General features: G+C 42.3%; 3 protein-coding genes and 1 non-coding gene across 5 annotated transcripts; 1 reads left to right on the top strand and 3 right to left on the bottom strand.

Annotated features, from left to right (window-relative positions):
* Window positions 1–25,024: 25,024 nt before the first annotated feature.
* LOC138086683 (U6 spliceosomal RNA) lies at window positions 25,025–25,133 on the bottom strand. Its single transcript, XR_011145397.1, has one exon. It is a non-coding gene; the product is annotated as a U6 spliceosomal RNA (small nuclear RNA).
* A 30,511-nt stretch (window positions 25,134–55,644) lies between these two features.
* On the top strand, window positions 55,645–108,240 carry LMNB1 (lamin B1). Its single transcript, XM_068979689.1, has 11 exons — window positions 55,645–56,314; window positions 79,438–79,594; window positions 80,242–80,367; window positions 84,915–85,085; window positions 86,479–86,604; window positions 92,018–92,238; window positions 93,280–93,505; window positions 95,097–95,201; window positions 99,378–99,497; window positions 104,625–104,732; window positions 107,649–108,240. Exons 1-11 carry the CDS (start codon window positions 55,956–55,958, stop codon window positions 107,688–107,690), a joined length of 1,761 nt encoding a protein of 586 aa, XP_068835790.1. The 5' UTR covers window positions 55,645–55,955; the 3' UTR covers window positions 107,691–108,240.
* On the bottom strand, window positions 74,574–75,026 carry LOC138085359 (transcription factor BTF3-like). 2 transcript variants are annotated; one of them, XM_068979691.1, is made up of 2 exons: window positions 74,642–75,026; window positions 74,574–74,584 (listed from the first exon to the last, which is right to left on the bottom strand). In XM_068979691.1, the coding sequence occupies exons 1-2, from the start codon at window positions 75,024–75,026 to the stop codon at window positions 74,574–74,576; spliced, it is 396 nt and encodes a 131-aa protein (XP_068835792.1). The 2 variants fall into 2 exon arrangements, with proteins under 2 accessions (XP_068835792.1, XP_068835791.1); XM_068979690.1 differs by having other exon boundaries at window positions 74,574–75,026.
* A 19,914-nt stretch (window positions 108,241–128,154) lies between the features above and the next one.
* Window positions 128,155–282,480, bottom strand: MARCHF3 (membrane associated ring-CH-type finger 3). The gene is made up of 5 exons (XM_068980866.1): window positions 282,303–282,480; window positions 168,225–168,468; window positions 165,081–165,285; window positions 134,814–135,023; window positions 128,155–128,564 (listed from the first exon to the last, which is right to left on the bottom strand). The coding sequence occupies exons 2-5, from the start codon at window positions 168,410–168,412 to the stop codon at window positions 128,406–128,408; spliced, it is 762 nt and encodes a 253-aa protein (XP_068836967.1). The 5' UTR covers window positions 168,413–168,468; window positions 282,303–282,480; the 3' UTR covers window positions 128,155–128,405.
* Window positions 282,481–288,358: the final 5,878 nt, after the last annotated feature.

Raw genomic sequence — 288,358 nt, 5'->3', positions numbered from 1 at the left:
CTCTTCTTCAACACCACAGTTCAAAAGCATCAATTCTTCAGTGCTCAGCCTTCTTTATAGTTCAACTCTCACATCCATATATGAATACTGGAAAAATAGCTTTGAATAGATGGACCTTTGTTGGCAAAGAAATGTCTCTGCTTTTGAGTATGCTGTCTAGGTTGGTCATTACTTTTCTTCCAAGGAGCAAGTGTCTTTTAATTTCATGGCTGCAATCACCATCTGCAGTGATTTTGGAGCCCCCCCAAAATAAAGTCTGACACTGTTTCCACTGTTTCCACTGTTTCCCAGTCTATTTGCCATGAAGTGATGGGTCAGATGCCATGACCTTAGTTTTCTGAATGTTGAGTTTTAAGCCAACATTTTCACTCTCCTCTTTCACTTTCATCAAGAGCTGACGAGCTCATTAGTTCACAGCTGACTTTCCACAAGTTCCTGGAAAGCAACTGGGGCAAACATCTTTAGGCTACATGCTGCTTGGCAGACATTCGGGTCTTAAAATGACCTTGCTTAGTGAAATGGACCTGATGCAGGGTTTCAGTGCTTCATTTTAAGGGACAGTCCTCTTTGCTCATGTCTCACTGCTAGAGACTAAACAAAACTCAGATAGCCACCCTCACTTGAGCTTTGGAGACACCAACATCTAGGTTCCTAGAGTAGAAGGAACCTCCATGCTGCTATTGCTGTAACCAGAGGGCAGTGGTAGCCCTGCCGAAACCTAGGTAATCAAAGAACTCTCTACTCACACCTGTTACGTCTGTTGCCATCACATGCCATTGCTCATCGTGTCCAAAGCAACATGACTGAAGCTGCGGTTCACTAACACAGACACTTATCACACTGTTGGCAGCTCTGCAAGGAGTTTCCAAGGGTAAGGAGGAGCAGTACTCGCTCTGGTCAGCCACAGCACCTGAACTCCCAACTGAACAACCTTTTAGATTGAAATCACCAGCTAAATTCTGGTCTGTATGTCCCAAGACTTAACCTCTTTAAACTACACTCAGCTGCCAGGAGAAAATTAGTCAGGAAATGTGGAAAGACTTGATGCATTTCCATGAAGAGGGTTGGTAAAAGGGCAAGAATTCCCATATCACATTATCAAACCAATTAGGAGAATGGGAGCCACTTTTATCCAAATGATTCATTGTTAAATTTATTCTGGATTTATTAGCCAACTGGGAAATTGCCGCTTAGTGGTTAGGACTGGGGGTTCTCAGGCTCGTCTGCCTGGGTTCACATCCCAGTCACATTATGCCTCAGAGCCTCTGCTCCCTCATCCTTGTATTAGAGATTATAACAGCATCTACCACACTGGGCACTTGTGAAGATTAAATCAAATGACCCACATAAAAGCAAGGTTAAGAAAAGAGAATTCAATAAATTTTAGCTTTAAAACAGATGCTTCTGGAGAAGACTCACTGTGCTGGGAATCTTGATTCTGATTCCCAGGTACAATCTGAGAATGCCTGAACAGTAGGCTTTCTGCTAAAAACTTACATTAGTAATTTAGGAGGTATCCTCTACATTACCTAGTAACCTTTTTCTTACTAACATCTCTGGGACCATATATTTTCTCAGACTTATCTTCAGTATCAGTTCAGTTCAGTCGCTCAGTCATGTCCAACTCTTTGCGACTCCGTGAATCGCAGCATGCCAGGCCTCCCTGTCCATCACCAACTCCCGGAGTTCACACAAACTCACGTCTATCGAGTCGGTGATGCCATCCAGCCATCTCATCCTCTGTCGTCCCCTTCTCCTCCTGCCCCTCAATCCCTCCCAACATCAGAGTCTTTTCCAATGAGTCCACTCTTCGCATGAGGTGGCCAAAGTATTGGAGTTTCAGCTTTGGCATCAGTCCTTCCAAAGAAATCCCAGGGCTGATCTACCTGTACTCAAATATCCTTGTATCCATGACAAGACTGCTGAACTTACCGGGGAAATAAAGCTTAAGATAGATTATCATTTTTGGATTTGATCCAGTGCTTGGACCAGACCTCTCTGGTAGGTCCCTCCCTGTCCCAATTCCCCTTCAAGTGTGCTTTGTGTACCCTGGAATTCTCTGCCCAAATTGCCTCAAGAAGTTCATTTTTAAGACCTGGATGACTGGGCCCTGTCCCTAGTCCATTCTCCCACATCAGGGCCACAGCACTAATGTGCTTGCTCCTAGCCCAGGGGGTTGAGCAAGTATGTGGATACAGCTTGAACAGGAGAATGAGATAGTCTCACAGGTGCACACAGCCCTGTTTAGCCAGAATAGAGCTGGGAGCAGGAAGAAAAAATAAATGGGCCATGAGGGGACTGGAGCTGAGACTGGACCAGCTCTTCCTATTTCTCTACGCTGGGGTATACTAGACAGTACTTACTGTCTGAAATTTGAAAATTCTGACTTGATATCTGGAATGTTAGGTGGTTCTGAAGGTGGATGTGTCTGAGTATAAATAATGGTGCCTGAAATATTCTTGCACACATGTGATTGAAATGTCTCCAAATTCCCTTGCCTTCTGGATTACCCAACCCATTCCGGTATTCTTGCCTGGAGAATCCCAAGGACAGAGGATCCTGGTGGGCTACAGTTCAAGAGGTCTCAAAGAATCAGATCCAACTTACACTTCCACTTTTCATCCGATTCAGAGTAGCCCAGGGCCTTCTGTTTTGTACTAAAAGGCCTCTTAAGGAGAGAGAGAGGAAAAGGAAGGAAGGGAGGGAGGGAGGGAGGAAGGGGAGGAAGAAGATGAAAAAGAAGAGGAGGAAGAGGAAGGTCGAGAAAAGAGGAGCTGGGGAAGAGAAGAAGAAAAAGAAAGTGATTTCCTACTTAAAAGACACACTGCTTGTTGTCTACTGTGACCAGGTGGAAATTGTATTCCCTTTACACACACACAAGTCTTTGTTCTTGGCACTGGTTATTTCTTAGGCCAGATCCCCAGAAGTAAACTGCTGAGATAAGGGTCTGATTGTTAAGCATTTTAAGGTATGTTAGACATATTGTCGAGTTCTGCTGCAGCTGCCATGTCCTGATATGTGGTGTGCTCTCCTTGACTTGATTCAGGCCTCCTACTGGCCACTCTGGGCTTCCCTGGTGGCTCAGAGGGTAACGAATCCGCCTGCAATGCTGGAGACCTGGGTTTGATCCCTGGACTGGGAAGATCTCCTAGAGGAGGGCATAGCAACCCACTCCAGTATTCTTGCCTGGAGAATCCCATGGACAGAGGCGCCTGGTGGGCTACAGTCCGTGGTTGTAAGGAGCTGGACAAGACTGAGTGACTAAGCACAGCACAGCACTGGGCACTCAGCTTGTGTTGCCCATGACTTGTTCACAAGACTTTTGTGAAGTGAAGGCTGTTCCCTGACACCTTATCCCTAAAACAATCTAGGAAATCCTGTGCCAGATGAGAACAGAGATTACCTTGCTGTATTGCTGGCCGTGATGAGAATGTTTCCTGGCATTTTACTATTGAATAGAATGTTGAGTTTTGGTATAAGATATACACTTTAAAGTCAAGAAGATGTTTATCTTGGACCAGTCAGGCTTCTTGTTTTCAAAATCCCAAACAGAATCTAGATAACTTAATGGAAGAAAATATTGGATGCCTATGTGATAACCCAGAATCTCTGGGAAAATTGAAGATTCAAACTCAGCTCATAAGAATGAAACAGACTGGGCATCATAAAATTGGAAGTTCTTTTAAAATATGGGGTTTTTCATATTCCCAGACTGAGAAGCATCCAGGAATAAGTCTCCAGTTTGCAAATATGAGTTCTTCTGGTCTGAGTACCATCTGATATTTGAATCATCTTTGCAACATTCCTATCAAGTGCAGATCAATCAGCCTTTGTCCAAATGCCAAGACCAATGCCGGAAATTGGTCTTGCCAATTTCCTTTGACTTCCTGTAGCATTTACCCATTGTTACCAGCTTTATGCCTTGAGTCATCAGAATAAACCCAATGCATTCTGTTTGTCCAAGAATGCTTTTCCCACCTTCAAAAGACACAAAAATACTGATCTTTCAAATATGAAATGAAATTTTATCAGTTAAAAAAAAAAAAAATGCTGGGAAGCCAGACTGCAGATGCCTCTGTCCCAAGAGGCGTCAGGTTGAGATGCCTCCTGCCGCCGTGGCTGATCCCAAACATTGTCCCATCAGACACTTCTGTTCACCTCTACTTCTGTGCATTACCCACTTGTGTCTCAGAGTCCCAGGTGAGGGTCTCTGGTTGACAAGGTTAGGGTTGGTGCTTGCACTGTGGCTCCCAGGGTCAGAAAAATCAGTGCCTTGCCTTCCTAGTGGGACCCCATGTCCCACCAAGATTCACACAAACTCCATGCCCCAGAATACGAGGCTGATGCTGGATAGCTAAAAATAGAAATGACAGGTGTCTACTAGTCATCAATTCTGACTTTACTGAAAATTTCACCGGGACTCAATATTGATTACCTTTCAAGTCTTAGCAATAACCATATGATTTTTTTTTGCTTCAAATCTATTGCTATAGTAACTATATTAATAAATATGACTGAACTATTTTTCCAGTTTTGGAATAGCACCCAGCTGGTTGTGATGTTGTATTCTCTTAGTGTACAGCTGGATTCTACTTGCTAATATTTTATTCAGAATTTTCATGGTTAATTTATAGGTGAGATTGATATGCATAATCCTTTTCAGGATTCGATATTCATCTTTTGATTCCATCATAAAATGCTTTGCATGGTTTCCTCTCTATTCCCTGGAGCAGTTTAAATACTTGGAAACACTTATATATTACGTACTATGCACTTAAAAAAATTTTTATTTTTAAAATCATTTACTTATTTATTTTGCCACACGACATGGCCTGAAGAACTTCTCCAACCAGGGACTGAACCCACACCCCCTGCAATGGAAAAACTCCCTGCAGAGAATTAACCACTGGGCCTCAAGGAAAGTCCACCACATACTTCTAAGTGTGTTACATGTATTAATTAATCTTTCCAGCAACCATATGAAGTAAGTAATGTTATTTCCATTTTACACACAAAAAAATTGGAAGAGTGGTTTAGTAACTTGTCCAAGGCCGCAATGGTAATCAGTATCAGAATGACATGTTCCTTGAAAATTAGAGATATTTTACCTGCAAGATATATCCAGGAATGGTATTTATTTGGATAAAAATCTCTTTGACAATTAAACAAAGAAATTCCAAAACAGAGGTTCTCAAAGTGTGGTCCTCTGACCAGCAACATCACTTAGAAAGAGACCTACTTAATCAGAAACACTGTGTTCCCAGTAATCTGTGTTTTAACAAGCTCCCCAGATGGTTCTGATGTACGTTAAAGTTCAAGAACCAATGAGCCACAAATATAACCATATTAGTCAAACATTCAATGTAATACGGCTGAACCAAAAGATAAGGGCAGATTTGAAGTTGGAATCTTCGGAATGTCTTTTGGTTCTGTGTATGGAGCTCTTCTTTTGGGGAGCAGGTTCTCTCCAACAGCAATGTAATCGGGTGATTTTGATGGTGCTACTAAACCAGGATCCTGTTCCATAGTGGACACAGAACACTCCAGACATTCCTAATATCCAAATATCCTGGGCTTCCCTGGTAGCTCAGACGGTAAAGAATCCGTGTGCAATTCAAGAGAGCTGGGTTCTATCCCTGGGTTGGAAAGATCCCCTGGAGAAGGAAATAGCAACCCACTCCAGTATTCTTGCCTGGAGAGTTCTATGGACAGAGGAGCCTGGCGGGCTACAGTCCATGTGGTCGCAAAGAGTCGGACATGACTGAGAGATTTTCACTTAGTAGGCAAAGGCATGCAACTCAAGTCAGGCCAGTGGAAATCCCTCCTGGGATTTTACATTTAGAGTTGGAGGGGAAAGCACTTTGCTTTTTGTGTTATGAAGGTGGGAGTTAAAAAAAATTTTTTTTTTTTTAAATGTGGACCATTTTTAAAGTCTTTATTGAATTTGTTACAATATTGCTTCTCTTTTACGGGTTTTGTTTTGTTTTTTAGCCACAAGGCAATGGCTGATCTTAGTCCCAACCAGGGATCAACCTGCACTTCCTGCCTTGGAAGGCAAAGTCTTAACCACTAGACTGCCAGAGAATTCCCAGGGAAAGATATTAACCAGGAAACATTGATAATCTCCCTGCTACGCCTACCTGCATAGAAGAGAATAGGTCCAGAACGGTTAAAAAAAACAAAGTTGAGAAATCTGACAGGCTCATCTGAGACCCTGGATCTGTCATCCTGAAACCAGCCACACCCGAAACACCCTGAATTTACCGGTTACATAGAAGGCAGTAAATTCTCCTGTGTGTGTTAGTCACGCAGTCATGTCTGAGTCTTTGTGACCCTGTGGACTGTAGCCTTGCCAGGCTTCTCTGTCCATGGGATTCTCCAGGCAAGAATACTGGATTGGGTAGCCATTCCCTTTTCCAGGGGATCTTCCTGAACCAAGGATCAAACCTCAGACAATTTTGAGCTGGCTTCTGTCACTTGCAAAGGAAAGCATGCTGCTTACTACACTAGAGGCAGGGAGTGTATGGAGGGTGTTAACCTATTTCATAATCACAGTATTTTAATTTTCTAATCTACAAGTATTTTGGCAACAGCAAAGGGCTTATCTAAATTATGCTTTTATACCACTATTTCATACCTTATGCATTGTGTAACTAAAGTAATTTGCTTTTTGTATGTTGGTCCATAAACTTGCAATTTCTTTTTTGAACTCAAGCCATTACTTCCATCTGTCACCAGTGGACTATGTATGATACTTTGCTTCCCTGAAACTGGCAGCTGCCACAAAAAACATCAAGTCTAAACTGCAGTCCCCTCTGGGAGTTTGTTCACTTGGAAGAAAACTGAACAGGGCAAAGCTTGGCAGCTCTCTTTGCTCTATTTGGCTTAACCAAGAAGAAAACACATAGAAAGCCCTCAATATTTATTAAATATTTATTGAATACATGAAATACAACCTGGGAGAAACGTAACAATTAAAAATGAAGAACACTGAGGATTTTATTTCAGCAGCTAACTTCAGTATCCATGCATGAATTTAGGAAAAGTATTCACTTTGGGAAATGATATGTGTCAGAAATGAGTGTAGTTGCAGTAACAAAAGTTGTGTTATGGTGTCTTGAAGTCTTAGATGGCACAACGAGGACACCCGTGCTGCACAGCCGGAGTCTGGACTCGTCAGGTGGGAGGTAAACTATGAACATTTAGCTGGCGCTGCTTATCTCTGACCCAGCTTCACCCTCGTAGCTGTCCAAGTGGATTACTGTATTGTCTTGGCTCCTAGCCAAGGCTGGCTTGGATGTGTATTTTTGAAATGTTTACGGCTGGTGACATTCCAGCCGGAGTGATGCTAAGCATTTACTTGGCTGAGATATCATCCTAATGGGATATAAATTCCAGTGGAAAGGAAGTTTAGGGAGACAATTGATTTCTGCTGGAGTACTAGAAAGATTCCCTTCTCAAGTTGTGTTGTACTGGCCTTTTTGATAATTTACCTTGGCACTTCTCCACGAGGTCCAGTGGTTAAGACTCCATGCTTCCACTGCAGGGGCCTCAGGTTCAATTCCATGTCAGAAAACTAAGATCCCACGTGGCCTATGGAAAGGCAGAAAAATAAAAAGAAGGAAAGAAAATTGACCTTGTTAAATAGAAAATAAATGAGTCTTAGATTCATTGTTTTTTGTGTGTGAAAAAATTTTATTTAACCTCAAACTATGAGTATCCTCTTGCTATCTGACTCTACAAAGCAGATTCTTGAAAATATAGTTCAGTTCCGTCACTCAGTCGTGTCTGACTCTTTGAGACCCCATGGACTGCAGCATGCCAGACCTCCCTGTTCATCACCAACTCCTGGAGTTTACTCAAATTCATTTCCATTGAGTCGGTGATGCCATCTAACCATCTCATCCTCTGTCGTGCCCTTCTTCTCCTGCTTTCAATCTTTCCCAGCATCAGGGTCTTTTCACATCAGGTTCTTCACATCAGGTAGCCAAAGTATTGGAGTTTCAGCTTAAGCATTACTCCTTCCAATGAATATTCAGGACTGATTTCTTTTAGGATGGACTGGTTGGATCTCCTTGTGGTCCAAGGGACTCTCAAGAGTCTTCTCCAACACCACAGTTCAAAAGCATCAATTCTTTGGTGCTCACCTTTCTTTATAGTCCAACTCTCACATCCATACATGACTACTGGAAAAACCATAGCCTTGACTAGATGGACCTTTGTTGGCAAAGTAATGTCTCTGCTTTTTAATACACAGTCTAAGCTGGTCATTACTTTCCTGCCAAGGAGTAAGCATCTTTTAATTTTATAGCTGCAATCACCATCTGCAGTGATTTTGGAGATCTCAAAAATAAAGTCTGCCACTGTTTCCACTGTTTCCCCATCTATTTGCCATGAAGTGATGGGACTGGAGGCCATGATCTTAGTTTTCTGAATGTTGAGTTTTAAGCCAACTTTTTCACTCTCCTCTTTCACTTTTGTCAATAGACTTTTTAGTTCCTCTTCACTTTCTGCCATAAGGGTGGTGTCATCTGCATATCTGAGGTTATTGAGATTTCTTCCGGCAATCTTGATTCCAGCTTGTCCTTCTTTCAGCCCAGCATTTCTCATGATGTACTCTGCATATAAGTTAAATAAGCAGGGTGACAATATATAGCCTTGACGTACTCCTTTTCCTATTTGGAACCAGTCTGTTGTTCCATGTGCAGTTCTAACTGTTGCTTCCTGACCTGAATATAGGTTTCTCAAGAGGCAGGTCAGGTGGTCTGGTATTCCCATCTCTTTCAGAATTTTTCACAGTTTATTGTGATCCACACAGTCAAAGGCTTTGGCGTAGTCAAGAAAGCAGAAATAGATGTTTTTCTGGAACTCTCTTGCTTTTTCCATGATTCAGTGAATGTTGGCAATTTGATCTCTGGTTCCTCAACCTTTTCTAAAACCAGCTTGAACGTCTGGAAGAGCAGGGCTCACATACTGCTGAAGCCTGGCTTGGAGAATGTTGAGCATTACTTTGCTAGCAAGTGAGATGAGTGCAGTTGTGCGGTAGTTTGAGCATTCTTGGGCATTGCCTTTCTTTGGGATTGGAATGAAAACTGAACTTTTCCAGTCCTGTGGCCACTGTTGGATTTTCCAAATTTGCTGGCATATTGAGTGCAGCACTTTCACAGCATCATCTTTCAGGATTTGAAATCGCTCCACTGGAATTCCATCACCTCCACTCACTTTGTTCATAGTGATGCTTCCTAAGACCCACTTGACTTCACATTCCAGGATGTCTGGCTCTAGGTGAGTGATCCCACCATTGTGATCATCTGGGTCATGAAGATCCCTTTTGTACAGTTCTTTTGTGTATTCTTGCCACCTCTTCTTAATATCTTATGCTTTTATAGGTCCATATCATTTCTGTCCTTTATTGAGCCCATCTTTGCATGAAATGTTCCCTTGGCATCTCTGATTTTCTTGACGAGATCTCTAGTCTTTCCCATTCTGTTGCTTTCCTCTATTTCTTTGCATTGATCATTGAGGAAGGCTTTCTTATCTCTTCTTGCTATTCTTTGGAACTCTGCATTTAGATGCTTGTATCTTTCCTTTTCTCCTTTGCTTTTCACTTCTTTTCTTTTCACAGCTATTTGTAAGGCCTCCTCAGACAGCCATTTTGCTTTTTCACATTTCTTTTTCTTCTGTCTCCTGTACAATGTCACGAACCTCCGTCCATAGTTCATCAGGCACTCTATCAGATCTAGTCCCTTAAATCTCTTTTTCACTTCTACTGTATAATTGTAAGGGATTTGATTTAGGTCATACCTGAATGGCCTAGTGCTTTTCCCTACTTTCTTCAATTTAAGTCTGAATTTTGCAATAAGAAGTTCATGATCTGAGCCACAGTCAGCCCCTGGTCTTGTTCTTGCTGACTGTGTACAGCTTCTCCATGTTTAAAATATAAGCCCTTTGAAAAAATCTGTAACTGCAATTTTCATGTATTCCAGTTGCAGTTTGCTGATCCTCTCTGGGCATTCTGGACATTCATAGAACAGAAAAGAATATGTCGCACATTTTTTATGAGTCTACCATTAAATCAGCACTTCAGTCTGCTTTGGGGACTTCCTTTAAATATCTTAAGGTTTTAATTCTAAGTGGATTTAATTAACTAAAATATTCCAAATGTTTAGAAATGTGAAACCTAGAAGTATGCTTCTAGAACTTTCATTGGATATAGTAAGTGTAATGGTCTATGTAGTAGACCTTTGATATTTGCAGAGTAAGTCCAGTTTCTTGACTCAGGCAGATTATACAGGTGGGCTCTGAAGGATTTTCTGTAAATGCCACCCTAATACAACCAAATAGATGCATTTGATGACATTTGATCTCTCTGATGACATTTATCTTTTGTTAAGATGATCAAAAGATATTTCTGTAGATCTGTTTCTGAAGACTGGATTTGTTTGACTTGAGGGAGTAGACAGTTTCACCATTCTTTAAGCAGGTGAGAAACAAACAGAATCATGTTATTTATTATGGAAATATGCAAGTTCTAAGTTGCCAAAAGTAAGTGTCTGACACATATCAGACACTTGGGAGGTTTTGGCACGCCCTAAAGATGTTGCTTGCCTTCTTTAAATATTTATCAATTGATCATAGGTGTCCTCTGAACAATGTAGCAGGCACTCCCTTTGGGGCAGGAAAAGCTTTGGGAATGTAAGCTAAGAAAACAAAAACAGCACCTCTTCTTACAGAATATTTTACATAGATATGTACTGTTACGCAACAGAAGTCAGTTCCTTTTTAAAACTTTAAGTCACAAAACACCAAAGATGATGACAAAGGAAAGTTAAAAGATTTTTTAAGAAAAAAAAATATATATACTTTAAAGACAAATATCCAATGGCCTCACTTTAATGTATACCAGCTGTCAAGCCAAGTTCAAGAGCTTTAAAGCTACACAAATGCTGCATCTCAAGCTAATCAAAGTTATTGACTCAATCGGCTCTCTGAAATAATTCAGTCTAATTCTTATTTGGTTTGTCAGAGCCACCTGCCTCTGCTCCATTCTACACAATGCTTTGTGACATTGACCCCAAGACCTCGTTTAAATTTCCTTATTCTTCCTGTGTGTTCTATTCTGGAATATTCCAAAGCATTCAGCTTGGCCAAGCAACAATCTATTAGTAGAATGCAATATTTCTCCACTTTTGGCAGTTGCTAAAGGCTCGGAAACCGCTCCAGGAGGTTCTCGTTCCTCTGCTGTTTTGGATGCATTCCTTGTTCTTACCTTCTCTGGCATCTGGCTTCCTTGGCCCTCCACCTCTCCACGTGCCTGCCTTGGGCCACTTGCTCACTCGCTCTGACAGTTCATTTTAGACACACCTCCCTGAGTAGTGCTCTTGTGAATGGATTGGATCCACATACTGTAGCTGGAGGTTAAAAGTGCTTGTCCCCAGCGTGACCCTGAGACCAGCAGCACCAGGAGACCAGCCAGCGGTATCACTAGGCCAGCCCTGCCCAGCTCTTCTGTAGCTCCACCTTTGCTCTTTGCTGTTTCTAGTGAACACTGTCAAGCTCCCTGTGAGTGAATCGCTCAGACCTTCCCTTTTAAAAAGGTCGAAAAATAAAAAAAATCACACCACTTAATACAAAAATTATATTACACATAGATTTCTTTAAAATACCTTTCATTGTGTCAAGAACAGCTAACAGCAATTCCAAAAGATAGATACATATGAATGAAACTAAAAACATTTTCAACCTCTGAATTTCTTTAATCTTTTTTTTTTTTTTTAATTCATAAAGATCTTACAAAGCACCAATGGTACAAAGATTCTGAAAAGAAATTTTCACTATTTATTTCATCAAATATGGAAGAGAGGGATTTTCTCTCTCATGTTCACACCCTATTTTTCCTCTTCCCCAATTTTTTCTAACATGATAGGACCCTAGAAGTTATGTCATAAAAAGTAACCAATTTTAGCAGGAGGAAAGTTTGTTTTCTGCATCTGCAAGCCAAGGAGACAGACTTTAAAGAAACCAAACTCCTTGATTTTGGACTTCCAGTCTTCTGCTGCTGCTGCTGCTGCTGCTAAGTCGCTCCAATCATGTCCGACTCTGTGTAACCCCATAGATGGCAGCCCACCAGGCTCCGCTGTCCCTGGGATTCTCCAGGCAAGAATACTGGAGTGGGTTGCCATTTCTTTCTCCAGTGAAAAGTGAAAGTGAAGTCGCTCAGTCGTGTCCGACTCTTAGTGACCCCATGGACTGCAGCTTACCAGGCTCCTCCGTCCATGGATTTTCCAGGCAAGAGTACTGGAGTGGGGTGCCGTTGCCTTCTCCGTCCAGTCTTCAGAACTGTGAAAATAAATTTCGGTTGTTTAAGCCATCCAGTCTGTGGTATTTTGTTATGGAGCACTAGCAAACTATTACACTATGTGTCCAGAGATTTCAATCCTAGGTATGTTGCCAAGAGAAATGAAGACATGTGTGTGTGCATGCTCTGCTTGGTCGCTTCAGTCACATCCAACTCTTTGTGACTCTCTGGACTGTAGCCCGCCAGGCTCCTCTGTCCATGGGATTCTCCAGGGAAGAACACTGGAGTGGGTTGCCACTTTCTACTCCACAAGATCTTCCCAACCCAGGGATTGAACCTGTATCTCTTACATATCCTGCATTGGTAGGTGGGTTCTGTACCACTAGAGCCACCTGGAAAACATATGACTACACAAACATTTGTATATGAGTGTTCATAGCAGCATTATTCTTAGTAGCCCAAACCCCAAATGTCCATCACCTCTATGAACAGATAAAACATGGCATATCCACACAATGGATTATTCATTCAGTAATTAAGACAAATGGAGAACCGATAGATGTTACAACATAGATGAATCTTAAAAAACATTATCCTAAGTAATGGAAGCCAGACATTAAAGACTACATATTATATGACTCTGTTCAAGTGAAATGTTCAGAATAGAGATTTCTATAGACACATGGCACTAGTGGTAAAGAACCTGCCTGCGTGGAGGAGACACAGAAGACTCGGGTTTGATTCCTGGGTCAGGAAGACCCTCTAGAGAAGGAAATGGCAAGCAACTCCAGTATTCTTGCCTGGAGAATCTCATGGACGGAGGAGCCTGGAGGGCTACTGTCCATGGGGTCACAAAGAGCTGGACACGGCAGAGCAGCCAACTCACACACACACACAGAGAAACAGAGAATGGTTGCCAGAAATTGGGGATGGAAGGGAATGGGAAATGATTGCTAATGGGTAGGAAATTTCTTTTAGTGGGTGATAGAAATGCTCTGAAAATAAGTAGTTATGATGCTTCCACAAGTAAAAACCACTGAATTGTACAGAGAAAGAGAGAATTTTATGATATGTATTCATTCCAATCCCAAAGAAAGGCAATGCCAAAGAATGCTCAAACTACCACACAATTGCACTCATCTCACATGCTAGTAAAGTAATGCTCAAAATTCTCCAAGCCAGGCTTCAGCAATACGTGAACAGTGAACTTCCAGATGTTCAAGCTGGTTTTAGAAAAGGCAGAGGAACCAGAGATCAAATTGCCAACATCTGCTGGATCATCAAAAAAGCAAGAGAGTTCCAGAAAAACATCTATTTCTGCTTTATTGACTACACCAAAGCCTTTGACTGTGTGGATCACAATAAACTGTGGAAAATTCTTTAAGATATGGGAATACCAGACCACCTGACCTGCCTCTTGAGAAACCTATATGCAGGTCAGGAAGCAACAGTTAGAACTGGACATGGAACAACAGACTGGTTCCAAATAAGAAAAGGAGTACGTCAAGGCTGTATATTGTCACCCTGCTTATTTAACTTATATGCAGAGTACATCATGAGAAACGCTGGGCTGGAAGAAGCACAAGCTGGAATCAAGATTGCAAAGTAATGTCTGTTTTTTAATATGACCAGCCTAGACAGCATATTAAAAAGGAGAAACATGACTTTGCCAACAAAGGTCCCTCTAGTCAAAGCTATGGTTTTTCCAGTAGTCATGGATGTGAGAGTTGGACCATAAAGAAAGTTGAGTGCTGAAGAATTTATGTTTTTGAATTGTGGTGTTGGACAAGACTCTTGAGAGTCCCTTGGACAGCAAGGAGATTAAACCAGTCAATCCTAAAGGAGATCAGTCCTGAATATTCATTGGAAGGACTGATGCTAAAGCTGAAAATCCAGTACTTTGGCCACCTGATTTGAAGATCTGACTCTTTGGAAAAGAGCCTGATGATGGGAAAGATTGAAGGCAGGAGGAGAAGGGGACAACAAAGGATGAGATGGTTGGATGGCATCACTGACTCGATGGACAAGAGTTTGAGAAGCTCTGGGAGATGGTGATGGACAGAGAGGCCTGGCATGCTGCAGTCCACGGGGCCACAAAGAGTCAGTCATGACTTACCAACTGAACTGAAAGGGGCCATGACAGTTCCAAGCTACTGTCAAAAGAACAAGGAGTGGGCAGTGGCTCAATCCCTGGAAATCTCTATCCCTTCCCAAAAATAATTGGAATAATCATCCCACTCATTAGCCTATGAAATTACCCAACCCATAAAAGCTAACCATGCCCCAGTTTCATGGCCACACTCACTCTCTGTGATGGCCCACACTCTGTCTGTGGAGTGTGCTTCTCTCTGAATCTGAAGGAATCCACTTCTTACCTATCACTTTTTCTCTCACTGAATTCTTTCTGTGATGAGACATCAAGAACCTAAGCTTCATTAGGTCCTGAAACCAGGTACTGTGGGTTTTGGCTGGGTTCAAGTCCCAATCTGGGGTAATTGGTTTCATTTTTGCATTTCTTTCTCATGGAGATGGTTTGGATCAGTGCCTCCTATACAATGTTTTGAACTTCCATCCAGAGTTCTTCTCACACTCTATCAGATCTAATCCCTTGACTCTATGCACTTTCACTGTATAATTATAAGGGATTTGACTTAAGTCATACCTGAATGGTCTAGTGGTTTTCCCTACTTTCTTCAATTTAAGTCTAAATTCTGCAGTAATGAATTCATCATCTGAGCCACAGTCACCCGCTGTCTTATTTTTGCTGAGTGTATACAGCTTCTCCATCTTCTGATCTAGATTAGAGAGGCAGTTAATAGCTAATAGTCAAAAACATGATCAGACAAATCCGTGTTTGTATCTTAACATCAACAGGCTCAACTAATTTTTTCCCTCTAACTTTTAATTTTAGTATAAAATCAGAATCTAAGTTGCAAGGTAGCACACAGAATTGCCAGGTAACTTTTACCCATTTCACACATATTAACATTTTATCATACTTGCTTTATTCTTTATCCTTATTGCCAAATTCAGACTTAAATTGAAGAAAGTAGGGAAAACCACTAGATCACTCAGGTAAGACCTAAATCAAATCCCTTATGAGTATACAGTGAAAGTGACAAATAGATTCAAGGGATTAAATCAGATAGACAGAGTGCCTAAAGAACTGTGGATGGAGGTTCATGACATTGTACAGAAGACAATGATCAAGATCATCCCCAAGAGAAAGAAATGCAAAAAGGCAAAATGGTTGTCTGAGGAGGCCTTATAAATAGCTGTGAAAAGAAGAGAAGCAAAAGGCAAAGGAGAAAAGGAAAGATATACCCATTTGAATTCAGAGTTCCAAAGAATAGCAAGGAGGGATAAGAAAGTCTTCCTCAGTGATCAGTGCAAAGAAATAGAGGAAGACAATAGAATGGGAAAGACTAGAGATCTCCTGAAGAAAATTAAGGATACCAAGGGAACATTTCATGCAAAGATGAGCACAATAAAGGACAGAAATGGTATGGACCTAACAGAAGCAGAAGATATTAAGAAGAGGTGGCAAGAATACACAAAAGAACTATACAAAAAAGAGCTTCATGACCCAGATAATCACAATGGTGGGGTCACTCACCTAAAGCCAGACATCCTGGAATGTGAAGTCAAGGGCCTTAGGAAGCATTACTACAAACAAAGCGAGTGGAGGTGATGGAATTCCAGTGGTGCTATTTCAAATCCTAAAAGATGATGCTGTGAAAGTGCTGCACTCAATATGCCAGCAAATTTGGAAAACTCAGCAGTGGCCACAGGACTGGAAAAGTTCAGTTTTCATTCCAATCTCAAAGAAAGGCAATGCCAAGGAATGCTCAAACTACCGCACAATTGCACTCATCTCACACACTAGCAAAATAATGCTCAAAATTCTCCAAGCCAGGCTTCAGCAGTACATGAACCGTGAACTTCCACATGTCAAAGCTGGATTTAGAAAAGGCAGAGGAACCAGAGATCAAATTACCAACATCCACTGAATCATCAAAAAAGCAAGAGAGTTCCAGAAAAACATTTACTTCTGCTTTATTGACTATGCCAAAGTGTTTGACTGTGTGGATCACAATAAACTATGGAAAATTCTTCAAGAGATGGGAATACCAGACCACCTGACCTGTCTCTTGAGAAACCTGTATGCAGGTCAGGAAGCAACAGTTAGAACTGGACATGGAACAACAGACTGGTTCCAAATAGGAAAAGGAGTACGTCAAGGCTGTATATTGTCACCCTGCTTATTTAACTTATATGCAGAGTACATCATGAGAAACACTGGGCTAGATGAAACACAAGCTGGAATCAAGATGGCTGGGAGAAGTATCAATAACCTCAGATATGCAGATAACACCATACTTACGGGAGAAAGACAAGAAGAACTAAAGAGCCTCTTGATGAAAGAGAAAGAGGAGAGTAAAAAAGTTGGCCGAAAACTCAACATTCAGAAAACAAAGATCATGGCATCTGGTCCCATCACTTCATAGGAAATAAATGGGGAAACAGTGGAAACTGTCAGACTTTTTTTGGGCTCCAAAATCACTGCAGATGGTGATTGCAGCCATGAAATTAAAAGACGCTTCTTCCTTGGCAGAAAAGCTATGACCAATCTAGACAGCATACTAAAAAGCAGAGACATTACTTTGCCAACAAAGGTCCATCTAGTCAAGGCTATGGATTTTCCAGTAGTCATCTATGGATGTGAGAGTTGGAGTATAAAGAAAGCTCAGTACCTAAGAATCAATGCTTTTGAACTGTGGTGTTGGAGAAGACTCGTGAGAGTCCCTTGAACTGCAAGGAGATCCAACCCAGCTATCCTAAAGGAAATCAGTCCTGAATATCATTGCAAGGACTTATGCTGAAGCTGGAAGTCCAATACTTTGGCCACCTGAAGCAAAGAACTGACTCACTGTAAAAGACCCCGACACTGGGAATGATTGAAGGCAGGAGAAGAAGGTGATGACAGAGGATGAGGTGGTTGGATGGCATCACTGATTCAATCGACATGAGTTTGAGTAAGCTCCAGTAGTTGGTGATGGACAGGGAAGCCTGGTGTGCTGCAGTTCACGGGGTCACAAAGAGTTGGACACAAGTGAGCAACTGAACTGACTGAATCTACAGATCTTATTAAAACCTTTCCAATTGTTGGAATAATGGCTTTTATTTACTTATTTATTTTAATAAAAAAGACTGCCTCCTGTCTTTATTCGAAGCGCGTGGTGTTATGTGGTGTTTGCAGACCCAGTCATTGGAGCATGTGAACTTGGTTGCTCTGTGGCTGTTGGATCTTATTTACCCAACCAGGGATGGAAACCAGTTCCCCTGCATTGCATGGCAGATTCTTAACTAGTGGACCACCGGGGAATCCCCTGAATAATGGCTTTTAGAGCGAGAGAAAATCCTAGATCATGTATTGCTCTCAGTTGCTAGGTCTGTTTAGACTCTTAGAATCAGAAAAAAAAATTCTTTCTTTCCTTTCATGATAAAACTTTTGAAGGATTCTAGTCATTTACTGTACAGGGTGTCCTTCAGTTTCGGTTTGCCTGGTACCTCCTTGTCGACTGAACAAAGATGTACAACTTGAGAGCTGTGAGTTAAGGTTTATTTGGAGCAAAATGAGGATGGCAGCTTGGGAGGCAGCATCTCAGATGGCTCTGAGAGACTGCTCGAAAGCGGCAGTGGGTAAAATTCAATATATAAGGTTTCGGTGAAAGGAGAGTTTCAATACCATGAAGCACCTATTTTACAAAAGGCTTTTTTTGTTAGTAGTGAGGATCTGATGTCACCAAGAAGGGATTTAGTGCTTCTCTTTATATGAGGAGATGCAAGGATTGAGATCATAAAATCTGTTCCTAAAAACATCCAAATATCTAAAGACCTGTCCCACCAGATTCCTTGGAGCACAGGGTGCCTCAGTTCACCTGAACTCCCTCAGGGGTTGCTGAAGGTCAACAGCTATTGTAGCGTGGGGTTCAATCTCCATAGAAGCAGATGGCAAACGCCTTTGTTGTTCAGTCCTTGGCAATGCTCTTGGTAAGTGCCACTTTTTAGTTGACATTCTTGTGATTAAAATCATACTAGGTACTTTGGGCAGAAAGAAATTCCGCATATTCCTCAGTGCACTGTCAGAAAGCACATTACGTCAACTTGTTCCCTATCTCGTGAATTTAACTGCAATCTCTGGATAAAAAGTTGTTTGGCAGTTTTCTCCGCTGTAAGGGGGCTAATTTTCTCTGAGTAATTAAGAATATTGTGGGGAATACTGTGTCTCAACCGCCAAGCTGGAGCTCCTCTGGTCCAGGTGGTAAGCTTCAGGGTGTGTAGGGGCTGGGCCTCGCAGCTCTCTTGCTCCTCCACCCCTCCTACCTTGCTCCTAAGGTCTATGCCTCAGGCCTGTGTCCAAGGTCTCAGCCTGGCCAAACCTTCCCCGCAGGCTGCACCCTTGGGATCCACCTCCTTCCTCAGTTTTCAAGGTGCTCTGTTTCCTGGCCTGGGCCATGATTTGTCTTTTTGGGAATGACTTCATAATGGTGACCCCACTTCTTGGGGTCAGAATAAGGTTTTATTTATTTTGGTGTTTTGGAATGTGTTAATAGGTTACTTTTTTCAAAGGTTGGAAAGGTAAGGAGAAACACTGGGCCTCTGGGTTCAGTTTAGTCACTCAGTCGTGTCTGACTCTTTGCGACCCCAAGGACTGCAGCACACCAGGCCTCCCTGTCCATCACCAACTACTGGAGCTCACTCAAACTCATGTCCATCGAGTCAGCGATGCCATCCAACCATCTCATCCTCTGTTGTCCCCTTCTCCTCCTGCCTTTACTCTTTCCCAGCATCAGGGCGTTTTCCAATGAGTCAGTTCTTCACGTGAGGTGGCCAAAGTACTGGAGTTCCAGCTTTAGCATAAGTCCTTCCAATGATTTTCAGGACTGATTTTCTTTAGGATGGACTGTTCGGATCTCTTCACAGTCCAAGGGACTCTCAAGAGTCTTTTCCAACACCACAGTTCAAAAGCATCAATTCTTCAGCACCCAGGTTTCTTTATAGTCCAACTCTCACAACCATACATGACTATTGGAAAAACCATAGCTTTGACTAGACGAACATTTGTTGGCAAAGTAATGTCTCTGCTTTTTAATATGATGTCTAGGTTGGTCATAATTTTTCTCCCAAGGAGCAAGCGTCTTTTAATTTCATGGATGCAATCACCATCTGCAGTGACTTTGGAGCCCCCAAAAATAAAGTCAGCCACTGTTTCCACTGTTTCCCTATCTATTTGCCAGGAAGTGATGGGACCAGATGCCATGATGTTAGTTTTCTAAATGTTGAATTTTTAGCCAACTTTTTCACTATCTCACTTTTATCAGGAGGCTCTTTAGTTCTTCTTGGCTTTCTACTGTAAGGGTGGTGTCATCTGCATATCTGGGGCTATTGATATTTCTCCCAGCAATCTTGAATCCAGCTTGTGCTTCATTAGCCCAGCATTTCTCATGATGTACTCTGCTTATAAGTTAAAGAGCAGGGTGACAATATACAGCCTTAATGTACTTCTTTTCCTACTTGGAACCAGTCTGTTGTTCCATGTCCAGTTCTAACTGTTGCTTCCTGACTTGTACACAGATTTTTCAAGAGGCAGGTCAGGTGGTCTAATATTCCCATCTCTTTCAAAATTTTCCGATTTGTCATGATCCACACAGTCAAGGCTTTGGCATAATCAATAAAGCAGAAATAGATGTTTTTCTGGAACTCTTCCTTTTTTGATGATGCAAGTGATATTGGCAATTTGACCTCTGGTTCCTCTGCCTTTTCTAAAACCAGTTTGAACATCACGTTCACGTACTGCTCAAGCCTGGCTTGGAGAATTTTGAGCATTACTTTACTGGCATGTTCCCTTGGTATCTCTAATATTCTTGAAGAAATCTCTAGTTTTTCCCATTCTGTCGCTTTCCTCCGTTTCTTTGCATTGATCGCTGAGAAAGGCTTTCTTCTTTCCTTGCTATTCTTTGGAACTCTGCATTCAGATGGTTATATCTTTCCTTTTCTCCTTTGCTTTTTGCTTCTCTTCTTTTCACAGCTATTTGTAAGCCCTCCTCAGAGAGCCATTTTGCTTTTTTGCATTTCTTTTCCTTGGGGATGATCTTGATCCCTGTCTCCTGTACAATGTCACGAACCTCTGTCCATAGTTCATCAGGGACTCTGTCTATCAGATCTAGTCCTTTAAATCTATTTCTCACTTCCACTGTACAATCATAAGGGATTTGATTTAGGTCATACCTGGATGGTCTAGTGCTTTCCCCCACTTTCTTCAATTTAAGTCTGAATTTGCCAATAAGGAGTTCATGATGTGAGCCACAGTCAGCTCCTGGTCTGGTTTTTGCTGACTGTATAGAGCTTCTCCATCTTTGGCTGCAAAGAATATAATCAGTCTGATTTTGGTGTTGACCATCTGGTGATGTCCGTGTGTAGAGTCTTCTCTTGTGTTGTTGGAAGAGGGTGTTTGCTATGACCAGTGTTTCTCTTGGCAAAACTCTATTAGCCTTTGCCCGCTTCATTCCGTATTCCTAGGCCAAATTTGCCTGTTACTCCAGGTGTTTCTTGACTTCGTACTTTTGCATTCCAGTCCCCTATAATGAAAAGGACATCTATTTTGGGTGTTAGTTCTAAAAGGTCTTGTAGGTCTTCATAGAACCATTCAACTTCAGCTTCTTCAGTGTTACTGGATGGGGCATAGGCTTGGATCACCGTGATATTGAATGGTTTGCCTTGGGAATGAACAGAGATCATTCTGTTCTTTTTGAGATTGCATCCAAGTACTGCATTTCAGACTCTTTTGTTGACCATGATGGCTACTTGACTTCTTCTAAGGGATTCCTGCCCACAGTAGTAGATATAATGGTCATCTGAGTTAAATTCACCCATTCCAGTCCATTTTAGTTTGCTGATTCCTACAATGTCTATGTTCACTCTTGCTGTCTCCTGTTTGACCACTTACAATTTGCCTTCAAGAAAATTAGAGATACCAAGGGAACATTTCATGCAAAGGTGGGCTCGATAAAGGACAGAAATGGTATGGACCTAACAGAAGCAGAAGATATTAAGAAGAGATGATAAGAATACAGAGAAGCACTGTACAAAAAAGATCTTCACAACCAAGATAATCACGATGATGTGATCACTTACCTAGAGCCAGACATCCTGGAATGTGAAGTCAAGTGGGCCTTAGAAAGCATCACTACGAACAAAGCTAGTGGAGGTGACGGAATTCCAATTGAGCTAGTTCAAATCCTAAAAGATGATGCTGTGAAAGTGCTGCACTCAATATGCCAGCAAATTTGGAAAACTCAGCAGTGGCCACAGGACTGGAAAAGGTCAGTTTTCATTCCAATCCCAAAGAAAGACAATGTCCAAGAATGCTCAAACTGCCGCACAATTGCACTCATCTCACACGTTAGTAAAGTAATGCTCAAAATTCTCCAAGCCAGGCTTCAGCAGTATGTGAACCATGAACTTCCACATGTTCAAGCTGGTTTTAGAAAAGGTTGAGGAACCAGAGATCTAATTGCCAACATCCTCTGGATCATCGGAAAACCAAGAGAGTTCCAGAAAAACATCTATTTCTGCTTTATTGACTATGCCAAAGCCTTTGACTGTGTGGATCACAATAAACTGTGGAAAATTCTTTAAGGGATGGGAATACTAGACCACCTGAGCTGCTTCTTGAGAAACCTATGTGCAGGTCAGGAAGCAACTTTAGAACTGGACATGGAACAACAGACTGGTTCCAAATAGGAACCATCAAGGCTGTATACTGTCACCCTGCTTCTTTAACTTATGTACACAGTACATCATGAGAAACGCTGGGCTGGAAGAAGCATAGGCTGGAATCAAGATTGCCGGGAGAAATATCAATAACCTGAGATATGCAGATGACACCACCCTTATGGCAGAAAGTGAAAAGGAACTAAAAAGCTTCTTGATGAAAGTGAAAGAGGAAAGTGAAAAAGTTGGCTTAAAGCTCAACATTTAGAGAACTAAGATCATGGCATCTGGTCCCATCATCATGGGAGATAGATGGGGAAACAGTGGAAACAATTTCAGACTTTATTTTTTGGGGCTCCAAAATCACTGCAGATGGTGACTGCAGCCATGAAATTAAAAGATGCTTACTCCTTGGAAGGAAAGTTATGACCAACCTAGAGAGCATATTGAAAAGCAGAGATATTACTTTGCCAGCAAAGGTCCGTCTAGTCAAGGTTATGGTTTTTCCAGTGGTAATGTATGGATGTGAGAGTTGGACTGTGAAGAAGCTGAGCACTAAAGAATTTATGCTTTTGAACTGTGGTATTGGAGAAGACTCTTGAGAGTCCCTTGGACTGCAAGGAGATCCAACCAGTCCATTCTAAAGGAGATCAGTCCTGGGTGTTCATTGGAAGCCCTGATGCAAAAGCTGAAACTCCAAATCTTTGGCCACCTCAAGTGAAGAGTTGACTCATTGGAAAAGACTCTGATGCTGGGAGGGATTGGGGGCAGGAGGAGAAGGGGACGACAGAGGATGAGATGGCTGGATGGCATCACTGACTCGATGGACGTGAATCTGAGTGAACTCTGGGAGTTGGTGATGGACAGGGGGGCCTGGCGTGCTGCAATTCATGGGGTCACAAAGAGTTGGACACGACTGAGTGACTGAACTGAGCTGAACTGAGCGACTGAACTGAACTTACTAGCATGTGAGATGAGTGCAGTTGTGCGGTAGTTTGAGCATTCTTGGGCATTGCCTTTCTTTGGGATTGGAATGAAAACTGACCTTTTCCAGTCCTGTGGCCACTGCTGAATTTTCCTAATTTGCTGGCATATTGAGTGCAGCACTTTCACAGCATCATCTTTCAGGATTTGAAATAGCTCCACTGGAATTCTATCACCTCCACTCACTTTGTTTATAGTGGTGCTTCCTAAGGACCACTTGACTTCACATTCCAGGATGTCTGGCTCTAGGTGAGTGATCACACCACTGTGATTATCTGGGTCATAAAGATTTTTTTGTACAGTTCTTCTATGTATTCTTGCCACTTCTTCTTAACATCTTCTGCTTCTGTTAGGTCCATATCATTTCTCTCCTTTATGGTGCCCATCTTTGCAAGTAATGTTCCTTTGGTATCTGTAATTTTCTTGAAGAGATCCTTAGTCTTCCCATTCTATTGTTTTCCTCTATTTCTTTGCACTTATCACTGAGGAAGGCTCTTTTACCCCTCCTTGCTATTCTTTGGAACTCTGCATTCAAATGGGTATATCTTTCTTTTTCTCTTTTGCTTTTGTCTAACTCAATGAAACTATGAGCCATGCTGTGTAGGGCCACCCCAAATGGATGGGTCATGGTGGAGAGTTCTGACAAGATGTGGTCCACTGGAGAAGGGAATGGCAAACCACTTCAGTATTCTTGCCTGGAGAACCCCATGAACAGTATGAAAAGGCAAAAAGCTAGGACACTGAATGATGAACTCCCCTTGTCAGTAGGTGCCCAATATGCTACTGGAGATCAGAGGAGAAATAACTCCAGAAAGAATGAAAAGACTGAGCCAAAGCAAAAACAACACCCAGTTGTGGATATGATGGGTGATGGAAGCAAGGTCCAATGCTGTAAAGAGCAATATTGCATAGGAACCTGGAATGTTAGGTCCATGAGTCAAGGCAAATTGGAAGCGGTCAAACAGGAGATGGCAAGAGTGAATGTCAACATTTCAGGAATCAGTGAACTAAAATGGACTGGAATTGATGAATTTAACTCAGATGACCATTAAATCTACTACTGTAGGCAAGAATCCCTGAGAAGAAATGGAGTAGCCATCATAGTGAACAAGAGTCTGAAATGTAGTACTTGGATGCAATCTCAAAAATGACAATGATATCTGTTCATTTCCAAGGCAAACCATTCAATATCATGGTAATACAAGTCTATGCCCTGACCACTAACGCTGAATAAGCTGAAGTTGAATGGTTCTATGAAGACCTACAAGGCCTTCCAGAACTAACACTCAAAAAAGATGTCCTTTTCATTATAGGTGACTGGAATGCAAAAGTAGGAAGTCAAGAAATACCTGGAGTAACAGGCAAATTTGGCCTTGGAGTACAGAATGAAACAGGGCAAAGGCTAATAGAGTTTTGTCGAGAACGCACTGGTCATAGCAAACACCCTCTTCCAACAACACAAGAGAAGACTCTACATATGAACATTGCCAGATGGTCAACATCGAAACCAGATTGATTATATTCTTTGCACCCAAAAGTGGAGAAGCTGTATACAGTCAGCAAAAACGAGACCGGGAGTTGACTGTGGCTCAGATCATGAACTCCTTGTTGTCAAGCTCAGACTTAAATTGAAGAAAGTAGGGAAAACCACTAGATCATTCGGGTATGACCTAAATCAAATCCCTTATGATTATACAGTGGAAGTGAGATAGAGATTTAAGGGACTAGAGACAGAGTCCCTGATGAACTATGCACAGAGGTTCGTGACATTGTACAGGAGACAGGGATCCAGACCATCCCCAAGAAAAAGAAATGGAAAAAAGCAAAATGGCTGTCTGGGGAGGCCTTACAAATAGCTTTGAAAAGAAGAGAAGCGAAAGACTCTGGTCTTTAAACTTAACTGATGATGAAATGTGAAAGCAGCTCTTTTGAAAGATAATAAAGATGTAAATAGTTCTTTTTTTTTTTAATATGGACCGCTTCATCAATTTGCATCTCATCCTCGTGCGCAGGGGCCATGCTAATTTTGTTGGTATTGTTCTAATTTTAGTATATGTGCTGCCAAAGTGAGCACAGCTCTTGCTTGTAAATAAACCAATTTACTTCTTGTGGAGACCCAAGTGACCAGATATTCCAACAGGGAATTTTATTTTTTTACAAAGGCAGAGAGAGGTTAAAAGATCCCCACACAAAGAAGAGCTGGGGCTGTAAACTTAAGATTCTGAGTCCAGGACTTCCTCATGGTGCCAAATTCATTTCGGTCTGGTCCAGCCCTTTACAGGTATTCCCTGGTGGCTCAGAGGGTAAAGAATCTGCCTGCAATGCGGGAAATCTGGGTTCTATCCCTACGCTGGGAAGAGCCACTGTAAGAGAGCATGACAATTTATTCCAGTATTCTTGCCTGGAGAATCCCATGCACTGAGGAGCCTGGCAGGCTGTATAGTCCATGGGTCACAAAAAGTCAGACTAATCACATCCCTTTACAGACACAAAGCAGGATGGACAAATTTCAGGACTCTAAAAGATTTTAACAGCAAATTGTGGTTGCTCCAGACCATCTTTTTTCTAATTGAGGTAAAATTCACATAGCCTAACCTTAAAATGATTTATGATTTTGAAGTATATAATCCAGGGGCGCTTGCTGTACTAGGTTTTTGTTTCTTGTTTTCTTATTTTAAAATTTTACATACGAGATTCCATTAGACCTGGTCTCACTTAAACTCCAGATAAAGAGTTATTTTCAGAGGCAGATGAGTGAAAGGTTGTGCAGAGAAGGAATGCAAACTCGTTCCCGCACACAAACTACAGAGCTGGAGAGATGCTGAGTTAAATTGTCCAATGGATACTTGCCAAACGCAATAAATAAGGCACTCCTTCTAGGGCACTATTTTATTATGGTTTATATTGTCATTTTATTTTCCCTACTATGCCTTAGATGCAAAAAGAACAGGAAAAAGCCTAACAGCTTTGATGACAATTTTGGTTTGACTATCTTCCATTTAAAGAGCCTGGGGGTGGTGACTATTTAGGAAGCCCTGTGGAGGTGGGCGGGGCTGACTCTCATCCGGTCAATGCAGTTTCAGTCGGTTCCACCTCTCACTTGAGACTTTTCTCCACGTCCCCAACCCCACCCCCATTCCCCTCCCCCAACACCCTGGGGTTCACTTTGGGGGCTATTCTTCCGGTTCCAGGTGCAGAGTCCTGAGTTTTTCAGTGGTCTTTTAATACATTAATACCTTGTTTAGGCACTACAGTTTGACTGAATACTGAAATCTCTTTGTATTTGCCAAAATTACTACTTTTTCTTTAATTCAATAAATATGTGTTGCAGTATGTCTTAAGTTGTTTCCCTGTGCATGAAATTTGTCTGTATGATGTGGAATCTAAAGTTTAAGTCTATACAGTTCTTACTCCCTTTGAAAACTCAATTCTAATAGTAAAGATAAAAAGGATATGTTCATTTGACAAGTATTTATTTATTGAGCTTCCTAATAGCCCTCATGATGGTAGGTGCTAGGGGATGCAAAGATGAATTGGATGATGTTCTAACACTCAAGGACTCCTTCACAGCATGATGAGAATTGGCAGTTCAGGCTGACAATTAGACTTGTGTCTGAACTCAGAAGATCCCTAGGACATGTTAGAATTTCTCATTTAAGCCAGGGAGGGTGTGAGCTTTTAAGACATCTTCACAAAAAGGTAAGCCTAAGAATTCATTTACTATCTCATAAACAATTACTTGAGGATTAAAGAACCTTAATGAATTGGTGGGAGGGGGTTAAGGTCAATAAAAGGATGTTCTAGTTAGGGACAGATTGGAACTCCAACTCAAGTCACCATGCCTAATCTTACCCAACACTGTCCCCAGGTTTAAACCATTTATTTTGGGCAAAATGGAGATCAGATAAGTTTTGTGATGCCTACTTGTGCCCTCAATAGAGATTTTCAAGTTTGGCAAGATCTTGCTGCTGCCAGAAGCAGGGGGTGGACCTGGGAGGAGCAGAACCATACACTCAGTTTTCACGATAGAGATTCTGAAGAAGAATCCAGAGGTGCTTGCTTTGATATTAGTGTAATTGGAAACACACCCTAAATGTTAGACAAAACCTAAATGGTTGCTTTCATCTGAACTCCAGAAGAATGAAAGACTCTGGGTTAAGTACACTGCCCACTCCCACACTAAACAATATGCACCTATTAGGCTCTCCCAGGGCTTTCCCTGCGGCTCAGCTGGTAAAGAATCCCTCTGCAACGCGGGAGACCTGGGTTCCACCCCTGGGTTGGAAAGATCCCCTGGAGAAGGGAAAGGCTACCCACTCCAGTATTCTGGCCTGCAGAATTCCATGGACTGTCCATGGGGTCATAAGGAGTCAGACAGGACTGAGCAACTTTCACTTTTCAGAGTTAACTGAACCTGTGAGACAATATAATCCAGTCCAGTGAATGTGGCAGAACAGGATACTATGTATTTTGTGGCTGCAGACTGTAGTCTGCATGTGTTGTTGAGACTTCTGCTCTGTTTCTGCTTTTTAAACTTTTTCGAAACCTCATTGCCATAAAATGACTTGCTGCTGCTGCTAAGTCGCTTCAATCATGTCCGACTCTGCGACCCCATAGATGGCAGCCCACCAGGCTCCCCCGTCCCTGGGATTCTCCAGGCAAGAACACTGGAGTGGGTTGCCATTTCCTTCTCCAAGGCATGAAAGTGAAAGGTGAAAGTGAAGTCGCTCAGTTGTCTCCGACTCTTAGCGACCCCATGGACTGCAGCCTACCAGGCTCCTCCATCCATGGGATTTTCCAGGCAAGAGTACTGGAGTGGGGTGCCATTGCCTTCTCCGATAAAATGACTTAGCACTTTTAAATCCTGAGTAGATAAGCAAAGACATTTATACCTGGTGCTTAAGCCAAAATGAAGACTCTCCTTTGGTTATAGAAGTTGAATGGCTTTTAATGATAGTTCACAAATAGTCTTCTGGGGGATGCTGGGATTCTAAAAGAAAGTCTAAAGGACTTTTTTAAAGTTAGTGTACAAATTAATAAGCCCCACATTTCCCTACAAATTCCTTAAATTATTTTCTCTTATACTGCTCTGGTGCTGTTTAGTCACTAAGTCATGTCTGATTCTTCTGCGACCCCATGGACTGGAACTCACCAGGCTCCTCTGTCCATGGGATTCTCCAGGCAAGCATACTGGAGTGGGTTGCTATTTCCTCCTCCAGGGGATCTTCCTGACCCAGGGATCGAACTCATGTTGTGTGCATTGCAGGTGAATTCTTTATCACTGAGTCACCCTGCTTTAACCATACTGTTTTAACCTACTTCAGATAATTCTAAACATGCCAGCTGAGGTTGTTTGGGGTTCTTCATAAAGGACAGTCTCAGGTAGAAGATAAGTCTGTGATCTTAATCCTACCAGAAATCATAAATTCCGTGTTAGTATGGAAATAAAGTCATATTAAGCATGTGTGTTGTGTTACAGTTTTCTCTGCTTACAAGTGAACGAAAACAAAGAGAACCTGAGCAAAAAACTGAAGCGTGGAGGCCCTTGTAGGAGAATAGTCAAGCACGGCCTTGAGTGCAGGGGAGAGTGGGCAGCAAGCCTTGCAGTGGCACAACCAGGGCATCCCTGGGGACCTCAGTGAACCCAGACACAGTCAGGGACTTTCTCCTTAGAGGGCTTGCTGCTTCAAATACTTCTTGGTCAAAAGGTACCTCCTGGGGAACAGAAACCACTTGTCCCTCTTTGTTCAGGGTTCTGCTCTGGATTGGTCAGCCATTCTTGTGGGACAGAACCGTGCACCAGAAACGAGACTTAGGAGAACCCACCCGTCTGGGGACACTAGGAAGTTCTTAACGAGAAGTGAGGAGGGAGGAGGCTGGCGGTGAGGGGAGTGGTTCACTGCCTACCACACATTGCCTTTAATATAATAACCACGTGTTACAATTAAAGTCAAGCTTTGTTTATTTTCCATAGTACAGCAATGAACACATTGTTGTGTTCCTTCCTAATACTCTATTTCCAAGATTTAAAAAAATTAAGGCTTGGTGCTGTGATATGAGTCAGAGGCATGACCAAAGGGAAAATAGAGGATGAGCCTGGCATCTTAATATGCAGTGGGAGACATTGAGAGACAGACAACTTGCAATTACTGTACACATACAAGCAAAGACAGATCTCTTATTTAATTAGCTTTTTAAGAAGAATTTTAAAAAAATTTAAAGGTCTCAAATGTATCTTTATTGTTCTATGCCATGGATATTAATTGGCTTCTATTCTTTATTATGTGTGTGTGTATACATATGGACACATGTACATATATTTTGATATCACTGTCCATCACATCCAAAAATACTATCTACAGTCTTTCTAAATATGAGGATGGAAAATTATAATTAACACTGCCTATATTATGCACATAAATACAGCTGTTGGAGTCACTAGTTTGGTAGCCTGTGCTTGTTTAAAGATCTATTTTTTTTTGGCTCACATGACTGTCCTAAGTTTCCTATAGCTGTATGGTATACTGGGCATGATACATCTAATGCAAGTCTTGAGGTGAAAAGACTGTCAAAATGTTTTTCAGGAAATCCAGAGAAGAGCTCAGCATGCTTGCAATGACCCTAGATTTGAACACCTCATTACTAGGAAGGGGACTGTGTCAGCCCCCTCCATCTGCAGTTCTTGGTATTGTTAGAAACTGCGAACTGTAGGCCTGCACAGATAGTTTCCTGCCTGGTTAAAAAGTTGTCTTCATTTCTGGACATAGGAAAACGCTTCTTTCTCTCCCAGAGCTCATTTATTTGGCTGAACCAGGTCTTTGTTGCAGTATGTGGGTGGCATGCAAACTCTTAGTTGCTGCACGTGGGATCCAGTTCTCCAATCAGAGATTGAACCTGGCCCCTGCACTGGGACCCGGGGCGCCAGGGAAGACCCTCCCAGAATTCAATATGTATGGGCGCCCTGGAAATCCTTACTCCAGACTGCAACAAGCACTTATACTTCACAAGAATAAATGATGATGTCATCTCTTGAACTATTTATCTCCTTATCATCCCATCAGCTGGGATTTATTTTTTTTAGTTCTCTAAAAAAAATTGACTTTTTCCCCCATTATTTAGTAACAGAAAAAAAAAAATGCCTAATTTACTCCCTCTGTCAACCTCAACCCACAGACTGTGAAAACACATTAGTCACTCAATTTACAACTCTGAAGGGAAACAAAACACCAAATAGAAAAAGAAATGTATCAAAGCAAATGCCCTGATTCTTAGATCATCAGATTATTCTGAACACAGTTGATATATTTGTATCTCAACTGCTAGACTGAAATCCCAGATACCTGGGGTAACAGAGCAAAAGGAAGGGACCATGCTCTTCTGGGTATCTGCAGTGCCCAGTCTTGGAGTCTCTAGGTCTACACATAATGTTCCCCTTCTCCCACAGCCTTATTTCTGCCCTTTGTTCTTGCAGCATCTTCCAGCGGGGTGTACAAAGAAACTGGTTTGTAGACAAGCAGGCCTGGATTCCAGCTGCTCCTCACAGCCTCTACTGTGGGGCTCTGATTATCCTATTCTTGGTGTTTACTTCTCCCTTAAGCTGGAAGTAACCACAATTGGTCCAGGACTGTGGCAGGATGGTAAGCAGTAGCATCAGTGGCACTGGAAGGGAGGGACCACTGGAAGTGATGGTGTCTGCTAGTGGTGTGACCCGGAGTTCTCCCCTAAGACACCTTTGTGCCACTGGGGATGCGGGTACAGTAAGTGCCACCCTGAGAAATTTAACAGTTGTTCCTCATTCCACAGAATCCTGAGACTTAACATTTAAGAAGACAGTGGGAGATGGGGAGGGAGGTACCCTCTTCTGGCATTTCCTCATCTGTGTGGTACTGCAGAGACAGAGAGAAGTTTGCTCAGTCATGCCCGACTCTTTGCAACCCCACAGACTATAGCCTGCCAGGCTCATCTGTTCATGGGATTCTCCAGGCAAGAATACTGGAGTGGTTGCCATTCCCTTCTCCAGAAGATCTTCCCAACCCAGGAATCAAACTTGGATCTCCCACACTGCAGACAGATTCTTTACTATCTGAGTCACCCGGCAAGCCCAGTGCTGCAGAGAAATGCTTAGAAAGGGCTTACAGGCTAAGAGGTATGGATGCTTCTGCCCTTAGGGAGGCTGCAAGGGTGTGGCCACAGGAGTCCAGGGACCCATTTTCTTCTAAGGACCAGTGCCACCTTTCCACCCGAGTGTGCTGTGCAAATATTGTCCTTTTCATGCCAAGTGCTGGTGGCACTGTAGCCTCTAGGACACCTTATGTCCAGCTTTTAGCCAAGCATAGGCAGTCTAGAGGGCTTGTCTGCCAATGCAGGAGACATAAGAGACCCAGATTCGATCCCTGGGTCTAGAAGCAACCCACTCCAGTACTCTTGCCTGGAGAATCTCATGGACAGAGGAGGTGGGTGGGCTACAGTCCATTGGCTTGCAAAGAGTTGGACACCACTGAAGTCACTTAGCACAACACAGGTAGTAGTCCAGAAAGCAGTATGGGGTACATCACTGTGATAAATGTCTAGGTACCCTGTGACTCGCAGTTCCCTCTCAGGGGGCACATGTGAGAGTATTCACCAAGGTCGGTGTTTAGAGACAGGAATCCATGAAATCAGGGTGCCTGTCACAGGGGATGGGCGCTGATGTAGGAGATGACCACCATGAAGTCCTGAGGAGCAGGCTAGACGTGCACACAGCAACGCTGTAGGTCTCCAAAGCCAGGCTGAGGAAAGGAAGAGACGGAACGAGGGTGGCATCCTGGCGTCACTTGCACAGGTTAAAGATGCAGACGAGCAGGGTAACCCTACTCCTTATAGTAGCACAGAAGACAAGACACATTTAGCTTATCAAAATGGTTGCCTATGGTACTGCAGATAGCGGGGAATAGAGATCACAGGGAACAGAGGGATGGATGATGGATGGATGGTTGAATAGATAAATGGATAAATAAATATGCTCCCTGTGCAGAGGGACTGGGGATATGGTTGACTCAGGCTTTTGCTTCTGTATTCCTAAATAGAAAATTATTTTTATGGGCGTGACTTTTTAAAAAAATATTTATTTATTATTTTGGTTACTCTGGATCTTAGTTGCATCAAGTGAACTCTTAGTTGAGGCATGTGGGATCTAGTTCCCTGTCCAGGGATTGAACCTGTGCTTCCTGCATTAGAGGCACAGAGTCTTAGCCACTGGACCACCCAATGAAGTCCCTGGGCATGACTCATAAAAGACTGGGAAGCAGCTATTCTAGGTAATGCAAACACTTCCTTAGAAGTTATCAGAAGGAGCAATGCATAGCAATTCAACAGCAATTCAACAAAAGTTAAAAGACTAGGAGAGAAAAAATGTGCATCCAAGGCGTTTTCCTCATGATAATTGTAGAAGAATAGTTTGTGAAGAGAGGCCATACCTTCAGCTGTGCCAGGTCTTAGATGCGGTACAGAGGATCTTGGATCTTTGCTGCGTCATGGGGGATTTTTAATTGCAGCATGTGAACTCTTAGTTGCCACATGTGGAACCTAGTTCCCTGACCAGGGATCAAACCTGGGTCCCCTGCCTTGGCAACACAGTCTTAACACACTGGATTACCAGTGAGGTCCCAAGAGAGTCCATAACTTTGAATTAAGGTGTTAAAACCACTAGCGCCATTCAGTTCAGTTCAGTTGCTCAGTCATGTCCAACTCTTTGCGACCCCCATGAACCACAGCATACCAGGCCTCCCTGTCCATAATCAACTCCCAGAGTTTACCCAAACACATGTGCATTGAGTCGATGATGCCAGCCAACCATCTCATCTTCTGTCGTCCCCATCTCCTCCCGTCTCAATCTTTCCCAGCATCAGGGTCTTCCCAAATGAGTCAGCTCTTCACATCAGGTGGCCAAAGTATTGGAGTTTCAGCTTCAGCATCAGTCCTTCCAATGAACACCCAGGACTGATCTCCTTTACGATGGACTGGTTGGATCTCCTTGCAGTCCAAGGGACTCTCGAGAGTCTTCTCCAACACCATAGTTCAAAAGCGTCAATTCTTTAGCACTCAGCTTTCTTTATAGTCCAACTCTCACATCCATACATGACTAATGGAAAAACCATAGCTTTGACTAGACGGACCTTTGTTGACAAAGTAATGTCTCTGCTTTTTAATACGCTATCTAGGTTGGTCATAACTTTCCTTCCAAGGAGTAAGCATCTTTTAATTTCATGGCTGCAGTCACCATCTGCAGTGATTTTGGAGACCCCCAAAATAAAGTCAGCCACTGTTTCCCCATATATTTGCCATGAAGTGATGGGACCAGATGCCATGATCTTCGTTTTCTGAATGTTGAGCTTTAAGCCAACTTTTTCAGTCTTCTCTTTCACTTTCATCAAGAGGCTCTTTAGTTCTTCTTCACTTTCTGCCATAAGGGAGGTGTCATCTGCATACCTGAGGTTATTGATATTTCTCCCAGCAATCTTGATTCCAGCTTGTGCTTCTTCCAGCCCAGTGTTTCTCATGATGTACTCTGCATACAAGTTAAATAAGCAGGGTGACAATATACAGCCTTGACGTACTCCTTTTCCTATTTGGAACCAGTCTGTTGTTCCATGTCTAGTTATAATTGTTGCTTCCTGACCTGCATACAGTTTCTTCAAGAGGCAGATCAGGTGGTCTGGCATTCCCATCTCTTGAAGAATTTTCCACAGTGTATTGTGATCCACACCGTAAAAGGCTTTGGCATAGCCAAGAAAGCAGAAATAGATGTTTCTCTAGAACTCTCTTGCTTTTTCGATGATCCAGTGGATGTTGGCAATTTGATCTCTGGTTCCTCTGCCTTTTCTAAATCCAGCTTGAACATCTGGGAGTTCACGGTTCGTGTATTGCTGAAGCCTGGCTTGGAGAATTTTGAGCATTACTTTACTAGCGTGTGAGATGAGTGCAATTGTGAGGTAGTTTGAGCATTCTTTGAAATTGCCTTTCTCTGGGATTGGACTGAAAAGTGACCTTTTCTAGTCCTGGGGCCACTGCCTAGTTTTCCAAATTTGCTGGCTTATTGAGGGCAGCATTTTCACAGCATCATCTTTTAGGATTTGAAATAGCTCAACTGGAATTCATTACCTAAATAATTATTTTTAAAATGACTTCTTTGATATTCAAGAAGATCATCAGGTGATCTAGGAAGTTTAAACTTATAGAATGTAGTTAGCAATAAGGACAGTATTTTCCCCTAATACCATTTTGCTGGTCCTCTCCCTTCTGGTGATGAGAGTTGTGTTACGTTTCTGATCCCCATCCCCTACTCGCTGTCTAGTCAAACATCTGAAAGGTGTGTCTGCAACCATCCCTTTAAAATCAGTTTGGTTTGCTTCAGCAGCATTCCTCCAGCTAGGTGCTAGGAAAGGGAAAGAATGCTATTTTGGCTGACCCTTGAGTGATCGGTAGGATTGAAAAGTCTGTTGATAAGTGGAAAGGACGTTCCAGGTGTAGGAAACAGCGTGATGGCACAGACATAGGAATGTCCACGGCAGATACAAGAATGGGTCTGGAAGTGAAGAAACTCCTCTGCAGCTGTGAGGTTTGGTAGGCCCAGGCTCCTGCCGCAGCTCGGACTCCTCCAGCTATGATTGATCCAGTCTGGGAGCTTTCAAGTGTGCTCTTACATTCTGTGGGCCTGCAGCCAGCAGCTTCTTTAAACCTCACGTTAAAAAAAAAAAAAAAGTCAGTTACGGCCAAGTATGGTTTTCATTTTCACTTGAATATTCTCAACTTCCCTCTGTCCGTGCTGCCGGTTTTTAGGTGGGTGTGTCCATCTCTGCTAGATTCTTATTTGTTACATTTTATTTCTTTTCAACGTATTCCAAACCTGATGTATTCCAAACCTTGAGATGTTTGTGTTACTATTGTCCCAGATACATGCCTCTAACTTGCTGTGAAAGGGAAGTGATTTGTTAGTTATCCGTTAGACAAGAGTAACAATTTCTCAGTTCCCAAAAGGTTGCAGTTCTCACACCAAGTGCCAAATGTTTAAAAGGGAAGATCCCTAAACACTTAAGAGTAATTTTTAAACCACTTTGCTGAGATACAATTCACATAAGATACAATTCACCCATTTGAAGTGTACAATTGAACGGCTTTTGGTATGTCATTAATATTTTTAAACTGTGTTAACATATATCTAACAAAATCTGCCATCTTGATCACTTTAAGTGTAAAATTTAGTGCCATTAATTACACTCATGATGTTATGCAACCATCACCACAATCTATTTCCAAACTTTCTCACCCCCCTAAACAGAGCTGTTTATAACCTTGCTGTGGTGTAATTAGGTCTAGACTAAAAGAGTTTGTTTATACTTATTAAGTGGTGTTTAAAATATCATACATTAACACATATATGTGGAATCTAGAAAAAATGATACCGATGAAGCTGTTTGCGGAGGAGGAATGGAGAGGCAGACGCAGAGAACCGACTTGTGGACATAGTGGGGGAAGGAGAGGGTGGGATGAGTTGAGAGGTAAGGATTGACATATATACTCTACCAGGGATAAAACAGACGGGCAGCAGGAAGCTGCTGTATAGCACAGGAGCTCAGCTTGGCGCTCTGTGACCTAGACGGGTAGGATGGGGGTGGGGTAGGAGGCAGGCTCAAGAGGCTGAGGGGATACATGTATACAGACAGCTGATTCATGTTGCACAGCAGAAACCAACACGACACTGTAAAGCAATTATATTCCAATTGGAAAAAAGGTGTTTAATATTATCAACCTCTCTTAAGATTCCCTACCCCAGGTATTCTTTCTTACAACCCTTCCTGCTGCCTGTTTGAGCTGGGAGCTCCAGCCTCGTGGTGAATCCCATCCATACCAGCAGGCAGGCTCATCTTCAAACCCCAAGGATGCATGGCTGGAGTTTCTTTCCCTCCTGGACGTCTCAGGGGCAGAGGAAATGGCACCAGGCACGTGGGCCAGACACCTTCAGATAAAAGCCCATCATTCTGCATGAGTCTATTCAGCCATTCCCTTTTATCTCCACCCCCGACTCCTATTTCCAGCTCCCGTAGGCAGCCAGTTCCATGTGTTTAATGGGTATTATTTTGCTTTATGTTTTTGTAAAATGTCTATGGTTTTCTACTCCTGCCTTTCTGAGCTGTATAAGTAATCTAGACCTGGACCTAGATAAAGGGGTAAGGCTCCCCATCTTTGTTTCGAGACTACCAGTCTTTCTCTGTATATCCTGGATATACCCACACGCCTACTTACAACAAGGGAAAATATGCACATACCTCATCGCTAATGAGCTTGCTTCCAACTCTTTCCTGAGCCATATATAACTTATAAGAGAAATTATAATCCAGTCACCGGTTCCTCTCTTTCAAATTCTAAGTTACTAGTCCAGAGGTTCTATGTCCTGTAAGGTTCTTCACTACAAGCCAACAGATGGTGATTCTGACTTAAGCGGAGAAGGAAAGCACTGGAAAAAAACTGTGTGGCTCACAGAGTGGTGGGAAGGCTAGAGGTTGTAGGTCAAAGGAGACTTCATACAGGGGACCCAGAACGTGGCTGGGAAGGTCATTACCATTCCGAGGAAGAGGCGATTCTATAGCTGCTATCCCCCTCCCCACAACAAACCCTGCAAGAAGGATGGTGCTCTGTCCTCGTGCCTTTGGGAAACTTAACATTGATACCAGAATGGATTCTCCTGTCTTGCAATCAGTTCAGTTCAGTTCAGTTCAGTCGCTCAGTCCTGTCCAACTCTTTGCGACCCCATGAATCGCAGCACGCCAGGTCTCCCTGTCCATCACCAACTCCCAGAGTTCACTCAAACTCATGTCCATCGAGTCGGTGATGCCATCCAGCCATCTCATCCTTTGTCGTTCCCTTCTCCTCCTGCCCTCAATCCCTCCCAGCATCAGAGTCTTTTCCAATGAGTCAACTCTTCGCATGAGGCGGCCAAACTACTGGAGTTTCAGCTTTAGCATCAGTCCTTCCAATGAACACCCAGGACTGATCACCTTTAGAATGAACTGGTTGGATCTCCTTGCAGTCCAAGGGACTCTCAAGAGTCTTCTCCAACACCACAGTTCTAAAGCATGAATTCTTCAGCACTCAGCTTTCTTCACAGGCCAACTCTCACATCCATACATGACCACTGGAAAAACCATAGCCTTGACTAGACGGACCTTTGTTGGAAAAGTAATGTCTTTGCTTTTTAATATGCTATCTAGGTTGGTCATAACCCTCCTTCCCAGGAGTAAGCGTCTTTTAATTTCATGGCTGCAATCACCATCTGCAGTGTTTTGGAGCCTCCTGAAATAAAGTCTAACACTGTTTCCACTGTTTCCCTATCTATTTGCCATGAAGTGATGGGACCAGATCCCATGATCTTAGTTTTCTGAATGTTGAGCTTTAACCCAAGTTTTTCACTCTCCTCTTTCACTTTCATCAAGAGGCTTTTTAGTTCCTCTTCACTTTCTGCCATAAGGGTGGTGTCATCTGCATATCTCAGGTTATTGATATTTCTCCCGGCAATCTTGATTCCAGCTGTGCTTCTTCCAGCCCAGCGTTTCTCATGATGTACTCTGCATATAAGTTAAATAAGCAGGGTGACAATATACAGTTTTGACATACTCCTTTTCCTATTTGGAACCAGTCTGATGTTCCATGTCTAGTTCTAACTGTTGCTTCTTGACCTGCATATAGGTTTTCTGACAGAATGTGGTCCACTGGAGAAGGGAATGGAAAACCACTTCAGTATTCTTGCCTTGAGAACCCCATGAACAGTATAAAAAGGCAAAATGATAGGATACTGAAAGAGGAACTTCCCAGGTCGGTAGGTGCCCAATATGTTATTGGAGACCAGTGGAGAAATAACTCCAGGAAGAATGAAGGGATGGAGCCAAAGCAAAAACAATACCCAGTTGTGGATGTGACTGGTGACAGAAACAAGGTCTGATGCTGTAAAGAGCAATATTGCATAGGAACCTGGAATGTCAGGTCCATGAATCAACGCAAATTGGAAGTGGTCAAACAGGAGATGGTAAGACATTCTAGGAATGCAGTGTTTAAAGTAGTTAAAGCTCAACATTCAGAAAACTAAGATCATGGCATCTGGTCCCATCACTTCATGGCAAATAGATAGGAAACAGTGGAAACAGTGTTAGACTTTATTTCAGGAGGCTCCAAAACACTGCAGGTCGACATTCTAGGAATTAGTGAACTAAAATGGACTGGAATGGGTGAATTTAACTCAAATGACCATTATATCTACTACTGTGGGCAGAATCCCTTAGAAGAAATGGAGTAGCCATCATGGTCAACAAAAGAGCCCAAAATGCTATTCTTGGATGCAATCTCAAAAACAACAGAATGATCTCTGTTCGTTCCCAAGGCAAACCATTAAATATCACAGTAATCCAAGCCCATGCCCCAACCAGGAATGCTGAAGAAGCTGAAGTTGAATGGTTCTATGAAGACCTATAAGACCTTTTAGAACCAACACCCAAAAAAGATGTCCTTTTCATTATAGGGGACTGGAATGCAGAAGTGGGAAGTCAAGAAACACCTGGAGTAACAGGCAAATTTGGCCTTGGAATACGGAATGAGGCAAGGCAAAGGCTAGGAGAGTTTTGCCAAGAGAACGCACTGGTCATAGCAAACACTCTCTTCCAACAACACAAGAGAAGACTTTACACATGGACATCACCAGATGGTCAACACCAAAATCAGACTGATCATATTCTTTGCAGCCAAAGATGGAGAAGCCCTATACACTCAGCAAAAACAAGACCAGGAGCTGACTATGGCTCATATCATGAACTCCTTATTGCAAAATTCAGACTTAAATTGAAGAAAGTAGGGAAAACCACTAGACCATTCAGGTATGACCTAAATCAAATCCCTTATGAGTATACAGTGGAAGTGAGAAATAGATTTAAGGGACTAGATCTGATAGACAAGAGTGCCTGATGAACTATGGACAGAGGTTCATGACACTGTACAGGAGACAGGGATCAAGACCATCCCCAAGGAAAAGAAATGCAAAAAGCAAAATGGCTCTCCGGGGAGGCCTTACAAATAGCTGTGAAAAGAAGAGAAGCGAAAAGCAAAGGAGAAAAGGAAAGATATAAGCATCTGAATGCAGAATTCCAAAGAATAGCAAGAAGAGATAAGAAAGCCTTCTTCAGCGATCAATGCACAGAGATGGAGGAAAAGAACAGAATGGGAAAGACTAGAGATCTCTTCGAGAATATTAGAGATACCAAGGGAACATTTCATGCAACGATGGGCTCGATAAAGGACAGAAATGGTATGGACCTAACAGTAGATGCATTGGAGAAGGAAATGGCAACTCACTCCAGTGTTCTTGCCTGGAGAATCCCAGGGATGGGGGAGCCTGGTGGGCTGTCGTCTGTGGGGTCGCACAGAGTCGGACACAACTGAAGCAACTTAGCAGCAGCAGCAGCAACACTAGCAGATCTTAAGAAGAGGTGGCAAGAATACACAGAAGAACTGTACAAAAAAGAGCTTCATGACCCAGATAATAACGATGGTGTGATCACTCACCTAGAGCCAGACATCCTGGAATGTGACATCAAGTGGGTCTTAGAAAGCATCACTACGAACAAAGCTAGTGGAGGTGATGGAATTCCAGTGGAGCTATTTCAAATCCTGAAAGATGATGCTGTGAAAGTGCTGCACTCAATATGCCAGCAAATTTGGAAGACTCAGCAGTGGCCACAGGACTGGAAAAGGTCAGTTTTCATTCCAATCCCAAAGAAAGGCAATGCCAAAGAATGCTCAAACTACCACACAATTGCATTTATCTCACACGCTAGTAAAGTAATGCTCAAAATTCTCCAAGCCAGGCTTCAACAGTACTTGAACTGTGAACTTCCAGATGTTCAAGTTCATTTTAGAAAAGGCAGAGGAACCAGAGGTCAAATTGCCAACATCTGCTGGATCATGGAAAAAGCAAGAGAGTTCCAGAAAAACATCTATTTCTGCTTTATTGACTATGCCAAAGCCTTTGACTCTGGATCACAATAAACTGGAAAATTCTTCAAGAGATGGGAATACCAGACCACCTGTCTTGCAATGCTTTGGGTCAAATTCTGGATCTGCTGCATCTGATTGGCTAAACATAGGCCTGCAAAAAAAAAAAAAAAAAAAGGCTTGCTGGCTTTCTTAGCATCTATAGTGGAAGGCGGAGAAGGCGATGACACCCCACTCCAGTACTCTTGCCTGGAAAATCCCATGGATGGAGGAGCCTGGTGGGCTGCAGTCCATGGGGTCGCGAAGAGTCGGACACGACTGAGCAACTTCCCTTTCACTTTTTACTTTCATGCATTGGAGAAGGAAATGGCAACCCACTCCAGTGTTCTTGCCTGGAGAATCCCAGGGCCGGGGGAGCCTGGTGGGCTGCAGTATATGGTGTCACACAGAATCGGGCACGACTGAAGTGACTTAGCAGCAGCAGCAACATAGTGGAATGCAGACCCTGTCTCTTGCTAAGACTCAAATGGTGAGGAATTCCCCAAGCATAGAAAGACAGCTCAGAGTGAACAACCAAAAAAGTTGCAGATGTTCCCTATAGGTAGGAAGCATCTGGTGTTCTGTACAGATCTGAGTCACAGCGTAATTTTATGTGACTTTGAAAAATACTCTAAAATGGTTTGTTGGCTTCCCTTTCCTTCTGTTGTTAAAAATATACACTTGGGCAATTTCTTTAAAAAAAAAAATTTCTGACATCAAAATCTCACAGTATTTTTGTCTTTTTCAAATATACATTGCTGTGTTGAAATATAACTATGGACCAAGTGTTTTTATAGCAAACCTAGCTACAGCTTTTTCCCAAGATTCCAGTCAGATTCTTATTCTGACCCAATATTTATGGTTTTGTAATTTTCAAAGTTTGTTTTCTATTGTGTTTCTTCTTTTAAACTGGAAAAGTTAGATTTTCTTCTTCTTTTTTAAAGTACATAGCTTATATTACTACAAGGTAGAAAAAGAGAAAAAGTAAGTCAGAACAAGGGGGAAAAATTTTATTTTGTAACCAAATCCAAAGTTAACAAAGATTTTTATTAGTGAAACATCAATTTATCCAGATTGCATTATTTCCTAGGTAAATAGAATCATATTTCTTGCATTAATAGCTAGTATGTGTTTATTGACTGGTTAGAAAACTCATTCTATTTATTCTTTAAAGTCTCAAAATCTTAATTTGTTTCACTGATGTCCTATTTATCTGACATCTTTTTAATGAGTAATGCCATTTGGGCTGTTGCTGCTGTTTCACATTGAATGTATCCTGTCATCATTTCCTGTGGCTTTATGGCGAATGATAATATATTTACTATACTATACTATACTGATTTTTGTTTCTATGTCTGCTCTTAAAACTAATTGCCCCTAAAAATTCTTGAGAGAGACTCAGTGTGGGAATTAGGTACTATCAGACAATTGTCAGACCGACAATTGTCCATTACAAAGTAGATTGGATTCCAGACCTACCAATTTCCTTGGACAGGGAAAAAAGATGTTTTGAGGTTTCATCCATGAAAGACAGCATTGTTGGTGTGAGTGGGGGAGGTGATTTGTGTAATTTCCTTTCAAATTTTAGAAACGCATGGCCCAGAATTCTGCTGAAGTCTGTTCTTGTCTCTTCCTAGGACAGGCATATGTCTCTAACCTCCCCTAGTCAGAGGATGTGGAAAGAAGCTGGTATGAGAGGGAAGGGAATGTCACCAGGAGGAAGGGCCGAGGTGTTAATTAGCTTTTCTTGGCTCACCCAGAGCCAGTGGCGAGCAGATGGCTGCACCTTTAATACCACATTTTTTTTTTTTTTTTTCTGTCCAGCAGGCAGTATCATTTGGACAGGCAGAAAGCATGCAGTTTTGTTTTTTTTCCTCTTCAGAATGTGGAAGTGGTGAAGAAACATACAAAGGGAAAAATCTAGATTTAAATGTTATATGTATCTAAGAAAAACAGACCTTATCTCTTTCCATCTTTTGCAATAAGGAGATGTGCCTTCATATTCTGAGAACAACTGAGAGTGATTTGTTCTATTACAAAAATCAATCTAAACTAATCAAACTGTGCCTGGATGTCTGAAAGATAATCTGTAAAATGATAAAACCGGCTATGAAGTTCAAACTCAGTACCACAGCATCTTGTGTTTGGAGAGAGGCTGGCTTGTGGACAACTGTCAGAAGATTCAGCAGAGCATATGTCGGAAGTACTGACATTGACCTCTGCCCTTGGACACTGGCAGTTTCTGTGGGGCGGGGATTGTGGCTTGATCGTTTCTTAATTTCTTTTACACTGGCCATAATGATATTCACTGGAAGTTTATGAAATGAAATGAAGTTATAGTCAGTCAACCGTATTATATGTACTATTCAATATTTGTATAGTTATTGACTTTATGTCAAGATAAACATTAGTAAGCACGACAAAGTTTAACAGTTTACATTTTGAAAATGTGGTATTGTAACAGGCACAGATTTTTCTCAGTGCTCTATATGCCAAATTAAATAACTTTCAAAACTGAGAAGTTAATATCCTGATATCTGTTTTTGAGGAAGGGAAAGGAAAAATACTTACTAAGCATTGCCTATGTAACAGATATACTTTAGATACATTAACATATCCATTTATTTCAACATCCCGATAGGGTAGTTTTCTCTGCTTTTTACAGATGAGGAAATGGAGGTTCACAGGTCATATAGTGACTGAGAAGGATACACACTCAGGTATGCCTGTCTCTACTGTCCTGCTTTTACTTTCCCTGAACCCCAATATCTTCATCGGTCCCCCAATATTCTGTTTTATTTGTCCAGTGATTGGTCAAATCAGCCCACTCTGCCTCTAAAGTGGGCTTCCCAGGTGGCACTAGTGGTGAAGAATCCACCTGCCAACCCAGAAGACGCAGGAGATGCCAGAGACACAGGTTGGACACCTAGGTCAGGAAGATCCTTTGAGGGAGGAAATGGCAACCTGCTCCAGTATTCTTACCTGGAAAATCCAGTGAACAGAGGAGCCTGGCGGGCTACTGTCCATGGGGGTGGAAAGAGTTGGACATGCCAAGCACGCAGGGCACCTCTATCTCTGAAGTAGTCTCCAAGTAGTCTTCACATTCTTTCTTGGCCCTGCCCCAATGACAGAAACAGATCTGGCATCCAGATTTTCAACTGCTTAGTGAAAGTGAAAACCGCTCAGTCGTGTTCGACTCTTTGCGACCCCATGGATATACAGTCTATGGAATTCTCTTGGCTAAAATTCTGGAGTGGGTAGCCTTTCCCTTCTCCAGGGCAACTGCTTAACTCTTAAAACAAAATCACTTTTACAGCTTTAAAAGACAAATGGGAAGTGAAATAGTATATTGGTGGTAATCCAGGACAGAAAAAAATTTATTTTTTGGCTGCATGGAGTGGCACGTGGAGTCTTAGTTCCCTGATTAGGGATTGAACCTCTGGCTCCTATGTTGGAAGTATGGAGTCAACCACTGGAACACCAGTGATGCCCCAGAGCATTAATTTAATCCTAATGTACAATTGTGCAATTCTACCAAATTTCCACACTTCACATTCACTTTGTTCTTGCTAATATGTGATACACGTCACATTTTTGTATCTGCATTTGATATTTGGGACAGGTGATATATCTATGGTTCTCTTTCTCATTGCTTGGTATACCACACTCAGTTTTTAAAATATGCATTTTAGGGAGTACTCTGTCAGTCCAGTAGTCAGGACTCTGAGCTTCCACTGCCAAGATCCAGGTACAATCTCTGATTAGGGAGCTAAGATCCCTCAAGACATAGTGTGTCAAAATACACTTCTATGTATGTATGATATATATATGTATACATGCATTTTATTATGTTTAAAATTTATTTACTTTTTAATTGAAAGAACTGGTATGGACCTAACAGAAGCAAAAATATATTAAGAACAGATGGCAAGAATACAGAGAAGAAGTATACAAAAAAGATCTTCACAACCCAGATAATCACAATGGTGTGATCACTCACCTAGAGCCAGACATCCTGGAATGTGAAGTCAAGTGGGCCTTAAGAAGCATCACTATGAACAAAGCTAATGGAGGTGATGGAATTCTAGTGGAGCTATTTCAAATCCTGAAAGATGATGCTGTGAAAGTGCTGCACTCAATATGCCAGCAAATTAGGAAAACTCAGTAGTGGCCACAGGACTGGAAGAAGTCAGTTTTCATTCCAATCCCAAAGAAAGGCAATGCCAAAGAATGCTCCAACTACCACACAACTATACTAATCTCACATGCCAGCAAAGTAATGCTCAAAATTCTCCAAGCCAGGCTTCAACAATACGTGAACCGTCAACTTCCAGATGTTCAAGCTGGTTTTAGAAAAGGCAGAGGAATCAGAGATCAAATTGCCAACATCCACTAGATCATCGGAAAAACAAGAGAGTTCCAGAAAAGCATCTACTTCTGCTTTTTTGACTATGCCAAAGCCTCTGTGTGGATCACAACAAACTGGAAAATTCTGAAAGAGATGGGAATACCAGACCACCTGATCTGCTTTCTGAGAAATCTGTATGCAGGTCAGGAAGCAACAGTTAGAACTGGACATGGAACAACAGACTGGTTCCTGATACAAAAGAGAGTATGTCAAGGCTGTATATTCTCACCCTGCTTATTTAACTTATATTCAGAGTACATCATGAGAAATGCTGGAGTGGATAAACCTGAAGTTAGAATCAAGTGCCAGGAAAAATATCAATAACATCAGATATGCAGATGACACCACCCTTATGGCAGATAGCCAAGAACTAAAGAGCCTTTTGATGAAAGTGGAAGAGGAGAGTGAAAAAGTTGGCTTAAAGCTCAGCATTCAGAAAACGAAGATCATGGCATCTGGTCCCATCACTTCATGGCAAATAGATGGGGAAACAGTGGCAGACTTTATTTTTGGGGTCTCCAAAATCACCGCAGATGGTGATTGCAGCCATGAAATTAAAAGATGCTTGCTCCTTGAGAGAAAAACTGTGACCAACCTAGACAGCATATTAAAAAGAAGAGACATTACTTTGGAAACAAAGGTCTGTCTAGTCAAAGCTATGGTTTTTCCAGTAGTCATGTATGGATATGAGAGTTGGACTATAAAGAAAGCTGAGTGCAGAAGAATTGATGCTTTTGAACTGTGGTGTTGGAGAAGACTCTTGAGAGTCCCTTGGACAGCAAGGAGATCCAACCAGTTCATCCTAAAGGAAATCAGTCCTGAATATTCATTGGAAGGGTGATGCTGAAGCTGAAACTCCAATACTTTGGCCACTTGATGTGAAGAACTGACTCATTGTAAAAGACCCTGATGCTGGGAAAGATTGAAGATGGGAGGAAAAGGGGATGACAGAGGATGAGATGGTTGGATGGTATCACCGACTCAGTGAACATGAGTTTGGGTAAGCTCCGGGAGTTGGTGATAGACAGGGAGGCCTGGCGCGCTGCAATCCATGGGATCGCAAAGTTGGACACAACTGAGTGACTGAACTGAACTGCTTTACAGAATTTTGTTTTCTGTCAAACCTCAACATAAATCAGCCATAGGTATACATATATCCTCTCCCTTTTGAACCTCCCTCCTGATATAAATATATTAATATTTGAATAAATATAAATTAAACAAACATATTTATTTAAATATAAATTAAACATATATTCATTTAAATATAATTAAACAAATATCTATTTAAATTAAATGTTTACTTAAATACAAATTAAATAAATTTATATTTAAATATAAATAAATATATACATATGCATTTTAAATCAAGTGGTTGATTTCCTCCAATTTCTTCATAATGAAGTTTGTTGGAAGCATTTGAGATTACATAGTAAATCTGAAACTGAGATAGGCTGCTGGTATTTAAGGTTAAAAAGTCTTACCTTATATATTGTTATTTACTATATTTGGTACTATTTTATCAATAATAGGTAGATAATTATGAAATATACATTACAGATCAGATTCATTTTCAGGCAAAAGTTATAGAAGATAAGAAATTTTCCAAATGGAATTCTTACTACGTTTTTAAGTAATTGATTTCTGAAGTTTTAAGATATCTCTTGGGATTTTCCTGGTGGTTTAGTGGTTAAGACTTTACCTCCCAATGCAGGTGAGGGTTCAGGTTTTGATTCCTTGTTGGGAAGCCAAGATGTTTCTTAGATGGGACCAAGAAACCCAACCAGAGAAACAGAATGAATGTTGTAGCAAAATTCAATAAAGACTTTAAAAGGATTTTTGTTGTTGTTCATTGCTAAGTCATGTCTGACTCTCTGTGACCCCATGAACTGCAGCATGCCAGGCTTTCCTGTCCATCACTATCTCCTGGAGTTTGCTCAAACTCATGTCCTTTGAGTCAGTGATGCCATCCAACCATCTCATCTTCTGTCACCCCCTTTTCCTCTTGCCCTTAATCTTTCCCAGCCTCAGGGTCTTCTCCAATGAGTTGGCTCTTCACATCAGGTGGCCAAAGTACTGGAGCTTCATTCAGCACCAGGCCTTCCAAAGAATATTCAGGGTTGATTTCCTTTAGGATTGACTAGTTGGATCTCCTTGCAGTCTAAGGGACTCTCAAGAGTCTTCTCTAACACCACAGTTTGAAAGCATCAATTCTTCACTGCTCAGCCTTCTTCATGGTCCAACTCTCACATCCATACATGACTACTGGAAAAATCTTGAAATAAAAATCACTTGACTCATGCCTATTAGGGTTTTTGCTCACTTCTTAGATGAGGTAGACTTATTATGAGAAATGAGAGATGGATGAAAGGCCAGGGTGTTGAGGTCCTTTAATGGACCGGAACCTGGTGATCCGGAGTTGACGATGAGAAAGTGAAAGAAGGAGAGAGGCTAATATTTCCTGGGTTATACAGCCGGCTTTTGCGTTCCAGGAAATCAGCCAGAAATAGACAGAGAGGGAGAGAAAGACAGAAAGACACGGGGACCCAAGCTCTGATGGAGCAAAGGTGTTTTAATCAACATGGTGTGGGCATATATACTGTCTTACAAGGTAGTTATTCTCAGATAAAGATTAAAATTCCAGACTTACAAAACATAGGCAATCCATATTAAAGAGAGAGAGAGTTGTAAACAATCACTTTTATCATATGGTTCCTAAGAAGGAAGAGGGTACTTATCACTGTATTGAAAAACTAAGGAAGGAAATGCCTGGATCCCTCAGCCCCGGGAGAGGCTTGCCTCTCCTCTTAATTCCTGAATATTCAAGAATTAATAAGGAACAAAGGATTCCTGACAGATCCAGAACAGCACACAGGAAGCCTCCTGTTAAATGCTTTCTGACACAAGGGGATTTAGATTATCCACTGTTGTATATTGCTCCACTCCCAGTTGGGTATTGTGGAAAGAAAGGGGACAACATTTCATCAATTGCACTGTCCCTCAGGGAATTACTCCGCTGGTGAAAAGTCTTATGATTTGGTCAAAATGATAAACCGAAAAACAATCTGCTTGGTTCCAAGTGACTGCTGGAGATGATCATGCCAGGGGGGTTCATGGAGGAATGACATCTTAATTATTTTGGGGTGCAGCAGATCTTTTAGATTCACTTCACTTTTAAAAATAACGGCGCTGGGCTCACCCCTGTAACTTCTGTTTTTCCAATGACACTTGAGATTTTGTTTCTGCATCCCTCATTTTGAGATCAACCCAACTTAACTCCCTTAAGGGAAGTATGTAGTAAATGAAAAGAACTAAGAAGTTTAGAGAAATGAAACCAACTTCTTTTAAATGACAACACATTTCTGAAAACCTTGTGAAAGGGTTGATTCAAGTTACCACAGGGTGATTTTTTCAAATGAATGTCACAGTAAAAGCACTTGGCTGGAGTCACGGGTGTCATGGTGGGTTGTCTGACTTAGTTACTTCTGGTATGTGATGGTGTACAGGTGTGCGTGGTTCTGGATGTGACTCAAGAGCCCCAGCCAGACCAACGGCAGGAACTACGTGGTATACGTCCTCTGCGTTCTCCACTGCAGCGTCTCATAACTTTATCATCCCACAACTTTATCATCCCACAACCTCTTTTGATAAACATAAAAATCCCATCTGCCTACCCAAATCGAGAAAGCCCCTTATAAACAGGGTGCCTTCTGTCCTTCCCCCCAGCACTCAGTTAAGCATCACAGCTTTTACAAAACCTGTCTGGGCAAGAAGATTTAGTCAGACTTTTAAATATGTTTATTAAAACAACAGATAATTTTTTTTGCTGTCCTAGATTTTGATAACCCCCCTTTTCTTCCCTTCTTCCTGATCCCCATCCCCTTTGAAAATTTCTTCTCTATCCTCATTAATTAAACTGTAGTGTGTCTTTAGTGTTTAGAAAGTTGTTATATTAATAGAAGAATTTAGGACCTTGGATTACTAGAGTTCAGTATTTGTATCTGATCAACAGAATGATCAGTGTCTAAATATGTCATCTCATAAAATGAAACCAATATAGGAGTGAAAAACAGAATTTCATGGGTAGAAACTACCGTTTTAGGTTTCTCTATTTAGAACTTCCTTTATTAAGTCCTCAGTTTTTTAGTGTCTGTATTCCAAACTTTTTAAGACAAAAGTTAGCAGTAGCTCTCTTCAAGTCACCAGTTTTACCCTTAACATCTGGCTTCATTACTCAAACACATCGTTTAAATCTGATTAAGTAAGAGACTTTTTTTAAAAAAAAGGGTTTATACAAGTTTTTGACTCCTGAAGAAATCACGGAGATTTATAGCACAGGTGTAAACATGAACAGTCCACAGAAAATTTAGAATTCAAGCAACAAATAAGGTGGAAATGGTTTCCACTTACCAAAAAAAAAAAAAAACTTCTAAGTATACCTCACGAATTTTTCAATTTAATCTATAAGAGACTGGGTTGTTTTCATCCTTGTAAAATTTACATACAGCAAAATGCACAGATCTTAAATGTACAATTTAATGAGATCTGATGACTGTGTTTATGCATGGGCCTATGCTCCTGTCATTCCAGAGAGTCCCTTCATGCCCCTTTCTAATCGATTCTCACCACAGTACACACCAGTGTTCTGACTTCTTTCACACAGATTACACTTAATTTGCTTTTGAATTTCATATAAATGAATCACATGAAATATTGCTTGTGAGATTCATCACCTTGTTACATGTATCTGAGGCTTATTCCTCTTTATTGCTCAATAGTACTTTACTATGATTTATTTGCCTCTTCTGTTGACTGGCATTTGGATTGTCTCCAGTTTGGACTATTGTGAATAAAGCTACTATGAACTTATTGTGTAAGTCATTCAGTAGACATGTGCTTTCATTTGTTTTGGAAATAGAATTGTTGGAACGCAGCATAGGAGCATTTTTAACTTTATAAGGAGCAAACAGTTTTCTGAAGTGGTGGTACTATTTACACTCCCATCAGCAATCTACGACCGTTTCACTTCCTACTTTTCACAATATACATGGAAATCAGAGAGGCTACTATTCACTTTTGAATGTCACTTCCTTTCAGTGACTTTAACAGAATATTTTTGGTATTGTTAAAACTCAAGCGTGTGGGGATCCAAATTCTGGATATTTCTTGCCCAGTTTCTAATATACATGCTAAACATAGACAAATACAAATGTTTCATACAATCAAAAATATAGAATCATCTCACTTTATGGAACAGTTGTATTCCTGAAAAATTGTGTCAAAATAATCTTTTTATAAATCAAATCTCTTACTAAAGAAGACTTTCTCTACGTCAATGTCTAGCTAAATCTTTTCTTCACACTGTCCTCTCATTCTCTAATTTCTTCATTCTCTGCGTTTTAGTAGAGATTTAACACTTGCCAATGATGTCATTCTTTGAGGCCTTTGTCACTCACGATTTAGTTGCCTAACCTATTTATTAGCATGTATACATTTCATTTCCACCAACACAAGACAATACCTTTATGGAGGGAATGAACCACGTATCATACTTTAAAACACTTATTTGAACGCACATGGTGCTATGCTTTGCACAAAGGAGTCACCCAAAATTTCCTGCTTAGTTGATTATCTATTTTTGTTTTGCTTTACGTGAGGCATAACTGTTCTTTTACAACTCAGCTTAAGTAATGTAATTGTTTTAATTTTTCCGTAATTTCTTCAATTTTCCATTTTTCCTGACAATGTAAGCTATGCCTGAAGTTAAGATTGTTGACCAACATCTGCTTCCCTTACCACCTTTTCTAATTCCTAATTTAAAGCACCCTGTATGCAGTGTGGTTTGAAATAAAAAGCACAACATAAGGAGGTTAGGATTCCATCTAGGGTTTCCCCCTAATTCTCCCTGGAGGTTTGGGTTGCCATTTACTGGTTTCTACTAAGTCCCCAATATATTTTCCAGTCCCTGGAGGCTGACATTCTTCCCAGCCCAGCTCAAAGATCATCTGGCTCCAAGTGTTTTCCTCCTCCCAACACAGAGGCCTGTTTAGTCCTTAATGAACCTACATTACCTTGTCCATGCCTCAGTTTTAGCACGGGGCACAGTGGGGTGGAATTTATTTGCACAAATGCTTGCCTATCCACCACAGGACTGCGGAGCTCCTCAAAGCAGGGATCATGCCTGGACTTTAGTCATCCCTGCTCTGCACATAGTTAAAGTCCTCCACAAATGTCTGATGAATAAGTGCATGGATTAATGAGTGAGCAAATCAGCATAACTTTTTAGGTATCCTGAATCTTTGTTTCTACATATATATATATATATATATATATATATATATATTTTAATGTGCAAATCTCTGGAGAATTTTAGGCCAGCTTCCCTGGCTGTTCTGCATTTCCTTTCTTGCTTCTCCCACCCATTTTGGCTTTTTTTTTTTTTCTGAGGCTGCTCACTAGTGTGGTTTTAAGGAAGGCTGCTCTTGGCTTCTGTTCTGTTGCCTTGAGATAGAAGCAAACAGGAGACTTTGTTGTGAGGCACAAACCATCTCCACTCTTGGATATCCTCCACCCCTATCCTGAACTCAGTTCAGGGATGGGACAAGGAAGGGACCGTGACTCTCCCAGTGTATCTGGCTTCAAATTCTCCTCCCTTTCCTAGCCAGGAGGCATTTATTGGGGTTGAGATGGTAAGGATGAGAAATGGGGTGGAGGTCCAGCCAGATTACACTTTTTTCCAAATCTTTTCTTATACCAATGTCAAAGCTACTGAATGTAGAAGCTGAGAGTGGTGTAATTATCTTTAATACTGGTTTACTGTGCCATTATGGGAAGAACAGCACCCCAAAATTGTGGTAGTGAGGAAGAAGGAAAGAACACACTGATACCTGGTTGAAGCTTCACTCTTCTATTCTCCCCTTTCAACTCTGCAGATACTGTGTCTTCCTTTTTCCTCTGCTTTTCTGAACTCAGCTGTGGGGTCTGGAAACAGCGTCCTCACTTTTCTAGACTGACCTGAAAGACGAAGTTTTATGGGGAAATCTAAGGCAAAACGAAAGAGGCAGACTGGTGGGGAAATTTTAGGCAAGGAAAGTCTCAGCTCAATAGACTAAGAACTAAATGGGTAAATTAAAGTGTAATTGGGAGGGATAAACCATACATCAAGATAAAGTGACTAAAGACTGATCATGAAAAGCTGAGTGGGGTCAGTTCCAATCAGAGCAGAAAGAGCTGAATTACTTGTAAATCCTACACTTGGACTCTAGGCTTTTGCTATTTTTACCATTTAAAGGCAAAGATGCAGAATATAGGGTGAAGGGGGATACTTTTGTAAGAGTTAAAAAAAAAAAAAGCTGTTAAAAGCCAGGTATTAGTTAAACAAATGCTTTAAAGATAACTTAAAAAAAAAAAAAAAGCTGTGTCATGAACATATTTTGGCATAAAATAAAACTAAAATACAAAACTGCAAATTGGTTTTTCTTTTTGACTAAATCACAAGCTCTCAGATGGAACCACTGAGTTAAAACAATCCTGTCACTTCTACTTTGCCCTGTGTTCAGACCTTAACAAGCAATTTGGAAGACAATTTTCAGCAGTATATAAACTTCAAGGGGCTATGCTAAGAGAACAACTCTATTGAAGGTGATAAATAACCTCTAAAACTCTTAGGCTGTGGAGACACAAGGTAACTATTAGTAAACTTGCTAGACTCTGCACTTCCACTGCAAGGGGCACAAGTTCAAATCCTGCTCTGGGAACTAAGATCCACAGGCGGTGTGGCAAAAAAAAAAAACAAAAAACAAAAAACAAAACCCACAAAGAAAACAACAACTACAAAAACTCTTAGGTGGTTTTAAAAACACAAATATTATTTTTATCAGAGTTGGAAGGGATTCTGTAACATTCTGTAACAATCTTCTGAAACATGATGTATTATGTTTCTATGATAACTGGAAAAGTATTAACTTTGCAAAGTATATTAAATAGAAACAATCTGGTTTAATGTAAGATCATATATTAATTTTTTTCACCATTCAAATATTCAGAAAACATACATCGGTTAAAAAGAGAGACACCATTTAGCAACACTTTCATTTTGTATTGAATCCCTAGCTACCCCATGTGTTTACACTGTATACTCAGCTATCTGCCAGCTGTCACCACCCTCTCCTGGGACAAACTTGGATTACTGCTAGCTTTCAGTCTCTCCTTTTCTTCTCCCTTCCTTCCCACCCTCATCCTAGTCTGGGTCCCTTCTGCCCAGCCATGATAGTTATCCTGTATTTATCCGTCCCAGATCCACATAACATACAAAAAAAAGGAAGGCAAAGGTCTAATTCTCTGTATGTGGTGAGGTAGCGGTGTGCTGTGGGAGGGGTTTTACAGAGGTAAAGGATGCCCTGGGAAGTTGAAGTTTGGTGGCGATGTATATGGCTAACCACTAGTCAGAACATGTGCACTGACAAGTAAAGGTTCACAGAAAAAAAATCAGGCAGAATATTTGAAATCATGGCTGTTCTTGTCACCATATTTATATAGTATTTACTTCTCATTTACTGGGGAAAACATTGGAGGTAATGGGATTGCAGGAAATGCTTAAAAGAAGAGGGCTGGACACACTTAGTATGAAAGATCAGGGAAGAAACAAGTCTTACTCTAGGTATGGAGTAGGCATGGGAAAAGCCAAGAGAGTAAGTAAGGAATGTGTTCATTTGGTAAAGTGCCTGATCAAATATTTGCACAATTAACTAATTCTAAAGCTAAAATTTCATTTTTTTCATTGCTTTTGCTTGGAGACACAGGATAACTATTAGTAAGGATTATTATTTAGCCATTCCATATTATGTCTAAACACTACACATATTACTTAATGTTACTTTAATTATTGCAAACCCCTGCTAGATAGGAATCATCTACATTTTCCTATGAGGAAACCAAGGAATAATTTCCATACAGTTAACACTGCTATCAACAGCAAAACCTTAACTGTCTGACTCCAGTCTATGTGTTATTTCAGCTAATAGGACATACTGTTTCCTAAACCAATGAGACTGAGGAATTCCCAAATTTTCAAGAGACAGCTTAATAGCATTGAGAGCAGTAAAGACCATGCTTGAAATTACATTCAATGTTGAAACTTCAAAAATGGGAAAAAAAATAATTTTTAAAAATTTCCATTTTTTTTAATGTCTGAGGTGTTAAAGGAGGGTATGGAGTGAAAGCCAACTCATCAGTGGGAAAGGGCCCCAAGGAGAATGGATTTACATTGCAATCCAGATTCTACCATCTTTCACCTTCTGTAGGCCTCATTTCTTATAAGTAATCTAGACTTTCAAGATCCTTTTAAGTTATTAAAATTATTTTAATACTCATTTATAAACTCCTAACACCAACTTCAAACTAGAACCTTTTCAATTTTTTTAATTATCAAGGAGGTTAAGTAAGGAAGTATTTTAGATAACAGGGCAGGAAACAGAACCACTTAGGAGAGTGTCGTCACTCAGAGTGCCAGGAAATTGACAGATGATACTCAGCCTGGTGCCCTTGACTAATTCTTATGTACATGACTTGATTAATACTTAAAGAACATTCTAGTCTTCCTTCCTGCCATTATTAAAGTAACTAACCGGTAATTTTGGGGGCTTCCCAGGTGGCACAGTGGTAAAGAATCCCCCTGCTAATGCAGGAGACAAGAGTTTGATCCCCGGGTGGGGAAGATCCCCTGCAGTAGAAAATGACAAGGTGCTCCAGTATTCCTGCCTTGAAAATGCCACAGACAGAGGAGCCTGGCGGGCTGCAGTCCATGGAGTCGCAAAGAGTCTGACACGATTGAGCGACTTCGCACAACCTGTAATTGCTCTACAGATACGTCTGTAAAGGATTATGAGATGGCCTTCTAGGTTATAGCGGAACCGCCTGGGTTCAAATACTGTCTAGTTGCCTGCCAGGAGATTGTAGGGAAATTCAAGTATTAAGTGGAGACATTTTCAAACGGAAAGAATCTAGTTTCTATACCACATAATGTCTGGACCGATAATCCACGAAAAGCCCAGGGCAGGGGACATAGTAAATTTCAATAAACGTTAAACATGAAAGTTTAAAACTCTCAAAAGGATTAATGGACGTTCTATTAGAACGGTGGTCAACAGTTTAGGGGCTCCCCTTTTAAGGCAAAAAGTCATTTCTACTTACATTTTCACAAGTTTAGTTTTCGATGCATTGATTTTACTGAAGCACGAGCATGAACAGCTTGTGTTAAATACTTAGTAACGTGTTAATCATATCACATGTGAGGTTTTGATTTTATAAGGCCCTAAGTTGTTAAATAAAACGGAACAGGGACCGCCTGTCAACACCGATTTTTCTTCGGTTTTTATCTTGTCTTCAAGACGCACGTGTGTCAATTTGATGGGACGGTGTTCTGATACGCTTTCCACTGAGAAAAGCACAGGTTTGCACTTGGAACCCGCACGCTTGTCACCAGCGCCCATTACGTAACTCCACCGCGGTCCGGCCTCCAGGCAGTTTTCCGAACCTTCTTCGCGGGGCGGGGATAAGGTCACTACGCCCGCGGTCATCCCAGCCTCTGCGAGTTCTGTGTGTGGCTATTAGAAACGTTTACTTTTGAATTTCCCTGAACTGCCTGGTGTGGGTGGTGGCACAGACCCGCCCCGGAAACCTCTGGGCCTCTTCCCGCCATCCGCTGGCCCTGCCCCGCCAGGGGGTCCCCGCGGGGTGGTGGGAAGGCCCGACCAGCGCTGGGCCCAGGGCCGCGGCGCGAGCAGTCCGCGTTGCACCTCCCTGCCGCCCTCGGTCCTTTCCCCAGCCACGCCCAGCCAGGCGCGCGCGAGCCGACGGTTGCCTGAGGGCCCGATTTTGAATTTACAGGCCCGGCCCCCGAGCTGCGGGCTCCTCATTGGCCAGCGACGGTCACGTGGCGATGCCGGAGCGCGCCGGCCATCTTGGGGAGGGAGCGCGGCGCCGCCGCCCGCGCCACCTCCGCCCCCCGCGGCTCGCAGCCAGCCCGCCCCTCCGCCCTCCTCCCCCCGCCCGCGGCTCTGCGCCGCCTGAGAGGAAACAAAGTGCTGCGGGCGGGAGACTCGGCGGTGGCGGCGGCGCGCGGACTCTGCTCGGCCCTTTCGGGCACCATCGCCCCGTATTTCCCGAGCGTGTGTGTGTGTGTGCGCGCGTGTGTGTCTGTGCCTGTTTTTTTACAAAGGGCCTTTTACGTTTGATTGATTCGCGGTCCTCCCCCTTTGCCCTTTGTGCTGTAACCCGTTTCCCGCCAGCCCCGGGTCCTCCGTCTTTCCTCCCCACGGCGGCCTCTCCGCCAGCGCGGGTCGCCGGTTCGTGCCTTCCTTCCCGCTTCGCCTGCAGCCCCCTCCGTGTCCCGACGCTGCCCGCGGCCTCCGCGCTCCGTTCTCCCCGCCGATCGCCATGGCGACAGCGACCCCCGTGCCGCCGCGGAGCGGCAGTCGCGCCGGCGGCCCCGCCACGCCGTTGAGCCCCACGCGGCTGTCGCGGCTCCAAGAGAAGGAGGAGCTGCGCGAGCTCAACGATCGGCTGGCCGTGTACATCGACAAGGTGCGCAGCCTGGAAACGGAGAACAGCGCGCTGCAACTGCAGGTGACGGAGCGTGAGGAGGTGCGCGGCCGCGAGCTCACCGGCCTCAAGGCGCTCTACGAGACCGAGCTGGCTGACGCTCGACGCGCCCTCGACGACACGGCCCGCGAGCGCGCGAAGCTGCAGATCGAGCTGGGCAAGTTCAAGGCCGAGCACGACCAGCTGCTCCTCAAGTGAGTGCTCGCCTGGCGGCCGCTGTACCTCACACACGGACCGGGGGGTGCTGTTCGGGCGGGAGGCGAGGGCCGGAGTGCCCACGCCCTTCAGAACGGGCAGGGTCTCGGTCTCCAAGAAGAAAGAATCTAGTGTTTTTCATTCTGGGCAGGGGTCGCTCAGAGCCCTCAAGCAATAGTGATAGTGGGACGGGGATGCACATTTCCCGATCTTGGATACCTAGTAGGACCCGGCGAAGTGCGTGCGTGGGCCCAACGACGAGCGCCCGGCTTGGGGCTTCGGACCGTAAGATCCAGAAGGCTTTTCCGCCCCGGGACTCGGCGGGCGCCAGGTGCGGGGAGGTGGCGTCAGGGCGCGCGCTTGAATGCGCGCCCCGGTTTCCGGCCAGGCCAGAGACAAAGCGTCTGCTGGGTTTGCGGTGCAAGAATGGCTGTCTGGGAAGATCCCGCTGCCCGCCTGGAGAATGAATGAGCTCTGCGCGGGCCGAGAGAGAGGAAGGGGAGGGACCTGCCTCTGGCGTCCCGGTCTCCCGGGGGTGGGACCCGCTTTGGCGCGCTTAGTCTTGGCCCTGTGACATTTTGCGCTCGTTCTGCGCCTGCCTTGCGCACGGAGGGAGGGGAGGAGTCTGAACCGCGCGCCACTGTCTCCTCCTGGCAAGTTGGGTTTTTCAAGCTGCTTCGCTTTGGGGAAAGGTGTCCTTTCTGTGGAGATAGAAGCGGTTCCTTGGATGCTTTGCAGAGGACTTCGCAAGCTGGGTTTTTGCCTGTATGGCCACTGCTCTCCGATCGCCGGACCACCTACCCCCAGCCCCCCTCCCCCGGCAACAGTCCTCTCGCCTAACTTTTGCATCGCCAAGAAATAGTCACTTGATTTTTCGAATGTAAGATAGACCTAGGACAGTGCCCCCAACTGTCGTGTTGACAGGCCAGAGCTGGTGAAAGGGGGGTTGTATAAATGTGGAGAGTTGTGCTGAGGGAGTTTGTAGTTGTTCAGTCGCTGACTCGTGTCGGACTCTTCTGCGAGCCGGTGGACTGTAGCCCGTCAGGCTCCTCTGTCCATGGGATTTCCCAGGGGCAAGAATACTGGAGTGGGTTGCTGTTTCCTTCTCCAGGGGATCTTCTCAATCCAGGGATCGAACGAAGGAAAGCTTGTAATTAATTCGTAAGAGAGTGTGAATTATCAGTCCAGGGCACAGAGATGAACTTTGCCGATCCTACCTTGCCTTTGTGAGGCAAAAAATAATGGCATAATTGTCACCAGTAGGCAGTTGGTGTTGACGTCATGCTTTAGAGTATTGCTGTTTGTCACCAGAATTCCGGGGGTCTCCGTCCCCTCTTGCCAACTGAAATTTCTGGAGATACCTGGTTCTGACTTTTACTTTGTGTTCTCCTGAGTATTTCTGTCTCCATCCATGTAAATATCCCTGTCTGGGTCCCTGTGGTTTTGTATATGTGAATTTCAACTTCCCTGATGTTAGATATTTGAAAAACGGTTCAGAAAGAGTATGTACACTTGGTAAAACTAAAACACTATATAGACTGCCTCATAGTGATAAATGATGTCTCCTGACTCTTTCCAGGAGACAAATCACATTTAGCTCTTTTTGTTTTTATTTCTTTGAGTATTTAGTTCCACCAAATAAAATAATTACCTAGGACTTCCTGGGCAGTCCAGTGGTTAAGATCCTGCTGAACGAATATGGCAGAATGCAGGGGGCACACATGGGTTCCATCCTTGGTGGGAGATGGTCTGATAGCTAATATCCCTGCTTGCCTCTCGGCAAAGAAAAAAAAAAAAATTGTATTTCTGTTTCCTGGATGTTTCAAGCTTTGGAGTCGCCTTTTGAAATGGGTCAGTACTCTCACCGCTGTCCCCCTCTTCCTCCAAATTTGTTGTTGCTGAATTTCTTATCTTGGATGCTATTACTTATGTGATTCACCAGTATCATATGTACCACTAAGAAAAAAGAAATTTCAGGGCCAAATATGTAGGATATATCCTGTTGGACCCATCCTGGTTTCAGGGATGTTAACTGTGACACAGATCAAGTATCTGTTATGTGCCAGTCACTGTTTTATGTGGAGGATACAGGGATAAAAAAAAAAAAAAGTTACTGCCCTTATGTTAATATAGGGGAGATACTCAGCAAGTAAGAACTGTGTTTCATATAATCTGAAACATTTTTGGTGCTTTTATTATCTTTCCAGAAGACATCCACTTGGAAGGTTTTTTTACATAGTAACAAGACTGCCACCTGGCTGACTAGTGGTAGAATGCTCTGCATGGATTGTAAAATGCATGCTGGTTTCAGCAAGATGAGAAAGTGAAGAATATGTGTATTATTAGTAGAATCAATGAAATCAGTGTATGTGATAGGATGCTAGGGTAACAGATACTAGGGGAGTACAAATAAAGTAGGGTGAGGGATGGTGTAGTTAAGGAAGGCCTGTCTGAGGGCTTGACAACAGAAAACAATATTTTAGATGTCTGCTGGGATTTGGTAGAAAAATTGCTTGATAGATATATATCTATTGTATTTTTATATACGTAGAGCCTATACATATATTTCTGTTGTCAGAGTCAGAGATATATTTTCTTTTTTAGTAAGTATCAACTCCTCAAAACATGCCACATTTTACATTGATATTTCAGTCTTAACTTTCTTTTGTTCTTAAATAGCCTTCCATCTTTCTTGCTGATTAAAGAAAAATTTTCCTTTAGCATATCTTCAGATGTTTTGAAGATATCAATTTATAATATCTATTATGCGAAGCCACTTGCTTCCCTAAGTTCCCTGCTCCTAAGACATGGTGTGCAACTAACAGACTAATATACCTGATTTAGATCTAGTTTCCTCCTGCGTCACATATTTTTGATTCCTTGGTTCCTTTCTTCATTTTGTTGGGAGAAGCTTTAAGTTACTTATTCAGAAAAGATGGCAGGAGTTAAACTTTACAAGTCTTGTATGTCTGAAAATAACTAATTTTTGTCTCATGCTTGATTGATTGTTGGGCTAGGTATATAAAATTCCACTTTTGGAATTTTTCCTCACAGCTTGGAAGGTATCATATTGACCCGTTGACTTCTAGCACCCAGTTGTTGTTCAGTTCAGTTCAGTTCAGTCGCTCAGTTGTGTCCGACTCTTTGCGACCCCATGAATCGCAGCACGCCAGGCCTCCCTGTCCATCACCAACTCCCGGAGTTCACTCAAATTCATGTCCATCGAGTCGGTGATGCCATCCAGCCATCTCATCCTCTGTCGTCCCCTTCACCTCCTGTCCCCAATCCCTCCCAGCATCAGAGTCTTTTCCAATGAGTCAACTCTTCACATGAGGTGGCCAAAGTATTGGAGTTTCAACTTCAGCATCACTCCTTCCAAAGAACAGCCAGGGCTGATCTCCTTTAGGATGGACTGGTTGGATCTCCTTGCAGTCCAAGGGACTCTCAAGAGACTTCTCCAACACCACAGTTCAAAAGCATCAATTCTTCTGTGCTCAGCTTTCTTCACAGTCCAACTCTCACATCCATACATGACCACTGGAAAAACCGTAGCCTTGACTAGATGGACCTTTGTTGGCAAAGTAATGTCTCTGCTTTTGAATATGCTATCTAGGTTGGTCATAACTTTTCTTCCAAGGAGTAAGCGTCTTTTAATTTCATGGCTCCAGTCACCATCTGCAGTGATTTTGGAGCCTCCAAAAATAAAGTCTGACACTGTTTCCCCATCTATTTCCCATGAAGTGATGGGACCAGATGCCATGATCTTCGTTTTCTAACAGTTGAGCTTTAAGCCAACTTTTTCACTCTCCTCTTTCACTTTCATCAAGAGGCCTTTTAGTTCCTCTTCACTTTCTGCCATAAGGGTGGTGTCATCTGCATATCTGAGGTTATTGATATTTCTCCCGGCAATCTTGATTCCAGCTGTGCTTCTTCCAGCCCAGCGTTTCTCATGATATGCTCTGCATAGAAGTTAAATAAGCAGAGTGACAGTATACAGCCTTGACGTACTCCTTTTCCTATTTGGAACCAGTCTGTTGTTCCATATCCAGTTCTAACTGTTGCTTCCTGACCTGCATACAGGTTTCTCAAGAGGCAGGTCAGGTGGTCTGGTATTCCCATCCCTTGAAGAATTTTCCACAGTTTATTGTGATCCACACAGTCAAAGGCTTTGGCATAGTCAATAAAGCAGAAATAGATGTTTTTCTGGAACTCTCTTGCTTTTTCGATGATCCAGCGGATGTTGGCAATTTGATCTCTCTTTCCTCTGCCTTTTCTAAAACCAGCTTGAACATCTGGAAGTTCATGGTTCACGTATTGCTGAAGCCTGGCTTGGAGAATTTTGAAACTGTCTATCTAATGCCAGTCACAGTAATATATATACGTATTTTTTTGGTAATTGCTTTTGATTTTCTTTTCCTCTCTGACAGCTTTGGGATTTTCTTTTTTCTTTCCTGGTTTTCTGGGATTGCATGGTGATGGGACTTAGATATAGATATCCTCTTACGCATTGTAGTTGTTATGCATCTTTTCTGTTTCAAGGCTTGATCTTTATTTAGCTCTGGGACCTTTCTTCCATATGTTTTTTGAGTTCTATTTTCTTAGTTCTCTCTTGTTAGAATGTTGAACTCTTGGGTATCTTGTTTTCTCATAATCGTTTTTTGTTCTGGGAGATCACCTTGCTTTTCTCTAGCTCGGTAGTGACATTTTAAAAGCAGAGTCATAGTTTTAATTCCAAGAAATCTTTATATAGATATTTCTCTTTATTCAACTTGTGTCTGTTTAAGGATGCATTATTTTCTTTAATCTGTCTGAGGGTAATATTTAGTTTTCTTTTTAAAATTCTCTTCTGCTCATTGGATTATCTCTTTTTCTTCCCTGGTTACTTGTTCTTTTGTTTGGGTTGGTTTTGTTTTTTTTTTTTTCCTTACTAATTTTTGTCAATTGCTGATCCTTGGTAATCTACATTTTCAAGTGAAGGACTAGGTAATGCTTGAAAATGAATGTTGGATTGTTTTGGTAGCTCCTTCCTACTTTTCTGAGTGGAATAGCAAATTAGGACTTCTTTATATAAGAGTGGAATGTACTCTTGGCCCACTTGTTGGAAAGCCTGCCTTTATGTTAAGGGGTGCCCTAGAGGCTGAGGTGTAAAGCTGTTTCATGGGTTAATCCATCATTTTAACTCTGCTTCACTTTCTCTTGTAGCCTTTGTGTGCATGATCTGTGATAGGTACATTTATCTCCATTTCATCTACTAGAAATTTGTTGAAATGTTTGCTAATTAGCCCTTTCTGTTCACTTTGATCCTGTGGGTTTACTTGTTGTTAACTGCTTTTTTTATCAAGAATATAGTGGGGAGATCAATGCATGGAAGTCTTGGAAATCATTTAATTTTGAGCAATGTTATAACATTTGTAGGATGACAAAGAAGTAATGTTTTATTATCTGGGTCCATTGAGCTCTTTTATTTATGAATACTTTTCTCTAACTTATTTGGAGTCAAAGTCTTTGTAATTATTAATCTTATCATTTGGGTGTATTTAGGTTAGGGAAACACGTCTTAAGAGAATCATAGATTCAAAAATTACTTTGTTCCTTTTTGGTTTTTAGCGTTCTTTGTTTTAGCTTCACCTCTTCATGTGTGGGTCCCTAACTAGGGATGAACCCCTGTGCCCGGCAGTGGAAACACGGAGTCTTGACCACTGGACTGCCAAGGAAGTCCAAAGGCAGAAGAATTCTTGGAGACGCTTGTTAGAATTTGACAACAGTTTCTGTGCAGGTGATCTCAGATCTAAGATAGAGCTACTTTGATTCACTCCAAGAATCCCTTGGACTGCAAGGAGATCCAACCAGTCAATATTAAAGGAAGTCAGTCCTGAATATTCATTGGAAGGAGTGATGCTTAAGCTGAAACTCCAATACTTTGGCCACCTGATGTGACGAACTGATTCATTGGAGAAGACCCTGATGCTGGGAAAGATTGAAGGAGGGAGGAGAAGGGAACGACAAGAGGATGAGGTGGTTGGATGGTATCACTGACACGATGGACATGAGTTTGAGTAGGCTCCGGGAGTTGGTGATGGACAGGGAAGCCTGGCGTGCTGCAGTCCATGGGATTGCAAAGAGTCAGACACGACTGAGCTACTGAACTGAACTTAAAGCATAATTATTTAGTATGTTTCATTGGAAGGTTTTTGGGGATCACTTGCAAAAAATGATGATGCATACCATCAGTCAACACTTTAAACAAAAAATAAAAATGGATTTAATTGAGAATTTCAGTATTAGCTAATTATGCAGAAAAACTAAATATAAGAGATAATGTTGAATGATTGTTTAGTAACTAATTACATGGATACATACTTTTTTTCCTTCAGTGGTTTAAGTCCACAGTCTTTCATGTAAAACCCACATGGCCACATGTGTTTGGAATTAAAAGCAATTCCAAATGTAAGAAGGTAATATGCATGTATTATATATGACACCCCCAGTGGCGTCTGGGGTAGCACTCTGTGAAATAGATATTTCTGCAAGGAAAGATATTAATAGTCACAGTAAGTGGAGAAAAATGTCTAAAAATAGCTTCATATCCATTCAGGTCAAATTTTGTCACCAAATGAATTAATGAAAACATAAGCTTTAGAGCTCTGGACTTATGTATAGGAAAGGAATGATTTATGTTTTTTAATTGACTGCTTAGTAACTTCACTTGGCTTATCAGGTTTTAGAAGTTGTACTCTATTCATCAAACACAGATTTGATTGATTCGTAGTAGATATTCAAACTTGATGCAAAATTAACTCTATAGTGATTTTCTCTTTTTTGAGAATTATGAATAATTAGGAAAGTGGAAATGGGAGCTCAGTTCAGTTCAGTCACTCAGTCATATCCGAGTCTTTGCCACCCTGTGAACTGCAGCATGCCAGGCCTGCCTGTCCATCACCAACTCCCGGAGTTTACCCAAACTCATGTCCCTTGAGTTGGTGATGCCATCTAACCATCTCATCCTCTGTCGTCCCCTTCTCCTGCCTTCAGTCTTTCCCAACATCAGGGTCTTTTCAAATGAGTCAGCTCTTCACATCAGGTGGCCAAAATATTGGAGTTTCAGCTTCAACATCAGTCCTTCCAATAAACACCCAGGGCTCATCTCCTTTAGGATGGACTGGTTGGATCTCCTTATAGTACAAGGGACTCTCAAGAGTCTTCTCCAACACCACAGTTCAAAAGCATCAATTCTTCTGTGCTCAGCTTTTTCACTGGAATGTAACTAATACAATGGATGCTGCTGTAGGATTGTTTGAGATGCTGAGCAAGTCAACTTACATTTCTTCATTAAAAAAAATTTTTAAAAGGATGTACCAGGAAACTTAGTTTAATATATTATAGATATTAGGCTTCAAAGCCAGTGTTTTTTCATATTAATCTTTGAGGTACTGGACAAATGTTTTGTTAAAGTGGAATTTCATATCTTTTCAAAAGTTGATGCTTTTTAAATATAATTTTGTGAAAAGAATGTCTTTTCTCCAAACAGAATGAAGTTTAATGTTGGTTGTATTTTTTCATGCTGCATATGCATCTGAGGATATGTAGGCTTCCTACTTCCATCCCCAAGCAAATTTTGAGTGGGATAGTTTTCAGCTTGAGGGGATCAAGCCTACATAGTATATTCCTTTGGGAAAATGACTTTCCTCTGACTTTTGCTTTGTCAGTACATTAGTAAGGAAACTTCTGTTGGAAAATTTGGATTTGTGTGTTTTCATTAAAAATTGTGTAGAGGTGCTGATGTGCTAATAACAAGTATAATTGGGACACTTGTCAATCATGTGTCTCATTAGCCTGAGAGATAGTAGTACTTCTTACTTTTTGTGATTTGGGACAGGTAACTTCAGTTCTTTGAACCTTCATTTCCTCATCTGAATAATTGGGATAAGATGTAAGTAGTTGTTTTCTGAATCTCAGGAAGAATGAAGAAACTCAGACCTTTTTCTAGCATTTCATTTACTTGTCTTATATTAATGGGTGGGTTTTTAGCAGGATTGGCAATTTGAAGAAATTAGGAAGCATACTGAAATGCAGTGTAAATCACATAAGCTATTTATTTTTCTCTTTCTTTCCTCAGGGGAAAAGGGAGTGGTGGGGACTTACTGTATATTGGACTTACTGTATAAAATCTATTCTGTTGACTTTATACATATTTTGGTCACAGAATAAAATTTAGGTGCATAGACTAAACAATCCTGCAGGTTGTTCTAATATTCATATTTTCTAGTTTTCAAACCTAAAATAATAAATGCTAATCTGCTCTAGGGACTTTTCTTTGTATGTAGTAAGTTAATTGAAAAAAAAAAAACTCCAAAAACCTTGATCTCATGTATTACTTGGTCTTCTGTTTATGTCCTGATTTTGCCCTGGTAGAAACAAGTTGCCAGTAACTCCTAGCCTTAATAGGAGAGGTATAAAACTTAATGGTAAAAAAAAAGAAAAAACAAAAAAAAACAAAAACAACTTGATGGTAAATATCACTTTAATTTTCAAGGGAAGAATGGGAAGGATTGCTGCCTAGAATTGGTATTAAAGTCTAGGTGACAGGTCCTAAGTAATGAAACCATCATGATGCTTCCTTCCCATGCTTTCAAAGGATGTTTGGTAAAGCAAGATAACTTTTGGAGTTGTTTATTTAAACTAGGAGGATGGACTAGGTATTCTCTTGGTGTACCCAGATTCAAGGAAGTGAACACACAGAATGAAAGATGAAGCTTTATAAAAATGTGCTCCGTGTTTTTTCCCCTCCATACACTCCATATGCTTGTTCTTTTCATTTGTCCAGATGACGTCACCTCAGGTATTTTTGAATTAGGTATCTTTAGACTTTTACATCATCACTGAAGATGTATTTGTTGCACACTGAGAATGAGCCCTAAGTATCAATTGTGTGACAGGACCCCATTTAACTGAAGTTGCCAGTTATTTCTGGGGTCCAAGTTTTCCAAATCGGAGTTTTTAACTCTCTACCCCCCCCCCCCCCAAGTATATCTTTCTGATAGAACGGTTTGTGCTTTGGCAGTTATTGTTGGGGAATTAAAAATATATATATAAATATATATAGCTACACAAAAATTATATGTACTTTATGGAAAATAGAGATAAACACAAAGAAGAAAATAAAAATCACCCTTAGTTCCATAAGTAAGAGTTAGGAAGTTTTCCTGTTTATATCCATATAGTTAACAAAAATGGGTTCGTGATAAATATTGATGCGTAACCTTCTTTCATGCTACGCTGCTTTGTGAACTTCTTTACATGTCAGTACATGTGCTGTATCATCATTTTAAAGATACATCAACAGCCTTTAGGGTAGGATTAGTTTACTGTGACCAAAGATGTAGGTTTTGCCGTGGCTATATCTCCCTAATTTCTGAGAGGTCATAGAGGGCCATGATTATCTTCTCTCTTGCTGACAGTGTAAGATTTTATTTCCTCCTGGTTAACCTAAAAATGGTTAAATGTTAACTAATTTTTTGGTTAAATGTTAACCACTGCATCAAGTAGTGACAATGTTGCCAATTTTTGATTCGCTGGAGGTAAATGGTTGTACTTTTTTTGTTTCAGATACTTTATTTTTAGTTTCTGGGGGATTCTTTTAGTTCTTGATCATCTTTATTGTTAGGGTCGTGTTGCAAGCATAAAGGAGTAAAGATTCACATTTGGGTCACAGTCTTAGGTTTTTGCTGATGTCTTTGCTGTAGACCTGAGTGAAAGGGAGACTGTCCCTAGCGAGCATGTTTACTTGGTCCCTTAAAATGAAATTTCGCCTTCACTGCATTTGCATTTGTTGCCTTTATAGAGTTACAGCACTTTTGCTGCTCGGAGGAGGCTTGGATCATCTGATCTATCCAGCCCACTTTGTGGGTTCAGAAACTGAGACCTAGAGAGCTTAGAAGGCGTGTGCAAGATGCAGGACAGAAAGAGCTGATGTTATTTTGTGACTGTTGTGTTTGCCAGATACTGTGCTAGATGCTTTACAGATACTGTCTTTCAAGCCTTACGATGACCTTGCTCAAAGGGTGAGGAAACTGGTGAAGTAACTGAGGCAGCTGTTTGAAATACTAAGGTGGTATGCTAATACATATCCAGGCTTCCCTGGTGGCTCAGTGGTAAAGAATGTGCCTGCGAATGCAGGAGACACAGGTTGGATCCCTGGGTGGGGAAGATCCCCTGGCGGAGGAAATGGCAACGCACTCCAGTATTCTTGTCTGGGAAATCCCATTGACAGAGGAGCCTGGTGGGCCACAGTCCATGGGGTCACAAAAGAGTCGGACACGACTTAGCGACTGAGCACATAAGCGCAGCTAATACAATGTAAGCAGTGCCGTGATAGCAGTATCCTCTTCATGCTCTGGGGGATGGGGCTGCCAACCACGCAGGGCAGAGTAGGAGCTTGTAAAGCTGCTGCTGAGGAGAATTGGGGGAGGCAGGGAAATCCGAGCTGAATGTTGAGACGTAAGTGGAATTGACTTCTAAATGGAAAACTGTAGAAGGGCAAACTCGAGCTGTATAGATGTACATAAAAATGAGGAGAGGGAGGGTTTAATTTTAGGTAATGAAGAGCCTCAAGAATTGCAGGCAGAAGACTGACATGATCAGTCTGGCTTTTGCGTGGAGGAAAAAAGAGTAGAGGTAGAAACGCTAGTATGAGCACGTGGGGTCATGGCTGCTGAACTGAGGTAGGAAGTGGGAAAGGGCAGAGGTGGGCTGAAGAGGTACTGAGTGTGCGAGGTTAGGGAAATTGGAGTGATTTACAAAGGTTTACAAAGGAATGTTAGTGCAGTTCTGGTTTGATAAGGCCTAAAAAGTATCTATCCATTGACTTCTGTTCATGGGAGCATATTGTTGACTGTGAGGAGCATCTAATGCTAGTCAAAGGCCACTGACCATTATCAAGGAAGAAATGGGAATAAACATGTAGGTCACAAAGGGTGTTTGATGTGAAAGGAAGATGTTCTTAAAGGTCGATTTAAAGTAGATTTTTACTTGATATTTATGTAGCAAAACATTGGATAGGGTACCAGAACACTTATCCCTCTAAGATTCTGCACTAAAAAATGTAATTGTTTCCCTGCCTTTGTCTAAGACACTTTTAAGTAGCTTCCAGGACTGTGGCTTCTAGAGTAAAGTGTAAACTCCTCAGTATCACCTAATAGATTGACCATATAATTTAGTATCCAAACAGGGATACTTCTTTCTGTGTGTGAAAGAGAGAGCTATTGATAATTATGCTGGGACAACTGGTGCCAGTGGAAATTGCCCTAGACAGACTTGGACATAATGGTCATTTTACCTAAATGTTCTTCCCTTCATGAGCTGGCTCCTGAGTGACTCTGTGGCTTCAGCTTATACCGTCCTTGGCTTTGCTCCCTCCCCTCCAAACATGAAGTTTTTTATTCAGTCCCATTTATGGAAGATGAAGAATTGAGTTTTTTCATTCTATTCTTCATAATACAAATTCTTCTTCCTCTTTTCCTCCTAATAGTCATACATTATGTTTTAGTTGAGATTAGCTTTAGGTCAGTTTTTGGTATATCAAGTATTAATGAATGGTGTTCTGCTGCAAATGCTCCTTGAGCACCAATTTGCTCGTATGTGACTGGTAAATAGGGAAATGGTGTAATTATAATTGGAGGTTGTATTGATTTATATGTGACTTTTCCCAGTAGAGTCAGAATATCAAGAGTAGAGTTCAGAGGGAAAGAAAGCTCTGACTTCAATTTCAGTTTAACAAAGTTAAGGATCCTGCACCCAGAATTCCCTCCCCGAGAGAGGTACTGTACCTTTGTTCTTAGAGCCTTGGTTGTATTCAGTCTGTTTCCGTCTCTAATGTCTCAGTTCCTGCAGATCAGCAAGGCCTCTCTGATGCTGTGCGTCTCTGAGTATCTCTTGAGGCCGCTCTAGCCACGCTGAACTGACTGTTTGCATTGCCCAAGCCATCTCCTGGGGTACTAATTATGTTACTGCTGGTGCGTTGGTTAGGGCTGTGTAACTTTTGAATGATTGGTTCCAACCTTATTTTTCCCATTCTCTTATTTTTAATGTGCAAGAGTTTTCAGAAACACAAATTTGTTACAGTAGAGAAGCCTATACTCTATGAACGTAATTCTCAACAGAACTCAGTAGTGTTCTGTAGTTTTCCTTTTCTGTACCGCTTTTCCTTTTGATTGTCTATGAAAATAGTATTTTCCCCACTTACTTGTTGTTGTTCAGTCACTAAGTCATGTCAGACTCCATGAACTGCAGCATGCCATGCTGCTCTGTCCATCACTGTCTCCCTGAGTTTGCTCAAACTCGTATCCCTTTAGTCAGTGAAACCATTCAGCCATCTCATCCTCTGTTGCCCCGTTCTCTTCCCCTCAATTTTTCACAGTATCAGGGTCTTTTCCAGTGAGTCAGCCTTTTCACATCAGGTGGCCAAAGTACTGGAGCTTCAGCTTCAGCACCAGCCTTTCCAATGAATATTCAGGGTTGATTTCCTTTAGGATTGACTGGTTTGATCTCCTTGCTGTCCAAGGGACTCTCAAGAGTCTTCTCCAACACAGTTCAAATGCATCAATTCCTCAGCGTTCAGCCTTCTTTATGATCCAACTCTCACATCCGTACATGACTACTGGGAAAACATAGCTTAGACTATATGGACCTTTGTGGGCAAAGTGATGTCTTTGCTTTTTAAAACACTGTTTAGGTTTGACATAGCTAATCTTTCAAGGAACAAACGCCTTTTAATTTCGTGGCTGCAGTCACTGTCTGCAGTGATTTTGGAGCTCAAGAAAATGAAATCTGACACTGTTTCCACATTTTCCCAGTCTATTTGCTTTGAAGTGATAGGACCGAATGCCATGATCTTAGTTTTTTGAATGCTGAGTTTTAGGCCAGCTGTTTCACTGTCCTCGTTCACTTTCATCAAGAGGCTCTTTAGTTTCTCCTCTTTCTGCCATATGGGTGGTGTCATCTGCATATCTGAGGTTGTTGTTATTTCTCCCAGCAGTCTTGATTCCAGCTTGTGATTCCTCTAGCCTGGCATTTCACATGATGTAGTCTGTATATAAGTTAAATAAGCAGGGTGACAATATACAGCCTTGATGTACTCCTTTCCCAATTTGGAACCAGTCCATTGTTCCATGTCTGGTTCTAACTGTTGCTTCTTGTCCTGCATACCAGTTTCTCAGGAGGCAGGTAAGGTGGTTTGGTATTCTCATATCTTTAACAATATTCCACAGTTTGTTGTGATCCACACAGTCAAAGACTTTAGCATAGTCAATGAAGCAGAAGTAGATTTTTTTTTTTTGGAATTCCCTTGCTTCCCCTTCACCCCCACTTATTTAGTTTTGTTTAACTATAAAGAAAGATGATGTCAGTTGCTAAGACATCGAGTCAGTAGTAATCAGGAGGCTTTCTATTAGTTTTATCTTATTATAGATGTATAATTTTGCATCTGTGCTTTTTTCTTGTCTAGTTGCATTGCCTAAGCATTGATACTCTGGGTGTAGAATTCTAAGTTGTAAAGAATATTTCCTCAGGATTTTGAAAGCATGCTCTACAGTTTTCTAGCTTTTGTTGTTACTAAGAAGTACTAATGACTGAAAAGTTAAAAGAGTTTGTAGGACATATCCTTTTGTTTTGGAGTACTTGTGGAAGGTGATGACCATCACAGCCACTGTGCCTTGGGGAGCTGGACATCTTGAATCTGAGGCTGCTGGTCTTTGAAGGGTCTCCTGTGAAGGTGGGTGCCTGCTGTGGTTCACTTTGGAGTCATAAAATCTGATGGTGAACATATCAGGAGGATCCATTTGCACAAACTCTCCTTGAGGTGGACATCTTGCCTGGGTTTCCATCACCAAGGCTTGGCCCCACTCAACAGCCTGTAAGCTCTGACTTCTCAGGCCTAGCAAACAACCAGTGGGGCACACAGCCCCACCCATCAGCAGACAGGTTGCCCAAAGGCTTTCTAAGCCCACGGCTGTCTCTGGACACTTTAATATTGTTAAGCTGGCCATTCTCCCCAAATTGACCCACAGATTCAATGCAGTCTCTCTCAGAATCATAGTTGTTTCTTTTGTAGAAATTGTCACACTAAGCCTAAAATTTAAATGGAAATCCATGGTATCCAGAATAGCCAAAACAGTCTCAAAATTGGAGGAATGAGTTCCTGATTTCAAAATTACTGTAGTAATGTATGTGGTGTTGACCCTGCTTGTCAGCAGAGAAATTGCCATAAGTACTAGGAAGGTAGCCCCATGATACTTCCTTCTTTTGTATCATGGATGTATGGCAACCCACTCCAGTGTTCTTGCCCGGAGAATCCCAGGGACAGGGGAGTCCGGTGGGCTGCCATCTATGGGGTCGCACAGAGTCGGACACGACTGAAGCGACTTAGCAGCAGCAGCAGCAGCAGCAGCAGCAGTGAGAATATATACTTTGCATCCAGAATCCTAGCTGCAAGAGATTCTGGCAAATGTAGTTTATGTTTTCTAGTTTAAGAAAGTGCAACTAGGAGGGTGGAATGGACATTGGGTGAGTCAGTTTACAGGGAGAGTTTCTCTCAAAGGTCTGATGACTGTTATATGTCCTCCGTATTCAGAAGCAGGGCTCTAAGAATGGGAAGCTGTATGCATGAATGGATGCATTCATGACTAAGCATCATTGTGTAACAGTGGAATTGTTTAGTTGGAAACTTACCCAGTGTCTGTCTTCAAGTCTTCTCTCTTGGTTTTGTCTGTATAGTGCACTTTAAGCTGAGGGAGATTGAGAGGCAACATCAGCATCTGGAAAAGTCCACTGGAATTCTGCCTTTTCAGTATAATAGTGTGCCTTTGGCTGTTCAGGTGGCGCCAGGTCTGAGGTTCTGTTTTACTCCTTAGAGAGTATAAACTTTTCCTTTTTCATCCTGGTGAATGAGGAGCCATTGGCCCAGGAACATAGAGTATGGTCTGCTTAGCCTCTCAAATAGATTTTCATCTAGTCCTACTTCAGGTTACTGGGGTATCTCTTGCTGTCAACAGTATCTGCAGTATAAATTAGGTTATTTCTCACATAGCCCTGTGTCTAGCTTGAGATTTGGCCCTCTAGGGTTGGCCAAGCTCATTGTCACTCATCTAATTTTAGCTTCTAAAATTTTGTTCCTTCCTTGTCAATTTGTTACTCAGTTATTGTGTTTCTGGATGGGGTAACAGTGGAGCCATGTTTAATGTGCCATTTTCACAGGGAAGTTACATCATGTGCTCTTACAGCACTGTGTACTTTTTCTGTTTCTTAGGGATGTTGCTGATAGGTTTGATTTGTTAAGACAACTTTGTGTGATTCATTGGTTCCCCTGCTGGACTGGAATCTCTTTGTGCACAGGGCTGGAGTCTGATTTTGCTTCTTCTTGTATCAGCACATTTCCTAGCACTCTCTAGGCTTCCCCCAAATAATTATTGACTTAGTAATAACCATTTTTGTAGGAGACTATTTTCTCTTTAGATTGGGTTGCACATAACCCATAGAGGAACAATGAAATAACTAATGATAGTAATTGTATTGCTGGATAAAATTTGGGTTTAAAAAGTGATTTTCTGATGTAGAAAATGGCTGGTGACATAAAATCAGTCTCTTTCTGAACACTATGTAAAATGATCATCCTCCCTTTCTTTCTCTAACTCCTTATTCTGAATTGTTTTTCTTTGAAATATTGATTATCCCTGCTGTATATGTATTTGTGTCTCTCCCCAGTATAATGTACCTTCCGTAAGATCAGGGACTCTATATGTTTTGTTCATTGCTAGCTTCCACACACCCAGATCAGTGACCTAGCATAACGAAGTTGTGATTTTAGTTGTTTTTTTTCCCCAGTAAGTCACTTTTTTGTAAAAATTAAACTGTATTTGTCCATTCCTCTCTTGCGTCTGTTTATGTCACTGTATTTCTTTTGTTCAGAGAAATGGTTCTGTGGTCCAGTGTTGATCTTGCTTAATGTTTTTCCTAATTTTAACCTGATTGCAATTAGAGTTTACCTGATTTTGATTGGGTTGTTGCTAATGTGTTGACTGCTCAGTTTATTTATTTATGTTTAATTTTTGGCCACGCCACTTGGCTTGTGGGATCTTAGGTCCCTGACCAGGGATGGAACCCATGCCCCCTACGGCAGAAGCATGGAGTCCTAACCACTGGACCACCAGAGAATTCCCAGCTTCTCAGTTTATTGAATGAGAAGCAGAATTTTATTACCACCAGAAATGATCCATTTTGGGTTTGTGCAGAAGCATCTTAGTCTTTTTGCTTGTGTCAGAGGAGACCCTTATTAATGGAAATTGTGATCACACGACTTTGGTGACATTGTAAATTAGATTATACTTAGTTTGTAATTAATTTTCTTTGGTAGAAATATTGGGGATCACATCCCTTCTCCCTTTGGAAGGGAAGATACTCTGAGGACAGTATTGAGGCTGATGAGTGAATGTTGGGGCAGATGCATTTAATATGTAGTTTGAGTCTATTACTTTAGATAGATTACTCAGTTTCAGGACAGAAGGGTTTTGTTTGGGCCTATTAATATCCTTTATCTTAAGCCCAAACACAGTTCTGTCCCAGCCTCTATGGGGTCTCTGGGTCCTGGTGCGCAAAAGGTTTGTTTGAGCCCTCTGAGCGTTTCTGATGAGTATGGGGTTTGATTCTAAACGTGATTTTGCCCCTCCTACCATCTTGCTGGGGCATCTCCTTTGTTCTTGGACGTGGGGTATCCTCTCAGAGCCACTCTCCAGCCGCACACCCACCACGCAGCCTCTGCTCCAGCACCTACCATCTTTCTGGGTCTTCTCTGCCCTTGGATGTCAGATATCTCCTCACAGTCGCTCCCACGCCGACTCATTTGAGAAGACCCTGATGCTGGGAAAGATTGAAGGCAGGAGGAGAAGGGGACGACAGAGGATGACATGGTTGGGTGGCATCACCGACTCAATGGACATGAGTTTGAGTAAGCTCTGGGAGTTGGCGATGGACAAGGAGGCCTGGCGTACTGCAGCCTATGGGGTCGCAAAGAGTCGGACACAACTGAGCAATTGAACTGAACTAAAGCCCAAAGTAAAGTTTATTTTTGCACTGAAAGTCTGAACCATGGCTACATAATATAGGGCATGTTGATTCTGAACTCTGGGATGAAAAGTGCCTCAAAAGCTGGATTATTTGATAGTCATTGAATAATTGCATTAGTGTTGAGTGGTGTTCAGCTGCCACCAGACAGCTGTTCAGAAGAACCTTACTGTATATTAACACCAGAGCTCAAAGAGCTGTGCCTGATCAGCCTGGCTCTCCATGTAGAGTGGGTCTATTTTGAAGGATTTAAAAAGCCTTTGTGGATATGATTAAAAGTAATTTTATAAAGAATGGTTCCTGTTACCTGATTGAAGGTAAAAAACTAAAATGACATTTCCCTTTCATTCCCGGTAATTTGTTTTTCTAAATAAGAATGGTCCTGAAGTAAATGTTAGTGATGAGTGCTGAGTTAAGAAAGGTAGCTGGACACCTGCCGAGAACTCATTGGCGTGTTTTGTTTTTGTTGGTCTTTCATCTTCTTTTGTAGTCTCATTTCCATCTAGGAGATTAAAAATTAGGAACATTATTAAGTCTGAATCTGTTGAGTAGCTACTCTTAAATAAGATGAACTTGACAATCTGTAATAGCTTTTCAAAATTGCAAATAAGTGATCTGTGAGCAAACAGAGTTGCCTAGTATTTTGCTATGGAATATTATGAGTGGGGTTTAAAACATACCTGAGAGTGGTTCCTTTTTGGTTTCCATAAGCTGTTGTCTGACATGTGAAGGCAGTAATTAAAAAGACCCAATACTTGTATTTCTGTTTTTATCTTTAGAAATATGAGCGTCTCTTGCTTGTTCCCCACCCCGCCCTTGCCAGATGTGTGGCTTTTTGTTTTATTTTATTTTTTACTAGGCAAAGAATTTTATTTATCTTTTGTCTCAAACTTTATTCTTAGGCTTCTTCAGCTTCATTAGCTGCAAAGAATGAACTGTATATAAGCAAAAACTGAAAAGAGCTGCAGTGTCCAGGGGCTTAGGCTTAAAAATATTAGAGATCTAGATTTTATCAGATCCATAAACACAATTTTAAAACGCAGTCATAATATAAAATAGCAGCTCCCAGTAACTTCTTCAAGATTTATCTTCTTCAGAAGTTAACTCAATTCAGTTTGCTTCATTCTTGGAAGCCTCATCAAAATTCTACACAAGATCTGGAACTTCATCATCCTCCTCCTCTCCAGTGGCTAGTGGTGCTTTTCCATCCACAGATTGTTTGGGCAGAGCTTCAGCCAGTCTCCTTAAACTGGTGAGACTGTCGGCACCAAGCTGGTTTAAGATGCTGGGGAGCATTTCTGTCAGTTGCTTTGTCTCAGCGTGGCCCGTAATGGTGAAAGTGTTTGCTGCCAGAGATGCCTGAACTTCAGGGTTGTTAAAGTGGATCACTGTTCCTTGATTTGTGAACATATTCACCTCTTCAGTACCAGAGATATTGTTTACCCCTAACTTCTTTAAAGAGAACTGAAGTTTTTTGTCATCTGCTGTGGCTGTTCTATGAACCACCTTCTTCTTTCTGTGAGCAGCTCCTTGCCCACCAATGTGCACTTGTGCCTGCAGTTTGGCGAGTTTCTCTTGGTTCATGATAGTTTCTTTCATCTTGTTGGAGTGGAAATGGGGCCGTGCGGGGGACTAGGGTTGGGGCTCAGGTGGTCTTGGGCAGACCCGCTGAGGTTAGGCGCACACACTCGGGGACGCAAGATGGCAGCTAGAGGATGTGTGGCTTTTTAAAGTCAGCATTCTAAAGTCTATCATTATTACAGTTTGGATGTATTTTTTTCATAAGAATACACATCTTCAACAGATTTTATTAATTTAGCAAGCATTTGTGTGTGTGCGTGCGCACGTTACTGCTCAGTCGTGTCCGATTCTTTGCGACCTCATAGACTATCGCCCTCCAAGGCTCCTCTGTCCATGGGATTTTCCAGGCAAGAATACTGGAGTGGGTAACCATTCCCTTCTCCAGGGCATCTTCCCAACCCAGGGATCAAACCCAGTTCTCCATCATTGCAAGCAGACTCTTTACCATCTGAGCCACTAGGGAATCTCCTAGTTTTCTTGCCCTTATCTATTCTTGTATATTTGCAGTATAATAACCTTTGGTAAATTTCATGAAAATGCCATTTAATATCCAGAAAGTAATTTTATATACCTTCTTCTAGTTATGTAGCTATTCTGTCAACTAAGAGACCATCTTACCATTTAGGTCTCTTATTTTGAATTGCTTAATGTTACACTTTGTTACTTATATTTCCATATATGAGAATCAATGAACAAGGACAAAAGTATTTGAGGAAAAACTGGAAATTAATGGCACTTGTGAAAGAAGGAAGCCAAACCCGAATATATAAATTCTGTCCTGAAAATGAACATGGAGTCTTCGTTCATGGGTACGTAGTAGGTGATTTAGGGAACCTGAATTCAGGGACTTTTGGGGTTGTGTTACTAGTCAAGCTAGAGAATTCATTCAGCTGAGCATTGTGCTATATACTGACTTGTGTAAACTGACCAGTGAAAAGTTAGCGGAAGGGCAGTAATTGGCCAAGTGAAGTGAAGTCTCTCAGTCGTGTCCGACTCTTTGTGACCCCCATGGACTGTAGCCTACCAGGCTCCTTCGTCCATGGGATTTTCCAGGCAAGATTACTGGAGTGGGTTACCATTTCCTTCTCCAGGAGATCTTCCCGACCCAGGGATTGAATCCGGGTCTCCCACATTATAGGCAGACGCTTTACCTTCTGAGCCACCAGGGAAGTTGCCAATGCCTGACTAATTAAAACTGTTCTGTAACAAGTTTCAGATCATTTCTAGTATGTATTTATCCCTCTAGTTCTGCTTAATTTATTTCCCTATTTAAGTGGTCAACTTAAGTTTTCAGGTTTTACAACTACAGTATGATTCATAATTGACTTTTAAGTTGTTATTATATACTTCCTAGGTCTTAAGTGATTTTCTGTGTGTTGTGTATAGGTGATGTGACTTTAGTTAGAATGTGCTCTACAGTTACTGCCTGCCAATGATGGATATCCCCTAGGGGCTCAGTTAAGCATTCGTTTTCCAGCAATTATGTAATTGGTTGCATTTTCTAATCTCCATTTATTTATTGGTGGGAGTAGTCTGGAATGGGGTACACTTAAACAAATGAAGGCTACTGAGGGAGTGGGATACTTGTCATCCCAGGAGAAAAGGTAGTGCAGAGTCCTCAGCAAACAGACACAGAGTTCGAGAGTCAGGCAGCTCAGTGCTGAAGCCAGGGTTGAAATGCTGGTCCTAAAACTAGCCAAGTTCAAAGAGTTGGCAGGTTAAAAACCAAGGTGATTAAAGCAGTGGTTTTCTTGGTAGTCAGAAGTGGGCAGGAGCAATTCAGAAAGTAGCAGGTAATGAATTGTATTTAGGTTATTTAGTACTACAAGCATCAGGAGATTATAAGGACAGGTCCCAGATTTAGGTACCATGTTCTATTGGGAAGTCCATTATTGAAGTTATGTCTGTTTCTCCTGATCCACTGAGATAGAATAACAGTACTGTAAATGTAGCCTTTCCAGCTGATTATTTTTTTAATGGTCAGATATTTGATTAGACCTGGTTACTTGCTATGAATGAAATTCAAGCTTGTTTAGTCCCTAAGTTGTGTCTGACTCTTTGCAACTCTACGGACTGTATCCTGTTAGGCTCCTCTGTTGGAGGGATTTCCCAGGCAAGAATATTGAAGTGGGTTGCTTTTTCCTTCTCTGTGACTGAAATTCAAGCTTACTTGAAATGAAAGTAATTTTGTTTATTAAGGGAGGAGAATCGTAATTAGAGTGTTAGCTATGTTTTATAAACATTTTTTTTTTGTTACTGCAATTTAAAGTTTTGGTTCTTAGGTAAACACCTCCGGTAAATGGGTATGTTTTCTGGCTTACACTCAGCATGTGCATATGTGAAAACATCTCCGTTGAATAAGCAGGTCAGTAACTGGAGAAATTCAGTTAGGAAGTATAGTCTCAGAAGAATGCCCACCGATGCCTCAAGTGATACTTCGGCGCAACTTTGGATTCCTGTCTAAGCTATTCTTTGCTGAGAGCAGTATCAGATGTTGCTCTGTGCTTGGGTGACGCATCCTCGCATGTGTGTATTCCATGATGTCCATTTTGCAGGTCTCTGGACTTTGACCGTGTGCTGGTAGGTAGACCAAGACTTCCTGCATGCTCTGTAAAAATAATGTTGTTTATTTCTGGCTATGCTGGGTCTTCATCTCTGTGTGGGCTTTTCTCTAGTTGTGGCGAGGAGGGGCTCTCTATAGTTGCCATGTGCAAGCTTCTCCCTGCAGTGACTTCTCTTTGTGGGGAGCAGGGGCTTTAGGGCGCAGGCTTCAGTTGCGGTTCCCGGCCTTTAGAGCACTGGCTCAGTAGTTGTGGCAAGGGGCTCAGTTGGCTCCGTGGCATGTGGGGTCCTCTCGGAGCAGGGATCAAACCTGTGTCTCCTGCCTTGGCAGGTGAATTCTTTACTACTGGACCACCAGGGAAGCCCCTCCTAATATTCACTGACTTAAATATTAGTCAGTGATGCAGAAGAATTTTGTAACCGTGAAGTAATTTTGGGTCCGTAGCTTTTGTAAATATTGTGCGATTCACTATAAAATATGATTGTGTTTTAAAATCCAATGTATTGCGTTATTTCTCCCTTCCAGCTCTGGTCATTTATACTGTGGGGTAAAGTAATGGCTCTTCCACAAGTATTGATTCTTTTCTGTGGTGTTCCTAGCTTTGGGACCCAGCACTTTTATGAATTAGACATTTTTGTTAACAAATTAATGACTGTATGGGAAGTTTTTTTTTTCTCCTACAGTTGATTTTTTTCCCCGCCTTTCTAAACAAAGTCTTCAGTGAAACACTGCCATCTTGTGGTTTTTAAAAGTACAGAATTTAAGAAAAAAAATCCTTGTTATGTGACGGCTGAGATTTTGTATGTGTATGTAGTTGTTTTATAATACCAAAATGAGTAAAAACTGAGTACTATTAAATCTTCTCTTTTCACTACCTTTGCTTATCCTTTGGATAGTTTTTTCTTCATTTTATTATGGTATTGATATAACAGTATTTGAAGGATTTCTGTTAATTAATGATTCCTCTGTTGAGCCCACTCTCAAACATTAGTAGTAGAAATACTTCTCTATAATACCAGTTTTAATTAAGAACATATATTGAGAGTTATTATATTATTAAGGCTTTTCCAGTATGACCTATTAATGATAATGGAATTATTTGGATTAAAAAATACTGATCTTTACAATATAATTATTTGACAAACTATATCCTAAGGAATCTTAATTTTATAATGTAGAATTCCATTTAATAAAAAGTGATATTTAGAAGTAAAATACACCTTCATTCTAGTTTCATTTTTGGATACTTATTAGTATAAACTGAAAAAAATTTTCTTCAAAATACTAGGAAGCCCCTTATTTGTAGTTAAGGAAGTTTTAAAACCACCTCTTGTGTAAGAAAGGGAAACTACTTGCAAGCTGGGGGTCAGTTCTATCAATATATATCAACAAGTCATAACATTACTTTTTGAAGTAACTTTTCATTTTCATTTATTTAATCTCATCATTTATCTTGATTTATGTCTCCCGTATGTCTTGATTTTTACTATTCATTGTATTTAAAAATAACAGGTTTTCATTTCTTCAGAAATGTTTTAGTGAACCATATAGACAACCTCTTTATAAAACAAGAAGGCTTGTGTTTTCCCTCAGAGACAACCAGAGTCTGATACTTTGGGCCTCTGGACATCTTACAGCTAGAGTCATTGCTAATCAGGGAAGGGTGGTCGTTGAAGGAAGAAGTTATTATCCACCAAAGATAGCACTCCAGATAGAGTACTCCCGAATCACTCCTGTGATTTTAGTAGCTTATGGCAGCCTTTATTTAAATTGCCTCCTCTTTTGTTTCCCCCTTAAACAGGGAGGGAGAATGGTTCAGTTCAGGTGTATAATATGATGTCTTGCACTTTCTCAAATGTTTTGCAGTTACGCTAAGAAAGAATCTGATCTTAATGGAGCCCAGATCAAACTTCGAGAATACGAAGCAGCGCTGAATTCGAAAGATGCCGCTTTGGCGACAGCGCTTGGTGATAAGAAAAGTTTAGAGAGTGATTTGGAAGATCTGAAGGATCAGATTGCCCAGGTAAGTTAGACTCTGCTCTTGAGCTGTATTTTGCAGGTTAATGGCCCCATCTGTCTTGATTGTAAAACTTGATTTATGTTTTTTATCTTAAATTTATTGAGTTATTTTGGCCGGCGGCGGCGGGGTGGTGGTTACACCTGCAAGGATAGACCTGAGCTAGCTGGCGTGTAAAGCACCCTCACCTCTCAGTCATTGTGTCTGGACTGTGCAGATCTTATTGCTGCCATTCGTCCTCTCTGTTGTGCTTGTTGTGATTGTTGGTTTCTCGATCTCACAGCTTATTTCATTATTGTACCAAAATGTAGGGTAAAAAGAGAGAAGATGTCTTAATGGTGCTCTCCACACAGGAAAAAATGAAATTGGTAGCCAAAACCATTCGATTGAGTTTTGAAACGCAAGCCATAGGTATCTCTTCCTCCCCTGTTGCCGTTTACCGGCTTTGAGGGCTGTTTTGAGGTGACACTCTGTGGGTGGGACCAGCAGTTGAACCCACACTTCTGTGATAAAGATTATCATGAGGGACTCTCATACATTGACAAATACTCAGAAATGGTAGTACTCGACTTGATTCAGTCCATCGGTATCTATTAAATTCACTACTAAATGATTGCTGTATAATTTTCATTAGTTCTTTTTCCTTCTATTAGTTGGAAGCCTCTTTAGCTGCTGCGAAGAAACAGTTAGCAGATGAAACTTTACTTAAAGTGGATTTGGAGAATCGCTGTCAGAGCCTTACTGAGGACTTGGAGTTTCGTAAAAACATGTATGAAGAGGTAATTATATGTAATTTTTCTTCTTTAAGGAATGGAAGGATCCCAAAAGGCTTTGTTATAAACCATACATGTGAAAAAATGGGAAGAATTCTGTAGGCAAAGGATTTAAGGCACTGTTCCTAAAAAGGCTGCATGTAAGAATTCAAGGTGTTATGGTAAATTTATAAGCTTTTACTTCATCTAGGGCTTCCCTGATAGCTCAGTTGGTAAAGAATCCACCTGCAATGCAGGAGACCCCGGTTTGATTCCTGAGTCAGGAAGATCCGCTGGAGAAGGGATAGGCTACCCACTCCAGTATTCTTGGACTTCCATGGTGGCTCAGCTGATAAACAATCTGCCTGCAATGGAGGGGACCTGAGATTGATCCCTGGGTAGGGAAGATCCCTTGGAGGAGGGAACAGCTACCCACTCCAGTATTTTGGCCCAGAGAATTCCATGGACTGTATGGAAACTGTATGGGGTCACAAAGAATTGGACATGACTGAGCGACTTTCACTTGTACAATAATATAACTCAACTTACTTCATCTAACTTAAAAAGGTCTGGCCACAGCTGTTAATTAACTGTCAACCTCTTTAAGCATTTGTATTAGTGATATATTACTTCAAAATTTAGTATCTTAAAATCACAGACTTTTACTATCTTACAGTTTCTCAAGGTCAGGGATCTAAGAGCTGTTTAACTTGGATGTTGTCTTCAGGGTCTCATGAGGTTGCAGTCAGGCTTTCAGCCTGGTCTGGAGGGATACTTCAGAGTTCATTCACAACTGTTGTCTGGAGATACCAGTTCAGCATCGGCTTCCTTATGTGTATATATTGGTTGCTTGGTTGTGCCCGCCTCTTTGCTACCCTACGGACTGTAGCCCACCAGGCTCTTCTGTTAGGGCTGCTCATGATGGGATTCCTCAAGAGTGGATGATGAGAGAGAGAGAGAGCAAGGCAAGCCATATTGTCTTGTAGAGACTAAATCCCTAAGTGATACACCGTCACTCCCTATCACACAGATGAACCACGATACAGTATGGAAGGGAACTCACACAGGAGATGAACATAGCAGTCATTGGGGGCTGGCTACCCACAGCGTTTATAGTTATATGTGTGTATTAAAAAATATCTATCAGCCATAACTTCTGTGCTTCTGCCTTGAGGGGTAAAAGTAATAGCTGTTCCCAGAAAAGATGTGTAGTGTAATACAGTTGAAGAAAGACACGTGTATTTTCTCAAAATTGAAGAGGGTTTGAGAACATGCAGGTTAAAGAACATGCAGTTAAATACTTAAATGACTGTACAAAAAAGAGCTTCACGACCCAGGTAATCACGATGGTGTGATCATTCACCTAGAGCCAGACATCCTGGAATGTGAAGTCAAGTGGGCCTTAGAAACTATCACTATGAACAAAACTAGAGGAGGTGATGGAATTCCAGTTGAGCTGTTTGAAATCCTGAAAGTGCTGCACTCAATATGTCAGCAAATTTGGAAAACTCAGCAGTGGACACGGGACTGGAAAAGGTCAGTTTTCATTCCAATCCCAAAGAAAGGCAATGCCAAAGAATGCTCAAACTACCGCACAATTGCACGCATCTCACACGCCAGTAAAGTAATGCTCAAAATTCTCCAAGCCAGGCTTCAGCAATACGTGAACTGTGAACTTCCAGATGTTCAAGCTGGTTTTAGAAAAGGCAGAGGAACCAGAGATCAAATTGCCAACATCTGCTGGATCATTGAAAAGGCAAGAGAGTTCCAGAAAAACATCTATTTCTGCTTTCTTGATTATGCCAAAGCCTTTGACTGTGTGGATCACAATAAACTGTGGAAAATTCTGAAAGAGATGGGAATACCAGACCACCTGACCTGCTTCTTGAGAAACCTATATGCAGGTCAGGAAGCAACAGTTAGAACTGGACATGGAACAACAGACTGGTTCCAAATAGGAAAAGGAGTCCGTCAAGGCTGTATATTGTCACCCTGCTTATTTAACTTATATGCAGATTACATCATGAGAAACAATGGGCTGGAAGAAGCACAACCTGGAATCAAGATTACTGGGAGAAATATCAATAACCTCAGATATGCAGATGACACCACCCTTATGGCAGAAAGTGAAGAGGAACTAAAAAGCCTTTTGATGAAAGTGAAAGAGGAGAGTGAAAAAGTTGGCTTAAAGCTCCACATTCAGAAAACTAAGGTCATGGTATCTGGTTCCCTCACTTCATGGCAAATAGATGGGGAAACAGTAGAAATGGTGTCTGACTTTATTTTTGAGGTCTCCAAAATCACTGCAGATGGTGATTGCAGCCGTGAAATTAAAAGATGCTTGCTCCTTGGAAGAAAAGTTAATGACCAACCTAGATAGCATATTAAAAAGAAGTGACATTACTTTTCCAACAAAGGTCCATCTAGTCAAGGCTATGGTTTTTCCAGTGGTCATGTATGGATATGAGAGTTGGACTGTGAAGAAGGCTGAGCGCCGAAGAATTGATGCTTTTGAACTGTGGTGTTGGAGAAGACTCTTGAGAGTCCCTTTGACTGCAAGGAGATCCAACCAGTCCATTGTAAAGGAGATCAGTCCTGGTTGTTCTTTGGAAAGAGTGATGCCAAAGCTGAAACTCCAATACTTTGGCCACCTCATGCGAAGAGTTGACTCATTGGAAAAGACTCTGATGCTGGGAGGCGTTGGGGGCAGGAGGAGAAGGGGATGACAGAGGATGAGATGGCTGGATGGCATCACTGACTCGATGGACATGGGTTCGAGTGAACTCCGGGAGTTGGCGATGAACAGGGAGGCCTGGCATGCTGCGATTCATGGGGTTGCAAAGAGTCGGACACGACTGAGCAACTGAACTGAACTGAACTGAATGTTAAAAATGGTGACTAACAATTTTAAAATAGGAATTTATTATAGAAGTTAAATAATTTTAGTTTGAGAAAAATAATTTAATAGAAATTGACCATTTTTACTGGGTATTGTGGGGACAAAGTGCACTCATTGGATAAGCAGCCAGACTTTGGACAGTTCTTGAGTTGGTTTCTTATTTAAAAATGAAATATCAGTTCCTGCTGTTTTTTCCCCAAGAAGTGGTAAGGATCAAAGTAAAATACCATGTGTGAAAGCTCCTTATAAATTACAGTGACTGCTATCATATAATTATTTACTACAGTTCATAAATTGAAGTATCTTTATGTTGACTTACATTTTTGTTTCATTTTGTTGAAATTTCCCACGATCTATTGTTTCTTAATTTTGAAGCTGTGTGGATTCCTGCATCTTTAAACCAGAGGTTTAGAATTTTTTTCTTTGCAAGTCATTTATTTTATGTAAAATACTAAGTGAAAAACAACATCACTAAAAAGTAATAATTTGGTATTTTTAGTATGTTTGGGTAGCAACTTTGAATTTTGGGGTTTTGCCTTTTTGAGAATGAATTAAAAAAAATCTTCCTCATTTCTTTTTTTTTTCCCATGGAGGGTCAAATTCTATTCAGTAAATATACCTAGATTCCTTATTATGAATACTTAAGGGGTAAGAGGAAGGAGAAAAGCAACAAAAAGAGGAAGGGAGGCAGATGAAGGGCAAAATGGCTAGTAGGTACCTGATACTGGTTCAACTAAACCTTTTTATTTGCATATTTTTATGATTTAAGTAACATTCACTTCATATAGATATGAGCCCTAGGAGTCTAGTAGCAGAACTGGGATTTGATCCCTGGTCTTCTGATTCTGTCCAGCTCATCTTCCTGTGGTTAAGAGAAAGATGAGGGACATGCACAGAAAAACCGCATGCTGGAAGTGGATGCAGAAACAAGAAGTTCTTATATCCCCCTCTTGTGGCCTCTTTAATTATTGCCATTAAAGACAGATCTATTGTATTTTCAGAGCTAGACGCTAGAGTGGAAATTGTATTCTTGGACTTGTGTTCCTAGCCATTCTAGTTTGGATAATTCCTTAAAAACTAATGTGAAGGATTATGCCTCTTATTTCTATTCTTTGATAGTGAATTGTCATATGTATTTGAGATAGAAAAGTAATATGGTCAATAAGATTGTGTATCAATTGATGTTGATACCTTAGCATCACCAGCTATTAGTCGTGTAAATTAGCTTGCTCTGTCTTAGTATGTCTAAGACAAGTTTTATTTTATGCATAAATCTTCTAATTGAAGTTTTATTGATAAGTTTCTAACTTTTCATGTGGAATTTTTTTTCAGAGTTATTCTTAGTACTACTGTCAGTACAATTTAGAAAAATAATTACCTGCTATTCAATATACCTAGTTAGAATGGCTGGAAAGCCTTCCAGCCATTCCTTGCCTTTAGAGAAATAAATAGCTGTGCTACTGAAAATAAACATGAAATTCCTAGAGTCTGAGATGCTACCATTTCTGTCATTAGTTCTGTCTCAAAAATCTTCTCATTTGAAAACGAAGGCAAAAAATTGTCTATTCACATGCTTGTCAGGACAGACATGAGGAGGTTGGTGTGTAAAACTTCAGATGGTCTTGATATCCGCCATGGTAAGTAACTTGGTTTTATGTCATTTTTTTCTTCCTAGGAGATTAATGAGACCAGAAGAAAGCATGAAACTCGCTTGGTAGAGGTGGATTCTGGGCGTCAAATTGAGTACGAGTACAAGCTGGCTCAAGCCCTTCATGAGATGAGAGAGCAACACGATGCCCAAGTCAAGCTGTACAAAGAAGAGCTAGAGCAGACTTACCATGCCAAAGTGAGCAGACTGCCCGGGATGGCTGTAAACACGTAAAGCTTTTGTTTCAGAGTCTCCCCGAGAGCATAACTTGATATTTGGTTTGTTCTAGTTTTATTAAGTGAATTCCTGCGGTCTCCATGAATATAGAAAATTGATTTTTTTTAAGAAAGCAATTTTTAATAAAGTAAATGTTAACTAGAAGTTAATGAGAGAAAGTAGGATTATTCCACTTTTACAAAAGGTATGGTCTTTAACCTCTTTGTCCAGTTGATCATTCGTGTCAAGTTATATTAGTTAAACTCCAGCCATCTGAAAGTAAATTTTCATTCAGTAACAAGTACTAACCTTGTTGGACTGCGTCTAATTCTGACTGCCTGTCATCATTGTACTTAGATTGTGACCACCACGCTTTGGGCTGTTTTGAACAAAGGCCAAATGGACACTCTCTGATATTTCTTCCTCAGCCATTTAAAAAAGAATATAGAAACTTCTCTGTTACATTAGGAGACCGTGCAAAAATTTATTAATTCACTGACTACAGGCTTTCATAGTAAATGATTTTACCCCAATGTGTTAAATATTACATGATTTGATTAAAACGTTATTAGTGGAAGACTTAGAAATAAGCCATAGAGGTGTTGAAAATAATTTCCATTGCATGGCTTCAAATTGGTCATATTGCTTTTAATCCACTTTATGAAGTAGTAGTTGGCTGATGAGAGGGTGATCTTTTAATCCCTACATTTAGTTGTTCAGCCCTTACTTGGTGCTGGCACCGTGCTGGGCACTGAAGAAGCTAAGCTAAGGATGGGTCGGTCACGTAGACTCTGGTCTCAGAGGGAGTCAGGGAAGAGAAATACAGAAGACATACCTGAAGACAGGCAGGACAGAATGCTGTGGGCATTTGGGGGAATGGGCTATTGTTTGTACCAGAGGAGCTCTTTTTTTGCTTCTGAAAGAAAGTATTTCTATTTGGTTGGAGATAATCTCTTAATTAGTACTTTCTGTTTATTGTTTTATATTCTGTATCAGATTTGCTGGTTAGGGATATGTGATGATTGTTTTCCTGCAAACACCACCATGGCTAAATGCTGTTCAGTCTGCTTACTAGCAGCATTATCTGAGACATTAGACATATAATGGATGAAATATTTAAGCACTAAATTTTGGGTAAACCCACGTATATCAGCATTGTTAAGCTCCCATATTGGAAACTGAGCTGAAAAAGCAGAAAAACTTCTAAGGTAATTCATAGCACATCAGCGAACTTCATGATGCTTTTCCTGTTTCATCAGCTAGTTACTGACAGGGCTTAGGTTTGAAATGAAATATCTTGAGATGATTCATACTTCCTCATTTGTTTGTTCTAATTCACTAGATAAGACTGACCGTGGTTTGCTTCTTTTCTTAGCTTGAAAATGCCAGACTGTCATCAGAGATGAATACTTCTACTGTCAATAGCGCCAGAGAAGAACTGATGGAAAGTCGTATGAGAATTGAGAGCCTCTCGTCTCAGCTTTCTAATCTACAGAAAGAGGTAACTAAGCTTCAGAGTTGTACTTGAAGGCCACCTCCACCACGGTAGCCCACCTGCTTTGGCTCTTCCTGAAATCACTTTTCAGAGAGGATAGTATTTCCTTGAATTCTGGTTTCACAGTGCTTCCCAGGTTTTTTCTATTTCTCACTGCATAAACATCCTCCGGGCAGAAACTGTTGTTCCTAACCTAATAGATTATCTGGAGCTAAGGGAATTGCCCTTGAGGGAATGACCTGCTGGCTTATTCTCTGGACTTATCCCAGGACCCTGGTTTTCTGACCCAGCCAGCAGTCTGATCTCCACATAGTGCTCTTCCCGACGTAGTCGTTTTCATCACATTTAGAAACTGTTATGAAGGAAAACCTGCAGAAGTTCTCTGTGGGTGGTAATTGCTTTGTGTTTCTAGACAAACTCCCTTGGTGCTTAGAATACTCAGTAGTTAGTATCTTGGGAAGCAGCATCAGTTTGCATCTTGGCTAAGAATTTAGTGACTCATTCATTCATTGGCACACCTGTCTTGTGACTGTTGCTGGTGTGTTGATGGGTGCCTGTCAGTGTATGACGGCGCGCTCTAGGTGCTGCGTAAGCACGTGTGGACACTGCCTGAAATCGGGGTTTTGGTTCAAGGGTGATGCTGATATGCATGCAAAGTACATGTACAACCATATAAGTGCAGGATATGTTGATAATCTGGTGCTCACCTCAATGACTTAGGCAGTAACTTCAGTTTTCTGTTTTCCTTAAGGGAGGAAATTATGTTGTTTAAAATTTTTCATATAAGAGTAGCCTTTTTATTCTTCATTAAATAAGCTTCTTTTTTAATATTTTGTTTTTAGTAGTATCCTTTTCTGATTACAAAACTGAAGACATTTATTGTAGGAATTTAGAAGACACCTTATTGTGTAAAACAAGGTGATATAAAAAGAACTTGATTAAAACAGAAGTTTTTACTTTGCTGTTATCATGTGTACTTCATTACTCACAACATACAATTAAAGAGCTGGAAGGACAAGGGCCTTTGAGTCCACTCAGTCTGACCACAGACCTGGGTGAGTTTAATGACCAGCCCAGAGACTGTAAGCTGACAAATGGGTTTCTTTCACTGTTCCCAGTTTTTCTCTTTATACCTTACTCTCTCCAAAGATTTTCTCTTAAAGAATTTAACCACCTTTTTTCCATTGCCCCATTTAATAGGTACCTTTCCAAAGATAGTCCTGTCTGTTTTTACTCTGAGTTGACATTTACTACTATTCTCCATTTAATAAATGGTATTCTGGTTATTCAGTCTCCCTCAGTTTTACATTTCCTTATCTTTTAGGAGGCTGGGCAGCGGCTGATGCTTACTGCACTTGATTATGCTAGGGGTGGATGTTTTACAGGTGAGGTGAATAGCACTTGCCTGTGGTTAAATAGCCGTAGGCTCTGAAATTTGGGAGCTGTGTCTTCTGACTCAGGTCCAGGGCTCTTTCCCTGTTTGCCTGTTAGTTATGTTCCTGTCATTGCAAGTTTTTTGGTTAACTTCATGTTCAGTTCAGTTTAGTTCAGTCACGCCTGACTCTTTGTGACCCCGTAGATTGTAGGACACCAGGCTTCCCTGTCCATCACCAACTCCCGGATCTTGCTCAAACTCATGTCCATTGAGTCAGTGATGCCATCCAACCATCTTATCCTCTGTCATCCCCTTCTCTGCCTGCCTTCAATCTTCCCCAGCATCAGTGTCTTTTCCAATGAGTCAGTTCTTCACATCAGGTTAGCAGCTCTTAAACAGCGTTAGGCAGGGCCCTTGGTGTTTTGAAGAGCTCCTTCCTTAGGAAATAGGAGAGGAGTGCCTGCTTCAGCCAGATAGTTTTAAATTTCTCTGTCAGGGGGGTGGAGAATGATCCTTTCTGGTATCAAATTTTATGATAAATAATATATCTTGAGGGATATCTTCTTTGGTTGATAAATTTTAGCCTTAGATCATTAAAAAGAAAAAGGCATCTCTAACTTTTTGTTTTGGAGTATTTGTTGTGAAGTCATTGATTTCATCATGCTGCATGTTAGGCCACAGAGTTTCCTCTTTGGTTATGTGACTCATGTTAATGAAGTAGTTCTTTAGTTTTACTTACAATTGATATAGCCTTTAAAATGGTGACTTAGAAAATATTTTTACGTAATATAGCAGCAGTGTTATGTTTTGTAATTAGGCATTTCATATATTGCTTACAGCTTTTCTTTCATTTCTATCTAGATTTTTTACTTTGGCCAGATTATTGAATCGGTCAGGGTCTGTTTAAGTTGCAGAATTTAGTGGCACTTTGAAGGCACCTTTATTTTTTGTTTTTCTAACACCCAAATTCTGGAAATTTCTACGAGGGCTAGATTATAATAAACTGGTAAAATTAGGTATTTTAAAACAAAGAGAACCCGACCCCATTAGAAATGAGTAGTACAGTTTTAGAGTTTTGAGGCAGAATCTTACAGATACTAGTTGGACCGCTTCGTTTTCCTGACGGTACCAGTTTAGTGAGGTGTGTTATTTAGTGGCAGAATCAGGAAGAAGGATCTAGATCTCTCTCTCCTGTTTATTCTTTGTATTTCACTATGAAGCAGGTGTAGTGCGGTTATTTAAACTACATTTAAATATTTCTATTTAAAAATACAAAATGATTCAGAGTAACTTTAAAGCTTACTTATACCTAGATTTTGATTTTTCCCTCTTACAGAACCCTGTAACATCTAAGGTGGACAAATAGAGTACATTTTGGCCTTTACAGATCGAAGCTAAAAGTTTTCTCCGAATCTTGGGTGATTTATGTCTCTTCACATTAGACATTGTCGCCAATCTGTCTCTCCCACCTGGTAAATAAAAATAAAGAGATTGATTGAAGAGAAGACATTTTACTTCCTTATTTTTAGGCTGTGCTGCATAAGAAAGCTTTGTTCCCTGACCCAGGATCAAACCTGTGCCCCCTGCAGTGGAAGCACGGAGTCCTGATCACTGGAGTGCCAGGAAATTCCCAGAGAACATACCTTTTTCACTTAACTGTTTTTTATTTTGGAGGAAAGAAAATATAAGAACCCTGAGAAAGGGAAAAACTGGATTTCTCAGTTTATAGCCTTTTTTTCTTTTTTTCTTTTTGCAAATACAGTTAAATCCATGGTCTCTGAGGCAGGATTTTGTTTAGCCTCCCTCTTGAGATGAATGCTTGCTTCTGATATAGAATGTCCTGGATTTTAATTAATTCATTGGTTGATTATTTTTTAAATAACATTTTTATCTTGGCATAATTGTAAATTTGTAGGGAAGTTGGAAAGCTGGTACACACAGCTCCCGTAGCTCCCTCCCCCAGTCTTCCTTCTTTGTTAGCATCTTAAATGGCTGTGGTTCATTTGTCAAAACTGAGACATTGCCGTCCGTACATTACTGTCAGCTAGACTCTAGACGGTTTGGATTTTACCAGATTTTCTGTTACTGTTCTTTTTCTGTTTTGTGGTACCCACGGATCTCCCTAGTCTCCTCTGGTCAGTGACAGTTTTTCAGACTTTCTTTGTTTTTCATGACCTTGACAGTCTTAAGAAGAGCCGGCCAGGTATCCTGTAGGCTCTCCTCCAATCTTAAGTTAATCTGGTGCTTTTCTTATGGTTAGCCTGGAGATAAGGATTTTAAGTGCCCTTCTTGTTACATCATGTCAGGGATTACATGACATGCACACATCATTGATGGTGATAACCCTCATCATTGGCTAAGACACTGTTTGCCAGGTTTCCCAATTGTAAGTTGCTATTTTTGTGTTTCCCTAACTCTGTTTTTAGAAAGCAAGTCACCAAGTCCAGCCTGCCCTCAAGGATAAAGAGCAGGAATTATGTGTCACATTCTGAAGAGAGTATTTACCTTTATTAAATGGAATGCTTTTGTAAAGATCATCTCTTCTTCCCCTATTTGTGTATTTATTTGTCCATTCATTGGTTTCTGTCAGTATGGACTCATGGAAATCTTTTTATGATTCGTATCATATTTGGATAATTATTTTATTGGCTCAGATTGTTCCAGCTTTGGCTTTGAGGAGTTTTGTCAGATTGGCTACCATGTTCCCCCCTTTTTGGAGCACTTCTTTTTTTTATGGTTCTGTAATATGCTCCAGGCTTGTCGTGCATTTTCCCTATCTCAGCACTGGTATCAGCTATTTCTTTAGGGCGCTCTGGTTCTTTTTACTGGAGAATGGTATCTAGAAAGCAAGTTCTGGGCCCGGGGTATGCTCATTGGTATTGGGGTGCCATTGTTCCTAGGCCTGCTTGTGGGCAGAGCTAGGTAAATGTGTATATGTTCACCCATGTTTACATGCTTAACTGTAATTGTACCTCTGTCCGCTTGCATTTATATTAAGGTCACCACACATTGACACAGATGTCTGGGACTCTAACCCTGTACCACTGGGTTCACTTTAGGTTTCCTTCCTTGCTTATCTATAACCTCTCTCCCTGAGCGTAAGAAGCCTGGTTTCTACCATCCCATTTCCTTCTTTGTCCAGCCTCAGTATACATGTAAAGCAGTTTCAAATTATTTCACCTATACCCCTGGGTGAAATAAATTCACTAGCTAGAGTGTAATGTTTCTGCACAGAATAGAGATCCTTTTTATCTTTAGCCTTCCAGATTTCACTTTTGCACAGTATGTGCCCTTTCCTTCCTGCTTTGATGCATAGGTACTTGTGATTTAAGGGCCTAAGCTCTACATCAGTCTTTTTGAGTTGATTACCTTGGTCATTTTCTGAGGAGATGAATTCTGTTTTGGAGACATGCAGATGAGTGATTACCTGATGAATGACAGGTTTCTAAGATAACCTTCTTGTGTAGGAAGTGATTTTTCATTTTTTTTTAATACCAAATATGAGGTTTCCATGTTTATAATAATATTTACAGCCTACACTATATCATATGGTGTTTGTATGCTGATGGAGTGTGGGAAAGCACACCGTTTCTGAAGTGGTAACTAGAATCCCTTTTGTTAAGTTTCTGAATTGTTCCAGTAGTTCCCCATAAGATACTCGGTTTCTTTTGTCAATGAGTTTTCTTGTCATTCTTTGCTTTTGTTACTTTATACTTTTGAGCTAAATGGTTTGTAGGGAGCCAGACTTTTTTACTAAAACCACAGCTTAAAATTTTGTTTCATTTGGTCAAACAAAGAAAAATTATGTGTACATTTGATGAATGTCTTTTCCTAGCCTTTTTATAAGACAAAACTTTCCTAAGAGTTGTATTTTGTATTGGAGGAATTTTGTTTTTTAATTTCTTAAAATAAAAATGTTCTTGCATTCTGGTGTTAGGAGATTGGATTTGTTCCAGGTCAGGAAATGTTTTAAAATAGCTGTGCTAGTGTTGTGCTAATGTTGGAATGTTCCTAGAAAGTAAATGTGTTCCCTTGACTCTTCAGTCTAGAGCATGTTTGGAGAGGATTCAAGAGTTGGAGGACTTGCTTGCGAAAGAAAGAGACAACTCTCGCCGAATGCTGTCTGACAAAGAGAGAGAGATGGCGGAAATACGTGATCAGATGCAGCAACAGTTGAACGATTATGAACAACTTCTTGATGTCAAGTTAGCCCTGGACATGGAAATCAGTGCTTATAGGAAACTCCTAGAAGGTGAAGAGGAGAGGTATGTAACTTGCTTGCCACTCTACCTTGCAGTCTACTTTTTGCCCCCACCCTTTCTATTTGAAGAAAAGTAAATAGGATTTTTTTTTTAAAACAATTAGGACAATTCTAAGTGTTTTCTCATTTTTTTTTTTTTAATATCTAGGTGTAGAGGTAGGTAGTAATAGATCTTTCTTCTACCTCAACAACAGAAGATGTACAAGCAGTCTTAGTATTGTTATTTTAAATGCTGAACTGTGAAAGGATACCGCTTCTCCTTTGGGACTTTAAATGTTTTGATAATTTAATATGCTGCAAAATGACTTCCAGGTGGCTCAGTGGTGAAGCGCCCCACTGCCAGTGCAGGAGCTGCAGAAGACGTGGGTTCAGCCCCTGGGTTGGGAGGATCCCCTGGAGGAGGAAATGGCACCCCACTCCAGTATTCTTGCCTGGGAAATCCCATGGACAGGATCTTGGCAGGCTGCAGTCCGTGGGGTCGCAGAGAGTCAGACAAGACTGAGCGCGCATGCAGGCATGCTGCAAAATACCAGATCTGCTGAAAGAGACTGTGTGCTTTTCAGATCTGGTTAGTGTGTAAATCCTTTTAAACCTTTTCTGAGAAAAAGTTCCAAAGGGAGAGTATCTCACTTAGAATAAACAGACATTTAATTTCAGTATTGCATACATTGTGATTGTAATTTTGTAAACAGAAAATACAGGTTTGAAGAAATTAAGGAGAGTATACCAAATGTAACAGTGGTTGTGGTAGGGTGATGGTAGTAGATGAGTTGCTCACCCCAACCTCTCACCACCCCCTCTCCCAGTTTTCCAAACTTCATGCATTATGATTGTGGTTTTTTCTTAGCTAAAACATTCAGATAATAATTTCTAGAAACAATGTTGATCGTGGGCATTGTAGCACAAATAAGTTTCTTTTTGTTAAGATGTACGTTGGCTTTGTCTAACAGATTGTCATTAATGTTGTGCTTTAGTAATGCATGTGCATTAAGATAGGAAGAGCATATGTGTTTCATAATTGGAGTGTTTTATTTCTCCCATGTAGATTGAAGCTCTCTCCAAGCCCTTCTTCCCGCGTGACAGTATCACGCGCATCCTCGAGTCGCAGCGTGCGTACCACCAGAGGAAAGCGGAAGAGAGTGGATGTGGAAGAATCCGAGGCCAGCAGTAGTGTCAGCATCTCTCATTCTGCCTCAGCCACTGGGAATGTCTGCATTGAAGAGATAGATGTTGATGGAAAATTTATCCGCTTGAAGAACACTTCGGAACAGGTGAAAACGCAGACCCCTTTTTGTCCAGAGAGGCTTTGCTAATTGGGGATTTGTCTTGCAGTTGTAATAACTCCTCAGCCTTTATTTGGATTCAGTCATCTTCATGAAATAAGAGTTTCCCTCTCCTTTTTAACCCAAATTCATGAAGTGTAGCATAAACTTGAGTAGGAAAAGGAAGAGGGATGGTGCACTTAGTGGTTTAAAAATTTTATTCATTAGCTCTTCTTTAGAGAGCCAGGGATTTTTTTCACATCCGGTCATTTTGTCACCGTGGCCTTCCTAAGGATGAATTATTAATATTTCCTGTCCTAGCCAGAATTGTGAAGAAGATAGATTGTGCAGATATTCTTTCACAGCTGTTAGCTTTATGAAAGGAAGGAAATATGAGCCCAGACTCTGACACGTTAGGAGTGTTTTTCTGTCTAAATAAATGAATAAATACTGTTGATTTAATATACACTGGGAATAGTATGAAGCCCAATCCTGAAATTATTTAAAAGTAAACATAAAATATTCATAGCAGGGAATCCTGAACTTTCAAGCTGGGGCCGTGAAGGGTTGTCAGATGATGCCAGAGGCAGGTACAGTGGAATGGATTGCACTTTCAGAAGCACGTTCAGGATTTGTAAAATGTCTATAAAATCACTTTTCTCTTCAGAGCCATTAAACCTGTCTTGTGTGTGGATGAATAAGTACTTTGGATGGGCAAAGGAGCGTTAGTGGTTCTGATGCAAAGCAGCCCGGGCTCTAGGCCCTCTCAGTCACAACTTTAGAAACTGTAGGACAGAGGAGCCTCTGCTGCTCCATTGTAGTAGTTTGGCTGTGTTACAAGAGTCATCGCCGCCCTTTTTGGAGCTGTTCTGGAGCTGGCTCTCAGCCTCGTTTATTCCTGTCTTTGAGTAAGAGATGGATATAAATAAATTAGTGCAGCTAATTGCTTTAATACCCTGAACTGCTCCTTAGGAGTCGGGCAGCTCTGGGCAGCCTACCGGCTAACATTGACAGCCAGCGTTTGGGACTGGCTCATTATGTTATTAACCCTTTTTGAGCCTCTTATGCTTTAAGATAAGTGTTAAATATGGGCACAAGTGGTACAGATGTGGAAGAAAAAGGGTATATTTTCTTTCTTCTCTTTCCAGGCTTTATGTGTCTAAAAGGGCGGCGATGACTCTTGTAACACAGCCAAACTACTACAATGGAGCAGCAGAGGCTCCTCTGTCCTACAGCTTATGGTAGTCAAAAATTCGATGTGTGAAATGGTAGTTATTCAGCTAGGTAATGTTATAAGTTTAAATTATGCACCTAATCTAGCATTGAATATGACCATTTAGTTTGGTTTCCATCTCTTTTCTTCCAATTTTGCCCTCTTTAAGATCACACACCTTAATAATTAAGATTGCAACATTGTCAAAATTTCTGTTTTGCTGAATGACAAAACCATGTTTTCTTTTTATAGTAGGGAAAATAGGAACCATGGGAAGACAGTCATAAAGTTGTCTTAGTTTAACTGCCTATGGATTGATTTATTTGATTATTCCACAACTTTTTGTATATTTGAAGTGACCTTGATTTTTTTTTTTTTTTTCAATAGGACCAACCAATGGGAGGCTGGGAGATGATCAGAAAAATTGGAGACACATCAGTCAGTTACAAATATACCTCAAGATATGTGCTGAAGGCAGGCCAGACTGTTACAGTAAGTTAATTTAGTCACTGTTTAATTTCACTGTCTCAGCCAATAATAGAAGTAATTGAAACCATTTTGGCTTAAAGAGACACATTTTAGATATGGGCATTAAAACGTTTTTGACATTATTAGGGAATTACAAGTGCTACCAAAGATTTAAAAAATTCCGTGTTTTTGAGATGGTAATTGACTGTTAAAAGTGAAAGAATTGGCCTCTGAAATATTTTTGTCTACTCCAGTAGATATTTTCAGCTGATTCCCCCAACCCCTCCCTGCTTGTCTCCCCACAAAAGAAAAACAAAACAAAAAAAAACAGCTGCCTCTTGAGTGTTACCTGGTAGCCCAGTGTAATGCAGGAGATACTACTTGGCATAAAGAACTGTTAGGAGGTGATCTATTAATGCTGAGATATGTCTTAAAACAGCAGTCTTTAGCCTTAGGTGAGGATCAGTATCATCTGGATAGTGTTTTGGTGTCTAGACTGGTGGTGTCTACCTCAGTCTTCGTTACCATCTCTGGGGTTGGGATAGGGACTTGTTTTAACAAAAGTTACTAGGGCTCCAAGATCAGTGCGGATGGTGACTGCAGCCATGAAATTAAAAGATGCTTGCTCCTTGGAAGAAGAGCTATGTCAAAGCTAGACAGTGTATTAGAAAGCAGAGACATCACTTTGCCCACAAAGGTCTGTGTAGTCAAAGCTATGATTTTTCCATTGTCATGTATGGGTGTGAGAGTTGGATCATAAAGAAGGCTGAATACTGAGGAATTGATGCTTTCAAACTGTGGTGCTGGAGGAGATTCTTGAGAGTCCCTTGGAGACTTCAAGGAGATCAAACCAGTCAATCCCAAAGGAAATCAACCCTGAATATTCATTCGAAGGTCTGGTGCTGAAGCTGAAGCTCCAATACTTTGATGCTTCAGCGCCAAAGAAGAGTGGACTCATTGGAAAAGACTCTGATGCTGGGAAAGATTGAGGGCAAGAGGAGAAGGGGGCAACAGAGGATGAGATGGTTGGATGACATCACTGACTCAGTGGGTATGAGTTTGAGCAAACTCCCAGAGATAGTGAAGGACAGGAAGCTTGGCATGAGGCAGTTCACAGGGTCACAAAGAGTTGGACACCACTTAGCGACTGAACACAGCTAGGTGATAGGTACTGTTGTAAAGCATCATTCTCTAAACATAATATTTTAGCAAGATCTGCGTGGCTTTTCAGATACTAAGTGGTCAAGATCTGGAAGGAGATGGGCTTCGTGCCCTTCTGACTCTGTTTTGAATTCTAAATGGTGCTTTGTGGTTGTGTTCTGCAGGTGCATATATGTAATCATACTAAGTATTACTGACTCACTTTTTAGAGAAATATTTTCCCTTGAGCAAACACATAATTCCTTTGTTTTTACTCAGTAAGTAGACTTAGCAAACAAAATATGTTATGTTTGATACAGATTTTAAAGAAGTCACTGTTTTCATCTGTGAAGAATGTTGAAGTGGCTGTCCTTTTATCAATTCTTTTTAAAAAATATTAAATGTTTTATATTTTATGATTGATGCAAACCTTACTTAGTGTTGAATATCAAAGCCTCAAATAGGTTAGAACTTCTCTTTTAAAAAATGTATTCATGGAACTTGCCACCACATTATGAAAATATCAGATGCTAATTTTGTAATAATTGGTGAAAATGGGAACATACCCTAACCACACTGTCTTTTCTTCTCTTTTGTGATTATTATAGTGAGACAAAATTGCTCAGTCCTATTGTGTGTCATGTGGAAGCTGCATAATGTGTTGGAAAGAATCTGACATTTTAATTCAGAATTTTCAGATTGAGTGTGCTCTTCATCTCTTTAAAGTAGTATAAAACTGTTAGGCCAGTCATCTGCTTTTTCCACTGAATGTAGTTCCTCAATGACTAAATAGATATATATATTCTGTGGGTCTAGGGTAGAAATCAGTTTTCACATAAAAAAGTAATACTTTTTTTTTTCCATTTGTTAACTGGCATTAAATGTGTTAAGAAGCTCTGTGGAACATGGTAGTGATAAGTAATCTTCCTGTAAAATTGTACAAGGCAAGGCAATAGCAAAGATCAGTTTAAAACTCTAGACCAGAAATAAGGGAACTACATATGTAATTTGAAATTTTCATGTAGCCACATTTAAAACAAGTGAAAAAGAAAGGTGAAATTAATTTTAGAACTTTCATCTAACTCAGTATATCTAAAATATTATCATTTCACCAATTCATTATTATATCATGATCAACAGAAAAAATTACTAGATATTTCACTTTTTTTTTTTTTACTAAATCTTTATTCTTACTAGCCATGTTTCAAGTGCTCACAAACTTCATATGACTGCCATGTTGAACAGTACAGCTCTAGTACATATTAGTTTTAGATTAAATTACCCAGTAAGTTTACTGACATGTTACAATTATTATTAACACTAAATCAAGTGTATGATTCCATATGGAATAGTGAAAAGTATAGCTTGAGGTTAGATTAATATTCCACAAAACCCAAAGGTCAGCCTGGATCCAGTTCTTTTTTTCAGTTTTATCCTAGTAAATGCTCTCTGCCCTTTTCCATTTATAAAGCTGATGGAAGATTTGGAAGCTTCAAAGGAGCTTAAGAGGAAAGGGGTTTCTCCTAATTAGTAATTGATAAAGTTTTTTCCCCATTTAAAAAGATACCAGCTTATACCATCTCCAGTCTTCATTTTGCCATTGTATGGCCCTTTATGTTCCTAAACAATGTATGGAGTACAAAACTTTGCTATCTGTTTTCACATGGTCTTTTGGAAAGATCAGGACTGGTTGTCGTGTCTCTACAGGAGAGGACGTAGAGGTTTGTAGAGGTGTAGTGTTATGCTCACTGGTAAAGAACCTGCCTGCAATGCAGGAGACATAGGAGAGACCTGGGTTTGATCTCTGGGTCGGAAAGATCCCCTGGAGAAGGAAATGGCTACCTACTCCAGTATTCTTGCCTGGAGAAGTCCATGGACAGAGGAGCCTGGCAGGCCACAATCCATGGGGTCGCAAAGAGTCAGACATGACTGTGGGACTATCACATCACATATCACACACATATGTCCATGATTCAAACCCAGGTTTTCTAACTTTCAAATTTTCTCTATTCTATCAATACTCTTCTGCCAGTAAATACATTAAAATGTTGCAGAATTTCCCTGTTTAGGAAAAGGGAAATATTTCTTTTTGTTTGTTTTGTCTGTTTCAATAGCAGACATGTTTTCCATTGAATAATGAGTGATTTTCTGTTTCCTGACTTCTTTTTGGAATTCAGTCTCAGACACTCTGGGGTATTATGACACTGTCTCTAGTTAGGTACATACCACTTTCCATTACAGTATTCTAGATAAGGCTGTCTGCTGCAGAGGTTTTGAGAGAAGTTAGTCATCTCCTCAGCTCCTGCTGCAGGCAGCTAGAGGATCCCACTGGAGGAGGGCAGAAGGCTCTACACGGAAGGATGGCTCATAAAACCCATAGAATAATAGAGTGCTGGCAGTGAGAGCTTATATTCATTGAGTCAGCCATCTCCTTTTTGTCAGTTCAGTTGCTCAGTCGTGTCTGATTCTTTGTGACCCCATGAACCGCAGCACACCAGGCCTCCCTGTCCATCACCAACTCCCGGAGTCCACCCAAACCCATGTCCATTGAGTCGGTGATGCCATCCAACCATCTCATCCTCTGTTGTCCCCTTCTCCTCCCGCCCTCAATCTTTCCCAGCATCAGAGTCTTTTCAAATGAGTCAGCTCTTCGCATCAGGTGGCCAAAATATTAGGGTTTCAGCTTCGGCTCTTCTTTGTGGGCCATCATTTTCCTTCACAATAGTCCCATGTATTAACAGTACCGTTTCTGTCCCATTGGAGGGTAAAAGTAAGGTAGGTTGCTCAAGGTGAGCTGACATGTTAGGAGAGCTAGGATATGAGTCTAGTCCCTGCAGCAGCATTTTTACTTATTAGATGGGGAAGCTGAGGTCTGGGTAAGCTCTGTGGCTCTGGAAACACAACTGGTTAATATAGCAAGGCTGAAGCTAGGCCACATAGTCCTGGAAATTCTAGAGTCACTCCTCTTACAAGATGTTATGAAGTCTCATCATTATGTTATTGGCACATGGGAGAGCAGGGCTGTGTGTAGAGTGACTTGGTTTCTTTTCTCTTTCCCAGATCTGGGCTGCGAATGCCGGTGTCACAGCCAGTCCTCCCACCGACCTCATCTGGAAGAACCAGAACTCTTGGGGCACTGGCGAAGATGTGAAGGTTATATTGAAAAATTCTCAGGGAGAAGTACGTATCGGTTCCACCAAAGTGTCATTTTTTTTTTTAATTGAAGTATAGTTGATTTATAGTGTTAATTATTGCTGTACAACAAAGTGATTCAGTTATACATATATGTATATTTTTAAGAAATATTCTTTTCCATTATGGTTTATCATAGGATATTGAATGTATTATTTCTCTATGCTATTATAAAGTAGGGCCTTATTTATCCATTCAATATGTAAAAGCGTACTTCTGCTAACCCCCACCTCCCAGTCCGTCCCTCCCCCAAACCCCTCCCCCTTGGCAACCAAAAGTCTGTCATCTTTGTCCCCACCGCGGCATCAGTTTCATTTGAGGGTTCATCGTGCAAGTGTGATTTCTTTTCAAGGATGAAATCAAATGTGAAGTAACTGATTGCTTAAATCAGACCAAGGCTGCTGAGTCAGTCAAAGTAAAGCTAACTGCAGGGTTTTAGATTTTAGGAATGGAATATGAGTCTGTCATAGTTTTGATTGTTAGCACAGATTCCAGAATTCAGTCTATGTTCAGTTTCTGTCTCCACTGCCCAGTGACCTTGTGACTTTAGGTGAGTTCCTTCAGCTCTCTTAGTTTTATCATTTTAAAGTGAAGATGGTAATAACAAAGTAATTACTATAATATACTAAGAGTAATATAAATGAAGCAGTCCTTGGGAAGTGCCCAGAATAGTGTCTGGCCTCTGGTAAATGCTTATACTATTAACCTTGTTACTAGCTTTCAGCATGCTTGTGAAACTGAGTTTCAAGATTGAGGAGTGTACCTTTGCTTGATGTGTATGTTTTCAACATATCAGTCATAGAATTCTTGTCAAAGAACCTAACCTACCCCTGCTGTCACAGAAAGACACCCCCAAGTTCCCCCAGCCACACACACATACTAAGAGATCAAAGTGTCTGCAAAGGAAGGCATGGTTCCAGGTCAGGAGTTCCTTCTCTGCTCCCATAGTGCCAGGTTACAGACCTTGCCTTGCTTATCAGGTTGTCTTGTCTCACTAGAGTAATAAGCACACAGGGACAAGGACCTGTTCTGAGTTTTCCTGACACATATTCAGTAAGAATTTACTAGACAAAATTTTGGAAAAATCAAACATAGACCTTCACTTAAGTACAGAGAAATAAAGTTATTAACTGCATCCATGATGGGTGCTGAGGTGTTTGCATATGAGGCGCCTTATGCCCAGCCATCGTCCCACCCATCCTTCACTGTAAACATCTGCTGGTGTTTAGACCTCTCTTCATATGGAACTCACTGTCTGCCGAAAGAAGAATGCCCTTAATCTCAGACTGAGGCTGAAAATGAAAGGGCATCTGATTTTTTTTCACTGTAGACCTTAGTACAGTTCACCTCCAAATACCTCCTAGGTTTTCAGGGTAGGAGGGTGTTTAAAAATGCCTTCAGTAATTGACAGACTTCAAGGAACAGAATCTTCTTCCTCTTCTCAGCGTGGAGCCCTGCTTACTTCTTGCCTTCAGCACTTTGGAACTCTTCCCAGCTGTAGCTGGTGCTGCCTGAGTGCTGAAATTATTGCAGCTCCTAAATTGGTAGTTTCTCCAAGGTCTGAAACTGGCAGAGTACATGTGTTTTTCAAAATGTTATGAGTGGCGATTCACCCAGATTGAAAAGTGCTGTTATAAGGGGCCATGGTAGATGAAATAGGTTTTTATGAGCCATGGAATCTAGTCCCATCTTTTTTGTGTGTGAAAACATGTTCCAACTTAGAAACGATCTTATAGGAAGATAATTTGGGATGCAGGAGGTTTAAAAGCCCACAAAATAGGTTCAAGGACAAGTGAACAAAGTAGATACCATGACATGGGATATGTCTAGCGGTAGTGTTACTGATGATGTATCAATATAGCTGACTGGAGCTTAGGTTTCCCTTCATAATTCAAACCACTGAATATTAGATTGTTGAGTTTGTTTGCCTGTTCTTTTAACAAACTTCTGTCTTCTGCTTGCTAGACTCTGTAAAGTGACTTCTGTCAGAAATGAGCAAAGTATGAATACGGTTATTTCTGTGATTGTCAGACAAGTACTTTTGACATTTATATATTTCATTCTGTAAGGCCATGTTCATTAGTAGGTTCCAGACTGTATTTATCATAATTCATAATTACCACCTGTAAAGACCATTTTTCTATAAGATTGTAGTAACTGACTTATTGAGTCAACTTAATTTTTCAATGCATGTTTTCTTGCTTGAGGCATTGGAGATATCAGGAAACCCAATTAAAATGGCTTTAAAGTAATGGGGATATGTGAGCTCATAGTACCGACAATCCAGGGAGAGTGGACTTGATCCATTGGCTCACCCAGCGTCCCCAGCGATCTTTCTGCGGTCTGTTTCCTGGGATCTTTCTGCAGTCTGTTTCCTGAGTGTCTCCCTCATGGATGCAAAATAGTTGCTGGCTGGAGGTGCCATCATTCCAGATCGACTTCTTGTGGGCAGGAGCATGGTGCCCAGTCAGGTCCTCGCCTGGGCTTTGCTCTTGTTTTACCAGCCTGGGTCATGTGCCCATCTCTTAGCTAGTTTCTAGAGTTGGGGGGACATAATTTGAGCTTGAGCCCTCCTCCACCTCCATGGCTAGATCACACTCAGCTCTTTGTGACACACACGTCACATCACCATGTGAGAGAGGGTACCCAGGTAAAACTGTGCGTTCTTAATGAGAGATGAGTGGGGTGGAATGCTGGTGGGTTAAAAGCAGTAAGTGTCACCGCAGAAAACACGGATTATTATTATTATTTTTTTTAATGAGGAAAATAATAAAGCCGTCTCTCTGTACCTCTAAAATATAGGTGTCCCTGAAACTTTTGTACATGTAGATACTACTTGTGTGTCCTGAGACACCATAGTTTAACAGTCAGCTCCTTCAATAAAAACCACCTTGATTTGTGGTAATCGCTGATTTCTGTGGTGTAAATACTCACACTGGTGATTTCAGGCCAGCCACATGGCGTGACTGAGTGCAGAGCCGGAGAGACAGCATGTGAGCTAGCCCTGCTTCACTGCTGGGTAGATGGTGTACCTGTATGTACCCAGGGCTTTACCTGGACAGACCCCATGACATGTTGGTAGAGAAGCAAACCGTCTATGTGTGCCTTCCAGATCACTGGTACGGTTCGGTGTCCTTCTAAGAGGAATTTTTTTGGTAAAGACATTTATCTTCAGTACCTTTTTGGGCCTAAACCTCCCAACAAGTTTTGATTCTGAATTTGTTTTATTATTTTTTTATTTAAATCTGTAGACATTTAGCTCACTTATATTCCATACAGGCTTTCTGTATTAGATTAATTGGTTTTTGAATGTTGTCAAATGAAAAGTGCTTAACAGCAGGCTTAAATTAAAGGCAGTTATGCGGAAGCAATTCATAATTAATGAAGTTGGGCAAATTGCTGTTTGCTAAGCTTCTCATTTGAGGCTCATAGTCTGGTGTTTTATCCCAAGCTCTAAGAGCCAGTGTTTCCATATGGGATGTGTACCTCGTCATGAGCTGCTAGAAGCTGAAATGTGAGAATTCTGTAACACTTTGTTTTTTTTTAACTAACAATCTTTTTTAAAAAAACAAACCTTCCTTCTTTCCTTCCAGCTGCGTTGGGCCTTCGTTGCTGCGCGTGGATTTTCTCTAGTTGCGGCTTGCAGGGGCTACTCTAGTTGTGGTGCATGGGCTTCGCATTGCAGTTGCCCCTTTTGTTGCAGAGCATGGGTTCTAGGGCGCACAGACTCAGCGGCTGTGGTGCGTGGGCTTAGTTGCCCCAAGGCCTGTGGAATCTTCCCAGACAAGGGATTGAACTTGTGTCCCCTGCACTGGCAGGCAGATTCTCAACTGATGGACAACCAGAAAGTCTGAGAATTCTGTAACCGATTTTGTTTGACTTTTCTTATTTTAAGATGACTTGAGGGAAGCTAGATACTCTGAAAACTTTTTGAGAGTCTTTTTTCTGTTTTGTGTGCCACCATACCTCAGTGTATATCTTAGTTCAAAGAGCTGTAACTGATCTAAGGATTCACGTGCCTTTTTATTAGTACTAGTTTGGTTTAAGCAATCTGACACAGACTGATCTCACAGAATAGAAGTTTCTGGCTAATTGAGAATCAAAATGGTCCATCTTCCTTGGCCATGCAGCAAAAATCAAAAGTCTATACAAAACATTACTGTGCTACCTCAGCTTCATTTATAAACGATATCCATGGATATACTTTAAATTGAAGTCTCATGTTTCTGACACTGTTCTCTGATTTTCTTCCTTTGCCAGTTTAAACTAGTTGGGCCATGTTTAAGTTTCAGATAAGCTTTTACTCACATGATGTTAGCATCTTCATCTGGACTTACCTTTCTTGAGTGGCCTTAAGACACAGTACAGAGTAAAATTAGAAGCTCTGTAGCACTCTAGGACACATTTTCTTGCTGCTAGATCATCAGGTTAGGCTTGTGCTCAAACAGAAACACTGCTGCATTTGTGCAAGTCGGCATTCTCTACAGGAAAGTCATCTGTATTTGCGCCTACTTTCTGTTAGACCAGTGAATGACAGATCAGTTTTTGTGCAGAGTACATTGGGACTTCACTAGCGTGTTATGAATAAATACTGTTCCTGTATCTTATTCCATTTCTTTTAAGAGGAACTAGTTGCTGAAGGGATGAAAGCTTGTCCTTTTCAGTCTCAGGAGATCTTCTTGCTATCAGGATCCCTGAGAGCACAGCAGTTGGCCTCTGACTTTCATTTTATTCAGCATTTATTTCGTACCTTCTCTTTGCTAGGAACCACGATCTTTAAGCTGAATTCATGTTGAGTATTATAAAGAATTTAGTGTGCCAAGTCATTTACAGAATTCTTAGTAACAGAATGGGATAAAAAGCAGTGGAAACTTCTCAGTGGGTATTTCAAATTGGATCCCAGTAGCTTTCCTGCAAGGAATATTGAAGATCTAAGAACTGCTACTAATTATGCAAAAATTCCTGTTTAGTAGTTGAAGTACTGATGAACCACTTAAAAAAAAGTCCCTGATGTAGGAATGCAGTTTCTTAAATTGATGCAAAGAAGGGATGTCCTCCCACAGACTTTGTGGTTTTGAGTATAGTGTTTTAACTTAAAATCAAACTCTTGTTTAGGAGGTTGCTCAGAGAAGTACAGTCTTCAAAACAACCATACCTGAAGAGGAAGAGGAGGAGGAAGAAGCAGCCGAAGTGGCTGTTGAGGAGGAACTTTTCCACCAGCAGGTATTAACTTCAATATAGTTCTTTTTAAATTTTATTAACATAGTTACATGAAGACCAAAAACCAATAGTGGGGCTTGATTTTTTTTTTCCTTTTCCCGTATTACTTGATGGACCAAATCAGTGATCTACCAAGTGGGGTTTGTTTTTCCTGAGGGGATATTCAAGATACAGTACGTTTGAGTACTGGAAGAAAATGTTAGCACTTCTTTTTAAAAAATTATTTCTCATATTGAATTTCAGTTTTGTCTTTTGTTTTATAATGTATGTAGGACATGTATGCCACATAAGTATATATGGATTGGAATGCATGCTCAGAATTATTTATTGAAGGGTTCTTTGAGTTTGGATGACTAAGTTAGAGTAGTTATCTACATATAAACTTTATTTATTTATTTATTTATTTTTAACATATAAACTTTAAAAAAGAGTAATATTCAATTTCAATGTGAAGCAAAATTCTTGCTGTCTTAAGTTTTTAATCATTTAATTGCAAGCTAGATTTTAGCTGATGCTTGGACTTTTGAGAGCCCTTGAAATAAAGGAACTCCAAATTTGATTTTAATTTATTAAATTAGAATTATTAATAAGTAATAAGCCTTCAGTTTATATTCTCAAGCTGTTCAAGTCTGATCATTAATCAAAATTCCTACTCTTATCCTTATAAGACTTCATCACCATGTCTCTAGATTTATAAATCTGTTCATTTGCCTTAATTAGCCCCAGTCCTGCTCCAAATAAACATCCTCTTATGTATTCAGCCTCCAGAGTCAGGAGTTAGGAGCTCGCTCTCTAAAGTGAGAACCACTTGAGGTAGGCTACGGTAGGATGGGTTTTTGGCCTGGATACTTCCTCATACATTTTGGAGGAATATTTGGCACATTATTGCCCTGGGGGTCTGGAGGTTGTGGAACTAAGGTGTATATATAGTATTAATATATTTCTGGTGAGTAATGCGTTAAGAACAGGTATTTTAAACTTGGCTTAAATAAGAAACAGACACGACATCCATTTCCTGCCCTTATGGGAAGCATTATAATGACTGGTAGTAGAATAACAGAAGAGACTAGGGGTTCAGAGCTTGAGTTACAGCAGGTCAAATGCTGGAGAAGGCTCTTTAAGCCACCAGAACAGTTGAGAAGATCTCTGGAAAATAGGTTCTGTCCAGTATTTTGAAGGATAGGCAGTTATTTGAGTATTAAAAGTCAGACAGTGGTGTTCTGGGCTTCCCTGGTGACTCAGACAGTAAAGACTCTACCCCGAAATGTAGGAGACCCGGGTGTGATACCTGGCTCAGGAAGCTCTTCTGGAGAAGGGAGTGGCAACCCATTCCAGTATTCTTGCCTGGAGAATTCCTTGGACGGAAGAACCTGATGAGTTACAGTCAGTGGGGTCAGGAAGAGTCAGACACGACTGAGTGACTAACACACACACACAGTGGTGTTCTATGGGTGTTTAGATTATCTGTTGTTGCTACATTGAGCAACCACTTTAACTCAGTGGGTTAAAACAGTGATTTCTTAATTGCTATGACTGGGCTTAACTGGGCATTTTTTTGATTCACACAATGGAGAGTGAAGTGAGTCATGCAGTTGCATTCAGCTGGAAGCTTGGCTGGGGCTGGAATGCTCTTCATGTCACTTTCCATGTAGTTTCTCATCATTTGGTGGTTTAACCCAGCCTTCTTTACAACATGAACATGGCAGCTGGTTTCCAACAAAGTAAAAACAGAGAGCACTAGATTTCTTAAAAGCCCATATTCTCTTAGTCAAAGTAAGTCATAGGGTCAGCTCCAATTCTGGGGCAGGGGTGAAGGGGGCGGTAAATCCTGGGTATCTCATAATGAGAGGAATGGCAGTGAATTTATGAGAATTTTTAATTCATCACAGGGGATATGTCGACTTGAGCACCAGGTATATCTGTCCATCCAGATTTGTTGTAGGTTGTGTGTGCGTGAGAGAAACGAAGTGGGAAGGTTGGTGTTAAATTGACATAGTTAGGAATGCCTAAGGAAGTAGTTTATGCATACTTTGGAGCAAAGGAGAATTTGAGACAATATCAGAGGGAGACTACAGACACACTGAGGGACTGTACAAATAGAGATTCATTAAGGCATAGTGACTGAACTTGAGGGCAAGAAGGAAAAAGAAATCAAAGATGTGCAAGGTTTTTTAGCTTCTGTGATCAGAAGAAATAGTGATATCAAGGTTCAAAAGAAGGAAGATGGAAAGACGGATCAGCTCTTTTGACTTCACATTAGAGAAAGAGTCCAGTGGCCTTTTGAGTTGATTTGAAGTCTTTTTGTTTGACTGTCAAGAAACCAGTTTCTGTTTAGTGAAGTGGTGAGTCACAGTCATGTGAGATTTTAAGGGATTAGTGAGTGAGAAAGAAATGGGTAGATGGAGCCTTTTTGACTTCTCATTTGAAGATCAACCCAGTGCAGATGCTTCAGGGTATGAAAGCTGAGGATCCAGCCAGCCATATTCTCTGTGTTCAGAAATCCTGTCCACTGATTTCTTGTTTACTAAGTTACAAAAAGATGCTATTGAACAGTGGTTTTCAGCTTCAGCTGCATATTAGAACTACTTAGGGAACTTTAAAATGACTTATAAATAGATACTCTTCCCCAGGTAAGTGAGAATTTCTCATTTAATCTAGAGGCCTAGATCAGCTCTTTTTTTTTTTAAAGCTCCTCAGGATTTGTACATGCAGCTAGAGTTGAGAATCAGTGTTTTGGAGTTTGTTTCATTATCCTAGGGGGCAGTCCATAAGAGAAGGTTAGAAAGGGTGAGAAGTAGTAAATAATAAAGGTCCTTTTGGAGGTAAGTGATAATGAATTTGTAGTATCTCTTCCTTATTTTAAAATGCTGTGATCCATTGTCTTAGTGCTAAGAGTTTTCTTTCTGTTTTCCTCATCAGGGAGCCCCAAGAGGTTCCAACAGAAGCTGTGCAATTATGTAAACTTCTCAAGTCAACTGTCTTCCTCAGAATAAAGAAGTATGGTAATCCTTACCTACATGCAGTGCAGAGCCTTCTCAGAAGCACAGAATATTTTTATATTCCTTTATGTGAATTTTTAAGCTGTGAATCTGATGGCCTTAATTTCCTTTTTTGACACTGAAAGTTTTATAAAAGAAATCATATCCATACACTTTGTTGCAAGATGTGAATTATTGACACTGAATTAACTGTACTGTTTGGAAAGGGTCCCTCAAATTTTTTGACATTTTTTTTGTATGTGTGGTTTTTTTTTTTTAAGTTCTTAGGAGGCAGAGGGGGAGGGTAAATAAACCACTGTGTGTCTGGGTTTAATTTGAAGATTGCTCCATCTAGATTAGCAATCTGCTCTTGATTATCCTCTGCTATATATAACGGTGCTGTGAGGGAGGGGAAAGGCATTTTTCAATATATCAAACTTTTGTACTGAATTTTTTTGTAATAAACAATCAAGGCTACAAGAATTTTTTTTAACTAGAAAAGAGAAATTTTGTAAGAAGGCAATATAACCTAATCATCATGTAAGCACTCTGGATGAAGGATTCCACAAAACTTTGTTTTATGGTTACTTCTTCTCTTAGATTCTTAATTCGCAAGGGGAGTGGGGGGAGGGGGAGGAGAGGGAAGGGAAGGGTTTCTCCTAAAACGCATTAGTTGTGTTTTTTAAGATAGTGTAACTTGCTTAAATTTCTTACGTGACATTAACAATAAAAGGCTGTTTTAATATTAATCTGCTGTCTGTTTTAACTTTAAAAACATTTTGAGGGGAGAAAATTGTTTCAGTTGTACTCTTGATAAAAATAATTTGGCTTCTTGTTGGAACTAGGTTTTTCTTTAAGGCTCTGACAATGGGAAGATAATCACACAGACTCTTCTGGGGTCTCCCTTGTTTTCAGTACCCTGCTGTCAATAATATCGCTTATAATAAAAATAATAGCTAGTTTTTTTGGAGCCCAGTTATCATTTATATTTTTTAGCTTATTAACAGTAAGACCTTTTAAAATTTCTTGAAGAAAGCCATGTAGGAACGTAGGGACTGTGGGAGAAATTGGGGAAGATATTCCTTTTAAAGGAAAAAGATGGAGATAATATTTCTAGAATCTAGTTTTACTATCTTAAAATATGGAAGAAATACTCAGCAGTGGCCACAGGACTGGAAAAGGTCAGTTTTCATTCCAATCTTAAAGAAGGGTAATGCCAAAGAATGTTCAAAATATCACACAATTGCAGTCATTTCACATGCTAGCAAGGGAATACTCAAAATCCTCCAATCTAGGCTTCAACAGTACATGAACCAAGAACTTCCAGATGTATAAGCTGGATTTAGAAAAAACGGGAATCAGAGATCAAATTGCCAACATCCATTGGATCGTAGAAAAAGCTAGAGAATTCTAGAAATATATCTGCTTCGTTGACTATGCTAAAGCCTTTGACTGTGTGGATCACAACAAACTGGAAAATTCTGAAAGAGATGGAAATATCAGACCACCTTACCTGCCTCCTGAGAAACCCGTATGCAGGTCAAGAAGCAACAGTTAGAACTGAATGTGGAACAACAGACTGGTTCAAAATTGGGAAAGGAGTACATCAAGGCCGTATATTGTCACTCTATTTATTAAACTTATATGCAGAGTACATCATGCAAAATGCCAGGCTGGAGGAATCACAAGCTGGAATCAAGATTGCTGGGAGAAATATCAATAACCTTAGATACACAGATGACACACCACCCTTGTTGCAGAAAGCAAACAGGAACTAAAGAACCTCCTGATGAAGGTCAAAGAGGAGAGTGAAAAGGGTGGCTTAAAATTCAACATTCAAAAAATGAAGATCATGGCATCCGGTTCCATCAATTCATGACAAATAGATGGGGAAACAATGGAAACAGTGAAAGACTTTATTTTCTTGTGCTCGGAAATCACTGTGGATGGTGACTCAGCCATGAAATTAAAAGATGCTTGCTCCTTAGAAGAGCTATGACAAACCTAGATAGCATATTAAAAAGCAGAGACATTACTTTGCTGACAAAGGTCCATCTAGGCAAAGCTATGATTTTTCCAGTAGTCATTTATGTATATGAGAGTTGGACCATAAAGAAGGCTGAGTGCCGAAGAATTGATGCTTTTGAACTGTGGTGTTGGGGAAGACTCTTGAGAGTCCCTTAGACTGCATGGAGATCAAATCAGTCAATCTTTAAGGAAATCAACCCTGAATATTCATTGGAAGGACTGATGCTGAACTGAAGCTCCAATACTTTGGCCACCTGATGTGAAGAGCTGACTCATTGGGAAAGACCCTGATGCTAAGAAAGATTTAAGGCAGGAGGAGAAGGGGTCTATAGAGAATGAGATGGTTGGATGGTATCTCCAACTCAATGGACATGAGTTGAGCAAGCTCCGGGAGATGGTGAAGGACAGGGAAGCCTGTTGTACTACAAAGAGGTCGAAAAGAGAGTGCCTGAACAACACTGATTAAAATATGGTATGAATGATAGAAAATGCAGGGAGGTGTGTGCTGTGTGAGGTAGTTCTATATGGTGATAACTAGGGTGTCATTTGTTATGCATTTGGGGGATTTTTATCTTGTGATTGCTTTAGCTCAGTGAGTTCGTCTTGTAGAAAGTAGAATATCCAAATTTTCCCTAGACTGAGCTAATGATAACAATTCAGAAGCTAATCCAGAGTCAGTGTTTGCCTTTCTCTTAAAATATTCCAGCAGTAAGCTGTGCAAAGATTAGCAGCTTACACTTGAAAATAACTCACGAAGTCTCAGAATTTCTGTGCTCTGCAGATTTACTGCATACTCTGGTGCTGTCGCAGACACAAGATAAATGCTGGTTAGAAATCCTGTCTGGTAAAGTAGATAAAATGGTAACCTTTCTGCACAGATTTGTCTTCAGAATGAGAATGGCAGTGCTCTGTGTGGCCCAACTTGGTTGTGAAAAGTGTTGCCACAAGATGGGGTTCTCGTCATCAGGATCCAATCTAGGTACTCTACTGCTGGATGAATTAGGTTCTAGAAATCACTTTAATAGGCATTAAGAAGGGCAGTTTTAATACAGAGGAGTATTATATATACTCGTGAAATTTAGACTGAGAATCCAGGACTCAGTTAATACATAGTTGGGTGCCACTGAATATGTGGCAGGAGACTTTGGAGTCTGTTTAAGCTGACAGACTTGATACCAAAGAGAAGTTTTCTGAATGTGAGCTGCACCTACGGCTGTTCCCACTGAGCATCATGGGGGCAGAGACTCGGAGGCTGCCTCTGTGTGTAGTAGATGCGTCTTGCCATCAGTGGAGGTTGCTGCTGCTGCTGCTGCTGCTGCTAAGTCGCCTCAGTCATGTCCAACTCTGTGCGACCCTATAGACAGCAGCCCACCAGGCTCCGCCGGCCCTGGGATTCTCTAGACAAGAACACTGGAGTGGGTTGCCATTTCCTTCTCCAATGCATGAAAGTGAAACGTGAAAGTGAAGTTGCTCAGTCGTGTCCGACTCTTCGCAACCCCATGGACTACAGCCTACCAGGCTCCTCCACCCATGGGATTTTCCAGGCAAGAGTACTGGAGTGGGGTGCCATCGCCTTCTCCATCAGTGGAGGTTAGGGCTGCATGATTGAACTGTTTCATAACAAGTGTGGAATTTCCCCCTTTCATCTTGTCTTCAGTGGTCTGGTTTCACTACTATGTTTAGATACAGATTTATTTTCCTCTCAGCTCAGGGTTTTTGGCCAAGAAAATTCTGGATGCTCATATTTCGTTGAGTATCAGCTCATCCCCTTTTGCTGTTCTTCCCTTTGGGGATTTCTTTCAGGCTTACACTGAACCTATCCTTTTCCAGGTTTTAGGGTTTTTTTGTGCTGCAGTCTCAGTAACTTAGTATATGCCTCACTAATTATGTTCACAGCCTTGTCTAATCTGTTTATCCCACTTGTAGCTTCTAGTTTCCTCAACTATACTTTTCATTTCTGAAATTGTGTTTGATGATATTTTTTCATATTTGCCTGTTCCTTATTCAGTTTTTTAAAAAACTATAGTTTTCTTCCTTTGAAAAGGTCATTTTAATCATACTTATTTTATAGTCTATATTCTTGAGTTTTTGAAAGGGCTCATTTTTTTTCCCTCAGCTACCGAAAAGTGAATGGTGATTTATTTCCTCTTGGGGTTTTTAGGATTACGAACTTATCTTCAGCAAGGGCTGTTTATTTTATGAGTGGGTCCCTGTCCCAGCGTTTTGCTACAGAATAGTTCGGAAGCTTCCCGTGTGTCTCCTTGGTGCTGAGATGGTATAGCGGTTTGGATCTTCGTTGCTGCTTTCTCCCCTTGTGGTGGTGAAGATCCACCAGGATGCTGCTGCGGGGTGTTCTCTGGTTCTCACAGGTGACTTCCACATGTGGTCCCCCAGCCTCAGCGGGAGGTGGTTCTTGCTCTGGGCTGGCAGGTGGTGTTCTGGTCGGCTGTGTTGAGGGCTGCACGGCACGGTTATGTGCTTTGTGCAGCAGGCCCTCTTCCTTAAATGGACTTAAAGACATGTTTCCTGTCTGAGTCTCTAGTCCTTGAGGGTTCTTCAGATCGAGTTCTTTGTTCCCTTATACTTGGACATTTGTTTTTTAGGCTTGGCCCTGTATTAAAACAAAAATTAGTTCTACATTATCAGTTTTATAGTGGAAAGAAGGGGTCATCTTGATCATTTCATTCCACCATCATACATACATACAAATAAATGCACTTTATTTGTATGTGTATATTTTGAAGAGATACAGTTATGCTAAATCATGTTCTTTGGAGTTTTAGTTTCTTACCCATCATCCCTTTTACCGAATCGTAAATTGCCGAGAAATTTATTTGAATGCCTCTTCTTTTCCTGGCCACATGTTTAAACCAAAGTGAGAAATTTAATCCTTGCTTCTGGATCACTGGCTTCTCAACAAAGCACAGATCTTCTTAGTTCCACTGCATGAAGGAGCAACATGGATAGGATTTTATGGGGTACCACCAGAGGAGAATGATGAGGATCAAACTTTCGAACCCCTGAAGCAGAGTTCTGGAATTTCCATGATACTTACCTGGCAAAACCCAGAATTCTGAACTTGAGACTGACTCCATTCCTCCCTACCAAAAAAAGGCACCGAAAGAGGTAGGGTTTAGCCTTCAATGTTTTTGTCTTCCTTACTAAAACGGCATTCAGAATCAAGTTGATGGGAATGAGGAAAATAGGCCAAATACACGTAAAGCTCACAGAGGTCATATTTGAAGTTGGAGGGAGGGAGCTTGACTAACATGTTGAATGGGAAGAATAGTAAACTGATGGAGCAGGACTGGGAGCCAGTGCTGCTTTGCTGTTTTGAAGGGTCAGAGGGCAGGCAGAGGACAATCACTGAGGTCCCCCGGGAGCCAGTTTACCCTGGAGACATGCATCGACAGCGGGGAGTCACCTCACTCCCCACCTGCTACCCTCACTTCCACCATACGAATTTTTCCTTCTCTTTAACAGCACAGTAAATCCTGTCTTCTGCTGATGTTTTTCAAGAGACAAAATGCACCTCTCAGTTTAAGGAGACAGCCTGTTCAGTAGCTTGATTACTTACCGTAATAAAACACATATTCAGGTGGATTAATTACGTGAGTACCCCAGCCCATGTACTTTAATAATTCTCTGCATTTTGTATGCCATTTTCTTAAATAGTGCTGTTGACTTCTTTGGTTTAAGATAGAATCCTCACCTGCCTTTTAAGCCTTCTTTCATGACCCACTTGACCCGTGACTCATGTGCCCTAATCCTCTTTGCCACTGGCATCTGCCAGCCTTCTGATTTTCTTCACACATCCGGCCTGGGGCAGTTCCCCCATACAACTGTAACGGTGTCTGATACTTTCCCTAGGCTTTGTTTTTCTTCCGTGCTTTGTGACTCCAGCTGGGGAACTATTTTCAGACAGTCTGATTTGGTCTATTAAATACGTTTGGGTATTTCCATAGCCATGACAAATTAGCCATGAGTGTAAGCTAAGTGTCCATTGTGTGACCACACCGGCGGGACACGTCTCAAGACAGCAGGTCTCACTGTGGCAGAAATGGGCTTCCTAGCTTAGTGGCCAAGAGTGATCTTAGTGGCAATCTTAGATCATTGTCTTGTTTTCCGAACCCTGAGACCCAGGTACTCGTTCCCTTCATCCTTCTCTTTTCCCCTCCTTTCTCTGTATGTGAGCCAGGCAGTCTCCCAGCTCACCCCCTGCTTTAGCAAGCACTGCCTTTTGACCTAGGCCCTGGCAGCTGGTCTATTCTCTTCCGAAACTGGGGTGGTGACCCAGCCTTCCTCTTCGCGGCCAGCTCCCCACTCCTTGGGTATGCTGCCTTCCAGTGTCAAGAGGACTAAACCCAAGCTCTTTCAAGGGCCAGAATTTTCCTCTGAATCATTTCCCCAGATGCCCGTTATTCTTCAGTATTTGTCCTGCTAACAGAAAAAAATGTTAGGAAGTTTGAACATTGGAAAAACGAGCTGAAACGTTCCCTGAGTGCCTGTTGCCTACCTCTGTGTTGTGAAAGAAATAGCGGGCCTGGGCTGAACTCTGGGAGGTGCAGCCGTGGGGTCACTAGGACTGGTGGTTGTGTTCATCCATGTGGGAGAGGAACTTTTGTGGAGAATGAAGGGTTTGGGCATCAGAGCGGGGATGACTTTGGGTGACTCAGGGTGCCTCTTAGCAGAAATTCCTATAGGAAGCTGAAGCAGGGCCTTCGTTGTGTCAGGTACCTGCGGAACTTTGGGAACCCAACCAGGGAGAACGGGCAAGGGCAGTGTCCTGGGCATGCAGTGCTGCTCTGACGCTGTGGGGAGCGCAGAGCACCACGCTGGTCTCGCGCTGACTCATGGAATAGTTTCAGTCTCATAAAGGAGAAGGAAGGAGCCATGAGGAGGAAGAAGGGAGAAAGCAAAAGGATCAGGTGTTTGTTGGATGCTCACACGGCCAGGCAGCCTGCTCAGGGGGCGTCACAGCCAATGTTGACTCACTTAAAGCTCACAGTGCCACTCTGGGCAAGTGATGTTACCCTTGTTTGAAGATGGGCAACTTGCCCAGCATGTGTGCATGCTCAGTTGGTCCAACTCTTTGTGATCCCACGCGCTATAACCCTCCAGGTTCCTCTGTTCATGGGATTTCTCAGGCAAGAGTACTAGAGTGGCTTGCCATGCCTTCCTCCAGGGGATCTTCCTGACCCAGGAATGGAACCCTGCACTGACAGGCGGGTTCTTGACCACTGGTGGTCTATTCACTGGTGGTCTATTCCCACCTGCGAAACCCCAACTTGCCCAGAGGTTAAGTCATTTATTCATTCATTCCTTCAATAACCGTTCACTGGCGATTTAGCTTTGCTGGGCATTGCCTAGCAAGCACCTGGAATATCAAGATGAGAGATTCAGTGGTTTTCTTGGGAACTCAGTCTGATTGCCCAGGCCACATTTTTTTTTTTTTCCTTTTGACCCTGCGGTTTGTGGGATCCTAATTCCCTGACCAGGGATTGAACCTGGACTCCTGCAGAGGAAGCATGGCGGCCTAAACACTGGACTGCCAGAGCAATCCCCAGGCCACCATCTTTGATAGCTCTGCCTATTCCGCTGTCCCAGGCAGCTGTTGGAAAATAATGTACGTAGCTAGTATACCAGTGACAGCAGTGCTGCCCACTGGCAACAATGAATGGGAATAATCCCAACTGTCAGGTGGCCCCCTAAGCCCTATTTTAAGTCTCTGGTGTTTCTGATGTTCTTTACATTAATGGCAAATATAATGAATATTATTTGCATGCTGCAGGTTAGGAAATGCTTTCATGTAGATTAGCTGATGCATCTTAGTCAGGAGCCAGCAAGGGATTCTGCTTTCTTTCCCGAGCTTGAGCTTGTGCTCATTTCGTCGGCCTCACTCTGCACTGCATTCTACCCTGTAAGATGAGATGGCAAGCCGCAGCCTGGGTGGACTGCCCTTTCCTGAGCTGGCTGTGTTTTAGGATGCATCTTCCCTGATATCAGGAAGCTGATTAATTGTTCTGGTTTAAAGTCTCCTGTGGGGTCAGCATCAGGTAAGCTAAGCAGAGTTGTTGGAGGGCTTAAAAGAGGCCTCAGTGAAGGCTGGGCCTTAGGGAAGCAAAATGTGAATGTCCAATCTGGGAGTGGTTCAAAGTGGCCTAGAGAATGGTCACATATTCCCCACATGTTTGCAGGCAGTAAGGGACTGGGAATGACAGGAATTACTGGAACTATGATTCAGCTCTGATTACAAAGGAGGTTTTTTTCTTTTAATCATAGAGAACTAACTATTCTTTAAAACATTCCAAGTGTAGTCATGGGTTATGTCCCAGATTTGTACTTTCCCACATGGATAGTCCTCCACAAGCCAGGCTATATATAGAAGGAAAAACAGCATTGTTTCCGTCTTTGAACTTAGCTCTGTGAATGGGGAACCCTGGACAGGAGCAGTGTTAGTGACGTTGTTGCTGTCCCTTAATGGTATGATCCTGACATTTCTGTTGCTCAGTTTCCTTATCTGTCAATTGAGACTAAAAAAAAAAAAAAATTCTACTAGACTTCTGACGGTAGAATTATATTAGAACGCGTAGAACGATCATACAAATATGGTAGGTCTAAATAAATACATGGGAATTTAAAGCTAATGACTACGAAATTTTTGATGAGGAAAATTGGGAAGTAAGGTGAGACTCTGGTTTTGAAATGTAGGTTGTTTGTTGTTCTTAGTACACGAGTCTACCAGTGCAGACGCTGTTGGTTAGAGCTAACACTTGTTGACTGAATGGCTAAACAAGGAAAACCATTGAGATTACTGTAAGTGCCACATTTTATTCGCTTTGTGAGTAAATACCAATTTCATCAAAGATTTATTCAGCATTTACCAAGTGCCCTCCTGTGTTCTAGCACTGACAAATACTCAGTACAAAGCTGAGTAAAAGATAATCTTGTCCTGACCCTGAAGGAGCTTTACAGCTCAGTGTGGGCCTCAATCAGATAATCACACAAAGGTGGAAAACCACAGCTCTAGTAAGCATGCTTCTAAAAGGAAGGCACCCCACACAGTAGGTCTCCTGTAAGAGACCAGGGCAGTTATGTTATGGTCTCCCATAAGAGGAGGCAGGAAGGAGGCACACTTGTGAACTCTGGTTTTAAACAACAGGGGTAAACATGCCAACGTGGCCAGCCTGTCAGAGATTATCAAAAATGTCAAGGTGCCTCTGTGCTCAGGGTTCAAATGAGAAATGGAGAGGATTTCTGGAGCGTGTTTGGCAATCACTCCCTAGTTCTCCACTGAGACCCCATCTCTGAGGAAGCCTTTCGGCTGCTGCCAGTTGGCCACCCTTCTCCGAGTGCTCTCCGAGCCTGGGGCCTGCACACAGCTGAAGCTGAGCTGTCTGCATGTGAATGCTGGTGCACTGACTTGTCTGTGTTTGATCCAGGGCAGGATTCTTCTTGTCTTCAATCTGGTGGCTCTAGGTTGATTTCAAATTTTCATTTAGATAAATAATGCCAGCCTTCAGCTGGGAGAGGGGACGGCTGCGTCGCCAGGCAGAGCCTCCCTGGGATGCTAAAGCTGCAGGGGACAAACCAGAGGGACTGAGCCCTGCCTCCCTGCCTCATTTGCTGGAAGGAGTGACTATGGGTATTTGGCAACTCTTTCCCAAACTGCATGATGAAGGTTGGGAAACACTGAATTATGAAATAGAGGAAGGCAGTTGGGGTGCTTTTGTCATCCTTGGCTCATGAATGCTAAGTTACAGTAATGAGCTTATCCCTGTGATGGTGTATCACAGGGTGCCGTGCTATTCTGTAGCAACTTTTTTTTTTCAGTGTTTTATTATCAACAGACTCAGGATGTGTGAGCTGACCTGTGAATGACTCTGGATTGTTATAAGTGGGGAACAAGTGAGTGGCTCATGCATTCTGTCTCAGGGGAAAGTGAGGAAACCGACAGGATTCTGGAAGGTTGTTGTTTGAGGAGGCTTGTTCAATTCCAGGGAGAGAGGGGAGGAGCAAGAAACTTGAACTTGTCTGCTGCTGCTGCTGCTGCTAAATTGCTTCAGTCATGTCCGACTCTGTGTGACCCCATAGACGGCAGCCCACCAGGCTCCCCCGTCCCTGGGATTCTCCAGGCAAGAACACTGGAGTGGGTTGCCATTTCCTTCTCCAATGCATGAAAGTGAAAAGGGAAAGTGAAGTCGCTCAGTCGTGTCTGACTCTTCGCGACCCCATGGACTGCAGCCCACCAGGGTCCTCCATCCATGGGATTTTCCAGGCAAGAGTACTGGAGTGGGGTGCCATTGCTTCTCCGTGAGCTTGTCTACTCCCCATTAACTGACTTATACAGCAACTGTCCCCATCTGAAGGCTATTATGGAAGAGCTGCCGGGAAGTTGTGGGTAGGGAAGTGTCCTCCCCTCCTCTCACCTCCTGACCTGGGCAGGGCTTACGGCCACTTCTTTCCCGTGTCTTCTTTGCAGGGTCCACTTTTGCTTCTTACACCTGCTGGCTCATTCTTTTTCCTCCTCTAATCACCCTGTTCCAGGTACTTCTTTCCTGAGTGGTGCTGAATTCAGGAGTGTGGGTGGGGAAGAAGGAAGGAGGGGTGTCGGACGATGTCACCCTGAGACACTATGATACTGACAGCAAACAGAGTTAGCCTGTCCCAAGATTCTCTTAATGCTGTGTGTGTGATAGAGTGTTGTTGTTGTTGTTGTTGTTTTTAAGGAATTCTGTTTTTATTTTTATTAATTTATTTTTCGTTGTGCCTCAAGGCGTGTGGGATCTCACTTCCTTGACCAGGGATTGAACCCATGCCCTCTGTGATGGCAACATGGAGTTTTAACTGCTGGACCATGAAGGAATTCTCCAGGGTGTTTGTTTATTTATTTGGAGTATAGCTGATTTGCAATGTTATGTTAGTTTCAGGTGTACGGCAGAGTGATTCAGTTGACACATATATCCACTCTTTTTTAGGTTCTTTCCCCATATAGGTCATTAGAAATTATTGAGTAGAATTCCTTGTGCTAAAAAGTAGGCCCTTATTAGTTACCTATTTTGTGTATAGTCGTGTGTATGTCAATCCCAATCTCCCAGTTTATCCCCTGCCTTTCCCGTTGGTAACTCTAAGTTTGTTTTCTACATCTGTGACTATTTCTGTTTTGTAAATAAGTTCATTGGAACAATTTTGTTGTTGTTGTTGTTAGATGCCACAAAGAAGCGATATCACAGGATATTTGTCTTTCTCTGTATGATGGGGGGTTTTTAATGTGCACCTTGCATGCATGTGTGGGTCTATGGGAGTGTGTACTTTCTGGTTCACAATTACTTTTAAATTGTTAAGTGAGTTCTTCTCTAGGAGAAGAACCCCATTTTTGATTCTTGGTCTAGGTGTTGTTAACTCATTTTGGACCCAAAGAGGGTTTGATTGACAAAGCTTTCTCCTCATCTTGCCATTTGGGTGGCAAGTCTCTGTTGTACGCTGGGACCCACTAGGCACATCCTCCTTGTCCCGGGTGGGGATAGGTCAAACCACGAAGCAGTTGGTCTTGCCTTGTGTAACAGCACTAAGAAAAATGACCAGGCTTGACCCTGCAGCCTCTGATTCAGGCCCCGCCTTGGTTTCTGTGTTCTTGCGAAGCCTCTCCCTCCTGCGGCACTGGCTTCAGCCCTCTCTCCCTCAGCTCCCTGTTCCCAGCAGAGTGGGGAGGCCTGTTAGAGAGTCTGTGTCAGGCAGCTGTGCCCTACTTTTTGTTTCTTTTTTTAAACAATTTTTTTACAATGGAAAAGTTTAAACCTGTATAGAAGTGGAGAGAATAGTGTAATGAACCCCATGTACTCAGTTTCAATAATGATCTGCTTCCGGTCAGTCTTGTGTCTTTTATAGGCATGTACTCTGCTCTGCTACCCAGTGGAATCTCAGATATTGCACAACTTCTCCATAAATCCTTCAGAATGTAGTGTGGAAAAACTCGAATGAACTTTTTGGCCAACACAGAGACAAGGGTTTATGCTTATATTTATAAGCATAACCATCATTCTGTAGTAGTAGTAGTGAAGTCCCTGAGTCATGTCCGACTCCTTGCAACTCCATGGACTGTAGCCCACCAGGCTCCTCAGTCCATGGACTTCTCCAGGCAAGAGTACTGGAGTGGCTTGCCATTTCCTTCTCCGATCATTCTGTAACCATACTTAAAACAATTCCTTAATACGATCAAATATTCACTGTTCAAAGTTCCCTGATAGTCTCATAATTTAAAAAATGTAGGGGTTGTCTGAATCAGGATCCAAACAAGGTCCACATCTTGTATTTGTTGATATCAGTTTCTCAAGTCTGAATGAATTACCCACCTGCAAGTGTCAATAGTGATGGTGCTCTTTGCTGTTAAATGTCAGTGTCGTTTAATGAACTGTCGATCCCCCTCACTGCTGTAAACTAATAGCCAGCAGTGCTTGATCACACGCAGGTTCAGTTTTTTGCAGGAGTATTTCCCAGTTCCTACCTCATCACATCAGGAGGTACCCAGCGTCAGATTTTCTCCTTCTCATGATGTAAAGATCCATCTGTGAGTCTGGGTGATGAGGGTCTGACTTCTCTCATAAAGTGCCCCATCAGCTAACGGTTTTGGCACCCGCTGATGATCATTAGGCACATCGATGATTTCATTTAGATTCTGTCATTATTTCTACATTTTTAAGGTGTAAGTCTTCTCTAAAGAACTTTCCTTCATCAATTATACCCCAAGGTACAGAGGACACAAGACATTTTTTAAAAAAGCCGTTATCGGAATAATGGTTCAGTTCTTTAGCACTCTCCAAAGGTGGAGAGTGGCCAGTGAGGTGGTTTTTTTTTTAGCATCATTATAAACTTGTGACTTTTAACATAAATGATGTGTAACAATTCAGTGCAATCTGATTCTCTGTGCTGCTCATACTGTTTCACCTTAGGCTGGTGGGAGCCTGTTTGGGTTTTATCCTCTGTCCTCTGGACATGACCACAGGAGTCCCCCTTGCTTTCTGGTATGACAAGGTGCTCCATCTTCATCGTACACTTTCCCTGTCTCTGACCTAGACTCAGACATTTCTCTGAGAAGACCTGATTCGTCTTAGTAGGAAAACAGTACGTAGAAACCAGTTATGCCCAGTTTTTGAAGGCTTTGCATAAATGAGCTTGTAAGAGATCTCTATACACAGAGGAGACCCAAGTGGTGTGCAGGGGAGTGACCGACAGCCACTGCATTGTCCACCAGGTTCATTAAACAAAACAAACCCCACCTGAGCTCCCTTAAATGGAGTATGATTTTGCAGACCCTGCCTGAGTATGATTACCAGCCTTCCTCCTGGGATGAATTAGATATACCCACAAGCATTCAATCTTTTCTAGCCCTTCCGTGAGCACAGGCTTCTGAGAGGAGATGGTCAGGCTGAGGATTCTCCAGTACTCTGTGCTTTAAAGGCTGCTGAGGGCAGAGCAGCTATTGTTCTGTAAGACCAGCCAGGCTGCCCCACCCCTTCCAGAGTGGTGCGTACACGCCCTCGGACAGGTTGTTGCACACACAGACCTAACTCAGGATTGCTAACTTTGTGGTGAGATGTCCATGAAGCCTGGATCCTGTGCCCTCACAGACTGCAGAAGAGATCCAGTGGTACCCAGACGACAGAGTCTTAGATCACTGCCCATAGACTCTCTCTTCATCTTTTTCTGTGGTCTGGGGCCAGGGTGCGGGTAGCCCCCTTGCTGCTGAGAGGTCTTGCAGAGGGTAAGCTCTGAGCCAGTGTCCCGTGGATGTCACCAAACTGCCTGGTACCTTCAGCTGCTAAGCTGGAGGCATCAGATATAGTTGGCCCTGCATTTACTCAGCGGGGACAGTGAGAAGAAAGGTACATGATAGAGAAAAGCCAGTGACATTTTCAAGCTCTGTAGGAGTATATTTATATGTTAGAAAAGTTATTTGCAAATTTCTCCAAAGCCAGTCTGAGCTTCCTGTTTAAGGGGCGGGAAAACAGTTCTAGTTGCTGTATGATGCCTCTCGCCCGCTGTGGGGCCACCCACCATCACAGGCTTGCTCAATGCCTCCTGGCCTCGAAGGGCCTCCATGTATTAATAGGTCTGTGATGGGTGTTCTGCACAGTCAGCTTCCTGGTCACTCCTAGGCATTTTCTCCTACAAATCTTCAGATTGACTTTAAAAAAATCTTAACATCAACAAGGCTTTAAGCTTTATCTGAGAATAAAATGCATTCATATGTCTCCTAAGTATTAATTATTTGCAGCTGGGTTGAAAGTCACAGCTACCTTCTTGCTTTGAACCAGGAGGGGATGGAGTGGGGAGGGGGAGTAGGCGGTCATTCGCTTTTCATACAGGAGTGGCCCACATGCCACAGATCTTTTCCTGCCAAGCACTTCATCACTTATTGTAAACCCAGGGCCCCCAAGAGCCAGGAAACCAGCTGAGGTTACTCAGGATTTTAGAATAAAAAAGGGACCCAAGACTTCAGCAGTGAGGTGAGATCTAGCCCAGATCCCCAGTATATGAAGCGGAGGTAAAGTGGCTGGGTGGGGCTGGGGTACCAGGGCCAAGGTTGTGGGCTTTCTTCCGGTGCCCTGTCCCCTGCAGCAAGCCAGGGCTCCAGGAAGGGCCTGGCCACCCACTAGGACAGGAGAGAGATGGCTTGGAAGGGGATCCACAAACTGAGAACAAATGCAGAAGTCAGCAAAGGTGCAAGTGAGAGGATAACAAGCGTTCCCTTACACCAGCACTAACCAGTGAGAAATTAGAATAGAAAATCAGACATCACTTGTCGTACCATAACAACACAACTGTAAACTATTGAGAAATTTAACAAAGGACGCACAAGAATTTACTGACATTTAGAGCTCTATTTTCAGGATGGAAAGAATGGCTGAATAAATGGTGTTATGTTACGATTATCATATGAGATTGGCTAAAAACTGTAAAGATTTGTAAAGATTGTAATTTTCATGAAATTGTTGTGTAAATTCACTACAATTCCGATCACAAGTCCATCAAGACTTTTAAAATGACTTAACAAAATTATTCTAAAACGTATACACAAGAATAAAAAGCCTGTTCCCAAGTGACTAAGTCAGTTTTGAAAAACAGAGTGAAGTTGGTGGGGGGCTGGGGAGGAACTGCTATTTCCTCTAGATACTAAAGCACATTATGAAGCCATTAGTAAGAAAAACAATGAGGTAACAAGGGAACAAGACAAAAGGGTTAAAGTTGCACACTGAGTATGCAAAACCAGATAATGTTTATATGGAAGAGGATACACCATCCAGGTGACACCACAGGTGAATGAAGAAAGGGAGACTGTTTAGAAGATGGTGATGGCAAATGACCTACCTTAGGGAGATAAAGTTGGATCCTTACGTCAAACACAGAGGAACTCTAGATCAATGGAACACCTAAAGGTGATCCATAAAACCATGAAGATAAGGGAAGAAAGTGTGGGAGACTATCGTTGTGATTTTAGAAAGAGGACTTCTAAAATGTAAATAAGATGACCCATAGTACAAAACTCATGAGGTTGAGATCACTAAATTAGAGGGTTGTTTGTTAGGTAACAAGGGATGAGGTTGTTGTAAGGATTAAAGGAGGTAATTTTCAAAGTGCTGAACAGTGCATGGCTTGTGGGAAGTGCTTGACACTATACACATTTGTGGAATAAAATAGAATAGGGACCCATATTGGCTCATGGTGACAGAAACTGTGTCATGAACTAAAATATATGAACAACTCAATTCTTTGCACCTGGTGCCCACAAATGAGATAAAATAAAACCTCTTATAGGTCCATCTATTCATTTCCTTGATGGGTAACTATGGCCCAGTAGGTGCAAAGTGTATCCAAAAAAGAAAAAAAGAATTTTTCAAAAGGAAGTAAAACTTCCTGAGCCATCTCCTTTTGCTATCTTTGTGCATGGAATTCAGAACCTCTAAGAAGGCACTAGCTATATGAGCTCAGTGACTCACGAGTCCCTCATTTCTGGGAACTCAGACAACTGATGGACTATATTTGTTTTCCTCTGTAGCGCGAGATCCAGAACTGGCACATTTTTCATCTGTGATGAATTCTTAATTAGCCATAGGCTCCAGTATCAGGAAATGCCAAGTTAATTGAAATCCACGTGTGATTCAGAGATCTCAATCAAGTCAGTCATTTCAACCTCCAGGAGCATCTCTCACAGTTCTTTGTACTCCCAAGCACAGTGTGCTGGATAAATATGTGTTGATTATTTAAAATTAATCCCTCGTCATTTTTTTTTAATCCCTCGTCTTTCTGAAAAGGATTTAAAACTCTTTATGGTTCTTCAAATCATTGATCAAAGTTGTTAAAACCCAGGCAATCAGCCTGACGTTAGCAACAGCGAATAGAAGGAAGGTGAAGGAAGGGTGCTGATGTTCATTCATGAGCTGCCTACTGGGCACTTTCAAAATCCTATAAGGACTGTCTGCTACTGCTACTGCTAAGTCACTTCAGTCGTGTCCGACTCTGTGCGACCCCATGGACGGCAGCCCACCAGGCTCCCCCGTCCCTGGGATTCTCCAGGCAAGAACACTGGAGTGGGTTGCCATTTCCTTCTCCAATGCATGAAAGTGAAAAGGGAAAGTGAAGTCGTTCAGTCATGTCCGACTCTTAGCGACCACACGACTGCAGCCTTCCAGGCTCCTCCCTCCATGGGATTTTCCAGGCAAGAGTACTGGAGTGGGGTGCCATTGCCTTCTCCAGAGGTAGGTGTTATCCCCATTTTATAGATGCAGAAACTGAGGCCTACATAAGGGGGAACCCTTGCCCACAACCCAGTGCTGGTACACTGCAAACCCAGGGTGACAGACTCATAGCTGGTCCTCTCCCGCTCTGTCCCACCGAGAAGCAGAGTCAGGCTCACCCCAGGGCAACTCAATAGTGAGGGAAAGGCAGAGTGGCCCAAAGCCAGCTTCTTGACACAAAAACTTTCATAAAGTCAGAAAAGGTAGATCGTGGGACATAATAGAAATGACACATTTTGGACAGGGTCTGCAATTTCCCGGGTTATCATTATCTAGAGCTGATTTCTCATGACTGCAGCCTTCGTGGCATGAAGCCTCTGGCTGGCAGCCTGCAAGATCCTGCATGTGCTTGGCTGGGAGGGATGGTGTCCAGCCAGGTCTGTCCTGGTCCCAACATCTCAACTTAAAATAATCCTGGACCCTGTCCCCATCCGCTGGCTCACTTCCCATCCCCCTTAAGCCATTCTTAAGGCTTCAGAATCATAACCTGTAAATCTGTTCCAGCCTGAGCTCTGCCCACCCTATGGCTGGTCTGCCAGGAGCTTCTGGGAAGACACTGGATGAAAGTGGAGGGGGAACATGTGCCTGTTTCCTTCCCTTCCTCCTTAGGGTCTTCCAGCCTGGGACTCTTCCTGGGAGGACAGGATGAAGACAGAGGTTTCGTGCACACCAGGCCTTTCTGTGAGCTGCATGGAGCTTTGGGACTAGGCAGACCCAGGTGGGGCCAAGAGAAATCCAAGGGGAGGGAGTCTCCAGCTGGCTGGGGCCAGGTAGCTGGGCTGCCCATTCACTTCCATATTCTTTGGCTTTTCAGCATCCTCAGATGAGTTACTGGCCCAGCCACGTGCAAGTGGCCACCACGGTGCTGGGGGTCCAGGGAGGGAGACCTGTACATGAAAGACAATTACAGGCAACTTCTAAGTCAAGCTACTTATGTCTCCTTAATTGGGTTTCATCTGAGCTCCTGCTCAGTGCTCTGAGGAGCTGGAGGATTCGGGTGCACGCTCTGTGATCCTGTCCTTCCCCAGAGGAGAAGCCGCAGCAGCACGCTGGTGACGACACATGGGGACGGCGAGAGTGCCCTGGACTTGTTCTGCTGTTCCTTTCCCTCTGGCATCGCTGCTGTGACACACATTTTTCTCTAAGATTCTCAAGGAGAGGATACAGCAAGGGGTGCTGAGAGAGGACTGTGTAAGGGGTCAGAGCAGGGAAGCAATGAGCCAGCAGGATCCTTTACCCGCCTGTGTCTTTTCCTGTTTCAAAAAGAAAGAAGCAGAGAGAGAGAGTGTGTAATACAAGGCTGGCCAGGCCACTGGTAACCCAGACAGCGCCTTCATGCCAGTCAGGAGTACACTCAGCTTTAGAAGATGCAGTGTGGCTTGGTGACAGATGCAGAGCCTGGACCAAAGCTCCCACGGCCTCTGTCCTCTTGGCTGGTGTCTTGTGCTTATGGCTGCAGTTCCCTGGACTCTCCTGCCTTGAACGACCTCCGGGTTAAAGGGCCAAGAGAGGATGAAGTGTCTTCCAAGAGCTTTCAGAATCCCAGATGGGCCCTGGTGCTGAGGGAGATCAGTGTCTCACAGGCGGAGGCTGGGTAGGGAGGCATTGATGCTTCTCTCAGCTGGTAAGGTGTCCTGGCCACCACCCCACGTACAGCCCACTCCTCACACATGAACTCTATTTAATTTCCTGGGTGGAGATGCCCATATAGGGAAGGGGCGTGGCCCAGGCACAGTACCACCTTGCCAACCTTTCCGGGTCTGGAAGCCCCAGCAAGCTGCTGGAACCTGTCTGCCTTTGCTATTTGGCTTCATTCATATCTCATGAATCAAGACAGCAGGGATTTTCTGCAGTCAGCCTCAACAGGAAATGATCCTGGGAATCTGTTGCTTCTCCCTTAATTCATGGAAAACACAGAAAGGACAAGTTCCTCTCAGGAGTGTTTGTGCCACTCAGTTGAGCGGTGTCACTGGTTCACCTCACAGCTCGGGGACCGAGGCTGGGTGGACGTCGTTTATCAACGATGGTACAGGGATGCAGTTTGCAAGCTACCAAGTTGGACTCTTGGCTCTGGAAATTTAATGTGTGACAGCTGCGTGAAGCCAGTGGTGTCCAGCATTTTAAAAAGGTCAATTAAGAAACGGCTGATGGCGGTGCAGCTCATGACAGCCCAAGGGGGTGAGCAGGGCCGAGTAAACAGAAGGGCTGAGATGTATATTACTGGAATTGAAGTGTCGAAATGAAGCGTGGTGGGGAGGAAATCTATTATCACAAGCCATAAAGCACATCTGAGTTTTGCAGCGGAAAGCAGTACAGCTGTTTCCCTCCCCAGACAGCGCAGGGAGCTGTCTGTGAACGGAGGGCTTGGCAGACAAAGGCGACACCTGCCTGGCTCGATCACTCTGCAGACAAAATTGTTACCCTCCTCACTGCCTGTTCTTTTGCACCTCCTGGAGGAGCACAAGGCAGACGCTGAGGTGATAGTCACAATGTGGGTCATGTTCCAGAAATCCATATTTTAAGCATTCCTCCAAGGCTGGGCTCCACCTTCTCTTCAGGGCATGTGGGTGAGTGAGCGGACGGGAGCCTGAGTGCCACCGTGGGTAAGTACCTTTCCCCAGACCCACGTCTGCTCCCTGGCTTCAGTGGACACCCAAAGGCAGGGAAAGTCTAGACCTTTCACATTGTGATGGATAAAAGAGGGGCTCCTTAGAGGAAGCCTATTTCAGCCTGTGACAGAACTGGCTCATGGTTGGGGGAGGCACTGCATGGGGCTCTCTTTCAGAAATCAGACAAAGGGGTCTTAAGACTGCTCGGACAGGCTTTTTTATTTTTTTGCTACATCTACCTGTCAAGCTAGAAATTCAGCAGAGCAATGGAGTGCTAATTGATATGCAAAACAGGTCCAGAGTTCCTAGAAATGTCTAATGATCCTCCAATTCATTGTGAATGCAGAATTAAGACCCGCACTAAGTGAAATGGGAGTAAGAACACCAACCTTTTTGCTTTCCTTTCTTTTTCTCTTTCCTTTTCATATCTACTTTGGGAAGCCTCACAGGTTTTATGATTAAAAAAAGATAGTATAGCCATCAGTGGGGTTTGTCTTTCACACACTGGGTATTTATTATTAGAAAATAGCTTCTATCAGCTGTCAGTACCAAACAAGTTGAAAGGAGCGTGCTTCTCACCATAAATTGTTTTTCTCCTTAATGAAGTTTAAATAAACAGTTCACTGTGGGGAGAGTTGTCACGCCTTTTTTTTCCTTTAAAAACTGAATAATTAAATGGATTTTAGTATAAAACATCCTTCAAATATGACTTGTCCTGCAGTTATGCTGTCCCCTTGAGTAAGGGACTTGGAAGAGATGGAAAAGACCACTCAAGCTATCAAATTACCCCGAAGAATCTACAGTAAAAACTGAGAAACAAACCAATGAACCCAAACAAAACCCATCCAAACCAGGAAACCAGTTTTAACATTGGCTTTTCAATTTTGATTATCATCTAAGTTTAATATATATATATATATTTATATTTGAAATAGTAATAAAAAAGGAAGAATTGAATTGCATCCTTAGCAGGACAACCTTCCTCACATGTGAAAGAGGTGTTCAGAAAATTCCATATCTGCTAAATAAACATGTTTGGCAGCTTAGCAAATATCATATGATTGCAGCATCCATGATTTGAAGTCAAAGAGCATTCTCTTTCTTCGGGCGGAGTCCGTTGGTTAGGGCGATGTGATTACATGGCTCTGGATGTTCTTCGACCCACAGGCTTGAGGAAGGGTTTGGGAGTGGCTCAGTGCATGGCCCCAGTGCAGAAACTTCCAAACCCCAAACAACAAATCAACCACCCAACCAAACACACAAACATCAAACAATTGTCTCCTTTGAGTTCCTCTTGACAGAGTGGAGGCCCAGCAGGGACTGCTGGTTAGAAGGGATGTTGACAGACTTTGGAATGAGGAGAATCACCCTCTGATTGGTCCGACGCCATTCGTTGTACAATCGACAGTGGTACCTAAATGACACCTGGGGTTGGGAGAGGAAAAACAAGAGAAGGTTTCAGGTAACGGAAGCTGGTTATCAATTCAAACAACCTATGTGCCATTTAAAACAGTTCCAAACATCAGTACAGCTGGGCAAGAGCCTGGGGCAAAACTGCTCTAGCAGGTAGTTGCGTGCTGAGTCTGAGGTTCAACCAAAGAGCACTCATGCCCTGAACACAGGGGCAGGGCTCCCCTCATGCCTTTTCATACTGGGTCAAATCACAGTAATAATAGGAAATGAGGTTCCTCCTGAGCCTGGACTTATTTTCAGAGCAGGGGTTTGGACCCCAAAGGAGAAGAAAGCTGGTAGGGGGCTGTGGGCAGAGCAGGTACAGCGCCAGTCTTCACGCAGCGGTGGGACTTTTGGTCATCGAGTTTCTCTCTGTTAAATGAGAAGGATGCCAGGGCTTCACACACCCTTCTGTAGGTTGGACACTGCACAACTCAAAGGACCCCATGCACAGTATGACAAGAAGGGCACGCTTCATACTGTGATAGGGACAACCTGCACCACTGTACTTGGCAGCACCTGTGAGCGACCCCCACTGCCCCCAGCTCCATGGCTTCCAGTGGAGAAGCTTCAGCGTGGGCACCAGCTCCCCCAAGGAGTTCTTCCTGAGCCAGCGTCTGGACCCACCTCAGCATGGCAGCAGTGCCCTGTACACCACTGGCCTGATCTCTCCCTCTCCCTGCACTAGAAGCGTCTTGTTGAGGGCGGAGGCTTCTGTTGCATTCATCTTTGCATGCTCTGCACCTGTCACAGTGCCTGGTGCTTAGGAAGTTGCTCAGTTAAGTTCACCGAGTGAATGGATGAGTGAATACACATCCTGTACCTTCTAACTGCAACACCACTTTTAGACTTGGGCCTCTCTTACACAATACACGACAGCACGAGCAGTAGATGCATCATCAACTGTGACATAACTGTGCCCCCAAAGTGCTTGCTTCTGGTGTAAATATACTCGAAGAAGCTTGCTTGCTTCTATGGCTTGCTTTGGAGAAGACTGGAGAAAAGCGTTTATCAATTTTCCCAAGGAATTCAAAGAATCAATTCTTCTGAAGATGTATAAACTGCCTTTAAAAGTGGAAGTATAGGTTCTAGTTTGAGTATATCTAGATGTCTAGGTAAGTGCTGGCGAAAAAGGCGCCCATGACCTCAGGATGACAAATTATTCAAAGTACAGAGTGTTTAACCACCTGGGGTAGCTGAGTCATGCTGACCCTAGTACAGGGTCCCTGTTGGCCAAAGTGGACTGATCCTATGGTTTGAGCTCAGTATTTCTGGAAGAGAATGCAGACTCTTGATCAGAAAGGGCCTGTCTTCATGGAAGGATCATGAAATCCAAGGCCACTCACTCAAATTTCCTAGGGTAGAAAGCAGATGCCACAGACAGAATGCCAGAGACATTTCAGTATGAAAACGTAAGCTCTTAAACTCACACAGATGTGCTTTTCTCCAAAAGGCTCTGAACATGCCAGAGTGGATCAGAGGTTTTGGGTTTTTTTCTTTTTCTGTTTTTAAAGCTTGATTCTCTTATATCTGTTCTGTCCTGCTGCTGCCTGGTGCTACTCATGAAGGTAAGAGGCAGGCTGGAAAACGTGCTGATCAGGGCAAAGGGCAGGGAAGGGGTAGGAAACAGACAAGTACTAAACACGAGCTGGGGCAGTACAAGAAATCTGGATCTGGAAATATTACAGGAAAGCTGGATTTGAAACCTAGTCCCTCCGTCGGGATGGTGATGAACTGCGCATGTTCAGTAAGCGCGGGCACAGCGGTAGCTGCGCGCAGTAGGAGGCAGGCAGTGGGATACCTCGTTTGTAAAATGTGAATAATGATATCAGAGATAATGGATAAAAAGCACGCTGCACAGTGCCATTGCCACATGTTAGTGTTCTAGGCCTGTTATTTCTGGCGGGTTAAATCTGAAAAGAAGATAATTTTGCAACGCTCCTTCTTAGATACAGGAAGGTGGGGGGAAAAAGAAAAAGAGAGGTTGGGCTATTTCCTCTAAAGCCTTGCTCTCAGTGTGGCCATGAAGGATGTACCACCTGGGAGCTTGTTAGAATATAACAGTTGTGGGCTCCACCCAGACATAGGGAATCAGAGCGTGCATTTTAACAAGATCCCCAGGTGATTCGCATGTACGATCAGGCCTGAGAAGCACTGCTTCGAGGAACTGGGAGTCCAAGCCTTAGGAGGTCTCTCAGTTCCTTGGCTGCGAAGTACAAAAATAAGACCCACTTGTTCAGACAAACAAGTGAGACCTTACTATGCATTCATCTATCTTAACTGCTGTTCAACACCACGGTCTGCAGGCGAATTCAATCAATAAGAAAGCATCATGTGCAGATGACGCTGCGTCAGAGACAATGAAGGCAGGCGCAGAGCACAGGGACCACGGGTCTGCAGTTGCCCTGGCCTTGGTCTCTAAGAGCGCCAGGACACTCCCTCCCCTCAGTGGAACAGAAGAAGAATAAGGCAGGTTTGATTTAGAGATACAAAGAGGCAGTGAGGGAAAAAAATAAACACAGGGAAAAAGAAGCTATGGCAGTAGTAACACTGGGATCTTCAGTTAGATCTTTACTAAATTTCTGAGGTTTTAAAGAAAGAGGAGGAAGAAAGAGCACAGGACCACTATTCTAAAAACTACTCTTTATGGGATGGGTTTCTTGAAGTGTCTTCATTTTTTTCATCCAAAGGCTATTTATTAACCTCCGGCCACAGGGAAGGTCATGTGCACGGCACACAGAGGGCTGGCACGTATTAGCATCACCTCTCCCCAAGAGGCTTCCCTGGCGACTCAGCAGTAAAGAATTAGCCTGCCCATGCAGGAGACATGAAGATCCCCTGGAGAAGGAAATGGCAACCTACTCCAGTATTCTTGCCTGGGAAATCCTATGGACAGAAGAGCCTGGTGGGCTACAGTCCATTAGGTCACAAAAGAGTCAGACTCGACTTAAAAACGAAACAATAGCTCCCCAAGGGAGGTGACTGGCTGAGGCCGCACGTTTGCTGTGAATTCATGGCATGATTTGGGAAATCTCATTAGGAGTTTTGATTCTGCCCTTTCTCTTTGGAGTTCATGGTGTGACTGAAGCATATGGATGAGGCCAGGGCGGGGGAAGAATGGGGCCTGACCTCTGATCTGTGATGGTCCTGTGGAAGGCAAGAGGTCGGTGAGGGACTGAGTCAGCCACACCGGGTCTTGCCGGACACCCTTAGGGTGTGTCTGAACCCACCGTGAGCCTTGCCAGGACAGCATTCTATTCAAGCTTTCCCCTCTGTAAAGAGAATTTAAATGATTGACCCATGGGACTGGGAGTCAGCCAGAAGGGCTGGATCATTCATTCCTTTCATCTGGTGATTTAATCAGTTGCCACCGAGACTCAGTAGATGGCAGGACCTCCTGGGGGGGTGGGTGGTCACTGCTACACTGGGCTAATGCAGATCCTCTGTGGACACTTTCTGAACTCTTCACGTGGACTCAGTTCTCACCTACTTGTGCCTGTCCACGGACTTCAAATGATTTGTGGCATGCACAGCGATGTTTCCGGGGCACCTCTTCCCTCCAGCTGTCAGGGTGGAGGTGACCGAGGTCTTGGCCTCCTGGGTGCCAGACACCTGTGTGTGTCAGAGGAGCGGATTCCAGAAGGCAGAACTCCCTGAGTCTGTCAAGCCTGGGCCCCGGTGGAGGCGCTGAGCTCCAAATGCACCTCCGAGCAGAGCGGGTGTGGGTCCCTCTGACAGCACCGGCGAGGCCCTTCTGGGAAGGATCCTCTGGGGAGAGCCGGGCTGGGACTGACACCGTCCTTCGTTTATCTAAGACATTTTCACAGCATATTCTCCTTAAGTTTGACAGCTTGTTTACAATGGGTTTCTGCTGGAGGGCAGTTTCCAAGTGCTGTCAGCTTCTGAATTAAGGCTCTTGCCAGGCCCGCTCAGTACAGCATTTATCTGGGAAGGAGTTAGTCTAGATTCAGTAACCTATTGCTGAGCTGTGGCCGCTGTGAGTTTTTCACACGAAAGGGGAGGAACGCCCGTATTTCCCTCCAGTTGCTCTTCGTTGTATAGAGAGGGGAGGGAGAGTGTGAGATGGAGGAGCACAGCAGCTGGGGGAGAGAGCCCATGCCTCTGCTGGGAGCCCCATGGATGCCCCCGAAGTTATCCCACCTCATCCTCACAACAGTTGAGCCAGGGGTCGGCGGAAGGAGAGGGATGATCAGAGAGGTTAGGGACCCTGTTTGAAGTTACACAGCTATTTGGATGCTAAACCTTGGGTTTAAACACAGAGCCTTTGGATTCTTGAAGGCATGTGCTTTTATTCTATTCTTTTTTTTTTTTTTTTACCATGGAGTGCTGCCTCTTGGCAGCATTTCTAGAGTGGAGTATGTCATCAGTCTCCCGAAAGAGCCACTCCAGGGACCTTTCCCACCCAAACCTTCCTTTCACCTGAGATGAGAGATGAAACAGGATAGCATCCATTTTTCTGTAGGTAATCTCTTTTTTCTTTCCTTCTTTCTGCCCACTCCTTCCTCTTTTTTTTTTTTTTTTTCCTTTCCTGTTAGGTAAGTGTATGCTTTACAAAGCAGATTTTCAAAAAGGCCTTAACCTAATTTGCATGTCCAGCGTTTAAGACTACATCTTCATTCAACCTTCATCTTAGGAACTTGTACAAGAAAAATGAGAGACTAGCAAACTTCCAAACACGGTAAAACTTACACTTAATTGTTTTCCAAAGTGCTCTCCCACATATGCTTTCACATCAATCCCCTAAGGCCAGAAGAAGCTGGTAGGATGGGTATGACTCTCATCCCCACTTTACAGATGAGGACACTGAGGCTCGGAGAGGCGAAATGACTTTTCCAGGGTGGTGCAGGACTTAGACAGTAGTGGACAGACAATTTAGTTTCTTATTTCTAATTCTCTTCCCACAACACTGTCCTTGCAGCTTCTGAGTCAGCCTGATTGCTTGATTCACAGTGAATCAAGACACAGTTTAGAAGCGTAGATGTTTAGAGGAGATAATTAAAGTTTTGACTAAGGGCTTTATTAGGCTGGAAAAATGAATGCCTCCCTTAACCAGAAGACTCCCATAAAGTTCCAAGCACCGAAATACTCCTTATGTACCCAGGCTCAAGTCATGCCCCTTTTACTGAGACTGAAATGCATCCCCCACTTAGCATCTGAAACTCTCACGTGAGAGGAGGCACAGAGCTGGACAAGAGGGAAGGGCAGTGAGCAGGGGGTTGTGGTCAGCGTGGTAGGGATGGCAGCCGGTGGCACAGGGCTTGGGATATAGGGTAAGGGAGCAGGTGTGAGCACCATAAGCTTCGCATGCTGACACTGTGCTGCAGAGATGGGAATGGGACAGCCTAGACAGGAAACACATATTGAATAACAACAGAGCGTGCTCGCATTCGAGATGAGCAGGCACATGCCAGGAAGCAGGGGGGCCCGGTTTCTGAAAACTGTCTAGAGGACTATGACATTCTTCCCTGCAGGTCTCACAGGGAAGCATCAAGAGAGAGCAAACGCTGCCCCCTCTTTGTGGGCGCTGCCAACTGATACCCAAGCAACCATGAGGTTAATTAAAACAATAAAAAACCAGAGAGGGTTAAAATTTTTTTCTGTCTATCCAGCAGGAACACTTATTGGGAAATGGTTTTTCTTTAGTGGTAGCTTCTCAGCTAGATGAATTAGTGGTTTTATGGGCAGCAGAATCAATGTCCCAACCCAGAATAATCAGCAGGCGAAGTGCATCTCCTCATCCAACAAAGACTTTAGGCCTTGTCAGGACGAACGAAGAAAATAACCAGCAGGAGGATTCATGATCTGTGCAGGCAGCAACAGCAATAGCGGCCAAGCGCGTCATTCATCATGTACATCATATACCACAATCCTGGCAAAAGTGAGGAGCGTGAACAAGAGAAAGAAGATGCCAGGCCTGCTCACAGAGGAGTGCCCGGCTGTGAGAGGGGAGGAATGCCCAGGGTGTATGCCTTTGACTGGTGAACTCTCAGAAGCTGGGGCTTTTTCTTTGCTTCATCTGCTCTTCCCAACAGTGCACATACATGTACATACACACATGCACCCCGAATCACTATTGCCAGCACTTAACGCTCTCGTGCTTCCAGGCAGGTGAGATGAGCTACAGACAAGAGGGAAAGCCATGCCAGGTGGGTGCTGCCAGCTCCCACCGGCTGCAATCCCCGGGCTCCGGGCCATACTTACTAGTGTCCAAAAGAGGTAAATAGTGAAGAGTGCAACAGTGAGTGCAATCAGTCCGACGGCTTCGAGCCGACTGCTAAAGTGCAGGTGGTCCACAGCGCCCCGCAGGCAGAGCCAGCCCGAGATGGTGGCCAGCGGGGTGATGAACAAGAAGCACACCATGTCTCCAAACAGAGTCCGCTTCTCGTGCTGGGGGCCTGGGTTTCTGAGCCACTGCCGGGGGAAGGGAGACAGAGAAAAGCAGGGACAAGGTTAAACACCAGGGAGGGGTGGAGACATGCTACTCTGAGGTTGTATTTGTCTTCAGCATCTGGAGAAGGCACTTCTGACCTGTTCTGAGATTACGTGGAAGCAGTAAGGGCTCATTCCTAGCCCTGTCCCATCAATAGTAGTGATGATGATAATAGTAATAACAATAAAAGCACCCTTGCTGTAGATGTCCTGCTGGTTTTGAAGAGTTCAATGATTATTATGAATCACAATGACCCTATGGGGAAGGCAGAGAGAATGTTATCTTTGAAAGGTAATTGAGGTGCAGGAAGCGCTGTAGTGTGCCAGAGCTTTCCTGTGTCGACCCTGGGAATGTGTGCAGGAAAGGGTTAACTTAGTATGCCCACGTTGCACCCACATTGCTCAAATCCTGCACATTTCCAACACCTGTTTTTTTTTAAGATTGGCTCCTAAGAAAAGAGCTCTGCTGCTGCTGCTGCTAAGTCACTTCAGTCGTGTACAACTCTGTGTGACCCCATAGACGGCAGCCTACCAGGCTCCCCCGTCCCTGGGATTCTCCAGGCAAGAACACTGGAGTGGGTTGCCATTTCCTTCTCCAATGCATGAAAGTGAAAAGTGAAAGGGAAGTTGCTCAGTCGTGTCTGACTCTTTGTGATTCCATGGACGGCAGCCTACCAGGCTCCTCTGTCCATGGGACTTTCCAGGCAAGAGTACTGGAGTGGGGTGCCATCACCTTCTCCAAAGAAAAGAGCTCTAAATCCTTGTGATAATGTGCCTGATAAGCGTGTTTTTGTATGTCTGAGGCCTTGGGCCACATGCTGCCAGGGTAAGCAGATAGTTTATGCCAATGGTGTGATTTATGTTGAACACCTATTTTTGCTCCAGGGGCTGGAGTCTGAGTAGCTGAGGACTTTCATGCGGGCACTGCATATCTTATGTGACTGACCCTAATAAATGCCCTGGACACCAAGGTTCGGGTGAGCATCCATGGTTGATAATGCCTTGCACATGTTGTTATAAACTACTGCTATAAAGATTAGGGGCATCTGTGTGATATTGCTGGGAACAGACATCTGGGAGCCTGTGTCTAGTTCCTCCTGGACTTTGCCCCAGCACCTTCTGCCTCTGTTGATTTTAATTGGTATCCCTCTGTTGTCATTCATTGTAACCATGAGTATAAGAGCTTTTCTGGGTCTTGTGAGTCCTAGTCAGTCACTGAGGGTGGTCTTGGGGAAGGAGACTCACCTTTACTCCATGAACTCCATAATCCCCCTTCCCTTATATTTTAGGAGCCTAGATCTACTTAGGACTGTCTCTGACATCTTAGACTTCCCTGGTGGCTCAGACAGTGAAGCATCTGCCTACAATGGGTTGATCCCTGGGTTAGGAAGATCCCCTGGAGAAGGAAATGGCAACCCGCTCCAGTACTCTTGCTTGGAAAATCCCATGGATGAAGGAGCCTGGTAGGCTACAGTCCATGGGGTTGCAGAGTGGGACATGACTGAGCGACTTCACTTTCTGACATCTTAATTGTGCTACCATCTTGACTGAACCAATTCCAAAAAGGGTGGGGAAAACATCAGCTTGTTGAAAGACTAGAGATGAGCATTCCCGCAGGATAGGAACAAGGCTGTCCTCCCACTTGGGGAATTACTGAGTGTCTGCTGAGATGTTTTCCATAATCCATCTAGGAAAAGTCATGCTTATGTATCGATGTCAGTTATCATATTGGTGACAAGGCCAGGTTGCTTTCCTTCAGATTAGCATGGAAACATGCCCAAGTAATTTCTCATCTCACTACCCCAGCTAGCAATGACAGAGGCCAAGGAGTCCAGAGAAGGAGTCAGGTGAGGTGGGAGAGACGCTGGCTGACGGTCTTCCACCTCTTCTCAGGGGCCAGCAGTGCTGTGGGCTGCTGAGAAGTTACCCCAAGGGGCCAGCACAGTGATTCCTTCAAAACCATTGATGGGAGGGAAGGGACCAAGACAGGGGAGACTGGAGAGAGGGAAGGCTATACTCAAGGGCAGACCCAGAAGACATGGGAGCTGCAAAGAGGGTGAGGGAACCAGGAAAGAGCTGTGTAGAGGCCAGCAGAAGCCTCAAGAGTGAGCCCAAGAGGTGGAGCTCAGAGGGACAGAAGGCAGTTTGCTGTTCAAAGAAGGAGCAGACTTTCCTTGAATGTTTGCCTGAGGCAAATAGTAAAGGGCCCCCAAATGCCTAAATTATCCCTTTCCAGTGACAATCCACTTTTTAAATTAATTAAACTTATTTGGCTGTGCCAGGTCTTAGTTGTGGCACGCACAACCTTTGGTTGTGGCGTGGGGGATCAAGTTCCCTGACCAGGGATCAAACCCTGGCCCCTTGCATTGCGAGTGCAGAGTCTTAGGCACTGGACCACCAAGGAACTCCCTGACATTCCACTTTAAAAACGGCCGAGATACTGAAAGAAGTCACCTCAGTTCAAAAGTGGACCTGGATAAATATTAAAACATAGATAATGGGGAGTTGGCTTGTCTGTGAACATAAACAGTGTTATAGAATTTAATACAAATACCAAAACGATCAAGTGCAAACAGTAGTAACCTCACTACGTGTTGTCATGCTACCTCAGACATCTCAGCAGCTTCAAAGAAATTCAAAGAGCTCTTAGTAATTAATGTTTTCTTATCTAAATACTGGCAATATTTCTGTGAAGTGGAGAGTAGCAACGAGATATTGTTATCCCTACTTTACAGAGGCTCAGGAAGGGAGAATGACTGCTCTGGGTGATACTGAGAGGGGATCAGGGTCTCTCCACTCTTGTTCGGACGTCCTGCCAGTGAAATGTTTAAAAACCGAAGTGGCAACACATTCAGAAATCCAGATGCTTAAACACTAGTGCTGACCTAGCAGCAACCTGACTCCCCCAGTAGCTTAGATTTTCCCAGGAAGTAGATCTGGGAAGCTGGCCTGTTTTTCTCTGTGCCCCACCCCCCCTTGCTGGAACATAGTAGGTTCTCAATAAATTTACGACAGGTGCACAGACAAACTTACTTCATTGACTAAGACCCCCCTGCACCTCCCCAGTTTCTGTTCCTTGGGAATTCTGAACATGTTTTATGAAACCTAACTTAGCACTTTATGTAGCAGAAGGCAATGGCAACCCACTCCAGTACTCTTGCCTGGAAAATCCCATGGACCAGGCTGCAGTCCATGGGGTCGCTATGAGTTGGCACGACTGAGCACCGTCACTTTCCCTTTTCACTTTCCTGCATTGGAGAAGGAAATGGCAACCCACTCCAGTGTTCTTGCCTGGAGAATCCCAGGGACGGGGGAGCCTGGTGGGCTGCCGTCTATGGGGTCGCAGAGTCAGACACAAATGAAGTGACTTAGCAGCAGCAGCAGCACTTTATGTGGCCCTTGACACTGCTCACTGAAATGACTCAGGTATGCAAGGAGGTGATTATGGATCACTGCAGAACTCTGCCTGATGCACAATAAACTGCAGAGGCAAACTAGACATTCCTATTGTTTGTTCCCAGTTTCCTACTTTCTAATTGTTCTTTGACCTTCTATATTCCTAAAAAATTTCCGGGTCATTTTTTATGTCTATGACCACCAGGACTGGATTCTGCATATTATTAACACTATATATATATATATATATATATATATATATATATATATATATATATATATATATGTTTTTTTTGCTCACTTTACTCTCTGTGTTATTTGAGTCATATTTAGGTATGAAGTTCTTTTTTTAAAATCAACTACTTAACTGATTTTTGGCTTTGCTGGGTCTTTGCTGCTGCACTCGGGCTTTCGCTAGTTTCGGCAAGCGGGGGCTAATCTCTGGTTGTGGTGCGCAACCTTCTCATGTGGCGGCTTCTCTTGCTGGGGAGCGCAGGCGCTAGGCACGCAGGCTTCAGGAGTTGCGGCACGCGGGCTCAGTAGTTGTGGCCCATTGGCTTAGTTGCTCTGAGGCATGTGGGATCTTCCCAAACCAGGGATTGAACCCATGACCCCTTCTTTGGCGGGCAGGTTCTTAACCACTAGACCGCCAGGGAAGCCTAGTATGAAGTTCTTCAAATAGGTACTGTTATGTTAAAATCTGTGACTTCTTCAGAATCCTAAGTATAATTTATCTCTCACAAATGCAGGCCCGTGAATAAGACCACTAGCAATATCTGTTGTTGAGGAAAAATTCGCCTTGTGCCACGGTAAGACCCTCTACCAGTGTGTCCAAAAAGTTGATACAGGATATTTAAACAGGGTTTGTAACAGAGAGAATGAGATTTTGCCTCAAGTTCCAGCAATAGAGGATTGTCTAAATACAACATGGAATTTTCTTAAAACAGACTTCTATGGAGTAATCTCAAGTGATAATGTATATTTTGTATTTACTGGCATGATATATTGCTGAACAAGAAAAGAATCCTACTAGACAGAATTAAAGTATGATCCTATATATGTAGTGATGAACATTTATACGTATATAGACGTAGTGAATTTACATAGACAAAGACCAGAAGGATCCTAGCAAAACAGTTGCTGTTCTTGGTAGTGGAATCAGAATGGTCTTTAACTTTTTTCCTTTTTGTATGTATATTTATGTTTTTCTAAAATGAACATGGATTACCTGTGCAGTTATGTACAAAACATCCAGAGAGAGAGAGGAAAGGGGGGGTGGAGGGAGAGAGATGAAGAGAGAGGAGGAAGTCAGGCGAGGCAGGTGTTTAGAACACAGCAAACTATAGCAATAAAATAACCTATTATTGAGTCAAGGCTGGGGCAAGCCAGTGCTAGATATTTGGAGTTTTTTGTGCAATAGCTCATTGAGTCTTCACAATAACCCTGTGAGGATTCCTAACATTCTCCCCATGTTACAGATACAAACACTGGGGAACAGAATTTAGCAATGTACCTAACGATAGGTAGCAAGGGTTGAGATTGAAACCAGCCTCACTGGTCTGATCCTTGCTTTCCATATTTATGTTTTCTTTCTGCACCAAGTGATATTTGCATGTGTGCATGAATGAGTGTATGTGTATGTGTATACACCTGCACATGTACACACGAGATGTTTTGCAGATTTTCGGCTAGGTGGGACATGGTAAGTCCTGCTGTTTTCTTGGTACATCACGTAACTGAATGGTTGGCTGGCCAGGATGTTATCATGGTAACTTTATAAAATTTGCTTAGGCTGCTGTTCTGTTCTATGTTAATTCTTCTACCACTCTACAACATTCTGGGTGTTTAATCTCAGCTACATTATCATGCATTTTAGCTTAATTCATAATAGCCAAAAGATTGATCTCAACTATTGTTCAATTGCATCTTTTGCTTTTTATATGTCTTCTGCCTCTCTCTTACTAGTTGTACTTATTTAACATAAAGTATTATCCCTATGTGTAGTAGCATCTTTGTGTCCCAAACATTCAGTACAGAGCAGACAGAGGCAGAACGGCAGGTTTGTTTGTATGCCCAGTCACCCCACTGACTTGAGGTGGCCCTTACCTTTATATCACTGGCATTTTATAGCACATTCAGCATTCGGAGGCTGAATGAATGACAGTAACTTATGTTTACATGTCAACTCAGGTCTTACAATATGTCAAGCACTATCATATCTGCTACATGTAGTAATTTATCCACTCTTCAATAACCTTTGAAAGAGGTACCATTATTAACATTAGTATTTTATATTAATAGGGAAACGGAGGCATGCAGAAGTTAAATAAGTTATAGAAGTTTGACCTTGTCTTGATCTACGTAGTCTAGCTCCAAAGATTGTGCTCCGATTGTATCTTCATTCTCAAAAAATAAAAAAGGTGGGGGTGTAGGAAGGGTGCGTGGATAAAGGGGAGAGGGGGAAGAGGTCTGCACCTTAACTGGTTTTATTACTGCAAGAAGGAATATTTACCTATTATGGTTCCCCTGGTGTGCTCAGTCATGTCTGACTCTTTGTGATCTTGTGCACTGTGGCCCACCAGGCTCCTCTGTCCATGGGATTTTCTAGGCAAGAATATTGGAGTGGGTTGCCATTTCCTTCTCCATGGTTCCCCTGCAGGGAAATACCAACTAATTTATCCTGCTGCTTGTGGAAAGTTTTTGTAGCTAAATAATCACCTTTTTTTTTTTTTTGAGGGGTGTCTGTGCAGCTTGTGAGATCTTTGTTCCCCAACCAGAAATTGCACCTGAGGCTCTTGCAGTGAAAGCTTGGAGTGAAATCACTGGAGAGCCCGGAAATTCCCTAAAATGTCATTCTTAAAGAGTCTTTAGTTGGACCTTAGTCCTCAGCTTGTACTTGGTGGTTAGTTGTATTTTTAAGAGCAGAGGTCAGTGATGGAGAATGCTCATTTGTATGGCCTCTTTTGCCTTGGCAGGCCCACCTACATGGCTGCCAGGGGATATGTGGGCAGCCAGGGGCACCTTCCTGACTTTTGTTCTCTGATTCCATCATAAAGCAGAGAGATTGTACTGTTGAAAGCCCTAGCAGTGAGCTGGCTTTTTTTTTTTTTTTGGTGGGGCTCTCATTTCAATCATTGGCTTGTTCCCAAGTGATGAGATTAATCCACTCTTGGAAATAGGTACAAAAGTCAACCAAACAACCAACCAAATGAAACACAACAGAAACCTCCACGGTAATAAGCAGTGTAGGGCCTGAGACAGCAGAGGGAATTGAAGCAGCATTCCACTGCCAGGGACACAGTGTCATTCACTGGCTGTAAATGGATATCCAAGCTGAGCCAGGCACTAGTGGTTATTTGCAAGGTGGGTTAACTGTGGGTTCAGTTCTAATTACAGTGTCAATTTGTTAAATCCCTTACTGCTGGGGAGGAGTGAGGGGGTACAGTGCTATAGGACATTAGATTCTGCCTCCCAGATTCTGAGTTAATCGGCTTTAATCCCCAAGGTGGACAGGACATTTTGCAGGTCAGTTTGTACTGGAACCAGATTACACTCTGGTGGCTAATAGCTCCGATCGATTACAACCTTCCCCATGAATCTCCTTAATGAGAAACCATCATGAAAATGAAAGAAACTGATAGGAGGGATAATAACCGATAGAACCATAACAAATTTATAGGGTAGAAAAACAGAAAAAAGAATGCCTGATCTCAGAATGTTTACTCACTTGGGTTTATCTGCCAGAGTGTCTCCTGTTAATCTGACACTTGGTAGACTTATTCACCAAGTGCTTGCCTTTCTTGGCACAAGGCTTCTTCTTGAAGCCCAACACAACACAGCCTGCACTGAGCTGTCTGGCTTGCCCAGAGAGCTGCAATGGGAAAGGTGCAGTGCAAAGATCAGAAGACATGTGATAGGTCCTCGGCATAATTTAGAACTGAAGATGAAACTAAAAAATCACACATTTTAGTTAACTTGAAACATATCAGAAAACAAAACCAAACAAACTCCCACCAGTGTTTTAAGTCCCTGAACTTTGCAGTCTGTCAGTGAATTTCCAGGACAGTTGAAGCTGCTCAGAAGGATATTCTGACTCCAGGGAAGCTAAGGAGATGCTCGCTTCAAATGTCCATCAACCCCGGCTGCAAGCAATGCACCTCAAACGAAAACTTCATAGATGATTTGCTCATGACCCTAAATGCCAATCTCCAGCCTTGGCCTCTCTCCAAAGCTCCAGATGTGTATATTTAGCAGGCTACTCCACAGCTCCACTTACATGACTAGTAGACAACTCAAACTCCCTAGACCACTGGGGAAGTCCCCAAAGCTGAACACTTCATTAAGCATGGACGTCATCAACAAGAGAGTCCAAAATGCAGTACTTGGAAGCAATCTCAAAAAGGACAGAATGATCTCTGTTCATTTCCAAGGCAAACCATTCAGTATCACGGTAATCCAAGTCTATGCCCTGACCAGTAATGCTGAAGAAGCTGAAGGTGAATGGTTCTATGAAGACCTACAAGACCTTCTAGAACTAACACCCAAAAAGATGTACTTTTCATTATAGGGGACTGGAATGCACAAGTAGGAAGTCAAGAAACACCTGGAGTAACAGGCAAATTTGGCCTTGGAGTACAGAATGAAGCAGGGCAAAGGCTAACAGAGTTCTGCCAAGAGAACACACTGGTCATAGCAAACACTCTCTTCCAACAACACAAGAGAAGACTCTACACATGGACATCACCAGATGGTCAATACTGAAATCAGACGGATTATATTCTTTGCAGCCAAAGATGGAGAAGCTGTATACAGTCAGCAAAAACAAGACTGGGAGCTGACTGTGGCTCAGATCATGAACTCCTTATGCCAGATTCAGACTTAAATTGAAGAAAGTGGGGAAAACCACTAGACCATTCAGGTATGACCTAAATCAAATCCCTTATGAGTATACTCTGGAAGTGAGAAATAGATTTAAGGGACTAGATCTGATAGACAGAATGCCTGATGAACTATGGATGGAGGTTCATGACATTGTACAGGAGACAGGGAGCAAGACCATCCCCAAGAAAAATAAATGTAAAAAAGCAAAATGGCTGTCTGAGGAGGCCTTACAAATAGCTGTGAAAAGAAGAGAGGTGAAAGGCAAAGAAGGAAATACCTTCAGAAGGATATACCCATCTGAATGCAGAGTTCCAAAGAATAGCACGGAGAGATAAGAAAGCCTTCCTCAGTGATCAGTGCAAAGAAATAGAGGAAAACAAAGAATGGGAAAGACTAGAGATCTCTTCAAGAAAATTAGAGATACCAAGGGAACATTTCATGCAAAGATGGGCTCAATAAAGGACAGAAATGGTATGGACCTAACAGAAGCAGAAGATATTAAGAAGAGGTGGCAAGAATACACAGAAGAACTGTACAAAAAAGATCTTCATGACCCAGATAATCACAGTGGTGTGATCACTCACACTCATCTAGAGCCAGACATCCCAGAATGTGAAGTCAGGTGGGCATTAGGAAGCATCACTACGAATAAAGCTAGTGGAGGTGATGGAATTCCAGTTGAGCTATTTCAAATCCTAAAAGATGATGCTGTAAAAGTGCTGCACTCAATATGCCAGCAAATTTGGAAAACTCAGCAGTGGCCACAGGACTGGAAAAGGTCAGTTTTCATTCCAATCCCAAAGAAAGGCAATACCAAAGAATGCTCAAACTACCACACAATTGCACTCATCTCACACGCTAGTAAAGTCATGCTCAAAATTCTCCAAGCCAGGCTTCAGCAATACATGAACCGTGAAGTTCCAGATGTTCAAGCTGGTTTTAGAAAAGGTTGAGGAACTAGAGATCAAATTGCTAACATCTGCTGGATCATGGAAAAAGCAAGAGAGTTTCAGAAAAACATCTATTTCTGCTTTATTGACTATGCCAAAGCCTTTGACTGTGTGGATCACAATAAACTGGAAAATTCTTCAGGAGATGGGAATACCAGACCACCTGACCTGCCTCTTGAGAAACCTATATGCAGGTCAGGAAGCAACAGTTAGAACTGGACATGGAACAACAGACTGGTTCCAAATAGGAAAAGGAGTACGTCAAGCCTGTATATTGTCACCCTGCTTCTTTAACTTCTATGCAGAGTACATCATGAGAAACGCTGGGCTGGATGAAGCACAAGCTGGAATCAAGATGGCCAGGAGAAATATCAGTCACCTCAGATATGCAGATGACACCACCCTTATGGCAGAAAGTGAAGAAGAACTAAAGAGCCTGTTGATGAAAGTGAAAGAGGAGAGTGAAAAAGTTGGCTTAAAGCTCAACATTCAGAAAATGAAGATCATGGCATCTGGTTCCGTCACTTCATGGGAAATAGATGGGGAAACAGTGGAAACAGTGTCTGACTTTATTTTTCTGGGCTCCAAAATCACTGCAGATGGTGATTGCAGCCATGAAATTAAAAGACGCTTGCTCCTTGGAAGGAAAGTTATGACCAACCTAGACAGCATATTAAAAAGGAGTGACATTACTTTTCCAACAAAGGTCCATCTAGTCAAGGTATGGTTTTTCCAGTGGTCATGTATGGTTGTGAGAGTTGGACTATAAAGAAAGCTGAGTGCTGAAGAATTGACGCTTTAGAACTGTGGTGTTGGAGAAGACTCTTGAGAGTCCCTTGGACTGCAAGGAGATCCAACCAGTCTATTCTAAAGGAGATCAGTCCTGGGTGTTCACTGGAGGGATTGCTGTTGAAGGTGAAACTCCAATACTTTGGTCACCTGATGTGAAGAGCTGACTCATTTGAAAAGACCCCGATGCTGGGAAAGATTGAGGGTGGGAGGAGAAGGGGACGACCGAGGATGAGATAGTTGGATGGCATCACTGATTCAATGGACATGGGTTTGGGTGGACTCTGGGAGTTGGTGATGGACAGGGAGGCCTTGTGTGCTGCAGTTCATGGGGTCATAAAGAGTCAGACACGACTGAGCGACTGAACTGAACACCACCTTTCTTCTCTGTAAGGCTCCCTATCAGGAAATGACATGACCAACCCCCCGTTGCTTCATTAATCCTGCTTCCTTTCTGTGTCATACCCTGCAAATCTAGTCCTTCTGCAGGCCCCGTCAGAACTCCTTCAACACACATCTGGAATCTCTGCTCCTCTCTCCATCTCCATTGCTGCCATACCCAGGCCTCCATCACCTCTTACTTGGGAGGCAATTGCATTCCTGCTTCCATTCTGGTCACCTTCTCGTCCAAATCCAAAACAGCAGTCAGAGTGGCCTTGTAATTACATAAATTAGACCATGTGGCTCCTTTGCTTAAAATCCTCCGATGCTTAGAATAAAACTCTGCCCTTCCTCTGTGTGTCTACCCTGCCTTCCTCTGTGTGTCTCCTACAACCTCTCCTGCTTCATTTCCAAATTTATACGTGGCTATTCCCATAAGGGGAACAGGCTCTGCCCATATTCTTGCATGGTTGGCTCCTTCTCATCATTTAGTTAAAAAATACTCCTTGCACCTCTGAGCATTACCTGGCTATATTTTCTACAGAGTGCATGACACTGTGAAATGATGCTGTTTATCTATTTATCTGATTGCTTGTTTATTTTTTTGCTCCCCACTTCAATGAGAGCTCCATGATGGTAGCACTTCATTTTTGTTCATTCTTGTATGCCTTGATCCAAGAACAGTACTGGAACATAGTAGACACTTCATGAAAATGAATGAATAAACATCTGAGATGCCAGTGGCCCTGACTAGAAATGACCCTACAGTATGTTAAACTAATTAAATCAGTCAGCGAGAAGAAACTCTGTTGGCTGGTAAACATCAAGTCCTGAAGTTCACTGCTTTTAGCCTATTAGTTTGGAGATAAAATTCCTTATAACACTCCTTTTCGGTTGCCAAGATAATATCTACAGTGTTTTGTAGCTACAAGGTGAAAAATCCTGTAGATTCTGTTCAAGTCATCTTTTTACCCTAAGATGTAAATAATCATGAAATATCATCTATTTTTCTATAGGTCATGAAATAGCATGAGAAATCTAGTAAATTATTCAAGGTCCTTTGTACTGTTTTAGTGACAGTTACTGTCTTATTTTTTTTTTCTAGAAAAAAAGTACTTTGAAATATATGGGAAAAAGACAATACCAAGTGTCCATGTAAAAATTATACAACTTGAATTCAACTAAAAATAGGTGCCCAGTGCCTATTATGTGCCAGGTATTTTTACTGAATTTAATGACACCAGATGGTGTTATTCCCATTTTGAATTGGGTTATTAAGCCTCAGTGAGGTTAAATGACTTGTTCAAGGTTACACAGTGGAGGAGCCAGTATTTGAAATCTCCAGCCTACTGTTCTTTCATGTCTTCCCTTCAGCTTGTTTCTGTGCTACAGAAAACCATGACCCTCATTTTTGTTTGCTCTCCCAATGAGTAAGGTTGGAGAAACAGCACTGAGCAGCAATAAAACATGGGATTCGAAGCAGGAGACAGGACCCTGCTTCCACGTGTATCTTCTTGGTTCCCCCTTATGCTTCATTAAGTTCCATCACCTTTCTGGGGGAGTGAAAATGGGAGTCTCCCTCCAAGGAGTAAGGATGGTCCAGCTTTGAGGGGATGGGGACCACCTCTCGCTAGTTGTCTTAACGTCCCACTTTTGTTCAAAACATGAGGTCCAACTGTAGAGTGGCTATGTCATCTTTCAGCCCTACTCTCTTCTGAGCTCCAGGCTCGTGGATCCCACTGTGCACTGAATTTCTCTGCATTCGTGTAACGAACATCTCACCCTTCCCCAGGTCCACAGTGCAACCCTGGACTCACCACCACCGCAACGTGCCCACAAACTGACTCCAGTTCCTCTCCCTGGAGGCTCCACCCCAGTCCGCGGCCACACCGACCCCCACAGGCTCCTGCAGACCACCTCCACCTCATTCTCATTCTCCCTTTCCTCATTCCCTGCTCCCTCTACCCAACCCATCAGCAGATGCTGACGTTTTGGAACACTTCTCGACACATTCACATCTCTCTCTCTAGGGCCACTACTCTTTACCAAGCCACCCTCACCTTTCACTTGAACCATGTGATAGTCACTTCACTCTTCTCGTCCTGTTACCCTGGAATCCAGGTTCTCTATAAAAAGCAGCAAGCTCACATCACTTCTTTTGCTTAAAACTCCCCGGTGGGTCCCCATTGCACTGAGTCTAATGCCTCACTGCAGCCACCAAGCCTGCGTGTTGTAGCCCCACTGCGTGTACCCTGGGCTCTACAGACCCCAAGGGGTCCAAGGATATGACTCATGGGATCTGTGATTGTACGATGGGGGGGAAATCACATCTTTATTTTCACAGCCTATGCAGAAAATCTCAGTGACTGTCACCTACAGAAACCACAGATATCTCACACTAAAACTGTTGCAGATATCTTGACAAATTATACTTCATAGTCATTAGATCCGCTACAAAACGCATTAAAGCAGCATCTATATTTTATGCCACAGCTTTGTCTTTTAAATATTTTTATAGCTGTATTATAATGTAATTGGCTTTCTTTGCATTCCTATGTATTTTATCTTGTGTGTGTTAGTCACTTCAGTTGGGTCCGACTCTTTGCGATCCTATGGACTACAGCTCACCAGGCTCCTCTGACCAGGGGGTTCTCCAGGCAAGAATACTGGCCCTCCTCCAGGGGATCGTCCAGACCCAGGGATTGAACCCATGTCTCTTAGGTTTCCTGCATTGCCAGGCAGTTTCTTTACCACTAGCACCATTTGGGAAGGCCTGTATTTTAAGTGATGAAAAACATGATTCTTAGAAGAGAACCACAGGCAGACTGGATCTGCCTATGGGATGCGTGACAGAAAAGTTGAAGCACCTTGAAACCTAGCTCCTTTGACTCCTCAAACAGTGCTCTTTTGCAGTGTTTTTTTTTTTTTTTTTTCCTGTTTCAGAAATACTCAACTGGCCTGGCTCAGCACCTTTGCAGCGGCTGCTCCTTCTGCCTGTCACTCTTCCCACATCTAGTTCCTTCTCATGGGCCATCTCTCTGTTCACACATCACCTCTTCAGAAAGGCCTTCACAAACCCCCAAATTCCTTCTCCTCAGTCATTCTGTAACATAACAGCTTGTTTCTTCCTTCATAACTTGCATCACTATCAGAACTAATCTTTTTATTTACTTGTTTTTTCCATCATTCTTTCTAGCAGGTAAACTCTGTTACTACACTGTTCTGGCCTGTTCACAGTTATATCCCATTTTCTAAAATATTTGTGTTTGATAAATGTTAGTCGAAGAAATACATAAATCCTTCTTAACTTGGTGATCGCTTTGAGTAGAAGTCAGATGAGTTTAACTGAAATATATACACACATATATAAAATCACTCCCCATGACTCTTCGGATCAAATCCAGTTAAGTAATTTTTGTCCCAGACACATGCTTAGCAGTCGTTCTGGCCTTCACAGCTGTGAATTGGCTGAAGTATACATCATATTCAAGGACACCCTAGAGATCTGTGATGCTCCCTGGAGGACTCAGGCCAATAAGTCAATTAAAGGGCTATCATGCTCCATAAATACTATATTTGTGTCTGGAACATTATAATTTGGCTTCAGCATTATTTGAACAACTGCTACACACACTCACACCAATGATTTGAAATTTTCCAAAGATAAGATTAGCAGCATAGCAGGGTTAGATGGCAAAATAATTTTGTATATTCACTTGAAATTCCAGCTTTAAGTAAAATGGGGAGTCATTTTTCTCTATTTTATATCACTGTGTGTAGAAGTGATCACAGCCAAATGCAGATTGTTTATCCAAAATACAAGAAGATACTGCAGAATTATGTGGCATATGTGGTCCATATAAAGCCAGAAACACAAGATGAGATAAACAACCAAGAAAGCAGGAAGAGCAAGAAAACAGAAATTTGCAGATGAAATTAATAAAAAGCATAGGGCCAACAATAAAAATGATTACTCTGGAAGACAGTGGTTTTATACTGTGTAATCTATTACAGATAGGACACATACAGAAGCTCCAAGTTCCTGGAGCTCTTATGGGACCCCTGGCCCTCCAGCTGGTGAAGTTGCTGCCATCTAACACCCTTTCTGCTGGCCTGTGGTTGGAGCCCAGGATTCTGGAGCTTTAAATAATTGCTTCCAAGAGAAAGACAGGATCACAGAGTAAATGGTACCGTGACAGGGTACCAAGTAAGAACCCTCAGTGGAACACTGGACAAAGTATGAGAATATGATAAATTATATGTTTAAGAATAATAAATACCTATTTTGTGAATCAGGGATGTTTAAAGGAATACAGAGGGAGAAATCAAATTTACAAGCAGATCCTCAAAATGGGACCACACTGAAAAAACCGGTAGTGAAAAACCCTCATGTATTAAGACTGTGAGTATGAAAACGCTTCCAAGCAGAGTGTGGTGGGGGAATTTCAATGAAATGTGATCCATGTGCAAAATAAAGGAGAGAAGAGACATTCTCACCAGGACCATATATTCCCAAAGTCAGCAAGGATGGGAACACTTTGAGAAGAGGAACTCTCTGCTGGATGGATGACTGTGAGAAGAGAGGAACTTCCAGATTCACAGTGCTTACAGTCCAGGGTTTTGCTGCCAAAAAGTTCCCCAAATATTCAGGGCCTGTCTGATCTTGCTGACATTGGACACATCCTAGCAACCAATGGATCTGGAATCCTTCAAGGCTCCACTCGAGACAATGGCTTAAGTTTACAAGTTGCAGTATTTGGTGGGAACTCTTTATTTTTGTTTGGCACTTTACCCCCAAATTTCAAAGGGAGCCCACCAGCCCACAATCCGGATTGTGCTACGAACACCATGCTCATGTTATCTAAGTTTTTCATGATTTGTAAGATTTCAGACATGCTCTTCCTTAGCCTCCTCACATCCAAATGAAAAAGTCTTCCTCTTTCTGTCCAGGCCACCCTGGTCACCTGTTCTTCTGGCTCCCTTGGATTCTTCAGGGGGCTTCCCAGGTGGTGCAGTGATAAGGAACCCACCTGCCAATGCAGGAGATGTGTGGGAGACTTGGGTTTCATCCCTGGGTGGGGAAGATCCCCTGGAGGAGGGCATGGCAACCCACTCCAGTATTCTTGCCTGAAAAATACCATGGACAGGAGGAACCTGGTGGGCTACAGTCCATGGAGTCGCAGAGAGTCGCACATGACTGAACACACACACATTGGACTTTTCAGATATCCTTCATTAGGAACGGGTCCCAGAATATCAGACCACCAAGTAAAAATACACCATGGTGTTACCTGAGGGGAGGGTGCCAGTTTCCTCTTTTGGCATGAGTTGTTTTGATTATGTTCAGTGTTTGCAGACCATTTTGCTACAAATCTCTCATGGCTGCCTTCAAGGAAGACATTCTTTTTTTTTTTTCAAGGAAGACATTCTTAAGGAGTAGTGGCAATGGCTGGATGTCAGGGGTCGTGACATCAGGGACTGGCATTTACAGAAGGCCAAGCAGGAGACTGGCTGGAAGGACATAACTGCTGTCTGGGGGAAAGCTCGACCCCAACCAGGAGACATTTCTAGCTTGAGTGACCCTGAGACATGTGTCCTTGTGGCAGAACCAAGCCAACCACGGGAGAACCCAAGTTAATAACCAGCCCAGTGCTGTATGTGGGCAGAACCGAATCAGCAGCTGTCCCTTTAACACTAGCAAGTCATATCCACTGTTGTGGATATCCTTAGAATTATAATGTGGCCTCCTCACAGAAGAAGGAATTTGCAGTGAAGCAATGAGAAGTTTCCCTTTTAAGGGTGCAAGAGACGCTTTTGGACAGTCTACATGTTCCCTTGCAGCCTATGTTACTCTTTGTGTAGGTCAAGGATGTTTGACCCTGGGCACAGGACTGCAGAAAATCTGTGACCCCTTTGTGACTTTATGTGAACACTGGGTGTCTGTGCATTTCAGGGGAGAGAATTCAAGCCTTGATCCTATTTTCAAACATGACTGAGGGGAAGCAGTGCTGTTCCAGAGCATTTTCCTAAACTGTCTCAAGACACTCTTTGGTCTGGTCCAGCTTTCTGAGCTTTGATAAATTTCAGAATATGGGCGGCAGGATGTTGATTCCCTTCTGAGAATCCATATAGACTATCCATATCTCCTTAGACCTGGACTTAAGAAAAAAATCAACCTAGGGCACAAACTGTGATATTTAAAAAATAAATCGTGTGGTTGTAGGGCAGCAGAATCATGAAAACATCTAAATTAAAAGGCTTAAGGGAAAAGAAAAAGACTTTTACTGGACAAAGGTGGCAAAATTTCAGACAACATAAAATCAATGCATAATTATTTCTTTTCAATAAAAGTGAACAGAGTTTCATCACATAAATTGTGATAGGGAAAAGGCAAAACTTTAAGAGGGGAATAAACCATCCACATCTCTGTCACTTTCTTCCTTTCGAAAATGGAAAAGGTTGGGGACTTTTCTGGTGGTCCAGTGATTAAGAATCCACCTTCCAAAGCAGGGGATGCAGGTTTGACCCCACATGCTGTGGGTCAATTAAGCCTGCACAATGCAACTACTGAACCTGTGTGCCACAATGAAGACCCAGTGCAGCCAAAAAAAAAAAAAAGAAAAAGAAGTTTGTATATACAAACAGTTGAACAGGAAAGTGGTAGAGGGTAGAACAGTGGCATAGGGTAAATACTCAGTAAATGACAGCAAGTAGGAGAGGAAGCAGTATATTAAGGTGAATAGAATGGGCAGAAGGAGTAAGAAAATGATAGCAAGAAAGCTTAAGATATGTTTTCTATAAATTCTGACACTGGACCTTACAAACCTTATGCTGCATAAAGGAAGCCAGTCTCAACTGCAGGGTTCCATTTATAGGAAATGCCCAGAACAGGCAGATCGATCCACAGAGATATAAAATAGATTCTTGGTTGCCTAGGGCTGGGGGAGGGTGTGAAGGTAGAGAGATGAGGACTGGAGAGTTCAGGCTGAAGTGTGTGATATTTCTTTTGCAGGTGATGAAAATGTTCTAAAATTTCTGTGAACTATATGGTATATGAATTGTGTCTGAATAAGTGTTCTAAAAATCTGAGACTGAAAAACACCCTTGGTAAAAATATTCTGAAGTGGCCTGTAGATTTCCCTAAAGAATCCCTTCTCTTGCATGAATTCTGATTTGCAGGTATTTCTTTCCACCTTGCCACAACTTCATCTAATAGGGTTATTTTTCAGATATATGTATCTGTCAGGTATGTCTTACAAACAGCTGAAAATGTGTATATATTTTGATGAACGAATGACTTCTGGGTTTCAGCATTAAAGTCATAGCTTTTAAGCAGATGAGCCAGTGTTTAGAAAAATATTAGAGCCATTTTATTACTTTCATCTCTCATCCCTTTCCTCTCATCATCTACCAGTGTTAAGGCAAAGAACTAGCCTTTGGAAGTAAGCAAAGTCTTAGGAGAGGTTGCATAAATTTCTAGCATGGTGAATATTTTCTCTTCATCTCCTGATTTCTGTTTTTATTGATTCTACACAGATATAAGTCCTTAATGCCCATAAATTCTATTTTACAACTTTCCTGCAGTTCCTACCTGCCAGCAGCATTTCATATAAGACATTAGCCATTTTTCCTGAGAGCCCTAAAAGATTCTGAACTTCACCCTTTCTGCCAACTTTCTGTCTCTAATAGCATCGCTGGAGATGAAGTGATGATAAGACAATGATTAGAAAATATTTCATTTTCTTCTTTTAATCTGACCTCAGTCTTTACAAACAGATCTTTTACACATTTTAATAAGGGGCATACCTAAGAATTAAGCCTGTTTTTCAGTGTTCTAAACTAGAAGCTTTAAAAGCATTTTTCTTTCTCTTTCATGTTAGACACACACAAATACAACTTTGTTCTCATATATCCGTCAGAGCATAAACCTATCCCTACAGCTTTGTAATAATGGACTGCAAAGAAACAGTTTTATCCCAGGCAATCTCACAGGGTTCCTATTTCTTTATGAATGAAGGTAGGCAGCTATGAGGCACTGCACAGGAATATACGTTTAGTAAACAATGGAAGAGGAACACAAAGCCGCAAGACCTGACAGGGTTTTTCTTATCTTTCCCCAAATTTGCTGCACCTGTCAAGAAACGGAAGCAAAGAACAGAGGCAATTATATAAATAATTCAAGAGAAAGACCAGTGTTTTCCTTCATGAGTTGCAAAATCAGTTTCACCAATCTGAGTTATATAGATGACAGCGTCTATAGAAATTCACCTCACACGTGTGTACAACCATATTATAAGCAATGAATCCTCACAACCTGCTCCTGAAAGGAGGGAAAAGGCTCTTAAACATTTTGGGTTCACCAAGCTTTCTAATAACATCTCTCCTAGTAGAGACCTTGGAAGAAGTGAGTGACATGATGATTCATGGAAATGAAGACAAATGCAGAGAAAGACTAACTAGATGAAAAGGGAGAGAGACAGGGCATATAAAGTCCCTTGGAAATGAAGAATGACTTCTCTGGCTTCTAATAGGGTGGCGTACCTCTGAGCTTTGTTTCCCAACAAGCCCAGAGTATCAGAAGCACAGAGAAGAAATGCCATTCCTCTTGCCCAGCACCCAGTCTGGCACAGCTCATTGTTGTTGTATTTTTAATACACTTCATTTTTTAGAGGTGGTTTTATATTCACAGCAAAATTGAGTGCACAGTACAGAGTCCCCATATATCCCCTGCCTCCCCCGCTATCAACATCCTCACGTCAAGAGTGCTACGTTTGTTACAATCGATGTACCTACACTGTTACCTAAAGTTCATAGTTTCAGTTCAGTTCCGTTCAGTTGCTCAGTCATGTCCGACTCTTTGCCACCCCATGAATTGCAGCACGCCAGGCCTCCCTGTCCATCACCAACTCCCGGAGTTCACTCAGACTCACGTCCATCAAGTCAGTGATGCCATCCAGCCATCTCATCCTCTGTTGTCCCCTTCTCCTGCCCCTCAATCCCTCCCAGCATCACAGGCTTTTCCAATGAGTCAACTCTTCGCATGAGGTGGCCAAAGTACCGGAGTTTCAGCCTCAGCATCAGTCCTTCCAATGAACAGCATGAATGTACATCACTCTTGGTGTATATTCAGTGGGTTTGGACAAATGTATAATGACACACAGCCACAATTGTGGTATGAGACAGAATAGGCTCACTGCCCTAAAAATCCTCTCTGCTCGGCCTGTTTGCCTCTCCCTCCCCACTAAGAGCTCTGTATTCAATAGATGGGTCAATGCCAAGAGGCACATCAGGGCTTTAGTCATCACCTTTTCCATGCTTCCCTTTCTAAAGTACATATAGTCCCTTAGAAACTCTGGCTATTGGTAGAGAAGCCCTCAGTTCTCTGTGTGCTTGTGTGTTAACATGTCAATGAGCAAGTGGAAAGACCTCTTGAGCCAGGAAGGAGGAAGCCAGGCAGGTATGGTAGCAAGTGCACGGACTCTGGAGCCAGAGGAACCTGAATTCTTCTACCTTCTCTGCTTACCTCCCTGTGGCCGAAAGTCTTTAAGATCTCCGATTAGTGACTACATATCAGAATCTCAGCTTCTTTATCTATAAAATGAGATAATATCTATTATAGGGATACCAGATACACTAAAATAAGATGGCTATATAAAATGTACGATATACATCTCTCTCCTTTGCCTAGGAAATGGTTAAATAATTTAAGAAGAGAAAACTCTGGGGTGTGAATATCTTGAGGGTAAAAATAGATGGACTCAAAGTGAAATTAATGAATGCCACTGGATTGGAATATCATGTCAAGATCTGTGCCTATGCTAGAAAATAGAGGTCTTAGCATAAATGGGCAAAGAAGGGTGTTATTCAGTGAATAAATGACCACTGGGTTCCTACGGCCTAACTGAAGATACTTCTCCATTTGGCTCATTCGAATATAATTGTCCATTAGGCAGCATTTAACCATAATCATGTACTGTTCACAATATTTCAGACCATTATGTATTTCAAAATGTGTATTCTTTCTTTGGCGTTAAAAGTGTCAGGTGTTGACACTTAAAACTGAAAAGGCAAGAGAAGGGCAGGCAGATGCCCTCAGTGTGGAGTTTTATGCATATCTGATAACTCTTGTGTCTGAAATTTGCACCAGGGCTCATGCAATTTACGACTGCCTTCAGTTCAGCCTGGTGCCTTCACCTGCACAGGGCCGCTCCTGTGGGCTAACTGTGCCTTGTTATTTCAGCAGGACTTAGGGGAGAGATGATTACCGGGTGTAGTTACACAGTGACATTTCACTGCTTCCTGATCACACTTGCCTTTACAAAGCTCTCTGCCCCGCTGGGGACACTTTCTCCACGCCCCACAACCCCCCAGACTCGGATATAATGGCTTCCAACTGTCTGCCTTTCAAAGAAGTGGGGCCTTCGGTGGCCAGCACTGCTGTACTGTTTGTTCTTACATTTGGAGGGAGCTCAAAGGGGCTGGCATTTTTCAGGATTATCTGTATTCTGTTTACTTGTTCTTGGCCCAGATGTGCTTCAGGGAAACTCGGCTCAGCCTTCTCCTGTTTTTGATACTACCTGAGGATGAGTTAGCGACAAGTGTGTTAGTTGCTTGGTTGTGTCTGACTCTTTGCGACCCGTGTACCCCACCAGCCTCCTCTGTCCATGGAATTCCAGGCAAGAATACTGCAGTGGATTGCCATGCCCTCCTCCAGGAGATCTTTCCGACCCAGGGATCAAATCTGGGTCTCCCACATTGCAGGCGGATTCTTTACCATTTAAGCCATCAAAGAAGCCTGAGTTGGTGACAACTACAGACATTTTCTCCCTCCCCCCCTCAGGAGGCTGTTCTTTAAAAGATGTGTTGCTCGCAAAATGGTGACATTCGTTAGTTCTAGGTGGTGGATACACACTTGTTTATATATTGTTTTTTGCCCTCCTCTCTATGTGTTATAACACAGAACAATTAAAATCAAAAAGTTGTGTGAAACAATTCCTAGTGTTTTGCATCTTTGTGCCTCTATTCCAGGGACCCGCAGATGGGGAGAGGCTGAAGGCAGCTACTAGGATGGAGAAAGGTCCTCTTTTTAAATTTATATTTAAAAAATATAATTAGTTTATTTTTGGCTGCACTGGATCTTTGTTGCTTTGCACAGGCTTCCTCTCGTGGTGGTAGGCAGGGGCTACTCTTCGTTGCGGAGCTTGGGCTTCTTATTGTGGGGGCTTCTCTTGTGGAGCGTGGGCTCTAGGGTGCATGCGCCTCAGCAGTTGCAGCACGTGGGCTCAGTGGTTGCAGTTTGCTGGCTCAATAGTAGTGGCACACGGGCTTAATTGTTCCGAGGCATGTGGGATCTTCCCAGGTCAGGGACCGAACCTGTGTCTCCTGCATTGGCAGGTGGATTCTTATTCACTGAGCCACCAGGGAAGTCTGAGAAAGGTCCTTTCAAAAACATGATTTCTAATTTGTATTTCAACCCAAGTCACTGCAAGTATCAATACAAGTTAAAATGCTAGAATTGGTCCTGTAATTCTTTTTATGCAGGGAACAGGATTTCCCCTCCAAATTAGTCCTTTCCCAGCAGTGGATGGCTGAACACCCCGGCACCAGGCAGTTAGCTCCCTTCCATCTGGCATGGCCATGTGAACACTTCAGTTGGCTTGCCTTTTTAAATGAAGTGATTTTTAATGAAGCAAGCTGTGAATTTAATAGATACCTTAAAACAGCTTCTTTGTAACTAAGCTTTAAGTAACGAAGCAACTGCCAAATTAGCCACCAGAATCAAGAGAAAAATCCAAATCCGAACAACTGTAGGATTAAGCGTCTCTAGACTTTAGTCATCAGGCAGGTCATCTCAACTACTGGACAAAGGATGGGGAGGCTGGTGACAGGGCAGGCAAGGAAGTGCTTGGCCAACACTAAGGCAGCTGCAGTGCACGGTACTTCTCACCACTGTCTGTGCTAGTATTCTGTCTCCTACCGGCTCATTAATTGTGTGAGTTTGAACCAGTCATTTCAGCTCACTCATAATGTGGGGACAATAGGAGGAGATCATTAAGTTCAGTCTGTACTACCTTGGGAGAAAGATGTTGGTTGAAAGAAATCACATACCATTTGGAAATTCTTTTAAAGGTGGGGTTGTTGTTCAGTTGCTAACTCATGTCTGACTCTGCAGTTCAGTGGGTGCAGCAGGCCATGGCTCCCTGTCCCTTACCATCTCCCAGAGTTTGCCCACATTCATGGCCACTGAATTGGTGATGCTATCCAACCGTCTCATCATCTGCCACTCTCTTCTTTTGCTCTCAATCTTTCCCAGCATCAGGATCTTTTCCTGTGAGTCAGCTCTTCATATCAGGCGGCCAGAGTATTGGAGCTTCAGCTTCAGCATCAGTGCTTCCAATGAGTACTCAGGGTTGATCTCCTTTAGAATTGACTGGTTTGCTCTCCTTTCCGTCCAAGGGACTCTCAAGAGTTTTCTCCAGCACCACAGTTTGAAAGCATCATTCTTTGGTGCTCAGTCTTCTTTCTGGTCCAACTCTCACATCCACACATGACTACTGGAAAAACCATAGCCTTGACTGTATGGACCTTTGTCAGTAAAGTGATGTTTCTGCTTTTTAATACACTGTCTAGCAATTTTGGAATTTAATACCACGCAATTTTGGAATCTCAAATGTAAAAAGCAGGCACATGCTGCAGAGGGTGAAGAGGACTGGGTGGGTGTAAGCAGAAGGCAAGACCCTCGGGAACTAGACAGTGCATGCATGTCCAACCTGAAGGCATTCAATTTTTAAAAAGAGCGTTAACTCAATAAAGCACACCTGTGTGCAAGAATGAGGTCACCCGATGGCTAGTTCTGCTCTGTTTTACTGGTGAGAAGACTGACGCATTCAGAGGAGGAATGATTTGTTCAGGTTCTCACTGAGGTAGTGGGCAGCCAGCTGGTTCTACAACAGCAGCCACAGCCGGGGTGTTAAGCCCTGCTAGGAAAAGTCACCAGCACAGATGTCACTCAGTGCGAGGGGCTTTTGTTGTGTTCTCTGAAAAACAGACACAAAAGTCCCTCACCACGCCCCCTTTCTGTTATGTCATCTTTCCTTTGCTCTTGGCTTTGGGAGCCTCAACCTGGCCTGGAGCAGGTGGAAGAGCTGCCTCCAGGAGATGGGGCTGTAGAGGAAGGGCCTGATCAGCCCTGGGGAAGCTGAGGCCCCATGCCTGGTGGACAGGAGGGAGGGAAGTGGGAGCGCCAGGTGGATTCAGGTAAATCCATTCCCCATCCCACCGCTCAGACACTGTGTGTGGCTTTTCCTTGTCCCTCCAGAACACAGGAGGAGAGCAAGGCCTGAGAGCGGTACCTGAGACCTTCCTTGCTGCTTGCTGGGATTTTGACCGCAAGGGAGTGAGTGAGTGTTAGTCACTCTGTGTCCGACTCTTTGTGAGGCCATGGACTGCAGCCCGCCAGGCTCCTCTGTCCATCGAGTTCTCCAGGCAAGAATACTGGACTGAACTTCCATGGGCTTCTCCAAGGGATCAAACCTGGGTCTCCTGCATTGCAGGCAGATTCTTTACCATCTGAGCCACCAGGGAGGCCCATGGCAAACCCGTGCCTTCATCTACCACATGGGCAATACCATCTTTTCCCCCACACACCATGCTGAAGACTTTGCTTGCCCAGAGCTTGCATTCCAAAAAGCTTGCAAAGTCCAGCTGGGCCTGGATCTTCCCAGTCGGCCTGACCCTCCCGACTCCCAGTCTCCCTCCTCTAACTCTGGTCAGCGTCTCCTGGCCAAACTCTGAAGCACACGTTTTCTCCTCACTGGTTGCCAGTGGAACAGGGCTCCTGCCACCTGACTGAGGACTGATGACTAGAAGGCAGGCAGAATTTGTCAGAATCATCACATTTGCTGTGTGGCTCAAAGCAGTGGTGCTGGTTTTATATTATACAAACCCTTGTCCAACTGTGTCTGTCTTGAACTGAAGGGCAAAGGGTCATTCTCTTTGATGTACAACCACAGGCTCCAAATATGATATATGGTTTGCAGTTGGGAGGAAGATTCTCTATTTATCTGTCTGTTTAATGAACAGAGGCTTTGTGATGGCCTATCACGTGCTGTGATTACAGTCCAGCCACCTTACTCTTGGGCTGTGCTTTGCTCACTGGCTGGAATGAAGAGGGGAGGTTGCCCACCTTCCTTTGAGGAAGTAGGGGGTCCTCATGCCTGGGAAGCTTCCTCCATCAGTTTCTGTCCTCTCTGGTGTCATTCCTTAATTATCCCAAGGCTACAGGGGTTTGCTGATGAAAACGAACACTTTGAAACCAAAAGTTCACATTTTAACCTCGTTGTTGTTCAGTCGCTCGGTCACGTCTGACTCTGCGACCCCATGGACTGCAGCATGCCAGCACGTTTTAACCTAGAAGAATACATATGTACATACTGCTATATTTTAAAACAGATAACCAATGAGGACCTACTGTATAGCGCAGGGAACTCTACTCAATACTCTGTAATAACCTACATGGGAAAAGAACTTGAAAAAAGAATGGGTACATGTATATGTATGATTGAATCACTGTGCTGTGCCCCTGAAACTAACACTTGTTAATCAACTATACTCCAATAAAAAATAAAAAAAGAAACCAAACCCACTACGATGAAGTGAGCAACATCCTTTCCTAAGCCTGACAGAAACATAGTAGGAGGGCTTCAGTGAAGTCTCAAATCTATTAAATAGCCAAGCACCAAGGTACAAAGTCATTTCTTCACAGCAGTTCAACTCTGCTCCCTTTTGTATAGCTGAAGATGACATTGAATCCTCGGCACACTTTCAAACCATTTTCCTCCAGTGACTTAAAAAATTATAAATGAAAAGTTTGAAAAAACAAAGTCTTTAATCCTCATCTCCCAAGCTTTATATTCCATTATTCTGAGTAACTGATATGTGTGAAAACACTCTCAGTTTCAATTTAGCTCAACCTCAGACTCACTGGGAACAGCTTTTAAATTGTTCATACAATTCCTATCAATCAGCTGGGGTTGTGTAAAGGGAAATAGGAATACGGAAACCTAATCACTTCTTCTGTGAAAAATCACCATGTTTTCCTGTTTGGGGACAGATCAGATCCTAGGAAGCCTTTCCTGCAGATTTCCACCACTTCCTGGCTGTTTCATTTTAATCTTGACATTGTTGAGCTGATCTATTACTTCATGAGTTTCCCGGGCAAGGGCAGGTGTTACTGATATATGTCTTAGGAAAGCCCATTGGCAGGTATTCCCATGCTAGAAGCTGATGTTGCAAGCACGCTATCTGCACATAGAAAGCCGGATTTCCTTGGGAAACTGCTCAATCAGATATACAATCACGGCAAAAGGCGGAAGTCAAGGCACACATTTTTGGGAACAAATTGTGCTATTTTTATTGGTTTGCTGTATTTCACCCTTATAAAAGAATGGTATTAGAGTTCATCTTACAGACAGAAATGAGGAAAACTGAAAATGAGTAGAGAGGAGACCATAAAACTACCTAGGCCAGTCATTCCGTGAATCCTTTTATGGTTAGTGGCTGTCTATTTACTGCATTCTACCAGGTCAATATTCTTGGGGCTAATTCATCTGACAGATTGCCACTGGACACATTTTCCATCATCAACAAAAATATGTAGCCTTCCTGAGAGAAGTGCTGGCTGGGTAAGTATGAAATGTATGTGGGTTATATCCGTTTTCCTTTTTGCTATGGACAGTTCGAATGCTTTCCTTTCAAACTTTGCCCAAGTAGACACAGATCTTTTAGGAGATTTACACTAGCTGGACTGTAGAGGAAATCCACCCATAATTGAATAAACCCAAACAACTCTCTTGGGTTGAAACTACCTCATTATGCTAGCTTACTTAGCACCAAGAAAATATTTAGGGTATAAAACTGAAAATGAATTAAAAATACTAAAAGAATTAATCTCCCCATGTAGGTAGGTAGGTAAGTAGATACACACAGCAACTTACTGAAGCACTGGGTTGGCCAAAAAGTTTATTTGGGTTTTCCTGTGACACCATATAGAAAAATTGGCATGGACTTTTTGGCCAACACAGTATAATTTACTCACCTTACAATGGGCTCATTTTAAGTGTAGAATGTTTTGTTATTATTATTTTTTGCACGAGAATTTGAGCCTTTTGGAGACCAAAGAGATCATGGAGAATCTGCAGTTCACCCTCCACACTGCAGCTCAGAGAAACAGGTATGTCACCCAGATGGTCAGTGGAAAGTGGAGAAGTGATGCCCAGTTTGGAGTTGCTATTAATAATCAGTCTATTGACTTGGCCATTTTGAGTAGAAACTCATTCTTTGCAAGGAGAGGGAAGAAAGACTTTATGTAGCAGCCTGTGTAGAAGATAGCTTTGGGTTCCTGATTTGTTAAAAATGAACATCCAGTTGCTGGCTGCAGAGAATATAAGAAACAACAGGAGAGGAAGTATCTTCAGAATGGGATTGAGGAAGATGAAGGCTTACGGTGGATGAAGGACTGAGAGTTTACTAAAGAATGGGAGTCTGTGGAGTTAAGCAATTCCAACTGATGTAATGTCTGGATGCTGACAAATAAAATTTATAAATGGCTTTTTAAACCGCTTCCTCTAGCAGTGGGAGTTGTTACTATCACATTGATTTTGAAATGAAATGTTACGGAATTTTCTTGCTTTAATGAGAAGGCAGAACCAACTGGTAAATAAAGTGATGATTAAAGCAATTAAAGAGGGAAAATGATAAATAAAGTAACAATACTCCTAATGCTTAAACCCAAATAGGCAGGTTTTGCTGATTTGCTGAAAAGATTCATTTTCATCTTGAAATAAACATATTGAGAAGCAACGCTCACTGTGAATAAACCTGCCCTTTGGTAAGAGGAGAAAAGTCAATTAGTAATGTCATTTGTTTAAAAATCCGCCTGCACCTGGTTCTCATTTGTCCTCCAGCTGAGAAACCAAAGACAACTTCTTTTTATTGCTTGTGGTCAAACAGCAAGTTCATCTCGCCATCGGATGATCAAACGGCCAGCCTCCCCCAGCTTGAGAAGGCCTGCCTTTCACTTTCAACTTGTTCAATCATCATTAACTCTGAAAAATGTCACATTCCATTTGTGCAATGGAAATGTCACCACCAGTGACCGTTTGGGTGAAGTTTTTGTAGGCGAGGCCCTAAATTGTGCCGAGCACCTCACACGTTCTCAAGGTCTTTTGCCCTGTTTCCTTGTTTAATAACAGTGGTCTGAGATCCTGGAGTCCATCTATAGCCTGACACCCGTGGCTCTGAAGAAACCTCTGTGTGGGGGTACATGTGCCTCTCTGAGACTGTAAGGGTTCACTGCATGACCTGACACATGTGTGTTATCTGACATGCATGCACCCTTAACCCCAGCCTTTGTTAGCTATTATGCATCTACATACTGGGGTTTTTGCCAAGTAAAAAGTCTTCTCTACTGGGGAGAGACCAGTTTAAAAAAAAGACCACTGGATACAGCCCATTTCAAAGCAAGGTTTTCTTTCTTTGGGAAGCCAGCTGCCCTGGAAAGAGCTACAATATCAAGCTGGGGAGGTTCCACAAAGTTTCTGGAAAGGAGAAATAGGCTTCTTTTTAACTTTGGCCATTGGGCTTGAAAATCTTTGCCTCCTTTGTTTATTATTTAATTATATTTCCTCCTCTGCAGAGAAGTTCTGAAATGAAAATCTCAAGGAATGTGGTAGTGAGCTAAATCCTCATGGCACTCTACAGAAATGAATTTCTGGAAGTAGATGTCAAGCAGCAAGACACCTAAATTAAGAGGTCATTTGATCTAGAATCTTAAAAAGGAGTATTGAGTTTATTGGGGCAAGTCAAATAAATTTTGTGCTATTTGGCAAGGATGTCACAGCTAAAACAGCCCCCAGTTATGGGTCCTGATTAGACTTTCAAGGTCAGAACCAAGAGAATGTATAAGCAGAGCACTCTAGAACCTTAGTGCCAACACGCTAACATGCTGTTTTAAATAGCCTCCAAGAAGGGCTTCTTGATTTCTAGCTTTAGTTTAGTGTCAAAGTTCCACTGAGTCAGCTGAAATGAGGTTATCAGCCCAACTGGATTATAGGCACAATGTCTTGGCCTCTTCCAGCTAGCTCTGGTTCAAGTGTATTAGAATATTTATTGTTGCCAATATGCAATTTTTGATTGGCTGGCAGCTGGGGAGTAGGAGAGAAGGCAAAGATAACTTAATAATTTTTTCCAGTTTCTCCAGTTAATACAGAGACACTTGCTCCTTGGAAGGAAAACTGTGACGAACCCAGGCAGCATATTAAAAAGCAGAGATACCTCTTTGCTGACAAAGGTCTGTATAATCAAAGCTATAGTTTGTCCAGTAGTCATGTATGGATGTGAGAGTTGGACCACAAAGAAGGCTGAGCACCAAAGAATTGATGCTTTTGAATTGTGGTGCTGAAGAAGACTCTTGAGAGTCCCTTAGACTGCAAGATCAAACCAGTCCATCCTAAAAGAAATCAACCCTGAATATTCACTGGAAGGACTGATGCTGAAGCTGAAGCTCCAATACCTTGGCCGCCTGATACGAAGAGGTAACTCAGTGGAAAACACACTGATGTGGAGAAAGATTGAAGGTAAAAGAAGGAGGCAGCAGAGGATGAGACAGGTAGCATCACTGACTCAACAGACATGAATCTGAGCAAACTCTGGGAGACAGGGGAGGAAGGGAAGCCTGGCATGCTGCAGTCCATGGGGTGGCGAAGAGCCGGACACAATTTAGCAACTGAACAACAATACATGACCGGACCCTGGGTCTAAAGAAGAATCACGTGGCTCCTAAAATAGGAAAGATAATGTCCTGCCATTTTAATGGCTGGGTTGACACCATCACTTTTAAGAAAAGAGATATCAATACTAGGTTATAAGCTGAAAAAAGCTTGTGTGTAATTTCCTAGGAGAGATTTTTAAAAATTCAAACTCTTGCATATATACCTAATATTATAAATGTTTTATAGATATTAATTCATTTACCCCTCAGAGTAACTCCAAGAGGTGAAGTCACTTACCTAAGGTGTAGAACTAGTCAAACCCCCAAATGTAGGTCTTTGTGCGTTATACTACACCCCACTCCAGTATTCTTGCCTGGGGAATCCTATGTACAAGGAGCCTGGCAGGTTACAGTCCATAGGGTCACAAAGAGTTGGATATGACTGAAGCAGCCGAACACACATGCAGTTATACTTTTCTACAAAGATTTCTCAGACTAGCCAACCCAAATCCCATTTATCTGTTGCTTCAAGGTGAGCGATGGTGTGCAAAGAGAACAGTGTTTGATCTGTTTGCTCCGTGTCACAGGCATGGAAAAATGGAGATCAAGTCTCTAAAACGTCCCCTATCTCCTCACACTGATTTCTTCTACTCTCTCATCTCCACTTCATAGAGGTCACCTTTCTGCCATTGGCTCCTGAGTGCTGGCTCTGTGTCTCATGTCACACACACATACACGCGTGCGCACACACACATACACACACAGCTATTACTATGCTTCAGTGAAGCGGCACAGGGTCTGTGAGCTGGGCATAAAAGCAGACATCATTTGCTCATTAGAGCTAAGTTTTCAAGACGTGTCCCAATTACTGACCTCCACTAACGGCCTGGGTTTGCGCTCGACTGCAAACCTGAAGTGGCAGAGTTCACAGTAGCTGGTGTTTGAGGACGACAGCCAGTGTTCCAGGCAGCTCCGATGAATTGTCCCCAAGGTCCCTGTACATTCACACGGAGAGAGCAAGTCCTCTTGACTGCTGCCCTCGTGGCAGATCCTGCACATCGGCCGGTCATTGAAGGGACTGCAAGAGAAGGAAGGGCACCTGCTGGTCATGGGCTGGTAACCACTGCCACGCCATGGTCCTCCAGCTCTGGAGCCTTCGGACCCTTCCCCGCAGCAGCTGCTCAGAACATACATCTGCTTTAAAACCCAATATCTACACTGGCATTCGGCCATGGGGGCCAGGGTCCCTTGGGCATCTACTTTGGTCAAAACAACGAACTAGGGGGTGGCTAATACCAGAGTAGGTGGACCCAGGGACATAGTGAGGAAAAAAGAGCAATGTGTTAATTTTGCCTTGGACGTTGATGTAGTTCAGGCAAACTATCAACTGAAAAATAAAAATCATCCTTTGCTAGTAAGAAATTGTTTGCAAACAGCACCGATTATAGTTTCTAGACAAACTGAGTCTTTTGAACCAGGCCGGGACACTTTTGAATACCCAGAGGTTCTTTGCCTTTCTCTTTTTAGTGGGATGGGAGAGTGAGAGGAGGAAAACAGATGGGCAGCCGACCCTGGAGCCACCACACAGAACTGTAGCCTGAGCCGGAGCACAGAGCTGGAGCTTTCCTATGCTGCACTTCGGGCTGCTGAGGACACTCAGCTGAAAGCTGGTAAAGCTATGTCCTACCAAGGTGGCCTCAGTCCAGGGCTCGGCCTTTAACTTGGAAACATCACCCCTGTGAGGACTCATGGTGTTGTGGCTAGTGAGGCAGGCTCTGGAGTCATGCCACTTGGGCTCAAACCCCAGCTCTGCTGCACATAAGCTGGCTCACTTTGGGCAAGTAATGTCTTCTCTCTGGACTTTAGCTTCCTCATCTCTAAAATGGGCACAAAGCAGGGTACTGTCCTCATATGGTGACTGTGAGGATGAGAAAGTGTAATCCAGGCTACAAGCTTAGATGAGGGACCAGCAGGTAGTAAGTGCCTAGTTAATGCTCACTATTTTCACTTGTAGAAAAACTCAGGTCAGGGAAAATCAAATGACATGGCCCTCATCACATATGTCAAAGGCCAAGGGAAAGCTCCAAGTAAGATGGCCTCAGTTCTCAATGGATACTGGAGGGCTATCTGCCTCTGATCAATGTCTTTTTATACTGTTAGAGGTCCTTACAGGGTATTAGATTTTTAAATGTCATCACTGTATGTGCAAACCCAAGGACCAGACTCTTTACCCACCTTTCCCCACTTCTTCCTGTCCCCCAAAGCAGACAGTGACCCAGGCTTATGCTAACCTCACTCTCTCTGGCTTCATCTTTGTGGAAACAGCCACGAAAACACTGCTCTTTCCCAAAGGCTTTTCTGGGGATGATCCTGGGACTGAGTGAAGGCTAAGAGGGGAGTAAAAGAGGAAAGGAGACTCCTTCCCACTTGCCAAAAGGAGCCCCACATGCTCAGGGGTGGGAAAAGAAAGTTTAAAGAGTTGACTTTTTTCTCTCATTATTCCTAGCCTCCATCATTCACACTGAACCAAAATGCTTATAAAATTGTAAAAGTTCTGGTTTACACTACCATATGGTAGGAGAACATGTAAAAATGTCTGATACACACACGCACACACACACACACACACTGGCTCCCAGGTCTCAGTCGTTTCAGCTCTGCAGCCCGTGCTTCCTGATCAGATGGGGTGTTTGACGGCTCGAGGGTGACAGGAGCGCATGCAGACAGATAACTGTCTCCGCTCACAGCCGAGCACTCACACTCACTGCCTCCTTGTATTCTGAGTCCTAACCAACTGTTACAAGTTTTCCCAGAGGTAGAAAAATATATATTGACTTTTTTTTTTTTAAATTTCTTCCCTTTGTGAAGGCCACACAGACTGACAGTCGAAGGCACATGGATAGTGTTTATAACATGTGTGGGTGGGCGACTCCATGTCTGGCGGCCAGCACACGTGGGGCCAGGGGGTTCGGGGTGGCACAGAGAGTGCTCTGGTATCACCAAGGGTCCTGTTGCACGTAGGGGTTGATGAGCCTGTATCTGCACTGCAGTAGTTGGCTGAACTGCTCAGACCAAGGTAAGCAGTCGAGGTCTGAGTGACTGACCCGAAGTTTCAGGGTCAGACGTGTCAGCAGTGAAATCACAGGGCATGTCTACTATTGAAATACATTTCACAGTCATAAGTCAGGTCCCACTTACTCATTCTGAAATAAATGGAGAAGCTGAGGAGCACTTAGTGGCCAGGCAGCCTGTGGCTCTCCACCTGCCAGTGGGTGGCAAGAGCACCAGAGGAGACCTCCGAGGACACAGGGCTGGCCTGGATAAACCATGTCTGGGCTGCTTAAAGCCTTCAGTCTGGCTCAGCTCATCACTCAGGAGAGACGAGCTGCAGGGTGTTAATGATAGTACTTCACAGGGCAGAGTGTGTATCAAGGATCGTGGAGGGGGCATGTGGAGGGCAAAGAAGGAGGCAGCAGAAGAAGCCCCCAAATGGGGATGTGCCCGAGGAACCCCCAGGAAGCTGTGCTGAATGGGCCCCCATCACAGGGTGCTGACTAGCCCGCACACCAGAACATCACTTCAAAAGTTTTACCCACGTATCCAATCACTTTGGCTCAGGCACCTGAGACCAGAGGCCTCCTTGGTTCTATCCTAACAAAGGGGGCTACCTTTGTTAGTACCTGAAGTTGACAAGGTACCTGTAATTACCGTTGCAAGGTCAAAATAACAAATGTTAAGCAAGTGACCCTGCACCTTGTGGGATCCTTCCCTGCCTGGCTCTCTGTGAGTGTGACTTTAAGCAGAAAACTCCACAGTGTGAGTTTTAGCTTTTTACCCCATTGCTATAGAAACGGCAATAACAGAACTTGTGCAGTTTTTTTTTTTTTTCTCTCTCCAGTACCTCCTCTCACCTGACACAAAGACCTGAGCACTAATTACATTCCCTTCAGCATTTCACATCTGACAGAAAGCGCTGGGGATCAATTACAGATTCATTGATTTTAATGGTGGTACTACCTCTGGGTGGCAAGGGTCCGCACTACTGTTGACAGCAGCTGCCCGTCCTTAGCGGAAACTTGCATGACATACTGCGGCTGCCCATTCACCAGGCTGCCACAGTCCTCCACAGTCTTCACCACCGGCGCAGCAGAGCCGGTGCAGTCTGGCAGCACTTCGGGCAGGTGACTGCAGCGGCTGGTTGTCATGGTAACAGACAGCAATTACTCTGCTAATGGCTTCCACATTCATACAGGACTTCCATCTAAGAGAGATCAGAAAACAGTTTACTTGGGCAGGGTACTTAATAGAAAATGGAGAATTATGGCCACCATCATCATGTCATGATTTAATAGAAATAACAGGTGGTACTTTATCTTGCAACCATTTACAAAGCACACACACACACTCGGCCCATGAGAAACAGTAGATATGGTTATGAACAGGACAGTGAGCGTGTCAGTGTATGTAAACACCGAGGATCGGAGAGGGGAGGGCATGGTGGGCCCTGCAGCCAGATCTGAAGGGAAGATAAGCAGTTCTCCCGCTCTGGGCCAGAGAAGCAATAAGTCTTTGTTGACACTCTCTCAGAGTTCCTAGAACCATTATTAAAACCGTTTGCAACTATTTTTTTCTTGGAAGCAATTTATCCTCTATGCAGCTTCATTCTGAGATGCTAAGATTAAAAAGAGAGAGAGTGAAAAAAGGCAAAAAGAAAGGAGGGAAAAAAAAAACAAAACCATGTGAATTTGGCCAAATAGCACCTTCCTGGGCAATATTTGCCAAACGTGAATCACTCAGTTAATGAACCACCTTTCTGACTTTTCCCATATCTGTGTTCCATAACAAAATTATCTCTATCTATCTATGTGTCTTGAAAATTAGCTTGCTTTAAAAAGTTAACCTATTTTAGCCTTGTCTTAAAGTTATTCATGAAATGATAAGTTTGATGAGCTTGTTATACCAATTTTCTTTTAAAGATGTTTATTTTTTTGGATGTGGGCCATTTGTAAAGTCTTTGTTGAATTTGCTGCAATATTGCTATAATATGTTTCAGTATTTTGGTGGTGAGACATGTGGGATCATAGCTCCTGGACCAGGGACTGAAACTGTACCCCCTGCATTGGAAGGCAAAGTCTTAATCACTAGACCTCCAGGCAAGTCCCGATATATTTTTTTAATGGACATTACAATAAATACATTAGTACTAAGCTTTTGGTTCTTTTTGTGTACCATTTAAAATCTAGGGACACTGCCTTCTCAGAGTGAACACATAGGTGAATGAGGTCTCTACCACCTGTTACGAATAATCCATTCTTAATAAGGACCTTACCTCGCTGACACATGGCCTGTCACATAGACTGCAAGAAATTCTGTTCCAGTTTGTGCAGTGTAGGCTTGAACTTGACCTCAAGTTCAAAGCATTCAGACCCAGTGGAGAAAGGAACTCCACTGCATCCAGTAATAGATTTGCATGTGATGTGTAAGAAATAGAGGCCTTAAGAGAAACTCGCAGGTGGCAGTTTTTTATGTCTACAGTTGAGAGGACACAGTTTCACAGTCCATACACACCGTCTCCGCCCAGCCTGCTCACCTCGAGCTTCTGAGCCCGGCACACCCTGGACTCAGTGGACAGTGGCAGGGCTGGTGGACAGACTAAGCTCCTGTCAATTAGTGGTCTGGGTGGTCAAGGCCCCAAGTGTAAATAAATCTGCCTCCCAACCCTAAGAGGATTTTTGGAATTCCTCAAAGGGTTATTTTCTACTAGATATTTGTCTCTATTTACTACATTTTACTTGACTCCTACAGGTCTGCAAAATAGACTCTGCCCAACTTCCAGAGCAATGTCCATCCACTGGACATTCTCAGGAGGAGAATGCCGGGTTTTCAGATGAACTTGAGCTGCTGCGGTCACTGCTGACAAGCACATATCCGCAGCCCTGACCAGTGGATGGGAATGGAATCCCCTCCTTCCTGCCGAGGAGTCTGGCTGGCCTCCCCTTCCTGTCCTCCTTGGCTGCCTCTAGTCCTCTCGGGGTCTGCGGTCTGGCCTCTCCCAGGAGCCCTTTGAAAACTGGCAATGGGGCCGGGGCTGTGGACACCAGTCATGGTCTGAGGCCTGATGTGAGGCAACGGCAGGGCTCCTGCTATCAGGACCCTCTGGCCTTCTCAAGCCCCAGGTACCAAGCATTCAAAAAACCCAATGAGCTGATCAGCTAGTATAGTGTTGCTTGTTAAAAAGGATTTGCCTCTTTTATTTTTTCTCACATTACAAAATCAAGAAATATATGTTAAAGAAAGTACAGAAAAGCACAAAGAAAATAAAACTCACTCAAAATGCCACCACTTGAATAACCACAGTAAACTTTTTGGGTGGATAGCCTTTTAAGTTTTGGCAGGATTGGCAGGGTGGAGCTGATTTGTAACTGGGGTCAGATAGCTTTATCTTTTTTTTTTTTCCCAAAGTTTTCAGACCACAGAACAAAAAGGATGTTCAAAGGTCAGCTTCGAAAACTATGTCTAACCCCTCTTCCCTTGGCCTGCTCTGATAAAACCCCACTGACATGATTTTAAATTCTCATAGTGCCTGACAGTCACAAAGTGTAACTTCCTGGCACAGCTCTCTTGCTTCACAAGGCAGCCATAGATTAAGAGCCAGGGGTGTGTTGGCAGGAAAAGCAGACACGGTGACCTTCTTGCCGCACAAAATCATTATGTCTGGGTGTGCACCGAGAGTCTATTTACGGGTTTTGCATAACTCCAACTCGGAGGCCCAAGCACTCCCTCCCTCCATTCCATGGAGCTGCAAGGAGGAGGAGAAGGGCTGCAGAGTGAGAAAAGGAGGCCCGGCCGGCCGGCACTGAGGCTGCCTTTCATGAGGGGACTGCCTCTTAGACACATGAGGTCCCCAGGTTCATTCACTTATAAACTTAAGACTAAGCCCTCGCTGAGGGCTTCCCAGGTGGCGCAGTTGGTAAAGAACCTGCCTGCCAAGGCAGGAGACGCAAGAGACGCACTTTGATCCTGTTGGTCTGGAAGATCCCCTGGAGAAGGAGATGGCTACCCACTCCAGTATTCTTGTCTGGAGAATCTCTTGGACAGAGGAGCCTGGTGGGCTACAGTCCATGGTGTCACAAAGAGTCAGACACAACTGAGCGACTGCACACACACACACACACACACACACACAGAGGTAGTAGTTCTAAATGTATGACCTAAATCTGCAATAAAATTGCCCTTAAAACAGTTCTGGAAGTAGAGTTTCCTTAGAAGTATAATTTTACTTTTAGATGATAATCTTCATTTCACTTGCCTTCTCAAAGGCAACAGAGCTATTACCCACCAGCTGATCAGTTTATTCCTTTCACAGAGAGCACCAGGCACTGAACTGGGCATAAAGGAAAAAGATTCCTCCTCTACTTTGCCTTCTCCTGCAAGCAAGCCCTGGCTCTTTCCCTCATGCTCTGCACCCATCTTAGCACCTGATTGAAATGATACTCGCGTCCAACACTCACTGAAGAACACACCGGCACATCCGCTGACCACCACACACCAGAATAATCCTGACATACTAAGTCCAGTGTGCCAGAGGTGAGTCCCCACGCTCCTGAAAGACTGTCTTGAATTGAAAATGTGGCGGGAGGGATTACATGGAGGATGGGCACCTTGACCTTGGTGGGAAGGGCTGAGTGGGCGCCAGCCCCAGAAGAGGGAGTCTAATCAGGTGGAAGAAGAGAGAGGGGAGCATGTCTCCCCAACCTCAGTAAAAAAGAAGCCCTGAGGCTGAGATCAAGGCATGGGGCAGGAGTGGTTCTCGCAGGCCGCTGGCATCAATTGGCATGCACATGTTTGCACCTGGGGCAGTGACAAATGGCCCACTGGTTTGCCCTGTCTCTTCCAGAGCCACTTAGGAGAACACCAGGCTCTTGCTGAGGATGCTAAAAATAGTCAGGCTGTAGCCTAGTCAGGGTCTGTAGCGTAGCACTGGTCTTCCACTGATTTTCCTGAAAAATGTCAAGTGCCATTTGATGGCCTTTTTTTGTTTGTTAACATTAATACTGCTCCAAGGAAATTCCCCCAAGAATTCTGCTCTCTGGATTTCTCAGGACAAAAACACTAATGCTGGGAGGGAGCGGTGTCCATATAAATGCGAAACCTCAAATTACACTGATGGGAGTTCTTTCTTGGTTAGGTTTGACACCTTATATAATTCCTCAGGCTGAGAATAAAACATGATTTGGCACTGGCCAAATTCTGCTGCACTCAGTGGGCGGACTGGGAATAGGTGTATGAGAGGGAGACAAATAAAAGAGGAAGGAGTGGCTACAGAAATGAAAGCCTGATTAGACAATTGTGAAGATAAAAAGGACTGTCTGTGAAATTATGACCCCTTTAAAGGCTAGAGTACAGTTTCATAAAAGCATGGACCCAACCAGCTGCAGCTAATCATGGCTGAACAGGCTGCTGAAGGTGAGTGATTTCCATGGGAACACGGCTGGCATCATGAGGATGCATTCACAGGACATGGGGGAAGGGCAGGGAAGCGAGCCGAGCTCACCTCTGCAGCCTTTGTGCCCCACAGCCCCTGAACCTCCGCAAAGATCGTGGAGTTACAGGAAAGGCTCTGTTCTTAGAAGCAGGACATCAAAGCCTGCGCCCTGGCTCATCACTCACCGGAGTAAACTGCACAGTCTCTCAGACTTTGCTGAGATATTTTGCATTTGAAATCAGAGTATTGATACTTCCTGAGCCACCTCTTCTGGTTATTTGTGAGGTCTAAAATAGGATGAGACATGTGAACGTGCTCTGCAAGTTGGATGAGCCATGCACAGGGAGCTATGCATATTTACATGCTATTACTGCATTAACCTTCTTTCTTGTTCTCTGTCTGGCCTGAGCTGCCTCTTGTTTCGGTTTTCTAGAACTGTCTTCCTCCATCGCTGGTCAGTTTGTACCCACTGCACCCTTTAGGTCACACTTGAGCCCTGACCTTGTACCACTCCGTCTTCTCCCAGTGGGGAGTACAAAGGGAATCTTCCTTGCACCCAGCTTCTCATTCTCCCGAGACCTGTCACCTCCACACCCCCCTACATAGGTTGCACTTTTCCATGGAAATGTTTAGTAAAGATCCATGATGGAAAATTGCTATTATGTTTGGTATTCATATCTATCTGTTACCATAGCTACCCTTATCTTGGGCTTCCCAGGTGGCGCTGGTGGTAAAGAACCTGTCAATGCAGAAGACTTAAGAGATGCGGGTTCTATCCCTGGGTCGGGAAGATCCCCTGAAGGAGGGCATGGGAACCTACCCCAGTATTCTTGCCTGGAGAATCTCATGGATAGAGGAGCCTGGTGGGCTATGGTCTATAGAGCCACAAAGAGCTGGACACCACTGAAGCAACTTAGAATGCATGCATACCTTTATCTTAGCTAATCTATTGCGTGATAAATACACTGAAAAATAAAACAGAAGCCACTCCCAGATACTTTTTCAAGGCTGCTTCTATCAGATCTGTGTTTTCAGTACCAAGTCAACTTTAATTTCTCAGATGTAAAATGACAAAGTTATTTGGGGGAGGTACCTGGTACGTTGGCAACTCTATTTGGGTATAAAAATTATCCACAGGATTTAAAGGTGTAAATGGGCATAATACTGTGTGTATGCTGGCACTAACCTGGTCATGTGGGCTGCCTGGGCAGTGGGCTGAATAGGCCTAAGCTCAGAGGGGCATTCCAGAGCTAGCCTGGACCTCCAAATTCAACCCTAATGATAATTCCGGAGATTTTTAAAAAATAGGCTCCTCAGGTCACAATACACCTGGAAGGGTCCTGTGTATAATCTCTGCAATCAGAGTTTTCAACAGAAGGATTCACTTATTCTTTCATCCATTCAAACAAGCATTTTTTTGAGAGTTTACTGCATATTCCTATGACGTTTCTGGTGGTACAGAGTCTAACCATTTCAAGTCCTGCTTTTCATTTCCGAAAGAAAAGCATAGGTCTCCAAATAGTCTAGAGTGTTCCCCAGACTCTCTCCAAGGCTGCAGAGCCATGAGGCTCCGTACAACAGAGTGGGCTTTGTACACGAGTCCACTGTATGACAAGGCTATATATTGTCACCCTGCTTATTTAACTTATATGCAGAGTACATCATGCAAAATGCTAGGCTGGATGAATCACAAGCTGGAGTCAAGATTGCTGAGAGAAATATCAACAGCTTCAGATATGCAGATGATACCACTCTAATGGCAAAAAGTGAAGAGGAACTGAAGAGTCTCTTAATGAGGGTGAAAGAGGGAGTGAAAAAGCTGGCTTAAAACTCAACATTCAAAAAACTAAGATCATGGCATCTGGTCTCATCACTTCATGGCAAATAGAAGGGGCAAAAGTGGAAGTAGTGACAGATTTTATTTCCTTAGGCTCCAAAATCATTGCAGACAGTGACTGCAGCCATGAAATTAAAAGACTGTTGCTCCTTGGAAGGAAAGCTATGACAAACATAGACAGCATATTAAAAAGCAGACACATCACTTTGCCGACAAAGGTCTGTATAGTTAAAGCCATGGCTTTTCCAGTAGTCATGTATGGATGTGACAGTTGGACCATAAAGACGGATGAGCACCAAAGAATTGATGATTTCAAATTGTGGTGCTAGAGAAGACTTTTGAGAGTCCCTTGGACTGCAAGGAGATCAAACCAGTCAATCCTAATGGGAATCAATCCTGAATATTCATTGGAAGGTCTGCTGCTGAGCTGAAGCTCCAATACTTTGGTCACCTAATGTGAAAAGCTGACTCACTTTTTGATTGGAAAAGCCCTTGATGCTGGGGAAGATTGAAGGCAGAAGGAGAAGGGGGCAGCAGAGGACGAGATGGTTGGATGGCATGACTGACTCAACGGACATAAATTTGAGCAAACTCCAGGAGATAATGAAGGACGAGGAAGCCTGGTGTGCTGCAGTCCATGGAGTTGCAAAGAGTCGGACATGACTCAGTGACAATAACAACACTAGCAATCATGTATTTGCTAATTCAGAGGACAGCACTCCATGCTCTAAATTTGAGGGAATGAAAGTGCAGAACTATGGCATGGCTAGATGGCTTTCTGCTCCCACAGAGCTGTGCGTCGTTAAAGCTGATCCAGGATTCGGAAACCTGACTTTAGTTTTACATGAGCAAATCTGCTTCAAAAAGGGTCTCTAAAGTGTCCCTTAGCCTTCTTCGAGGAGATGCATACTCATGGAGCAAGTCCTCCTCTAATGAGGCCAAGGAATGGATGATACAAGTCAGTTGGTAACTGAAAGGGGGAAAAATAGCAATAATGACCTGTCCAGGAACTTTCCCCTCTGAGTTGAATTCTAAGAACAGTCTCTGAGAATAGGAACACTCTTTGATAGAATATTTCCCTGGGTTTTCAGGCATGTTATAACCAGACAGTGCACTGCATGGCTGATGAACGGAGTTAGAATTCCCTATGTTCAGAGAAAATGAAGGCAGGCAAGAAGTCACACACTGACCTTCCTTTCCAATGAAAACGGAGCAAATGACTAATTTCAAAACCATTAACATGTAAAAGCAGCATATTTCTTCTGAGAACAGGGCACAAAGGCTCTCCAAGGAGATGGCTGGGACATGATTACCAGCAACATTTAAGTTTTCAAAAACATGCCAAGGAGGCTATTCACTAAGAGCGTGTTAGCGGCAAAGTAGCTGCTTCATTAAACTTAAATAGCCACAGCAGGGCTGTGCTTACAGACCCAAGCTACCAAATTATACATTTCTTTTCTGGATGCTTCACTGACCTCATTATGTAGAGCGGAGAGTTTGTCATTCCAAATAAAGTGACCATCCAAGTCTTTATAAACATGCCCATCAGGTGCTTGGTAAGTCTGCAGAGTGAAGCACTAGGGGCCCAGTGAATTAAAAAGAAGAAAAGAAAAAAAACCTTCTCTTTTTGTCGTTTCATTTTTCCCTGGTACATGCTCATTGTCACCCTTACAGAGCAGAGTAAGCAGGTGAAATGCCTGTTTCCAAGCATGAAGGAATGTTTGATTTTGGGGTTATGCCATTTTATTGAGAAATGTGTAAATACCAATGATGAACCCTGGGGAGAAAAAAGCCCAGACCAGCATAAGGCAAGCTGGCTCCAGAGAGAGTTATAGCTTGTTCCTTGTGTTCTATTTGAAACTTATATCCAGAGTTATTTATCATTTCCCATCCATGTTATTAATTCTGATTCTCAGCCACAAAAAGTATCAGACTAATTTTTCTTCCATTTAAAATGACTATATTTTATTTTCAGCCAGGTAAAATTCTCTAGTTCTGCTAAAGGCAAGTAACAATTATCATATTTATACATATTTTTCCCCTCAAGAAGTACTCATGAAATTAATTCAGATTTTGGAGACTATCCCATTTTTTCATTTTATTATAATTATACAGAGGAAAATGGCAATTAAAATCCCACAGCAACAACCCTGTGTGTTCAAAGACACAGTGACAGCTGAATTAAACTTGTAAATAACAACTGGTCCTGTCTGGGATGCCCTGCTGAGTTAGGGGAACTGTGGGGAAACAGAGCTGCCCGGTTGAGTTCTGGGGGCTGGTGAACCATCAGGGCACAACAGAAAAGTTTAAACGTCAAGTTTGAAAAACAGATGGGAGCAGGCAAAGTAGAATGAGATGTTCATGTGACGTTACTCAGAGATGAGCAATAAAAGTGTATGGTTCAGATGACATTCAAGGCGCCCTGTGCCAAATGGCTACCTGTCTAGCATAAGGAAGGTATGAAGGGGATGGCACACTGACCAGGATGTCTGAGAATACGGGAGGAAGCTATTTCAGCTACAAGTGAGGGCTGAAGATGCTCTGAGGACTGCAAGTTCTGGATTTGTGGTTAGGTTCATACACATCTTCCACCAGCATCCAACTGAATGCCCATCATTAAAGGAAGTTGATTTGGGGCTCATTCCAAGTTGTGTCTCGCTCTCCTCTGTACAAACAACTCCCTACTAGCTACACAGATGTGCTCCATCTTGACCCCAGCCTCCTGCAGCCTGGAATGAAGCCAGCTATGGCTTATTTTAAACCCCAGCATTCCCCAGGGATTTCCTGGGCTGCATTTCACTAAGGCCATGGGGAGGTTGCCATCTTGCCCTCTCAGGAGGCCGGGTCCAAGCTCTGCATTCTGCCAGGCTTGGGGGCCCAGGCCTCTCTGCAGTCTTTGTTGGAGCCCCAGGAGACATATGGCTGGCTGACCTCCATTTACACACAAGGATATCCCAACTTACTCAGCTAGCCGAGGAATAGTAAGGCAAGGGCAAAGACCAACACTCTTCAGCTTTTGCTTTTTAGGATCTCCATCATATGCTTCATATTGCTGAAGGTCCCCAAACCCCACTGGTTCTTTCTCACATGGTCAGAATCTCTAGGTATGTTGTGTTACCTTTGTACATCCTTGGCTTTGGATTCAGAGGAAGCTCTGGGGGACGTTGCAGGGGAGGGAACAGAGCCTTGGCTTTGGATCAAGGGGTCTAGGGTTTGAACTGCCAGCCAGCACCCACTTGGCACTGAGCCTCAGCTTCCTTCCTGACACTGTGGCCCTGGGATAGATATGTGCCTGGCCTGTGGGGGTCACTTGGTATCAGGCAGTGCTTAAGACCGCAATGCCCGGACCCAGAGATTGTAATACAGAGGGAAGTAAGTCAGAGAGAGAAGAATACTGTATATTAATGCATATATGTGGAAGCTGAAAACATTGTTATATATTATCTTATTTACAAAGCAGAAACAGAGACACAGATGTAGATAACAAAGGCATGGATATCAAGGAGGGAAAGGGAGGGACAGGATGAACTGGGAGGTTGGAATTGACCTCAATATATACATGACCGACACTATGTCTAAAATAGATAACCAATGGGGACCTATTGTACTGCACAGAGAACTCTACTCAGTGCACTGTGGTAACTTAAATGGAAAGATAATCCAAAAAAAAGAGGGGATATATGTACGCTTATAGCTGATTCACTTTGTTGTACAGTGGAAACTAACACAGCACTGTAAAGCAGCGATTCCAGACAAAAGAGACTGCAGGGCTGCAGGGTCATCTCACAAGAGCCGAGGACCAGGGTGAGGAAGAGAGGTCCCTTCCAGACCCTACCTCTAAGTCCCCTTGCCTAGCCCACCTCTCTGCAGTCCTCGTCACTTCCCTCCCATTTTCCCAAGTGAATGTCTTATAGGGGCTGAAATGCTTTGACAGTCTTGTATGAACGGAGGTAAAAAAAAACCACAGCAATGCCCCCTGGAATTACTCTGCTCTTGGACACCACTACCCTTTCACTACACACACTCACACATACACACAAAAACCACAGTTTCTTTTCACTGGTTCCCTAAAAGTGTCCAGTCTTTTAAACCATCAAGATATAAACAAGCACGAGAAAAAACTAACACTTAGCCCAGGACCAAGTTATCTGAGCTGTCTTTATCACTTGATTTCTTCACAGTTGTATATCCTAAATTCTTGTGGACCATGAAATTGGTGGTGAATGGGGCCTCATTTGTGCTTGCTTCCTACTTACCTCAATGCAAAGCACTTCTGAACCTCTTCAAAGGGACCTCCGAGGCCTAATGTTTTCTAAGGAGAACACGTGCCCCCTCCTGCACTTGCTTCTCTGGCTGTCTGTCCCGTCTTGCCATGCACCTTGACTTTGGTGGATGCACTGGTCCCTGCATCTTACACAGCCCCCACCTGCTGGAGCACCAGCTTCACCTGGACTTGTTCAGTGTGAGAACCAGCCCATTCTCTCCCTAAGCCTCCAGGGGAGCCGAGCCTTCACAGTCAACGAGAAACGCCCCAGAGCATCAGCTTACACAGAGGGATGTCTTCCCTTAGGCCTCTCAACCACTCAGAGGGAAAGACCTAAATCAACCATCTGATCTCTTCATTTCTTTGTATATTTGTCCCTGCAAAAGTAATGGGTGAGGTTCCTTAACTTCACCCCACCTGTTTGACAGAAACAAAAGCAACTTTTACATGGAAACTGAATTATTACCCAAGATCAGACAACCAAATATACAGAGGTTAACCTTAATGTTAAATTTTTCGTCTGATGGTAGTTTTCCTTCAGAACAGAACAAAAAAATTACACTGTTAATGGCAAGAGTGTATTTTTCTGTTTTCATAGCACTATTCACTTTCCATTCTCTAAGTACTTAATAAATACAGTGGGTCTTTACTGCCTTCCAGGGTGAAAATAACAGTCATACCCCCACGGAGCTCATTCATTTGCTTTATGGGCTAAAAAATCTCTAGTGTGTCACAAATTAACACAGTGTTCCCGAGGACTGTGCCTTACTCTTGAATCTCCAATTTCACTAATAAATGTGAAAAACACATGTAGCCAGATAGGTCCTTAGAGACCAGGCACTGCAGATGCTGAAGAAAGCAAGTTATTCCAGCTAAGATCAGCATTCACTTTCACACAGGGGACTATCTGTCTCCCAAATTCTCCTCCAATTGCTTGACATAAAGCGATGAAACTGGTTTTTAGTAATGACCTCCAAAATCTAACAAAACTTTTTTTTAAAATAAAGGATATTAAAAAATTTTTTTATCATTAGAGAATGATCTTTCTCTAATCACATCACCAATGGATCCCCACCACCGTCTGAGAGAGCTGTTACTCTTTTAAAAATATTTTTATCATGAAAAATTTCAAACAAATAGAATTCAGGAACCCACATATTTTCCATCATCTCAGTCTAACAGTTAATCAAGATTTTGCCACGCTCCTTTCACCCTTACCTCCTTCATTCTATCCTATTAAAATTTTTAAGCAAATCTCAGAAATTGTCATTGTACCTCTACACACTTCAATATGAATTTCTAAAAACGTGGACATATCTTACAGGACTGCAAAGCCACGATCATACCTAGCAAACTTAATAATTTCTTTGCATCATCTGTCATCCAAACGGTACTCAAATTTCTCCAATTATCTTGAAAAATCTTTTTTTCCAACTTTAAACTTTTTGTTTTGTATTAGGGTATAGCCGGGGCTTCCCTGGTAGCTCAGCTGCTAAAGAATCTGCCTGCAATGCAGGAAACCCCAATTTGATTCCTGGGTCAGGGAGAAGGGATAGGCTATCCACTCCAGTATTCCTGGGCTTCCCTGTTGCCTCAGATGGTAAAGAATCCACCCGCAATGTGGGAGACCTGGGTTTGATGCCTGGATTAGGAAGATTCCCCTGGAGGAGGGTATGGCAACCCACTCCAGTATTCTTGCCTGGAGAATCCCCATAGACAGACGAGCCTGGAGGGCTACAGTCCAGGGCGTCTCAAAGAGTTGGACATGACTGAGTGACTAAGCACAGCACAGGGTACAGCCGATTAACAATGTTGTGGTAGTTTCAAGGAACTCAGCCATACACATACACATATCCATTCTCCCCCAAACCCCTGTCCCATAGGCTGGCACATAACACTGAGCAGAGTTCCATGTGCTATGCAGTAGGTTATGGCTGCCTTGTTTAAATGATCCAGATAAGTATAACATCTGGATGCATCTAAGTCCCTCTCACTTGCACACAGTCACCTCTCTTTTTTTCTCCATGCTAAAAAAACTCATACAGGGCTCCACATGAGGCCATCTCAATAGCCACATTCTTCTTTTTTTTAAATTGGAGGCTAACTACTTTACAATATCATAGTGGTTTTTGCCATTCATTGACATAAATCAGCCATGGGTGTACATATGTTCCCCATCTTGAACCCCTTTCCCACCTCCCTCCCCATCCCATCCCTCAGGGTCATCCCAGTGCACCAGCCCTGAGCACCCTGTCTCATGAATAGAATCTGGACTGGCGATCTGTTTCACATATGATAATATACATGTTTCAGTGCTATTCTCCCAAATCATCCCACCCTCGCCTTCTCCCACAGAGTCCAACAGTCTGTTCTTTACATCTGTGTCTCTTTTGCTGTCTTGCATACAGGGTAATTGTTACCATTGTTCTAAATTCCAGATATATGTGTTAGTATACTGTATTGGTGTTTTTCTTTCTGGCTTACTTCACTCTGTATAATCAGCTCCAGTTTCATCCACCTCATTAGAACTGATTCAAATGCATTCTTTTTAATGCCTGAGTAATATTCCATTGTGTATATGTACCACAGCTTTCTTATCCATTTGTCTGCCGATGGACATCTAGGTTGCTTCCATGTCCTGGCTATTATAAACAGTGCTATGATGAACACTGGGGTACACGTGTCTCTTTCAATTCTGGTTTCCTGGGTGTGTATGCCCAGCAGTGGGATTGTTTGGTCATATGGCAGTTCTATTTCCAGTTTTTTAAGGAATCTCCACACTGTTCACCATAGTGAATAGCCACATTCTTAATTTTTCTTGTAGTATCATTTAACTTGTTCTTCTATCTCCTGTATTTTCTAGAAACTTCCTGTCAACTCTTCTGCAGCAATAACTCATTGGTGGCACTGTGTACTTATGTACTGCATCATTGCAGAAGGCTCCTAATATAATAATGATCCATTTTTAGTGGTTTCAGGTAATGGCAGTCTGATTCCTTCACTGTGGAGTTCTTCATGATGGTTCTAATGGTCCAATGGCTGCATCCATTGATGACAAGTGCTTGAATCAATGATTTCATTTGGGGTCTACAAAATTATGCTTTTTCAATTATAACTTCTCTTCTACATTTAGTGGCTAGAATTCTCATATGAAGAAGAACTTCCCTTCATCAACCCTTTCAATCTGGTTATTCTGAAAAACAATTTGCACAGAAAAGGCATAATCACTTCTTCATTCCTTCGTTTGACTGCCAATTTTCAGAGTGAGGGACTGGTGCTTTATGTATATCCTATTACTAAGTTGTTTTTGTTGTTGTCTGCTGCTGCTGCTAAGTCACTTCAGTCGTGTCCGACTCTGTGCGACCCCATAGACGGCAGCTCACCAGGCTCCCCCGTCCCTGGGATTCTCCAGGCAAGAACACTGGAGTGGGTTGCCATTTCCTTCTCCAATACATGAAAGTGAAAAGTGGAAGTGAAGTTGCTCAGTCAAGTCTGACTCTTAGTGACCCCAAGGACTGCAGGCCACCAGGCTCTTCCATCCATGGGATTTTCCAGGCAAGAGTACTGGAGTGGGGTGCCATTGCCTTCTCCATGTTGTTGTCTATAAGTTGGTAAAGAATCCACCTGCAATGCGGGAGACCTGGGTTTGATCCCTGGGTTGGGAAGATCCCCTGGAGAAGGAAAAGGCTACCCACCCCAGTATTCTGGCCTAGAGAATTCCATGGACTGTATAGTCCATGGGGTCACAAAGAGTTGGACACGACTGAGCAACTTTCACTTTTCACTTTCATATTATTTTTACAGGTTCATCTGCCTTTACTGAAGTTAAAAAAAAAAAAAAAAGAACCACCACCCTATAACTAACCCTTCTGCTTGAGTACAGAGACCTGGATTTGTAATTTACAAGGACACAAATTAAGTCTGAGCACAAATCCCTGTCATCTTGTAGCTGTCTTCTGACGGGAAGGCCAGGCACTGTTTTCCTCATCTGCTTTGGTATATGACTCTCCTCTTTAGGTCTGATAAAGTCTTCCCCAAGGCCGGCCGAACACTCCTTGCAGACAGTGACTGTCTGCATTTACTGATCCCTTGGGAAAACGAGAACAATCATTAAAATCTCCCCTCTTCTGCTAATTGTGGCTCAGATGACTTAGTGTCAAATTGCCCTTGTGGATTTCCACCATCGTAGTATTTACTAAACACATCAGAAGGTGCCTCTAGTCTGGAAGCCATCAGCAGAACTACACCACTTCAGACTGAATAGCTGAGGCTATCAAGTCAAAATCACATTATTGGGCTTTGTCTATGATCCGTCAGGAAGCCATACCCGTCCCATAAAGCCTTCAGGTGCCATCTGGCATGGCCACACCCAGCTCTAGGCTGCAAAGGTGGTGCTTTAACATGCTGGGCAAGCTTCCACTGGGGAACAAACTGCATGTGGGTGAATTCTGCACATGTATTAGCAACAGCTCCTTCCCGTTTTCTCACTAATAAGGGCAAAAACACTTAGGCCCTTCATAGGTCTTCCTTAATGACGGCTGACAAGTCTCTGAGACTGACAGGAATCCAGGAACTTTCTTTTCTGCTCTCTAGGAGCAGAGATATTTTCTGCCCATTATCGCCTTGTTTTACTGACAGGCATCTGTCAGTTAGACGTTAAAACAGAGTAATAATGGGAAGATAATGGCTTTGTCCACACACTTCAAGAAGGAAGCACTCATGAAAAATGTGTATTTTGGGAAACCTAGAAACTCATGTGCCCATCTGCATTTCTGTTAAGTTGGAAATTGAGTGGAGGATAACAAAGCAGTGAGAAGAGGAATAGCAGAGAGAGGGGATCAGAAGAAATTCCTAAATGGCCCTGCAGACACCAGCAGGGACTCTGCCCAGGAGAGGGACTGGTCAGGAAATGCATCCCAAAGAGGATGAGCAGGATGAAAGCAGGTTTTTGGGGTTTTTTTTTCTGGCCTCACTGGAACTCTCTGAGAGCTGCTGAACCAGGGAACGGGCAGTAAACATCTTCCGTGGCTCTGTAAATGGAGGATGTTCACACATTCTGAAATAGCATAAATACTGCCTTTTGAAATGGAGGTGAAAAGGGAACAGCACACTTTAAATAAACTAATAAAAGCAATTCAATTCCTACTGAGAATCTTTCCAGTAAATAGTTCTCTGTCAGAAAGTAATACCATTACTCAGTTATTTGAATCTCCAACCATATGTTCAGGTCCTGACTTCTTGGCTAATGCAAATAAAAGCATATCCTACACACACGTATCCTACACACACGGCCTGTGTAATACCGTCTTTTTTTCAATCCACTGAAACTTTAATTTATTCAATTAATGATTGTAATAGAATGCCATGTTCATGCTAACAGTTCACTGTAAAATCCTACCATCCTGGATTGAGCCATGGACCTAGAGCCTACGCAAGTATAATTCCTTCCGTAAAGTTCTAAGATGGGCACGGTGAGGAGGAAAACGGGCCACTGTGTCCAGTGGCGGCAGTCAACTTGACTAGGAGAGAAGCCAGAAATCACTAGCCTCACCAGGGAAGTAGTGTTACAATTTTCTTTTTTAAAAGCAAAGTCAAGGAAGGTTATTTTCTGCAATGATTCAACATGGACACCTTTGGTTTGAATCCCAGGGTTTCCAATCTATCAGTTCTGTCTTCCCAAATAGTGGAAGTAAAATTGTGCCCATCTTATATTTGAGGATTCAGTGCAATGATATATGTAAAGTGCCTAACACAGAGCTTGGCACAGAGCAAACACTGCTACCTGCAATACTGTGCTAGGGCCACAGCAACTTCAACTGTCTCTAGGGTAATCTATGTTATTCGATATTTCTGCTCAAGCCAACATTTATCAGCATGTGTGTGTTTAGCCGCCCAGTCATGTCTGACTCTGCAATGCTATGGACTGTAGCCCACCAGGCCACTCTGTTCATGGGATTTCCCAGACAAGAATTCTGGAGTGGGTTGCCATTTCCTTCTCCAATTTATCACAATACTGATACTAATATGGGAAGCAGTGCAGTACTGAGAGGCAAAATGGAGAAGCAGAAAAAAACATGAGCTTAGGAATCAAGCACCTGGCTTTAAATACTGGCTCCTGCCACCAGTTACCAGGGTTCAACCTTGGATACGATGCTTCTCTTCAGGTCGAGTTGCCCATCTTTGAAAAGGCAGAGGGTGGCTGACTTTCCTACAGAGTCACTGTGCGGTCAGCCCACAGGGTATGTACAGTGCCTTACCCAATGAAAGCCCACTCAGTAGTATCTCCCAGAATTATTAGAATAATATATAAGGCTCTGGAGAGGGACAGAGGTGGGCCTGATGAATCCTGCACTTGATGCTGTGATACTGGAATGGACGTGCCAGAACTTGCCAGGGGAACTTCAGGGTGGGGCTGAACACACATTCCAGGCACATCAGAGGTCTAAAGAAATTGTTACTGGAAAGTGAAGTGTGCAGAGCCTATTATCTGAAAACACTGCATCAATATAACACAGAATATAAAACTGTCTCCCTTCACATGGCGGGCACGTATGAGGCTTTGGGGAGCCAGGTGGGCCACTATAACTCTTGGAACTTTCCCTTTATCCTCCCTGGCTTTACTAAAAAGCCAGGTACCATTTTGGCCCTAAAGTGATATAGCCACTCTGAAGTATTCAGCATGGATACAGAGAAATGAATGGTCCCATTCTTTTCTGAGGAAGATGTGTCTGTGCACTTTCCTAACAAAAGGGAGAATCAAATTGAGTTTGTAATTCCACTTCCATCTGTTGATGTCAACATTCCCAGAACTGGGCACAGTCTTTATCTTGTTTACACAGTATTCAGCACAAGGCCCGCTCAGATGTTTACTAGGTACATCAGGAAGAAAGAGATGTTCTTTTAATGAAACAGGGATATGTGGATGGAGAAATTTACAACTTTTTGGATTTTTAGGTCATAAGGACTTGCACACTTGAAAGAAGTTAGAATATACTGCCTCATGGTTTTTATTAAGTTCTACTTTCCAGGTGACATAAAATATGTGTGTCTGCTAGGGGAGAAATTGCAACAAAAGCTAATCCATGATAACAGTGTGTACAGATGCAAAATGAGGCATGTTGATTTCTCCAGCTTGGTCTGTTCATAAATTGGACTCATTCCTTAGATTTACAAACGATGATCACTATGGTAAATTCAATAACAAAATTTTCTGCTCTAAACATGGCATTCTCTTCAGTAACTTTTTAGAGCCCTTAAGTGGTTTTGATGTACATGAAGGTAAAAGCTGGGGGAATTAAAAACTACACAAATAATGAAGATGAGTTCCTAGGTGAATTACCCATTACTGTGGAGGCTTTTGGATATTTTCATTATAAAGAGTAAAAAGGCCATTTAAAGATACTTGTATATCTACAAATGATTGTAAAGTCATTCTGTTTATTTCTTTCCAACTCCCATAAGCCTCTTTTATTAGTTCCAAGGAATAAAGCTCCAATCTGCTTCAGTAAACTGCATTATTTTTTAAACTACAAAACATACGTGGTTTCTTTACATGAGCAATCTTCTTTAATAGCAATGCGGTCATTGGGAAGACTGAATTAAAAGGTATGTTTTATAGATCTTCCCGCTGCCTTCTAACCTCTGTCTCTACTTTCCTTTTTAAAAAAATGTTATTAAAACCCACTTCTTTTTTCACAAGTATCTGGCATATAATATTTGCTGACTCATTCAATGAATAAGTGAATTCACTATCTTGATATCAAATTCTGGATCCAGATACCTCTTATTTCTAAATCAAGGCTGATACCTCTTATTTAGAAATACAATACCCTCTATCTCATTTAACCTCCGAGCAGTCTAGCATTCCCCTCTATTGACAGTTACCTATATTTTAATTCTTTTTCTTGAATTTTGGATAATCCTTATCTTCATAACCAAAATTGAAATCTCCAGGCTGTTTAGAAAGTAAACTGCAGACCATGACTTTGAACTCTTAACCTGGAAATGACTTGCAAGCATCTCTAAAACGAGTTTCTAATCCCCTTCCCCACTTGCCCCAGGCATGTAGTATGAAGTCGGCATGGAGGATACTGTTGTGAAATAAGTATCCTTAAAGAATGAATGTAGTGAAGAAAGGACTGAATGAGTAAATAAAGGTCCATAATACTTAGAGGTAAAGCAATCTCTATTTCCCCATCAATTCAGGACGCTTTGAAAGTGCAGAAAAGGGGGATCTCAGGTCAACGATCCCATCCTGTCTATGTAGGCTTGATTTGCTGTGTGAGGCAGACGCATGGTGCAAGCTGCATGTTTTTGGCATCCTGATTTGGAACTCGAGGGTACATTTTCCCAGTGGGGATAAAATGGCTAGTTAGAGTTGAATGGTACCCTTACTTCTGCATTCAGAAACACTATTACATGATTGGGCTCTTAAGAGCTGGTGTTGGAAACCATTACGTCATCAAGTTAAGGGAGGCCTGCCCATTCTGTTTCTGAATGATGTGAAGTAGCAAAATCACCAGAAAACGCTACTGTCCTATAGAAAAAAAAAGTGTTGCTATTTTATAAGTCCCCTGAGGTGTGATGGTTAATTTTATGTGTCAACTTTACTGGGCTACAGGATGTCCAGACATTTGGTCAAATATTATTCTAGGTATTTCTCTGAAGGTATTTTGGGATGAGTTTAACATTTACATCGATAGATAAGCAGATTGTCTTTTCTAATCTGGGTGGGTCTCATCCACTAGTAGAAGATCTGGATAAAACTAAGGGTTTACTTTCCCATAAATAAGAGGGAATTCCACCTGCCTACCTCTTTTTGAGCTGGATATCGGTTTTTTCCCTGCCTTCAGCCTTGAAATAAAACACTGGCTCTCCTTAGGTTTCAAACCTGCCAGCCTTTGGAAGCAAACTTATACCATCAACTCTCCTGGGTGTCTAGCTTGCCAACTCACCCTGTAGATCTTGATATTTGTCAGCGTCTATAATTATGTCAGACAGTTCCTTAAAATAAATCTCTAGCTCCCTCCTATCCTATTGGTTTTATTTCTCTGGAGATACTGACTAATATAGCAGGAAGCACCAAGGAACTGATAACCTAAAAATACACCTATGTGGGTAGGTATGTGTGTATACATATAAATATCAGTCAGTTCAGTCGCTCAGTTGTGTCTGACTCTTTGTGACCCCAAGGACTGCAGCACACCAGGCTTCCGTGTCCTTCACCAACTCCCAGAGCTTACTCAAACTCATGTTCATTGGCTGGGTGATGCCATCCAACCATCTCATCCTCTATCATCCCCTTCTCCTTCTGCCTTCAATCTTTCCCAGCATCAGGGTCTTTTTCAATGAGTCAATTTTTTGCATCAGGTGGCCTAAGTATTGGAGTTTCAGCTTCAACATCAGTCCGTCCAATGAATATTCAGGACTTACTTCCTTTAGGATTGACAGATTTGATCTCGTAGTCCGAGGGACTCTCAAGAGTCTTCTCCAACACCACCGTTCAAAAGCATCAATTCTTCAGCGCTCAGCCTTCTTTATGGTCCAACTCTCACATCCATACATGACTACTGGAAAAACCATAGCTTTGACTATATAGACCTTTATGGCTTTAAAATCCATGGAGCAAAATCTAAGCAAATTTCCGTCCATCTTGTTGATGCTAAGGCTATTGTAAAAAAGTAACCCATGATCCCAGTCACACATTGAGAGAGTGGATAACAGGGATATGATAGGCAGAGAAGACACAAGTTCTTCTCAGCATGTGATGAGCCCTCACACACGCTGAAAAGCAATTTGGAAATGTGTTTCAATGGTCTTAAAATGCTTGTGGCTTTCCTTTTAGGAATCTATTTTTAAGACATAATGTTTGAACCTCTTCCTGGGGAATCTATTTTAGTGACATAATCAGAAATGCAAACAAGGACTTAGGCACAACCTGCAGTGCTCTTTTATACAGCGCAGGACTCCTTTTAGTAAGGCAAGACGACTGTCCCACAGCTGTGCTGTTGTGCTTAGTCGCTTCAGTCATGTCCAACTCTTTGCAACCCCGTGGACTGTGGCCCACCAGGCTCCTCTGTCCAGAGGATTCTCTAGGCAAGAATACTGGAGTGGGTTGCCATGCCCTCTTCCAGGGGATCTTCCCAACTCAGGGATCGAAACCAGGTCTCCCATATTGCAGGCAGATTCTTTACCATCTAAGCCACCAGGGAAGCCCAAGAATACTGGAGTGGGTAGCCTATCCCTTCTCCAGGGGAGTTTCCTGACTCAGTAACCCAACTGGGGTCTCCTGCATCTCAGGCAGATTCTTTACCAGCTGAGCTACCAGGGAAGCCCGTCCCACAGCTGGGGAAAGGTTAAACAAATAGAGCACATCCCAAGAGGAACTGTTGGTGGAACCATCAATATTACTGTCGTAATTGTGTAATGGCACTGAAAATACAATATAAGGCTATAGTGGGGTGGGGGGAGGGGAGTGGACTATACAAGTATTTGTACCTATGATTTCAACCACCAAAGACAGAAAGAAGGTATATCAAAATGTGAACAGTGATTTTTTCTGAGTAATAAATGATTCTTATTTTTAATGTTTATGCTTTTTGTATTTTTTAAAATAAAAAATACTTTTATTGTATTTAGAAAAAAAGGACGAGTGAATAACATTTTAGAACCCTCAAGAGGGGAAGCATATTAAACCACCTCCTGAGAAAGTAAACAATAAACATAAAAACCAAACCAGCCAAACCCAAACAAACCCCAAAACCCCCCAAAACCACATACCTTCATCATAAATAATCCAAAAAGCTGCCAGAAAGATTTCCTTTATTCCATAAGTGCAGACGTGACATTACAGATCTCCAGGGAAGAAAGTTAGATAACCCCTGTCCAGAGCAGCCTGCCCCAGGAAATAGCTAGTTTAGTGCGAAGGCTCCTGGGTCGGACCTCAGAGGCCCCAGGCTCTTTGTTGCTGCCTGGCTGGGATCACCAGCGTGTCGTTTACTCTCTCTCAGTTTCGGTTCTTTCATCAGGAATACATGAGAACTAAATCCATTTCTATGAGCTACCCTGGGGTTTGTCAGAATAAAATGAAGTAGTAAATTCACAAATACTCCCAAGTACAAAGCCCTGCGGTGTGACATCATCGCTGGTCCCCACCACGAGGTTTGTGACTGAATCTTCTGACGGCCCCTCCTACTCCCCTGGTGCCAGTCACAGATGTCAACAGTGGAGAGACAAAATGACCCAGACAGGATGTTCTCTCTCTCTCTACTTTCCCTCATACATAAATATAACGTGCCCTAAATGAACATTTGGTTGGCTTTTTTCTTTTTTAACCAGAAAACATGCCAATTTAGATTAAAACCCCATATACTTAATGTGAGTCATATCCTTGCTGGAGAAGACAAATGTATAAACAGAAGCTGTAATAACCAGCCAAGCTTTTCTAACACATCATTTATCATTCCTGTTTGGAACTGATATAATTGCCTGGCCATCAATTGTATATTTAAGCCACATGGCCGTATGAGAATTGGTGAGCATTTTCACCTGTTTCTTACATGAGGAAACCAAAGCAGAGGAATTTCATGATTTTCTCTGCACCCTCCAGTTAGTGGAAGAATCTGATAACTCCATCTCTGACTCCCTATGCCTTGTTACCCCTATTGTTATTTAACACAGATCAAATGGATATATGATGCAAGGTACCCAATGGCTCAGCCGTAAAGAATCCGCCTGCAATACAGGAGGCAGAAGAGATGCAGGTTTGATTCCTGGGTCAGAAAGATCCCCTGGCGAAGGGAATGGCAACCCACTCCAGTATTCTTGACTGGAAAATTCCATGAACAGAGGAGCCTGGTGGGGCTATAGTCCATGGGGTCACAAAGAATTGGACATGACTGAGCATGCCTGCATATTCCGCACCCTTAGTCATTCCGGCTCGGGTGAGAGTGGGTGAGAAGGAAGAGTAGGAAAAAGGAAATTAAAAAGGAAGTTTTGGGGAAAACTCTTTTCCCTAAAGTTAAAGTTAACAAAGTAGGTGATTTCTCCAGTTATGACAAGCATATTCCACAGAAGAATTCCTGAGTATCCTAATAACACTGAGTATGGTTGATGCTTCAAGGGAAAGTACATGCTCTTTTGATTAGGCTCAAATTTGGAAACTGGAAGAATTCTTGGTATTTTAAATGGTTGGGCAAGGCAGTGTGTAATGGTTGCAAGATTTCATGATTAAATCTTATGATAGACAGTTGTAGTGCCTATCACATTGATGTACACCTCAGGTTTTTTCAAAACACATTTTACTTAGAGGTGAGTAGAACATAATTCTCAGCTCTGTTGATCTGATTCTATATAACTTTTTTAAATGAGTAGGGCACAAAAGTAGAAAATAAATTAAAAAAACCTTGAAGTTGAATCATTTTCCTTAGTATTCCCAAAGGCTCACACTGTGGATGAAATTTCTCTTCTTATCTGTGAATCATCACACATTTTTATAAGCATCACAATTCATCTACTTCCCATCTTGTGCAATGATTTAATTTTCCCCATAGCACTTCAGAACTGTGGGCTACAAAGTTCTGTGAGCTGTCCTACTGAATTACAGAAAATTAGAATCTGGTTTGAGGGAAATAACATCACATGTGCATTAAAATGAAGAAAATGTAATATTTCCTCAGTTTCACAGAAGCCAAAATAAATAATTTTCCTCCTTTCTTACATACAACAAGAAAAGTCCACACTGATCTCCTTTGCTATTAAAATCAGGTATCTGGGGAGTGAAGTGAAGTGAAGTTGCTCAGTCGTGTCCGACTCTTTGCAACGCCATGAACTGTAGCCTACCAGGCTCTTTGGTCCATGGAATTTTCCAGGCAGGAATACTGGAGTGGGTTGCCATTTCCTTCTCCAGGGGATCTTCCCAACCCAGGGATCGAATCCTGGTCTCCCATATCGTAGGCAGACGCTTTACCATCTGAGCCACCAGAGTAGGGGCTGGAAATCAGACTATTCTTTCAATGACTGAAAGTGAATTCGGTGGATATGGTAATCACTAAAGTTGCAAATGGCTCTTTGTCTTAGAAAAGCTTATAAAGATTGCCAGAGGTTTCCCCCTTTTTGGATACTGTGTGATAATAGTGCATGTACAAATTCCTGTTAGCATCCAGCTCTTTTACAAACATAACCTTATGTTAGGGTTGATTTTAACAACTTAAACACTATTACTTATTCATTGACAACTCCATTCTCTTGCCTATACCTTCCTTGTATGAATAGGTTGGATCAACATCTCATCCATATAATCCTTCCCTTTGTGCCCTTTCCTGAGAGGAAAGCTTTCCTAGTGGTATAAACTGTTTGGCCAGGGCAGGCAAAAAAAGGTCTCAGCAGTGGTTGGGATGGGAGATCACTTCCTAATACTTCCCTGGCTGCCACCCATTTCTTCATTTCCCTCTTATTCCCAACCTCTTCCAATATCATCCGTGCTAGGCATTCAGCCTTCACTATGATTCCTTTCTGAACATGGTACAGTATTAGTAAAATAGAGAACTGTAATTGGAAGGACTGGAAGAAATTCCTGTTAGTGCTTTGAGAATAACTGTTGTAATTTTAAAATATAGTTATAATTTTAACAGCCAGAGATTCTTCTGGAGTAACAGTACCTAAGCTCCAAATTTGAGACTTTAAGTAAATCCAAAAGCAGCTGATTCTTGTTATTTGAGGTAGTTAGTTTTATAAATTGTTGAGAACACTAATTGGGGAATAGCAGACCTTTGCTCCTAGTGGAAATACAGGGTCAGTTTCCTGTGAGCCTTTGGTCACATTTTTATCAATGGATCAATACATAACCTTGTTTTATGTGTGTTTGTGTTTCAAGATATATTATTTAATATATATTGTTGATTCATTAACATTGAACTCAGTACCAACAATGCTATAACTCATGCCTGAATGAGATTTATCTAACTTATATTTTCTCCAAAAGGCACATCACAGCATTCTTGTGCTCAGGGACACATAGGCAGCATTTCAGCATTCTGCTTGGGCCAGTTTAAAAAGCAGAGGAGCAACAAGAACCACAGGAGTATGTTGTAAAGAAGATACAATATGAGAGCTGAAACAAGAAGGCAGAGCTGAGCATTGCCTGTTTGACCTTGACTTGGAATATATTAATATACAGAGGGTGATTCAAATTTTTTACCTCTCTGTGCATGCCTGCCTATTGCAGAGAAAATGCTACATTTACTGATTTTAGGGTTACAAGTAAATTTCAACAAGTAGGTGTAAATTCTCAAATATGGAATCCATCAATAATAAGAATCAAATGTAGAAATTCTGCCTCTCATCCAAAAGCAAATCGTGCTTTGTTTATCTCTTTTTCTCCTAAGCACTGATAGTCTCAATTAAAGTGATCTCTCATGCTGAACACCAAAAAATATCTTCATGCTAGGGGGCTGTTAAAATTGTAGTGCAACTGTATATTATTTATATGCTTGCTTGTTTTTGTTTTATTTTTTTAAGTAGATGAATGTTAGAAGATTTGATTTTGAAAAGCTAATGAACAGTACTGTGAGTGGTAGAAAGTATAAAGCTACCAGCTCACAAAATTTCCTCCAGTTCCCTGCTACAGTAAAAGATAGTGTTGAATCTGAGTTCTGATTTGAAGATACAGCAGTCAACTTTTGTAATTCAAGTAAAACTACCAGTACTGCATTATAACTTGTTCTGGTTCAGAAATGGTAGCCTCAGAATTTTGTAGAAGAATCATGACCAATTCCTAAATGTTCTAGAAAGGGAAAGATTCTGAACTGAACATATCAAAATGAGGCCTTTGTCTTCTTAAGCCTTTTGTCCTGAGCTGCATTACAGGAACTTTCTAACACTCCAGGCAAGATGAGAAGCTCAAACCTATGTTTTAAAAAGTTGTTATCTTCTCTAAACTGTGGAGAAAATTTTTGACATCATCTACTGTAATAGGTAGGAAAAACAAATACAAAAAAAAACCCCAACCAACCAACCAGCCAAAAAACAAACCAGGTGGGAAAATTCACACTTGTTAGAAACAGTTTTCAGAATTGTGCTTGGGTTTTCAGAACTTAAGCCAAAGCATGTTTATGTGTGGTAAGTGTCCCATGGTGTAGAATCTGAATAAGGCAGGACTGACTTGTGTCTCTGTCTAGGACAGCACTGAAATAAGGTTCTCACTGTTTGCATTTGGGCCCTGAACCCAGGAAAGCATTCGTTCGTTCGTTAGTTGGATCACTGGAGGAACCACAAGGAATTGTCTCAGGGTCCTTCTGTTGGTAGTTCAGCCAGCCGTCACCCTGACCACTCCACTGCTACTGCTTTACCCCAGATAGATCCCCAGGCACTCCACTCGTGGAAGAAGTTCAGGATGGAAAGGCGAGTTAAGTGCTGTGAGGTGTGAGCACACAATGAGGGTATCATAAAACAACAAACAGACCATCCCAGTTAGTCTTCTAAACAGCCGTGTGCAGTACCAGTTATTATTGCTAGTTTGTAGAATCCCGGGGCTGTCTGAAATTCAATGTTGCAGGCTTCCTGCCTCGTGCTTCTTAATGAAAATGAACTTCATAGGTATCTCTAAAAGCAAGCCTTCTTGAGCATTTTGAGCTATTTAATCGCATTTGGCTTAAAAAGAGACAGCATTACAGTAGTTTCCACCATTCCCCATGTTTAAGAAGCACTGAAAATCTTGAAAGCCTCAGTATGAACATCATAGTATTTGCTGATGAAACCTTACCTTTTTAAGGGATCTACTAGTTATCTTGGGCTTCCCAGGTGGTGCTAGTGGTAAAGAACCCACCGGCCAATGCAGGAGACAGACTCAGGTTCAATCCCTGGGTGGAGCAGATCCCCTGGAGGAGGGCATGGCAACCCACTCCAGTATCCTTGCTTGGAAAATGCCATGGACAGAGGAGCCTGGTGGGCTACAGTCCATAAGACATGACTGGAGCAACTTAGCCTGCATGTACTAGTTATCCCAGGCCAAGAGTCAGCAAAGGGAGAAAGTATAAATATTTTAAGCTTTGCAGACCATTCAAACTTGTCACAACTACTTGACCCTGCCATTGTAACATTAAAATAGTCATAGACAATACTAAATGAATAAGCATGGCTATGAAAAAACTTTAAAGAAAATGTTACTTATAGACACTGAGCTTTGAGTTTCATGTGATATTCACATATCATAAAATAGTAGTCTTTTAGTTTTGTTAAAAATCATTTAAGAGTGTAAACACATACTCTTGGTTCAAAAACTCAAACGCAGTCCCTGTCTGCTTAGGAGTTTAGTATCTAAAGTGATGACTGTGAGCACAGACAAACAAACAAAACAGAGAAGTATACACCAGACATAGTAAGAAAATAGGAGAGGGTCATTTGTATTAGATGGAGTTCAATGTTTCTGAATGTTTTACTCAAGATGGTGCTTTGCAAAGCGTGTCCTAAGCCTTGTAAAGCCACTCATGAATTGACATGGAGAAAGGAAATCATTAGAGCTTTCTACGAGACAAGTCCAAGTGGTCACTGGATTTCATTCTAACTCTGACTGTCTCAGATCAGTATTTTGACATGTTTTGAAACTTCCTCAGAAACACAGTAAAACATTCCTGAGCTCGAAGGCTGGGTGGCATTGCAGCCCTACGAACAGCACTGCCCTACTGGCAAGGCTTTCTTCTCCTATAAGTTACATCAATAGAAGGTGCTTAATCACCTCAGGGTCATCAAAAATAAAGCCTGATAAAGAGAAGGTAACAAAAGATACAAAAACAATACTGAGTGTTCACTCTGTGAGAAGCAGCGCTTTATTTATTTAGCATGAATTATCTCATATAACCCTCATCTCAATTCTTGGAGGGAGGCACTATTTCTTTAAAAAATTGTTAGTAGTGGGAAATGATGGCATAAAAATATTACAGATTCATGTGTCACATGTGCTGGCCCCAGTGTGCATACACACACACACACGCACACACACACATATGCACACATGCATACACACAGAGCATTCGTCATTCCCAGACAGTCTTTGCCCTTCCCTGCACCATTACCTGCCTCACTCCAGTCCACGCATGTGTCTGGCTATCTGCTTTCGTGCTGTGAGCAGGTATGTTCATGTGGGAGGTCACCTAAATAATAAAGGAATGTGGGGCTGGAACTCAGGACCTTTGTTCTAGTTCAGGTGTGAACTGTGTGACCCCCTACATAGATCACTTTACCTCCAAGAGACACAGTTTCTTCATCTCTTGAGTAACACCTAACCTAACATTTCTGTGAATATGATCAAATGACATGAAGCACGTGGAAGCATTCTATAAACTACAAAGAAGGGGTGATTGTTGCTGGTTATCTTCAGCACACACAGCCTTTATCCTTTCATCTCTCATTCTTTCTTTACTTGTTGGGACTATCTTAGTATTTCTCAGAATATCAGTCCCTTTTCCTGCCAGTCTTTTCCTCTTCTTTTCATCCACTGAGGAGATACACAAGGGTCAGCAAAACAAAGAGGATCTCTACCCTCCCCCCCCCGGGTCAGAGAAGACAAGACAGATGTCCAGTGTTGTACTGGAGCCGGCTTCTTTCCAACAGTTCCCACCAATTTCTTTCCAACTCCATATTCAGTGAAGCCATGCTGGTAGCTTGAAATTGGCAACGGTGGAGGTATTTACACTATGGAAACTGGCAAACGCTACAAATTTCTCCTTCCTTCCCCACTCCCCAGAAGCTGGTTGTTGACCTTTCACTAGCACACGACTAGATACAGAAGCAAAATAATAAAACAGCACAGGTGCTGGGGTGGAGAAAGTACAGAGTGACCTGGGAGCCTAAAGGAGGCACTTGTTACTGTTAACAGGGCAATGAGCAGGGCATCCAGAGAAGGTGTCCTGGAGGAAATGAGGTTTACGTAAATAATGAGACCTAAATAATGAGGGAGGCTAGGCAGGCAAAGGGGAGAGAATTCCAGAAGGAACAACTTGTATAAAGACCCAGCATGTTAGAGCAGCTGAAGAAAGGTCCTTACGGCTACAGTGCAAGGGAGGAGAGAAGAATGAAGCTGGAGAGGGTAAGAGGTTCAACTTGATCCCGAGGGCAACCAGTGGGCTTTGGGGCAGGGTCAAGGTTAGGAGTGTGGTGTTCGGTCACAGCCGTGCCATTTAAATTCTGGCTCCACCAGCTGGGGATCCTCAGGCAAGCATCTAAGCTCAGCTGAGCCTCATCTGTGAGTGATTATAGCGCTCAGACCTCCCGCAGTTGGAGCTCTGCAGGTCAGGTGCTCAGCACAAGGCCTGGCTCCTCGCAGTGCTGGGCAGGCATCCCAGCACAGACCAGCTCACAGAAGAGCAAACGCACACCTTCTCTATGATGGGCACTGTGTATGCAGCTCTTTCCACCCAAAACACTGCTCGTCTAGGACAGTGTTTCTCACAGTGTGGGTGGTGACCAACTAGTGAGTTGTGAAATGAATTTAGTGAGTCTTGGGCAGCACTTAAAAAAGAAAGAAAAAGAGAATTAAATGGAGCTAGGAAAAAATAAGCACTGGAGCCCACCGTACGTTGCAAGGTAAGTTTTATTTTTGAGTTTGCGTATACTGGGTTGCCATGTTAAAATTTATTCCTGAGGACTACAGCTAGAAAGTGAGAAAGTTTTCCACAGGAAACTTCCCGTGAGCTTTCTGGGTTAGTGTAGGCAGGATGAGAAAAAACAGGGCCAGCCCAGCTTTCTCCTACTTCAGGAGCTGGGATCGTCCGAGTTTAGGGGTTTATTCCCTTGAGTTTCCAAGGCTTTTTAACTTCCAATAAAAACTGATGCACTGTGGTCCTGGATGGGACCCTAGCTCTAGGCTGTCTGCTGTCTAGTAGCCCCTGAAAGTGACCACAAGCCAAAGGCCGGGGAGGGAGTGTTTCTTCTAAGCAGAAGTGGCTGTGTGAATGGGGGGAAAAGGGTACTGAGGGCCCTCCAGCTGCCCTGTGGTCACTAAACTCAGCCCTAAAGGAGGCAAACTCACTAACACCACCCAGTCAGGTTGCTGCCCAAAGGCTTGGTGCAGAAAGGAACTGAGAGGTGAAACAGACATTTGGTTTGGAAAGATAATTCTCTATGTGAATAGACTTTAGAATAATTTATTTTCATCCTATGTCAAAACATATGCAGTTTGCTCTTTGGAGCTGCAAGAACCGCTTGGCATTTCTTTTTGCTCTGCAATTTAAAAAAATGGAAAGTAATGGCAGATGCCTGGTCAGGGTTTGGGAGAAAAAACGAGTGCCGCGTCACACAATGATTTAGTTTCCTGAGTGTCCACAGGGCTCATTCCCCAGGCATGTGCAATCGGCATTAGATTAGCTGCCGGCGTTTATCGACAAAGGAATTAATCTTCACCAATGATGTTTTTTAAAGCCCATTCTTTTCAGTTGCCACAGCACATCAGGGCGTCTTCACTTTGCCTTTTCCTTCTTTCCCTTCTGACAAAAGTGGCTAAAAATAACCTCTTAAACCCTGATTCCACCGAGGAAGGTGAGGGAGCAAACGAACAGAAGAACATCTTTCCCTGCGTGCAAGCTGTCACGTGCCCAGTTCAGACAGTCACTGAAACCGTAGCTATTAGGAAACCACCTCTCGGGTGGGGGTGTGGGAGGGCACGAGCAATAGGACAGCAGACACCCTAAACGTGACAACCGTGTATGTGGTCACCGAAGACATTTTCAGCAGTGTCTGCAGGTACCTACTTCTTGGCTTAACTGCATTTTCCTGCAAGGTTTTTCGCTCACCAAAATCATCTTTTGGTGGAGGGAGAAAGCAATATATACATCTAATAGCAACAAAATAATGCCAGGCCAGGAACTGCCCACTTGCGTTCCCCAAACATCACCAAGAGCCCCTTGTAGCCCCATTCTCGGCGGCCGCCGCAAGGCATTGTGAGCTCTCTTCAGTGGGACTGCCCAGTTTCTCACCCAGGCTGTTAATACTTGAGCATCCACTCTGTGCACCAGACCAGGGCTTGTGCAGAAATACACAAAGACATAGAGAAAATGTTGCCCCTGATCATCCCCATGCTCCTTGGAAAAACAATACATGGAGTGAAAGAATGCATGAGACAGTTGAAAACAGTCCCTAATTGTGGTATTGGAGTTTCTCTGTTATGTGGTGTTTTGCATCATGACCTTGGAGCCAGGTCCAATGCGGGTTATTTCTCAAGTGCTCATGGATTTCCTCATGTGACACAGGCCAGCAGCCCGGAACTTGGTGACACTTATGGATGAAAGACTCCAGTGTGTAGAGGAGACACTGAGAAAACAGAGAAATAATAAAGGTGGATGGATCCTCCCTAAGTCATGATCTTCAGTATCTGCGCCTGGTGGAAGCAGGCTGAGGAAGCCGTTACAGTGAGGGCAGGCTTCTTGACTTGGCACCATCTGTCGTGCGTGTTTCACGTGTGTGCCTTTGTTGGTGTACAGCTGGAGAGGTGGGAGGCAGACATAACCGGGAATGTGGGCACGTAAAGGGCAGAAAGGCTTTTTCCCACCATGAAGGAAAATCTTACTTAGTAATCAACAAGGCTTATGATATCACCATAATGGAATTCTTTCTTTTGAAGTGAATTTTAGCTTTTCTAAAGGCAAATCCCAGTGGAGGAAATACCTTAAAAGACAAGGCTTAAGAGGCAAACACAGGTATTTGTGCGTGCATGCTAAATCGCTTCAGTTGTGTCCGATTCTTTGCAACCCCATGGACTGTAGCCCACCTGGAAAGGCCCATGAAACTTTCCAGGCAAGAATACCGGAGTGGGTTGCCATGCCCTCCTCCATGGGATCTTCCCAACCCAGGGAACAAACTCGCATTTCTTATGTCTCCTGCATTGGCAGGCAGTTTCTTTACCTCTACCGCCACTTGGGAAGCTCAAATACAGGTATAAATACACACAAATCCATGTTGCAACTCCTTCATGTACGTATGTTAAAACAAGGCACTCACCAGCTAGTAAATGATACAGTGTCTCAAATTAATCCTCCCTAAAGAATTTAATTTTTCTGTTAAACTGAACTATATATTTTAAGAGAGTGAATTTGATTATATATGAATTATATCTCGATTTTATAAGAGCTTTCTCCCCAGCTATCTGCCTGGCTTACTCTTTTACCTCCCTCAAGGCTTTTCTCCAGTGTCGTTTGCTCAATGAAAACTTCAGTCACCTTACCACCCTCCTAGCTCTCCTGATCCCTCTTATCCTGCTATATCTTTTAATCCGTATATTGGATTAAGAGCAATAGTATGTTTCAGCTTCCAACTTACTCTGTTATTGTCATTTCCCCACAGTGAAATGTAAACTCCATAAATTCATAAATTTGGGGATTTTTGTGTGCTTGTTCACTTGTGTAGTACAAGTGTCTAGAATAGTGTCTCATTCATCAATAAACATCGAGTGAATGAATAAATTAATACTAAGCAGATTTGCAGAAGACCATGGAATCATATGGAATAATATCCAATTATTAAGTGAAAAAAGATTATTAAACAATATATATTTTGTGTGTGTATATCTGTACATACATATACACACACTATATCGATATACATATACAGATATATATAGTATGGGGATCTATCCATCTATCTACCTATATAGTATAGAAGGGGCTTCCCCAGTGGCTCAGCAGTAAAGAATCCACCTGCAATGGAGGAGACTCAGGAGAAGAAGTTCTGATTCCTGGGTTGGGAAGATCCCCTGGAGGAGGAAATCGCAACCCACTCCAGTATTCTTGCCTGAAGAATCCCATGGACGGAGGAGCCTGGCGGGCTGCAGTCCATGAGGTCACAACAGAGTCAGCTACGACTGAGCACAGCACACACATACAGAAAGAGATTCAGGACCCCCAAATCGGTAAGAAATAGAAAATGCATCACACTCAAAAAATACATCGGGAAGATGAAATATATAAAAGTACATAAAAATCCCAGGGTGTTGAGATTATAATTATTAATTCACCTCTTAAAAATGTATTCTTATTTTCTAAACTCAGAGGACTTGGGCACATTTGGGACATATGTTCCATTTCCTACTGTCTATGTGATTCTGAGCAAGTTATTGAACCCTCACTGACTCAGGTTCCTTATCTGATGCTTGCGGGCTTAGTCACTCAGTCGAGTCTGGCTCCCTGTGACCCTTGGGACCGTAGCCTGCCAGGGAGTGAGTTGCCGTTTCCTTCTCTAAGGGATCTTCCTATTCCAGGGATCAAACCCTGGGTTGATGTCTCCTGCACTGTAAGGCTCATTCTTTACCTGCTGGGCCATTGAGGAAGCCCTTTCCATATCTATAATTGGGAATAATAATGGTACTAACCTCATTAGAATCTTCTGAAGATTAAATAATACCCATAAAGCACTCGGCACAGTGTTTGGCATATAATAGGCATTCAGTAAAATGTTAGCTATTATGTTTAATGGAATTCAAAATGTTGTACTACTTGTGGAAGTTTCTTCACAATAATATTTTGAGTCATACTTTGACTTCCTCTGAATGAACAATGAACTTGAGTATAGAGTTTCACCTTTGTTATTATTGTATACTATATCTCTAGTCCATCCGTTTCTCTGCTGACTGGGTTCCTGGGGCTCACTCTTTTCCCTGATAGTTTTGGGTAACATTCGATGCATGTGGATAAGAACAGTGGATTAGATGTACCACTAACAGCATTGTCTGTAAAGCAGTGACCTGAGATGTTTCCATTAGAGTTCTTTGGACATTTTGGTACATTGTTCAGTGTTTGCTCCAGGGTTTTTGCGTTTTGGCCAAACTGTAATCTAGGCTTTTTTACTCTATAAGAAGACTGCCGAAATTCTAACACCAAGAAAACGTTGACAGCAAGCTCTTGCCCTTTCCTCCGGCTCGACTCTTTTTATGGAGTGGTGTTGGAGGAATCAGCGAGGCAGAGAGGCCTTACAATTTTTTATCTCCTTTTAAAAATTTATGATAAAAGTAATGAGCTTTCATGGTTATACAAATTCACTCACTAAAGGAGGATATTGATAACACCTCCAGATTATCTTGGTATATAATCTGCTAGGATTACTGGTTTCAGTTATTCTTGCAGTACTTATACTTCCTCCTCTCTTGATTTACCAAATTTTAGTAGCTGCAATTAGCTTTCTGTTTCTAAGAAATTAGAAATTTAGCTTACTACCTTTTCCTTCCCTTCCTCCTTTCCCCTAATTTTGCTTTATTTTTTACTTCTAAAGTTCTTTGCTAGCTTTAGAACTTTAAATACCATGCCTAAACATTTATTTCTTACTCCATCAATTTAAACCAGTATCTCTTAATCGTGTACCTCGAGGAAACTGGCACCATTGCACTTCTCTTCTTCCGTCACCTACATTCTCTCAGCCATAGCATACATTTTGCATTTTAGGATTTATAATTTAAATTGTTGGTGGTCTTAATTGGCTTCCACAAATTCTCTACAAATAAACTGTAGAAAACAAAAACTAAGAAAAAGCATTTCAGTATTATAGTTCTATAGATATCACTCACTTTAGCTCCTGAGACAAGGCAATACTGGGTTGCTTAATCCATATTGCTTGAAAGAGAATCCTCCAAGCCTCAAGGTCAAAACTTAAAAAAATCGTATTCTACCGGGCTCAAAATCAAATCACGTTTTCATTTGTTTCATAGTTGGACTATATTTCTTGTGAAGCTTTTTGTTTTTCCTGAGCCGCTTCTATTTCTGTTTTATTTCTATTCTATTGACAGTAGCAGCTTATTTTTTGCCTTAATACTAATTTCATATGGCTGCTTAATCAAATCAGTACAGAAAATTCACATTCTTCTTGAAGATTTCCTGTTGCTTTCTGACTTTTATGCTGTAATTCAGACATAGTGTTATCTAAACATGCCACAACTTTGGGTTTCTTTTCATTGTACTTTTTCAGAGTGAGGTCACTATTTTTTCAAATGATGTGCTTTTTTCTCTCCTTCAAGTTCCCTGCTTCCTCTCCTAGAAAACGTTCTCAAACAAGTATATCCCTGGAGAGCTTTATTCCTGAATCTTCCAAAAGAATCTTTATTTTGCCTTTCCATTGACTAATAGCTTAATGATATAGTCAATATCATTGAACTATACCTAGGTTCAATATCATTTTTCCTCAGAACTGTGAATTCATTCTTCTAAAGTGTTGCTGATTGGAAATAAAATGCCAATTTTAATTATCTGATTCTCATTTCTTTGTAAGTAACTTCTCTTCCTCCTCTGAATGCTATTAGCATATTCTCTTTATCTTTTGCGTTTCCAGTTTCACAAGGATTTACGATTTAAATCTGAAGGCCCTTGCTTCTTCTCAGCTCTAGGAACTGTTTTATTATCTCTTTAAATACCTGTTACCTCCTCAGTTTTGTCTTTGTTTTCTCTTTCTCTTTCTCTCATTAATCAGATGTTAGACTTCTAGGACTGAGTGTCCGTGCCCATTATATTTTCTCTTGTATATTCTATCTCCTTGTCTTTTTGGTCTAAAGCCTAGGAGATTTACTTGATTTTATTTTAAACTCAGTAAATGAATTGATTTCATCTACTGTATTTTGAATATCCACTGTTTCATATTCCTTACTCCCATTTATATAGTTATCTCTTCTTGTTTTATGAATTAAAAGTATTCTCTATTTAAAGAGTTTTGTAAGCAGAAAAAATAAACATGTATTTCCAAGTCAGATTTTTTAAAAAGTTTACTTTGTCATTTGTGCTTCAGATGAATTTTTATTAGAAGAAATAAGACCACAGAGGTAAGCTGAAGTCTCCTCTGTTTCCCAACCCCTACTCTCAAATTTCTTCTTCTGCTTTTCTCTTTGCTATCATCCTTCCCTTCTCTTCCAGTGGCAACCACCATTAACATTTTTTGTTTTTTTCTAGACTGTGTTTTACTATATGTAGTTATCTATGTAATAGTGTTTCCTGTGTGTTAAATTTGTACAATATACAAGTTCAAAAATCATTTCATTCACCCAGCACTGTTTCTGGAATCTACTGATATTGGTACATATGGACCTAGTTTATTCATTTTTAATGCTGCAAGTGTCCTCCATAGTCATTCATTCAACAAATATTTATGCACATCAACAGTGCTCCTGGTATTGTTCTGATGGCTAGGGACATAGCAATGCAGAAAACAAAATATGAACATAGCATGATTTATCTTCACTTCATTAACAGACGTTAGATTTTGCTATGACAAATGAATGTCCTTATTACAGGGCTTCTATTGCAAGTGCTTCTCTAGGGAATAATTTTAGGGGCAAAACTGCTGCTTAATAGACCACATTTCCAACTTTAGCAGGTACTGTCCACTTGCTGTCCAAAAAGGTGTACCAGATTGCATGCCTAGCAAGCCGAGAAAATGCTCCATTCCATTCATCCTGTCCAACATTTGGACAGTCATACTTCATAATTTTTTGTCATTCTGATGGATGAGGAATGGTGCCTATTTTAGTAAGCATTTCTCCTAATTGTTAGTAAGGCTCAGCATCTCGTCTTATATTTATTTGTCCTTTAAACCTCCTTTGTTTACTTCCTGAAAGTATCTTTGCTACTCATTTTTGTAGTCAGTTGTTTGTCTTTTTAATACTGATTTGAAAGGATTCTCTGGGCTTCCCTGTTGGCGGAAATGATAAAGCATCTGCCTGCAATGCAGGAGACCCAAGTTTGATCTCTGGGTTGGGAAGATCCCCTGGAGAAGGGAATGGCTACCCACTCCAGTATTCTTACCTGGAGAATCCCAGGGACAGAGAATCCTGGCAGGCTATAGTTTATGGGGTCCCAAAGAGTTGGACGTGACTAAGCGACTAACATGTTCACCTTTTTAGGCTTCCCTGGTAGCTCAGATGGTAAAGAATCGGCCCACAATGCGGGAGACTTGGGTTCGATCCCTGGGTTGGGGAGATCCCCTGGAGAATGGAATGGCTACCCACTCCAGTATTGCCTGGAGAATCCCATGGACAGAGGAGCCTGGCAGGCTATATAGTCCACTGGGTCACAAACAGTCGGACATGACTGAGTGACTTTTACTCACTCACTCATCAAGGATTCTCTACCTATATAGTCTGGAAACCAATATACGTTCTGTTTTATGTGTTAACATTATATATTTCCAGTCCAGGGTTTATTATGTCTTAAGTTTATTTGTAGTGGCTCTTGCATAATACAGTTTTACTTCTTAATGTAATCTTTCCTTATGAACTGTCCTTTCTGTGTATTGACTGGGAAATAATCTATCCCCCATAGTCACCAAAATAGTCTTTTGTATTTCCTTCTAAAACATTTAAGGGTTTATTTTACACACTCAAGCCCTTAATCCATCTAAAATTATCCATCTGTATGGGGTGACGCCTCTGCTTTTCTTTCTTCATAATGAGACCTAAATAATTCATCAAATAATCCTTTTCCCACTTATTTTTAATGCTTTAATTTACCCTTATAGATTTGGGGAGTTGTTTCTGGGGTTTCTATGTTATTACAATGAATAGATCTGAGATTTTAGTCAGATTCCCTCTCCAAACAGATTCTCTCTTCTGGTCTCTAAATTTCCCATCTCTCTCCCAGTATCAGTGCTTCTCCTGTCTTCACTTAAACTGACAATATTTTTAAACCCACCTCTCTGTTTACAGATGAGAAAACAAAGAAGCAGAGATCTCATACTTCCTGTTTAGGTTCACACTGCACGACAGAAGCTTAGAGCAGGATCTCAGCCTGCATTCCAATCCTCTTTCCACTTAGGCTACCTCTCCTATGAATTTCATTTTCTGTCAAGGTTTTACTTCCACTGGTAGTGAATGAAATTGCCCATTTCCCGGAATCTTTGCCAAGACTGGGTTTTCATTGTTTCAAAACATCTCTTCAAATTGGCAGATTAGGGATAGTATTTCGTTATTAATTTCTTGACATAAATAAGTAAATACACAAATATCAAGTAAATAAATACTCCTTAAAAACTTCTTGGCCCATAGTATTCTGTCTTTAACTTATAAGAGATCCTGTCATTTATCTTTTAATCTTGTTTATGGTCTATTTGACTTGGAGGTTTTTAGAATTTAAACCTCTCAGTTATTTTCTCTGTGGTTTTCTCTATTACTCCTCTACGTAGAAGGGTCTTCTCATTCCAAGTGCAAATAATAATTCTTAGATTTTCTAAGACTTTTATGACTTCATAAACTCTTCAATCCATTTATAATTTATTTTAGTGTATGGTATGATGTCGAAAGCTAATTTTCATTTTCTATGAATTGTTTATTAGTTGGTTCAATCCTATTTATTGATAACTTCTTCATTTATGTATCACTTTTATCTAGAGTAAGTTCTTACACATACTAGAAGCACTTCCTATGTTCTGTCTCAGTAGTCAGTCCGTTCTTGTAAAATACCATGTTGTAAAGTTATTATAGCTTTATAATTCATTTTAATAACTAGTACAGGAAGATCTCCAACATTCTTGTCCCCCAGACTTTACTGATCATTTCTGTTTATTCTTGCCGTTTTTTTTTTAGCCACCATTTTAAAGATGCAATTTAATCTTCCCATTTAGCAACATAGCATTTATGCAAAATTTTCTTTTATTTCTCCCCATAAAGTATTTTAATTTTCAAGATATCATTTATTACTATTTATTATTTTATACTCTAGTACATGAAAATTTTTTCCATTATATTTTGTAATTATTGTCCATAACAAAAGTTACAGATTTTGGTTTATTTTGTATATAGATTTTAATTTTTTAAGACATTTTTATTTATTATTTTTGTTCTATTAAGTTTCTGGATAAATAGGAATATAACATACAAATAATGATTATCTTGTTCCTCCTTTCCTCTGATTTCTATTTCTTAGAGGGGGTTGGAACTTCTAGTAGAATCCTGAATGATCATGGTGAAGAGTGTCTCACTCCTGGTTTTAATGCAGTGTCTCCAGCTTACCATTCAGTATGCTCTAAGTTGTTTCTCTGGCTGAGACACTCTTGATTATATTAAGATGTATGTTAGTTTAATAAATGGTCTAGGGTATTTATCTTGAATTTTAAGCTCATTTTTCACAGAGTTCCTTTTTCTACTTCTAAAAGCCCATTGCTTTTGTATTCTATAGTTTTTTGTTTGTTTGTTTTGTTTTCATTATCTGAGTCTTTATATTCCAGTTTTTGTCCCTATTTACTTTTGATCTAATCTGTTTATCACTGCTTTTAAAATAATGAATCTTTAAATCCAAAAAGGGTCTCATGATTGGGTAGTATATACAAGGAGAAGAAAGATCAAGGGTACTGAATAATCTGATTAATAAAAATCCTACTTGTTCACCTGAATAGAAAATGATTAAATACTGGAATACAGGAGAAAAGTTGGTAACTACCAATTTGACTGATTTTCAGTGCAAGAAACAATTAACTTGAAAACAATCACTCAGTTCAGTTCAGTTGCTCAGTCGTGTCCGACTCTTTGCAACCCCATGAACCACAGCACGTCAGGCCTCCCTGTCCTTCACCAACTCCTGGAGTTCACCCAGACTCACGTCCATTGAGTCGGTGATACCATCCAGCCATCTCATCCTCTGTCGTCCCCTTCTCCTCCTGCCCCCAATCCCTCCCAGCATCAGAGTCTTTTCCAATGAGTCAACTCTTTGCATGAGGTGGCCAAAGTACTGGAGTTTCAGCTTTAGCATCATTCCTTCCAAATAATCACTAAAACCCCACAAAAACACAAAACCCCACAGTGGTGAGGGGTTATGTCAGAGGGATGTAGGATCCAGGTGTTAAGAACTCTAGTGGCCAAAGGTGGAATAATCTGAGAAACAAAATAAAGCAGTATTGCATTATAACCCAAAGTATAAGAGTTCATACCGATTTATAAATAATTGATTGAATAAATGAATGGGAGGGGGACAAGAAAAGAGACAAATCTCCTGTGCAGAGAAAATTAAAATAATTTATGTAGACACTCTGACCTGAAGGACGTGGAATATAACTCTCCACTCCTTAAGTGTGGGCAGTGCATAGTGACTTCCTTCCAGAGAGTACATAACAGTCACGTTACATGGAGAAACCAAATAATCATCTCAGACAGGTGATCAAGATGAGCATCAATGTATGTGCCCTTCATATTTGATGACACTGACACTTTTATTTTGGTCTTCTCCAAAACTCATAACCCCAGTCCATTTATGAGAAAAATATTAGACAAATCTCACTTGAGAAACATTCTACAAAATACCTGACCAGTGCTCTTTAAAACTGTCAACGTTGTCAGAAACAAGGAAAAGTCTGAAAAACTCACAACCAAGCAGAACATGATAGCTAAATGTAATGTGGGATCTCAGAACAGAAAAATGGGTATCAGGCAAAAACTAAAGAATCTGAATGAAGTATGGACTTTAGTTAGTAATAATGTATCAATGCTGGTTGATTGTTGTAACAAATAAACATCTAATATAAGATTTTTTTTACTGTCTTAGTTATTTTCAAATACAAAATACAGTATTATTAAATATAATCACCATGCTGGACATTATTTATGTTATAACTGGCAGTTTGTATCTTTTGAACCCTTTTACTCCTTTCATCCACCTCACCCCTCTCCCTTCTGGCAACCACTGTTTACTGTATCTATGGGCTTGGTGGTGGTTTTTGTTTTAATTGAACTTTTTATTTTGTATTGGAGTATGGCTGATTAACCATGTTGTGACAATTTCAGGTGGACAGCAAAGGGACTCAGGAATACATATAAATGTATCTATTCTCAGCCAAATCCCCTCCCATCCAGGCTTCCACATAACATTATACAGAGTTCCCTGTGCTGTGCAGTAGGCCCTTGTTTGTTATCTGTTTTAAATATAGCAGTGTGTACCCATCCATCCCAAATTCCCTAACTATCCCTTCCCCTGCCCCTGGCAACCTTAAGTTCATTCTCTATATCTGTGAGTCTGTCTTATAAATAAGTTCATTTGTATCAGGTCTTTTTAGACTCTACATTTAAGGGATGTCATATGATATTTCTGGACTTGGGGTTTTTTCTTTTTTCTTTTGTCTTTTAGATTCCACAAATAAGTGAAATCATATGGTATTTGTCTTTCTAGGTCTTATTTCATATAGCATAATGCTCTCAGGATCTATCCATGTAGTCATAAATGTAAAGCTTCCATCCTTTTTATGGCTGAAGAGTATTCCAGTATAGATGTCATATTTCCTTTATCCACTCATCCATCAATGGACACTTAGCCAATATCTTGGCTCTTATAAATACTACTTCAATGAGCATGGTGGGGGGTACACAGATCTTTTCAAATTAATGTTTTCATTTTCTTTGGATAGATGCCCAGAAGTAGAATTGCTGGACGACATGGTGGTTCTGTTTTTAATTTTTTGAGGAATGCCACACTGTTTTCCATAGTGGTTGCACCAATTTTCATTCCTACCAACAGTGCACAAGTGAAAGTGAAGTCGCTCAGTCGTGTCCAACTCTTTACGACCCCATGGACTGAAGCCTACCAGGCTCCTCCGTCCATGGGATTTTCCAGGCAAGAGTACTGGAGTGGGCTGCCATTTCCTTCTCCACAGGGTCTTCCCAACCCAGGGATTGAATGCGGGTCTCCCGCATTGCAGGCAGACGCTTTACTGTCTTAGCCACCTTTGGACAGTGCACAAGGGTTTCTTTACTCATCCTCACCAACACCTGTCATTTGTTACCTTTTTGATAACAGCCATTCTAACAGGTATGAGGTGATATCTCATTGTGGTTTTGATTTGCATTTCTCTGATTAGGGATGTTGAGCATCTTTTTATGTGCCAGTTGGTCATTTGTATGTCTTCCTTGGAAATATATCTATTCAGATCTTCTGCCCATAACCAGATGGTTTCCTTTTTTCTTTTTTGGTATTGAGTTATATGAGTTCTTTATATTGAGGACATTAGCCCCTTGTAAGATACATGATTTGCAAATATTTTTTCCTATTCCATAGTTTGCCTTTTTATTTTGTTGATGGTTTCCTTTGATGTGAAGAAACTTTGGTTTGAGGAAGTCTCAGTTGCTTATTTTTGCTTTTATTATCTTCAATTTTGGTGTCAAATTAAAAAATCAAGGCTGATTGCCAAGACTGATGTCAAAGAGCTGACTGCTTATGTGTTCTTCTAAGAACTCTATGGTTTCAGGTCTTTAATCTATTTTAATTTTTGTGTATGGTGTAAGAGTGGTCCAGTTTTATTCTTTTGCATGTGGCTGCCCAGTTTTCTCAATACCATTTATTAAAAAGACTGGTCTTTCCCCATTATATATTCTTGGCTCCTTTGTCATAAGTTAATTGCCCATATATGCATGGGTTTATTTTTGGACTCTATTCTGTGTTTTTATGCCAATACCATGATGTTTTGATTATGATAGCTTTATAATATAGTTTGAAACCAGAAAGCATGATGCCTCCAGCTTTGTCCTTCTTTCCCAAGATTTCTTTGACTATTTTGGGGTTTTTTTGTAGTTCCATACAAATTTGAAGATTGTTCTATTTTTATGAAAAATGGGAAATTGGCACTGAATCTGTAGATTGCTTTGGGGAGTATGGATTTTTTTAAAAAAACTTTTAATTTTGTATTGGAGTATATATAACTGATTAACAATGTTGTGATAAGTTTCAGATGATTAGCAAAGGGAGTCAGTCATTCGTATACACATGTCCATTCTCCCCAGAACTCCTCTCCCATCCAGGCTGCCAACATTAACACTGAGCAGAGTTCTATGTGCTATACAGTAGGTCCTTGTTGGTTATCCATTTTAAATATAGCAGTGTGTACCTGTCCATCCCCATGGACATTTTAACAATATTTATTCTTCCAATCAATGAACATAGAATATCTTTCCATTTATTTGTCTTCAGTTTCTTTCATCAATGTCTTATAGTTTTCAGTGTATAAGTATTTCACTTCTTTGGTTAAATTTCTTTCTAGGTATTTTGCTCTTTTTGATACAATTATAAATGGGATTGTTCTTATGGTTCTTATCTTTTGATACTTTAGTTTTTAGAAAACAACAGATTTTTGCATATTGATTTTGCATCCTGAAACTTTACTATGTTTTTATTAGTTTTAACTTTTTTTTTTTTGGTGGAATCTTTAGAGTTTTTTTATACATAAAATTATGTCATCCTTAAATCATCTCAGTTTTGCTTTTTCCTTTCCAGTTTGGATGCCTTTTCTTTTTGTTGTCTAACTGCAGCAGTTAAGACTTTCAATACTACATTAAATAAAAGTGGCCAGAATGAACATCTTTGTTTTGTTCCTGATCTTAAATGCTTTCAGGTTTTCACCATTGAGTATGATGTTAGCTGTGGGCTTGTCATATATGGCTTTTATTATGTTGAAGTATGTCCCTTCTATACCCACTTTGTTGAGATTTTTTTCTATAAGTGGATGTTGAATTTTGCCAAATGCTTTTTCTGGACCTATTGAGATAATCATGAGATTTTTATCACTCATTTTGTTAGTGTGGTGTATCACACAGGCTGATTTGCAGATGTTGACCCCATCCTTGCATCCCTGGAATATATTCCACTTGAGCATTGTGTAGAGTCATTTTACTATATTGCTGAATTCAGTTGGCTGATTTTTTCTGAGGATCTTTGCTTCTATGGTCATCTGGGATGTTGGTCTACAATTTTGTGTGTGTGTGTGCATGTGCATGTGTGATGTATGTGTCTGGTTTTGTTATCACGGTAATGCTGCCCTTGTAAAAATGAGTTTGAAAGTATTCTCTCCTCCTCAATTGTTTTGAAGAATTGTGAAGGATTGCTATTAATTCTTTGAATGTTTGGTAGAATTCCCTGGTGAAGCTATCTGGTTTTGGACTTTTGCTTTTGAGGAGGTTTTTGATTATTGGTCAATCTCCTTACTAGTAATCATTCTATTCAGATTATCCACTTCTTTATGATGCTCTCTTGGAAGGTTGTATGTTTCTGAGGATGTATCCATTTCTTTCAGGTTGTCCAGCTGGGTAAGATGTTAATAATAGGGGAAACCAGGTGCAAAGTATATGGGAACACTGTAATATCTTTGCAATTTTTCTGTAAATATAAAACTATTCTAAAAATTTATTGAAAAAATAATCTTACCTTCAATAATTATACCCAGTAATACCTGGATGTCCTTAAAGCTGCAATTATTATAATGGCATGAAAACTCTGTAACTAACAGACAGCTAGCCCTGCTTGGTATTCCAGCCAGCATCACTTCCTGGACTAATTACCAATGTACCTTTTCTCCTAGGTTATTGCTTAGTTATAGTTCCACAGAGGATACTCAGTTATACTGTAAGAGCTCCTTTGAGACAACAGCAAGAACAAATGGACATAAATTGCAGCAGGAGGGTTTTGAGTTAAGAGTTCTGGTATGCTGTGAATTCAAGTTATGTGATATTCTTTGCTAGTTAATCTTTTAAGGGTGAGTTGACCATACATTGGTTTGGTTCAGTCTGGCTTCAGCCCATCTTGAAATAAATCAGGCAAGAGATTGAATTTCTATACTTTTCAGAAGATCCTAAGAGTTTTTATATCTTATGGAAAAATTTACTTAAACTATAAGTTGGCGTAAGTGGTACTGATCACATAGAAATTGTTCATCGAATTATCTACGGTCTCTGCCATTCTCTATCAACATATGATTTATTAATTTTGTTCCAGAGATTTGAGTTAAGGCTGCATAAATCATGAATAAAGATTAGTTTAACAATCACAATGCCCCCTGGGACAATGTTTCAAGTGAAGAAAATGCAAAACTGTCACAATGTGAAAATAATATGACCATTGTACCAATATTTGCAAGTTGAAATGATATTCAACACCCTTACAGAGGCAGAGTATAAATCTTATTTCTGCATATTTTATGCAAACTCTAAAGCTTTAATTTTTTTATTAATATTTGCCCTTGTGAAAATGTTTAGAAAAAGAAATCTAAATGTATTCTGATCTGCCTCCAGCTATTAACCAACATTATTAGACACTGACCTCCTGCTACTTGTTTGATGACTTAAATACTTTAGAAAAACAATGTTTTAACAGGCCCCCGAGCCATTTACAGCAATGATATTTTCCTGCTATTTGCGATTAGAGAGAGAAGCATCTGGCAGGTGGCAAATACCACAGTTTTAATATTCAAAATTATATCAACTTGTGTCTGTTGGCCACCTGACTCTTTAACCTTTACAAAACTCTGATTGTTCATATACTCGTTTATTATACCAACTAATAAAAATGACCAGGTGATAAATACTCTGGTTAGAAGTTACTCACCAGACTAAATTGAAGTGGCTAGGAATAAGGGAAAATGGCTCATTATTCAGATAACTGAATTTTGTATTATTTATATCATTCTTATGGAGCTGTTGGTGTGGTCAGTACAGACAATACAATGATGTGTTAGAGGCAATTCCAGCTATGACTTCATTCATCCAATGGCATCTCTTATTATAAACACTTGCTTCAAACGTCTGAATTCTGGGTGTGGTAGATGAAGAGAAGAGAGGAAACAGCAAGCAGAATGAAGCAAACCAAAGTCCACCACATCAGTCCCCTCTCCACTTCACTAATGATGTGTTGTTGGAAAGGTTTCAACATATCCTCTGTCAGAAACGAGAAACATTGATCTCCATGCAGGGTTTACATAGAGGTTATCAAAATAAAATTTTAGAGAATCATTAAAGGGCTGAATACAGCATGTTAAATCCTTAATCAGAGATGCCAAAACCCAGAGTCAGACATCTGTCTTTCAGGAGCGACCACCATAGGCTGATGAAAGAGGGTTCACGGAAAGGTCAGGGAAAAAAAATGCCAACAGTTGATGCTTACTGTTATAAAAAATATTTATGGTAAGCAGTATGATTTGCTCCCTTTTTGTTGTATATTGCCCCCTGTTCATTTGTATAACTACAGTATGGAGTTTATTACATTAGCTAGTATTGGGAAATGAACAGAGCTTGATTAAAATTCAAATTATAATTCCATTGTGATGTATTCTGCCCTGGTATTCTCTCGATCTAATAAGAAATTATGCCTCATCAAACATACATAATTTGGCTTGAAATGGTGATACTAGGAAGCCAAATTTATAGACATAATAAAGTTGTCTATGCTGGATATTTTCATTTCAGAGTGCAATGTGCACTGGATAACCTAAGTCCCCCAGGCAATCGTTTAGTCATCCAGTCTCGCTCTGGGTGGAGCTTGTTTCCATTCAATAATCATACCATTAACACTCACTGCTAAATATAAACACAAGGAGGGGATATTAATGTTTGTTTCACAACTCCAGTGATACTACTACACAATTACAGTGATAGGCTGGATAGTGAGAACCTTGAAGCTACGCTGGTGACTCTTTGACAGTGTAAACAAACAAGCATCTGCAGCATTGAACAGTGGTATGCAGTATGCGTCTTTGTCCATAGAGGCAGGGAGGCGGCATCATGTGAAGAAACAAGGATGGGTCTATGCCATGAGCACAGTGACTCTGCAATGTGAGAACTCGGGGAAGGAAGGAACTTTGGGACAAAATGACAGTGCTTGGGGAACTCATGTTCCCAGGAGGCACACGATACACATGTGCTGACTATGTCTGAAATTCACTTAACTGGCTGTGTCCCTGGGGGCCAGTCATTTCACTTCTTCCAGGAACCTTAACTTCGTCATTTGGAAAACAAGAGTATAAGATGTTGCCTGTGAATTCCTTTCCAGTCTAAGGTTATACAACAGGATCATCTCTGTGTGTGCCTATGCATATATATATATATATATGCTTCCAACAACAGCAATAATACTAAAACTCATATGAGCTTGACATTCCGTAACTTGTTATTGGGTTTATTATTTTTTAGTAGCAGGATTTTCTTTCAGCTCAGGTAACTGTGGGCATGTTAATGTTCCCCAAGCTTTTGTTTCCTTTTATATAAATTAAGTTGATAATAGCACATATCATTGTTTATAGCATGTTGTGAGTATTACCCAGATAATATATGTAATATTTGGCCTAGTGCAGGGCACACAGTAAGTACTTGATACATTTAAAAATATTATTTTATAACCCTCTCTATTTTGTTTATAAAACAAGTAAATAAAGAATAAGCAGTCTTATGATTATCCAATTTGAAGGGAAACTGAACTGTTACAAAAATATTTTTTAATGAATTACAGTTATTCACAGAAGCAGCATTTGAGTTTCAGAAATACATGTGTTCAACAGAAAGAATAGATCCTAAAATGATGCAATCCTCCTTTAAAAGACAGACTAGAGTAATTACACATTGACTTTGCTACTTTGTAGGATAAACCCAGATAGTATTGATTTTAATACCCATATAAAACCAAAATGGAAGATATGATCAATCTTAGGTAACTTGTCAAAGTTATCAGGGGAAAAAAAAAACAAACCTTAGCATGTTCTTGCTAATAATTGGAGGAGAAAAAAGGAGAAAGGGGGGATGCTATATATGAAAAGAAAGGTAAACCAAGCACATACATTTTCTGCCTGAATAAATGACATTAAAGATGTCTGGTACAGAGATTGACTTATTAGACAGAACTAACGTAAGATACATTTGATCTTAGACACTAAACATTTTTAGAACTAGAAGCTCACAAAAATTTAGTTTTAAAATTAGTAAATTTTTAGGGACTTCACTGGTTGTCCAGTGGCTAAGACTACATGCTGTCTTTAATATGTCTAGACAGCATATTAAAAAGCAGAATATTACTTTGCCAATAAAGGTCCGTCTAGTCGAAGCTGTGATTTTTCTAGTAATCATGTATGGATGTGAGAGCTAGACTATAAAGAATGCTGAATGCTGAAGAATTGATGCTCTAGAACTGTGGTGTTGGGGAAGACGCTTAAGAGTCCCTTGGACTTCAAGGAGATCAAACCAGTCAATTTTAAATGAAATCAGTCTGAATATTCATTGGAAGGACTGATGTTGAAGCTGAAACTACAATACTTTTCCATCTGATGCAATGAACTGACTCACTGGAAAAGACCTTGATAGTAGGAAAGATTGAAGGCAGAAGGGACGGCAGAGGATGAGATGGTTGGATGGCATCACTGACGCGATGGACATGAGTTTGAGCAAGCTCCAGGACTTGGTGATGGACAGGGAAGCCTGGTGTGCTGCAGTCCATGGGGTTGCAAAGAGTTGGACAAGACTGAGCGACTGAACTGAACTGAAGACTCCCAATGTAGGGAGCCTAGGTTCAATCCCTGGTCAGGGAACTAGATCCCTCATGCCACAAGGAAGATCAAAGATCCCATGTGCCACAACTAAGACCCCAGGCAGCCAAATAAATAAATAAATAAATATTTTTAAAATTAGTAAATTTTCCAAGAAAAAAGGCTGATGAATTTTTGAGCAGTTGAAGAGTTGAGAGACTCTTGATTCTTCCTCAACTGGTATAATACTCTTCTGTCAGGAAAACCAAAGAAGAGTAGATGAGGATGTCAGAATGTCAAGGGTATTGACTATAAACTACTGAAACTCATCAAAATAATTCATCAATATTTCCTTTATCCTCTCTTCTCTTTGTAACATAGAACTGACCTGAGGAGCAGTGTCAGAGGGCTACAGTGCTTGTCTAAAGAGCATTCCTACTCTGGGCCCTATTTGCAATATTTAATACAAAATTTGACTGACACCGTCACTAGTTCTGGCTGAGGTGACTCTGTGTGAGCCAGCTGCTGGCTTGAATGAAGTGGTTATGGATGCAAGGCTAGCCTTCAGCTGATGCTCTGTAGGGAGGGTATTTGACAGAAAGATATTGACATGATTAGCATGACTTCCCCCCAGTACTGCCAGACCATAACCTCTGCCTTCCTCCCCACTTTCTCTGAGATGTACCTCATCACTCATTGGCCTGAAGGTGGAATTAACACCGTAGGGTGCACGGTACAGCACACGCAAATGTGAGGATAACAAGATTTGCCTCAATATGAGGTTCGAATGAGTCGTGTGATGTCATAATGCTGGTGCAAACTGATTTCTCTGGTTACTCTATTTGCTTGATATATATATACACACAGACACAGAGTTTCTTACTTACTCTTTATTATGATTTATTCACCTCCTGACAGATTGCAGTTTCTCCAGACTCAGGAGCTAGGCAAGATACTGGCCACTCCATAAAGGCCCTATGTGTAAATGCAAAGACGAACATTTACTAGGTGGTCTTCAAACTGGGCTTCTTGGGCTTCCCTGGTGGCTCACAGGTTAAAGCGTCTGCCTCCAATGCGGGAGACCTGGGTTCGATCCCTGGGTTGGGAAGATTCCCCTGGAGAAGGAAATGGTAACCCACTCTAGTATTCTTGCCTGGAGAATCCCATGGACGGAGAAGCCTGGTAGGCTGCAGTCCACGGGGTCGCAAAGAGTCGGACACGACTGAGCGACATCACTTGCACTTTCGGGTGGCACAGTGGTAAAGAACCTGCCTGCTGATGCAGGAAACACAAGAGACGTGGGTTTGATAACCTGGGTCGGGAAGATCCCCTGGAGCAGGAAATGGCAAGCCATTCCAGTATTCTTGCCCGGAGGATTCCATGGATAGAGGAGCCTGGCAGGCTACAGTCCGTCAGGTTGCAAAAGAGTCAGACATGACTTAGCGTGTGTGCACGCACACACACACGCACACAGTTTAAAGCTGGAGACTGGGGAGTTTTCCTTTCTTATGGTTCATGACTTTGGAAAGTTGAGGAAAAAAAAAAAAGATTTTCTGGAATTTTAAGATGTGAGTCCAGTGAGGTGTTTTTTTTTTTTTCCCTATTGTCCTATTATGGTTGGTTGAGGCTGGGGTCCATATAGCAGCTGCATACAAATCCCGTGTAATTCTCCTGAACATGTGGGATGTTACTTAAGGCTGAATTCTGAAAGGAAGCAGGATGTTTCAGTGTGAGATTAGTTGAAACAGCTGAGGCAGAGTGCAGCATGGTAAGCTAGCCTTGAATCCAGGCTTCTGAGCAGGCAAGCCAGACTGGAACTGGTGAGAGAAGGGTCACACCCCGCCTCAGACTGAGTGGCCCCAGGAGGAGTGGAGGGTTAGTGAATGACCTTGAGGGTGAGGCTTGTGGGAAGCCGATGGAGTGGCAGTCTCTCTGACTTCTAAGGGGAGAGAGGGAACATGATCCTGGTCAAAGCCAGGAAGAGAGAGAATTCACATTCTAGAGAACCTCTTGTCTTTTCCTGTGATGAGCTTTTCCTTCAATGAACACATCTTTTTAAAGCTTTCATTTGTTGAGCAATAAATATGGACTCAGAATACTGCCAAAGGCTTTATATACACGAGATCGCTGTCCTCAGAACAACCATGTGAGAGGTGTATAATTATGACCGCCCTCTCCCCCTCTGCCCCAGATTGCAGATGAGGAAACCGAGACTGTGCATGTTAAAGAATGTGCTCCCTAAAGATGCCAAGATTCTCACCCTGCTCTGACTAACTCTTTAAGCTAGAGCTCTTCATCTTTAAATTGCACTGCTCTTCTTTCATGAACAGAGACCCTGCGTTCCATAGAAAGTAGACTTTCAAATGTGTAAATAACATAAATTGCCAAGACTTTAAATGGTTGTCATTGCCTACTTACTAGAAAGGAACATAAACGCTGCTTCAGAAACATTTTTTGGCTATCAGTGCTGGGAAAAATATTTTGTGTTTAAAATTTTAGTTTTTTTTAAAAAATCTTATTTATTTTTGTCTGTGCTGGGTCTTCATTGCTGTGTGGGCTTTGCTCTAGTTGCAATGAGCAAAGGCTACTTTCTAATTGTGGTGTGTGGGCGTCTCATTGCAGTGGCTTCTTTTGTGCAGCATAGGCTCTGCTGCTGCTGCTGCTGCTAAGTTGCTTCAGTCGTATCCGACTCTGTGCGACCCCATAGATGGCAGCCCACCAGTCTCCCCCGTCCCTGGGATTCTCCAGGCAAGAACACTGGAGTGGGTTGCCATTTCCTTCTCCAATGCATGAAAGTGAAAAGTGAAAGTGAAGACGTTCAGTCGTGTCCGACTCTTAGCGACCCCATGGACTATTGCCTACCAGGTTCCTCTGTCCATGGGATTTTCCAGGCAAGAGTACTGGAGTCAGGTGCCATCGCCTTCTCTGGCATGGGCTCTAGGGCATGAAAATTTCACTAGCTGTGGTTCTCAGGCTCTAGAGCACAGGCTCAGTAGCTGTAGCATACAGGCATAGTAGCTCCACAGCATGTGGGATCCTCCTGGATCAGGGATTGAACCTGTGTCTCCTGCATTGGCAGGTGGATTCTTTACCTCTTAGCCACCTGGAAACATATATATAAGTAACACTGTATATAATTAATATATGACTAATAAAACTACAATTTTAGGCCTTCCTGACGACTCAGTGGAAAAGAATCCGCCTGCCAATGCAGGAGACTCAGGAAATGTGGGTTCGATCCCTGGGTTGGGAAGATCCCCTGGAGAAGGAAACGGAAACCCACTTCAGCATTCTTGCCTGGAGAATCCCATGGACAGAGGAGCCTGGCGAGCTATAGCCCATGGGGTCACAAAGAGTTGGATATGACTAAGCAACTGAGCACACATGCACGAATTACATATATAATTAATTAGCAGTTCAGTTCAGTCACTCAGTCGTGTCCGACTCTTTGTGACCCTATGAACCACAGCATGCCAGGTCTCCCTGTCCATCACCAACTCCCGGAGTCCACCCAAACCCATGACCATTGAGTCGGTAATGCCATCCAACCATCTCATCCTCTGTTGTCCCCTTCTCGTCCTGCCCTCAATCTTTCCTAGCATCAGGGTCTTTTCAAATGAGTCAGCTCTTTGCATCAGGTGGCCAAAGTATTGGAGTTGCAGCTTCAAAATCAGTCCTACCAGTGAACACCCAGGACTGATCTCCTTTAGGATGGACTGGTTGGATCTCTTTGCAGTCCAAGGGACTCTCATATATTGCCAGTGGGAGTATAAAATGGTGAACCTACTTGGGAAAAGAATTTGGCAGATTCTTATTAAATTAGATATATATTCTACACATGACCCAGCATTGGGACGGAGAAGAAAATGGCAACCCACTCCAGTACTCTTGCCTGGAAAATCTCATGGACAGAGGAGCCTGGTAGGCTGCAGTCCGTGGGGTTGCTAGGAGTCGGACACGACTGAGCGACTTCACTTTCACTTTTCACTTTCATGCATTGGAGAAGGAAATGGCAACCCACTCCAGTGTTTTTGCCTGGAGAATCCCAGGGATGGGGGAGCCTGGTGGGCTGCCATCTCTGGGGTTGCAGAGTCGGACACGACTGAAGTGACTTAGCAGCAGCAGCAGCATTGGGAATTTACCGAAGAGAAAATATATGTCCATAAAAAGACTTCCATTTTTTTCCCCATAAAGCCTCAAATAGAAAAAACTACAGGTGAATGGATAAATAATTTTGGTTTCCCTGGTGGCCCAGAAGGTAAAGAATCTGCCTGCAGTCAACCCAGGTTCGATCCCTGGGTCAGGAAGAGCCCCTGGAGAAGGAAATGGCTACTCACTGTAGTATTTTTGCCTGGAGAATCCATGGACAGAGGAGCCTGGTGGACTACAGTCCTTGGATTCACAAACATTTGGACATGACTGAGCGACCAGCACTTTCACTTCACTTTCACATAATGAATACTACTTAGCAATAAATTGAAATGAATTCATAGCATGCAGCAATATACATGTGTTTCATAGTCATGCTGAAAGAAGTTGGATACTGCAATATATACAGTACAAGTCTGGATGTAATTCTAGAGGCAGAAATAATCAACAGTGACAGTTGATTCATACTCAGTGGTTTCCCAGGGCAAGGTGGGCATTGGGGTGTGGAACTGAAAGGGCCACAAAATTTTGAAAAGAAATGTTCTGAGTGTTGAAGGGGTGGTGGTTACATGAGTCAAGGTATTCAGATGATAGACTTAAACTGTTTGTAAATTACAACTCAATAAAGTTGACTTAAAAAAAAAAAAGATTACTGGCTTAGAAGAGAGCATGCACTAAAAAACAGAAATTCCTCCATCTCAGTTTCTCTCTTCCACAATGTTTTCTGTAACCAGAATGTTACAGGAATGTTTCAGGAAGTTTATATCCTGTTATTTTTCCTTAGTTGCAAGTTAGATTTTGTTCATAAAAGCCAAGTAGAAAAAAATTATTAGACTTTAAAAATAAAGCTATTTAGAATTTTTAAACCATCTTACCTGGATAATCAGATTTCTTTTATATCTGAGGTTTTACCACTCGGAGTATTCTTAAAATGCTATTTGCTAAAATGAATATTTACCTCCATATGCCTTAAATAACATTTACTGAATACAATTTAATCTTCTCTGAATGCCTCGAGGCCATCATTATGAATATAAAAAGTTGTGCTATTCTGTAATATGGTGATGATTTCAGTTTGTTATTGCACATAGAACTATTTGCTTCTATGCTAAATGGCCTCAGAATACTGAGCTTTTTAAGTTTTTGTGCTTGCGTCTTATTCTTTCCTATTTTTCTCTTGTTGGGCTAGCAGCAAGCTTTTCTTTCCTTTTTTTGCTGTTGCCTATTTGTCTCTCTATAGGAGTTGCTTTCCTCTCTTCTAACTTCTAAGATAATCAAATTATGAGCACACGTATGTATAGAGCAGTGGTTCCCAGCTATTGACTTACAAACCAGCAATTGACTGGTTTCAAATATATCCCTGGAAACTTGTCAAAACTGCAGATGTCCAGACTCCCTCCTCAGTGATTCTAATCTCTAATTCAGGATGCATCCCATATCACCTTTCTTTAAATTATGGAAATACGCTTGTGTATACTGATCACAAAAGTAGAAAACATTGCACTGAACCTCTACATCACCCAGTTCAACAATTATTAGCATTCTGTCGATCTTTTCCATGTATCTGCTCCTTCCCCATTTTTTTTTTTTTTTGTTTTTAAAAACAAAAACAAAAAGTTGGCCCCACAGGCCAAATCCAACTTGCTGCGAGTTTTTTAAAAATTGAGATATAATTCATTCACAATAAAATACACCCTTTAAAGTGTATATAACTCAGTGGTTTAGTTTACAAAGTTATGCAGTCCTCACCATTACCTCCTTCTATAGCAGCATCATCAGCCCCGTCCCCAGTAGTGTGACTCAGGCCCTGACCACCACGAATCAACTTTCCACATCTATGGCCTTAACCTATTCTGGACATTTCATATAAAGAAAATCACACAATATGCAAGTTTTTTTTGTGTGTCTGGCTTTTTCACTTAGTATTTACAAGGCTCATCCATGTAGTAGCATGTATCAATACTCCTTTTCCTGAATGAATAAATATCCCATTGTATAATTCACCACATTTCGTTAATCCATTCACCAGCTGATGCACATGTGGGTTTCCACTTTTCAGTTGTTATGAACAAGGCTGCTGGGAACATTCATGTACAAGTTTCTAAGTCTCCAGTTCTCTTGGGTATACACCCAGAAGTGGAATTGCTGGTTCAGATGGTAACTGTATGTTTAACTTTCTGAAGAACTGTTAGGGTGTTCCTAAAGTGGCTGCACCATTTTATTCCCACCAGCAATGTATGAGGCTGCCAGTTTCTCCAAATTCTTCCCAGTGCTTGCTGTCGTCTTGATTCCTGCCATTCCTATTGTGAAATGGCATCTCAACATGGTTTTGATTTGCAATTCTCTAGTGAAGAAAGGTGCTGAGTGTCTTTTTTGTGTGCTTATCAGCCATTTGCCTATCTTCTTTGGAAAAATATCTATTCAGATTTTTTGCCCATTTTTAAACTGGTTTATTTGAGTTTTATTTTTCACTGTTGAGTTTTTAAACCAAGGTACTAGACTCTTTTCAGTTATGTAATTTGCAACTATTTTCTATTCTGTGGACTATCTTTTCAGTATCTTGATAGTGCCCTTTGAAGCATAAAAGTTTTAAATTAATTGTCTAAGTTCCAGAAAAACATCTATTTCTGCTTTATTGACTATGCCAAAGCCTTTGACTGTGTGGTTCATGATAAACTGTGGAAAATTCTGAAAGAGATGGGAATACCAGACCACCTGACCTGCCTCCTGAGAAATCTGTGTGCAGGTCAGGAAGCAACAATTAGAACTGGACATGGAACAACAGACTGGTTCTAAATAGGAAAAGGAGTACGTCAAGGCTGTACATTGTCACCCTGTTTATTTAACTTAAATGCAGAGTACATCATGAGAAACACCGGGCTGGATGAGGCACAAGCTGGAATCAAGATTGCTGGGGGAAATATCAATCACCTCAGATATGCAGATGACACCACCCTTATGGCAGAAAGTGAAGAAGAACTATAGAGCCTCTTGATAAAAGTGAAAGAAGACAGTGAAAAAAGTTCAGAAAACAAAGACCATGGCACCTGGTCCCATCATTTCATGGCAAATAGATGGAGAAACAGTGGAAACTGGCAGACTATGTTTTTGGGCTCCAAAATCACTTCAGATGGTGACTGCAGCCATGAAATTAAAAGACGCTTACTTCTTGGAAGGAAAATTATGACCAACCTGCTGCTGCTGCTGCTAAGTTGCTTCAGTCGTGTCCGACTCTGTGCGACCCCATAGACGGCAGCCCACCAGGCTCCCCCGTCCCTGGGATTCTCCAGGCAAGAACACTGGAGTGTGTGTGACCAACCTAGACAGCATATTAAAAAGCAGAGACATTACTTTGCCAACAAAGGTCCATTTAATCAAGGCTATGGTTTTTCCAGGAGTCATGTATGGATGTGAGAGCTGAACTATAAAGAAAGCTGAGCACCAAAGAATTGATGCTTTTGAACTGTGGTGTTGGAGAAGACTCTTGAGAGTCCGTTGGACTGCAAGGAGATCCAACCAGTCCATCCTAAAGGAAATCAGCCCTGAATATTCATCAGAAGGAGTGATGTTGAAGCTGAAATTCCCATACTTTGGCCACCGATGCAAAGAGCTGACTCACTGGAAAAGACCCTGATGCTGGGAAAGATTGAAGACAGGAGGAGAAGGGGATGACAGAGGACAAGATGGTTGGATGGCGTCACCGACTCAATGGGCATGAGTCTGAGTGAACTCCAGGAGTTGGTGATGGACAGGGAGGCCTGGCGTGCTACAGTCCATAGGGTCGCAAAGAGTCAGACACGATTGAGCAACTGAACTGAAGTGAATTTTTCCTAGTTTGTCTGTGCATTAGGCGTCATATCTAAGAAACTGTTGCCTATCTAAGATGACAAAGATTTACACCTAAGTTTCTTCTAAGAGTTTCATAGTTTTAGCTTTTACATTTAGGTTTCATGCATCTGAATTTTTCAAAAGCTTCTTGTGTAATTCTGAGGTACAACTAGTTTTGGAAAGTAAGAGTAAGTAGATTCTGGCAGCCTCCAAGAATTTTTTTTATTTAAGTATGAACTTTCGTGCACAGTTTTCTTAAACAGTTGAACGAGAGGTCTTTTTAATCTCCTTTGTAGTGTTTTGCTATATTGCAGAATGTTGAGATGTGCGGAGAGCTGATTCAGGAAAAGTGTGTACTACTATTTAAGTGTATGGTGACCTTTTAGGGTACCAGAAAACGAAAACAGCACAAATATATCTAGGAAATGCTCCTTATAGTTTCAAGTTTAAAAACACAGAGTACCATCTTAAGTCATTTTCAGTGTACGGTGCCCCATTGTTCTGATCCACACATTGGAAAATGTCAGGGAGAAAAGAAAGCAACAGCAGCAGGTGGAACCTAGCTTCTAACCATAAGAGGACAGCGTGATGGCCACTTTTCAACCGTAGAAAGATACCCAGCTGTTGTTGTGGTTCACTCGCCCAGGCATGTCTGACTCTTCATGACCCCAGGGACTGCAGCACGCCAGGCCTCCCTGTCCCTCACCATCTCCCAGAGTTTGCCCAAGTTCATGTCCACCTAGATACATCCACAAACCTTCAGTTGTTAGACAGTTTGTTCTAGACCCTGAAGCCAGTAGTTCTCAAACTTAAATGAACATTAGAATCACCTGGAGAGCTTGTAAAAACCCAGATTCCTGGGCCCCATCCCCAGAAATGGTGGACAACATGCTGGGGAAGAGCCCCAAAATGTGCCTTTCTGATAGGCTAGGAGATTCTGGCCCTAAGACCCGGCTTTGAAGATAAATGGACTGCCCATCCCGCCCTGTTGCTTAGAGAACCCTGAGCAAGCAAGCTTTAAGCCAGGAGACTCCTCTGTGCTCCACCTTGGTCAGGAACATGCTAATAGGAAGTCATGAGGCTGTGAGTATACTTTCCAAATTTGGTTTAAATTCTTAGTCACTGACAGTCTCATTTCAGGTTCCAAGAATATGATCATTTTTCCAAATGCCATTTGGTCACTTGGGAATGCATCCCGATTTGAATGCATCGCGATTTGAATAAAATTAGCAGGGATTATCTAAATTATTTTGTTTTACTGAGTTTTTTTTTTCCCTTTGGTATTTGATTTGCTTGATGCATGTATACGTCAGCTGTGGTTAGGAATGGTATTCAGGAACATCCCCTGTGTTTGCCATAATGGATTTGACCTACAGCCAAACGGTACTCTTGAGAGATGTGGTTGTGACTTTGACGATTGAGCCAAAGTTAAATTCTGATGAACTGCAAAGGAATTTTATCAGTCCCAGGATGTTTGCCAGCTGAGCTGGGCAAAAGAGTGACTTTCTAAAACATCCTGCACAATCCACATTTACTCTGTCACCTGTACTTCCTACCTTCTGAAAGGTCAGCTAAAAACTTCATTTTTCCTATTTTCTGCCATTTCCAGGACCACAAGCTTAAACCTGAGAACTGAATGTTAAGCTGTGTTCCTGTCTCTCACAAATCATCAGGGGCAGAGTTCAGCAAGCAGAAGGGAGTTTCCAGTGCTGCTGACTGCACATGGCAGAATGAGACCTCAGCTCATTTGGCTTCTCAGCAGAAAGGGTAAGGAGAAAATGTTTCTGCTGGTCAATCGAGGTGATCAGGGAACAGAGAGAAATCTGACAGGCCGGACACAAGAAGACACTTTGCAGTTAGGTTCTTATAGCAATCCCTGAAGTCTGTTAATCATTTTTTGAGAGAAATGGGACATTGGTTTTGAGAAGAAGAAACAAGAGTTCTGTGCCAACCCTGTCTGCAACATCTGCAGGTCCAGCTCTGCTCCAAGCTTCACTTGCACACTCTCAAGCCTTCTGTTACCCAGCCCACAGTCACCCTCCCAAGGAGGAATGAAGCTTTTTATTTTAAATAGACCACAACCCAGTGAAACCAGTCATCCCAGCATCCATACATCCAGTAGAGGGAAACATATGTGCAGTGTTTTCATCCCAGTGAGTGGTGTTAGTCACTCGGCTTCTAAGAAACTTGACTGTGGTATTCCTCCCTGACTTTCTAAATTACAATGGCAATAACTGCGTTTGCACAGAAATCAGCCCAACTGGTTAGCTACTTCATTTAATGACCACACGATTCCTATTTTATGGGTACAAAATAGTTGATCTCATTGAACTGGCAATTTAGAAACCCGAGGCAAATTAGAGCAATTACTAATAAATTATACATTTGGTAACTAACAATTTGTCTATCATCTAGAAATATGAGGAAAAACTGCCAGACTCCCTGGCCCTGTGATTCTGAACAGGTCTTTTCATTTTTTCCTTTCCAAGACCCAAAGTTTTTATTATCCATACCAGTTCCACCATTACTGTGGCTGCTTTTGCACAGCCCGACATTTATAACACCAAGAACATAAGGGATGGCATTTGCATTCCATTTGGAACAGAGGGTGTGGCTGCTTAAAATTAAAAGAAAAAAAAAATGCAACAAAAAAACACCCCACCCTAAACAAAACAAGAAATGAGCTTCACTTCAGCTTTCCCTAAAAAAAGTTAGCTCATAGAGAAAATAATGGCAAGAGACAGGAGCAAAATATCTTCTTGTCTGTAATCATTGTTCATAATCACTACTGCGTTTCGTTTCTGGGTGAGGCGGTTGGATGAAATTAAAGGAAGTTCCGTATTATAAATCATCCATAGTTCTAGGGGAGGAGGTGCGATTAGGTCAATTAGCAAGATATGATCTTTCTCTTCTTGCCTGCTTGTCTCACATAGCCCTCGGGTGTGCCATTCAACATGAAAGGCATTGATGTCATTCATTAATTGAGGGCCGGATTCCTTCATCGGCATATTCCTCCCACCTGGTACCACCTTACTACCAACCACTCACATCCCTAGCAGGTTTCATCTTCCACAACTGCTGTCAAAACGTGAGGGGAAGGAGAGAGAGGCTTTTACTACTGAATGCTCAAAGTCATTCTCACCGGTTGCTGCTGCTGTGCTGTGTTCTGTTGTGCCTGACTCTTTGTTAGCCCACGGACTATAGCCTGCCAGACTCCTCTGTCCATAGGAGTTCCCAGGCGAGAATACTGGAGTGGGTTGCCATTTCCTCCTCCAGGGGATCTTCCCGACCCAGTGATCGAAACTGTGTCTCCCGTGTCTCCTGCGATGGCAGGCAGATTCCTTACCAATGAGCCACCTGGGAAGCCCTCACTGGCCTCACGGTCAAACGAGAAGAAAAAGAAAAAGTGTCCAGATCGTGGGAAAGGAGGTCTGATGACTTGGACCTAGTTGTTGAGACGGAATGTAAGAAATAATACTGTAAATAAAACCTGCAAATTCATGAGGCCTTAGAGATGAATCCCAAATACCCTCAGGCAATGGAGAAAATTTATTTCCTGAATAATTTATATACTGCATTTCCCCCATACCCAGCAAAAATTATATACCCATTTCTCTACATCACATGATCATCATGTCAGTTTTAAAATAGTTTCTCTCTTTTTGCTGTGAATACAAACGAAACCTTTGTTCATAATCGTGTATTTTCACACTTCTCCTTATAATTTCAATATGTTTCAGGCTCTTTACTTAGCTATTTTTGCTGAATACCTGGTTACAGGACCTAAGTCCATGTCATCATGTCTCCCTGGAGAATAACACTGCAAGCATCTCCCTTGAGAATCACTAATGTTATGGAGAAGAAAGGGTAATCAACACATATTGTTTCCTATTAGTGCAATAAGCAGAGCTTAAAACAAAACCAGCCTGGCTGTGAATTCCAAACACCCTTCTAAATAACCAGGGGTGGTATTTCACAACCTGACCTGCATACTTCCTTCAGGCTGCCGTGGGAGTTGGGATGACTCTGTGTCCACACGTTTGGGGGTGGGGTCACTGCGACTAAGTAAACACGTTCTGTGTCGCCTGTAGTGCGTGGAGGCCTGAGTGAGCGCACCCCAGTGCATTCCACCTCTGGGGGGCTCCTGCCAGGTGGGGTGAGCCAGAGGAAGCAGGGCTTCTCCCCGCAGGGGATACACCTACACACCTGGCAGCCTGGAGGTCACAGGACCCTGTGCCTCTCACCTAGTCAGAGGCTAAAGCAGGCCAGCCCAGAGCAAAGAAGGCAACAGAGAGAGCTGGAGTACAGTCCTCAACTCTCACATCACTTTTGCCTAAAAGGCACTGTAAGGACTCTATCAGTTTCCAGTGCTAGAGAAGAAATGCTGGGGTGTGGATTATGGCTGTAAAGTAGGAAGTGATCTCTATTAGTGAGAACATGTATGTTTTTGTAGTTAATCACTACACAAAAGCGGCTAAAGTTGATGGCAGAGAAGAATATTCATTTAAAACACTGTAATTTGGGGGGCTGAAGGATGTCTTAGAGGAATATATGCTTCATATTCATAACAGAGCAAAACCTATTTTTTTAGGTGGGGACCTAGAATGAAGAAAAGATGGATAGGAAACCCTCTGTCCATCAAGACGGTCTGATTGCTGGAGATGGTGGTCCAGGCTTGTGGCTCTTACTTTACTCTGTCAAAGCTACACCCAACTGAGCAGAAGAAAAAAATTCCTGGAAGCCATCACCCTAGGAGGGAGAGGCCTCATCAGTGTGTACTACTTCTGAATTCTATTCTTTTGGCCCAAAGAAGCCTTGCTTTCCTCCATATTAGGGCAGTATTATTCTTTGGCTCCCATCACTTCATGGGAAATAGACAGGGAAACAGTGGAAACAGTGTCAGACTTTATATTTTTGGGCTCCAAAATCACCGCAGATGGTGACTGCAGCCATGAAATTAAAAGACGCTTACTCCTTGGAAGAAAAGTTATGACCAACCTAGATAGCATATTCAAAAGCAGGGACATTACTTTGCCGACTAAGGTCCGTCTAGTCAAGGCTATGGTTTTTCCTGTGGTCATGTATGGATGTGAGAGTTGGACTGTGAAGAAGGCTGAGCGCCAAAGAACTGACGCTTTTGAACTGTGGTGTTGGAGAAGACTCTTGAGAGTCCCTTAGGACTGCAAGGAGATCCAACAAGTCCATTCTGAAGGAGATCAACCCTGGGATTTCTTTGGAGGGAATGATGCTGAAGCTGAAACTCCAGTACTTTGGCCACCTTATGCGAAGAGTTGACTCATTGGAAAAGACTCTGATGCTGGGAGGGATTGGGGCAGGAGGAGAAAGGGACGACTGAGGATGAGATGGCTGGATGGCATCACGGACTCGATGGACATGAGTCTGAGTGCACTCCGGGAGTTGGTGATGAACAGGGAGGCCTGGCGTGCTGTGATTCATGGGGTCGCAAAGAGTCGGACATGATTGAGCGACTGAACTGAACTGAACTGAATGAGAGGCAGAGGGAAAAATAAATAACCTTTTCATAATATTCCTGCTCTGATATTTTGCTCAAAACTCTCTGTTACCAAGGAAATGATGAAGATCCTTAATTAGGGGTTTTCAAATCAAAAGCATTACACCGATCAGAGGTGGCACCTTTCTAGCAGTGTTCATATGATGAACCCATTTGAAAATGGAGTTCGGGGAGTCCTGACCAAGACCTCTGATCACATTAAATTCATGGAAACTGGCTATTTAGACAATAAGGAAATGGGTATCTTTTTATAAGACACACTCCATTTACTAAGTTTTTGCATATTCAATCACATCCTGAGTATGACTTTATTATAAAAAATTAATTTTTATCTATGACTTAAAAGTCTTAACAAAAAGCTATTTAAGTTATATGTGGCAGTTGAATTCATTTGGTTATCATTGCATCTGTTTGTGTGCTCAGTCATGTCCAATTCTTTGTGACCCTAGAGACTGCAGCCCACTAGGCTCCTTTGTCCATGGAATTTTCCAGGCAAGAATATTGGAGTGGGTTGTGATTTCCTCTTCCAGGTAATCTTCCTGACCCAGGGATCAAACCCATGTTTCTTATATCTCCTGCATTGGCAGGTGGCTTCTTTACCACTGAGCCACACCCTTATATCTATTTTAAAATAGAATATGGTATTCTAACACTAAAACTTTATTATTACAGTTTCTTGTTTTCCCATATATAGGTTCACATTATATTTTATTTGTATGATATTGTTGGTAAACTTATACCAGAAATATACTAGAACCTAAACTGGGGTCATATTTTCTCATCAACCACATTCTGCTGATACAGTAAGCCAGATACCCCAGGAAGCTCTTTATCACCAGGGCCTTCCCTGGTGGCTCAGTGGTAAAGAATCTGCCTGCCAAAACAGGAGGTGTGGGTTTGATCCCTGGTTAGGGAAGATCCCTAGAGAAGGAAATGGCAACCCACTCCAGTATTCTTACCTGGGAAATCCTGTGGACAGAGGAGCCTAGTGAGCTACAGTCCATGGGATCACAAAAGAGTCAGACACGACTTAGTGACTAAAGCAAACAGCAGCAGAGGGATGCAGAATATGGGAATGGGAAAGCCCTTCTCTCAGGAAGAGCAAAAGCAGTCTGTTAGCAAACTGACGTGAAGGTGGTAGGTTTTAAAATTAATAGTAGGGTCTATGTGTGTGAGGCTAAAACCCAACAGCTTTACTGGCCGAGACTCAGGATGATTTGAAATGCAAATTTTCATATGGAAGCACCTGAAAGGAATGGAGGAAACTTTTCACCAGGGAAGGCCCTGGTGATAAAGAGCTTCCTGGGGTATCTGGCTTATTGTACTGGCAGAATGTGGTTGATGAGAAAATATGACCCCGGGTTAGGTTCTAGTATATTTCTGGTATAAGTTTACCAGGCAAGAAATGTGCCTCCTCTTCCCCCCATGCCATGTCACATCCCCAGCAGGCCTGTCCCAGCTTCTCTTTTGGTTTCGTTTACTCCCTTTGGAGGTGCCCGCCGTTGTTACATCCTTATCTCTCTTTTGTGACTCCCCAGGGTAACACTCAAAGCTCCCTCAGTCAGGTTCTCACTGTCTTTTTCTCTTCCCCTTGGATAACTCTCCCCTCCTTTTTTCTATTGTCACCCAGGGAATGACAAAGGAAGATAACTCTTTTTCTGCATTCATGGGGCTGCAATACACATTCTGAATTCTCTTTTCCTGCTCCTGATACACTCTGATATGTCCTCCATGGGACGTGGTTGGGTGTCCGGACTATACTGTAGGTACCTTGAGGGTAAAGTTATCCAGAGCTCACTGGGATTTGGGGACAAAGTCTGACATGACTCAATCAGTTTTGTTTTCTGAATATTTTGCCAGTCCTGACCCTTGGAGTCTCCCTTCTTTCTTGCTAGTTTGCCCTCCTTTCAAAGCCAAGTCCAAGTCCAGCTGTCTCTTAGCAAGCCTGCGGCTGGGTATCTAGTTTCATTCCCTCTGCTCTGGGTCGGAGCTTCCTTGAAGAGCCATCTGACCATCTGCACAGGGACACTCGAGTCCTTGGTGATTTCGGGGAAGCTCATCTCCTTTCTCTCTCCATCCAGGCCTCCTCACATCCTCCATCTGCTCTCCGCTGGCTCCACACCTGGGGGGCTAATTGGCACAGTCTTCCCTCCCAGCTGAGCTCGCTCGGGTTCCTCCTGTCTGAGGTCTGAATTTCCCCCAGCCCCTTTGTGATCCCACTCTTCGGCATGTACAACTTGCACCGGTGGCCCCTGGCTTCTCACTCCCTCTGGGATCCTCACCCTCACCCTTGGGCAGCACAGAGAGCGTGGCCGGCTGGCACCCTGCCCGCCTACCTGGCAGGCAGCCCATGCGTCCTGCCCAGGGGCCGTCTCCAGAGTGTTTTCCTGACTAGCCTTAGGCACACTGGCCCAGATGCGCTTCTGGTCTCTTCCTCCGAGGCAATTCCCAGAAGCTTTTGGGAGAAAGGAAGGTCTGTGTGTTCGAGTGATGACACTTGCTCTGAATGCCTTGCTATCTGGCCACGTTCAGAGCAGAGGCTTGGCGTATCAGTCTTGGCCAGCCTGCTCCCCACCCAACATAATCAGCACATGGGCATCTTAAGGCAGGGCTCTGTTCCTGGGCAATGTGTTTTGGGTCTGAGAAAAATGGGCAGCCACAGGGGTGCTGTTTGGGTCACATGAGGTTGCACTGCTAAGAACACTGTCTTGCCATACGAGGTCCTTTATATGAGGCTGCCAAGCTGTGACTTTGTTTTCGGGTGTGGATTCTGTAATTGACCAGCGTTTCCTCTTTGCATTGGCTACTGGAAAGCTTAGTGCCAAACATGAGGGTTGCCTGGGGCATACCATGAATTGGAATCAATTTTCACAATAACCTTACTCATCAGTTCATTTTATGTCTTTATCTTTGTTGTTCATGTTTCCTCCCATCTACCTCTCACTTATTTTCCCCTGCTAGCCACTTTAAACCGTTCCTGAATCAAGGTGGGACAGGTATAAACAAACATACAGAATGAGGTAATTTTACAGCAACTTGAAAGAATCTCTTTTACACAGTTGGTGGGAAGATAAATTTCTGGACAGCAATAGCTATTAAATGTTATGATGTACATATTCATGAAACAGAAATACCTATTCCAGAAATTCATCCTTCAGACACACACAAGTGTGCGATATTTATTTGACTGTAGCACTGTTTGTAATAGAAAAAAAAAGGAAATAAAGTAAATGCTCAGTAATGGGGAAATATGAATACATCATGCTGCTGTATACAATGGCACACCATGCAACTACTAAAAATGAGAGATGAGTTTACATGCTCAACCCATTAAAGGATGTCTTTAATGTATTAAGTGGAAATAAAAGCTACCTTGTGGCAAGAGGGAAGAGGAGGTTATATTTGTTATTTAAACTTTCTCCCAACCCCACCACAAACAGAAGGGACACTAAGAAGGACTTGTTGCTGGCTGCCTGGTATAAACAGAGCCGTGATCCTCAGCACAGAGGCTTTCTCATATTCAGGGCAGTATTAGATAACAGGAATGAGGAAGCAATGCTAGAAGCTCAGGGAGCTCCATTCTCTGACTTATTAGCCCATGCTATAGGGTGAGGAGGGGTGAAGAGGAAAGATGTGGGGGCTGGCCTCTGACAGAGACAAGCTTTGGCAGCTGAGGGTTGTCTGTTGGGAATCTGAGTGTGAAGTGCAATGAGTTTTCTTTTCACCCTGCCTGCCAAACTGTCAGTAAAACCTACCTGTTTCCCAATACTTTTGCAGTTGGATTTGCTTTGGAAGGATTGTGATAAAGTGTTGTATCCAACCCAAAGGTCAGAGAAGGTCAAGGACAGAGACCGCTGAGAGAGACCATCTGGGTCATCAACAGATACCTAGGTCCCATGTGCAATCGGTCCTGAACATACTGGGAACTATAGGGTGGGTGGGGACTAGGGGTGGGTGCAGTATGTCAAACCAGCCTTCTGCAAAAGCAGCGGTCTGACTTACTAAACACTGAGGTTAGTTTTCATACCCAGGATGACAAATAGAAGCTTAGGAAAAAACTGTGAGAGAATCAGTTTTGTGATTGTGCCAGAGTAGCCATGGTTATTTACATGACAGATACACAGAATGCTAACTCTGTGTTGGCCGAGTGACACCTTCATTGAAAATGCCCTTCACTGCCCGGTTCACCTCGGTGCACCTCAGCCCCCTGCCCTCACACAGAGCTGCCCTGTCTGACTGATGTTGGTATGTGGCTCTGTCTGTTCTGGAACCACTTCTTCCATATCCTGTGTGACCAACCCATTGAGAAGGTTCTAGAGATGAAGCTGGCCCCATGGGTGGGCTCCCCAACCCCTGGAATGTCATGCAAACAATTGTGTGTGGACAACTTTGTAGCAGGGGGTCATGCTCTGATTGAAGTATCAATGGGCTGATCCGCTAAGGACCTCTGATTTAGAAGTCTGATATGGAACTCCTCTTAAAAAAAAAAAAAAAAAGTCTGATGTTTCTAAGGCCTGATGCCCAGCTTGGCATACAGCTGGTCCTACAGCTCACATGGAGGTGTTTAATATTATGTTCCTTATTTTCTAGGTGAGGAAACTGAAGTCCTATGTGCAGACCCACGTCTGCAAGACTCTAAAGCCTCGATGTCATGTGCACTTGATAAACACTGAATGAATGCTGAATGAGTAATGGTGGTGGTTATGAATGCTTCCATCATGAAGGTAGGGAAGCTGACGTCTATCAGCATGGGGCATGGGAAGTTGAGTCAAAAATTCAGGTTACCTATCTTCCATTTAGTGGGCCTTTCCATATACATCTCTCTGTTTGAAATAGTTTTTATTCCTTATTAGACATGAGTGTGGAGCCTTATATCCTAAATTGTACTCATTTTACCTGTCTTTGAATTCAGGACTCAGGCATGCGTATGATAATCTTGTTTATCATTAGATCAAATTTCATACTGACAGGCACTTTGTCAAAAAGTCTGGTACCACTGTCCAAACATCAAGAAACAAGGTGTCTTCTCTTGTTGGGGGGGGGGTCCCAAACCCAAACATCTAAAGGGATGAGTAGATAAAGGAAGTGACTCAGGTGGGCTGGGTGAGAACTGGGGCACCCAGAAGGGAGCCACATCTAATTCGAAGGGCACAGCTGCCCCCCTGGACTCACTGTATCACTGTCATGACATCACTGTTGGCCCAGGATGGTCACAACTTCGGAATTTTAAGAGAAACCAGAAATGTAGATTAAATATGGAATTTCCTGAGTTTTAGATGTTGACAACTCATTCAAGTATTTTTTAAAAACAGAATTTAGGCCAAATAAAACACGTCATCTATGGCTGGGTGGGCCTGTGAGCCACCAGTACGCAAACCTGGTTTTCATCTGGGAAACGTCTGGGAACCTGTTCTGATCTAGTCAGGCGGACTGAGGGTATGGCGGGGAGTTCAGTTCTGCTGCTTGTTCAATTCTTTATTGAACGGTTTGTAAGCGAAGTGGTTAAAAGCGAGGCTACAAGTTTTAGGCCATCTGTGGGTTTGAAAGAAGCCATCCATGGCCCCAAATGGAAAGTCCAGTTGTGTGTGACATCCTTAAGCTCCAGTCAAGCTCTGCACTGCAAAGCCTCATCCTAGGACGCACCGACACATGACTTCAGCACTCTTCAAGCTGGTAGTTAGCATGCAGCGCTCTGCTGAATCTGCAGAAAAATCCACGACCCACTGCAGGCCTTCTTGCATTGTGTGTGCTTCTGCGGGGCAGCAAATCAGCCTCCAGCAGCGAGCAAATGAGTCTTTCCAGGACTTCTCCAGTTAGTCACAGTCCAGGGAGGAAGACCAGCTTTTCGGAAGAATGGACCTTCTCCTTAAAGATGGGTCCCTACTACACCTTGTTCTCTGTGCAAAATGCCAAAGAAATCTAGGCTCATTCAGGGATCAGCTATTCCAGCATTCGAGCACCTGGGGCCCTCAGCCTACTTCCTGGACAGCAAAGCCTCTGAAGGTCTGATGGAAGAAGCCGTGCCAAAACATAACTAAGAAGATGAGATTTTGGAGAACTTTAAGCATTAGTTTCCATTAGGTCCCAGTCCAGATCTAAGACTTGTATGTGGAGAAAACTTCCTCGAGCCGCCTTCTCTTCAAATACATTAGTGAAGTGGAAGCAGCATATTAATGTATTTTGCAAGGCTTTGGGAAGTAATACTGAACACATCGTTCTCTTCATACCGAAGATGTTGTATACTGTGTGTGTTTAGTTTGGAGACAGACTTCTATTTGTGCATTCACAGAACCTCCCTCCCATCACACCAGCAATCTGACAATTTTCCAACCTTTTTTCTTTGAACAACAACAAAAGAAAATATCATATCAGATACCTGAGCCAACAGTAACAAGCGCACTAAAGTGTGGACAGTATCAAATATTATGTTTGGAGTGAAGCTTAGTTTTTCATGGGCTGCCAGGCAGGCTCATTTTCATTTTACAAGGAGAGCACATGACTCGACTACTGTGGTATTTAGAATCGCTATCCTGGAGTATTCCTAAGGTTTTTCGTAAAATATCCAAGACTGTTTCCAAACAGTACTTTCCATTAACACTTTCAAGTCAAGTTGATAAACTGTGCCTAACTTTAAGGCTAACTCAGATTTCCCCATACCCAGTCCCAACCTGTTGTAAGGAAATACCAATGATCATGAAATCTGATACCATTGTCCAAGCATCTGTATTTTGCAGGTTTAAAAATCATGGACCAAGATCAGATACATAGTTTAGTGTAAATCTCAAAGTCAGAAACTGTTCAATCTCTCCTTTTCTATCCCACTTTTTCAAATCATAAATATGTAAGAGCGTATATGTTAAAGAGGCCAAGAAGAATGGTTCTCCCAGGGAACAAACAAGACAGCAAAGGATCATGGGCTTTTCTCTCCTGCAAACAACTCTAGTTCTTTAAATAAAGAATCTAATTATTCCTTAGATTGCTTTCCCATCTCCAATTTCATAGGTTTTTGCTTCTTGCTCTGACAAGTAAGGTAACGTTTGAAAGGGAAGTGAGTAAGGATGTGTATTTTCTCTGCATAAGAAGTCAAGATGCCCATATATACTTGAGTAAAGATTGGATTCAATTTGGAATTAGTTTTTGGTTTGGATTTTATTTTTAGTCAAGCAAATAATGGCAATTTGAACAGAATATATGTATATACCCTTATATTAGTATTGAGATACAATTCATACACTGTCCAATTCACCAATTTAAAGTGGGTTTCAGTATATTCACAGAGTACTGCAACCATTGCCATAATCAATTTTAGAACATTTTCATCAGTCCCCAAAGAAATTCCACATCCATCAGCAGTCACTCTCCACTCTTCTCGGCCCCCAGTCCCCGGAAATCACTAACCTACTTTCTTTCTCTATGGATTGCCTATTGTGAACATTTTATATACATTGTATCAACAAAATGTAGCCTTCTGGCCTGGTTTGTTTTTTCCACTTGTTATAAGGTTTCTAAGAGATCTATACATACGTTACACACACACACACACACACACACACACACACACACACACGAGTATCCTCTGAATGCTCCAAAAGCACCTGGGCAGCACTGTCCTGCTGTTAACTGCGTCACCTTTTTCAGAGAGTTTGCATCGCATCTCAGTGCATTTAGGAAATCAAGCAGGTCCTGGGGTTTCTCACTGCAGATGTTCACTTGCAAGTAGCCATCTTCTGGTCTGGTTCTTACAGCATCTCACACTCAGTGTGTACCATGCAACCTCAGCGTTTCCCTGTCCAGACACAATACTCTTCTGTGTCCACTCATCTTTGGTAATGAAAACCTTTTGCCCACACAAACTTGAACACCTAGTCATTTTTTGCTCGTTGAAGTCTAGCATCCCTGTGCTAGACGCTTCCACAGCCTCTCCTGCCTGCCTCTATGTCCTTGGGTTCACTGCCAGTCCCAGTACCCCTCACAGCCACCCTCCTTGGCTCTCTGCCTGCCACCATCTGCTCCAGTCTGCACCATGGCTGAGCCCTAGCCTGAATGAACTGCTGTGAACGGATCTAATTTTTTAAATGTATTCAGTTGAAGTATAAGTGATTTTAAAACGTTGCATTAGTTCCCGGTGTACAGCAAAGTGATTCATATACATACATACATATATATATATGTATATACACACACACATACATATAGATTATACATACATATGTATATGTAGACTCACATATATACACACACAGAGCTTTTTCATATTCTTTTTCATTATGGCTTATCACAGGATATTGAATATAGTTCTCTGTGGTATATAGTGGACTTCCCTGGTGGCTCAGACGGTAAAACATCTGTCTACAATGCGGGAGACTTGGGTTCGATCCCTGGGTCGGGAAGATCCCCTGGAGAAGGAAATGGCAATCCACTCCAGTACTATGGCCTGGAAAATCCCATGGACAGAGGAATTTGGTAGGCTACAGTCCATGGGGTCGCAAAGAGTCGGACACGACTGAGCGACTTCACTAAATGGTATATAGTAGGACCTTGTTGTTTATCCATTCCACACATAATGGTTTATATCTGCTAATCCCCATCCTTCGCCCTGCAGCCTCCTCCTTGGCAATACAAGGCTGTTCCCTATGTGAGTCTATTTCTGTTTCATAGATAAGTTCGTTTGGGTCATAGTTTAGATTCCGTATGTAAGTGATATTATATGGTGTTTGTCGTTCTCTTTCTTGCTTTGTGCGATACTCTCTAGGTCCATCCACGTTGTTGCAAATGGCATGATACCATTCCTTTTTGTGGCTGAACAGTATTCCACTGTATATATGTACCACATCTTCTTTATCTGTCCATCTGCCAATGGACCTTTAGGTGTTTCTGTCCTGGCTATTATGAGTAGTGCTGCTCTTGGCTTAGTATCTTTTTGAGTTATAGCTTTTGTCTGGGCATATGCTCAGGAGTGGGACTGCTGGATCATATGGAAACTCTATTTTTAGTTTTTTGAGGAACTTCCATACTTCTCCATGGTGGCTGCACCAATGTACATTCCCACCAACAGCGCAGGAGGGTTCCCTTTTCTTCACACCCTTTCCAGCATTTATTGCTTGTGGACTTTTTAATGACGGCCTGAATGGCTTTGTCTTAGGGGAAGAGAGAGGGGAGGAAGTGCAGGAGAGCTGGTGGTTTTGCACAGACCTATGCTGAGCCTGGGGCTACAGTGAGGCAGGCTGTCCTCTCAGTGCTGGAGCAGAAGCTGGGTGTTTGGCAGCTTTTGCCTGGGCCCCATCTGAAGAGGCTCTGACATCATTTTCAAAGTCTCCGGGTGACTCCCACATGCAGTTCTGGGATCTTACAGACAATAGCACAGTGTTAGCAGGAAAAGCAAGGGCTCTTGGGTTAGAAGACCTTGGTCTACCAGGGGTTAGCTGTGATACCTGGGGGCATGTTAACTCTCCGCTTTCAATGCGCTTACCTGCAACAGGGGCTACACACACCTTTTTCATGGAACTGCTCTGAGTATGAATGGAATCAGATGAACTAGACAGCCGAGTGCCTGGCATAGAAGGTGCTCAGGAAGTGGACGGTAGAGTAGGGAATGCATGCCTCGGTTCTGTGTTGTCCTTGTCACACTGCGCATATGGGTAAGTGCCAACCAAGAACCACTGTATGTCTCCTACAAGGGCCCACATCAGGGTGGCTCCTTTATTGAAAGGCAAAATGACAGATGGCTGAGGGTACCATGGCTCTTAAACTGATCCTAGCACAGGTGCAGGGCCTAGTCCCAACACTTTGCATCGGTTTAGTGTTTTATAATGCAGGGAGGCGTAGTCACGCAGGCAGTGTGATGTGCAGAGGGCCACCGGGTTACGAGACAGGAGAACTCAGCGTGTGTGCTCTGTGATGGGAGGAAACTTGCACACACGGTTCGGGTTGTTCTTGACACCCTATTCCACAGCCAACTAAACGCAATCATCATTTTCCTCCTCCCACGGGCTCACTGTATACATTAAACTGAGATACCTGGTAGCCATGGGCTCTCAAATACTTTGCAAGGCCTCATTAACAAGTCTTAACGGTGACAAAGCCTTCTCATGGAGCCGGCTGTGCACACCTCATTCTTCTCCCTGGCCAGGAGAAACACTGGATGGAGAAAGCCGTGGAGGAACTGCAGAGCTGGACGGCACAGACACTGCCCAGCCGCTCCCACGTGCCCCAAGGGAGGAGGTGGCTTTGGCTTCCCAAGAGAACTGCTCATTTTTCGGTGGTAGAAAGGCACAGACGATCCCTTCTGAAAAGCTGGCCTCGGGGTGAGAGGGAAGGCCTGGGCGAGATCTGGTGGGGCTGTGGCGCCCCTCATTGCTGTCTGAGGACAGGAACCAGCGCTCTGCCTATGACTCAGCTTTCCTGTGAGTCTGTGAGGCCACAGGCAGCTCGCTTCCTCGGCTGGGGATCGAGTATCACAAGCAGCAAAGGGACAGCTCAGAACTCTGACTGACAGTGGGAATCTAAAGACAGCAGGGTGAATTCTCTCATTTGGGAATCAGCAAAGGCTGGCTATGGGAGACGGCAGCAGGCTCAGAATGCAGACCTTGCGGGGAGCCACTTTGGACTAGAACGGCGGTTACTCAGGGCCCCAAACCTCCCTCACTGCCAGTGTGACTCATGATCTGGGGTCCATCCACAGAGGCTCCTGTGACCGAAGAGCCAGACCCCTCAGCTTCCTTTCCAACTGTCCCCCTTCTGTTTTCCAGATCCTTCACGGGTAGCAGAGCAGAAGGTTCACAGGCTTTGAAGGGGTCGCTTAGAAGAGGCCCAAACCAATGCACAGACCCTACCTAAAGGAAAGCACTAGAACTCTATGGTTCTTTGATCTTTTTCTTATCTTTTATCTCTGCCCAGCTTCCTGTCTTTCAAATTTAATCAGTGTTGGCTATTTTTTCCAATCCTGAACATTAAACAAAATTAACCAGAAAATGTAGAAACTGCTCTCATAAAACCAAGAAAGAGAGAAATTGTTAAAGTGAGGCTGAAGCAAGGTAAAACCTGTTTGTGACCTGCAGCTGACCCTGGATGGGGCTGATGGGGGGCGGGGAGCAACAGGATGTTATATAATGTTAGTGTGGGACCTTGCAATTGTAGGGGGATATGGCAGAAAGTGAACAGGAACTAAAAAGCCTCTTGATGAAAGTGAAAGTGGAGGGTGAAAAAGTTGGCTTAAAGCTCAACATTCAGAAAACGAAGATCATGGTATCTGGTCCCATCACTTCATGGGAAATAGATGGGGAAACAGTGGAAACAGTGTCAGACTTTATTTTTTGGGGCTCCAAAATCACTGTAGATGGTTATTGCAGCCATGAAATTAAAAGACTCTTGCTCCTTGGAAGAAAAGTTATGACCAACCTAGATAGCATATTCAAAAGCAGAGACATTACTTTGCCGACTAAGGTCCATCTAGTCAAGGCTATAGTTTTTCCAGGAGTCATGTATGGATGTGAGAGTTGGACTGTGAAGAAGGCTGAGCACTGAAGAACTGATGCTTTTGAACTGTGGTGTTGGAGAAGACTCTTGAGAGTCCCTTGGACTGCAAGGAGATCCAACCAGTCCATTCTGAAGGAGATCAGCCCTGGGATTTCTTTGGAAGGAATGATGCTAAAGCTGAAACTCCAGTACTTTGGCCACCTCATGTGAAGAGTTGACTCATTTGAAAAGACTCTGATGCTGGGAGGGATTGGGGGCAGGAGGAGAAGGGGACAACAGAGAATGAGATGGCTGGATGTCATCAATGACTCGATGGACATGAATCTGAGTGAACTCTGGGTGTTGGTGATGGACAAGGAGGCCTGGTGTGCTGCGATTCATGGGGTCGCAGAGTCGGACACGACTGAGTGACTGAACTGAACTGAAACTGAGGAGGGCAGGCAGTGCCAGGATTTCTCAGGGCAAGGGGGATGTTCCTGGTCCCTGGAGTATGACTCCCTGAGAAGGTAAAAGTGTTTGTCACTCAGCCATGTCTGACTTTTTCCAACCTCATGGGCTGTAGCCCCCCAGGTTCCTCTGTTCATGGAATTATCCAGGCAAGAATACTGCAGTGGGTTGCCATTCCCTTCTCCAGGGGATCTTCCCAACTCCGGGATCAAACCTGGGTCTCCTGCATTGCAGGCAGATTCTTAACCATCTGAGCCACTAGGGAAGTCCCTATGTGTCACCCTTAAGGAGGGCAGTGGGTCTGGACTAGATGGACTGATGAGGGGCAGTGAAAGTGAAAAGTGAAAGTCACTCAGTCACGTCTGACTCTTTGCAACCCCATGGACTATACAGTCCATGGAATTCTCCAGGCCAGAATACTGGAGCCCTTCCCTTCTCCAGGGGATATTTCCAACCCAGGGATGGAACCCAGGTCTCCCATATTGCAGGCGGATTCTTTACCAGCTGAGCCACAAGGGAAGCTCAAGAATACTGGAGTGGGTAGCCTATCCCTTCTCCAGCAGATCTTCCCGACCCAGGAATCGAACTGGGGTCTCCTGCATTGCAGGTGGATTCTTTATCAACTGAGCTATATCAAGGGGCAGAGGGTTGAGGAAAATTCCTGGTGATGCTCTATATTCAGAAAAGATATTCTAGGATAAACCAAGCTGGAGTAGAACTACTTGGGAAAGAAACTGGGCAGGAATACCTTCTACACCAGACAGGGGGATGTGCAAAGGACTAAGAAAAGTCAGGCAGAGGTTAGGTCTAGCCAACGGGCAGCACACTGGCAAGAAAGTGCAGGAAGCAAAGCCCAGCACATCTGGGGAAACCAGGCGGGAAACCAGGCGGGAAACATGCAGCTGCGCCAGGGCCTGAGGGATCAATGCCAGGGCCCAGCCCAGGCCTCAGGTGCAAACAGAAGAAGCTGGAGGAAGCTCACAGGGCTCTGAGAGCCACTTGTGCTTCTTAAATATTCTTAGGTCATGGGTCCTTTTTAGGATCTGAGGAAAACACTAGACCCACTTCCCAGGAAAATGCACTTATGCTTATATTATTCCACCTTCACGTCTGGAGAGTCACAGGTCCCCATAGGCCAAGTCACATACCCATCCATGGTTATGAGCCCCAGGCCCTAAGGATGCTCCTAGATACTGAAAGAGGAGGAGTGATAACAGGAAATACTTGAAGGATTGTTTAATCCTTTAAGCCTCTGCCAGACTCAGTGGAATAGTATGAGACCTGGCCTGAAACTGGTCTGAATAATCCATAATTTACAACTAGGATTAGTTAAGATACTTCACCTGATGGTGAGTACATGAATCCAGTGGAGAGGTGGGGACTGGAAGGGTGGGAGAGAAGTGTCAGAGGCAGCCCTGAAAAAAGTGGAATAAAGAAAAATTGGGAAACCAGAGGTAGGGAGTATCTGGCAAGGAAACTACCCCTCATTTACCCCCAGGCGGTGGTGGGAGAGGTTAATTCAGAACAATGGTGAATGGCCCTGCATGATGGGGCTCTGCTTTTAGGAACCATTCTTGGGTTTTGTCACATTTGCTTTATACTAAATCGTAACACATGGTATTTTTAAAAAAAAAAAAAAAGAGAGAGAGAGAATATTTACTTGCACCAGTGAGGCTATACTTATATTGCAATGATGTTCTTTTCTGAACAAGGTATTGTTACTTTTCCTCTAGTCATTTAATTAAACCTTAACGTTATTTTTGAAAAGCTGCATCTTGGAAGGTTTGTGGGAGGGCGGGGGAAAGGGTTGAATCTCTGTTTTCTGTTCATAAATTCTGTGATGGGTTTAATTGGATGTTTTTATAATAATACTAGAGCATTTCTTGTATGGATGAATTTTTGCTGGTGGCGAGGAGGGTCTGGTTCAGAAAACACAGTGGTTTTTGACTCTTACACATGCCTTTGCTCTGAGAGTCTGACCTTAGAAGCATTTTTCATGCATGACTCCATTTGGTCCATGGGTGCAGAACATGTAAGGGCACAGTGAGGGGGACTGACTGTCCAAGGAAATTTAGCTTCTTACAAAAGAAAGAAATAGTTTAGATCATTACCAGAACATGCCCTGAGTATGAGTCCATCACAAGCATATCTAATGGCACTAGGATTTATAGAAATATGCCCACTGTTTAATGTTCCCATTAGGATGTGTACAGCACCGCAATGTATCCTAACTAAAGAGCATAGGACTAGGAGTCAGAAGACCTGGTATCAGGCAGATTCAGAAATTAAATTGTAAGTTACACGACCTCAGCGAATTATTAACCATTTCACACAGACTCCAAGTGTTCTACCAGTAAATAAGACTAAACATGCTTGCAACCTCCCTACCCCCAGCAGTATCAAATGTGACCAGTAAATGAAATATCAGAAATTAAAACATTTGACATCTCTAAAGTACCATATGAAACTATGACATTATTATACAAAGCTAAAGGACTTTTTGAAAATGCAAGCATATTGAAAATTTTTTATGTGCCTATTTTGAATAAAGCACCTTTCTAGGCATTGTGAATTACAGAGGTGAACATAAGTCCTTGAAAGAGCTTTGTTTATGATTTAAAAATTAAAATAAAAAAACTAAGGGTCAGAATTCACATCATGATTTTTTTTCATATATTTCAAAGTTGGGTGGACTTACAGGCAAATGAATAGGAAAATAAATAATTTCACTTAGATGGGTCAGATTAAATAAAATGAATACTTGAAAGAAATCTAAATAAGTACAATGCAATAGATAACTAAGAATCAATGTTAGTAAATCGAGTAATATGTAAAGCAAATAAATTTGAGATGAATCATGATGCTTTTTTTCCCCTCTCACCTTAAAAGGGCTGCTGATCTCTGCCAACAGTCCAGTATATAAGACAGACACTTGCATGAGCATTAGTCTCTCTGACAAAGAAACCTGGGTATCCACTAATAGCGGAATATACGCAAGCATTTGTCTCTCTGGACGCTAGTAAAATGATTCTGGGGGAGGAGGGGTGTAACAGTGGAGCAATCAGGAAAGAAGCATCAGGGAAAGAAGAGAAAGATTTCAACAGATTTCTGGAGGTCAAGGAGAGGACGGCAAATGAGAACTGGGCAGATGATGGTTAACTTTCCGTGTCAACTTGGGTAGGCTGTGGTGCTCAGTTGTTTGGGGACCAAGACTGGTCTAGATGTTACTATAAAGATGTGATGAGTGTTGATGATCATGTAACTTTCTGTGGAGGAGATCATCATCCATAATGTGGTGGGCTGAGGGGAGACAGGGTCCAACCAATCAGCTGAAGACTTTAAGATCCAAACCTGAGGTTTCCCAGAGAAGAAGGAACTCTGCCTCAACACTAACATAGAAATCCTGCCCAAGTTTCCAGGCTGCTAGCCAGCCCTATGGATTTGGGACTCAAGACCACAGTAGCAACTCATCTGAATTTCTAGCCTGTTTGCCTGACCTGTGGATTTTAGACTTCCCAGCCTCCACAATCATGTAAGCCAATTGCTTAACATAAATCAACCTCTGTGTCTATCACTCTATGTATATCTGTATCTACCTGATTCTTTTTCTCTGGAGAACCCTGACTGATATGAAGAAAGAATGTAAGAGTGTAGAACACGGAGGAGAAAACTTTGGTTAAGTGGGAGGATGGGAGTGAGCAGTTTGGCAATGTACCGTTAAAAACCCCAGGCTCACTGGGCAGCTGCAACAGAGACTGGGATTTTGAAGGGGATGAAAAACAGAAAAGTTCATTGAATCTACCTAATATACATTTGCTCCTTGCAAGAAAAGCTGTGACAAACCTAGACAATGTGTTAAAAAGCAGAGATGATACTTTACCGACAAAGGTCTGTCTAGTCAAAGCTATGGTTTTTCCAGTAGTCATGTATGGATGTGAGAGTTGGACTTTAAAGAAGGCTGAGTGTTGAAGAATTGATGCTTCTGAATTGTGGTACTAGAGAAGCCTCTTGAGGGTCCCTTGGATAGCAAGGAGATCAAACCAGTCAACTCTAAAGGAAATCAACCCTGAATATTCATTGGAAGGATTGATGCTGAAGCTCCAATACTTTAGCCACCTGACACAAAGAGCTAACTCATCGGAAAAGACCCTGATGCTGGGAAAGACTGAGGGCAGGAGGAGAAGGGGTGATAGAGGATAAGATGGTTGGATGGCATCATTGACTTAAATGGACATGAGTTTCAGCAAGCTCCGGGAGATAGTGAAGGACAGGGAAGCCTGGGGTGCTACAGTCCATGGGGTCTCAGAGTCCGACACAACTTAGCAACTAAACAAGAACGAGGTACCTGTGGCCTACAGGTACCCCTCACTCTCCTCCCATCCCAGGCCTTAGGTCCATGCGCTGTGCTAGACACGCAAAAAGTGACTTGTGCCCAGACTATCAGAGGACTCATTATCTATAGAGAAAACATAGAGCTGCCTGGAAACTGTACGATATGTAAGACATTAACATTAGGGGAAGTTGAGTGAGGAATATACAGAAACTCTATTATTTTTGTAACTTTTTTCTAGGTCTAAAATTAGTTCAAAATAAAACCCTAAAAATATGGTCTGGAAAGGCGTAGGAGGGCTAGCATGTGTTGCAACACTCTAGAATAAAGTTCTGCCTCAGACATTTGGCGGAGAAGGCAATGGCGACCCACTCCAGTGTTCTTGCCTGGAGAATCCCATGGACGGAGGAGCCTGGTGGGCTGCAGTCCATGGGGTCGTGAAGAGTCGGACACGACTAAAGCGACTTAGCAGCAGCAGCAGATGTTTGGAGTACCACCTCCAAACTCCTGTCTAAAATCTAGCCCCTTCTCAGTGCTGGGTTTGGCACATGGTTTCTCATATAAGCATTTCTGTGATATTTCATTTTTTAACTTACACATGTATCATTTTCATAAAAACTTAAAAGGAGTTTCTTCAAAAATATTCTTTCAGACTTGAATGAGGTGTTTCTTACGTAGGTGACACTGACATCGCTAACACACTTCAGTGTAGAAAAAAAGGCCTATAATAATAGGACCAAAGGGAAACAATTTCAAATGCAGATTGAGAAGTTCAAACAGGAAGATGATTAGGAAATTTCTGAACCATCCTGTTTTGTCAAAAAGCAAAGGAATTTAAAAAAAAGCACTTTAGTAGCCCCTCCCTCTCCCCCAGATGCTGTAGATTTTGTCAGTGTGTGCGCGCTGGTCCACCATAAATCTAAGCAGAAAAATGGACCAAACGCTTCTATCAGCTGGTCTACTGACACCGTCTCTTGGCTGAGGAATGAGATTTGTGGAGTATTCAGCACTACTGTGACCTAGCAAACCATAAATTATAATACACATCATGGAGAGAAATGTTTTACTGATAGAACCAGTATGAATATATTAATTGTAATACTTAAAGCACATCAGTGATAATTATGAACAGCTTCCTATGATATTATGCTCTCATCCTCAGTGTCTCCTGCACTGATAGCCACCTCCCTTATTAAGAATGAAATTTAGCAGCATCAGGCTGCTTCTCTGAGTTTTTTCTCCCTTACATCCATTGGCACTGTATTCTTTTCCTTGGCAAATGTTTTTATTGGCCTGATAAGATGCCTAGCTTTGTGAACTCGCCATACGCCTAGCAAGCAAGAGTCCCCAAAGATGTTTCCATTTACTCGTCTGGAATTGATGCATAGGGCCTGCCAACTGGGTCTTTCTTGGGCCACGTGCAGTACACAAAGTCGGACCATTCACTGGGGCTGCCAACACCGGCAGCCCTGGGGAAACAATTTCGTGGACAATAATAGGAAAAGCCATCCTGTGGGTTTAGTTAATGCCAACTGAAAAGTTACAAAAGTGCTGGGTGCTCCAGGGTATGTGGCGCAATCAAAACCTGCGATTGTCTTCCCGCGCTGCCACAGCTTCTCTGTCGAATTCTGATAGCTCAACTCCAAAGAGCTCACCTGCAGTCACATCTATAGCTGGAAGGAAAACAAGCTGCTTCCTCTCAATACCTCAGGTATCATGTCCATTGGCCCTTAACATTCTGTTCAAACTGGCATCACTAAGAAGACTGTCACATCAGCTCAAAAAACAGACCTGCCAGTTGAGGCTGAAAAACCTTCTACAGCACCTCTGAGCGCACAGACTCAGGGAGGGAAGGGGGAGCCAGAAGCTGTGACCCTCAAGAGGCAAGCACTGAACGGACAGTCCCCTGAAGCAAAAGCAGATGGAAAAATCATTTTTCCATTTGCTTTTCCATCTCCTCTCTGTTTTGTTCAAGTAGAAGCTGTGAGGTAAAATACAAAACCCCCATTGTGCCCTTGGTTGGAAGTTTGCCTTTAGTCAGGATCATTGCATTAATTCCTACTCAAACACTGCAAGTAACTGGTCCCCAGAGGACACTGGCTGGATTTCCAGGTCAAGGTGTTTGATACAATTACTACAGAACTTTGAAGGGTACAAAAGGGCATTAGAGGTCCCCATGTCACTGATTTTTCTTTCTTCCTGTTTTTGATGCCCAGCTGACTCTAAAGCAAACCAGTATGAACCCTGACAAGCCATAGGAGGACGAGGCCTTCAACCTGAAGAGCCTTTGAACTGATCTTCCTGCTGAGCCCAGCAGTGCTTGCTGATGGCAGCAAAAGCCAGAGAGCCCACAGATACAGCTGTCAGGAGTCAGGGCTGAGGCTCCAAGGCCAGACCCACAGTCCCCCTGTACGAACCACATAGAATCTAGATGACAAGTAGCCTTTCGAGGAGAGTATGCCCAGTGGTCAGAATCTGAAAGCATTTAGAAGTGCTACGTCAGTTACCAGGCAATTGAGACTTTGGATAAAACTTGGAAAATCAACCTTAAAAGACGTGCCATCTTCAGGTTCCCAGTACTTGACGTTATCCAATATTGTCACACCAGGACACTGGGGACTGCCCAGAGGGGCATGGGAAACGACTTTGTGGCCCAGCAGATTTTCTGAGCTTATCTGCAAAGCTGCTCTAATCTTCCCTGAATATCACGTCTGTGGCTGGCCAAGCAAGCACTCACTCACTTTAATCATTTTCGGGCAGAAGGGAAAAAAAAAGTTCTGTATATAAATAAAAAATCCCTCTTCCACTTCTCTCCCTTCCTCTCGACTCAACCACAGCTGAAGCAGAACAACCTCATGGACACCTTTAAGCGACTTCTAATCCACTTGAAATATATAATCCTATTGAAGTGATCTAAGATGGTATAGATGTAACCTTAATTCTAGACCTTTCTCAGAATGCAAAATGCAACAGCCACCTGGAAAATGATTCAGCAGTTTCTTATAAAAGTTAAACACATTTGTCATTCAACCCAGCATTCCCACACCTAGGTAGGAGAAATGAAGACATATGCTCACACCAAAAGAAAATGGTATGCGAATGTTTATAGTGACTTTTCTCACAATGGCTAAACTCTGGAAGCAACCCCAACGTCCCTCAACTGGTGAAGAGATAAACTGCAGTATATTCATACATCAGAGCACTGCTCAGAAACAGAAAGGAATAACTGCTGATCCACACAACAGCATGAATGGATCTTGATATATTTTGCTGCATGAGAGAAATCAGACTCAAAAGGCTACATATCACCTGATTCCATGGATGTAACATCCTGGAAAAAGTCAAACTATAGGGTCAGGAAACAGGTTACCAGTGGCCAGGGGCTGGGAGTAAAAGCAAGAGTTGACTAGAAAAGGGCATGAGAAATAAAACCTCAACTACCAAAAGTAGTCACAAAAAAAAGACTTGAGAGAATTTGGGGAGATGATAGTACCATTCCATATCTTGATCATGGTGTTAGTTATATGACTGTATGTATTTGTTAAACACGCATAGTTCTATACACTACGAAGTGAATCTTACTGTATGGAAATTATGCCTCAAAAAATGCAACTTTAATATAAAATCTCCGTAGAAAATGTTCAATGATGAAGAAAGGCAGCCTTCAAAACTGCTGGTGAACTTCCTACCTACATCAGGATCTGGAGGCCTTCTCCCAAACTGGATCTGGGGGTGCTCAGAAACAAGGCACTCAGTCACTCTTGGACACATAAATAAAGCTCTAACAGATAAATCAATAAAATCAACGTATCAGCATGTCCCCATGTCTAGGGTTACTCATTTGGGAGGTTTCCAAGCCTGTGCTTCATGAGAAAGCTTCTGATATTCGGACATGAAGGTGCTGTTGACTGTACAGGGGGCTGCCTATGTTCCTACCTTGCTTCACCTAATGTTCTAACTGCCTGGATATCACTGCTTTTATAACCACTCGAGTTAAAAGTTATTTCAGACTGAGAGTTCAAGCCTGCCCTGTGTCTGTGTTTTCTATGATAAAGAAAATTAACCTTATTATTCCAACCAGACATAACACAAAGAAGACAGACTTCCCTAATTTAGTGATATAGCTTCCTTGTGCAGAATTTTTTTGGCCAAGAAACATTTAAGTCCATGATATTCAAAGGATTTTGTTTGGTTTTCTTCGATGCCCTGACCATAATATACTGTCACCAAAACTAGGCTTTATTTCTTCTCTGTCCTTCTCCTAGTAAGAACATCTGTTAGGAATCCACTAGATGGAAATGAACGAGAAACTCAAAGTCCCAGGCTCTTGGATGGCCAACATCAGCTACTCAAAACCTCCCATGGGAGGCAGAGTGTGGTGTGTTATAACCAGAGGCTAAAATATAGTGCTAGGGCAGCAAGGGTGAGGTGAAACACTCTGGGAAAGTGGAATTTAAGCTGGGCCCCTGAAGGATGGAGAAGATTGAGACTGCAGACAGTCCAGGCTGAGGAACTACTTAGCAGAAAGGGTCCTGTAAGTGCACGTTTGTTCAAATCAGTTATCATCAGCTAGCGTCCTAGAGCCTGAAAACCATGACTGTTTTTAAAATTCTTCCAGAATTTCCATGTCCTGAGGCCTTGGAGCTCTCCATTTCTCCACGAATCCCGATGCACCCTATTCTCTCACACACGACAACTTCATGTACTTAAGTTACTGCCTTTTCTATAAGGCATTTAAGTGGACTGATTGTGGCTGAGTTATGAAGAGGTGAGTGAAAAATTAAAATGAACAGGAAAGGGAGAAGAGGGCACCCTGGTGGCAGGCTTCAAGAGAGGGTGGAGCACTTGTCCCTCTCCAGTGAGGTATGGATCCAGGATCTTCAGTCTCCTTGGGGAGTGGTGTTAGCAAGAAACACCAGTAACGAATACAGGGAAAATTTCACTGCAGCACTATCATTACTGATAAGATGAAAATCATCTAAATGCTTATCAACAGGGAACTGCTTAAATCAATAACTGATCATTTACACAATAGGATATTATAGTCAGCAAGAAAAAGTAGTGTGAGGAGACAGGAAGACCTCTAGGATAAATTACTCATGTTATTTGAAAGTCAGGGTGCAGAAGAGTCTGTATAATGGACTCTCTGCTATATCTGCATTTGCACACAAACCTCTAGTAGGATACATAAAAACTGTTAGCATTGGTTATATTTGGAGAGTGAAAAATGAGGGTAGGAGAAAGAGAAATGTTCACTTTTCAATTTATACCCTTCTGCTGTTGTCATCCAGTTGCTCAGTCGTATCCGACTCTGCGACACCATGGACTGCAGCATGCCAGGCTTCCCTGTCCTTCATTATCTCCCAGAGTCTGCTCAAACTCATGTCCATTGAGTTGATGATGCCATCCAACCATCTCATCCTCTGTCTCTCCTCTCTCCTCCTGCACTCAATCTTTCCCAGCATCAGGGTCTTTTCCAGTGAGTCAGTACTTCACATCAGGTGGCCAAAGTATTGGAGCTTCAGCATCAGTCCTTCCAATGAACATTCAGGGATGATTTCCTTTGGGATTGACTGGTCTCCGTGCTATCCAAGGGGTTCTCAAGAGTCTTCTTCAGCACCACAATTCAAAAGCATCAGTTTTTAGGTGCTCAGCCTTCTTTATGGTCCAACTCTGATATCTGTGCATGACTACTGGAAAACTCATAGCTTTGACTATATGGACCTTTTCAGAAAAGTGATTTTTCTGCTTTTTAATGCACTGTCTAGGTTTGTTATAGCTTTTCTTCCAAGGAGAGAGCTTCTTTTAATTTTGTGGCTGCAGTCACCATCCACAGTGATTTTGGAGCCCAAGAAAATAAAGTCTGTCACTGTTTCCATTTTTCCCCCGTCCATTTGCCATGAAGTTATGGGACCAGATGCCATGATCTTAGTTTTCTGAATATTGAGTTTTAAGCCAGCTTTTTCACTCTCCTCTTTCACCTTCATCAAGAGGCTCTTTAGTGCCTCTTTGCTTTCTGTCATTAGGGTGGTGTCATCTGCATATCTGAGGTTATTGATATTTCTCTCGGCATTCTTGATTCCAGCTTGTGCTTCATCCAGCCCAACGTTTTCCATGATGTACTCTGCATATGAGTTAAATAAGCAGAATGACAATATACAGCTTTGTCATACTTCTTTCCAAATTTTGAGCCAGTCTGTTACCCTTCTGTAACTGAGTTTATTGAGTTTATTTTTAACTACTTGTGCAGATGATGATAATTTTGATCACATAAAGTATTAATACTTATAATCATTCCTTGGCTGACTTGCAATATAAAGTGAAGACCACTGACTACTGTTGTTAGAGGGCCAATTCAGAGACTAGAGGTTCATTTCAATAATTATTAAACAGTTTAATAAGTGATTACTGGATATGTCTCTGTTTTAGTTCTTGAGCAGCTAATACAGTAGAGTGCAGCAGTAAGTTAAGACAGAGAGAAACACAACACATAATGTGAGTGCTGGGAAAGCCAGGCAGAGGAGACTTCCTGGAGGAGGCAGGGCTTAGGGTTTGAGTTGGTGAAGCAGAAGAAGCAAGGAAAGAGCAGCCATGAGAAAACAATAATATGGCAAGCCCTTCACTTGACATGGAGACATCTGCCCTTCTTCTTTCTGTTTTGGATCTGATCAGTATTAGAAGCCAGAAAAAATTCCAACATCTGAACATCTCCGCCCCTCTCAGTCACAAGGGCTAATATTTTTCCATCAAAGGCTTTAAAAACTGAAGCTATGGGGACCAAGACCCAAGAACTAGAATTAGTAATGAGAAAATACTACTAAAGAATTTCCTCCCCTGCCTCACAAACATGCTGGAGTGTGTACATGGGCACTTTAAAACAAATTCTCATCTCCCTTTCTTTGTCAGTGGTGAAAAAGCATTGGTACATGTATGAATAATGTTCAACCAGAGCAGCCAGGCTTTCACAGGATTGTTCTTTACTAGTGTATATGCTTGGTGCTCTATCTCAAGAAACTTCTCGAGAAACACTCTTCTCTTTGCAAGTGTGGGGACAGGAGTAGGAAGAGGAAGCCCTCTGCCCTGACAGGCTTACTCTTTCTCACCATCACTAAGTATCCCAAAGTGGAAGGTTCAGGGGACTCCGGGCAGCCTTTCCTGTGAGTTCAGATTCTCTTTCTAATAGAAATTATAGAATAACCTATTCAGTTTATTCTTCTGGCCAGCTTAGCCAAGATGATTGGATACCTTATATTTTTTGCTAAGACGATCATTTTTTTTCCAGAACTCTCTCTCTCTGAAGAACGTTTGTGAGATGAGCGATCATTCTGTGTCCACTTATATCTGACCAGCCTAGGCTTTACTGCTACCATTTTTGGGGAATTAACCATTTGTACCCTGGTATCAATAGAGCAAAGAAACACTGCCATTGACTTTAGAAAATGAATAATTGGCTGAGTGTTTATTTATCACTACAAAGAAAACACTGAAGAACTGTTATTACAGAAACCCATTGGAGGCTGCTGACAATCTAAGAACAAATGAGAAATGCTAAGAGGAAAAAAAAAGAATGTTAGCCTATTCCTAAAAATTCTCCTGGCTGGCATTATAAAACAATCTCTTGAATGGCAGGAAATAATACCATATCTCACAACATGGGAAATCTTAGGTATTGGTGGGTTATTCTATTGTGTGTAGGTCCCAAGAGAAGTCAGAAAATGTCATGTGCAAGGGAAGGAGGGAGCGTGGAAGTGCAAAAGTATTAATTGTGGCTTCCAAGTGGCCCATGTGGCAGCCAGTGAGCTGGGTAACCAGGGATCAGCCAGGTCTGGCTACACCTGTGGATCAGAAGGCAGAAAGTACTCACTGACAGTGGAGTAGAACTCGCCTCTCATAGCTAAGAATAAAGCACAAAGTTCCTGCTCTTTTTTCAAGCCACTCCTTGGCCTTCCTCAACCTGGAGAATGTACTTCAGCTTGGGTCACGGACAAAACCAGAGCAGCCACACTAGAAGGGCACGTGGCCTCATACAAACACGCTTGTTCCTCGACTTGGCTCTCTGCGAACCCAGTACAAACATTCAGCATCCCATGGCTGGGGCCACTCCTGGAAGCCAGCAGGTGGAAATGGCTCCAGCAAAACCTATTTTCTCACAGTGGGGAGAACAGGTGGGAAGACGGGGTGCAGAAAAGTGAAGAACAGGGTGGAGAAAAGGCAACCTCATGACTACTATAAAATCTATGCCAGGAGGACAACAAATGGGTATTTCCCTGGCTATCAAGCTGAGAACAGCCATTTTTTAAAAAACAACAGTCTCACTTGTCCCCCTGCCCCATCCCTCTGTGCCAATCCCCAGACCATGCCAAACAAGCTGAAATATTATGAGGATTTGTGGTTAAAAGAACAAGCTCCAAAATATTTGTGGATGTTACCTAAAGAGGCCCCAAAGTGATGGACTGAAGTGAAAAGACTAAGAACTGGAAGAAACATTACCACATGCCACCAGACATCGGGAGGAACTGAAAACTAGAGAGGCCCGCAGAAAGTCCTCTCTCAGAGACCCTCTTTCAAGGAGAACTAGCAAACTGAATTTGCCATATCATTGCTTTCCAGGTCTGTCTCTCAAATAATCCCTAAGTCAGCAAACCAACAGGATTTTTTACATTGATCCTATAATACTGGCAGGTCTGTGAGCTGTAGGCCTCAGTTGGGGCAAACAGATAAAATATTGCCAATGGGGATAAGGAATTTTTATCTGATGTACATGATGCAGAAAATGGGTTCATTTTCTTCCTCTTTTCCAAATAGCAGACATTTCTTTTTCCCCTCATACAATGCCCATCTTAATGGCAATTATGCCCAGACCAGTTTTCAGTGAGCAGCCCAGCACAACCTTGTGGACAGCCTGCACCTTGGGGACACGGAGGCTATTTACAGGGCAAAGTCCTGGAAGACTTGACCTACATGCTGGGCCTCCCACTCCAAACTCTAATCCTTGTTCTTGCAGGCTACTGTCACTGCCTTTCAGATTTGGCCTTCACTATTCTATTCTAGGCCTAAATATACCCCATTGCAGCATCCGTCCAGCCAGTGTTTTTGCAGTAATGACACCCTGCTGATTCAGCCCATGGTCCTCTGGTCCCTGGCTTCTTCGGTGGGCATTACTTCCCCACAGGGAGATGTATTTTCAAGACATGCGGTTTGTTTAGATGGTCAAGTTCTCTGTAAATCAAATATACAACCTAATTTATTTATTTCGACAGACCTCCAACACCTATGATTGTAAGACTGTTAAGTAAGAGCTGCACTTTTTTTTTTGCCACACCACGTGGCATGCAGGATCTTAGTTCCCTGGCAAGGGACTGAACCCATACCCTGCAGTGGAAGTGGAAGTCCCTGTGATTGTTAAGATTCCTAGTGCTGAAGACACAGCAAACAAGGCCCTGGTCTCACCCTCAAAGAACTTCAGTTCAGTTCAGCTCAGTCACTCAGTTGTGTCCGACTCTGCATCCCCATGAACTGCAGCATGCCAGGCCTCCCTGTCCATCACAAACTCCCAGAGTTTACCCAAACTCACGTCCATTGAGTCGGTGATGCCATCTCATACTCTGTCGTCCCCTTCTCCTCCTGCCCCCAATCCCGCCCAGCATCAGGGTCTTTTCAAATGAGTCAGCTCTTCGCATCAGGTGGCCAAAGGATTGGAGTTTCAGCTTCAACATCAGTCCTTCGAATGAATAACCAGGGCTGATTTCCTTTAGGATGGACTGGTTAGAAGTCCTTGCAGTCCAAGGGACTCTCAAGAGTCTTCTCCAACACCAAGGTTCAAAAGCATCAATTCTTCAGCGCTCAGCTTTCTTTATAGTCCAACTCTCACATCCATACATCACCACTGGAAAAACCATAGCCTTGACTAGGCGGACCTTTGTTGACAAAGTAATGTCTCTGCTTTTTAATATGCTATCTAGGTTAGTCATAACTTTCCTTTCAAGGAGTAGGTGTCTTTTAATTTCATGGCTGTAGTCACCATCTGCAGTGACTTTGGGGCCCAAAAATATAAAGTCAGCCACTGTTTCCATTGTTTTCCCATCTATTTGCCATGAAGTAACGGGACCGGATGCCATGATCTTAGTTTTCTGAATGTTGAGCTTTAAGCCAACTTTTTCACTCTCCTCTTTCACTTTCATCAAGAGGTTCTTTAGTTCTTCTTCACTTTCTGCCATAAGGGTGGTGTCACCTGCATATCTGAGGTTATTGATATTTCTCCCGGCAATCTTGATTCTAGCTTGTGCTTCCTCCAGCCCAGCATTTCTCACGATGTACTCTGCATGTAAGTTAAATAGCAGGGTGACAATATAGAGCCTTGACGTACTCCTATTCCTATTTGGAACCAGTCTGTTGTTCCATGTCCAGTTCTAACTGTTGCTTCCTGACGTGCATACAGGTTTCTCAAGAGTCAGGTCAGGTGGTCTGGTGTTTCCATCTCTTTCAGAATTTTCCACAGTTTATTGTGATCCACACAGTCAAAGGCTTTGGCATAGTCAATAAAGCAGAAATAGATGTTTTTCTGGAACTCTCTTGCTTTTTCCATGATCCAGCGGATGCTGGCAATTTGATCTCTGGTTCCTCTGCCTTTTCTAAAACGAGCTTGAACATCTGGAAGTTCATGCTTCACTGAACTTTGAACTTGGTATTGCTGAAGCTTGGCTTAGAGAATTTTGAGCATTATTTTACTAGTGTGTGAGATGAGTGCAATTGTGCAGTAGTTTGAGCATTCTTTGGCATTGCCTTTCTTTGGGATTGGAATGAAAACTGACCTTTTCCCGTCCTGTGGCCACTGCTGAGTTTTCCAAATTTGCTGGCATATTGAGTGCAGCACTTTCACAGCATCATCTTTTAGGATTTGAAATAGCTCCACTGGAATTCCATCACTTCCACTAGCTTTGTTCATAGTGATGCTTTCTAAGGCCCACTTGACTTCACATTCCAGGATGTCTGGCTCTAGATGAGTGATCACACCATCGTGATTATCTGGGTCATGAAGATCCCTTTTGTACAGTTCTTCTGTGTATTCTTGCCACCTCTTCTTAATATCTTCTGCTTCTGTTAGGTCCATACCATTTCTGTCCTTTATTGAGACCATCTTTGTATGAAATGTTCCCTTGGTATCTCTAAATTTCTTGAAGAGATGTCTATTCTTTCCCATTCTGTTGTTTTCCTCTATTTCTCTGCAATGATCGCCGAGGAAGGCTTTCTTATCTCTCCTTGCTATTCTTTGGAACTCTGCATTCAGATGGGAATATCTTTCCTCTTCTCCTTTGCCTTGAGCTTCTCTTCTTTTCATAGGTAGGTGTAAGGCCTCCTCAAACAGCCATTTTACTTTTTTGCATTTCTTTTTCTTGGGGACGGTCTTGATCCCTGTCTCCTGTATAATGTCATGAACCTCCTTCCATAGTTCATCAGGCACTCTGTCTATCAGATCTAGTCAAAGAGCTTACCCATCACTAATGCCCCACACTGCACAGAAATCAGCCCACTCCATGGTAGCCATATTATGGAACCAAAGCAAAATAATAACAATCCCTCAGAGTCATTCTCAACTTTATAGATTTCAAGAGGCTAATACATATATTTCAATATTAATGATCTTAAGTCAAATTCTCACTAGTGAATTGAAAGAGATCCTTAGCATCATTTAACCAACTTTATTTGTGTTCTCTCTATTCCCCTCCCCTTCAGCACACCTCCCTTATTAACCTCCTTCTCCCCAAAACTTAGGAGGCGTCATGCTTCCTCATTCCATTCCTCATGCCACATTTTCAATTCACTTTCAAATCCCGTTTGTTCTGCCACCTTGAAATTCCACACTTCTCTCCAGCCTCACGGCTGCTGCTAAGTCGCTTCAGTCGTGCCTGACTCTGTGCGACCCCATAGACGGCAGCCCACTAGGCTCCTCTGTCCCTAGGATTCTCCAGGCAAGAACCCTGGAGTGGGTTGCCATTTCCTTCTCCAATTCCAGCCTCACTACTGTCACCTAATTCAAGCCATTGATAGATCTCCTTGAATTATTGCAGTAATCTCCTAATTGGTTGCCTTGCTTCCATTTTTGTCCATGTACAGTCTATTTGCTATGCAACAGCCAGTTATCAGGGTGCTTATAACATGCAAGGAAATCATGGTAAATTTGATCCCAGCAGCTTTTATTAGTCTGGAATGCTGGGCAGTGATATAACATGAAGGAAAATGAGGAATACTTTGGAGTTGGCAATGCCAGTGGCTTCATAGCATCGCTGCTCTTTGAAAGAGGCAAGAATGAATTACTCTGTATAAGGTTCTAGGAAGACAGCTGTAATCATCTGGAGGCATGCCACTCAGAGACATGACAGAACGGACGCCACGCATAGTGACATATTCCAGAGGGTATGGCATGAGAAACAGAGGAAGACAAAGGATGGATTGAGTAGCCGTACTGAAGAGTGACATGCTGCAAAAGGATTTCAAGAATGAATCTGGGAAACCAACAGTACCCAGCCACAAGAAAGAAATTAACCCTGTCACGAGTGATGAAACCAGTGAAGAATTCCATCCACACAGCAAGGCCCTGGAGGGTAAAGAGCTCACATTATCTCAGCCCTAATAACCGTTTGTCTGGTGATTATCAGAAAGACTGAGGGACAGAGATGAGGGTTATATTTAAGATGTTTATTAGTTTTCAAGTTCCGTCCCTATTGCTTGATTGAAGTCTGGCCTATATACAACTGTCATAGTTTTGTGACTGTGGAAGATGAACTGCCTGTCACTATCCTTGGTGCCTCTTTCATTGAAAATAAACTGACGTTGTGTTTGGATGAACAGAGGAACTTAGAAAAGATCTAAAGGGAAGAGATGGACACAGAGATGATAGAAAGCAATTTTACCAGCCCCAAACTGAAGTGACGGTTACCACGCACAGTCAGAGTTGGTCTTTCAGTCACTCAGTCTTGTCTGACTCTTTGCCGCCCCATGGACTTCAGCACACCAGGCTTCCCTGTTCTTCACAGTCTCCTGGAGTTTGCTCAGACTCATGTCCATTGAGTTATTGATGCCGTCCAACCATCTCATTCTCTGCCGTCCCCTTCTCCTCCTGTCTTCAATCTTTCCCAGCATCAGAGTTGGTTTCCTTGTCTGTTTTGGGTACTGTTTTTAAAATGGTTAGTTATTTTAGCATTCCAGTGCTGTACTAGCACTAAAACCACCACAGCAGAGTGAAAACAGTCAACAGGCCATTTCCCAGAGCCTGGACGGCCATGCCCTCGAGTGAAATAACATCACTGCAGAGGGGTAGAAGGTGGTCAGGCTCATTAGCATCCCCTTGGCATTTTTAACACACAGAATCCAAGCCCTTCGTAAATGACATTTCAAGGTGGGTGAGCCTGCTACAAGCCAGTTCTTTTCACAAATCAGATATCACTGGGGGTTTAAGACAGAATTCATTTCTACTGAACCAACGCTTAGCTATTACTACAGTGGAGTACGCTGGCAAGAAACTGCCTAGAGGGAGAGATCAATAACTAGAGTAGAGAGAAGAAGGCAGAGCACAGACCACAAGTCCCCCGGACTGAGCAGCTTGAGGACAAAGGTTCTGCCTTGTCTCTTTAGCCTCAAATCTCGAAGCTGTGACCAGCACTCACTTAACGCTTATTAAATTCAACTGACACTTGTTAAAAAAAAGAAAAAAGAAGAAGCCGCCCAAGGGTGGAAGCCTGGTGAGTAGGGTGGGAAGGAAATTAGAAAAATAAGGGTTTCAGGACTATTTGAGGACTAAATGACTCTGGTAAGAAATGAGTGGAAAGAAAAAAATTACAAAAATTCACCAAAAATGAATAGAGAACCAAATGTCAAAAGAAGATCCCACAAAACATTCCATTCATACACAGGAATGCACACACGCACGTACATACACATGTGCACAAAAGCATGTAGACCAATGGGGAACAGAGCTTGCTGGAAGGAATGAAGGGCAGGAGGGGTCTGGGAGGCACCCTTTGTTTTTAGCCCTGCTCCCAGGACGGGAGGTGGCAGGTTGCAGCTGAGAGAGGCTGGATGCAGCCAGTGGAGCAAAGTCCAACCGGAGGCAGCACTCAGGTTGGGAGCCCCAGACGCCAGACTCCACAGGTCTTTCTTTTGTTCCACAGGAGCACAGGGGAGGAGCCCGCTTCACTAATTCTGAAGGAGATCCCTGCTCGTTCTATTTCCTAATATAAACCAAAATTTATCTGACAGTTCACCTTGTTTTTCTCACCCATATAGACCAATGAATGATGAACTGCTCCCTATAAATAGGTGTGCAACACTGGGTTGTGCCTTTTGCAAACATTAAAGTGGAAATGGCTCTGACAGCGATCAATAATGCTTGCCGATTTCCCTGCACTGCTCTGTTTATTTTTAGTCCCTACACAGAGCACAACATTTGTAGGAAAAAACTCCATATCACCTTCAAGAATATAACTAATGACCTAGGCAGAAAAAGAAAATTCACACTTACTTCATTCCTATCATTCCCTTTTTTATAGGAATAAATTCAGACTCGCCAGGAATTTATTCTACTACCTTATTACATAGATTCAGGCCTTTGGGGAAGGAGATCATGAAGCTTATAAAATTCCATACCTCATTTATTACTCCTTGTTTTCTTCCATTTTCCAATTTATTTAAGAGTTCATTTCTCTATTGCACAAAGGCATGAAGTTTAGTGCACATAAGCTCAAAGAGAGAGCTTTCGGTTGCTTAGAAATAGGAAGGAGTGTGACCCCGTTGCCTCACCTCTCTACTTGTACATCCTCCTTTAGTGCAAGAAGCTGCAAAACCCCAGTGAGTAGCATCACTGGGTTGAGCAATATAAAAGGTGCGTTAGAAAAAGCCCTGGAAGCTGGAGCAAGTAATTGGGACCTGATTTTCTACAAGGGTTGTCTTGCCCATCTCTGCATTTCCTGTGGAGTGCAACACAACGCCCTCAGACAGTTAGTGTTATTTAAGGCCAGTCAAATAAACAAGTTTCTCCTAGACATCAACTGTATCATGATTATTTGTTGCATGTTGGATTTACCCGGGAGCTTGTGAATTTCTTGGGAGCCCAACTAGAGTTCCATCCCCATGTCTGCATCCTCAGCAACCAGACCAAAGCCTAGAGTGATATATGCTCAGGAAGTCTCGATTGAAAGACCAGATCATGTCACTGGGTGACCGTGGGTAAGTTGCATAGCTCCTTAGGTCATTCATGTCCTCAGCCTGGGGATCGAATGGAGTCCATGACAATAACCATCGGTAGGCATGTGACTGCCCTAAGATTCTGGACAAAATTTTATTTGGTAGAATACGTGTGTAATATTTCTGAGAAGAGGGTGCATATCTTTTATTGTTTCAAAGACTCTGTGACTGTTATTGCCCCCAAAAGTTTTAAAAATCTTTAGCCTAATATTAGTTTCCAAAATTACTGAATCATGAATTCCAACACTAAAAAGCCTTTGAACATGCACACCACGCTCATGTATTAGGTGTGCACACATGTATTGTATTAGGAACATTATAAAACAAACGTCAAAATGACAAATGTACAAGGTAAATATGAAATAAAGAATATTTTCTTTATATCTAAGAGTAAAAACTTTTTTCATCTTACTAAACAATCATCATTTTGTCAAGGGCAGTATGACTGAACATACTTTGTGTTTAAAAATCTAGATTTTATTATCTGTGATACGTTACTTTGAAGGTCTAGTTTTAACTTCAATTTATTTTACAAAGATGGGTTTTAATGGCTGTCATTATTTTAAGCAATAAAATCACGTAACAACATAAACACCTCCAAACACTGTTTTCACAGTGTTCTCTCTATAAGAGTTTCTTTCAAATTCAGCTATTTCCTTACTTAGTCTTAAAGTGATACCTTTATTTTGAAAGAAGAAATTAACTGTTTTTTAATGACCTGTAGGTAGCATACTATCCAAATTGCCTATTATCACAGAAGTGGTTACAAAATACAAAGCCATTTCCTTTTTATAAAAGAAAAATGAATATAACTTATCTGTAAGTTTGACAACCAAGTATTTTCCCACAAGATAACCAGCAAACCTTTGTGAGGTATAGAACTTTCATGGTCTCTTCTTAACCTTGTTCAAAATATTGTATGGCTTCCACTCTGTATATTAAGGCTTTTTATTTTTATAAAGTTGACTACAAAGTAGCATCCTGCAGCATTCTGTGTTCCTCTGGCTTCAACACTTGGCTGCTTGCTTATGAATGATGCAGTGAATGAATTTATCTCCTGTAACCTTACCCTGCCATCCTTCTCTAAGCAACAGCTGCTGCTTAAGAGGAAATGCTACTTAGTTTTTTTTTTTTCATAAAACATTTTCATTAAGATTATGAATAAATCTCACCTAGTGGTGGCTCACCAAATAGAAGCACTTAGTATATATATATGTCATCAGTTAAAGAGAAATGAAGAAATACAATAGGTTAGATCTAACATCTTACCAATGTAGAACAAGTCTTTTGCTACCCATAACTTGTTCTAATACAGTATTTGCTTCTTCAGCAATATCTTCACTAATACTTTCAGTAGTATTTTCTGAAAAGGAAACTCAGATTGTTTTCAACATATCTGGTCTTGTATTAAGAGGAAGAACCAGTGTTTCCTAAAGATATGTTGCTTTTCTACCTTTGGGTACAGGTAAAAGACGTCGAGAGAAGTTCAAACCACCATTTAGTTTTATGAAATTTCATAACGATTAGTAGGTGAATTTAAACATTGGTTTAAAAAAGTTGCAAAGGTTATCTTCCATGTTTTTCTAATCATGGTACCTTCATTTCTCATCAGGAACGTGTTCATTCTTCTTCATGATAGTAGCTATCAGTCTGTATTTCAGTTATTTGTTTTGAAATCTGAGGGCTGGTTTCTGATCAGTACGGATCATACCATTACTGTTTTTAACTTACAATGCAGCTATCAAAGAGCGTGTCCAGGAATGAAGTGTCCGCTCCTCCATCCTCATATTGTTCCCCAGTGCTTGCTTTCACAATTAGTGATATCTTTAATTCACACTTTGTCTCTGTCAGAATCTTTTTAAGCTATCTGCCCTTTTTTTTTTTTTTGGTGATGGTGGCGGGGGGTGGGTTGTTATTGTTGAAAGGTAGTTTAATTGAAACTAAGAATATTCTGCAAATTAATTGGACACATACCAATACAATGCAACATACTATAGACAAGTGAGGGCCCAGACAACACTTGTATGTTGAGGGAAACTTACTCCTCCCTCAGAATATAGGGTCTCCTGACTTTAACAACAGGGGAGGGTGAAAATATAAATTCATATATAGGAGTAAAATTTAATTTTTCTTACTTTTGGAATATAAAAAGGTGAATAGGAGTTCTAGTATTTTCTTTCCCATGCTCCATTGGTTTAACATGGAAATTTCACTTTCTAAACCCTGATCTAGACAATCTCCAGTGCCACTTCCAACTCAAAAATTAAAAATGAATGGATGTTCTGCTATAAAGGTATTCTCATTGTTTGACTGCTCAAACAACTCCTAGATAACCCCCAAACTTATGTTTCTTGGTAGCTCTGGAAAAACCCACTACAGTCAACTGAGTGAGGAATGAAGATGGGTTACCTGGCTGAGTCATCTTCTGTCAGCTGGAAGAGAGCCTTCTTGAATTCATCCAGAAGAACCAGGTAAGGTTGGCCAGTCTCTGTCTCCTGATTAGACTACACTCACATACCCCTCAAATGAACTGGCAGTTTTCAGCCTCCACAAACATTAAAACAGGTGATTGTGATGCGTCTCCAAGCAAAATAATTCAGCACACACAAATTTCACTTGCAAGCCTGGACAGCTGCAAGTGGGAGGGACGGGATGGGGGGGTCATGTGTTTTCATGGTTGTTCTGGACAGCTCCAGGTTGTGTGGGAAGAAGAAACAAATTGTACTCTATTATGTGGAAGGGAAAAGTCTTCTAAATTTAGAATCTTTTAGCACCTGGATTATTTTTGTTTTCTACATTTGCCCGGCTGAGGGGTAGGAGCTCCGGAACTCCAGTGTGTTCTTTGCAGCCATCCACTGGGCAGGGGGCCAGACAACCCAGTTCAGAGACCAGAGCCTGTTTCAAGAGTCTGGAAGGACAGACATAAACATCTAGAAGAAATTATTTGTACAGTGCCAAGATCTGGTTACCGTTAAGTAAAATCTCTTAAGGCACTAACTTACAAGAACATAGGTAGATTTTAAAATAAAGACAGGACCAAAAGATGATCTTTGGAACTTTGTCCAGTCAACTTTCCTCCCTGAAAATTAGCTTCTCTTGTGTTGTTTGAGAACTCCCAAGAAGGAGATTCCAAAGCCTTTAATTCCTTTCAGATGTTAACCAGAGAGTCCTTCAGAAAAACTAAGGATAAGTTACATTTATGAAAGCAACCTTGATTGGCTATGTCTGTATTTGGGGACAGGATGGTGTAGAGACTACAGGTGATGTTCAGTCTTTCTTTCTTTGCAAAGAAAGTTTTGTTGACAAAAAGACAAGAAGAAAAATAATCCAATCTAGGTTGTTTTTAGAGATTCCACCATCATTATCTATCATCAGAGAGCCTAAGATAATGTAAAGGGTTATTTGTATATCAGTTAAAATTATATAAACTCTTTTCAGTAGCCCTTTTATAAAGTGACAAGATGGCTCTTATAAATGAAGATTTTATTTGTGCTACTTCCATGCACACAGGTTTATAAGCATTGATGCTGTATTTCCTATATGCAGGGACAGAGGTTATTAAATGTGTGAATTGTAACTAGGTTCCTGTTACATCCTGGCATAATGGATTCTTTTTTTCCCATGGAACTAGGCCCTCCACACCCCACCAATATTAACCACCCCACCTTTCCCCCCTATTTATACCCTTCTTGTGTTAAAATACAAAACCTACTGATAACCTGAAATTAAAAGAGGCTTACTCCTTGGAATAAAAGTTATGACCAACCTAGATAGCATATTCAAAAGCAGAGACATTACTTTGCCGACTAAGGTCCATCTAGTCAAGGCTATGGTTTTTCCTGTGGTCATGTATGGATGTGAGAGTTGGACTGTGAAGAAGGCTGAGCGCCAAAGAACTGATGCTTTTGAACTGTGGTGTTGGAGAAGACTCTTGAGAGTCCCTTGGACTGCAAGGAGATCCAACCAGTCCATTCTGAAGGAGATCAGTCCCGGGATTTCTTTGGAAGGAATGATGCTAAAGCTGAAACTCCAGTACTTTGGCCACCTCATGCGAAGAGTTGACTCATTGGAAAAGACTGATGCTGGGAGGGATTGGGGGCAAGAGGAGAAGGGGACGGCCCAGGATGAGATGGCTGGATGGCATCACTGACTCGAGTCTGTGACGTGAGTCTGAGTGAACTCTGGGAGTTGGTGATGGACAGGGAGGCCTGGTGTGCTGCGATTCATGGGGTCGCAAAGAGTCGGACACGACTGAGTGAATGAACTGAACTGATAACCTTGCTTGAAATTTATGACCAAACTGCATTTGAGCTCTTGCATGTGACACTGGTAAAGGGAGTTCTCTGGTGGTCCAGTAATGTAAGGGGCCCAGGTCTGATTCCCTGTTTGGGGATCTAGATCCCACATGTGACAATTAAAAGTTCCCATGCCGCAACTAAGACCCAGCACAGTCAAATAAATAAGTAAACATTGAAACAAAACAAAATAAAACACAGGTAAAAGAAACAGCCATAAAAAGCACTCAAAAAGACAACCAGCAGCCTGATGAGTATTGCCGTTACAATTAGAAGGTGCCAACAAGAAAATTTTATGTATTTCTCACTACAGAAAGGAAAAATAAGCAAACGGCCTTGAAAGATGAATAATATCATAAATTGTTTAGATTGGAACAAGTCCATAGAAATGATCCATTTTTCTGTTCCTTCCCTAGAAGAGGGATACAAGGTTTACAAAGGATCCTGGGAACTTACTCTATATTTACCTCTTGTCACAGGCAGGCTCAGGGTTCTGACTGAGGTCAAAGTAGAATGGTATACTCGACTCTCTGGTCATTTACACTGATATCAAAGAGGAGTCTCATGTAGCAGTATCTAAAATTAGATAACCAATTTCACAAGGTGTTAAGGAATTCTACAAGGCACGTAAGGATTTAAATATTTATCAGTTATGCATACATTTTTGAAACTAGAAAAGAGATTTTTCAAAGCAAAATTCTATTTCAGGCGTGCCTAAATATTTTCTAGGACATTCCCACCAACCTCTGTCAACAGAGGCCTAGAAGATGAGCTAACTTTACCGCTCACAATCAGCTTACATCATTTTGGGCAAGAACACGGCACACACAGTGATGCAACCAGACCCCACGGCCACATCACTTGTGTTTGTTTCAATCAGAAGCCAGCAGACGTCTTCCTGCCAAATGAAAACCACTCCCAGGATTTTCACTCCAGAGGGGAATCTGTGAGACTGTGCTTCCAACCCCTTTCCAACATACTTCCCCTGGATCAGGAATAAAAATGTAGACTCTGTGCTTAAGCTGAGGAGGAATAAAGACTAAAAACACTGTTAAGATACTATTTTTCATTGAGCCTCCACACCACTCGGCTCACCTCTTGAAAATTACAACCTGCCTGAAATAATCCTAGTTCAGAGCGTATTAATCTGCGTTAATGACCTTTGAAAAGGTGAGTCTAGGAAGACCTTGAGATTCAAGGAGTGAAATGATCTACGCAGAATATATGGAACCCATGAGCCAGGGTACTTCTGTGAAGGACTCTGTGCTGGAAGTAAATGAATCCTCAGTGCTCTAAAGACAGATTCAAATTCAGTCATCTTGGCATGCCTCCACCTATTCATCCAAATAAGTGCCGGCACTCTGGGCTTGCGTTCAGTTGCTCAGTCTAGCATGAGGGGACGGCTTCTCTCATAATCCAAGGCTCCATCTTGGTCTGGCCCCTCCCAACAAGGTGTGGGGCAGATGCCAGAGAGCACTGCTTTTTTTTCCTTCTCTTTTGTTAAAATTAGAGTATGCAAATATGTGCAAAATTAGGTACTTTCTGTGGTGAAAATTCTTGCATATAAATATTAAACCTTCCTCATAAAAATGTTAGTTACTCAATCGTGTCCGACTCTTTAGGACCCCATGGATTGTAGCCCTCCAGGCTCCTCTATCCATGGCATTCTCCAGGCAAGAAGACTGGAGTGAGTTGCCATTCCCCTTTCCAGGGGATTTTCCCAACCCAGGGATCAAACCCAGGTCTCTTGCATTGCAGGCAGATTCTTTACCATCTAAGCCACCAGAGAAGCCCAGGTCTTCCTTATATTACCCCAAAAATAAAAGTAAAAAGTAACTAGATTCCCTAAGAGTGTACTTTTCTCCCGTATCCATATAGTACTTTACATTCAAAACTGAAGATAAATGAGATTTTAAGAGAATTCTTTTTTTTTTTTTTGAGAATTCATTTTTAACTGCTTACTCCTTGTTAGGAATTTCAAACACCAGGTATATCTTTTACTATAACTGTGCATAGCTGATTATTGCTTCCCATTTATACTTCTAAAATGCGAAGGCTACCATTTTAATTGGTATTCAGAGGTCTGCTCATGTGCAAACCCAAGCAGTTCAATTAGTTTGCCCAACTGGGAAAGTGAGTTATATAGAAACAAATGGGAATGACAGATTAAAAGGCTATCCTTGTTAATACTTTTAAATTAGGCTAAAGTTAGTTATACCCTGTTGAGTTCTTCCACTTCTTAGGATGAACAATGCAGCGAGCATGGCGAGACATACTGCTTGGCCTCTAATCTTAGCTGTGACATTTCCTGTCTCATGTTCTACCATCAATAGTGACCTACTTGCTATACTATGTGACTTTCCAACTGGGTCTTTTAATGCTCACACATGGGAAACACAATTATTTTTATATTTAGCACAAAGTGTAGCTGTGAAACATTTCAAATGCTTTCTAGTTCAAGATATCCACACTAATCTTATTTGGTGGTAATCTTTTTTTGCTTTGTCATTTAGGAAAATAACAATAGTTATAACACATTAAAAATAAAGTTTTTGCCTTATTCTTAAATGTGAAAATGCCACATTATGTCAGTATATAATAAATTGAAAACTAATGAGCAGAAAGTAAAAGAATCGTATGTCCTAGTTATCTTATTCGAAGAACTGGACAGAAATGGGTCTTGTTGGAAGTGACAAGAAACAACACTGCTGGTATTATTTAGGTTTGAAATTCTTAGAAAAGTGGAAATAACTTAATAATGATGATGAAACACCAGAAATGCAACAGAAGTGTACAAAAAGAGCCCCAGAATTTGTTAGGTAAAACTAAAAGTCACCAAAAAAAAGGAAATTAAGATTACAAATACTCAGCAAGAAAGCCTTATAATACAACAGAAAATGTCTGAAAGTAACTCAGGAAAGTTGATTTGCTAGGCAAAGTAAAACTGCCATGCATAGTTTTATAAATTAAGAAAAAAGCCATCATTGCAAATTTATGTAAGTGTGTATGTAACATAGCAAATGACTGTTCAAAATTTTAAGTCTTGTCTTGTCAGCTTTGATCCACAAACCCTAAAGAAATGAACAAAGGACCCAACACTCTAATGAGGAATACTTGTGCCATGCCACTTGTGAATAAGCAAGTTCGCAACACTCAACCAGATCTCCAAAACAGATGTCAGGAGTCTGCAGCACACCTTTTTTAAGTGAATTTCCCAAACTCTGTGGCTATATCAACTCTTTTGTGATTACAGCTGCTTTTGTGAATCATACAGGACCTTTCAAAGCACAGTGTTCACACATGGAAAAGCACATGTTCTACTTTGCCTCTGCCAAAGAAACCTCACTGCCTGCCCTCCCCTTGCCCCCCCACATATCCTTGGGAAATATTCCAGCAATGTGTGTGTACCCATTATGGATTCTTTCTCATTGCTACTGCTTTCGCTATACATTTTCTATAACCACATGCTGTTTCCCACCCACACAGCTTAGAAAGAAAGAAAGAAGCCTTTGTTGAGCCATGAAAGGGCCAATCTACTGTATATGAAAACTGCCCTATCAGAGGCAGGCTCTCAAGAGCATATATAGACCATGCACCTGTCTAACTTTAGTCATGATTATACACTGACCTAGCCCCTTAATTACTGATCTCACTGTCACCTGAATCCTGATGGCTTCTTACCCAATCACACACCCAAATCTACGCAGGTTACAAAGTGAGGAAGAAAGGGGTCCCTGCCAGGATGCACACCAAGGGAGAAGTACAGTGTGAACAGCATCAAAACATTTTGCTCCTCGCCCCACCTGCCTTTTGACTTGTCTCTGGTACAGAGCAAAACAAACTGAAAGAACTGGATTAAAAGGTACTCTCAAATGTAGATGCTGAAAAGCCAAAGAAAAGGGAATTCGGAGGAAGGCACTCTGTTTCATTTCTGTCAATCCCATCCAAGTTAATATGTGAGGCAAAGCTGTTTTTCAATTTGCACCTTCATAATTACCTCAGAATAATTAATAACACAGTTCTAAGAATAAATCATTTTAGTAGTTACATGAGTTCAAATGAAAAATTATGTGCAAGCAGAGAAAACAATTTTAAGTGAATTTGCCACTCCAAATTATCATGCAATTATTATTCTCCCTATTTACAACTTAGCCTTATATGTATACCTTCATTTTTAAGGGTTTACGCCCTAGAGCTTCCCTGGTGGCTCAGATAGTAAAGAGTTCGCCTGCAATGTAGGAGACAAGGGTTTGATCCCTGGATCAAGAAGATCCCTTGGAAAAGGAAATAGCCATTTCCTTCCAGTACTTCCTTCCTTCCATTTCTTTCCACACTCATTGCAGTATTCTTGCCTTCGAAGTCCCATGGACAGAGGAGCCCGGTGGGCTACAGTCCATGGGGTCACAAAGAATCGGACATGACCAAGAGGCTAACACTTTTCGTTTTCATGCCCTAAAATGAAAGGAGTTGGAGTCCATAAAACTAAAATCAATATAAAAACTAGAGTTAAGAGTATTACTCAGATTTCTTTCTTAGATTAAGCTTTTGAACTTTTATGTAATACTATTGTAATAGTAAATCTATCTTTTCTCCAAAAAACTATGATATCTATATTTTGTTTTCCTTCAAAGAGAGAAGGAATGAAAAGTAGACTTTTTCAGTTCTCAAATTTTACAGGAAAAAAACCTAAGGTGCACACACCTAGCTCATTGATGATTAATATCCTACCTTATTCTTAGTGTAGGAGATAAAAGACTGACCATGGATTCTTCGAGGTTAAGACTTCTAAACATTAATTCCTTCATTAACTTACTCCCCTGTTCATTCTTTTTACATATACCACCTCTGCCATCATGGAACTTAATTAATGGGGGAAACAGACAAAAACAAGTAGACTAGTTGGTTAATTCGGAGAAGGCAATGGCACCCCACTCCATTACTCTTGCCTGGAGAATCCCATGGATGGAGGAGCCTGGTGTGCTGCAGTCCATGGGGCTGCGAAGAGTTGGACACAACTGAGCGACTTCCCTTTCACTTTTCACTTTCATGCATTGGAGAAGGAAATGGCAACCCACTCCAGTGTTCTTGCCTGGAGAATCCCAGGGACGGGGGAGCCTGGTGGGCTGCCGTCTATGGGGCTGCACAGAGTTGGTCACGAATGAAGTGACTTAGCAGCAGCAGCAGTTGGTTAATTACCTAAGGTTGTTCAAGAACCATATTGGAAACAAAAATGGGAGAGAAACAAGGAATTGAGTGGGCGGCCTAAACAGATGAGATGGAAGAGTCCTGGGAGGTGCCTGTGATGAGAAGCCCTGAATGGAAAAGCGGTAGCTGTGTGAAAGAAGGACATGTGATCCAAGCAGACGGAACAGCAGATCCAAAGGGTCAGAGGTGGGAGTGAGACTGGTTTATTAGACAGCAAGGAAGCTGCTGTGGTTGGATAACTGAGTGAGGCCAAGAGGGTAAGTGGTGACACCACAGAGATGGGCGGGACCCTGCAGGCTACGAGAGTCTTGAGACTGTCCTCCAAGGCAAAGGAAAGCCACAGAGCTGAAGGAACATGAGCAGATGAACCTGAGTCTCGATCCAAGCCTGCCCACTATGTGGCATAAGCAAATTGCTGGCGTGTCTTAGATGCTATTAATAAATTCCTAATTTATAAGAGGCACTCAATAAATAATGACCAGTTATAATCATCAGTAATTATCATTATTGTTAATGTTCTGACATGTAAATAAAGTAAATAAATTTTTTTCCCATTCAAATAGGGCTATGCTGTAAAATGATATATCAGAAATACAGAATTATTGAGAAATAAGCAAAAAGAATCTTTTTTATTCCATAAAGATCATATTCTTATTGAGGACAAATAGACATGAATTAGTACATTCAAATTCATTAGGGCTTATTGTGGTTCTAATCAGAATAATTATTGATCTTGGCTCAGTTCTGTCCTTAATTAGTCTGCATTGTGGCTTTTCTCTCCTTGTCAACCTATAGCCTTGTCATTTTCTATCCAGCACTGTGTAGCAGCTCCGTGGTATCTATCAACTACACAGCAGTCATAAGGGTGAATTTCACAGCTATTTTTCAAGTCACTGAGTGTGGTGAAAGTGAAAGTGAAGTCGCTCCGTTGTCTCTGACTCTTGGCGACCCCATGGACTGTAGCCTCCCAGGCTCCTCTGTCCATGGGATTCTCCAGGCAAGAGTGCTGGAGTGGGTGATAATGGCCTGATAGTATCTACTGCCCCCCTCATTTGCACACACGTACTTCTTTCTTACTAACAGAATCCTGATATTGTCCTCTTGCAAGTGACTGATGTAGAGATGGGGCATATAATCCTATTGTAATCCATGAGAAGAAAAGACAGGTGTTTGTGGATTCTTCTGGGTAATGTTTCCATACTCTCCAAAAGAAGAACCTGGAAGGGGGGATAAGTTTTCTGTGCCGTAGATATTGTCCTGCCTGCAACGACATGTCAGTAACTACTGTCACCATCCTGCAAAAGGCAAGGACCAGTCTTAGGTGAAATGGTCCCTGAGGCCAACAGTGGCAGAAAGATGAAAGACATGAATAAAACCTGTATCACTGTCTTTGTGTCACTGAGTCAACCAATCCTGCCGCCTGACCTGCTTCTCTCATGAGATAATACACTTCCTTACCACGTAGGTCAGTTTGGGTTAGGGAATTCCGTTTTGTGCGGAAGGTCTCCAAGCGCATTACCTCCACATGGACATTTCCATTTGGAAACATCCCTCCTTCCTTTGGCTCTGGGAAGGTCTGCAGATGGAACTAGGACTTCTGACTCCAGCCCAGTGAACTCCAGCCATCCTGGATATGAGCTGATACAGCATTTTAATTTTGATGCAACACTGGGATAGTCACCCAGAAAAGCCCAAGGGGAAAACACCCTAGAAATCACCACAGGAAGACGGTACTTTGGCATGCATAGCTGATACCAAATGGCCTGTCTCTGGCCTTCCCAATCTTTCAAAAACTTTGACTTTCATCTCACACTTGCTTAGGACAACTGTTTTTTCCCCAAGACTCAAATAAAGCACAGCTCTCACTGGCCTTTTTTTTCCCCCCCATAAGGCTGCCGATTGTGAACTCTTATCTAATTACAAGAATATGAGCAGAGAACACGCAGGACAAACACAGATCCCAATTCAAATTGTGGTGCTGGAGAGGACTCTTGAGTTTCCCTCGGACCTCAAGGAGAGCAAACTAGTCAATCCTTAAGGAAATCAACCCTGAATATTCATCGGAAGGACTGATGCTAAAGGTGAAGCTCTAATACTTTGGCCACCTGATACAGAGAGTCGACTCACTGGAAAAGACCCTGATGCTGGGAAAGATTGAAGGCCAAAGGAGAAGTGGGTGGCAGAGGATGTGTTGGTTTGGATAGCATCACCAACTCAATGGACATGAATCTGAGCAAACTCCAAGAGCTGGTGGAGGACAGGGAAGTCTGGTGTGCCGCAGTTCATGGGGTCGCAAAGAGCTGGACGTGACTTAGTCACTGAACAGCAACAAAGAACAGATCCCAGGCACAGGCAGAAACACTCCAGAGAGGAGGTGCAGTATGGCCATTTGTAGGCGGAGGGGGTGGGGGGGTGGGTTTCCTTCCTCCTGAAAAGGAAGGAGGAAATGCTATGGTCAAGATAGGATCCTGCCTGTTTTTTTCTAGCTGTGCAGGATTATTTTAAAATTGAAAATATTAAAGACCCATAAAATAAAATATTCATCTTGGAAAAATGGCACAGATGATAACTGACTATGTGGGAAGGGATACAGTGGGATTACGGCTTATGGAGGTACTGGTGGGGGTTGGGAATGAAGTAAAACAAAGATTACATAAATGTCTACAATGATTCACAATAAGCAAAAAAGCAGTATGGCTTGAAACCAAAGTAACCATTCCAGTCTAATAAGCATTTTTCCTATGAGAAAATTATAGAATTATAAATTTAGCTCATAATGGAGAACAGAAAGGGTAATGCACACAGATTTCATAATGTTGCATAGTATTTGAGAAATGTTACTTAGAAAATGGGGTGAACATTATAACTGGTGAAAATTTGCTGAAAGATTGTAATTAAAATGGAATAGTAAATGGTGCCTTAGCTCTTGAAAGGGTCACTATCAGAATCCCACTTAATGTCTTCATTACTAATCTGCAGCGAAAATGGGAATTCATTCAACATAAGGACTAGGTTTAGCTGTGAGACATTGTCATGGCAGGAAAGTCAGGGAAAGATATCTTGAAGAGTTAGAAACAATACATGTTAAGTAGGTCATGATAAACAACCCAAAACACCAAAAATAAAAATTAAATAAATGAAGGCGGCAAAACTGAAACTTGCTGGCAACAATTTTGAAGGGAAAGAAAAAAGTGACAGCTATTGACATTAGCTATAAGGCAATTACCCAGTCTCAAAAAGAAACAGGCCAGGGTTTATCACAACAACAAATTAAGGACTTAATAAAAGATGCATCAGTTCACATAGCCTTGCTTTTAAAGAAATCAGGGTGATCCTACCCTTTTTCCCTATTCTGAGTATGTCAGGTTTGGCTTTTGTGGAAAGTTTCATCTCTTTGGTTGTAATGAATATGTCTAGTGTTAATAGAGATGTGTGATCTTGTTTCCTAATGAAGAAAAAGTGAGCAGGAGGGGGTAAGAATGATTAGGCAGGTGAGGGAGGGTGTCACTGGCAAGCATGGGTTAAGCTGGTGAAAAGTGAGGTTTTGTGAGGCTAATTACTTTTGCACTGTGGAAGGCTTGTAATATCCCAGCAAGGAGGAGCTGTGCTATTGTGATCTCTTTCTTAGCACCAGAAACACACACACACCAGAAGGCTCTAGGAAATTCCTTTGAAAATGGTCAAAAATGCAGTTACTCCTGCAGGGAAAAGATGAATAGTAACACTGATTAAAGGAACTTTCATAACGTAGAGTTCTTACCTGAACAGAAGGGAAAGAGAATATTAAAGAAAAAAAAAAAAACATTATTGCAGGATGGGGCTACAGGAGAGAGAGAAGTTGAAATTAGGAAAACTTAGAAGGTTAAGGATAAAAACTTGTGGAGTGTGAGAACCTCTGTTGGGTAACACATTCACAAAGTGTAAGAGGAAGAGGATTGGCTCTTAGGGATGCTCAGAAGCAGATTTGAGAATATGCCAAAGCCCTGCACAACACGGAGAACCTCCACTGACTCTGCCCTGTGTACTCAGGTTTGCCTCAACCCCAACGCCTCCACCCAAGCCTTCCTCAAATCCTCCCAAGCCCCAGCTCCCAGGGGAAAGCAGAAGCCCCAGGGTGTGCAGGGACGGGTGCTCCTGACGCAAGATCCAAAAGAAACCAGTGCTTGAGTCCATGACCTAATCTAGGGTGGCTCACCTTCTCTGTTGTCTTGAACATTGAAATAACTTTTAGATGTAATTACTCAATTTTCTAGTGATATTTTCTTGGCAGGTATGAGAAGAAAGCACCTATATTAAGAGAGGCTTAATCTCCCAGATGAGATGGAAAATAGTGTTCCTTGATCTCTTGCAGCCATTTAAAGCCCGTTAAGATCTAACATAAAAGGGCTATCCTAATGGCCCTGACCTCAGGGAGTTACGCTTAACTACCTGGACACATAGTGTGTACACCACCTCAGTAACCCAGCTCTGAGGTGAGAGCTGGTATTTATCTAAGCTCTCAGACTGGGTCATAAACCTGACTATGTAGGGACAATGCTTCCTGAACAAAGGGTGATTTATCAATGAAAAATACTATGCAAGTTAATCTCGAAAATAAAAGTCTGCTGGAATTAAAAAAAAATAAAAGCTTAACTTAAGTGCTAAGTTCCCCCATTATGCTGGGCTTAGGATACTAGCAGCCTCTAGGCACAGCACCATTGAGCTCCTGCAAGGCCCCTAAACCTCCTATGGCCAAACCTAGGTAGTCAGCTGCATTGGATGGCAAAAGAGGCCAAGCCATCTGAGACTTCAAACGATGCAAGTGTGAGGCTGTCCCAAGTCTCAAAGTGGGACCCATGAGTCAGCTGCTTTGTCAAGATATGCCAATGGGTATGGGAACATCAAAGGAACCAGGGGAGATGGCCTGGTTGGGGCAGTGGGGAGTTGGAGACATTCTTAAAGACACAACAGGGAGATGGTAAGAGAAGAAGGCAAGGCAGGGATGGAGCAGAGAGACGCAGAGGGTCAATGGGCAGGCACGGATGACAGTTTTATGAATTTCTAAGACTGGGCTACAGCAGAAAGTTTGGGACTACGGTTCAGTTATTACTATCATGCAGACTTTGGGTAAATATCCTATGCATGTCCTTTTAAGGCCTTGCAGGTGTTCACCTATGATTCTTTATAGTCTCTGGTGCACCTAGCAACTATTTCTTGAATACCATCTCTTGAGAAGCTAGAAGATGTCAAGTGTGGTCCTTGCCCTTAAGGGGCTCCCAGTCTGGAGGGAGGGATTACAGCAGGTAAGGGCTCTGCTGGTTGTATACAGCCAGGCCAAAGAGCAGCATGGAAAAGGTTCCCAAAGGTGCTTATACTTGAACTGCATTTTGAGTTGGCTAAGCTGAAAAAAGGTGCTACCTGTGACAGACATTCAGTTACTACCTGCTAATTCGTTTCTGTTCATTTTGGTTTGTGAGGACTGCCTGGAAGATTGTTCAGGGACTAGGAGATAGTTCTTATCACCATTGTTTTTATTACTGTCGATCAAAAAGACAAACCTATCCAGGTTAGTGTCTATGGGTATAATCTGAAAATTACGATACTTTATCTTTGGCTGAGGTGAGGAGTGCACTTGTAATTTTTCTAATTACAAGATGTCTTCTCATTATACTTATTTCATAGCAAAAAGTTTTAAAAGCTTTTGAAAAGATCACATTTTGTTCACTTGAAATATGTGTGTATATTTTAGCATAAAATATACTTGGCAGCTGCTAACATAATTGGGTGGCTACGCCTTGCAAAAACTTGATTTCTTTTTAATCAAATTTTTAGAATCATACTGGGTTTCTTGCCAGTGCTGCAATAGTGAGCAATAAATACATCATTAGATCAATGGTGGTTGGATGATAGATTACTCAAAAGATAGTTCCAGCCAAGAAAAACAAGCCCAGAAGTCTTATTGTGCAAAGATTAATAAAATACTATTTAAAACATAGATCCTGAGTTAATATAGCAGGGAAGAAAACATTGCAAAATAAAACAGAACACCCTTGGGTTTATAATGTAGGGATATTGATCATGGATTTTCCAAAGTATTCTAGAACAGCCACACTATCAAAAATGCCTCTGATTAGACTCAGAGATGAGAAGGAAAATGTTATAAAAAAGAAAAGAAACTAACCATGGGAAGGCTTGCTGCTATAATAAATTATTTAAAGCAAGCAGGGCTAGTGGGTTGTGAAGACAATATAAAACAGAATCAATGCCCCCAAGAAACCCCAAGCCATCAGCACCTCTATAAATTTCTTACCACCCTATCTGGCATTTTACTGGAGGTATTTCTTCCCCACCCCTCTTTCCATCCCATCCCAACTGTGACCCTTCACTTTTTTGCCAATTCTTTCCTCAGGGCTTAACTTTGGTTTTTCTTCTCTAACCCAGGATGCTGTATTCAGTTATATTTCTCAGCTTGTATCACAAGAGTATATGTAAGGACAGATGAGTGAAGCTGTCACTGTATTCATCTGGATCTTAAATTTCCCATGGAATCTATATGCTGGGAATATGTAATAAGATACTTGTAATAACATGACTTTCATATTATCCTTCTTGGTTTTTCTTTTTTCTTAATACTGTTATAGTTATGCTACAAAGTTAAAGCTAGAGTAGAACTTCCATAGTTCAATGACCATTCTATTATTAGAAGACATTACTGAATTCAAAAACCAAAGTGAAGGTAGGAACTTAAGGGGGCATTATGGAGGAGAAAAAGTCAAAATGGCGAAGGTTTAAGTATTAGGAGATGTTAAAAAGGCAGATTGATTTGAAAAGTAAATTTTTTATATGTAGATTTCACCATGGGAATAAGGATACAGAAAGAAAAATCAAAAACTTGAATTTGTCAAATTTTTTTTTGCCAAAAGTGTCATGGGCCCAAAAAAAAAAAAAAAAAAAAGTGAGAATTGTTGCTTAGAATCTTGCCATGGCCTATGGCCAGTTTCAAGAAAAGTAGCATTCTACTGTAGTTTTTTTTTATCTAGGCATAAATCAGTACCATTGTAGAATCAGGGGCTGTGATTATACTGTAGACTTTGGACATTTTCTAGGTCCATCCAATCACACAGAAGCTGGGCAAATTCTTTTTGCCAGCTTAACATTATTAGCCATACAACATGACTCAACAGGCAACATACAGTTCTCAAACAGTACAGTTCTCAAATATAAAGTCTCCCAAATTCTCCATGTAGGCTTTGCTGCATTTGGGTTCTGTGACCTTTTGCAAATTACTTGCCATTCTGGGTCAAACCTAGATGGTTAAGGTCAGGATCATTGAATTATTATCATATCAATGTATGGTGAGTGGCTGGTTAGCTTTAGAAAGAAAATTGTTCCAAGGTCACATGCAATATAAAAAATTTGAAGAGGTAAAAAAAAAACTTAGGTGATATGAATGACTAAGCATGACTCTATCATCTCATCACAAAGTTACATAAAAACAATTCCAATACAAGACCAACTTCTCAGTTATTGGTGTCATCTTTGGATGTGAAAAAAAAATCTAAATAAGGTTGGCTCTTGGTATCTGGGGATGAGGAACCCGTGGATATGGAATGCCGACTGAACTATGCCACTTTATATAAGGGGCTTGAGCATCCTCAGATTTTGGTATCTGCAGGGGCGGGAGTCCTGGAACCAATCTCATGAGGATACTGATGGATGACTGCATTATTATTCTTTTGTGGCTGCTGTTTGCTCATCTGTAACAAAGTGGGAAAAAATCCTTGCACGCAAAGGATTGTTAAGATAAGCAACCTATAAACATGCCTGCCAAGTGTTCCTCAGAACATAAATTGCTCCATAAAAGTACCAGTAACGATCTGGTGGCCTGGAAGAATCCAAGTTCAGTGTTCTAGCCTATACAGGTCCTTTTGTCAGCAGTGAAGTAAATATTCTGGGCACATCTGACCTCAGAGAAGTCACCTGGTTACTTAGGTACTTGGAAGGTAGGAAGAGGGAAGGGCAGCAACTGCCGACAGATCCTTTCTCTTTTAAACTTTACTTAGGAGTGTTAAACACTGAGAACTATGCCAGTCTGAAAGGGAAGAACAGAATCTAAAGGTATCAAACTACATATAAAAAAGCTAATTGACAACGATTAATACATCAAAATCACACTGATTTTTTTTTAACAACTGCTTTTTTAAAAGTTAACTAACTTATTTATTTATATGGCTCTGTCAGGTCTTAGTTGCAACATGCAGGATCTTTGTTGGATCACGTGGTGTCTTTCACTACAGTGTACAGAGTGCACGGACTTTAGTAGTTGTGGCCCACAGCCTTCGTGCTCCACGGCATTTGGAATCTTAGTTCCCCAACCAGGGACTGAACTTGCATCCCTTGCCCTGCGGGCTTCCCAGGTGGTGCTGGTGGTAAAGAACCCACCTGTCCATGCAGAATACTCAAGAGACGCAGGTTCGATTCCTGGGTTGGGAAGATCCCCTGGAGAAGGAAATGGCAACCCACTCCTGTATTTTTGCCTGGAGAATTCCATGGACAGAGAAGCATGGCAGGCTACAGTCCATAGGGTCACAAAGAGTTGGACTTAGCACACACACCTTTGCAGCGCAGGACATATTCTTTACCACTGGGCCATCAGGGAAGTCCACACACTGATTTGAAAGGAGAGGTGGCAATCAGTTCTCAACCCTTCTCCCTGTGATCTAAGAAAACCTGTGTACCTGATTAATTGGATACCTCAAAATACTTAAGATGACTTTCTGAAACTGAGACTCCCTGAGCCCCTGGGTTGTGGCCTGGGACACTCTTCTGATCAACAGGCAGACCAGCTACAGCTTCCTAAGGAGATCCCTGACCTCAGACAAGTCTGCTCTTGTCCCACTGAGGTTCTAACTCCCAAGCTTGGAGTGAGTTAAAGGTGGCTTTCAAGAACTGGAAGTCTTGTACCCTCCAGGGAGAAATGCCCAACAATGTGAGTTCAGACTCGTAAGGTTACTCCAGAGCACCCCAGGAACCCACTGGACCTGGAGGAGGGAAGGGATCCAGCTGGGGTGAGGTCTCAAACTACCTTGCTTCCCAAGACAGACTTCCTTAGAATTGGGGCTAACCTGGAGCAGTGATTCCTAAGGAGTCCCCAGACACTTCTGAACAGAGGACAAAAGGTACCATTGTTGAGGACACAAGAGTTTACCTATAAATTTCACAAGGCTAATAAATGCCACCTGGAAATTCTGGAACAATCATTTATTGAATCACCTCACAGACTGTAATTGTTCTTTTATATTATAAATGCCGTTGCAGTGTTTCTCAAAATATTGTGAGAGGATCCCTGACATCAGAGTAACTTGTGGGTGCTTGTTAAATATGTAGATTCCTAAGCCCCACCCCAGATTCCTGAATCTAACCCTGGAGACTGCAGTCCAGCCCATCAACTGAATTTTTAAGAAGCCCAGTTGACTCAGGTGACGCATATTAAGACAGGAGAATTATTGTATCTACACAGTCCATCAGAAACGTATGGATTAGGGGTTAGGATATTTTTCCTCTAATGTTTAAGTACCATAAAAATGAGAACAATGTTTGTGATAGGTTCTTAAGAACCGTGCCAGTATTTTCTATCCACATATAATAAGCACCATTATTAAAATGTGATTACGAGCAAAAAATTATTAGGTAAAATATCAACCCTACTTCTCAAAAACACTGCCTTTATTTTGTCACCAAAAGTAATTATGCTATTAAAGGAATTTATAGTTTTTTTAAGTATCAGTCACTTGGCTGCAGAAACTTAATAAGCTGTTCCACTCCTCCTATAGCCATTTAGTCATCAAAAGTTTAGTGATAAGGCTTTTAAAAATTATTATTATTTTAAAGTATAAATTGTGAACCATTGCACCTAGTGATTAGGCTGAATATGACTTTATACTTGAGTGATAAATTCTTAAAAATATATTTCGTTAGAATTACTAAGGCAGTCAGAGCTAGTAGATTAAATAGCCTCTGTAGTAACATTCTGTTTACTTCTATTAAGATTTTTTTTTGGGGGGTGCAAAACAATTCCATTTTAATTCATTCTCTTAGAAGCAAAAGGAAACAGTTTCTGATATACATGCTACAGCAAAGCAGTAAACCAGTGTTGCATGGTTATATGACAAGCTCTACATTTCTTTTCTACAGGGATTTTTTTTCCTCCTTATATACTCCCCCTTTCCAAACCATGCCTATAATTATTTCACAAAATACAGTTTGCCATTTCTGAAGAATCAAGCACTCCTTCCCTCCATCACCAAAAATCACATGTTCAGCTGAACTGTGAATGAAAATGGACCTGAGAGGAGGCTTTGTCTGTAGCATGCTGTTTCCACTAAGGGTTGCCCCCTACCCAGGTTCCACCCTAGAGCTCCCAGTGAAGTATACACACTATGTTTTAACAGATGGGCCGGCTGGCGGCTGCTGGGCTATAAAACAGGAACTGGGAAGCTGCTTGGAGTGGTATTGAACTGAATGCTCATAAAGTTCATGGACATATACTGACCCAGACAGACTAGGCAGATCCAGACATGCTTACACACACACTCATCATACACCCCATAGATCAGACGACATTCCAGGCAGTTTCCCCCTCCATATCTCTTTCATTTGCTTATCAGTTATACACACACACATATAAATACACACACATATAAGCACATCTACATATGCATGGATAGCTATATATCTCAGTGTTTTTATACATTCTCAAGGATAAAAATATCCTCCAATTCTGTCCCTAAGTCTCTACCTAGTACTCTCAGTAAGCTCTCTCTCATTCATGTTAAATAAGAATTAAAAGAAGATAATTCTACTTAGTCCACACATAATATAAATTACATGTATGTAACCACTCTCAAAAACAAAACAAAAACAGCTGCTTTTACCCCTTATCAACCAGAGGGGGAAAAAAAAATCTATCCCAGACTGAGTCACAAACATGAAGTGTCAGGTTTAACCTTGAATCCTCTGTTGTCAGTTCCTGTCACAACTTCACTTAAACACACAGGAGCTCAAACAAACACCAACCGACAGCCTGGTGGTCGTCTTCACAGTCTTTTGGATTCCCCGGGGCCTCCCAGCACTGGGACAGACAGCAGCTACCCCCTGTCCTAACGAAGTCCTTCGGGCACACCTTGAATAAGGATGCAGAGGTCTGAGCACCTCATGAGGGATGCGGATTCAAGGGCTAATGGGAAGTAATTACTTGACAAAGTTTTATATCTGCACTGTCAATTCCCTTCAATAACTGCAAAGCACTAAAGCCGCTGCTACGGAACCTGACTGGTACTAAAGTTCTCTGACCCCTAAAGACCCACCCCGAGCCGGATGATCGCTGGCATGAGGCACAGGGCTACCTCTTCCCGCCGCCGACTCCGGCGCGTGTTAATTTTTCAGGAACCCATCTTCAAGCTTCTAGGAACTACAGTCTGCATGCCACTGGACACGAAGACAGCCCCTAGCGCGCGTGTCACCGCTGTAGAGGGCCAGGGGACGCGTCCTCGGACCCCATCTAATGATGCCAATTACAACACACCAAGTTTTCGCCAACGCAGAGCCGCGTCGTGGGCGGATTTGGGACGCTTTGAAACAAGAAGTTCGGGAGTGGGGGGTGCTGGCAAGGAGCTAATACCGCCAAGCCCTGACCTCCCAACAAGCCGATACGCTCGCACGGACAGATCGACTAGCGCCAGGACACGTCCAGTACCCCCCCGCCCCTCAGTCGCCGAACGACGCAAGGGGAGCCGCTCTCCTTGCGCGCGGCCACTCACCCTCGTAGCCGAGTCCCGATCGCAAACCGACGCCCCTGCTGCGAGTCCTGAATCCCAAGTTGCCCCGAACCGGCGACAGCTCTAGCCCTGGCCGACCGGGGCACATTAGCTCCGGCAGGCACCTCGGAGGAAGCACTACAAGCCCGATGGTAGCCCTGGCTCAGCAGCTGTCCGGAGCGCGCCGACAATTCACGGACCTGCTCTGAGAATGAGGCGGACAGCCGCGTAGAGGCAACCCGGCTCCGGAGGGAGGCGGGGCCAGAAGGCGGGCGGGGCGGAGTCAGGCCGGGGCCAGCCCCGCGGGGCGGGGCGCCCTCTAACAGTGACTGGCGGTGCCTGCAGCCAATCGCAACTGCGTCAGGGCCCGGGGCGGCCCCGGGCGTTGCTAAGCGCCTGGCTCCGCCCCGCCGCCGCCGTCCAATCGCCCGCAGCTGAGGAAATTGGCAAAGGTGTGGAACCGAGACTGAGGGCTGGCGCTTTGGGGGAGCCTGCGGCTGAACCCCGACGCCTCGAAAGTGTAGTGGTGACCCCGGAGGGCCCCTGTGGGCCTGGGGCCGCCTGGAACCACCTTGAGTCGGCGCGCTGTGGAGCAGGAAGCCCGAGCGCCCTGCGGACCGAGACTGGATCTACACCGTCCACCCCTGGCGCCCACAGGAGATGCGGAACTTGGCGTTCCTAAAGCGGGTCAGCAGGAGGAAACTGAGGCCCAAAGATGATGAAGCCCGGGCTGGGTCACGGAGCCACCGGTGGACATCCGGGACGAGAACTGCGAGCTCCGGGTTTTCTGAAAAGGTTCTGACTAAGGTCTGCTGTTATCTCCGAAATGTATCTCCAACTCCGCCAGCCCCGCGGAGAGTTCACGACACCGTCCCTCCTCACCCCGACCCTCCACACTACTGGCAGCAGAGACTTTACCAGGTGCCTAGGCTCCCTTGCCGACCGGAGGAGCCCTGGCACTTGAACAGGGCCCGGGGGCGAAAGGAAGGCTTGGGGCGCTCGATAGTGGGGCTGTTTGGCGGGATGACCTCCGCAGAAGGTGGCTCCCCCTGCCGCTGTCCCTGGGGTCTGCTGGATGGACCAGGACCGTCCCATCTTGGCGAGCAGGAACGCCACAGAACAAATCCCGCCTGTCTCAGACTGCGCGCTCTCGCCCTCTCTCCTTCGGAAGTCCCTGGTCCTAGTTAGACACCTTTGTAATGCCTGGTCTTGGGGGCATTCTGAACTCGCTGGGTCAATCCGTGGCTGAGTGGCCTCGAAGGAAGGCTTTGTGGGCTCTGTCCTCCTTGGACAGCCAGGTCACTGTTGCTCATTTTCTCGGCAGGTCAGCTCTTCAGCCAAGTTTTAAGTCTTTGCAGAGCTGGGGGTGTCAAGAGTCACAAAGCAGAGCTGGGTGCTACTTTCCAGTCTGAGGCCTAGAATGTTAGCAAGCCCTTGACTGTAAGCTGTTCGTGGGGAGTGACCTCTGTATGCCTTCCACAGGTAGACACCCAACCCATGTTAGTGAAATGAAGATGTGCATGGCAGGACAGGGGTCAAGCTCCCTGGCACCCTGACCCTCACCTCCATCACTGACCATTGTCTCCCACACATCCCATAAGTCCTAAAGGTTGTAGTCTCTCAGTATAGTTAACTGTTCAGGATATCACACATGAGGGAGTATAGACCTCATGAAGTGTTATTTCAGTGGCTCCCTAGCCCCCCATCTGGGTTCGATCCCTGGGTTGGGAAGATCCCCTGGAAAAGGAAATGGCTACCCACTTCAGCATTGTGGCCTGGAGAATTCTGTGGACTTATAGTTCTTGGGGTCGCAAAGAGTCTGACAGGACTGAGTGACTTTCACTGGCTCCCATAAGGACCTGCATCATAAGTAGCCCACCTCTCAAGAGCAGGTTCTGATGAGGGTCATTGGGAAGAAGGAAGGAAAAGGCCTGTGGCTGAAAAGCAGTGAAACGGCCCCCCTAGCAGGGAAGGCTGCAACTCTGAGGGGAGCTATGTGGTTGGACTGAGTTTCAAATTGTGTCACCTCATCTCCCCATCTCAATGGGGAAAGCAGGCTGTCGGGGGGGCAAGAAAATCAGGGTCTGGACAGTCCTTAGTAGGCCCTGAAAGATTGATTGTGCTAAGTCACTTCTGACTCTGTAACCCTGCGGACCGTAGCCTGCCAGGCTTCTCTGTCCATGGGATTCTCTAGGCAAGAATACTGGAGTGGGTTGCCATTTCCTCCTCCAGGGGATCTTCCCAACCCAGGGATCGAACCCAGGTCTCTTACGTCTCCTGCATTGGCAGGCAGGTTCTTTACCACTAGGCACCACCTGGGAAGCCCTGAAATATGGATTAGTCATGCAGACATTGTGCATATTTAAGCCCTTCCTCCCTGGTGGCTCAGACAATAAAGAATCTGCCTGCAGTAGAGGAGACCTGGATTTGATCCTTGGATTGGGAAGATTCCTCTGGAGAAGGGAATGGCTACCCATGCCAGTGTACTGACCTGAAGAATTTCATGGACAGAGGAGCCTGGCAGGCTACAGTCCATGTGGTAACAAAGAGTGGGACATGACTGAGCGACTTTCACTTTTTCACTTTCATCTAATGAACCAAAAGACTGGTACAGGCAAGGAAGACCATTCCATCCAGTTCGAACAGTTGTTTAGCATGCTGTGGAGAATGGCCTTTTCCCACAAGGAATTAGATGTAGACCATGTGAATGGAATATATACTAGGTCTGTCTATACTGAGGTCAGGGTGGGAGATACAGGAAAAATGTCTCTCCTTGGATTTTTTTTTTCAACTCCTGGATGACTGGAGAAAAAGTTTTCTACCAGTGTTTATCATATTAATACCCTGTGAAGGTTTTGCACAGGTGCTAATATTATTTTTTAAAAAATCACCTTGGTAGTAGGAGCCAAACATTGGGTGTTGACTACACTTGATATAGTATTTATGTTAGATAATGAGAAAAGGAAATAGGAAATGTCCTTTCATGAAATAAGTTATGACTAAACAAGTAACTTCCATGTCCCAATTTCCAAGGTTTTCTGTTTGTTTGTTTCACAGAGACCTTCCCATCCATGAATTCGTAGACAAGCAACTGGTCTTGTTTTCCCTTATAGGATGGATGACATTGGAAGAGGCAGAGCACGTCTAGATTACATTCATATTTCCATGCCATGTTCTGTTGTAATTGGTACTTGACAGGAGCTTATCAATCAGGCATAGACTTACTCTATTCGTTGCCAGTCCCTCTAATGATCTCTTGAGTTGGGATCATCCCCATATTCTATTAATACAAAGGAAAAGCAAACCTATTACTTGTCTAAGAACTCATTATGGTCCTATTTGTATGAAACAAAACAAAACAAAACCATGGAAATCTGAACTTGGAAATCTCTTGTTTAGTTCTTCCTGTTTCACCAAAAGAAATATTCTCTCTCTCAAAGGAATGAGGAAGTTTATGGAATGGCTTGGAAGATTGAGAAGGGAAGAATGAGAAGATTGAGGTGGCACCATGGAAGCAGGGCTGGTCCCTTTGTGGATGGTGAGCAAATTTGCCTTCAGGCACTCTCACCCACCTCTGACACAGAAAGAATATTTTGGGACCTCCTAAATTTCAATAGGGTGTGACTGATAGGAGCACTGGGTTCTAGTCTGAATGACTGCTGTGGTGAGTGCTCCTGGCAGTCACTTAACCTCTGTTTATCCTTGCTTCCTTGATCGTAAAACAGCAGTGGCTGAATCCACTGTATTTATCTACTTAAGGCCAATGGTGACACAGCACTGTAAATGTACCAGCTGCTGAAAAGGAGAACAAAACAACGTTGAAATGGGAAAATAGTGTGGTCTGGACAATTGCCTTTTACACTTGCAATTTCTATTCATTTTAATCTCATTGGATTACTGTCCTTCCATTCTGCAAATGGAAATGAGGGCAAACAGCCCTCACAGTCCTTTCAAAATTTTCATGTTTTGAAAGTTTTAGTTAGTGAATAGTATTTTTCCCCTTTCCTATGTCTACCACCTCTTTCAACATATATTCAACTTAGAAACTTATTCAGAATTTGAACAGGTTGAGCAAAGAAATGTAGTCAGAAGTAGCAGATTCTAAATACCAGCTAGGCTATGAGTTCATCCTGAGACCTTAGGCAAACCATTAAAATTCCCCATACCTTGGTTTCCCATCTATGAAACTACAGTGATACTTCTGATTAATATCAATGAGGTAGGAAAGATAACAAATGATAAGGCACTTTGAAATATTGTAGTGCAGACCACAAAATATCATGTAGATGTTTTTGGCACGCTAAAGTATGGTGTTAGTTTGTACACCACAACTAGGAGATATTTTTTTAACACAGAGAATTCTGGTACAGTATCTGTGGCCAGGGTGATACCACCCAAAAAAGAATGATATCTCATTGCCTTTGAATGACAGTGCCACTGGTCTATATGAGAGTATATTACCGCAGACCCAACTAAGTAAAACTGTGATAGCAGAAATGGGTGGGGAAGGGAAAAGCCTCTATTCCACAGAAATGTGGGATTTGTTCATACATACCAGAAGAAAAAACTACATTGAACTTTTAAAAAATGAATGCCACTGAGTGAGCACAAGTCTGATGAAAGACAAGAATGATCATAGAAAAATGGCCTGACATAAGAATTAGACAAGTTGGTCCTAATTAGACAAGTTGGTCCTAATTTGAAAATTTTCATAACAAAATTAGTAAAACCGAGGAATTAGACTGTGGGGAAGGGAGGACCGTGTGTTCAGGAAGGAAAAATGGACTCCTAACATAAGTCAAATTTAAGAACAGTAAGGCTACTAAGAAACAGGGCAAAGAATATGGGCTCTGGATTTTCTTTCCACTGCTTCCTCACTTTGAGACCTTGGATAAGTAGTAGTCTCTTGGAAATAGCTGGAGTCGGGGTGGAAGGTGATAAGCTTTCTCTTACTGGTTTGTTGTGAGTCTCAAACTCTGAGCACAGGTCCCTGCTGATTAGTTGGCCCTCTTGTTGTTCAGTTGCTAAGTTGTGTCTGACTCTTTGTGACCTCATGGAGTCTAGGATGCCAGGCTCCTTTGTCCTCCACTATCTCCCAGAGTCTGCTCAAATTCATGTCAATTGAGTCGGTGATACTACCTAGCCATCTCATCTTCTGTCAGCCCCCTTCTCCTTTTGCCTTCATTCATTCCAGCATCAGAGTCTTTTCCAATGAGTTGGCTCTTTACGTCAGGTAGCAAAAGTATTGGAGTTTCAGCTTCAGCATCAGTGCTTCCAATGAATATTCAGGGTTGATGATGTTCAGGTTGGTATTAAGCTATGACAAATCTAGACAGCATATTAAAAAGCAGAGACATCACTTTGCTGACAAAGGTGCTTGTAGTCAGAACTGTGGTTTTTCCAGTAGTCATGTATGGATGTGAGAGTTGGACCATAAAGAAGGCGAGTGCCGAAGAATTGATGCTTTCAAACTGTGGTGCTGGAGAAGACTCTTGAGAGTCCCTTGGACAGCAAGGAGATCAAACCAGTGGGTCCTCTACCAATAATAATAACCTCTAATATTTATTGAGCAACACTTAGTGCTGTAACTGTTCTGAGCCTTTTCACCTAATGACTCACTTAATCCCTGCAACTACCGTAGGATGTCACTACCATCTCTTCCTCAGTGTCTATCTATGCAGACAGACTATACTAGGAATAGTATCCTGCTATGCAGTAAAAATCAAAATCTTCTTTTTATAGGTACTGGAGATATTCCAAAAAATTTATTTTTCTGTAGGCAACCTCTTTCTCGAACATACTAAGAAAGAAAATAACATTTAAAACTACCATTGTCTTGCTTTCATGTGGAGTGGGCTAATACCACCTTTCCTGGTGTCTAGAAAATGAGGCTACCATGAGGACTCTGTGGCACATATGTTACAGCAAAGCAAATGAGGGATTCAGAATTTAGCATGAAAAGGGCCAAAAAAATAAGTGCTTCAAACTCCAAATCAATTTCCAGGTCTTAGTTTGTAAGCTCCTAGAAGATTTGGGCTTCTAAACTGTGTGCTCATCAT

Source organism: Capricornis sumatraensis, chromosome 9 (assembly GCF_032405125.1).
Source record: "Capricornis sumatraensis isolate serow.1 chromosome 9, serow.2, whole genome shotgun sequence".
NCBI classification, from domain to species: domain Eukaryota; kingdom Metazoa; phylum Chordata; class Mammalia; order Artiodactyla; family Bovidae; genus Capricornis; species Capricornis sumatraensis.
Note: the sequence above shows the minus strand (reverse complement) of the source record. Positions and strands in the feature narration are given on the sequence as shown.

Bases quoted from the DNA above. Each gene is read 5' to 3' on its own strand.
- LMNB1 (XM_068979689.1), top strand. From the start codon at position 55,956: ATGGCGACAGCGACCCCCGTGCCGCCGCGGAGCGGCAGTCGCGCCGGC. The intron at 93,506-95,096 runs GTGAAAACGCAG...TTTTTTCAATAG, and splicing joins TGAAGAACACTTCGGAACAG to GACCAACCAATGGGAGGCTG. The intron at 99,498-104,624 runs GTACGTATCGGT...ACTCTTGTTTAG, and splicing joins TGAAAAATTCTCAGGGAGAA to GAGGTTGCTCAGAGAAGTAC.
- MARCHF3 (XM_068980866.1), bottom strand. From the start codon at position 168,412: ATGACAACCAGCCGCTGCAGTCACCTGCCCGAAGTGCTGCCAGACTGC. The intron at 165,286-168,224 runs GTAGTACCACCA...CTTCTCTTGCAG, and splicing joins CGGACCCTTGCCACCCAGAG to TCCCTTCAATGACCGGCCGA. The intron at 135,024-165,080 runs GTCAGTAATTGG...TTCCCCCGGCAG, and splicing joins AACCCAGGCCGTTAGTGGAG to TGGCTCAGAAACCCAGGCCC.
- LOC138085359 (XM_068979690.1), bottom strand. From the start codon at position 75,026: ATGAAAGAAACTATCATGAACCAAGAGAAACTCGCCAAACTGCAGGCA.